This window comes from Protomyctophum parallelum (genome assembly GCF_964188405.1).
Source record: "Protomyctophum parallelum genome assembly, chromosome: 7".
NCBI lineage: Eukaryota > Metazoa > Chordata > Actinopteri > Myctophiformes > Myctophidae > Protomyctophum > Protomyctophum parallelum.
Window position 1 is genome coordinate 3,102,543 of NC_139705.1, and position 253,650 is coordinate 3,356,192.

At 42.5% G+C, this 253,650-nt stretch overlaps 8 protein-coding genes and 2 long non-coding RNA genes across 14 annotated transcripts; 3 read left to right on the forward strand and 7 right to left on the reverse strand.

Annotated features, from left to right (window-relative positions):
• Positions 1-6,730: 6,730 nt before the first annotated feature.
• On the reverse strand, positions 6,731-8,636 carry cebpb (CCAAT enhancer binding protein beta). The gene has a single exon (XM_083768797.1). It carries the CDS (start codon positions 8,413-8,415, stop codon positions 7,357-7,359), a length of 1,059 nt encoding a protein of 352 aa, XP_083624923.1. The 5' UTR covers positions 8,416-8,636; the 3' UTR covers positions 6,731-7,356.
• Positions 8,637-19,034: 10,398 nt separating this feature from the next.
• Positions 19,035-27,890, reverse strand: LOC310862416 (uncharacterized protein). 2 transcript variants are annotated; one of them, XM_083770317.1, is made up of 8 exons: positions 27,812-27,890; positions 27,236-27,299; positions 26,652-26,861; positions 26,401-26,540; positions 26,017-26,283; positions 21,944-22,029; positions 21,631-21,693; positions 19,035-20,075 (listed from the first exon to the last, which is right to left on the reverse strand). In XM_083770317.1, exons 1-8 carry the CDS (start codon positions 27,865-27,867, stop codon positions 19,741-19,743), a joined length of 1,221 nt encoding a protein of 406 aa, XP_083626443.1. In that variant the 5' UTR covers positions 27,868-27,890; the 3' UTR covers positions 19,035-19,740. The 2 variants fall into 2 exon arrangements, with proteins under 2 accessions (XP_083626443.1, XP_083626442.1); XM_083770316.1 differs by having other exon boundaries at positions 19,035-20,090.
• A 2,716-nt stretch (positions 27,891-30,606) lies between these two features.
• On the reverse strand, positions 30,607-40,216 carry LOC310861376 (uncharacterized protein; the record flags this gene model as incomplete). Its single annotated transcript, XM_083768796.1, has 10 exons — positions 40,093-40,216; positions 39,925-39,988; positions 38,014-38,108; positions 37,736-37,814; positions 37,240-37,446; positions 36,912-37,045; positions 33,190-33,459; positions 31,599-31,690; positions 31,300-31,362; positions 30,607-30,860 (listed from the first exon to the last, which is right to left on the reverse strand). Exons 1-10 carry the CDS (start codon positions 40,140-40,142, stop codon positions 30,607-30,609), a joined length of 1,308 nt encoding a protein of 435 aa, XP_083624922.1. The 5' UTR covers positions 40,143-40,216.
• Positions 40,217-40,582: 366 nt separating this feature from the next.
• On the forward strand, positions 40,583-240,460 carry LOC310862217 (ubiquitin-conjugating enzyme E2 variant 1). Of its 3 annotated transcripts, XM_083769990.1 has the most exons (8): positions 40,593-40,810; positions 53,459-53,578; positions 54,663-54,754; positions 56,628-56,772; positions 58,122-58,334; positions 71,636-71,784; positions 72,876-73,001; positions 75,702-76,828. In XM_083769990.1, the coding sequence occupies exons 1-8, from the start codon at positions 40,606-40,608 to the stop codon at positions 75,846-75,848; spliced, it is 1,197 nt and encodes a 398-aa protein (XP_083626116.1). In that variant the 5' UTR covers positions 40,593-40,605; the 3' UTR covers positions 75,849-76,828. The 3 variants fall into 3 exon arrangements, 2 of the variants coding, with proteins under 2 accessions (XP_083626116.1, XP_083626115.1); XR_014569540.1 differs by lacking the exons at positions 71,636-71,784; positions 72,876-73,001; positions 75,702-76,828 and adding exons at positions 59,385-60,125; positions 240,355-240,460 and having other exon boundaries at positions 40,583-40,810; XM_083769989.1 differs by lacking the exons at positions 40,593-40,810; positions 53,459-53,578; positions 54,663-54,754; positions 56,628-56,772; positions 58,122-58,334 and adding an exon at positions 67,381-67,491.
• LOC310862222 lies at positions 60,118-63,146 on the reverse strand. The gene is made up of 3 exons (XR_014569541.1): positions 61,514-63,146; positions 60,607-61,477; positions 60,118-60,557 (listed from the first exon to the last, which is right to left on the reverse strand). It is a non-coding gene; the product is annotated as an uncharacterized lncRNA (long non-coding RNA).
• On the reverse strand, positions 77,837-95,146 carry LOC310861326 (proteasomal ubiquitin receptor ADRM1-like). The gene is made up of 10 exons (XM_083768741.1): positions 95,110-95,146; positions 91,903-92,144; positions 91,598-91,714; positions 89,941-90,064; positions 86,096-86,182; positions 85,752-85,833; positions 84,325-84,596; positions 83,567-83,724; positions 79,154-79,256; positions 77,837-78,754 (listed from the first exon to the last, which is right to left on the reverse strand). The coding sequence occupies exons 2-10, from the start codon at positions 92,110-92,112 to the stop codon at positions 78,651-78,653; spliced, it is 1,257 nt and encodes a 418-aa protein (XP_083624867.1). The 5' UTR covers positions 92,113-92,144; positions 95,110-95,146; the 3' UTR covers positions 77,837-78,650.
• On the reverse strand, positions 110,619-147,801 carry LOC310861378 (uncharacterized protein). Its single transcript, XM_083768798.1, has 17 exons — positions 146,964-147,801; positions 140,021-140,245; positions 132,707-132,865; positions 125,414-125,485; positions 121,638-121,971; positions 120,058-120,513; positions 118,867-119,159; positions 117,993-118,091; positions 117,746-117,798; positions 117,211-117,282; positions 116,468-116,687; positions 115,630-115,769; positions 114,905-115,013; positions 113,911-114,340; positions 113,229-113,620; positions 112,591-112,683; positions 110,619-111,098 (listed from the first exon to the last, which is right to left on the reverse strand). The coding sequence occupies exons 1-17, from the start codon at positions 147,789-147,791 to the stop codon at positions 110,937-110,939; spliced, it is 4,137 nt and encodes a 1,378-aa protein (XP_083624924.1). The 5' UTR covers positions 147,792-147,801; the 3' UTR covers positions 110,619-110,936.
• On the forward strand, positions 149,100-184,987 carry LOC310862249 (oxysterol-binding protein-related protein 2-like). 2 transcript variants are annotated; one of them, XR_014569544.1, is made up of 15 exons: positions 149,100-149,172; positions 151,582-151,717; positions 152,949-153,054; positions 154,289-154,364; positions 156,256-156,390; positions 159,173-159,270; positions 161,485-161,667; positions 164,054-164,155; positions 166,176-166,265; positions 168,847-168,970; positions 175,711-175,830; positions 176,293-176,416; positions 179,229-179,319; positions 181,647-182,306; positions 182,378-184,987. XR_014569544.1 is itself a non-coding variant. In XM_083770057.1 (14 exons), the coding sequence occupies exons 2-14, from the start codon at positions 151,681-151,683 to the stop codon at positions 181,756-181,758; spliced, it is 1,398 nt and encodes a 465-aa protein (XP_083626183.1). In that variant the 5' UTR covers positions 149,100-149,172; positions 151,582-151,680; the 3' UTR covers positions 181,759-184,987. The 2 variants fall into 2 exon arrangements, 1 of the variants encoding a protein (XP_083626183.1); XM_083770057.1 differs by having other exon boundaries at positions 181,647-184,987.
• LOC310862250 lies at positions 181,964-186,634 on the reverse strand. The gene is made up of 2 exons (XR_014569545.1): positions 184,246-186,634; positions 181,964-183,875 (listed from the first exon to the last, which is right to left on the reverse strand). It is a non-coding gene; the product is annotated as an uncharacterized lncRNA (long non-coding RNA).
• LOC310861217 (solute carrier family 52, riboflavin transporter, member 3-A-like) lies at positions 198,614-210,494 on the forward strand. Its single transcript, XM_083768572.1, has 7 exons — positions 198,614-198,673; positions 203,062-203,299; positions 205,020-205,329; positions 206,093-206,284; positions 207,311-207,555; positions 209,558-209,681; positions 210,260-210,494. Exons 2-7 carry the CDS (start codon positions 203,070-203,072, stop codon positions 210,470-210,472), a joined length of 1,314 nt encoding a protein of 437 aa, XP_083624698.1. The 5' UTR covers positions 198,614-198,673; positions 203,062-203,069; the 3' UTR covers positions 210,473-210,494.
• Positions 240,461-253,650: the final 13,190 nt, after the last annotated feature.

Consider the following 253,650-nt stretch of genomic DNA (forward strand, 5'->3'; position numbering starts at 1 on the left):
CCGCGGAAGCATTAGCGTGCGTCACAGAGCGCATGTGATTGGCCAGTAATCACTTGAGTGGCAGCGTGACGTACCGTGCCTTCCACACTCCCGGCGTACTTCGTCCCCCGATGTGTAAATTCGTCGACTGGCCACCGGGCATATACCGGGCATTTTCCCGGTGGGCCGCGACCGTAAGGGGGCCGCCATGATTTTTGACAGGCAGGCAGGCCAATATAGGCGGCAGGCCACCAGGAAAGGTCCGGGCGTGCTGCCATTCTGCCAGTGCCATCATGATAATTTCACTGTACCTGTATATCAGTGAGTGACAAATAAACCCTCTACAAAGGGTGGTGTAGTTATTTGTCTGTTGGTTTGTATCATTTAGGCCTATGTTGTTCTGTAAAAGTGGTGGTATTAGGGCTTGTTTGTTTGTGTGTGCTGCGACGGAGCGGGCGGTAGAGTTTCTGCTATCTGCACGCTGGGGTTGTGGTGGACCGGTCTGGGCCAAATACACGCGAAAATACCCAGGCGGAATTTTTGTCCCAGTCCAGCCCTGATTCGTCCTCCCCTCCTTCAACACACATCGCTCCAACAAACCGCAGCGGCCAATGAGGCATCTATTTTTGAGGGGTGCCAGCCCCTCCTATACACAGGTTTTGTCTTTAGTTCAATGTTTGTTTTGTAAACGCCACTGACAATGAAGGGAAGAAAATGTACGTCATAATGTGCCTTATTACGTCATATTGTCTCTCTATTGTTAATGGCATTTAATGTTTGTGTTTGCACCGTTTGTTTTACATCACCGTTACATCACCTAATCAACATGAGTTAGACTTTAACAGAGCCATCTAATAGAAGAGTTAGGGTATTGAGGGGGCAGAAACTGAGTGCTCGAGCGATGTTCAAGCTGGAGTTGGAAATACATTGTTTTCAATGAGGGCGGCGCAAATAAGTGTTTTAAAGTATTGTATTGTGCAGTAACAAAGTCTCTGTAATGTTTATGTACTATTACTACAATACAATCTAAAATAAAGGTTAAAGCTGGGCTGTTTCCCTGAGTCCAATGCATTTCTGCCTACTTCCGGTCCAGGACTTGTCCCAGTTGGTTGTCCCCATTCTCAATAGAAGTCTATGTAGGAGAGCCGCCATTGGACTGGCTGCCCAGCGCAGGTTGTGTAACTCTGTCTTACTCTATGGACTCTGGACTTTAATATATTAGCGCCCCTCACTTCAAATGGGTGTGATTTTTGTAATATCTATGCAGCACGCTGCCACTCAAAGTGACTGCTGGCCAATCACAGCACGTCTTTTCCGGGACTTGGAAAATGGAAGTGATGTCACTGAGGAGAAAGTGATGTCACTGAGGAGGAAGTGATGATTCTGACAAGTCCGAGTTTTGAAAAGTCGTGCTGTGATTGGCCAGTAGTCACTTTGAGTGGCAGCATACTGCATATAGACATAGAAAGGTTGATGCCTCCTTCGGCTCTGGAGCATTCTGTACTCAAGTAAGTGAAAGCAAGCTTCCGGAAAAAGACTCTCTGATGGGCCAGTATTCACTTGAGTCTCAGCGTGGCGTAGCGTGCCTTCCGCACTTCTGGCGCACTTCCGCCCTCACTCCAATACACGTTGCTCCAATGAGGCATCTATTTTATTTTATGTCTATGCTGTAAGTAAGTAGCCTCGCCGAGCCATGAGGCCCATAAGCCAAATTCCAATACCCAATATCTCGCCCACTCGCTCACTCACACTCGCTCACTCCAGCATGGCAAATGACGGTGAAATTGGTGACCTGCCAAATATGTGACCATCTTGTTCACACAACTATTACATGGAAGTCTTTAAATACATGGCCTAAATACAGTTAGGTTGAACTCTGCTAATGAACAAACTGCAACAATTGACATTAGGACACATTTACATTATGTGATTGTCTACACGGTTGTCACATATTTCAGCAGGTCACCAATTCCGCCATAACACCACCTTGCTGGAGTGACTGAGTGAGAGTGAGCGAGTAGCCGAGATTCTGGGTATTGGAATTAGGCTATAGGGGCAGGAGCCTATCTCCTGTTTCTGTAGCGTGAGGCAGCTTGATGTACAAGAACACCCCCTGGACATGACGCTAGTATGTCACATACTTTCTGCTTCCAGTCACTAGTTTAAAGTCTCATTTCTAATGTCATAATATTCTTTTTGGAAAATTATGGTCCCATTTATAAAATAAATGACCAAAGTCGCGTATGTTCTGAGGGGCGTGGCTACCGTTACAGTCTATGATTGGGATCCCCCACCCACTCGAGTCAAAATAAAAACCAACGGAGAAGAAGGGGGGAAGTCCCGCCTCGTTGTCTGGGCCAGCTGGGCCAAAACGGATCGTGAAAGATGGCGACTTACAGTGCATTAGAATGCAAGGGATTTCAGGCTTCATTTTACGTTCATGTTAGACCCGGGGAACGCTTTGTCCATATTTTTTACAGCCTATGGTGCCAAGCAGGGAGGCACTGGGTCCCATTTTTAGAGTCTTTTGGTATGACCCGGCCGGGTATTGAACCCCGGGCCTCCCAGTCTCAGGGCGGACACTCTGACCACAAGGCCACGGAGGCCACGTCTATGCTGTGCCTCCGCCATATTGGAGCTCAGAATGGCAGCGCCATATACGATACGGATACACAACAATGCCCCAGAGCCGGAGGAGGAGGCGTGACGGTGTCTACCTTTCTGTATGTCTATGCTCACAATAGGGACACGTACTGGAGTTCATGTGGTTATAGCGGCAGCACTCCCAGCTCATGTTAATTATCAACAGAGTTCTCTACCTTTATCTATAGGTCTCGCCAAGACATTCATTCAATTCACCTTTCCTCAACACACACTGTGTGAATGTACTCTCACTGCGTATTAATTCAGACTGATTGTTCTTCCTTGTTGTAGATGTGCTGGGATCCAATATGCAGTGGTGTGAAGCAGAGGTTGCCAACCACTGGTACTAGTACCACTAGTGGTACTTGAGCCCTCCTCTGGTGGCACACAGTGCCCAAAAAAGGAGAAGAAAAGACAAAAGTGGAATGAAATATTGATATTACTACAGGTAGTTCTTCTGACCAAAGCGATTGGTTGAAATTGGCTATCCATCCGTGCTGAAATGGGCATGACAGCACACCTAGCTGTTAATGGGAAGATTTGAGAAGGGATTATTCACAGTAGAAATATCATCAGTGTTGCTGATTAGTGATTAGACAGAGTTTTGTCAGAGCAGCGGCTTAGGAATAGAACAAAAAGGGCTGGTATTACGCTCCTGTATTTTAACATCAGTTATTATGGTGGTACTTGGAAAGCCAAATATTTTCGGAGGTGGTACTTCAGTATAAAAAGGTTGGGAACCAATGGTGTAAAGTAACCGAGTACATTTATTCAAGTACTATACTTGATTTCAACATACTTTAACTTTAAATAGGCCCATTTCCATCTCTTGACACTTTACACTTCTACTCCAATATCAGAGGCAAATACTGCACTTTATTTTTTATTCCACTAGATATTTGACAGCTTCAAGTTACTTTGCAGATTTAGATCATTAAAATCAAATCTCAAAACATCCAAATTGTTTCGGAAATCTACAAACTCTAAACACCTCGCATTGCGACGCGTTGTGAGCTTTGATCAGATATATACAGTAAAATATTAAAAGTGGTTAATGATCAATAATTATAATCCATTATGATTCTGAAACAGGGCATTTTCCACATAATGGACACTACCTTTTGCTATTTTAAGTATGTTGTTAAGCAGATTATTTTGTGCTTTGACCGAAGTAAAACAATGGTATTGCTGTACGTAAAGTTATGTAACTTTCCTCTTCTACCCCACTGACCTGAGATCAGATTCTAAAAATGTCTTCTACATCCTGACAGTTTTCTGAAAAAGCTATGTTTCTATGTCAGTCGTTCTTCGATTTTTCAAAAATAGCAGACCTACAAGCTCGTAGCGCGCCACTCGGTGGCGCGCTATGAGCTTGTAGATCTGCTATTTTTCAATACCAAAAGGGGTTCCCGCCCCAAAATGGGTTTAAACCCGGTTTTCTTTTACCATGCATTGAACTAATAGAGCCTGCCTGCTTGCTCAGGGGATGAATTGAATCTGGTCCATCAGGTCAAAATTCGTGTCAGATCCTGTCTAGGTGAGACATGACCTTCTTTGACACAATCTAAATGGCTCAGAGAGACCAAATTCAATGACCCCAACTGTGTAAGTTGTACTGTATAACATACTCTACCATACAGACTGTATAAGTCTGTATGTATTAACATACAGGATTGTAAGTTATTGTATTAAAGAGTGCCGTGATTTTTGTATCTTTCCAGTTTTTCCACGTGTCTGAGGTGACAGTACTTCATTAGACACCCTGGAGTCGTTTTTATGTGCACTGGTGTATTAACTTTATATTTAGGGTTTCTTCCTGGAGGCTGAACCCTTGACAGTCTAACAGGCCAATGAAATAAACACCTATAGTGACATCACACTATCAGCCCCTCCCCTAACCCCTCCCCCTTTATCATACAACTACAGCTGTGGGTGCGGCTTCAGTTCAGGTGGATCACCACCCATCACCACCCACCAGGCAAACCAGGCATACTTAATGAACTGGTGGGCGTGTCCACATAAAAGCATGATTTTAACAAATAGCCTACTGTACACTTTTTGGAAAAAGTTCTTCCTCCTTATATTATAATAATACCTGATGATCATGTTTTAGGGTGGCACTCCATCTTTAACATAGTCTACCATACAGAATTACAGATTGTAAGTTATTGTATTAACATATATAGTCTACCATACAGATTGTATTCGTCACTGTCGGGAGGAAACCACCTAACTCCATTCATGAGGTTTAGTTTTCTTTATCTCCATAAATCAGTGCTATTGAACAACCCTTATGTCTGTCTGTTGGTTAAACAAATGAACCAATGAAAAGTATTAAAAAGCGCTTTGGGCAAAACCTCTTAACTCCATTGGAACCTCAAACTGTCTGCTAAAGCAGCTAACTCCACCACCTCTCTCCTTCTCATGCAAGTAATCGACTATATCACACAACACCAACTTTGATGAGGCAGTGTTTTGCCTTGTTTAAGAAACACAAGGTTTTCTTCGTTTCCTTCTAAATGTATATTATTAATTTCCCGAAAAATGAACATTTTTGAGTTAGGTGATAAAACAAACATATAGTGGCACTTTAAGAAACACAAGGCTTTCTTCGTTTCCTTCTAAATGTATATTATTAATTTCCCGAAAAATGAACATTTTTGAGTTAGGTGGTAAAACAAACATATAGTGGCACTTTAAGTCCAAAATCTGAGTGCTATACTTCCTCCACTTGCTGAAATAGTGTTGAAGTATGGCTGTCACCTCTGGCTATAGAGGCCTGCTGTGTCAGCCTGCAGGTCAGGCACACGCGTGGACTTTTAGTTGCTGATTAATTTCTCTGCGACCTTGAACCCCTTTCTGTTCCTGGACCAGTGGACCCTCCCGCAGTCTGTTTGCTGACAGGGCTGAGTGTGCTAAAGATAAAGCTAACAATATGTGCCTGCCTGTCTGTCTGTCTGTCTGTCTGTCTGTATTTACTATGACACGGTACATTAGGAGTCTCAGACTCAGAGTTACAGACCTGTTATGGTCTTTCAGAGCTATAGCTGTCATGGTGAGTGGTGGTGACCCCTGCTTTTCAGCATTCACATTAACTGGATTAAACTGTATTTAAACCACAATGGAATGCCCCCCCCCCACCCCCCCTCGAGTTACAGGATATGGTCAAAACTATATGAAAACATCAGCAATATGCAAGCATGACTTTCTGCTTGTGTGTGGAGACTGAAGAGCCTTTGAAGTGAACCTACCAGAAGAAAAAGGACAGTGATTTTCTTTATATATCTATAGCATCATATACCATCTTATAATGTAGATAACGGTAATAACTTACTGATATGTTTGCATATATCGTTGGAAACCTCACATGTCCAAAACTGTCCAGGATTCATATTCACAAATGGCAAAAAAAGAATAGCCGATCTGTCGCATCGCATCTGAGCTTATACAGATCTGTTATAGTTTTGCTACTGTCGTGTGACACTGCAGTATGATGAAGTAAGGCGTTCATTCGGCTCGATAAGAGCTTTCTTCCTGACAGCATGTCACAGCACATAGGCTATATGAATAACGTTCCAGTCATGCTGTTCAAGCCAATAGATAAGCTGTCCTATTCTGAGGATAGGGGGGGGGGGGGGGGGGGGGCATTGTCAATATTTGTAAAACAAACACAGCGGCTGCTGAGTGCTCACACACAGTCACAATCAATAATTTGTGCAGAACTATTAGTTTTGTCTGCACTGATGAAATATACACTATACACCCCCACATATAGAAGCCTATCCCTGTGGCATTCTTGTTATTACACTGCAACTGGGGGGGGGGGGGGGATTTTCAACTAAATCGTCCACACATCAACCAGACTGAAATGTGTGTCTGAAATGATAGTTTGGCAGAATAATAATGTCAAATAGAAAGTGAAAACTATTCTTTTTAACATCTATATTTAATCATGTGCCTACATGGTGTAGACCTGAGGCAAGCATTTAAACAAGCATGCAGCAGCCCTGCATGTCTGTCTGTGTGTCTGCAAAAAAAAGAAACGCTTCCCAAAAGGATACCAAAAAAATACGGGGGGGGGGGGAATAAAACACTCAATTTCATAATATACAAAGTATAAATTTGTTTAATTCAATAAAATATCAAATGCAATTTAAACATTTCACCTTGGGAATATTAAATAATTAGACTATTGCATTCATTGCCAATACTGTTACAATGAGTTGCATCATTTCACCGCAGTGCAACTCTTCCTTTGCACGACCATTGCTCCAGATAAGGAGGGAAAAAATGTACAAAAAAGGGGGGGAAATCACTCTTATGTGTGTCAAAGCTGCACGGGGAAATACTGCATTCATACAAATTACAATAAAAAGGTGACATACAATAAAAAGTCATTCATATCAAGTCTTCACTCGTTTCAAAGTGTCCTTGTAAACTGATAGTGGCAGCTCGTGTCTTCCATTTTCTTCCCAAAAAATTGTCCACTTGAATCCCCTTGCCCTCAAAAATAGCAGATCTATACAAGATAGACTATGCTATGTTTTGGAGCAAATAGTCCATGATGAGATAGCCTACTGTCCACTTTTTTATGAACCCATAATAATGCGGTAAACAGAGATAAAGTTATTATTTTTAAGTGGTCAATCCAAGTCAAGTCAATCAAAAAAAAAAAATCAATGAACCGAGGAATCGATGAATCGACGCCCCGGTCAAAGAAGCGGTTCTCTCTGCCTAACACTGGCCGGTGGCGGACAGTAAGTTCCTCAGGGTGGTCAGCTCCCTGCTCAGCTGCTCCACGCGCTTCTGCAGCCGGTCGTTCTCCGCGGCCAGCTCCAGGACCTTGTGCTGCGTCTCCATGTTCCTCACCTTGGCTTTGTCGCGGCTCTTCCGCACCGCCAGGTTGTTCCGCTCCCGCCGCATCTTGTACTCGTCGCTGTCCTTGTCCAGCCGCTTCTTCTTGCCGGACGACATGTGGTGATGCTTGCCGCCGCCGCCGGCGGCGTGGTGCTGCTGCGAGGACGAGGAGGGCGACCTGTTGGCCGAGGTCGTGCCCGACGAGGGCTCGGGCGTCCCGGGCGGGCTGGAGCACGTGGAGGAGGCGGCGGAGGAGGAGAGGTTGCCCAGGCTGCCGCCGCCGCCGCCGCACGGGCCGCCGGACTGGTACTGGAGGTAGGAGCGCATGTCGAACCCTCCGCCGCCCTCCATCTTCCTGACGCCCTCCTCCTGCGAAGACTCGTCCCTCTCGGCCGCAGCAGCGGAGGAGGAGCGGTAGCGGCTCTCCAGAACTTCTGGGCTGAACACGGAGTCCACCGCCCGGCTCTCGTGCAGCTCCGGATACCCCAGCCCTCCTCCTCCTCCTCCACCGTACTGTTGCTGCTCTTTAAAGTTATTGCTGTTATTGTTGTTGTTGTTGCTGCACTGGCTGGACTCCAGCTCGTTCATAAACGCGTAGTTCTTGTAGTTGTTGCTCTGCAGACTGTACGCCGTCACCGCGAACGACTGCTGCTGGTGGTGGTGCTGGTGGTGCTGCTGGTGTTGGTGCGCCTCTGCCGCGGCCAGCGGTTGCTGCTGCTGCTGTTGACAGATGTTGTTGTGGCGGTGGTCGTGTCCGTGTCCCCCCGCCGCTGGGTCCAGGTAAACCGCGCAGAAATCCCCGGTCTTCTCCCCGATGGCCAGCAGCTCCGTCATGGAGTCGTTGAGCCGCCTGTACGAGGGGCTGATCACGCTGCCTCTGAAGCCGTCCTGATGGTCCTGGTACAGCCCCGTCCCCGCTGCGGCGGCCACTTCCATGGATCTTAACACCCGCCGGATTAACGCGACGGATCGGCTCTGTGTCTGCTCTGGTTCTGGTTCTGAATGTGTATATATATATATAGCCTGGTGTTTATAGCTTTAAAAAACACACTGAAGTAAATAAATGACACAGTTATAACGCGTGTCTGTTTAACATGAGACTTCTTTTTAGATAGTTAAACTTTTCTAAATGTCTTTTTGCTGGTTGCTATCGCAGTGTAAAGTGCAGAATGCTGAGTGAATGTTGACAGCTCCTCTTATTATGGTGCGTCCCCCCCCCCCTCCCCCTCCTCCCCCTTACTATGGGCGGGGCTTTGAGGTTTGTTTGACAGGTACGCGCGTGACGTGAACGGTGGTGGGTGTGCATGTCAGCGGACAGACGTGTGTGACTCACACGAAATATGTTGTGATGATGTTTCAATCTGCTAAAAAAAACCACAAGAACATTTGGGACGTTTAGCCTACTACTACAATAACAACACAGCATTGTGGGTGCTCAGTGTTTGTTGTGCCAAGTATAGCTTATTATAAACGACTTTGTTTGGGCTTGTTCTTATTTATTATAATTTGTTTTAATGAATGCAGGCTATACCGGTATTTTGTAGGCCACTTGCTGTGTGTATGTTGTTGATCCCCACATTAATTAATGTATTTTTTCACACGCACGCACGCACACACACACACACACACACACACACACACACACACACACACACACACACACACACACACACACACACACACACACACACACACACACACACACACACACACACAGAGAGAGAGATAACTATATGTTTGTTTACACACACACACACCATGAAAAATAAGGAAGAAGATAGTTTTGGCTCTTGACAGAAAAGGAGAAAACACCACAGTTACAGTGGCAATTTAGTGCAAAGGTTGAAAGAATAGACTGAAGTTAAATAATAATTCAACAGCTTTAGGCAGCCTAATTTAGGCTTATCTTTCCAACTCCAAATCACAGTAGTCTGTCTCAGTCTCAGCAGTTCTGGCACGCATCAACATTTTTAGATATGAGGGCATTCTCCCACCTTGTGGCGAGGAATTGTAAGTGTAAGAGCCATTTGAGCCACCATATTGTTGAAGTTTTCATTGTCATTTGTCAATCAAAGTTCAGGTTGCCATGGTTACAGCCAGGGAGGGTATTTAATCCTGGCCCTAATCAGGCGCAGGTGTTGCCAGTATAGCAGAGGCAAACGGTTTTTAGACTGTGTTCTGATCTGATGACATGTATCCTGTGTGCGAGTATAGGACTTTGAGCAGAATAAAATATCATCTAATATAAACTCAGTGAATTAACGTTTGGATATCAGTTTCTGGAGCACATGTCTGAACTTCCTCGGCAACCAGTCCAGTATCACCCAAGTATAGGGACTTGGGCGTTACATTTGGTCTATACAAACTTCTTGCTGCTGTTATCTGAAGCGATTGATCACCGTGCACGGTGCACCCGGAGCTACAGGCCGGGTGCCACCGCGGGACGTCAAGCACGACAGCACTTCAGCAGCAGGCGGCCAGCACCAGTAGCAATTGGGGGCTGGTGTGTATAAGAGCCTCCTTATCATCTCTGTGATGTCACTACAGGGCAATGCCAGTTTATCAATCAAGGCCTATAGGTTGCCATCTAGTTACAGGGAGGGTATTTAACCCTGTCCCTAATGAATTGCAGGTGTTGCTGATAGGAGGCAAACTGTTTTCTGACTGCGGACATTCATTCATCAATTATTATGGCCAGCTATATATAATTACTATAAATACTAGGCTACTAAATACTTACCCTACCCCCTTAGATAGCATTTCTGTAGACTTAGATAGCATTTGATACAGACTTATAGCATGTTATGTAGACAGCACTATGTGTGTGTGTGTGTGTGTGTGTGTGTGTGTGTGTGTGTGTGTGTGTGTGTGTGTGTGTGTGTGTGTGTGTGTGTGTGTGTGTGTGTGTGTGTGTGTGTGTGTGTGTATGACCCGTAGGAGGTGCAAGTCTAGTTAGACATCAAAAAAGAGAAAAACCTTCCAAGGAAGGGACACTCCAGGGAACAGAGACGGACAACTTAATTACTGCATCAACCTATTTAATTATTAGCACGACGCGTTCGACCGCCCTGGAAGGAATTAAGGTACATCCCAGCCCGTCTCCTCGACGTCTACCTTAACGAGCCACCTGCTGCGCGGCCACACACCCAGGCAGGTTAAAAGGCTCCGTCCTATAGCTGTCTCAGAGACGCTCCCGAGAGACAGGCTGGCGTGCGCGGCACCCGGTAAGACTAGTCCATATTCCCTCTCCTAGTATTATGCCTTAATGTGATGACATTACTAATTAATTGTGTGAATCTCTCACCTCTCTCTCAGCCGGCTCAGCTACCCATTCCGTGGAAGTGACCGCTGGGCTCTGCTGGGCATTAGGAGGCTCACACTGGCTGAGACACTGGACTGGAGTCTAGTGGCCCTAGCCCCCCCCCCCCCCCCCCTGATGAGATTGTGGGATTGTATTGATGTCTATTTTTGTATAGTTATATCACCACTTTAACAGCCTGCTCAGGGTCTACAAGATGACAAATTAGCTTCTGAAGTTCTGACTAACTCTGGCTCATTTACATGGATATGATTCTGAAAACTGAAAACATGCTACATGTTTTCTCTCTCTCTCTCTCTCTCTCCTTTATCCAATGTTTTAATTTGTGCACTGTAAATACATTTACAAAGATTTAAGAAAAAACAAAATAACTCTTTCAGTATATTCCTCCAAGGTACAATGTCCTGCAAACTTTATTGCTTCTTCTTCCGAAATTGAAGTAAATAGGTATGGGCATTTGGGCCAATACAAGAGAGTGGACACCTAAACATTGTGGGCAACTCAATCATATTGGTAACTTTTTCTTCTTCTCCAAAATGTATGTTTTGGAACATGGGCTGAATCATTATCATAGAAGTATCAAAATTCTAACATATTTCAACTTAAATCTCTTTCAAACATGTATCTTCATCTACACAATAAAATGTCAGAATATAATGCCAAACTTAGGTCACTTCCAAGTAACTAAGTACAGATGTTACACCACTAGGGGGAAGTGTGGAGTCACATTATGGAAAGCTCATTTCCATAGTAATGGGCTCTTCCTTCTTATCAAGACCATCACAAAGAAAACGAAATAAGTAATAAACATGTTATGGAATGTAAAGAAAAGGTGAGGTCCCCCTATAAGCCCTTCAAAGGGTTTCTCACATCACCATAGCCAATTTAACAATATGGTGCCCCCTCTTCCGGTTATCATTGTTGTTCATTTAAACAAGCTTCAGATAGGGTTGGAATCTGTTCAGATCAAAATCAGATCTACAAGCTCATAGCGCGCCACTCGGTGGCGCGCTATGAGCTTGTAGATCTGATTTTGTAGCTCTGCTATTTTTGAAAAATCATGAACATGTGGTGCAAAACTTTTAATATATACTCTTTCAGAGCAAACGTTTTTAACTCAAATCTTTGCTTCTGGGAGGTGGTCCCTGAAACAACACATTTTCAGATGGGGGGTCAGTGGCCAATTTAATATATTTTTGGGGGTCCTTGACATGAAATATTGAGAACCACTGATATAGAAACATGAGGTTTTTCAGAAAAAAAAATACATTTAAAAAAATACATTTTTTAAATTTCGACGTCAGGCCTAAATGGGTTGAGGATGGTCTCTTCTCGAGGCCCTCGAAGGTCGTCCAGCCGCTCTGCCGCGTCTCCCCCCCTACAGCGGCCTTCCCCCGCCACGACCTGACGGGAGCGTGGACGCTCGTCGGGTCGTCTCTCAGCTTATTTCTGATGTCTTCGAATACTTCCATCAACTGGGCTTCGACCTCTTCTGCAGACGATGTGCCTTAAACAAAGAAATGCACATGACAATCTGAATTATACAGTAAAGCAGGGTTCCCCCCCAAAACATCCTCAAGGGCCTGCCACTAGGGTACCGCTCAAGTGATTACTGGCCAATCACAGCGCGTCTTTTCCGGGACTTACAGATCTATGTTACAGACCCAAACATGCGCTCTGTGACGCACGCTCATGCTAGGAAGGAATCTCGGGAATTCTTTGCCCTCCCTTGAGCACAAACGCTCCAGAGCCAAAAGGGGCGTCTAGCCGTCTACCTATATATGTATAAGCCTGTAACTTTCATTAGCCCTTCCAGGGGCCACAAGGGGGCGCCTCGTGGGCCGCAAATGGCCTGCGGGCCACCTGTTGGGGAACCTTACAGTAAAGGAATTCTCCTCTATTCATATATTTTCCCCTATATTTTCTTTAAATTGCAGATCTACAAGCTAGTAAGATCTGCTCTTTGATATATAAACAATAGATTAAAATGCATCTCGATTACCGGTATGCGATTAATCTACAAAGCAATCGATAATGATCAAAGATGATCGATAGTTGTATATAGTCATATATTAATTGTATCATTTGAAATGTAAACAGAAATAGGGCTGGGCAATTTAACGAAAATCAAAACTGATATTTAGAAGCAGCTGACTTAATCTTGCTCAATGTAGGTTACTCAAATAAAATTCTCAAAATAATTCTAATATATATATGTTTTAAATAGTCTAAATTGATTGATTGATTAACCACTTAAACCTGTATTATAGTTTGTTGTACAATGGCAGCGTAAAATCATGTAAAGTCATTTAAGAGCTGATCTCCAAGCTCACAACGCCTGCTATTTATCTTAATCATTTATTAATCGTAATCAAGGCAAATGTTAAATAATGCTGATAATGTTTTGGGTTAGTCAAGTCATTTAGGCCCAGCCCTAAACTGTGAGTATTGAGGGTATGCTAGTGACATCAACATCATACCCAAAAGTTATGGGGAACGCCTATACTGAGCGGCAAAAAGGACTTTCTGGCCTTGACAACCCATACAACCAAACCAAAAGGTCTGTTTGTATTAAACAAAGTTAAACAACGTTAACCTCACTTTGCCACTCACTTTATGCATGAGCATACCCTTTATTCTTGCAGTGAAAGAACGACACACCTGTATTGGGTTCTTCTAATGGACAATAATCCTCCTCAGGCTCCTCCAGAACGTCCTCATCTGAACGCACAATGAAAACACAATACAGAACAGGCATTTTTTGAGATGTACTGCATACCTCACAATCACTGTCGGCTGTATTGTCACGTGTGTGTGTAAAGAAGTTATTTTATTTGTTCTCGACTCCATCGTTTTGTAGTTTTCCGTGAGAAGAGAGAGGATCAGAGGTACGAGTGAGAGCAGAAGAATCGAAGAAAAACACACTGTTCAATAGATTGCTTTGTGCAACAGGAAAGGTAAAAACATGCAGATATTAGACCTAGAATGCCTGTGATCATTTAATTATACTTCGTAAATGTTCATGTATCTCAGGCATAGATGGCTTGCACCGGGAGCTGGTCGATTTGAAAATGTGCGGCCTAAATGTGATAAATGCTCCGTTTGTACTCACCCATTAAATTATTCCAAAGACGTGGAGTGAAAAATGGTCCTCTAGTTTTATATCCATGTGAAAGTTCTGGCACAAAACACGTATTTAGTGAATTATCTCCACTTTTTCAAGAGATGCACACGGACATCTTTCTCTCCGGGCGAGGGGACGTATTTGTAAACATGACGTATTTGTCAAATCAGTTCATCGATTTTTCCGGTCCCCCTCGCCCGGAGAGAAAGATGTCCGTGTGCATCTCTTGAAAAAGTGGAGATAATTCACTAAATACGCGTTTTGTGCCAGAACTTTCACATGGATATAAAACTAGAGGACCATTTTTCACACCACGTCTTTGGAATAATTTAATGGGTGAGTACAAACGGAGCATTCATCGCATTTAGGCCGCCCATGTAGAACCCGAACTGAAATTAACCTGTGTGTTCTATGGCTCTGTATGTGAAATACTGTACATACTGTATGTAACAACAAGAGCCGTTCTAGGGCTATGCAGATATAAGCTATAGCCTATAACCTCACCCTGCTCTCCGGTGTATTCCTGCAGGCTTGCAGCCAGGCCTCTCCTCCTCTCCTCTCTCAAACAGGCTTTCTTAAACAACCTTTTATACAGTCTGCAAAAGAAAGACAATAAAGAAATAGAATACAGGATCAATCAGCCATCCCCCGGTCCACACACATTCAGGGAGAGAGAGACAGAGCTCTCATGACATGGTTTCATCGGGAGAAGATAAAAATCACCATAGCTTGTTTCCTTGTGGCTATAGTAAAGGATCTGACCGATTAGGGTTGATTGCTAATCGATTGTTCCAAGGCAGTAAGTGAGACAGGAGGTGACTGGCGTGTGTAGTGCATACTGCCTGTCATTTGTAGGGTGGACAATGAGAAAGGCGGAGCCACAAGCGGGCACAATGGCGCACTCCTGTGAAACTGTCACATTCGTGCTGGCCCTCATGCACATGCCCGCCTGCGACAAGAGCTGGATTGCGGTTATCGTTGGGATCCTTTTAGGATTTGATCGATTACGTTTCCTTAACAATTCCCTTTAACTATATTACCGTAATTTAAAAAAGACAAATGTTCATCATTTTGTCCATCATTAGAACTTTTGATAAACACAATATCAATCATATAGTACATATAGTATTGCATACATGTTGGGTCACTTCATTGAGGGTGTTCCAAATGCACCCTTACATGTAACTCTGACAATGTACAAATGGAACTAAATAGACGCTTACAGGTCTGTAACTGCGAGTGTACAAATGGAACCAAAGGGACCCGTAAGGTTCTAATGATACACTCTGAGAGTTATGGTGGTCCTTGAAATTAAAAGGTTAAGGTTTGATAACCACCGATACAAGGGAGAACGCAGGCGTTGTCGCTCTCTCCGCCTAAAGAGCCCTTAGCTCATTTAGACCTAGAAAGCCTATGTGTTGTTATACCCTTCAATCCAGGAAAGCATCCGTATCATTTTAGACATTACTGTTCATTTTCCTTTCCAGTTTTTCAGAAAACGTAGCTTAGGATTTAGAAGGCATTTTTAAAACGGGCCTTTGCCTATAAAGGCCCTTAGGTCTAAATGGGTTGATAGAAGAATTATTGATTGTTTCAGCCATTATCGCCTGGCTATTCATGGCATGCTCTCAGTTAGAAATGTGATCAAGGGCACAGTGCAAAAAAGTACCTGCCCACCATGGCGGAGGTTGCAGGTTCGAAACCCACCATGGTGCATCTGGCCCGTGTTCGGGGTAGGGAAGCTGGGGCAGGTAGGGTGGCCAGCAAGGAGTGTTTGGGCGGGAGGAGTAGGACGAAGGCTCTACGGCCTCCCGGTGGGGGCTCCTAACTGGCAGATGAGTCAGCAGGATACAACAGCAGTGACAACACACACACACACACGTGCGTGGGGAGGAATCATTTGGCATTGAGACAATATTGGGGAGAAAAGAGGGTAAAGAAAGATGATGTGAGCAGATCTAATAACAATGGTAGTTCCAATAATCGAACCTGTAGCAGAAGTCGCACAAAATGTGCCTTAACAATATGAAAACATTTATGTTAAGTATCATTTCCATACTAACATTAATAATATTTTCCATTTTAGGAATAGAGATTGCATTGCTATACAATTAGTTAAAGCTGCCTATACTGCCTAAAATGCTGGTATCGGTGAGTATGCCAGTCTATGCCATTCCAATACCACGTAAATTAGTCAGTCATTTACAGTCATATTTTGATTGCTTCAGTTGATGATGCACGAATATTTTATACTCTTACTGTACTACTTGTACTAGCTGCACATTAGGAATTATTAGGGGTGGGACCTCCCGATTCGATCTCGATACCTAGGGTTCCAATTCAATTTATATTGAGATTCGATTTTGCGATTTTTTGCGAAGTAACTTTTTTTTTATACTAGAACATTACAAAATAATTATAAACAATATAAACCATGAACGTTGAATCTTACAGTATATACACGTCAGTGCAGCCAGTCTTACTGTCATAAAAAAACAAAAATCTGATCAAATAAATAAAATAATAAAATCGTGGCAATAAAACTTGTGATATTGAGTGAATAAAATAAAATCCCACCCCTAAAACAATTACTAATGTTTTGTATGCATTTATTCCTAGATCAGTGGTTCTCAGACCTTTTAATGTCAAGGACCCCATAACTCTGAGAGTACGAATGGAAACTTGGAAAGGGTTCCATTCATACATTCTCAGAGTTATAGACTTGTAAGGGTCCTTTTGGAACCTTCCTCAAGGAACCGAGACACTTCCTAGAATATTTTTAAATTACACACTGGTATCGGTAATACTCGGGAAGGAAATAAGTAGTAGCCTATCGGTCCAAATCTACATACAACACATACAGTCAATGCTGAATGTAATGCGTGATTTGATTGGCCAACCTTGACTTTCTGTTCTTGCTTGCAAAATAAAATACCTTTCTGATTCCGACCGCGCCGTCTTCAATATAAGATACATAGTGGCACGGCACAATGTGTTCTTTGTCCGTTTGCTGTATGTGCCAGTCCAGCGAGTATGATGCTGACATCTTAAATCCACCTAAACGTCAGCCACAGATCATGGGCAAAAATATATCAAATGGATATTGTTAGAAATTACAGTCAGTTGTTTTGCATCAAGTAAATGTAGCAATTTTGAATTTTCATGAACAAACTTCCTGATGACTCGAGATCTTCCCCAGCTAGATTCTGGGCCATCTGGATGTCTAATTATGCTGGCAGACTTTACTATTGCAAACAAACAGCTCTAGACAGCTGTAGGCTAACTAACGTTGTTCACATAGATGATGTGGTCAAATCAACCATGTTAGTGACAGATCACATGTAATCATCCCTCCTCTCCATATTTAAACTTGTTTGTTTGCAAATTAATGCTACTTTGCGTGTGTGTCGTCTTTAGTACTATTTTTGAATGAAAATTGTAGAATATATATGACTTTTTTTTTTACCTCTTTTTTTCTCCCCAATTTAGTCATTATGCCAATTGAGCCCTCCCCTACACACATTTGTGTTGTCACTGCTGTTGTAATACTGGCTCAATGCCAATGAGGAACGCCCAACGGGATGATGTATTGCAGATGTATTGTATTGTATTCTGCCCTACTCCTCCCACCCAACACTCCCTGCTGACAGGTGCCCATTCTGTAGGAATGCGTGTCAGTGACACTCGACAAAGCCAGAGGCACTGCACAGTGGATTCGAACCCAATCTCTGCAGTGGTGGCCAGGCACTTTTATACCACTGCAACAACCGAGCGCTAAAAATAGTTACTAATTTGGCTATTATGCTGATAGCAACTTGCAACTTTTAAATGACGCATCATAAAGTGCCTTACTCTGTATTTATTAGAAGACTTGGACCCTCTATTAGAAAACGTAGGCCCGTAAATCGGATATGTTTTGGGTTTTTTTCCAAATCGACCCCGAGGTTGCCTGGAAGTCCACAAGCCACTTCTGGATTTCCTCCTCGGTGGAGAGTTTCATCTTGAGGGTGCAGCTTTAAAATGCGCTGCATTTCCGTCTCCATGCTCTCCACAGGACTGGAATGAGCAAACAACCAGGCTGTAGGCCTCTGGAAACAGTTTCTGTCAACGAGAACAACATTGACTCAGTGTTCAGTCATACAAGAATGTTTGCCCTAAAGTATGCTTGCCCCGGCGGGTCAAATCCGGTGACATCAGAACGGTCGGCATAACCTGCAGTTAAACTATGCCTGAAGCTATTCTTAATCCTAAATGAATTAAATAACCTCAGTAAAATAAACCTAACTGTAAACTCAGTATATGCCTAAACCTAACCTAATTCCTGAATAACGTTGTCATAATAAATGTAACAGAAAGTCTTAATATTGTAAGCATAATGATATTGTAGCATCGTGATATTTGGCCATATAACATACATTGATCGCTCATTAACACAAATCCTCACCTTTAACGTGTCCAGTTCCTCTGTTTTCACGTGTCCTTGACACAACTCACACTGTGTGACCACCATGCTGTCTTTAATAACACAATCTGTCTCTAAAGTCTTACAATTAAAACTCGCCAATGTTGCGGTTCAGTGAAGTTTGTCCTCTGCGGGTTTCCGTCAAAATGTACACGCTTTCTCGAGAGAAGCGTACTAAAAAAAAGGGAACTAAGCTTGGCTCATGTTACAGTAATACAGTTACACCAACTTACACCACTGTCTAGGCCAGGGTGCAGTTTGGAGTCACATTATGGAAAGTAATTGCCTCATCCTCCCAATAAAGACAGACATTAAAAAGAAAACAAATAAAGTGTAATGAAAAGGCGTAGTCCTATAAGGCCTTCCAAAGTTCCAGGGTTTCTCACATTACCAAAAAATTTAATCTATAAAGACAAATTACCCTTCAACCCTGTTTATGCCATTATTACCAGCAGAAATGTATTGATTGACATTTGTATTTCACAGTATGTAGAATGGGTACATTTCAAAAGAAAGCACAACTCACTCAATAGCCTACCCCAACTGGGTAACTTCGTGGATGAAAGCACAAAGACTTGTTTACAGGTTAGGCCTACACCATTCTCAATTCACCAGATCATTTAAAGACGTACAAATATTCACTTCTATAAATAAATACAAATCAGGGAATCATATAAATATATATATTTAGGGGGAAATTAAGGGGAAAGTGAAACATGTAGGCCTACAGTATGGGAAAATGAGGGGAAAGGGGAAGTTTACACGACTTTGGGACAAGTTTCAAATTGCAAACATCCGAAGGTGCTCTTTGAGAGCGGTTTTAAGATATAACCTTTAATATCAAATGTTCAAGTTGAATCAAGCTTGTTCAAATCATGTATAGGCCTACTTCACATTAGTTTAGTATTTCATTGTTTTACATTATGAAAATAAATTTAACACCGCAATTTAACAATGCGGTGCCTATACTCTTCCGGTTACCATTGTGGCAGCAAATGTGGTATATTCCTTTAAACAATCTTTTTATAGAGTTGGAATCTGTTAGGAAACTTAGGATTTTAATGATTCCGGTTCCTTAAGAATTTCCTCTTAACGATTCCTTAACGGTTCCCTTGAAGACTCATATGTTTTAGCATATGTATGGTTGTGGTTCTCTGAGTCTGTGTTACTTATGGACCCTTACAGTTCTGTAACTCTGAGAGTACACAAATGGAACCCGAAGGTACACTTTCAGGAGTTATGGTGGTCCTTGAAATGAAAACATTTGAGAAACACCAGTATCATGGAACCGATGCCCCGGATCCTCAATGTTGGATCCGGTTCCGGATCCCAATCCACATGTTTTTCTTTTCCTCATCATTGTTGATCTCCTGTTTGAGTAGTTCTCTGAACCGTCTTGTAAGGATGGTCTGTTCTCGAGTCCCTCGAAGGTCGTCCAGCCGCTCGGCCGCTTCTCCCCCCGAGAGCGGCCTTCCCCCGCCCCCTAGCTTCTTGGACCCCATTCTGGTGGCAGGTACAGCTACAAGGACGTCCCCTCTGCGTTGTGTAGCTTCTTGGTGAAATCGCGGCACATTTTCCCTTTTTATAGTTTTCCACAAACGACCTGACAGGAGCACGGAAGCTCGTCGGGTCGTCTCTCAGCTTATTTCTGATATCTTCAAATACTTCCATCAACTGGGCTTCATCCTCTTCTGCAGACAATGTGCCTTAAACAAAGAAAAATGTATTATTAATTATTTCTATTGTCAGGTATGCACATACAGTAAAGAAATTGTCCTCTATTCATATCTTTTCCCCTATATTTTCTTTAAATTGCAGATCTACAAGCTAGTAAGATCTGCTCTTTATTAGCAGGTAGGCTATTTGTTTTGGTCATTATTGATTCTGAATTGAATTTTAATTCACACATTAATCATGTTACCAAGATTGCCTTTTTTCACCTTAGAAATATTGCACGAATCAGAGCCTATTTGTCATTGGACGATGCAAAAACGCTAATCCACGCCTTTGCTTTTTCTCAGCTTGATTACTGCAATGCACTTTTTTCTGGACTGCCGAAGAAAACAACTGACAGATTACAACTTGTCCAAAATGCAGCAGCCAGAGTTTTAACTAAAACTAAGATGAGAGAACATACAGTATTACTCCAGTTTTAGCTTCACTGCACTGGCTTCCGGTTGTTTTTACTTTTTAGGTTACTTTTTTGTTTATAAGCTCTCAATGGTCTTGCACCTTCCTACCTACATGACTGTCTGCCTAAATATGTCCCAAACCGCCCCCCCCTAAGGTCTTCCACTGCTGGCCTGCCTAAAACAACGTGGAACAAACTCCCACTGCACCTTCGACAGGCAGCCTCTGTAGAAGCACAGCTCAAGACCCACTTCTACACTCTTGCTTTTAATTGTGTTATTCATATCCTCACTGTATTGCATTACTGCTATTATTTTTTTAATGTTTATGCCTTGCTTTTCTTTCTCCATTGCTCTGTAAAGCACTTTGAGCTGCCTTTCATGTCATGAAAGGTGCTATACATAAAGTTTTATTATTATTATTATTATAAGTATGTAATCGCAATAATATATTTAATACAATTACAAAACAATCTAATGTATTTTTTATTTTTCAGATCGATTTGTTGATATATAAACAATAGAATAAAATTGCATTTCGATTACCAGTATATAAAAGGTTGCAGCTATAAGCTCAATTGTCAGGTAATTTAACAAAAATCTAAACTGATATCTAGAAGCAGCTGACTTAATCCATTCTGACCTGAGATCAGATTCATACGAGGTTTCCACTGGACAAACACTGGTCTGATTAACCCATTCTGACCTGAGATCAGATTCTAAAAATGTCAGTCGTTCTTCGATTTTTCAAAAATAGCAGATCTACAAGCTTGTAGGTCTAGAGACCACAATAGACAGATTCATACACTGCATCAAGGCTTTTATTGGGTAGGCCCTAAAATATTGATGCCCTTGATAGTGGAGAATTTCGGGTAATACTTATTCCGGTTTAGTTGCTCCGGCCTGATGACTACAACATATGTTGATGAGGTACGGCAAGTTACGATCCGCTCCTGACTGGATCATAAACCCGGAAATGGTATGCCTTCCTAGGCTATAGTCAAGTCATGCACACAGAACAACGCTTCCCAATTCTGGGAGGACGGGTTTCTTCCCTGTGTTACCGATACAACAAAATGATAACAACCGGTTCAATCCCCACTGGAAAATGACACACCTTCGTTGGGTTCTTCTAATGGGTAATAATCCCCCTCATGCTCGTCATGTGTGCTGGAGCCATCTGAACACACACATGAAAACGAAACAGAAATGGCATTCTATGAGATGAACCTCAAACAATCACCGTCAGCTTTATTGTCACATGTTTACAGGCGTAGAAAAGTGAGTGCGAGTAAAATTATTGTAGAGTGGACAGAGGTAGAGTGAGAGCAGAAGAATAGAAGAAAGAAGCACAGTGTTCAGTAGATCGATCGGAGGTTAAAACGGCATATGCGTGCAGAATGCAGATATATAACCAGCAATAACCTCACCCTGGTCTCCGGTGTATTCCTGCAGGCTTGCTGCCAGACCTCTCCTCCTCTCAATTCTCTCTTTCTTAAACAACTTTTTATACAAACTGCAAAAGAAAGACAATAAAGACAGGATCAATCAGCCATCCCCCGGTCCACACACATTCAGGGAGAGAGAGACAGAGCTCTCATGACATGGTTTCATCGGGAGAAGATAAAATCACCATAGCTTGTTTCCTTGTGGCTATAGTAAAGGATCTGACCGATTAGGGCTTTTGCTAATCGATTATTCGAAGGCAGTAAGTGAGACAGGAGGTGACTGGCGTGCATACTGGAGGAGAAAAACAAGCAATGCAGTTTACCGGGTGCACGGCGTAACAAAGGAATAGCCAGAACTTCTTGTGGCTAGTCCACCAGACCTTCTGGTACTTTTAACCCATTCTGGACGGGAAGCCCTTTTGGTCTTTTAACTAAGCATTATGTTATACTTTACCTATTGAAAAATAGCTGATCTACAAGCTCATAGCGCTACGAGCTTGTAGGTCTGCTATTTTTGAAAAATCGTGAAAATGTGGCACAAATCTTTGAATATATATTCTTTCAGAGCGAACGTTTTTTTTATTTTGACATCGGCCTCATTCATCCGCCATAGTACGACAGTGTTGCTTGACAAAAATAATCTGGTGCATCTCTGGCCAAATAGCTATGATCACTAGGGCTGAACCTACGATTATTTTCAGAATCGATTCATCTGCCGATTATTTAAACGATTAATCGAATAATCGGATTAAGACACTTATTTAGCTATCACCTTAAAAATATAATGTTCTAACATTTGATTAAAGAATAGCTACTACTGTGTCAATAGAAGGAACGGTACCGGTACTCTGGCTTGAATATTTATTTTTAACCCATTCTGACCTGAGATCAGATTCATACGAGGTTTCCGCCGGACACACACTGGTCTGATGAACCCATTCTGACCTGAGATCAGATTCTAAAAAATGTCAGTCGTTCTTCGATTTTTCAAAAAATAGCAGACCTACAAGCTCGTATCGCGCCACTCGGTGGCGCGATATGAGCTTGTAGATCTGCTATTTTTCAATAGCTAAAGCATAACATGATGTCAACACCAAAATGGGTGCCCGGTCAGAATGGGTTAAAGAAAATATGTTTTGTTCTTGATACTATAATCGTGTCATATTTTGCTTTGTAGTCGCTACTGTGCAAACTATCATCAGATAGTAAGGGCAGGGAGATGGCTCACTCCTCTTTAGTTTAGTTAAACTTAACACTGGACAAACTATGGTTAAGTGGGAAATCACCTATGATAAATTGCAAAAAACTCTAGTGATTAGTTGCCAATTTGATTAATCGATTACTAAATTAGTTGACAACTAATTGAATAATCGATTCGATTACGATTAATCGATGACTCGTTGCAGCCCTAATGATCACACATACATGCTATGAGGTAACATTCTGACTGAATGGATGTGTCTTCTGCAACGTATACAGCACAGGAACTATCCAAAGAGAGGACAATCATTTATATATATAGACATTATTAACCCATTTAGGCGTCGAAATTTTAAAAATGTCTTCTAAATCCTGGCAGTTTTCTGAAATACCTCATGTTTCTGTATCAGTGGTTCTCAATATTTCATGTCAAGGACCTCAAAAATGATATGTAATTGGCCGCCGACCCCCATCGGAAAACATGTTTTTCCAGGGACCAGCAGAAGCAAAGGTTTGAGTTAAAATGTTCGCCGTGAAAGAATCTCATCAAATTCTACTTCATTAAATCATTTCAAACATAAGTTTATAGGACCCACTTAATTGATCAGAGCACTTAATTATATTTCTTTGTATCATCTCTTCTTTTCTCTAATCATGTAGATAACCAGTAATTCTAATCATGTTCTTGTTGTTTTGTAGTTTTGTTCTTGTTTTATATACTGCAATCATGTTTTCTAAATATTCTATATCTCTTGTACAATGTTTCACATACATAGGTAGAGGCCTCCTATAAGCCCCTTGGGCTTTTTTGCCTCAGCCTAGCACTTTACCCTTCTTATATTTATATGTTCACTGTGTTGTTTTTATACTGTGCTGAATAAATAAATACAAAATACATATATTCAAACTAGATTTGTTCCACATTTTCACGAATTTTAAAAAATAGCAGACCTACAAGCTCGTAAGCGCGCGCCACTCGGTGGCGTGCTATGAGCTTGTAGATCTGCTATTTTTCAATCGCTTAAAACACCAAAAGGGGTTCCCGCCCCAAATGGGTTAATTCATTGTGCAGGTTCTTTCCGATTCAGCTGGTAGAGCCCTGGGGTCAGTACTGAATAAGGTGAAAGCCTGTAAGGATTTAGGATATTATACATACACAATTATATCAGTCTTGTGTATGCCCTGTTTCGGATTATGCCTCCGGTGTATGGGGTTTTCCGGACAATGAAAGTTGTAATACAATTCAATTCACCATACGGTCATTTCTTGGAGTTCATAAGCTTACGCCTATCTTGGCTATTAGCAGCGATATGGGATGGATGCCCGTAAATATCAGACACAAAGGTGAGATGTTGAGATTTTGGAATGGACTTGTTAATATGCCTGATGACAGACTGACCAAAAAGATTTTTAACTGGGACATTTATAATGGTTACCCCTGGGCCAATGAAGTAAAGTCTTTATTTTCTATGAATAATTCATCATTTATTTAAACAGACTATGCTGTAATATTCATGAAATACAGAACTATATGTTCCTTGGGTATAAGGAGAGTTGGGCTGTTGATTTATGGTACAAAGAAAAACTAAGAACATATCGCCTTATTAAAAATAATTATGGCCCTGAACCTTATGTTACACAAAATATATCCAAAAGTCAGAGATCTTTTTGTGCACAGCTGCATTCTGGGTCCTTACCATTAGCTTTAGAAACTGGTAGATTCATTGGTTCATTGAGGAGGACAGAGTGTGTCTAGTGTGTGATTTGAAAGAAATTGAAAATGAAAGATTTTTTTGGTTTTACTGCCCATTATATGAAGAATTAAGACATGTATTATTTTGTAAAATGACAACCATCTGTGTTAACTTTTTCTGGTTAGAGGACTACGAAAAACTGGAATTTTGCTTTAGGAAAGGTATTTTTGCTTTAGCAGACTTTTTATGCAAAACGTGGGAAAAGAAAACCACTTACACTTATGAAATATTGAAGCAATGATTTGTATGGTGTGTCCTATAAGTGGGCTGGGCGCCTTGGGTGCATGACACAAAAATAAATAATCTATCTTATCTATCTATCTATGTGCAGAACAGACAAACAGGAAAATCACAGATGCGTTTCGGTGTTAAGCCTTCATCAGCATGTATGAAACAATGCAACAATTGTGACATTGTTATGGGAGGCATACTTTGGTTAGACATAGCATTGGTCCGACTGGATTAAGGTTGGTGAGGGGTGCGTTAAAATGACCGGATTAAGGTTGGTGAGGGGTGCGTTAAAATGACCGGATTAAGGTTGGTGAGGGGTGCGTTAAAATGACCGGATTAAGGTTGGTGAGGGGTGCGTTAAGGGTTGGTTTTTCGCATACCAGATGGCCGTGCGCTCCCTCACGCCCACCCGTTCCTCTGGCCAAGAGTAAGGGTCGATTCATACTCCTATTTTACCGCTGTAGTGCCGAAATTATTTTTCAGTAGCACCGAAGAGCCGACTTTAGGACGGTTCCCCCCCCCCCCCCCCCGAACCTCAAATGACGTCACATTGTAGGCTCTACAGAGCCGAACAGACTTTTATTCGGCTCTAAAATAGTATGAATCGGCCCTAAGACCATGCCCACCAACAATGTAACCAGGTGCGGCAAGGAATTTACTTTAAATATTATAATTGTATGACTATGAAACCTTGAATTAACAAGGGAAAGGATGAATATAAGTAAATCGGGTCGAAACAAGTAAAGGGCTTGAGATAAGTTCCCCCAAACACAATTTTATTAAACAGAAACAACTTTACAACAATGTTTAGTATATTCCTAATTAAAGGTTTATAGGCAGTAATACAAATATTCTAAAAGTCATGCTTACCTGTAGCAGAACTTAAGGTCAGGGCAGGTGGCTCGGTCAGCAGCAATATATACATAGTTGTCACCGTACTTTGCTTGAAGGTCACTTTGGAGGACTGACAGGGCAGAAGGTGGATTGTGGCCGATTTCAAAGAGTTTGGTTAAAGTCTCAATGGCCTTTTGTCCAACGTCTCTGTGTTTCATAGTGGCAGCTGAATATATGTCATGGTTGTGGTCGTTCTGGAGAGTTATCACAGTTGGAAACTGTGGCATGTGTGGGTCCTTACTCCTGAGACAAACCCGCACAAAACAAAATACGTTAGACAAACACCACAAAACGTGTTATCCTGAACATTTGTGGAATCGTTTCATTCGAATGACAGCACTTATTTGAAATAAAACTCACTCTGACTTTCTTCTGTCTCCTCCAGTGACATGCTTGACGGTCAACGTCATTTTAGCGGGACAGTCAGTGTTTTTTGATGTCCTTCTGTTATTCGCCGTGTCTGATTTCACTGTCACATGGTGCTGACATCTGTAGACCATCTGAAACATATAACATTACATTATATCAAACACATTGTACCACAATAATGTATGTGTAAATTGTTGTGTTTCTCAGCTGTAATTAGTTGTGTAGTCATAATGGTTTATTACCTTATAGATAACCTTTTTGCCTGAACATGCTTTTTTGGTGGTGACCCTCCATGTCACAGGGGTGCAGCGTGTCTTCAGAAACCACTCTTTTGCTTCTTCTTCGGTCTTCAATGCGAGACGTATGGTAGCGCTAAGTGCAGGATGGTCGAATTCTTTCTGCGTCACCTCAACGGAGCACACGTGGTAGTCATATCCAGGTGGCAAGCATTTCTATAAAATAAAAATGGAATGATGTTATTCAATGTTTTATCTTGAAACAAAGTTTCCGCAGCCATTGCAAAAAACAGTTCCCCCCAGTCCAATGGATATGAAAACGATGGGAACAGGTGCTAATGGCCTGAAAACCATGGAATGTTATGTGCTTCAGTGTCTTTCTTTGTGTTCAATGCAATGTCCATCTCTCTTCAGTTTTTGACCCCGAGTCTACACTGAATATCAGAACCTGTATTGGAAAGCAAACAGCATTTATAAGTTATAACTAAAACTATGTGTGCACTCATAGACCTACGCCTACCTATACCTACAAATAACTGAAACGTAAAAAATTGAAATGAATAAACCCAGTAATAAACATTGTGACTGACCTGAAGGGCAGGACATTGAGAAAGAGCAACATCTCCACATGAAGTTGTGCTTTCTGAAATGGTACTGTGAAGACAAAAGAGAAACAATGTTATGACGCTTAAACCAAAACACATTATATTTTGATGCTTAACTTCTATTTGTACGTCTCTAAATGTTTTGATGAATTGAACAAGGTGGAGCCTCTTGTAAACAAGTGTAATGCTTAATTGGGTCGTCCACTCACAGTTAACAGTCTTTGTATTGAGTTTGTTTTGATTGATTGATTGATTGAAATATTTATTAACAGTTTGCAGAAGTACAGTACATTTCAAGCACAAACTCAATACAAAGACTGTTAACTGTGAGTGGACGACCCATTTTAGCATTACACTTGTTTTCAAGAGGGTCCACCATGTTCAATTCATCAAAACATTTACTAGAGAGAGACGTACAAATACACTTATATATAGTCAAAGAACAGAACAGGAATTCATCATTGTGCTTGAAATGTACTGTAATTCAGCAAACTGTTAATAAATCAATCAAAACTAAAGTAATAAACATATCAACTCGTACAAACGCAAGGTGTTTCTTACCGTGCGTTTGTTTGCGCCTCCGCTGTTGTGGCGTTAGTATTGTTATTGTCCGCCATGCTGTCTTTCTTTAATAACACAATCCGGCTCTAAACTCAGCTATTGTTGTTGTGGTTCAGTGAAGTTTGTCCTTCACCAGTTTCCGTCAAAATATACGCGGTTACGTAGTTTGGTCGTAAAAAACTGTTCAACATAGGTGTGTCAAGGCAGCAAATATAAGGTAGCAAATATAAGACTTCCGGTGGCCGAGCTCTTCAGAATAAAGTAATCCGCTAAAGTAAACAAAAACGATCAATTTGCACATTAAAACAACACATTCAGTATTTAAACGAAAATATACAACACAAAATATGTTTCTGAGTATTTTATTAACATTTATGACAGTTAATAACATTAACAAATTATCTAAATGGATAAATGCTGTTCACTGGAGTGCATATCCCTTACAAAGAGTGGACAGTGGACGCTGGACTCAGGACGGCTCTTCGGGGCAGCTGTTGTGACATACACACACGTTCGGGGAGACCTCCAATACAACACCCCACTCTCCGCTAAGCGGGAGAGGTGTAAAATTCCGAGAGGCAGGCCTTCTACTAGTGTCAGAGGTCAAACTTAGTGCCGTTTCCAGACCAGAGTGGATGCTTTTCATGGTGGGGTAAATAAAGAGCACTTGTGAACATCAGTTGGAGCGTTATCTATTCTGCATCAGATGAAGATTGTTTAGGAGCAGTTTATTTGTGGTGGTACTTACATTTGTAGGTTGCCGTTTCCATGCGGACACAGATCAGGGCTGCACAATAATAATAATAATAATAACTTTATTTATATAGCACTTTTCTGGACAAAGTCACAAAGTGCTGCACAACAAATTCACAGGAAAATCGAACACATCCAAACGGATGCGCCACAGCAAATCAAGAACCCACAGCAGAAAGCATATTCAAAGATACAATATAAAAACAACAACAATGTAATAGATAAAAATAAAAATACTGACAGAGTTCAGTGAACCAACATTCAACGGGGCTAGGGGGGGAATGCTTTTCTGAAGTATGAAGTATGTTTTGAGAAGAGTTTTAAAAGATGCAATGGTATCTGCTTGTCGGATGGTTTTGGGGAGGGTGTTCCATATTTTAGGGGCAAGGACAGAGAAGGCTCGTTCTCCCTTGTTTACACGATGAAATTTCTCGGGAACCTTTAGGAGAGCCCCGTCTGAGGACCTAAGGATACGGGGAGGGTTATAGGGGTGTAGGAGATCAGCAAGATATTGGGGTGCCTGGCCCATTTGTACCTTAAATGTTAATAATTTTAAAATCAATTCTAAAAACAACAGGGAGCCAGTGAAGTGTAGCCAGGACCGGAGTGATGTGGTCCCGTTTCCTGGTGTTTGTCAGGAGTCTGGCGGCAGCGTTTTGGACAAGTTGTAAGCGGGGAATGGATTTATGGGTTAGGCCTGTGTATACTGTAGGCCTATAGTGCGTTACAATAATCTAAGCGTGATGTGATGAATGCATGAATAACCTTTTCAAGGTCGGGGACTGTTAAAAATGGCTTGATTTTAGCTATGCTTCTTAATTGGAAGAAGCATGCTTGTACGGTTTTCTTTATTTGGGTGTCAAAGGGTGTCAAGGCAATCGAGTTTGCGTCATACCACACTGCGTCATACCAAAGCCTACACGGGTTGTGCCCGAGTGGAATAGTAAGAGTGGCGACACTAGCGTTGACTCCCATTGTAACAATGGAATGCGGAAGTGCTCATTCTGGGAGGTGGACGCTTTTCAGACGGGGCATTAGTCAGACATTCATCCGCATGTCGGACTAGCGTCTGCTCCCGTGCTTGCGGTTATGGTTAGGTTAGGAGATGAGGTGGGTACTGGGTTGTCATTTGTCGGACCAATGACTTGTCTGAACTACGTACTGCACCCCTCATTCTATCTCAATGGGATAGTTCCAGCCATAGGCGCAATGTTTGCAACTATAGCCCATAGGCACCCGCTTTGCGGCGAGATCAAAGCGTCGCTACTCTCCTACTCTACACTCTGGGTTGTGCAAGGACACGCTGTGATTGGCCAGTCGCAGTAGCCGACAGCCTAAACATAACACTAACCTCAGTGAAACTATACCTAAACCTAACCTTAACCTCAGTAAACTTAACTTGCCCGGGGGCATGGTTATAAGCACCCGTGTCGCATCGAGTTTAGATCGGCATAGACTCGCCCTTGAGGGCTTTATAAGCCACTTCCACTCAAGGCTGCTTTGTTTCGGACGACACTTAATATGGCGCAGCCTCGCGTGAACGCACATACCGAGTGCAAGTGTGTAGGACGAGTGGCGAGGAGGTGGTTACAAAAAAGGCCGGGGTTGCCCCTCATGGACTTAAGTGACGTCAGCTGTAAGTGCTTGAGGGTCATGGCTCTGTTGAGGGTGAGAGGCTGCAAGGGCTAGGACAGCACTTTGAAGATGAGTCAGTCATTCATGACACTTAGGCCCTTTTTTTAACCGCCTCCTCGCCACTCGTTTCTTTTATGGGTCCCAGCTCCTCCTATGTACAGCTTTTGTCCCCACATGTCTCAAGATTTGCCATTGACAATGAAAGGGGTATTCAGGTCAAATGTCCGCTAAATCACGTCCCCACACGTCTCATATATTTTAGTAACAGTAGTCTATACTGCACTTTTGTTTGTGGATTTTGAAATAAAAATCCAATCATATTCTGTTTGCATTCATGTAATGTATTGTACTGGGTTCGATCCTGGTTCAGGATAACTAATGTTACACATTAGGCTAGCTCTGGTCCATCATTGTTGATCTCCTGTTTGAGTAGTTCTCTGAACCGTCTTGTAAGGATGGTCTGTTCCCGAGGCCCTCAAAGGTCGTCCCCTCTGCGTTTTGTAGCTTCTTGGTGAAATTGTGGCACATTTTCCATTTTTATAGTTTTCCACAAATGACATGACAGGAGCGCGGAAGCTCGTGGGGTCATCTTTCAGTTTATTTCTGATATCTTCAAATACTTCCATCAACTGGGCTTCAACATCTTCTGCAGACAATGTGCCTTAAACAAAGAAAAAAATATTATTTCTATTGTCAGGTATATGCACATACAGTAAAGGAATTTTCTTCTCTATTCATATCTTTCCCCCTATATTTTCTTTAAATTGCAGATCTACAAGCTAGTAAGATCGATTTGTTGATTGCATCTCGATTGCCAGTATGTGATTAATCTAAAAAGTTTCAGCCATAAGCTCATTTGTCAGTCATATATAAATTCTACCATTAGCAATATACACAGAAATAGGGCCAGGTAATTTAACAGAAATCAAAACTGATATTTAGACTTAACCCGGGAACCCCTTTTGGTGTTAGCATTATGTTATGCTTTAGCTTTTGAAAAATAGCAGATCTACAAGCTCATCGGTCAAAATGGGTTAATCCTCTTCAATGCTCCCAGGCTAGTCAAGTCATAGGGTATATGCATATACAAAATGTCACACCTGTGTTGGGTTCTTCTAATGGATAATAATCCTCCTCGGGCTCCTCATGTGTGCTTGAGCGATCTGAACGCACAATGGAAATACAATAGAAATGGCATTTTATGAGATGTACCGTATACCTCACAATCACTGTCAGCTTTATTGTCACATGTTTACAGGTGTAAAAAAAATATTGTAGAGAGGACAGAGGTAGAGTGAGAGCAGAAGAATAGAAAAAAGAAACTCAGTTCAATAGATCGCTTTGTGCAACAGGAAAGGTTAAAATGGCATGTACTTGCAGAATGCAGATATAACCTCACCCTGCTCTCCGGTGTATTCCTGCAGGCTTGCAGCCAGATCTCTCCTCCTCTCCTCTCTCAAACAGGCTTTCTTAAACAACTTTTTATACAGTCTGCAAAAGAAAGACGGAATACAAATATAGAATACAGGATCAATCAGCCATCCCCCGGTCCACACACATTCAGGGAGGTCTCATGACATGGTTTCATCAGGAGAAGATAAATCACCATAGCTTGTTAAGTTTCCTTGCCGGCTATAGTAAGGATCTGACCGATTAGGGTTTTTGCTAATCGATTTTTCGAAGGCAGTAAGTGAAAAAGGAAGTGACTGGCGTGCATGCTGCCTACCAATTAATTTCCGCTGTGATGTGAGCAGGTAGTCTCTATAAATTAAAACAACTATTCCACAATCTCTGGAGTCTGGAACTACACTGCCCGCAAATCCGATCAACGGAAGCTGTCATATTAAAATTATGCATTTCTGCCAAGCAGCAAGATATGCTTTGATGATTTACATTTATATTAGGATAAATATGCGTGACTGTAAAGACAAAACAGAAATGGGGAGGAGGCATCACTTCCACTTTCTCCCTTAAGAGCTTCAGGGCTGTATTTTGCGTGTCTTAAGTACCAGGTCTTATATTACTTAACTTAAGACCTGGAGGCGTGATCAATGCCATTAGGCTATTCTGAGTGAGTGGCCAAAGAGCATACTGCCTGTCGGCAGTACAGGTTCTGTAAGTATGTCAGGACCTTAGGGTGCCTAAAAACAAGAAAACTTGAAACACAGCAGATGTGGAATTATTCTTCAAATATTATCTATGGCATGGTGGTACATGCAAAGCAAAACACAAAGAAAAAAAAAAGACATCGTTATGGATATGACTCCATGGGCTGTATTTTGCGTGTCTTAAGTACCAGGTCTTATTCCCTAACTTGAGTAAACTAAAGACCTGGAGGCGTGGTCAATGCTCTTTGGCCAATCAGAATAGCCAAATGGCATTGATCACACCTCCAGGTCTTTAGTTTACTCAAGTTAGGGAATAAGACCTGGTACTTAAGACACGCAAAATACAGCCCATTATCTGAAAGAAATACATTTTAATATAGCCAGGCCAGCTGATGTCAGCTGGGCGCAGGTTTGCTTACAACTATCGTTGTATTGCTCTATCTGTCTCTCCAGTGCTGCAAGCATGCCTGGACCTGTCCTCACACCAAACTCTGCCATGAATTGTTTTTTGTAGAGTCTGTACAAAAAGGCAGGGTTCCCACACATTTTACCACATTTCCGGGCCTACTGTATACGCATGTTAAAAAACAACAGACCTACGAGCTAACGCACCGTGGAAGCGTGGAACGCGTCAAGCTTAATGTAGATCTATTCTTTTTGTCAAGTGACATCCTCATTAGGCCACAATGTCAGCCGTGTTTACGGACATGTTCTTTTGTTTTTTTAACAATGCATATCCAAACATTTGTTTTATTAATTCCAAACCTTTTCCATGCAGGTCTGGGATACATGTTTTCCAATTTCATGACTGTGGGAACCCGGAAAAGGGGAGCTCTTAAGATTGTGCTTAATTGAGAATTAAACATAAGTTTAAAACGTTACCTTTCGGCAAAACCACGGTCCGGGCATATGGCTCGGTCAACAGAAGCATGGATATACTCCCCACCATGCTCTGCTCGCAGGTCGTGTTGGAGAACTGACATGGCGGAAGATATAGAGTGACCCATCTCAAAGAGTTTGGTTAGCTTCTCAGTGGCTCCGCTTCCCACATCTCTGTGTTTCAGAATTTCAGCCGAATATACATTGTGGTTGTGGACGTTATGTAGAATTACCACAGTCGGATACTGTTGCAAATGTGGGTCCTCCTTAGTCCTGAGACAAGCAGCACAAAGATATGTCAGCAACAATATGTGGAATACTTCCAACATTTATTGTGAACGTGGAAAAACTGGGACCGTACCCAAGTTCCCTTAGCCCTATGTTCCCTCAGCCCTATGTTCCCTCATTCCAAAACAGACCCTATGTTCCCTCCAGTGGGGGCTGGTGGTGATTTGGGGTGGGGGGACTGTAAGGCATCAATTATACTATAATGCTACCCATAGTTCACCCTGCAATTTTAAATATATAGTGTCAGGGTGACATGCTCATTAATATGTTGCAGGAGATTTGTGGTATTGTATGCAATATCGGTACCACATTTGTCATGGTATGTGTGAGTCAAGTCAACTTTTCCACATTGGAAAAGAACATGGCATGACATAATTGTTAAAGAGGGCAGAACTGGACAAGTAAATAGTTAGAAAGTGTTTCAAAGTGTCAAATTACAATTACAACTAAATCATAATAACACTCAACAAGCAGTACAGTAACAGTACCACACCTTAATTGACACCACAACTATTTAAGCTACGTTGACAAACACAAAACTAGTTTAGCTTGTAGAACATCCCGTCTCCTCAATTATCATGTCCCCATGTAACACTGTCCTCTGAAAGGCCATCAACAATAACCTAATATGAAGTATACTGCGCACCTATTCACCTTTGCAGCTAAGTGTCCCTTTCCCGGACTGCAACTGTAGCCTACTTACTGTTTCAGACCCATTTATTGAAATCCCAAACATGGAATATACTTGGACCATGCATTGTGCCACATATAATGCCTGTCTCAGGACGGCCACCTGCCAGTATACAGTGGATAACTTCCCAGTCTTGCTGGGTAAGTTGGGTAACTATATACTAGCTAACTACTTTAACCCTGACATCCCAATTTTGGGCATGTCATTAAAGGCTAAGAAGAAAGGACAATTGCTGATCTACAAGGTCACAACATGCCGTAATGTGTTGTGAGCTTGTAGATCGTCTTTTCCCCAAAAATAAGTTTTGATAAATGACTTATTTTAAAATGTGTAGCGCAGTGGAATAGAGTAGACACTATGACACGTCAAGAGTCAATTAGTATACTGTAGGCTAAATTTGTGTTCTGGTAATATCATTGATCACTTGTTTTGCATGTCCGTGGCAAAAATAAAATATGAATGGAAATGTCCATCACATTCACAAGCTGGCATAGTGAGTCTGTTTAATTATTTAATAATTTTGTTTCATGAAGGTTTACATTTTATACTGTGAATTAATTGCACTAGCGTGCAGTGTAACATGCAGTGAGGACGGAACGTTTGTTCTACCCCATGGGTTCTCTGGGGTCCTAAATTAGGACCCCAGAGAATTATTATTATTATTATTATTATATTAGGACTCCTAATATAATAATAATAATAATAATAATAATAAAACTTTATTTGTATAGCACCTTTCATGACATGAAATGCAGCTCAAAGTGCTTTACAGAACAATGGAGAATAAAAGAAAAGCAAGGCAACGACATTAAAAAACACAATATAAGGAGCGCAGCTTCCGGTTCCCCATAGTTACATTCTGGAAAGAAAAGCAACACGTCAAATATTTTCATTGCTCCGTCTTTATCCCTGTTTATTCAGGTTCAGTTGTTAATGAGGTACTCAGCAGGCCTGAGATCCGTAACAGAGGCTTGTCATGTCAGCTGTCACTCAGCTGTCACTCAACTCAATGAAGGCCAATGGAAGACGATTTGCCCATTTTGACCAATTTAGTTTTTCTTGCAAATATTTGATGCTGCTGCTTTAGATTCTACCAGCATATAAACACAGCAGAGGCCCTTCCAGGGACCCCTGGGTGCCACAGGCACACAGTTTCATTCGACTATGAATGGGCCATGACACAGTACATGCCCTCTTGCCCGAGGGTATAAATGCACGTATACTCGCCATGTGAAAACTTTATATGCCTTATATGCTGCAAGGGCTAACTGAGCTGACAGTCCTGGTCCACCTAAATGCTCCGGGGTATGCCCTATGTCAGGGTTCCCCAATTATTTTCCTCAAGGGCCATATTTTGACTAGCGTACCAGGCTGGGGGCCGAGTCTGCACGCGCGAGGTCGAGGTCTTGCCCTGAAAATTCATTTTCAGGGCAAGACCCCATTTGAAAAGGATGCCCAGTTTGACATGCATAGGCTACTGACCCCCATTTAATGCCATTTATATCTGGGACCCTTAAAAAGAAAAAAAGAAGAAAAAAAATCATTTTTTTTCTTTTTTGGAAATTCTTTCATGGGCCACAAGGGGGCGCTCTGTGGGCCGCAAATGGCCCGCGTGCCGCCTATTGGGGAACCCTGCCCTATGCCCTAGGTACCAGGGTCAACTCACATAAGTTACCCGAACCTAAAAGTCTATGTACGCGACCTGCCTCGTCTAGAGGCGACACCCAGGACTACGTGTGAGGCATAGCAAGCTCTGCCACGTCCAGGTTATAGAACCTTGCAAAAAGTTGACAGAGATGACCAACTTGCAACCGCGTACACACATGACACATCCTGTATCGAAACACCCTTGAATAGTGCCCAGGATGCTGCCATACCCTGCTCTATGCAGGGTATGGCAGCATCCTGTGTCCTCAGGCCTTCAGGAGGCTGCAACCCTGTACTGGCATAAGCCAGTTGGATGGCTTCCACAATCCACCGGGAAAGCCGTACTTTAGTAATAGGGTTTCCTTTAGCTCCGGCACTCCGTATCACAAATACCCATACCCTTCCTGAAGGGAGATGTCTTGGTCATGTACAGTCTCTCAATATTTCATATCAATTGTCTTTTGTCAGGTGTGTGCTGTGAACAACAAGTGTGACTCAGCCTTTTTACACAATACCAAATTTAACCAGACAAGGAAGGTAAAAAATATATATACAAGGAACACTGAAAAATTATACTCTGGGAAATGCTCAGATTAAAAACCTATGGAAGCAATAAAGTTCCTTTAAGGACAGTTCCGTGAGTGCTGGTATTCTCTTAACAGGTTCTCCCCAGACCGTGCACCCGATAAAATGCTCAGAGACATTGAGATGAATTGCAGCTGTGCCTGCTTCCTTGATTTAGATGGGTGATGACAACGAACCTATGGTTCAAGAGTTATAAGCCAAAACGTAAAGTGGGCTGTTATAGCGCCACCATGAGGCCGACCAATATAATTATAAGTTAATACATTTTAGCAATTATTATGAACCTATTATTATGACGAGACGAGACGAGACAAGCTGTCAGCTAATTTCATTGGGAAAAATGCGGTCTGTATTACACTTATTACACTAGTATACTTATTACACTATTACATTTATTACACTTGCACTTATCAGATTGAGGGAACATAGGGCTGAGGGAACATAGGGCTGAGGGAACATAGGGCTGAGGGAACATAGGGCTGAGGGAACATAGGCATGACCCCGAAAAACTCACCACCGTGACAACCTCTCTCGTCTCGCCTTCAGGACCACACTCAACTTAGCTGGACAGTTGGTGTTTTTGGAAGTCTTTTTGGTGCCTGCTGTAGCGGACCGCTCTTGTACATTGTGCTGACATTTGTAATCCATCTGAAAATATGTATGAGCACAGATTGGTTAATCAAAATGATCATTTTCCTACTGGCTATTTTTGTTTTGTGATGTGTATATGGGGGGGGGGGGGAGAGTGCTTATCAGCTTGTTACTTGTAGAGTGGCTAGTTTTGGCAAAGAGATGTGTAGATCATGGAGAAAAAGAGCGCTTATGGTTCAGGTTTCATTTACCTTATAGATATTCGTCGTGCAGGCTGGTCTTTGGCATTTGACCCTCCATGTGGCTGGGGTGTCCTTCATCTCCAGAAACCACTGTTTAATGTGTTCTTCGGTGTTAAACGGGAGCCGTAAGGTGGCGCAAAATGCACCATGGTCCATTTCAGTCGTTTTCTCCTCAAAGGCGACGACATGATAGTCATACCCGGGTGGAAGCCAACTCTATGAAATAATAAAGTAGAGGGATATTGAAGCTAACGTATACATGATAACAGTAACATAAGCATTAGCAATCAAACAAAAGAGTAATATTACGAGTTGAATTAGCCACAACAGTGTTGTGTATATTTGTATGTCTTTAAATGTTCTGATGAATTGAAAATGGAGGACCCTTACATAAACAAGTCTTAGTGCTTTTTCTGGTTTTATCCATCCGATTTTGTATTGACCTGTACTTTCTTGAACTGTACCCATTCTACAAACTGTTAATACAATTTTCAATCAATCAAACCTGTAAGAGAGGATAGCGAGAAAGATCACCACCAACACAGTTCTCATCACCACAACTTGATGTTGCTAGCTCTGGCATGCTGTGAAGAGAGAGAGAGAGAGACACAGAGAGAGAGACAGAGAGAGAGAAAACTTATTGTTTATAGCAATTTGGCAATACACATTAATAACGCCTACAATAAACATCAATTACTCATTAAGTAATAAAACGCATTACCAACTCCTACAAACAGTAGTACAGCAGTACACAGTAACGCTGTTTAAAAACGAGTTTCTTACCATGTGCTTGTTTGCGCCTCCTCCTTCAGTGTTGTAGTGGCTTTCTGTGTCTCAACAGAGCACACATTATAGTCACATCCAGGTGGCACGCATTTCTGTAAAATATAAATGGAATGTCAATGTTTTATCTTGAAACAAAGTTCATGCAGCCATTGCAAAAACACTGTTCCCCCAGTCAGTACAATGAATATGAAAACGATGGGAACAGGTGCTACCGCTAATGGCCTGAAAACCATGGAATGTTATGTGCTTTAATGATTGATTGATTGATTGATTGATTGATTGATTGAGGAATGTATTAACAGATTGGAGAATTACAGTACATTTCAAGCACAACTCAAACTCAATACAAAACTGTTAACTGTGGACGACACCATAAAGCATTACACGTGTTTACAATAGGGTCCACCATGTTCAATTCATTATATAACATTTAGAGACGTACAAATACACTTCTATACAGACGCCTTAACAGACGAGGTCACACTGATAAGCCACAGCATGCACGCGCATACCGGCAGCACAAGAACCCTGCCTCTCATATACAGCGCAGGCACACCCGAGCTTCCATGCGCGGCCAAAAGCCGCTGTCTGCCGGCGTCTCTTCCTGGTTTTTAAGACAGCTGGTGGATGGAAATAAAGCTCCACCCACGCGGCAGAATGCCGCTGGTGCAAGCTTTTTCCGGGAATCTGGCCGACGCTGCAATCTGCCGCGTGGGTGGAGCTTCATTTCCATCCACCAGCTGTCTTAAAAACCAGGAAGAGACGCCGGCAGACAGCGGCTTTTGGCTGCGCATGGAAGTTCAGGTGTGCCTGCGCTGACTCAGAGCCTGTTTGTCCATGGCTGCACGCGCACCTGCAGCCCATCAAGTATAATTTATGCTTCGTCCCGCGATGGTGTCGCACACGCAGATCTCTACGCTCACAACAGTCGCACCCGCGATGCGATGTGAGCTTGTATATCAGCTGTTCTCTGTGCGCAACACTGTTGCGCTTTGAAGTATAAATGTCTCCTAGATTCACCAGCTGTCTAAAAACCCGGAAAACAGACGCCGGCAGACAGCGGGCCGGGAGGCGAACCCGGGTTCCCCATTCCAAAGGCACACTACGTCGACTAGTAAACTACCAGTCGACTAAAGAGCCATGGCCCGATAGGCAAGCACCGTATAGCCTACAGTCGTCCCGCCCCACCTGGAAGTGCGTCCACGTGCACCAGCCAGGAGCTAGGCTCGACTGACTGGGGGGACCTCCCCCCAGAGAGACTGACAGAACTGTCGACTACATATAGATTAAGGTCTGTGCCGTTCCGGGAACATACTTGTAGAGGTTAGCCAAACACACCGCTGCCACCAATGTAGCCTCAGCCGGGAGGCGAACCCGTGTTCCCCATTCCAAAGGCACAGTACATTACCAGTCGACTAAAGAGCCATGGCCCGATAGGCAAGTAGTAACGCAGCACCGTTTAGCCTACACTTTAATATACCCGGTGCATCTCACTATAGCAAACACACAAGAGGAGGTTGAATGGACTGAAACCAGCGCTCTCCAAAACAACAGGTTTGGAGATCTGTTGAGAATTTATTAGATGAAACAGTCACCCGTGCGACCAGTCCCAATTTGTAAACAAATAATTGGTCTACTCTATAGCCAAAAACAGGAAATCATCATTGTCTTTCTTTGTGTCCAATGTCCACCTCTCTTCAGTTTTTGACCCCCAGTCTACACTGAATATCAAAACCATGGAATGTGGGCTTAACCTGGATGGAAAGCAAACAGCATTTATAACTAAAAACTACTTGTGCACTCGTAAACCTATAGCCTACCTACAAATAACTCAAACATAAACTGAAATGAATAAACCCACTTTGACTTAACCCAGTAGGCTAATACACACATAGGCTAGTGACTGACCTGTAGGGCAGGACATTGAGAAAGAGGAACATCTCCACATGAAGTTGTGCTTTCTGAAATGGTACTGTGAAGACAGAAGAGAAACACAATGTTATGATGCTTAAACCAAAACACATTATATTATAAACATATTATCAACTCATACAAGCGCAACTTGGAGTTTCTTACCGTGTGTTTGTTTGCGCCTCTGCTGTTGTGGAGTTCGTATTGTCCGCCATGCTCTGTCTTGACTTTAATAACACAATCTGGCTCTAAAGTCTCATTACTCTCTTTGTTGGTGGACTTTCAAAACTCGCTAATGTTGTGGTTCAATGAAGTTTGTCCTCCGCCTTTCGCCGTCAAAATATATCACTTGACTGCATTCTCGGGAGCCCCGCCTACTAAAACATAAAAACCAATACACATGGTTACGTGGTTATTATTATTAATGATATGTTTCATTATTATAACAATAATATTTTTTATTATTTTAATTTGATAAAAAATATATTTTTATTTAATAAAAACAATATTAATTTTGCTCAGTGGCTGCTTAATCGGGCGTGTAATGTGATTGGTCAAAGCGTCGTGACGCATTCTGTGGTTCGATCCGCTGGTTGGCTGCTGCCTGTCATGAATGAAGGAAGGGGGCGGGGCCAGCACCAGTCACCAGAAGCAAAGCAAACAGCGGAACTACACAACATGTTGAGAAGAGGAGGAAGAATGGAGGAAGACGCTGCTACAGTCGGGTGTGGTGGCCCCTCGGAACCTCAGGGCCCTCCTCAGCCTCAGGGACCCCGGGGGTCCCAGGGACCAGGACAACCAGAGCCACAGGGGGGTCCGGGGGCCAAGAGATGGGGGCCACAGCACGCCGGGGCCCGGGAACTGGCCACTCTGTACTCATCAGGTGAGTGAGTCTTAAGCGGTCCCTATGGTTCCAAATGCTTGCCCCTGGACCCGAAAACTAGCCGATCTACAAGCTCACAACGCGAGCTTGTAGATCGGAGCGTGTAGATATAACTTGTAGTACCCGTACTGACCGACGACCAACTTGGGCTTACATTATGTTGTAACTCTTCAGAAATGTGATGTAATGTTTCCTGACTTGACGTTATTGCTTTGATTCCTTTGTCAAACCTGGCAAACTATTAATGTATGTATTAATATGTAAATTATAATGCCATTAGTCTTTATGCTATAGTAATGTAAGTACATACACTGAGCTATGTCAGTTTTATTATTATTATTATTATTATTATAGTAGTATACAATAGTATATCACCCATTCTTGAGATATGGGGCAAAACAGGTTTGAAAGTTGAATTTTATAATCTTTGTTCTACCCTATTTTCAAATTGATATATTTGTAGAGAAGGGTCTAAGCTATCAATCCATGTAAAGGTGCAGGTAATTCATAAAAACACATTTTCTTAAAATACACATTATTCACATCATAACTTCATTTTTTACAACTCCAGCCGAAATACAAAAAAAAATGTTAATAGTATTTTTTCCACTCCAGCAAGGATTATAAGTTCCCAGACAGGTAATACTAATGTTCAGTTGCCTTAATGTGTAAGAACATTCAATATATACACTTCAATACAAATTTCACAATAGTCTGAAAAACCCAACTCTGAAATCCCTTAATTTCTTACCTTTGTTTTTCATATTAAGACAATAAAAAATGGTTTATTTGAATAAATCAATCAATAAGATGTATATCACGAATAACCTTAATAGATAAAGACTATCATTTGGACATTCAGTTAACAAAGCTTTTGAAAATTAAGAAAAACATACATCGGCCGGAGTTGTAAATTTGTGCCGGAGTTGTGAATCTCTCTGCCGGAGTTGTAAATCTCCAATGGAGTAAAAAAAAACTCAGTTTAAGAATACTTTAACCCAATTCAATAAAAACAACATTTATATCCAATCTGCTTTTATTGAAACAGCCTCACAAACACCAACAAAAACAAAAAACATAAAAATGTAATCGCCATTCAGGCTATAGATGTCCATAATAACACGTCAAAATAAACAGGCACTCCTCGCCATGAAACTCAAAACAAATAAAGGTGCTGGAACTGCTTTGGGTCCCTCTGTGGAGGTAGAACTGAGTGAAACTCAAAACAAATAAAAGTGCTGGAACTGCTCTGGGTCCCTCTGTGGAGGTAGAACTGAGTGAAACTCAAAACAAATAAAAGTGCTGGAACTGCGTCCCTCTGTGGAGGTAGAACTGGGTGATGACAACATCACGATTGCAGGGTTGGGGGGGAAGGAGGTGGAACAGGGGCGGGGGGTGGGGGCTAGTGGTTGACGAGGCCTTGCATCATCATCATCAGGGAGGGGGGGGGGGATGCACTTGCTGAGAGGGCTATGGGGGTCCTGCTGCAGGAACTGGAATAGCTTCTGGTGCACCTGGGAGAGCACGGCTGACATGTGGTCCCTGGTGACTGGGTCGTCGTGGTCCAGGTTCATCACCGCTTCCTCCAGGTAACTGGAATGGCAGAAGGGCAGAGGGAGAAAGGTTAGACTTCAAGAGACATACAAGTCACTAGCACAGGGAGACAGGTTAGATTAGGCGTAATTCGGAATTAAATATTAAATATGCCTCCTACATTGGAAAATGTAGAATTCAAATGTTCTCTTACCAGCATGACTTCAGCATTGGACAACAGGTGACGCACATGCTCTCTCTCGATGAAGTCCATGACATCAGCGGCTATGCTGAAGATCTCTCTTGTACGACTTGATTGTAATGGTGATGACTCCCCACTTAGTTTCACCAGAATGTCTACAACTGGACTGAAACAGACATCCTTCCTGCCACGTTTAGGGTGAACATTTGTTGTTGGACCATGGGGATGCATAAACTCCACTTTGACATCTTCATGCTCAGTGTCCACATCTATGGTCTTTGCCAGCCACCAGTTTCCATCATACTCAACGGCAAGCCAGTCTCCCTTATTAAGGCTATTGACAGTAGTTATTGCAACAATGCCCTCTGGATATTTCAGTTGTTCCTCCTCCATCTCTCCTGACATCCTCTCTTCCATCTCTCCTTCCATCTCCTCTTCCTTTCCTCCTGTCTGTTCTTCCAGTAGATTCAGACTGGGACATGGAGGGAGCTCCATGTCCCAGTCTGAATCTACCCCCATATCCTTTTCCATCTCCTCCATCAACAGGGATAAAGGGCGTGTCTTTTTTGCCTTTCCTGACTGTCCTCCTGTTTTGCCTCCCCTTCTTTCCTGCCTCTCTCTCTCTCCTGGCTTGTTCCCTCTCCTGTGTCCATCTCTGTCCTGCTTGTTTTGTCCAACTTTGTCCTCGGTCCTGTCTTTCTCTTTGTCTTGCCTCTCCCCATTTCCTGACTGTCCTGCTGTCCTGTCCTCTTCCCTGTCCTGCCTCTCTGTCCGTGTTGATCAGGCTGTTGTTCTTCTGGGTGGCCATGAAGATAGAAAGTAGCTGGGCTAAAGCAAGAGCAAGGCAATGGCTCATTACAAAAACAGGACAGCTGTCGGTGGCTGACACAGTTTTGATGTGGGATGACCTGGTGTATTTTTCTCGTTGATGGAACTGGTTTGAGTGGTACTGTGAGTAGATTGTCAAATCTTTGCATGTCTTCTTCCTCAATGTAGTACAGCTGGACACCCTTCAGACTGTTGGATACTTTTTCAAAGAATATGTGTCCATCCGTCACATCATTCCCTCTCAGAACCAGGTTGTCAGCCGTTCTCTTCACTGTTCCCCCAATGCCGTCTGGGGCACCCTTGCCATGGGATGTGGGGAAGAAGTTCCACGTCGCTCTTTGGTAACCCATTGTAGTTGGTACCTTAGTCAGAAGGAAAAAGTTGGTCTTGTTCTTATATTGTTTGCTTGGACCATCAGACCAAATGTGCACAGTGGTAACCAGTGGGAACTTTGTCTTGATGTGTTTCAAGATGGGATCCATGTGTGTCCAGATTGCTGAAGCATCTTGTCTCTTTGACTCTGACACTGTGCAAAACCCTGCCTTTTCTCCCTTGGTGTAATACATTCCAGTATGTAGGGTAATCTGTGGCAGGTTTTGTCCAAAATGGCAGGATTGAATTTCAGATTGATACTTGCAGCTCCAGGATTCAGAAAAGTCTACATGTACAATGACTGTATTTTCATCACAGGTCTGGATTGTGTTTCTGTATTCCTTTGACTGATTCCGAACTGAACACACATGTGTTGTAGTTTCATCTCTCAGTTTTCCCTCGTACTGTTGGGTGAGTTCTACGAGATTGCCACTGTGCTCGACGAGTTTTGTGTTCATGTGGGTTCCACTGGCTGTTTCTTCTGGGACTCGCTCCCACTGCTTCCACTGCACAGGGATTTGGTCTTGGTCTGGGGCCAGAACTGTGTGTTTGTTTACACACCGTGTGCAGGTGCGAAGAAGGCAGGCCTCGCTTGCTGGAGAGCAACATACTAACTGAAAACTGTCTTCCAGTTTAGCCGTCTTCACTATCCCTGACGATCTTAAGGCCTCGTGCATTAAGCGTGCGTTTTCGTGATACTGGCACAAACATGTCTTCCGGTCCGATGCTTTTGGGGCTGTGACATGGAATGGCCGCAGAGCACAGAATGAGGAATAACTGAGCTTCACCGTTGGATTATCCACAAGGAAATCACAATGAAGGTTGGTCAGGTAGTCTGTCAGGATCATTCTCTGGCGCTTAACCTTCTTCCTAGTGATGGTGTCAGTTTTGTCGGTGGTCATGCGTGAAGAACTGAGGTAGAACTCCTGAACGGTCCGGGTGATACCCTGAAGGTATGTCGACTTTGTCACAGTTGTCGCTTTCCGCTCTGTCATTGACTTGTAAGTCAACCCAAATTCATGAACTTTATTGAGAAGGCGGTACTTCTTTAGAACTCTGCCAGATAAACTCACTGTTGGTGTCTGTCTTCGTGACACAGGAGTTTGTTTCTTCTTCTGAAGTTCTCTTCTCAGAACGTTGTGAAAGAGAAGCGATCTCTTGATGTTCGGATTTCTAAGTTGACTTCCTGACAGCATTTTCTCAGTTTCTGTCAGTGGGGAGTCTGGTGTTGTTGTATTTGGGGCATTTCTTTCTTCTTTTCTCTTTTTAATTCGCCATTTCTGTTTCCTCAGTTTGTTTCGCTGTTTTGTTATCTTCTGAACTTTCTTCTTTAAAGCACGTATTTCTCTTGAATGCCTTTTCCTGGTTTTACTTCTCTCCCTTTCACCTCTGTCTGGGGGCATGCCACCACGTGGCTCTGCATCACTGAGCTCTTGTGAACTCTCTGGAGGTGTGTCATTTGGTTGCAGCACTGCCTTTCGTTTTGCCCTCCTTTGATTTGCAGCTCGCCAAGCCTTTCTCCGTTTCCTTTTCTCTCTGTCTCCCACCTCACTTATTAGTTTGACTTTCTTTTCTTCAACTCTCTTCTTCCACCTCTGCCTTTCTTTCTCTTTTGCCGCCTCTTTGCTCTCTGGGTTGCTGTTAACTTTCTCTTTTCTCTTCCTTTTATATTCCTTGTTACGTTGTCTTTGCTCCTCCACTGACAGTCTTTGTTTAGCCATGTTTTCCTAAAACACAAAGTATGAATAATTTTAACTAGACACTGGGATGTGGTTTAAATGTAACATGTGTTTTATATTTGAACACTTATAGATGGTTCAAACAGATAATGTAATATAATTAATTAGGGTAAGTAAAAGCTGTATAAGAGTAGCCTACAGCTTGTCCATGCTCTACAAGTCAAAGATGTTGGGTATGCTATAAAAGACTAAAACAGTATAAATAAATAAATAAATCAGCAGGTGTATACATTTTTCCATAGGTAAAACAGTCTAATAACATTGGAATATGTAATCATGAGCATAAGTAATATTATATGTCCACAGTAGGATGTTATAGGAAGATTTTACAACTCCAGCCATTGACATTACAACTCCGGTCAATGGAAAATCGTCCGGAGTTGAAGTCTGCCGGAGATGTAAAATGTGCCCTCTTCCCTACATAAAGTAAATATTGTACATGCTAGCTCTTTGTTGTTAGCACAGTTGCTAGCTGCTTCAAGAACAAAGCTAACATATACACATTCAATCCACAGCTCATACCTAATATTATCAATATTAAGGGGGCGGAGTTGTATTGCATTAGCTGTGACATCAGTAATATCAACATTGTTTGTCTAAAATCTCAAAAAAGTAAAACTTACCTGAGCACATCTTTTACTGCTGCACCCTTCATGCACAGGTGGTGGGAAAGGGGTCCTCAGGCTTATAGCTGACCACTCTATTTACTGATTAGAACTGTTTTTTTTTTAATCATCCGGAGTTGTAAGAAACTGAGGACACAACTTTGATAGGCAGATTTCTGTATAAAATATTTTTTTAGAATTGTGTTATTTCTTGTTTAATGTGTCTTTAACTGTTCTTTTTCATTTGAAACATATATTTTCAAATTGGTGGTGTTTTTAATAGGTTTTTGGAACAGTGTGATATTGTGACCTCTTGCTGAGGACAGGTAAATTAACATGTAATCTCTATGTATAGATCATGTATTCAAGTAAATTCAACAGAAACAGTAAATACATATATACAAATACTACTATGGGTATACACATATCCCATATATTTAAATGTGTATATATATTATTTATTATACATTTCATGATTTTTAACATAAAGATCACTTTTCTATGTAGGACGTGTTTTGTCCCAATTCTCAAGAATGGGTGACATGACACAATGTAGGTATTTTGCAGACAGCAACACAGGTGTGCGTGTGTGACTGTGTGTGTGTTTTCATCATAATAATGCATCAGACCTTAGTAGGCTAGAAGCACAAATAAAAGACAATGATGAGTTCTGACACTTATTTATATGTATTTACTCTGCTTCCTGTCTTTTCCTCAGTGCGACTGTCTCAGTCTAACTCTAAACCATAAATCATAGCTGGTCTCACCACCGTCGTGTACACCTTCCCTTTCCTATCACACTTGACACTTTTCTCCACCCATTCCAACCTAGCCTGGAAACCAGCCAAAGAAAAATGCCCTGGGCGATAATTAGTCTGGCCATGCCAGACTAATTTCGGGTGTAAGGACTTATTTCTGCTATTTATTTATATATTATCTGACGGATAAAGTATTCAAACATTCTATGCATTCTCAAAGTGTTCTAGGGTTTTTCAAACATTCTATGTTTAAAGTGTGTTCTTGTTGTTGGGGAATCAGTAGACCTAGAATGCCTGTGATCATTTAATTAACTTTGTAAATTATGGGCGGCCTAAATGTGATAAATTCTCCGTTTGTACTCCCCCATTAAATGATTCCAAAGACGTGGAGTGAAATATGGTCCTCTAGTTTTAGATCCATGTGAAAGTGCTGGCACAAAACGTGTATTTAGTCAATTATCTCCTCTCTTTCAAGAGATGCACACTCTTTCTCTCCGGGCGAGGGGCAAGGAATGACCGATGGACTGGTTTTACCAATACTTCCTGTTGTTTACCGCAGACGTCATCACCAATTGACCAGGGAACACACAAAAGTTTGAGTCACACAGTGGGCAAGTGGTGTGATTAATTACCCATGTGACCCAAACATTTGTGCTTCCCTGGTCAATTGGTGATGACGTTTGTCATGATCAGAGGAAGTTTTGATAAATGAAGTCCATGCTGTCATTCCCCTTTACCCGGAGAGAAATATGTCCGTGTGCATTTCGTGAAAACACGTTTTGTGCCAGAACTTTCATATGGATATGAAACTAGAGGACAATATTTCACTCCATGTCTTTGGAATTATTTAATGGGAGAGTACAAACGGAGCATTTATCACATTTAGGCTGCACATTTTACGTCCGACCAGAAATTAAGCAGGGTGTTCTATGGCTCTGTATGTGAAATACTGTACATACTGTATGAAACAACAAGAGCCATTCTAGGGCTAGGGAATCAGCTAAACTCACACTGGGCTAATCAGTAATCACTATGCTGTATATCGTTGTGGGGCTATTATTATTATGATAGTGTTTTTGCCTATATTGATGAATGGGGGATTCAAACCTGCAACACGCTGCCAGCTGTTCTAAATGCGGGCCATTTGCATCATTATTATTATTATAGGAGTGAACGTTTTGAGCAACTTGAACAGTACAGTACGGTCAAAACCTCAAAGGTTAATGCTTGCTAAAAAAGAATATACAATGGGGGCTTGTTGTTTACACTGTGGTCCTGACCTACACTGTACTCAATTCATCAGTAATGCATATACAAAACGCATTGGAATAAAGCTCAGTAGAATCATCAGAGAACTTTCTACTTTACTGTAATGGTGTTCAATGCGTTAAAGGTAGTGTATGCTAATAGATTTCTTAGCCTATGGTAGGTGATATATTGTTTTTTCTACTTTTTTGGTCAAAACAAAACCTTTTTTTTTCAAAACGTATACCGGTATATATGTTTTCTTTTCTTTTTTCTTTTGTTGTTTAATCTGTATCCTGACTGAGGTCTCCATCCTGATTGGATAAAATTGGTACCCTGACCTCAAAATGCATTTTATGTTGTATATTAAAGAGCGGGGGAGACCCCTGTTACTGAACAAACAGTACACTGACTCTAGCAATGACAGAGTAGGCTACTATCAGACTATAATATAGTCTGATAGTAACAGTTATTTTAACAAAGGAACATCATCTACCATACCGTAGTACCTTTTAAACGTTTGTTGACGAGTTATTTCTTTTTGGTTTAGTTGAGAATAACTTCCTCTGACAGTAGCTTCTCTAAATACAGTCCCTTTAATTATTTTTATCAATTTTATCCCATGATTTTGCAACCCAGTTTTTTCACCCAGTGCCAATTATCTAATATTCTAATGTAATCCTGGGCGCTACACTTCCTCTGCCAACCTGGGGGGGGCCAGCGGACTGACCTCATGCCTCCTTCTATGCATGAGGAGTCCAAGCTGCTTCTTTTCACCTGACAGGGGAGAGTTTCCCTGGCTGGACGTAGCACGCGGAAGGAACACGTTATTCCGACCAGTTCCTTTCCCCTCCATCAGGCTGGCCAGGGGGAGGTAGTTTTAGAGACCAGGATTACTGCATGTTTTTGTGAGGGTACCTACCCTAGGGGACACGGGGAGAACATGCAAACTCCACACAGAAAGGCCCTTTCGCCAACCCCTAGTCCTTCTGACTATTGTTTATATACAATAGTCAACACATACCTGACATGCGGCTTTGCTGGAACTGTCCTGTTTACTTTAAAACGTCATTGTACTGTAGGCCTGTCACAATTGACAGACCCCCAGGAACGTGCCCAAGGGGCCGGGCCCCTTGAGTTACTGTGTGCCGGTCCCTCTACTGTACCCTCTCTACTGTACTGTACTGTACTGTACTGGCACACCCGAAATCATCATATATACAGTTAATATGTGCGTGTGTGTGTGTTAGGTTGCGCACAGGTGTGAAAAACAACCATGCTGTTTTCATGCTCATACCCAGGCAGGCAGGCAGGCTTACCCAACATCCGGGATTCCCCGGATGTTGGGTTAGTGGCAGGCCTTACTGGAGCCTATATAGTGTATATTACAAGCACTGCTGGGAGACAAACCCACACAAACAATGTACGACTATTCAGTATTTAAGTCCGACGTCATTTTGTAGTGCTACGTTACGTCCGGGTCCAAGTGGCACCAGCTCCCGTCCGCATCTCATTGTAAATTGAATATCTAAACGCGTGAATCTTTTTACAGTGACGTTATTTTTCAGAAAGGAAGCCATTGAGGGTTAAAATGGGTCTTAATGCTTCCAACTCGAGTGGAATTATTAATGTTTTGTACAAGTGTCCATGACAACAAAAATATATGATGTGGAGACAATAAAGACTATTATTATCATTATTATTGAAGGTGGCAACAGTCCATTTGATCGGTAAAATATTTCTGGGGTATATTTAGAATGTGTGCATGCTTGAGTATGTTGAATCTAGTTTGCATTATGAGGATTTATTTTACACAATAAAATAAAATGGCGATAGTATTCCATGTGGGACAGACGGCCTGTCACTGTCAGATTTGGGAGAGCAGCGCAGCTTTGTTGTTGCGAGGAAAGCGGTAAAATTAGACTTTTGTGGTTGTTTTCGTCTCAGATTTAGTCCGACGGAGCGTCACAGTATAACTCCATGGGGACACAAAAGCGACACAAAAGTAGGACCCGGAAGTATCTCAGGAGGGGGCGCTCACGTCACAGCTAAAATACTGAATGGTATTTAGCAGACACACAGCACAGGTGCAGGTTTTGGCAGGAGGTTCCCCTTACTCAGTTCTCACCCTTATGACTTTGTCGGGTGAGCGAGTACTGGAGACAAGTCTATAGCTATAGGCTTTGTCTTAGAGAAAGGTTTTCAACCTAGTCTTGAATGTGCAGAGCGTGTCAGCCCCACGGACCGAAGCCGGGAGAAGGTTCCACAGCTGAGGTGCCTGGGACCTAAACGCCCTGCCTCCTATTGTAACTTTTGATATTGTTGGGACAGTAAGCGTTTTTGCATACTGTAAACCCATTGGAATGTAAATGAATGCCTTTCAAGTTTCAGCCTTTGTATCCTACTCGTCTGGCAGGTATATCCATAGATATTAGATGGCTCAAGGCAGAATCTCTGACGTAGTTCACCCATCTTACTTCGGTACATACAATACAGTATGTTCTATGAGCACCAGTACGAGTAGGGGCGCTGTTGTGCCAGAAAAGGAGAGAGAGAGAGACAGTGCTGAACTGTTGCCTGCTAAAGAGAGAGAGAGAGAGAGAGGGGAGTTGCACCACTCGGTTCACACGGGTGTGATTTTTATATGAACGTCGTATAAAAGCATATACGTATGTGGAGTGCGGACGTCTCTGACGTTTATAAGTAACAAACCAAACCGTTTGAAAATCGGTTGGAAATTGGGCAATTTATGGTTATTTAAAAGTACATGCCCCATACTATAGTCACAATGGTATGCTGCCCCGAGGTAAGATGGCGACGCCGCTCTCCAGGAATACGGCGTATGCTTCTGACAGAATGTGGGTCACAGCTTTTGCATTTCAAGCTCCTGTTTTGTTGTTGTAAGAACTAGACAGGCAGCATTATATTAACAGGTCCGGCTGCCTTTTAGTGCTAGCCTGTAAAGTGTAAACCAGTCAAATCAGGAAAAGAAAAATCCCTGGGGAGATTGGTCCGGCCCACTATTCATAGTGAGTTTTTGTTGTGAAGTTGCAATATGTTTGTAACCGCCGCTTGTAAATAAATCCTCCACACCGAAGTGTGCTGTATGATTCTTGCTCAAATGTGAAACGATTCCAGTCATTTCAATGAAAATATTTATTGTCTTTAGTCTGTAGTTGCTGAACTATACTACATTCAAAATGTGGCACCTGGAGCCAACTACTGTGGCTTTAAACAGACGACATCAACATCAAAGTCCTTGACTTAAACCGCTCTTAAAGGACCTATAACATGAAATTCTACTTTTTCAATTGTTTGTGTGTTTTTGGGGCTCCCATATGTGTTTTCTATCCCCACAAATAACCAATTTTGAACAATCAGGCTTTCATATCATATAGGTGCTTTAATGGAAATTAAAGCTCAACTGATTTTGTCCTCATCGTGATGTCATCAATGTCTACTTTGTAAAATTCCTCCTCTTCTTCAGTCTTCAGTTCCAAATTTGCATTTCCACTTTGTTTACAATGTATTGTCCACCATTGTTGATTTTCCAAGCTGGCATGGAATGGAAACAAGCCTGGTTTTATCTAGCATCAGTATTATAATGACTCAAATATTAAATAATCTGCATATCAGCACCCCCACCACCTCAGGACATTGTGGTACTGCAGCCAAAACTGCTTTCAAACCTGATTAGGTAAATTCCCAACACCTGCTAAATCCTCCAAACCTGTATATTGATTGGAATCAATCTCCACTCACACTCCTCTCATGCAGTTACACAGACACATCCCAGGCACACTTTGGTAGGCCTATAGCCCTGTCCTGTTTGGATGACAATATTGCCTTTCCAACAGATTTTCATTAAAAAAAAAAAAAAAAAAAATTAATTTTCATAATCGATTTCGGGTCCTATCAACGATAATCGATTAATCGGACCCATCCCTAATAGACTTGGGGCTGGGTGATAAGCTCTACATGAGAAACTGATAATGCCTTGTTGACTTTTGGAGTGGCCAGTGTTATGTCATGATCAGGTGCTGCAGGCTTGCTGTAGACCTTGGCCCAGTGATGTAATCCAAGTGACTGGACTCATATTCTGAACAATACATCGTCTATTTTCATAAGCAAACTGAGAGAGAGACAACATTGCTTAGTGCGAGAACCCTGGAACACTTTGAGAATGCATAGAATGTTTGAAAAACCCTGGAACACTTTGAGAATGCATAGAAAGTTTGGATAGCACAATAGCTGGATAGCACAATAGCACAAATAAGTCCTGGTGACTACACCCGATAATTAGGCGATAATTAGTCTGGCATGGCCAGAGACTAAAATGTTACCGTCTCTGGGAGTCTCTGGGCTCATACATACTCCAGTTTTTGGTGATAGGTTATCACCGTTTTAGGTGATAGCTTATCACCTAAAACGGTGATAAGAGTTGAGGCCATCATACTCGCGGTGATGTCCTTAAGGATTGACCCCGCCTCCCCGTGGTTTACCCAACTTCTAGACCAATCAGTGAATGGGGGGTGATAGCTCCAGAGTGAAAAGACTTGTCTGATAGTAAAAACAGAGAGATGGGTCTGTGTCCGCGGTGATATAGCTGATCATCACCGCGACTGACGTAATGGTGTAGTTTTCCAACCCTTTAAAAACTACACTGCGGTGATAACCTATCACCAAAAACTGGAGTATGTATGAGCCTTAACAAAGACGGATAGGATTAAGAACAAGTGCATCCAAGGGACAGCGCATGTTAGATCTTTTGGAGATAAAGCCAGAGAGGCTGGACTGAGATTGGTATTGACATGTACACTACAGAGAAGGATAGCGAGTATTATCAGTAAAAGGATGCTGAGGTTACTTGGAAGTTGGAGCTGCCAGGCAGGAGGCCAAATAAAGAGGAGATTTATGAATGTAGTGAAAGAGGACATGAAGTAAGTTGGTGTGAGAGAAGAGGAGGCAGAGGACAGGGTGAGATGGAGGCAGATGATTGGCTGTCGCGACCCCTGAAGGGAACAGCCGCAAGGAATAGAAAAATCATTGTAGATAGCCTATTTTTGGTTATTAGTTATTTGAGTATTTGAGGTGGTCAAAATGCACTAGAATAGGAAACTATAAGATAGGTCAAAGTTTTAATCTATTCTGTGCTTTCTTCAACTGGCTTTTACTTTTTTACATATTTAGCTTGTTTATGAAACACAGTACTAGTGTGTGGGGGGGGGGGGTCTCCTTTCTGCGTTTCACAAATCGCAGATTAGGGCATTAGGCCTGACACACAAAGTTTCAGTTGTGAGATTCTATTTAGCTTTGCCTTAAGTTTAATCCATGGCATGTCTTTTCATCTGGTATGTTCTTTGAAGGTAAACGCTGTCAGGAGTGGATCAGTGTGCTCCTGTGTTTCTCTCTCATGGCATTCAACTTCATCCACCTCCTCGCCAACTTCCACCTGGGTCACGTGACCAGCATCCTGCTGGCCATCGGTGAGTACACGCGACACCGCTGGTGGAAAATCTACTTTATTTTTTTAATTTTTATGATAAAGCATCAATAATGCAAATGTATGCTAGATATACTCTGCTTGATACAAGTGGAAGTCTGCTATTCAAAATATACTTGAGTAAAAGTACAAAAGTATCGGCATCAAAATCTACTTGGAGTACCAAATGTAAATCAAAATCTAGAAAGTAATTGGTAACTCTTTCAAATAATTTCAAAAGGTTTTCAAATGTCTTTTGTCGAGTACAATATTTGCCTCTGAGATGTAGTGGAGTAGAAGTAAAAGTATTGAAAAATGGAAATGACTCCAGTGCAGTTCAAGCACCTACATATTTTACTTCATTGCAAGTAAAGTACATTGTGTACAAATTCACACTACAGTATGATCCCGAGTGCGCACTCGGGACCACTTGGCAGATGGTAGTGTGGTAGTGTGAATGTTGCGTACCGTTCCTCGGAGTGGATCACCCGACCATTCCCAGGGACCACATGGAGATAAGGAAAGGAAAGGTACTATGTTTACCCAGGGTACCTGGACTAAGCTCAAGAACTTGTTTACAGCCATGCCCTGCTCATAGAACATTTCATGGTAGAGGACGTTCAATGCCTTGTCCAAGGGCAATTTTAACGTGCCGGTCCGGAGATACGAACTATAGCGACCTTCCGATATCAAGACCGCTCCGCAAACCGTTTGGCAAACCGCTGCCTCAAGGTAGTCTCAGGGCCGATTGAAGTGTACTCGGGTACGGATCGATGCAATGTCAAAGTTGAATATAGTGTACCCGCGTACGGAAGAATCAAGGCCAATGTGAATCATGGCCAGTGTGGGGGACCAGGCAATCGGGAACAGTTTTAATCAAACGGAAGCGTGAACCCGAGTGTGAATGTACTTCGTTGTTTCCCCAAACAGTGGGTCAAGCACTCGTCACTTATATTTATTTAGGCCTATATTTCCCCGATGTTCATTGCCGAGGATGAATTCAATCATTGATTGCCAATAATGTATTCGTCGTGGCCCATTTCATTCTATAATAACATCCTGTTTGTGTTTCGTTATGTCTCTTCCAGTGACGGGAATCCTCACGGCAGACTTCCTGTCGGGCCTGGTGCACTGGGGGGCCGATTCGTGGGGCTCTGTGGACCTGCCAGTGTTTGGGAAGGTACACGCAAACACAAAACCACTCACCTATTTGACTGGAAACCATGCAGTGGCGTGCACAGATAAGACACTAGGGGGTGCTAGAGCACCCCCTTCCCTTTTGGCAATGTTCTCTTAAAAAAAAAAAAAATTGTGGACCATGGTGACATTGATCAATTCTTGATAAAAAGTTAAAAACGCTTCTACTATATTATTTAGGCCCCCACAATCTAAAGCTATGTTTCTATGGGCCGATTCATACTCCTATTCTAGTGCCGAATAAAAGTCGGTTCGGCGCTGTAGAGCCTACAATTTGACGTCATTTGAGGTTCGGGGGGGCAGGTACCGTCCTAAAGTCGGCTCTTCGGTGCTACTGAAAATTTCTGACGAGCCGAAATCATTTCGGCACTACAGTGCAGAAACAGCGGTAAAATAGGAGTATGAATCGGCTCTAAGTCAGTGGTTCTTCGATTAAAAGAAAATAGCAGACCTACAAGCTCGTGGCGCGCCACTCGGTGGCGCGCTATGAGCTTGTAGATCTGCTATTTTTCAATAGCTAAAGCATACCATAATGCTAGCACCAAAATGGGTTACCGCCCCAAAATGGGTTACGGCAACCAGCCGGTTCCACGCGCTGCACAAGGTGCCCTTTTTTTTTCATTTGAGCACCTGCCCCTCTAAATGTCTGTGCACGCCACTGAAACCATTTGTAGAATAGAGCCAATGTGTCCATTGATTAAAGTTCCTATAGTCACTCTGACTGACTTCTGTCATTTGGAGTCCCATCAAAGTCAGCATGTCTTCTATGGTAGCGTTTCATACACCGGAAATAGTAATAATCTAAAATACTACAAATATCATAATTAGTGTGGTTGCAACCAGACTATTGTTATTGTAAATAAGCTTTGCCGCACTACTCCTCCCACAGTTTTTGCTGCGCACACACTCGAGGGAATCGTGTGCTTGTATTTTGCTAAGAGATCCGTTGTATAGTTTAATTGATATTAATTAATTAGTTCTCCATAGACTTACAATGGGAAGATCGAAGACTAATTATTAAGGTTCAAATTTAAGTATTTGTTTCCCTCGGGGACCATAAGCCGAGCGCCATATTTAGAAGACTTGGGGGCGAGGTTCATAATAATTATGAAAATTAATTGAAAATGAATTACATCAGTCGGCCTCATGGTGGCGCTATAACAGCCCACTTTATGCTTTTTCCTATAACTCTTGAACCGTAAGTTGTAAAATCTATATGTATTTTTCCATGGATTCCTTGGGTCATGATTTTGTCCAAATCTTTCAAGAATTGGTACACATAATCTCCGGACCTATCCGTTTAAATCACCACCGGCCAAATTTTGATAGTGCGTATTGTTCGGCCGTAATCGGCTTCCGAAGTTAGTGGGAGGGGCCTATTTTACAAAAAATGCCACAAATCATGAACCAAAGGTCCAATCCACCCCGAATTTGAATCAGATGTCGCGGATGGTTTACTCAACTAAGAGCAAAAAGCAATTATATTTTCACCCATAGGGGGCACCGCAAATGCAAAAAGTGTAACCGTTTGTTGCAGAAAAATGTTTTTTGGGAGGCAAAATTTGTCGGAGGGGCCTAAATAATCGATCGCGGCAACCACACTTATCAATTTTTCCAAAATTGCGACATTTCTAGTTGTACATATGATATTATGCTAATCGTTTATGAAACACGGCACTCGTGACTATGGGGGGGGGACTCCTTTCACTCTTGTTTCACAAATCACATTTTAAGACTGGGTCTGAGATTTACTTGCCAAATACTTTTTTCTCGCCACTGACTCAGAAGGCATTTGTAGAATGTGCCTCAGGTCTTAAGGCGTTAACGGGCAACGTGTTCCCCATGCATGCATGCAGGCCTTCATCAGACCCTTCAGGGAGCATCACATCGACCCCACGGCCATCACTCGCCACGACTTCATCGAGACCAACGGCGACAACTGCATGTTGACCATCGTGCCTCTGGCAAGCATGGCCTTCAACTTCCTGGTCCTCTCCCCCGGTGAGAGACGGCAATTGAAAAATAGCAGACCTACAAGCTCATATCGCGCCACCGAGTGGCGCGATACGAGCTTGTAGGTCTGCTATTTTTTGAAAAATCGAAGAACGACTGACATTTTTTGAATCTGATCTCAGGTCAGAATGGGTTAATCAGACCAGTGTGTGTCCAGTGGAAAACTCGTATGAATCTGATCTCAGGTCAGAATGGGTTAAACATTTTGTGTGTTTTAACTTTTTTTTTGGTAAAATAACACCCTACTTTGGTCATAGTACAGAGTCACACAAAACCATTTGCCTATCTTGCCTATGTATAAACACGGCCCTGCCGCCGGGCTCTGTACTAGGCCGTCCTGTTTCAGCTCTGAACTCAATATCTCCGTAGCCGATTTACAAGAAAATCTGCTGTTTCGAAATGTTGGCCACTCTGAACAGACGCTCGGGATCATGTGTTTTTAAAAGTCTTATTCATTTTGGCAGCTCAAAAAACATGTTCCTTGCGGTGTGCACACAGCCCCTCATATCAATAGGTTTGCTGAGTATTTAAAAAAAATTACAATAGTGTATTGTATAAAGATAATGCCGCTTTATAGCTTTATAATATAGCTTTGCAGGATTCAACGAGTCTAACGAGTTAGACAAGTTTTAGCCAAAAGGCTCAGGCTGCCAAAAATGAGTTAAGCAAGTTTGTGAAATCCTTTATAATACAGAAAAACACAATAAATATTTAACTAAAAACAATCACTCTTCCCCAGGGGGGGCAGTCAGACAGATATTTTGTGAAGCCACTAAGGAAATCGGGACATCCTGAAAGTTCATATAATGGCCTGTTGTGGCGCTGTCATTGGGCGCAAAAAAAACCCCCATATCCCCATAGAGGCCCATGTATTTGGGCCCAACTTCACCTAGACTGTATTACCTTAATAAACATGGTCATGAATACTTTCTGCTTCCAGTCACTAGTTTAAAGTCTCATTTCTCATGTCATAATATTCTTTTTGGAAAATTATGGTCCCATTTATTAAAAGAATGACAATAAAGTCGCGTATGTTCTGAGGGGCGTGGCTACCGTTACAGTCTATGAACGGGAGCCACCCCCCGTTCGAGTCAAAATAAAAACCAACTAAGAAGAAGGGGGGGGGGGGGGGGGGGGAGTCACACCTCGTTGTCTGGGCCAGCCAATGGGCCAGCTGGTCCAGCCGATTTTACAATACAAGGACTGACTGGCTTCATCTTACGTCCATATCAGACCCGGCGAACGCTTTGTCCATATTTTCTTTTACAGTCTTATGCTCTTCCCCCCCTCCCCCCAACCACTCATCTCCTTGTCTCTATTTATTTTTTATTTTTTAGCGGAGGTCTACCGCAACTACCCGTGGTACTGCTACCTGTTCGCCGTGGCCATCTTCGTGACGCTGACCAACCAGATCCACAAGTGGTCGCACACCTACTCCGGGCTGCCTCGCTGGGTGGTCCTGCTCCAGGACCTTCACGTCATCCTGCCTCGCAAGCACCACCGTGTCCACCACGTGTCCCCGCATGAGACCTACTTCTGCATCACTACAGGTTTACATGTCATTATTGTTATTAAACCCATTCTGACCTGAGATCAGATTCACACGAGGTTTCCACTGGACACACACTGGGTCTGATCAACCCATTCTGACCTGAGATCAGATTAAAAAAAATGTCAGTCGTTCTTCGATTTTTCAAAAAAAATAGCAGACCTACAAGCTCGTATTGCGCCACTCGGTGGCGCGATATGAGCTTGTAGATCTGCTATTTTTCAATAGCTAAAGCATAACATGATGCCGACACCAAAATGGGTGCCCGGTCAGAATGGGTTAAACCCATTTTGGGGGCGGGAACCCCCTTTTGGTGCTTTAAGCTATTGTTATACTATAAAATAGCAGATCTACAAGCTCTGCACCGAGTGCCGCTCTACGAGCTTGTAGGTCTGCTATTTATTTATTTTTATCATGAAAATGTGGCGCAAATCTTTGGATATATTCTTTCTGAGCAAACGTTTTTAACTAAAATCTTTGCTTCTGGGGGGGTCTCTGGAACAACATATTTTCAGATGGGGGTTGGCGCCCAAATACACATAATTCTGGGGGTCCTTGACATGAAATATTGAGCACCACTGATACAGAAACATGGGTATTTCAGAAAACTGTCAGAATTTAGAAGACATTTTTTAAGTTCGACATCATGCCTAAAATGGGTTAACACAACATGAGACCTGCTTCTGCATCACTACAGGTTATATACATTATTGACACATTATGACCTGACGCCGATTCTACATTTTTGTGAAAAATGTATGTTGCTATAAGAGTTTAGCTGGAGCGTAAAAAAATTCAGGTCAAGGACCCCCAAAATGATATGTATTTGGCCACGCATTTTGAACTTGTCGAAGTTCTATTTAAAGAATTGTTTTGAAAATCAATAATTTTTTCATTTACGAAAAAGTTTAAGAACTACCGTACTGTTTTCAGAAGGCATTTGCAGAATCAGACTAACACACTATTACTGCAGTGGGACCAATAAGGAGCTGGTGTAGAAAATTAGACGCGACTTCACTTGAGCTGATCTCGTTGACTGTTGTGTTGCCAGGTTGGCTGAACTACCCCCTGGAGAGGCTGGGCTTCTGGCGGAGCGTGGAGGACCTGATCCAGAGTGTGACCGGAGAGAAGCCCCGCTCCGATGACCTGAACTGGGCTCAGAAGGTCAAGTAACCCTCCCCGCAAGGCCTTCAGCAGTACCTCACACTACTACTGTCTCTCTTCTGTCTGCTCGCTAATCTTAACAGGCAGACAAACTTTATCCAACACGTTGCCAAAGCTTTTTACGTCCCGCAGCAAGCAGCACACGTTCTCTGCTTTTTCTTTTGAAGAGTACTTGATGGGAATTGTTCATGGCAAACAAGCGGAGATCTTCGTTTTAAATGGCAGAATCTCTTCAAATTCCCTTGACGTCGAGTTCCGATACTTTGTTGTAACCTTAACAGAACTCACCGCTGTCAGAATGTGTGGACAGACAGACAGACCGACACCACTGCTAATTGGAGAAGAGATTTTAAATATTTTTTTGGAAAACCGCAAACGGTGCAACAAATTTACTTGAAAAAGACAAGAAAAAAACTCACTTGCTTTGCTGCGTTTATTTTCTCCAAAGCCAAATAAAGTTACATATTTTTCAGAGACAATGACAATGCGCCTATTAATCTTTGCCAGTAACTGCTGGCTTAATAAACGAATACATTTATACATGACAAAAAGAAGTGTGGATTAAAGTACTTAGGGCTCGGCCGATCATTCTGAATATCTTAATTCAGAATAGTTAAGCCTTGTCTTAGTTAAGCCAGGTCTCACTTGAAAATGAGGTCTTGAAACCTCAATCAGGTTTTCCTGGTTAAATGACGGTTGCATACATTTATGAGAAAATTGCAATTTTAGAGTTTCATAACGGGTTTTATTTTGTACTATTTTCAATGTTAACTAAATGCTTGGACAAAATAATATTCAGGGCAAGTTGTTTCTCGCATCTGGCTTCTTTGCATTTTATCTACAGAAAAATAAGAAAATAAATAAATAAACTATATTTTGACAGACGGCTTATAGAAAGATTTTGGCCAAATAATATCTACTTGTAATTTGTATGTTTTGGTGATGTAGGCTAATTGGTTTAGCCCTCAGATTATTGTGTATAGCACTGTGGTTTGGCCATCACGCTACTGCATAGTTTCTCAAAAAACATTAACATTTCAAGGACGCCACACATAACCCTCTTCACAGGTCAATTTGGTTCCATTCTTCAGAGTTGCATATCTGTAAACTTTACAGTGTAAAAGCATCCATTTGGTTCCTAATTATTTAGCTGGGGACCCCCTGGAACCCACTCAAGGACCCCTGTGGGGTCCCCGGACTGACCCCACTTTGAGAACCACTGCTCTACTGGGTAAACGGGTGGTTTGTGTTTATTGTCGCAGCAGCAGCCTTACGTACCACAGATGCAGTAATTGTGTGTTATCTCTTGTTTGCTTGTTTGTTTGCATTAGCAGCACACTTTTGTAATGTTCTTGTGGATGTCATTGCTAACTACCGGTAACTAGGATTTGTGTCGATATGAATCATATCTGCTACGTGCCATTTACACACCGCTTTTTTGTAAAGTTTAGGATTACGTTTTTAGCACATTGAGTAATATTGCCAAAGTGCAACATTAATGCCTTGACAAGTGTACTTGTTATTCATGAGGGCTGGTAGTAAGTAAAGAGTAGTAATTTAATCGAGAACTAAAGATGCATAACGTTAAAAGTTATTTCATGCTTTAGTCATTAATTCGTAAATGTAATATAATGCCCTCAACAATATGTCTTATATCAGAAGTTAAAGTTGGATTAGCCGTCGGCCCGTCGCGCCTTTTTCTCTGTACTGCTTGATTTGCAAAGGACGCAAATATTAGCATGCAAACAATTGCATGACAACGTTTTTAAAAATGTCATTTATATGGGCTTAGCAGCATGTAATGCATGCACACAGCTGGGCATGTTGGCTTGTTTAGCAGAAATAGCAAAAATATTCACTCACCGACTTTCCTTAAGTTGAATTTATACTCTGTAGTACAATGGGGCTAGTTGGTGTTGCTAGATTTTGCGAAAGAAATGAGCAACCTAGGTTTACGAAAACTAGTCCAAAAGAAGCGGCCTACAACAAAACCACTTTTAACCTATATACATCAGCTATAGATCTTCTATTTTCAAAAACATCTTGGAGGGAGTATTTTTTTATCATTTCCCCTGTTCCTGTCTAAAAGAAACCCCCAAAACTACACTTTAAAAACAAGCCACTGCTATGCCCTATTCTGTTTGGTCACATCACTCATTTGACCAAAATGCTCTCCAGATGTAACGGCCAAAAGGTTATTTTAAATTCAAAGAACATGGAACTCTACTAAAGAACCTGGGTGTTGGATCTTCTACTGGGTTTTCAATTCAAATTAGCTCATTAATGACATAAAGGGGTTTATTTTCAAACCAAAAATCCCTTTATGTTCTACTTTGCAAGTTTGCCCAGCACTAAGAAAAGTAGAGTATTGTGAAAGATGGTTAGTTTGCCATGTGTGCTAGTTTAAATTGATGCATGTTAATGGCTGATCAGCTCATGCACAATAATATTTGAGGCTTGCATATTGCTTTCTTGCTGTCCATTTATCCAGTTTTACTTTATAAGAATGTTGGTATCTGTTAAATGCACTTGAACATTTGTGAGTTTTGTTTTAGGAGAGGAGAGCACTTAATTTTTGTATCATTATGGCCTTATGATGCCCTGCTTATGTAAAATGCTTTCTTTGGGTTAGTTGAATTGCTGCAATGTAAGGTCTGAATTAATTTGATCTAAATGCTTTTTACATGACAATGGTTAGAAAGTTGTAATACGACATACCTTCAATAGTTTGGAAATGAGGAAAACTTGACATTTATTTCAGGAGTAATGTTGGTGTAGATATTTGTCATAATACTTCCTTTTAACGTCTTCTCTGTAATGTAAAGGAGCGTTGAGTTGTTTACTGCTGTGCTGAAGAGATTACGTTGTTCATTTTCCATCCCTGATTTTTGTTGGGCTGTGTAATAATGTTAACATTATTCATTAAAATGACGTACTGTAGCACCTATATTTTGCCATAGTGCAACAAACTAGTAGGTTATCGAGAGAGGATGTTTTAGTTTGTCTTGCTTCGAGACAAATTCTTTTAAGGGTGGGGACATGTGAATTTAAAGGGTTTACTTCAGTTGAATTGACACTCCATAAAGAAAAGAGATGTGTTGCCCAATGGAACTAGTTGTATAAAATGGGACGCATACTCAAGTTTTTAGGTAATAACCTAACCACACACTTAGTAGTCTTATCTTTCTAAATCAAGCTTCTTTGCCTGGAACTACAGTTATGCATAGAGCCTGTAGTCTGCAAATTATAAAAGCAGATGTATAGAGCCTATAGTCTGCAAATTATAAAAAAACATTGTTGGTGTAATGTACATACTGTGCAGTGATCCATTCCTAGACTTTTATTACTGCCTTATATGCTCCTTATTCCTACATTTTATTGCTAATCTTGCTAGCAATCTTTGGAACTATTTGACTTATTAAATTGTCCTATTACTTGCCATGTAATTTGTAAGGCAGGTGTTATGGATGTCGTTGGTATGACGGTGGTGATGGTTATGTAAGGTGGTTAGGTATGATGATAACGGTTATGTGTAATGGTTAGGAAGGACTTTTAGATGTCATAAAACAATACCTTGATGCCTTTTTGTTGTCTTCCATCCGGGAGGCTTTATAATGTGTATACAATGCTATTTATAATTACGCTAAATAAAAGGTTCAATAACATCCATGTGTTTTTCTTTACTAACTCCCGTCTGTCTTACAAATGAACATGAGGCAAAACTTTAAAACAATTTTTGATGTACAAAATTGACTGTTTATATTTGATGTTTGATATTTTATGTTGTAAATATTTGTGATATTAATTGCCTGCATGTAATCAGGATTATGTAAACGGTGTAAAAAAAAAAAGATTGATGGTTTATTGATGGTTTATTGATTCTTCCTAAATAAGTAACGATAATCGGCCAAGATTCTGTTTGGAAAATGTGTTTTAGATTAGATCATAGTTTCATTGTCAAAATACAACCACCCCCATATAAATTGCATTGTATTAACATCTACCATACAGATGACAAAATTACATTTTATTCATGAAAAGAAAATTTTGGCTATATACAGTAGTGCCGCTTTAACACTATTGAACCACACACTCCCAAGCAAAACATATTTGTACTACAGTCACTGATTAAAGTGCTATCAAAGCTCAAACTTGGAGACGACCCACGCTTCTTTGCTTCTGTCTCAGCCATGGGATACTGTCTTAGAGAAGAGTGGATGACAATATTATCACACGCAAAGATGAAATGACCTATACCTAGGTTCCATCCTGGAGGAAAATATTTCCGGTGATGAAATGGTACAAGGTTTCTTCGACTATGCATGCACCTCATTGTACCACAGCACCTCTAAGGCCCTTTAAACAAGACCTCCCCCCCAAAAGACTGGTCTTGGCCTCATTCCCCGAACCCACCTCACCCCTGCCCATTTTGACAGGCTGGAATGGCTTAGGGTTGACGACGGAGTTCAGCATCTTGCAATGGGTCTGGTCCACAAGATTCGCTACACCACCAAGATACCCATGTACCTGTCTAAATACGTCCTTAATGTCAACGCAGTCCACACCCACAACACCAGAGGGAGTTCAGCAAACCGTGCAACCCAGATTCGGCACAAACGGGGACTAAATTAATTTTGCTCCTATGCCACCGAAATGTGGAACGCCCTACCAACAGCCATTAAGACATGATGGGAATCCCTTGACTCCGACAAAACTGCTCTCAAAGGGCACCTCCGGACCTTCAATCAATCAATCAATCAATCAATCAATCAATCAATCAGTGGGCACTGGGCACATAAACATTGTGGGCACCTAGGTCTAGCCTATGCTTTGGAAATGGGAAATAATGTAAAGTATGCATTATATGAACATCACTATCACACCTTTTTATTTTGTTATAGTTTTGTAGCATTTTCAAATTATGTATATTTTACCAAACCGCATACATATATACATATATATATGGAGAGAGAGAGAGAGAGTTTAGGTGCCCACTCTTTATTTTTATTTTTACACATTTAAAAATCACATTATTCTGACCCAATCCTGCAGAATTCCTACCCTACATCCACTGATGTGAAGGATTTAGTACATACATGAGCAACTGGGCCCAGGGCCAACATGCAGCCCACCTTCACTTAAAATGAAGTCAATCAAAGAACAAGATTTTTGGGCAGTATTTCCATTCTAATGCAGCCCTTTGGCTGACTCTGACCGGCACCGTGAAAGGTCACTTGGAAAATATATCGTACTTCCTATAATTTTTGCTGGTAAAATTAATAAATACATTTTTTGTAAGGCAACCTCACTTTTTCATTGCCTAAATAAGTTAACATATTCTCTTACCAGCTTGTCAAAACAATGCCATTTACTGCTTTTTATATAGAAATAAAATGAATAGTATGCTGAATTGAATTCAGCCTTTTGACCCGACCATCCACAATATTTACTATTTCTCATTTGGCCCCTTGGAAAGAATAATTGTCCACCCCAGCACCCCTGCTCAGCCTCTAGCTCACTCTCATGGGCAACATGAGAGTGATGGGGTTTATAGCAGTGGTTCTCAAAGTCGGGTCCATGGGTCCAAATGTTTTACTACTTTTTTTCCTTAGCACAAAACATTTTTGAGATGATTGATTGATTGATTGATTGAAATATTTATTAACAGTTTGTAGAATTTACAGTACATTTTAAGCACAAACTCAATACAAAGACTGTCAACTGTGAGTGGACGACCCAATTAAGCATTACACTTGTTTACAACAGGGTCCACATTGTTCAATTCATCAAAACATTTAAAGACATACAGACATTTAGAGACATACAAATAGACATTTCTATGTAGCTAAAGTACAGAACAGGAATTCATCATATGGGAAGCAAAAAAGGGAAAAGATACAATATACAGTGAGGGAAAATGGGGGGGGGGGGTGGGGGGATTCAGATTTTACAGAGGCCAGTTTCGAATTGCAGCCATCCGTAGGTGCCCTTTGAGAGCGGTTTTGAAGGAGTCAAGGGATTCACATGTCTTAATGACTGTTGGTAGGGTGTTCCACATTTTGGTGGCATAGGAGCGAAAATAATTTAGTCCCTTGTTTGTGCCGAATCTGGGTTGTACATGGTTTGTTGCACTCCCTCTGGTGTTGTGGGTGTGGACTTCGTTTACATTAAGGAAGTATTTAGACAGGTACATGGGTATCTTGGTGGTGTATCGAATCTTGTGGACCAGACCCATTGCAAGATGCTGTACTCTGTCGTCGACCCTAAGCCATCCCAGCCTGTCAAAGTGGGCAGGGGTGAGGTGGGTTCGGGGGGTGAGGCCAAGTAGGAGCCTGACCAGTTTGTTTTGGGAGGTCTGGACTGGAGCCTTGTTTTAAGGGCCTTTGAGGTGCTGTGGTACCAAGAGGTGGATGCATAGTCAAAGAAACCTTGTACGAGGGCTCCTGTTAAGGTCTTCAAGGTGTTTTTGCTGACCAGTGAGGAGATCCTGTAAAGGAATCTTGTTCTTTGATTGACTTTTTTGATTACGTTGGTGGCCATTTTATCACCGGAAAGATTGGCCTCCAGGATGGAACCTAGGTAGGTAATTTCATCTTTTCGTGTGATAATATTGTCACCCACTCTAACCAAGAAGCCATCTGCCTTGCTGAGTTTACTATTTGATCCGAAGAGGATGGATTCAGTTTTTCCCAGGTGTAAGGATAGTTTGTTATCAGCGAGCCAGGTGCAGATTCTACCGAGTTCAGAGCTGAGGGTCTTTTCAACCTGCAGTTTGTTCCTGTCCGAGACCAGCAGTGCTGAGTCATCTGCGAACAGGAACAAGTTGCAGTCACAAGCTGAAGTCATGTCGTTAACATAAATTAGGAACAGTAAATGGGGGTCCACAGTCGAATACAGATCATTTTGGGGGTCGATAAGTACCCAAGATCTGCGATTTTCAAAATAATTTTAAACATTTGAAAACTTGTCTGAAATAGGACATTCTGCATATTGAGTACTTTCTACTAAGTTTAAGTACATTTTACATACTTTTACTTGCAAGTCCATTTTGATTCCCAAACTTTTACTTTCTACATTACATGAGGCATATTGATACTTTTACTTAATTAAAGGACCACTTCACCACTTTTCAACCTACCTTCATATAATTGGTCGTCACTAATGTTCATAATAAAATGCCACAATTCTTTTCTACTTTTTTTCCCCTCTAGTCTGTGTCTCATGGGAGGGCTGTGGGCAGTTCAGAAACCCGTCCACCAGTGACATCATCGATTAGGAATTCAAGCTAATAGAAACGGCAGGCTTTCTATTCCTGAAAAATTGCAATACGATAATGGAAGCCATCATTCTCACGATAATAAAAATCTAAATATATATTTTTTAATCTTGTTTTAAAAAAATATATGTGTGTGACGTTGCTGAACTGCCCACAGCCCTCTAATGAGAGTATGAGACACAGACTGAGTAGGATTATAATGTGGCATTTTATCATGATCATTTAATAGTGAGGACCAATTATATGAAGTTGAAAAGTGGTTAAATGTGGTCCTTTAAGTATAAATACTTTAATTTTAAATTTTTCACCACTGTCTGTGGCGGCTGTGGCCCCCTCCCCTCCATTCTACATTTTGATGAATTGAACAATGTGGACCCTGTTGTAAACAAGTGTAATGCTTAATTGGGTCGTCCACTCACAGTTAAAATGTACTGTACATTCTACAAACTGTTAATAAATATTTCAATCAATCAATCAATCAATCAATTCATGATCAAAGTTGCCCAGTGCCCACCCGGCACCCACCCCCTGATTTAAGGAGACGAGGAGGCACTGAGGCAGCAGACTAGGACACTAGAACACTAGGAAAGGGCTCACTCACACAAGAGAGAGACGCGACCGCGCGCGTCACCGACCACGAGCGTTCTATTGTAAAATAAAACGGCGTGCGCGCGCACGTCGCCACTAAGCGACAAGATGGCGGTCGCCGCCGGATCAGGTAAAGCAAGACCGAGATAAATAAACTGTTATCGCGTTAAATACACAGTGAAATGCTATTATAATGTGATATAACTGCACGCCGTCACAGCACGGGCTCCTTTGGGAGCCGTTGTTGCGACGTTGCGGTGTTAAAATGCAACAAAGTATTCGTAATGCCGAACAGTTTGGATGTGGCTTGTTGAGACACAAGAGAGAAGCAGCTTCTTGTTCCGAGTCGTAACGTAAAACCTGTCGTTTTTTGGACGTTAAGAGCTCGCTTAATGAGCAATTAAATTAATAATTAGCACTATTGCTAATATGTTATGTTAATGTAAATAATGCTAGTTCACGCCAGGGGTGTGCGACGTGTGTGTGTGTGCTAGCATTCGAGCTAGCTTTAGCTAGCTAGCTGCATGTAGGCGTTGTTGCGTTTATACTTCGCCGTACGACGACGCGACCCTCGCGACGACAAAAAAAATGTCGCACGACACTAATGACGTAATTTTCGAACGCTAAAACTAGAAAACGCGTGAACGCACGCGGTCGTTCGGTCGCGTTTATTGGCGTCATTTTTTGGGGCGTTGAAAAAAAGTGCGTCACTTTTTGACCCAGAAGAAGCAGAAGTAGATCAGCATAAATCATAAGCATCGCTGTCCCGTGACGTCTATAATAATAAAAACATCCTGTCGGCGTCGCTTGCCGAATATATGTTGTATAATGTACGTCGCTGACAAGGGCCATCCACTGTTCGGCAGGCGACACACTCGTCCTAAACCAGGGTGTGTAAAAATGTGTTTTAAATGAATCACACACCGACACCCAATGTTCTTCACTGCAGTGGCAACAAGAGTGATGCAATATTTTAGAACTATATAATCCTGGCACTTTATATACCAGCTTTGAACATATGGACCCCAGCTTGGGCATTATTTGATACAAGTCTTCATCTCAATCTGTAAAATCAGTTCAGAGTTTATTTTACTCAGTGTACAAAATGTACTCTCAGAGTTACAGACCTGTAAGGATCCATTTGGACCCCTGGGTGTCCCAACCGGACCCCACATTGAGATAAAAGCCTTGTCATTACCAACATACTTTGACTCGACTTATCATCAATTTGTGGAAATGAGGACGAGAGGGGAAAGCTGTTGGTGACAAGGCTGTTGGTTATTTATGATCTGTGTAGAATTAAAGGTACTGGAACCTTTTAAGTGTTAAATAGCAGGTAATCATTGCTACAGTGTTCAGTATCAGGAGTCTTCCAGTCAAATACAGGTCGGGATACCAATTTGATCCAATTAGGAGAGATATTGAGTGTTAAATACCGCTTAATCATTGCTACAGTGTTCACAGTATTAGGAGTCTTCCAGTCAAATACAGGTCGGGATACCAATTTGATCCAATTAGGAGAGATAACTGATGCAGGATAAACAAGTGAAATTTTAAGTGAGCAGACAAATTGGAACCGGAACATTTAAGCTGATAAATGGTTACTCTCAGCTGATTAAATGAGATGTGCAGCCCCACCTGAAAATATACTTTCTGTTTATTAAAGACCCGGAGAGAGTGTTATTAAACAAACACACTAAATGGACATATATTTTCAGGAAGCCCACCAATTCCATCCAATCATGAGATTGCAGCCAGGCCCTACGGGATAACCAAGTGAAATGAACATGAATAAAATGAGCAGACACATTTGTAAATGGAACACATTTGAAGTTGGTTTGTGGGGTTCTCTTTCCTGGTAGATGAAATTGCCAACCCACCTAAAAATTTAATTTATTTTTAAAGAGCTGGAGAGACAAGGAGACCCCTGTTACTGGGCAAAAGAAAGCCACTATAGCAATTGGTATTATCACAATATAGAGGTATTTAACACCGTTACTGAACAGTGAAGTCTATTGCAATGATTACTATCACAATATATAAACATTTGGTTCTGTGAACTTTAGTTAATATATTGTATAGTATTATTTACCCTTTTTTCTGTTGCAGTTTTAAAATATCTTGACACAATATCAAATGATTTGCCATGATTCACCAGGAGCCTGCATGACTTGGTTCCAGGCTTAAAATAACTTGTATAAATAGTTTTCGGTAATGTATGGGAAGAAATTAGTGGGTTTTCTACCTGTGGCACCACTGCTATCACAATGTAGAGCTGTAACCTTTTAACAGTAAAACTGTTTGCTTTAACCAAAAAATACCACTTTCTGAACCTTTAATATATCATAATAATGATATGTCATATATTTTGAATAATTTTGAGGGGCGGCAGTGGTCAGAGAGGTAGAGCGGCCGCTTGAGAATCGAAAGGTTCCAATCCTGGTATGATTCTCGGTCTTGATGATGTTTACGTGTCCTTGAGCAAGACACTGCACCTCTTAACCCATTCTGACCTGAGATCAGATTCATACGAGGTTTCCACTGGACACACACTGGTCTGATTAACCCATTCTGACCTGAGATCAGATTCTAAAAATGTCAGTCTTTCTTCGATTTTTCTAAAAATAGCAGACCTACAAGCTCATATCGCGCCACTCGGTGGCGCGATATGAGCTTGTAGATCTGCTATTTTTCAATAGGTAAAGCATAACATGATGCCGACACCAAAATGGGTGCCCGGTCAGAATGGGTTAACTGCTCCTGCAGGTTGGTGCTTTGCATGGTTTCCTCCGGGATGTAGGCAAAATATTTATGTTGGACAAAACCCATAACCTGCATCGGTCAATAATACTACCTATCCAATATCTGTGTCATTAAACAATTCTAGGACAGAACCAAAACCATTAATAATGCATCTACAAGTTAGTTTATACAAGTTGGTAAAATAATATAAATAGTAACAGCTTTTCTGATACTGGTACAACACTGATATTAGAGTTATTTTAGTTTATTTGTTATTTATTTATTCCACCTTTTGTGCAAGGGAGACATACTACATCATCAGGTAGAGCTCAGATGACTCATAACCTAACCAACAACATAGCCAGCACAAAATGGATGCATAACATCACCTACGGGCGCAGCCAGTAGGTGAATGGGTGCCAGAGACAGGCCACCTGGGAAACAAGGTCCCAGGTTCGAATCCCAACTGGGTGAAGCTGAAAATGGAATGTCCTAGACTGGCTCCAGCCCTGAATCGCTACCATAAAAAAAAGAAATGTCCTGGCGATTCGGTCTCGATCAAAAATCTGATCGCAGCAGCTGATTGGCCAACCGCCCCGTCACTCGACAAACATGGCTGCCCCCACTGCGGTAACTCGCGACCGTATCGATCTGGCTATTAAATCGACCTATGATAAATGGATTCTTTACAGAAACGACAGGTTTTATAAACATCATCCAACATATTTTACCACTTTTAAATGCTAGTAGCGCTCGTTGACAGTTTGTTTGGTTAGCAACCAGGTTAGCGATAGCCACATGATTGACAACGTCATCTGCTTTCCTACTATTCTGATTGGTTGGTATGAACCAATCGCCGAAGACTGCTGCTTTGACAACGGCCATTCCAGAAACTGCTGCCATGGGGAGTGCTTTCAGTCTGAATGATGAAGTGAAACTAAATGAAGGCTAGAATTGTCCCCTTGTGGTATGAAATGGGTCTAATCATTAATTATAATTATTGCTGTCAACTCATTATTTGCAGATATGCTGATTGTAGTCAGCGAGACAAATATTGGCCAATGGCCATAACCCGAGCTACGGTCTGTAACGTGGAAGCCCTGCTTGTCCAATAATTCTACTTTTCAAGATTCAAATGAACAGAATGGGGGGGTGGGGATGCAAAGCTCTGAACCCGTCGCTTCGCGCCGTCATTCGAGCTTGTGGATCTGCTGGTTTTGTTTGTTTTGTTGGATGTTAATTCACATTTAGGGCTATATCTTAGTATCTTACCCTTTCCTCTTAACCCTAAACTTATTACCCATTTTTTTAACCATTTTGTAAAACCTTTTAAAATAGTTCAAATAGCCGATCTACAGGCTCACATCGTGTCAATGTAGATCGGCTAGTTGAACTAATTTAAAATGTTTTTCAAAATAGTAATTAATAGGGATAAGGGTTGGCGCAAGATGGGGCCCTTAAGGTTTCTGCCCGGCCAGTGATGATGTATGATCAGTACATCCTTCATTTGGTGTTCTATCTTTCCTCCACAGGCGTTAAGGTTCCTCGTAATTTCCGGCTTCTTGAAGAGCTGGAAGAGGGTCAGAAAGGCGTGGGAGATGGCACAGTCAGCTGGGGTCTGGAGGATGACGAGGACATGACCTTAACACGGTGGAGAGGGATGATCATCGGACCCCCGAGGGTGAGTGAGGCCCATCCACGCACCCACCGCTTTACAACCAACCACAGTGGTTGGGGAAACATTTTTTTAACTTCAAGGACCTCAATAACTGATTTATACACTCTCAAAGTCACAGAACTGTATGGGGTCCATTTTAGTTCCATTATTACACTCTCCAGAGTTCCAGAACCGGTCCAGGTCTGGAAAAGTATGTATAAATGTATGGAAAAATATTAGTTTCCAGACTATTACTGCTGTTTACTAAGGGATGCCAGGTGGCTCTCTTTCCCTACCCAGGGAAGAGCGCCACCTGGCAAGTCTGGAATAAAGTATGGAATTTCAAATGTGTAGGAACCCTGACTCTCAGAGTTACAGACCTGTAAGGGTCATTTGATTCCATTTTTACACTTGAGTTACAGACCCGTAAGGGTCATTTGGTAGACTTGCAGAGTTGGAGACCTGTAAGGGTCCATTTCAACAGGGGTCTCCCTAGCTCTTAAATAACAGCTCTTTAATAAAGTATTTTCAGGTGGGTTGCCAATTTCATCCAATCAGGAGATCAAATATAATTTATCAGCTTGTGTTCCAGTTCAAATTGCGTCTGCCCATTTCTGTGTGTCACCAGTTACAATTGTCTATCCTGTGTGAGTTCTCTCCTTATTGGATGGAATTGGTATCCCAGCCTGAAAATGTGTTTTTCTAAAGATCTGGGGAGACCCCTGTTGCTGAACAAACGCACTATATCAAAGATTACTACAGGAATATAGAGATATTTTAACCCATTCTGACCGGGCACCCATTTTGGTGTTAGCATCATGTCGTGCTTTAGCTATTGAAAAATAGCAGATCTACAAGCTCATATCGCGCCACCGAGTGGCGCGATACGAGCTTGTAGGTCTGCTATTTTTTGAAAAATCAAAGAACGACTGACATTTTTTAGAATCTGATCTCAGGTCAGAATGGGTTCATCAGACCAGGGTGTGTCCAGTGGAAACCTCGTATGAATCTGATCTCAGGTCAGAATGGGTTAATGAAAAGCTGATATACATTGTTCTGTGTGTGTGTGTGTGTGTGTGTGTGTGTGTGTGTGTGTGTGTGTGTGTGTTCCACAGACAATCTATGAGAATCGTATGTACAGTCTTAAGGTGGAATGCGGGCCCAGATATCCAGACACGCCGCCGTTTGTCAGATTTGTGACGAAGATAAACTTGAATGGTGTCCATAACTCCAATGGCGTGGTGAGTACAAACCTGTCTAACCTGATGGATAAAATGCAATGCTCCTGTAGAATGTCGACTTGTTGCTACAGCACAGGGCTGGGAGAAGTACACACTGACTTTCTCAATTAAAAGTACCATTACTGTTGCTGCTGTCTTCCTTCTAATACAGATGGCTAAATCAACAAGGAGTTTAAATTTGTAATTTGTAACACCAAAATGGGTGCCCGGTCAGAATGGGTTAAAATACTCTTCATATTGGGTTTTTTGATATATATATATATATATATATATATATATTGACAGAATCGGGCTGTGTTTGCATGACTTTGAGAGTTGTATCACCCTGCAATGTAAGTCTATGTTGTTTGGGAATATCAATTTCTAATCAATGGAGCAATAAGAACGCCTTGCCGACTTATGCCAAGTCATGTGGCCCATTGGGCAGGCACCTACCTATATCCTGTCTCTGTAGTGTGAGGCGGCTAAATAGCGGATCTACAAGCTCACAACGTGTCTTACTTCAGCGTGATGTGACGCCAGCTTGTATTTAGCGAAGATATTTACTGTAGAGCGATAAATGATGGTTACATACTTAACTGAAACCACCAAAGTGGAAAATGCAGCACAGTGCCGCTTTTCTTATGAGATAAGTTGTATTTATAGCTGAGCACCCACTTCCTTAACCGAGGGCAGTATCCAGAGGAAGCACACCTGCTTTTCTTTAGGCCCGACGTCGAAATAAAAAAAAAAGTCTTCTAAATCCTGACAGTTTTCTGAAATACCTCATGTTTCTACGTCGGTGATAGTCAAAAATAGCAGACCTACAAGCTCGTAGCGCGCCACTCGGTGGCGCGCTATGAGCTTGTAGATCTGCTTTTTTTTCAATAGCTAAATTATAACATAATGTTTAAAACACCAAAAGGGGTTCCCGCCCAAAATGGGTTAATTCGTTACATACTGTAAGAAATCATGGAAAAGTGTGAAGACAAAAATACATTTATTTCAAAGCAGAAAAATACAAACCTGAACAACTAAGATTGAGTAGGTGTGAGCTGAAGTTTTCAAATAAAATTTGTACTGATAAAAGTAGAGTGAAAGACAATTTTCTGCTCTCATCACGGACACTGCTGCCCTTTAAGACTTTGTTTCCTAAAAGACTGGGAACTATTTGTGGTGTGGTTTCATAGGAGATGAAAAGGTTTATTCTACAATGTCTAGACTCACTGTCTAAACACTTTATAGGTAATATGGATTATGGACCTCCCCACTTGAAACTGAATGGAATCATTAGGACTTTCAATCAAAATGGACTCCAAAGTCAAGCCTTCATATTTGTGCAATGACATCAGATTTGTTGATGCAGCCTTATAATTAGTAATGTGTTGCTAATAATAGTTTTGGATTTTCCATTATAGTTTAGTATTAGAGCTGGGACTCGATTAAAAAAAAAAAATCTAATTAATCAGAGGCTTTGTAGTTAATTAATCTCGATTAATCGCATTTTAATCGCATATCAATATTTAACCCGAGAACAGTGAGAAACCTTTTTTTTCAAATGTTTTTGGTATCCCAGTGAATAGTGACTACGGGATTCCACTCATTTTCAACATTTTACTGTCATTAATATACCTTAGAGTTGTTGTGTGGATATAATAAGAAAGTCCCCCCCCCATTCTGTGTTGCCTAGAACTGGAGGTCTGAAAAAAAAAAATCAGTAACATTATGAAGTACATCTCAGTGACATCACAAAAATGTACTTCATAATGTTACTGTTTTTTCCAGACCTCCAGTTCTATAGGCAACACAGAATGGGGGGACTTTTTATTATTTCCAGTGCACACAACTCCATAGAAAAATGTGTTTTATCCCAACAGTGATATATAGGCAGGTGATATATATAGGCAGCAAGTGCCTATATAAAGTGTCTTCAGTGTGTATATGAATACTCAAATGTGCTTTACATGGCTGGGCATGAGAAAACAAATAAAAACAACTTTATTATGGGGGAAACAAAAAGGTGTGATTAATTTATCTGTAGTTAATCGCGATAAATTTTGTCTGTAGTTAATTAATCTCGATTAACGCGTTAAAGTCCCGGCCCTATTTAGTATGAATTAGTTTTTGACAATTTTAGTTTGAATTAGTTTTTAGAGTGGGTTTGATAGTTCAGTTAACTATATATATATATATATATATATATATATATATATATACCTTGCTTATAATGCCTTACTGTAATTTTAATTTCCCTACTAACTAATTACTATAAACATTTCAGAAATCTATTACTGTATACAAAAAGTGTCAAGTCTTACTCCCGCCAATGAATTACAAATGTACATATTATCCATATATATATGAATCATCCGTTCGATATGCCCTACATTGCGCCGGTCTTCTCCCCCTTATCCGGGCACCCATTTTGGTGTCGGCATCATGTTATGCTTTAGCTATTGAAAAATAGCAGATCTACAAGCTCATATCACGCCACCGAGTGGCGCGATACGAGCTTGTAGGTCTGCTATTTTTTGAAAAATCGAAGAACGACTGACATTGTTTTAGAATCTGATCTCAGGTCAGAATGGGTTAATCAGACCAGTGTGTGTCCGGCGGAAAACCTCGTTATGAATCTGATCTCAGGTCAGAATGTGTTAAGGCAGCCATATACACTCGCTGACGCTGTATGTGTGCTGACGGTCGTGCCGTTCTCTTCCCCAGGTGGACACCAGGGCGGTGTCTGCGCTGGCTAAGTGGCAGAACTCGTACAGCATCCGGGTGGTTCTACAGGAGCTCAGACGACTGATGATGTGCAAGGAGAACATGAAGCTGCCTCAACCTCCCGAGGGTCAGATCTACACCAACTGAACCCAGTCCACCCACCCACCCACCCACCCATCAGAACCAACCAGAGGCTCCAAACTTACACCAACTGAATCCAAAACGGCTACCCGTCGGAAAACCAACCGGAAGGGTCAAATCTGAACCAAGCAGGACCATCAAAACCGTCGCCACTTCCAAAACTCTCTGCTGAATGAAAACTTCCAAATTTCCTTCTGTTTCCCCCGCTCCTTTTCTTTTTCCTCCTTTCTCGCGCGCTCTCTTTTTCGTTCAACTTCATCCCTCCATCTTCTCATCTCGTGACATTCAGTCGCCCGCCAACGCTTGGCGCCACACACACACACACACACACACACACACACACACACACACTATAGTTGTTAATACATCTACATTTTCAGACGGTAATTTTCCTAAATTCCATCTTTTGTTTTTGTTTTGGCCATTTTTAACCCTAACCTAAAGCCTGAGTTTAATTTGTGCATTGGTGCCATGCACCCAAAACAGATCTACAAGCTCACACTGTGCTGTGAGCTTGTATCGACTATTTTGTGGGGGGGGCGTGACAGCAGCGCACAAGTTGAGTCTAAATCAAACCTGAATGTAAAACGAAAAGGTAACCATAAGACAACCACCTCTTGTGAGGACCAGGAAAAGTGTCCTCGCAATGTCCATTTCTCTGTCCCTCACAAGTATAGTAACACACACACACACACACACACACACACACACACACACACACACACACACACACACACACACGATGAAGAGAACACAAGCATACATGGATATATACCTAAATTAACACACACACTCAATGTTCATGACTTCATTCTCAGGCGCTGCCACCCACCGCCCCCTCCTATCACTGGAGTTGTGTGTGTGTGTGTATGTGTATGACACACCAGGCGCGATCATTCAAATACTGTACATCTTTAACTAATCTTTTTTTATTATTTGTTATAAATGCAGATTGTACAATAACATAAATAATCTTATTGAGTGTACCTCGTGTGTGTGTGTGGCCTTTTGTTTTGGTATAACATGGAGAATACTATGTCAATATTATATCTTTGGTGTCGGGCATGAACCATGTATCCATAATTCAACATGTTTTGTAAATTAATGCCCTTGTCTTGTACTAGATTGTAGCAAGCAGCAATAATGACTCCGTTGGATCCATTTGAACAAAGGTTATAGTTCACTTTGCTGCTCTTCATGAAAATATAGTCCAATTCAATATTGATATCGGATTGCTTTGAAGATTTTAGAGTGGCCCCTGGTGCAGAAAAAGATTGGGAACTCATAGTTTGCAGTCATTTGGATTCTATAGAAACTGGCAGGTCTTCCATGGAAGCATTGATATTGCCATTTCCGGTTATTTTAGTAGTTGTCATACTAGCAATATATGTTCAGAAGCATGTAAAAAAGGTCAACGCCTCAGTCTGTGACTTGGTTGGCAATATGTAGAACAGCAGGAACTATATAACAAGTTATTTGGTTTGGGGTTTGAAATTCTGGTCCCAAGATGGAGTTTACTTTAGCCAAATATCCAGTTGAACTCTCAAGGGAATGTGACTGAGTCAACGGTCTAATAACCCATACCATAGCCTATCCATTGTCGCCCTCTCCTGATGGAGTAATGCAATTGCAATGTAAAGGGGGAAAATAGACCTGGGGCATAATGGCATCTATCCCTATATTAGTCAGTGGTGGAAAGTTACAAGTACATTTACTTACATATTGTTTATATAGGCATGTTTTTGAGGTACTTTACTTTACTATATTTCCAGTTTTCAGTGCCTTTACTTCTACTCTACATCTCGGTGCCAAATATTGTTACTTCGTTGATTTGGATTATTACAAAACATGATACGACCATAGTATGTCGTTTTTCATGCAAGTATCAATACCAAGTTTGCCAAATTGTGATGAGTCTATATGGTGTGTATATGAAGGCCCAGAACACATCCAGATCATGGTTGACAAATACAAGAGACAAGTCATGATTATTACTGATGTTTTTAATGTTCCCTTTGTCTTAACCCGGGTAGCATATCTCAAGCAGCTACAATACAAGTTGAACTTGATTCACTTCAATCTATAACAACAAACATGTACATTTAAAGTGAAACCCACAAATTTCAACCTAAAATCCCCAAAGCGGCATATGTACATGAATGTGTTAATTCCATACATGAATGCAGTGGGTGTGGGGGGATAATATCAGTCACCTGATTTCCAATGAGTAACATGGAGTTTGAAGTTAAATGGTAGAGGGGGATGTCGCAATCCCCTCATTATTTTGAGATAATTGCAATAATGTTTTGCATAATCGATAAAACAAATCTACAAGCTCAAAACGCACCATGATGTGATGGGCTTTGAGCTTGTAGATTGGCCTTTTCTACTATTCATGGTGTTTAAGTATAAAGTGATTAAATGATGTAAGTTATTTGTCAGCCAAGCAGAAATTAACATTTAAATTAATATTAATGTTCCAATGTTCAACAGCAGAAACCCAATTAAATCGTTCATCTCAATTATTTGTGTGACAATTAAATGTCAAGTAAAATATCGTGACAGCCCTAAATATGAATAAACACAGTACTAGTGAAAGCTGTTAATATAATTAATATTATTAAAATGCTGCTTCACGTGATAGTAATAGCTTCAAATCTTATGGAATCTGGAGTCATATGCATTATTAACCATGAACTTCATCTGAATAATTCAACGTTAAAAAAATAAATTAAACAAAAACCCCACAGTAGCAGTTAGCTAAATAAATAAAGCATTAATGTTAATTTAATGTTAATTTAAAACGAGCTAATCCAGACTCATATCTTCATCCTCCTCTTTCTTGTCTTTGGACTCCTCGTCTTCGTCGGGTTTGGTCTCCGTCTCCATGGCTTTGGCGAACGCTTCCACATCTGTGGACAAAACAAAACACACATTCCACAATAGATTCATAAGCCTTGGGTTGGACTCACACATCCGTGTGCAGCAATGAATTAAAAAGTAGACTAAAATGTTAGGGACTAGTGGAGAAGAGATCCAGTAGAACTAATAGACAAGTAATTTCCGTGAAAGGTGTCGCTCTCCGAAAACAGCCGATCTCCAAGTCTGCGACGGGCTGTGAGCTTGTAGATTGGCTATTTTTGGCACACGACCAGGTATCATTTTCGTGTGACACTTTCGTGTGATCAAGTAGGGCGTTCATTTACGAAAGAACACAAAAAGTAAAAAAAAAGGTTTCTGCCTGACGAATTGTACGTATGTTATTCCTAAAAAAAAATGTGTTTTAAGTTCTGTAACATTGACATGATTACCTCCTTTATTGGCTGCATCCACAGCTTCTTCAGGCAAACCAAACTGATTCATAAGAGGACCCAACTGTCCCGATGCCAGAGCACTGCTGAACATACTCATAGCCTGAAATACATCAAATATGATTAAAATGAACATACTCATAGCCTGAAATACATCAAGTATGATTAAAATGAACATACTCATAGCCTGAAATACATCAAATATGATTCAAATTAACATACTCATAGCCTGAAATACATCAAATATGATTAAAATTAACATACTCATAGCCTGAAATACATCAAATATGAGTAAAATTAACATACTCATAGCCTGAAATACATCAAATATGATTAAAATGAACATACTCATAGCCTGAAATACATCAAATATGATTAAAATGAACATACTCATAGTCTGAAATACATCAAATATGATTAAAATTAACATACTCATAGCCTGAAATACATCAAATATGATTAAAATGAACATACTCTTAGCCTGAAATACATCAAATATGATTAAAATGAACATACTCATAGCCTGAAATACATCAAATATGATTAAAATGAACATACTCATAGTCTGAAATACATCAATATGATTAAAATGAACATACTCATAGTCTGAAATACATCAAATATGATTAAAATGAACATACTCATAGCCTGAAATACATCAATATGATTAAAATGAACATACTCATAGCCTTAAATACATTAAAAAATGATGATTAAAATGAACATACTCATAGTCTGAAATACATCAAATATGATTAAAATGAACATACTCATAACCTGAAATACATCAAATATGATTAAAATTAACATACTCATAGCCTGAAATACATCAAATATGATTAAAATTAACATACTCATAGCCTGAAATACATCAAATATGATTAAAATTAACATACTCATAGCCTGAAATACATCAAATATGATTAAAATTAACATACTCATAGCCTGAAATACATCAAAAAATGATGATTAAAATGAACATACTCATAACCTGAAATACATCAAATATGATTAAAATGAACATACTCATAGTCTGAAATACATCAAATATGATTAAAATGAACATACTCATAGCCTGAAATACATCAAATATGATTAAAATGAACATACTCATAGTCTGAAATACATCAAATATGATTAAAATGAACATACTCTTAGCCTGAAATACATTAAAAAAGTTTGATTAAAATGAACATACTCATAGTCTGAAATACATCAATATGATTAAAATGAACATACTCATAGTCTGAAATACATCAAATATGATTAAAATGAACATACTCATAGCCTGAAATACATCAAATATGATTAAAATGAACATACTCATAGTCTGAAATACATCAAATATGATTAAAATGAACATACTCATAGTCTGAAATACATCAATATGATTAAAATGAACATACTCATAGTCTGAAATACATCAAATATGATTAAAATGAACATACTCATAGTCTGAAATACATCAATATGATTAAAATGAACATACTCATAGTCTGAAATACATCAATATGATTAAAATGAACATACTCATAGTCTGAAATACATCAAATATGATTAAAATGAACATACTCATAGCCTGAAATACATCAAATATGATTAAAATGAACATACTCATAGCCTGAAATACATTAAAAAAGTATGATTAAAATGAACATACTCATAGCCTGAAATACATTAAAAAAGTATGATTAAAATGAACATACTCATAGTCTGAAATACATCAAATATGATTAAAATGAACATACTCATAGTCTGAAATACATCAAATATGATTAAAATGAACATACTCATAGCCTGAAATACATCAATATGATTAAAATGAACATACTCATAGTCTGAAATACATCAAATATGATTAAAATGAACATACTCATAGCCTGAAATACATCAAATATGATTAAAATGAACATACTCATAGTCTGAAATACATCAAATATGATTAAAATGAACATACTCATAGTCTGAAATACATCAATATGATTAAAATGAACATACTCATAGTCTGAAATACATCAAATATGATTAAAATGAACATACTCATAGTCTGAAATACATCAATATGATTAAAATGAACATACTCATAGTCTGAAATACATCAATATGATTAAAATGAACATACTCATAGTCTGAAATACATCAAATATGATTAAAATGAACATACTCATAGCCTGAAATACATCAAATATGATTAAAATGAACATACTCATAGCCTGAAATACATTAAAAAAGTATGATTAAAATGAACATACTCATAGCCTGAAATACATTAAAAAAGTATGATTAAAATGAACATACTCATAGTCTGAAATACATCAAATATGATTAAAATGAACATACTCATAGTCTGAAATACATCAATATGATTAAAATGAACATACTCATAGTCTGAAATACATCAAATATGATTAAAATGAACATACTCATAGCCTGAAATACATCAATATGATTAAAATGAACATACTCATAGTCTGAAATACATCAATATGATTAAAATGAACATACTCATAGTCTGAAATACATCAATATGATTAAAATGAACATACTCATAGTCTGAAATACATCAAATATGATTAAAATGAACATACTCATAGCCTGAAATACATCAAATATGATTAAAATGAACATACTCATAGCCTGAAATACATTAAAAAAGTATGATTAAAATGAACATACTCATAGCCTGAAATACATTAAAAAAGTATGATTAAAATGAACATACTCATAGTCTGAAATACATCAAATATGATTAAAATGAACATACTCATAGTCTGAAATACATCAAATATGATTAAAATGAACATACTCATAGTCTGAAATACATCAAATATGATTAAAATGAACATACTCATAGTCTGAAATACATCAATATGATTAAAATGAACATACTCATAGTCTGAAATACATCAATATGATTAAAATGAACATACTCATAGCCTGAAATACATCAATATGATTAAAATGAACATACTCATAGTCTGAAATACATCAAATATGATTAAAATGAACATACTCATAGCCTGAAATACATCAATATGATTAAAATGAACATACTCATAGCCTGAAATACATCAATATGATTAAAATGAACATACTCATAGTCTGAAATACATCAATATGATTAAAATGAACATACTCATAGCCTGAAATACATTAAAAAAGTATGATTAAAATGAACATACTCATAGTCTGAAATACATCAAATATGATTAAAATGAACATACTCATAACCTGAAATACATCAAATATGATTAAAATGAACATACTCATAGTCTGAAATACATCAAATATGATTAAAATGAACATACTCATAACCTGAAATACATCAAATATGATTAAAATTAACATACTCATAGTCTGAAATACATCAAATATGATTAAAATGAACATACTCATAGTCTGAAATACATCAAATATGATTAAAATGAACATACTCATAGCCTGAAATACATCAATATGATTAAAATTAACATACTCATAGTCTGAAATACATCAAATATGATTAAAATGAACATACTCATAGCCTGAAATACATTTAAAAAGTTTGATTAAAATGAACATACTCATAGTCTGAAATACATCAATATGATTAAAATGAACATACTCATAACCTGAAATACATTAAAAAATGATGATTAAAATGAACATACTCATAACCTGAAATACATTAAAAAATGATGATTAAAATGAACATAGTCATAGTCTGAAATAAATCAAATATGATTAAAATGAACATACTCATAGCCTGAAATACATCAATATGATGATTAAAATGAACATACTCATAGTCTGAAATACATCAAAAAAGTATGATTAAAATTAACATACTCATAGTCTGAAATACATCACTATGATGATTAAAATTAACATACTCATAGTCTAAAATACATCAATATGATGATTAAAATGAACATACTCATAGTCTGAAATACATCAAATATGATTAAAATGAACATACTCATAACCTGAAATACATCAATATGATGATTAAAATGAACATACTCATAACCTGAAATACATCAATATGATGATTAAAATGAACATAGTCATAACCTGAAATACATCAAATATGATTAAAATGAACATACTCATAGTCTGAAATACATCAATATGATGATTAAAACCCATTTTAGGCGGGAACCTCTTTTGGTTTTAGCATCATGTCATGCTTTAGCTATTGAAAAATAGCAGATCTACAAGCTCGTAGCGTGCCACCGAGTGGCGCGCTACGAGCTTGTAGGTCTGCTTATTTCTGAAAAATCGAAGAGCGACTGACACGGGAACATAGCGTTTTTCAGAAAACTGTCAGGGTGTAGAAGACATTTGTTAGAATCTGATCTCGGGTCAGAATGGGAACATACTCATAACCTGAAATACATGAAATATGATAGTGTGTGTACAGTGTGTGTGTACCTGTTGGAACTGTGGGGAGCTCAAGGTGTTGCTCAGCTCCTCGGTGCTCTGGGACAGAGACTCTCCAGACGGGAGGTAGGGCATCAGCCTCTGCTGGACCTCGTCGTTGGCCAGGATGGGGGCCATGACCTCTGGAGTCAGCACACTGGCCAGGTCCACTGCATTGCACAAAAAATAAAACACTTTAGCCCATTCTGACCTGAGATCAGATTCATACGAGGTTTCCACACTGGACACACACTGGTCTGATTAACCCCATTCTGACCTGAGATCAGATTTTTTTAAAAATCAGTCGTTCTTCGATTAAAAAAAAAATAGCAGACCTACAAGCTCGTAGGCTATGAGCTTGTAGATCTGCTATTTTTCAATAGCTAAAGCATAGCATGATGCTAACACCAAAATGGGTTCCGTAACACAAGTAACACAATTCCACCTTAAAGGACGCGATTAATCCTGTGGATTAGAACAGTAAAAGCGACAGTGTAACGTGGGTTGAATTTGACATTCGCTGAGTTCACATTAAACAGGGACATCTTCGGACTACACGGCGACAGACGGATTCCCCCGGAAAAACGCTCTCCTCCGCGTCAGTCAGTCAGCCGCGGTGGTGGGGGGGGGTGGAGCTTCTTTTCCATCCAACCAGCTGTCTTAAAAAAAAAAGCCGGAATGACGTCGGGGCGTCGACTCCAACTGTCCGCGGCGGCTGTGCGCGAAGGTGTGCCCGGGCCGCTTTTCAAGAGAGAGAGAGAGTTCCTCACCTCCTTGTCCACTAGGGGGCACATTCATGGTGGCCAGGATGCTCTGCAGGTCACTGAGCTGGATGGGCTGGGTGGGGCTGCCGCCGCCGCCGCCGCCGCCCGCCCCCAGGGAGGGCACCGTGGGCGTGGAGGGCGTGGTGGCCGCGGGAGAGCCCCCCCCTCCCGCGCCGCCACCCCCCGCGACGCCCGCCGAGGGCGTGATGGGCGTGGTGGGAACCTGGGAGGAGCCTAGCCGCGCGGCGCTGGAGGTGGGCGTGACCGCCGTGGACGGACTGAGAGAGAGAGAGAGAGAGAGAGAGAGAGAGAGAACAGAAGATTAGATCAGTCACTCTCCATTATTAACCCATTCTGACCTGATTCGACCAGATTCTAAAAATGTCTTCTACATCCTGACAGTTTTCATTCTGACCTGAGATCAGATTAAAAAAATGTCTTCTATGTCAGTCGCTCTTCGATTAAAAAAATATAGCAGACCTTACAAGCTCATAGCGCGCCACTCGGTGGCACGCTATGAGCTTGTAGATCTGCTATTTTTCAATAGCTAAAGCACGACATGATGCCGACACCAAAATGGGTTCCCGCACAAAATGTGGTCAATATCTTCATTCATAAGTTGGTTCCTCTTTGTTTTGTTATTGACTTTGGGTATTTGGAAAAGCGCTATAAAACTGAGCAATTATTATTATTATTATATATATATATATTTTTTTTAAGATATTTTTTTGCGGCTTACGCCTTTTATTGGTTTTTGAAGGGACAGACAGTAGGCTGACAGGAAACGGGAGAGAGATGAGGGATGACATGCAGTAAAGGCCGTGTCGGGTCCGGGAGTCGAACCCGCGGCACACTGCGACTGGATTACCAGTCCGGTGCCCAGACCGTTACGCTACGGCCTGGGCCTTATTATTATATTTTAAACAAGCTTTATTTTCAGTTTTCCCATTTCCCACAATTAAGCAATTAGGTGATCATACATTTTACTAAAAACATATCCTGGTGAATATTACATCAATAATACTCAACTTTAAGGAATGTTATATGAACTGAATTTCAGTAGCCAACCCTATTGTACAAACTTGTACTGTCTGTAGATCGGCTATTTTCACCATTTCTGTCTCTTTTTTCTATTATTTGACAATTTGGCCAACCAGTTTAGTCGATTATTTTTGATCCAGTAATGCTTTTTTTCTTTCTTTCTTTCTTTCTTTCTTTATTTCACTGTCATCTGGAGACCCGACCAGACATTGTGTGGGTTCTGTACTGTAGATCGGCTATTTTCACCATTTCGGTCTCTTTTTTTATATTATTTGACAATTTGGCCAACCAGTTTTTATAGTTTGTCGATTATTCTTGATCCAGTAATGCTCTTTTTCTTTATTTCTTTTCTTTCTGTCATCTGGAGACCCGAGCAGACATGGTTCTGTTACCTGGTGGAGGAGTTGCTGGCTGCAGGAGCACTGCTGCCCAGGAGACTGGCTAGACCTGGACCGGCTAGAGCTCCAAGACCACCTGCACACACACACACACACACACACACACACACACACACACACACACACACACACACACACGCACACAGACAGGCAGACAGACCAACAGACAGGAATGGTATGTCGGTGACCAGGTTAGTCTTTGGATTGTATGACAACCACAAATTATTGCTATGAAAGTTATGAATTAAGTGTGATCACTGATCATCACGTTGTTTTCAACTATACTATTTATTTATGAATAATAATACTGTACATTATTTCTATGAAGTGTGTCTTACCGAGCCCGCCCAGTCCAGTTGGACCAATCAGCTGCATGAGCTGGTTGTGGCTCATATTACCCAGCAGGCTTTGCAGACCGCCCTCGCCTGTCAATCAAAACAACACAATTACTAGAATGGACCTCACGGGTCCATTTGGTTCTGTTGGCACACTCTCAGCCTAATGCAGTGGTTCTCAACCTTTTCAGGCAGCGACCCCCAAAATAATCATATTTGGGGACCCCCCCCACCCTGACAAGCACTTGGAATGTAGGAGCGGAGGCATTACATTTTCTTTGACTCAGTTCCAGTGTTGTTTTCGTCGACTAAAACTAAGACGAAATATGTTCGTCGACTACCTTTTTTCACTGACTAAAACTAAATAAAAACTAAATAAAAACGAATCTATGATGACTAAAACTAAGACTAAATATACTGACAATTTCGTCAACAAATAAAAACTAGACTAAAATGTTAGGAAGGGACTAGTGGACAAGAGATCCAGTTTTATGCTGGGTTGCATGCTGAAAATAGCAGATCTACAATCTGTAGATCTGCTATTTTCAGCATGCAACCAAAGTGTAAAATATGTCATTACAACGACATCAAGGCCTGTCAAAACACATTTTAGTCGACTAAATCAACTGTAGATTTAGTCGACTAAAATCATATGGCATTTAGTCGACTAAAACTAGACTAAACACTAGAACATTCCAGGTGACTAAAATGTGACTAAAACGAAGTGAAAACTATTCAAGAGACAAGGACTAAAACTAAAATAGAAATTTGCTGCCAAAAACAACACTGCTCAGTTCCACAGATACATAGTGAAACACACAACGGCTCGCAATGCGAGTTGCGAAGCTGTAGTTTTCAAAAATGTTGCCTCTTTCTTATATTATTTGACAATTTGGCCAATGCTTGATCCATTTTTGAGGGGCGCTATGTACAGCTTTTGTCTCCCCATGACGTAAATTTGTGGCAACACACACAAACATTAAATGCCATTTACAATGAAGGGAAAATGTACGTCATATGTATAGACGAGCACATCGGCTAACCAATCACATACATTCAGTTGTTCATGAGATGATGTAGTTCACACGGGTGTGATTTTTATAGTAGGCTATAGTTTGTTGATTACTTTCCATGCAGCAATGGTCTTTTTTTTAGGAAGGTACAGTCAGAGATGGGCAAAATACATTGAAAATGTATTTTGATACAAAATACAAATACTGGGTCAAAAAATGTATCTAAATACAAAATACAAAATACATCTTCCATCCCAGCGAAATACAAATTACAAAATACAAAAAAAGTATTTCAAATACGTATTTCAAATACATGTATTTCAAATACTGCCCATCTCTGGGTACAGTATCATCTGGGGACCCCCCCCCCCAAAAAAAATCATGTGGGGAACCGCCTGGGGGTTCCGAGTTCCGACCCACAGGTTGAGAATCACTGGTATGGATTGGGGTCCCCCAGAGATACAGAATGGTATCCAACCCATTTAGGACTGACCTCAAAATTAAAAAAAATAAAATCTTCCAAATCCTTTCTGAAATCAATATTTTCACGATTTTTCAAAAATAGCAGACCTACAAGCTCGTAGCGCGCCACTCGGTGGCGCGCTATGAGCTTGTAGATCTGCTATTTTTCAATAGCCAAATTATAACATTAATGCTTTAAAACCGTGGTCTATTGCATATCAAACTGAGGGTCTTTGAAATAAAAATGTAAAAATAAATGTAATAAAATATAACAACACGAAAAATAAAGTTTGAAATAGTAGAGGTAAGAAAGGCAAGACATATGTATGGGTAATGACTCTAGCAGCAGCGAGTAATATGCTGAATATAGGAAGAAATCATGTAGTATTTTGAAGCTGCAATCCATAACCTTGTTATTTAATACAAAGTTATTTTGACCAATGTTTAAGTATTATTTTGTATATACAATATAACTATTATAACTGTGGTTGTAGTAGATGATCTCCCATATATATTGAGTTATTTACCGGTAGATCCTGTGGTCTGGTCTGACATCTACTGGCTGACAAGTGGTACTGCATTAAGCTAAAAAGGCTTGTTTTATAGGGATGTACGGTACATCCCTATAAAACAAGCCTTTTTAGCTTAATGCAGTACCACTTGTCTTGATTTCTTCCTATATTCAGCATATTACTCGCTGCTGCTAGAGTCATTATTGGTACATCATGTACCAATACCAGAAAAACGGACAATATATAATATCCCTGGCGGCGTGTTTCTTCCTCCGCGTCATCAATGCCCATACCCGAAGGCGGGGTTGGCGAAAGGGCCTTTCTGTGTGGAGTTTGCATGTTCTCCCCGTGTCCCCTAGGGTAGGTACCCTCACAAAAAACATGCAGTAATCCTGGTCTCTAAACTGCCTCCCCCTGGCCAGCCGGGACACCTGATGGAGGGGAAAGGAACTGGTTGGAATAACGTGCTCCTTCCACGCGCTACGTCCAACCAGGGAAACTCCCCCGTCAGGTGTAAAGGAGCAACTTGGACACTCAAGCATGAAGGAAGCATGAGTTAAGTCCGTTGCTCTCCCTAGGTTGGCGGAGGGTGTGTAGAGCACAGGATCACATCACAGGATCATTGACACAGGGGTGAAAAATGGGTTACAAAATCGTGGGACAAAAAAATATAAATTAAAAAAATATGTATATCCCCATAAATCCACAACAACACTAATAATGAATGATGTTCCAAATGCTCCACTTAGTATGACCTAATCCGAATAGGGATGCTATGGTTTATAATGAGATGGTGCACTCTGCTCGTTTGAGGCTTTGTGCCACATTATCTTGTGTCTGTTGGTACAGAGCTGGCAGCTCACGGTTTGACTAAAGCTAAGTCAGCTGCTAAGCTAAATGTCACGGGCATTTTAATTTTATTCTTTATTTTACCCAGGGAAGTAGCTGAGCACAGGTGCTCATTTTCAGCAACGCCCTGCACATAGAAACACACACACACACACACACACACACACACATTAAAACCTGGGAGCTGACCAGTACAACCACATTATTATACTGTTGACCACTAAGCAGCTACAGGGGGAGCAGTTGGGGGGGTTCAGTGCCTTGCTCAGGGGCACTTCAGCAGTGTAGGGTGAGTGATGACCAATCACTTCCCCACCCAGATTGTTCCTGCCCGGCCGGGGAATCGAACCGGCAACCTTTCGGCAACAAGGGCACTCCTCTAACCCTTATAGGCCACAAATGAATTAGATGCCAGCAGTGTTGTTTTCGTCGACTAAAACGAAGACGAAATATGTTCGTCGACTACCTTTTTTCACTGACTAAAACTAAATAAAAACTAAATAAAAACGAATCTATGATGACTAAAACTAAGACTAAATATACTGACAATTTCGTCAACAAATAAAAACTAGACTAAAATGTTAGGAAGGGACTAGTGGACAAAGAGATCCAGTTTTATGCTGGGTTGCATGCTGAAAATAGCAGATCTACAATCTGCTATTTTCAGCATGCAACCAAAGTGTAAAATATGTCATTACAACGACATCAAGGCCTGTCAAAACACATTTTAGTCGACTAAATCAACTGTAGATTTAGTCAACTAAAATCTTATGCCATTTAGTCGACTAAAACTAGACTAAACACTAGAACATTCCAGGTGACTAAAATTTTACTAAAACTAGTTGAAAACTATTCAAGAGACAAGGACTAAAACTAAAATAGAAATTTGCTGCCAAAAACAACACTGGATGCCAGGTTACAACAGCAAACACACAGATGTGTGTGTGTGTGTGTGTGTGTGTGTGTGTGTGTGTGTGTGTGTGTGGGGAGGAAAAAGATAAAAGTACTGTACCTCCCAGGGCAGAAAGGTCGTGCCCCCCGCTGCCCCCGCTGCCCAGCGCCCCAGGCATGGGGGGGTTGTTCAGATACTCGTTGACCTTACGACAGAACTCCTCGTCCTTGTCCGTTTTGGGCTCCTGGGTTCATAAGAAATAAATTAAATAAAAACAGATTCTACATCACTTCCGTGTGGTACCAACATCTAGATCAGGGGTCTTCATACAGGGGGACGGACGGAATCTTTGTGTGATAGGAACCTTTTGATTTATTTTACATTGCCGTGCTTTTTTTCCAACCTAAAACATACTTTGATTATACTAGGAGGAAGATTTCTTTCAAAAAAAATCCCACCCATGTGAAGTAAGTGGTGCATACTCCGTGTGGACGTCCCCAGGGGGGGGGGGGGTTCCAGACCCACAGGAACGCACCCAGGGTGCCGGCCCGGTTCCGGCGAGCCGCCCCGCGTCCGAAACAGTTGAGAAATGACAGAGTTACCGTGTGGGGGTCCCTCTACTGTACTGAACTGTCACTGTACTATACTGGCACACCCAAAATCAATTGTGTGTGTGTGTGTTAGGTTGCGCAAGGTGGTGAAAAACAACCGTGCTGTTTCCGTGCTCAGACGCACCCACACACCCACACACCCATGGCACATACCCACTCACACCCTCATTTATCAACCGTGCGTACGCCAAAATATGGGTGCACGCCGAAATTCGGCATTTACGATTTCCGCCAAAGCTTGAAATTGAACGTGTGCCAAGACAGAAATCACGTCTGGTCGGGAGCTGTCGTATGCTTTGTCCTCACCTGTTTTTCTGTCGTAGAACAGCGGAGCAGCATTGTTTGACCAGCTGACATGCTGTCACAGGCATCTAAACATATGTTTTCACACCTAAAATGTATAAAACTAATAATAATACATATATGTTTTGTAAAGGCATGTCATATGAAATTGGTAGGATATTGCCAAGTGTGCAAGCTTATTAAAATTGCGCAATTAAAAACAATGCTGCAAGTCATGCTAGTCGATCTGCTACGTCATGCTATTTTTTTATTTTAATTCGTTTTGGACAAGGTACGATCTAAAATCTACAAGCGTTCATGCTATTTGTCTAACTTGTTTTTTTATCGTGAAAAAGTAAGACCATTTTTGACAATAAAATGATGAAAAATGTGCGCAACATGTTAAAAAAACATGTATTATACCTCCAGACAGACGAGGCCTAAAGGTGCGTTCAGACTTGGATGGTTAGAGTGGTCGTGATTACAAACGGGACGAACCATTTTCTATTTAGCTATTGAAAAATAGCAGACCTACAAGCTCATAGCGCGCCACCGAGTGGCACGCTATGAGCTTGTAGGTCTGTTATTTCTTTTTAATCGTGAAAATGTTCGTGCAAATCTTTGAATACATATATATACTTTCACAGCGAACATTTTTAACTCAAATCTTTGCTTCTGTCGGGGTCCCTGGAACAACATATTTTCAGATGGGGGGGTCGGCGGCCAAATACATATAATTCTAGGGGGGGTCCTTGACATGAAATATTGAGCAGCACTGGTTTTTCAGAAAATTGCCATGATTTAGAAGACATTTTTGTTAAAATTTCGACGTCAGGCCTAAATGGGTTAAATTCAAGTCTGAACGCACCTCAACACTCACTCACCTGCATCCAGAAGAACAGCCTCTTGGAGCCAGCCTTGAACTTCAGAACGTAGACCCTGCCGGTGGTGCACTGGCTGACACGCTTGAACTCACAGTCATCGGGGAAGATGATCAGGTCCTGATTGATCACATGATTTAACAAATTGATTATTATTAAGTGTACACATTTATCTTTATTTATTTGAGTTTACGCACGCACGCACACAAACACACACACACACACACACACACACAATCTACTGTAAATTGCTCTGTATTTGTGTGCGTCTGCTACACGCCTATACATTCTAAATGGTCCTGACATACATCATCCACGTTGGCGGTGGTGCGGTCCTTCCAGCAGAAGTGGATGAGGGAGTCGTCGGTCTGCTGGATGTACACCTGCCCTTTGCGTTTGTCCGGGGTCACCGTGCTGCCCTTCATGGCCATCTTCCCGGCGCGGAACTCCACCAGATACTTACTGGAGGAGCCCCGAGACCCGGACACCAGGCTGGGGAACAGCGCTCCGGACGCCATGATGAGGAGGAGGAGGAGGAGGAGGAGAGAAGCTGCACGGGAAACAGACGGAGACGGGGAGCTGAAATACTCCGTGGTGTTGTTTAACCCATTCTGACCTGGGATCAGATTCATACGAGGTTTCCACTGGACACACACTGGTCTGATGAACCCATACTGACCTGAGATCAGATTCTAAAAAATGTCAGTCGTTCTTCGATTTTTCAAAAATAGCAGACCTACAAGCTCGTAGCGCGCCACTCGGTGGCGCGCTATGAGCTTGTAGATCTGCTATTTTTCAATAGCTAAAGCATAACATGATGCTGACACCAAAATGGGTTCCCGTTCAGAATGGGATAAATGGTGCATTTATATAGCGCCTTTATCCAAGGCGCTTTACATAGATTGTGCATTACATTCACCCACTCACTCTCACACACACACACACACACGTTCATACACCGATTGCGGGCGGAAGCCATGCAAGGTACCAACCAGCACATCGGGAGCAATTTGGGGTTCAGTGTCTTGCCACACAAGGACACTTCGACATGTAGACAGGAGGAGGAGCCGGGATTCGAACCGCCGACCCGCGGGTCATTGGACGACCTGCTCTATACCTCCTGAGCCACAGCCGCCCCCAAAAAACAAGTATACAAGTCTGGAATTCAGATCTGATCGGATTCATCACTGGCTAAGTGTCTTTAGAAGCATTCATATTTTAGACGCGCGGTTTGATCGGGAACCCATTTTTTTTTGTTAGCGTCATGTTATGCTTTAGCTATTGAAAAATAGCAGATCTACAAGCTCATAGCGCGCCACCGAGTGGCGCGCTACGAGCTTGTAGGTCTGCTTTTTTTTTATTTTATCGAAGAACGACTGACATTTTTTAAATCTGATCTCAGGTCAGAATGGGTTAATCAGACCAGTGTGTGTCCAGTGGAAACTTTGTATGAATCTGATCTCAGGTCAGAATGGGTTAAATGGAATACTCGTCCACCACCTTGCTCTCTTTTCAATGCATCGAGGCTGAAGGGGAAGCAATCGAACATGGAGCTGCCGCTCGACGAGAGCTTTGATTAGCGGTAAGCCAACCTTGGTACCTTTTTGATTGATTGAAATATTTATTAACAGTTTGCAGAATTACAGTACATTTCAAGCACAGGACTGTTAACTGTGAGTGGACTTGTTTACAAGAGGGTCCACCATGTTCAATTCATCAAAACATTTAGAGACGTACAAATAGACACTTCTATATAGTTAAAGAACAGAACAGGAATTCATCATAAAGGAAGCAAAAAGGGAAAAGAAACATATACAGTGAGGGGAAAAGGGGGGGGGGGGAGGGATTCAGATTGTATTTTTACGGGGGCCAGTTTTGAATTGCAGCTCGTCCGTAGGTGCCCTTTGAGGGCGGTTTTGAAGGAGTCAAGGGATTCACATGTCTTTTTTTTTTTTTTTTTTTTTAAGATATTTTTTTGCGGCTTACGCCTTTATTGATTTTTTAAGGGATAGAAAGTATGCTGACAGGAAACGGGAGAGAGATGGGGGGATGACATGCGGTAAAGGCCGTGTCGGGTCCGGGAGTCGAACCCGCGGCACACCGCGACTGGATCACCAGTCCGGTGCCCAGACCGTTACGCTACGGCCTGGGCCGATTCACATGTCTTAATGACTGTTGGTAGGTTCCTCATTAAATAAAGCACTAAATAACACTGTATAAAAGGCGTCGTTGGCAGTGCGGGATTACATTAAAAAGGCGTTAAAAAAGAAGTCCTTAGCCTGGAATGAGTTTTAAAATACCAGATCTATCACGACACATTGTGAGCTTGTAGATCTGCTATTTTCAAATGCCTGAAATGTAGCCTATAGGGCTATAAATACGACTTGGTTATAACCACTGCATTACAATGTGTAATTGTAAAAGTGTTGATATTCTTTGTTGGATTTTCTTTTTTATGTTGAAAAGCGTTACAGCTTTTGCTGTAGTGTTGCTGAGTGTTTGTTCAGTAAACAGGTGTCTCTCAAATCTCTTTGACAGAAAATACATTTTGGATTTCATCCAATCAGAAGAGAGAATCCATGTATCAGCTTCAAGTGTTCCAGTTCCAAAATGGTCTCTTATTATTTGAATCACTTCCAGCACCTTTAACCAGTATCACAAACAGAGAAAACAGCCCATCTACAGTATCACGGATCTGCTATTTTTGAGTGGTGCAACCATAGGGTTCAGCCACTTAATGCCCAGCTGTCTGTCCCTATGTATGTTTGGGGTACCAACAGGGGGCGCTGCTGCACCACTCACTTCAGACAGGTCTGATTTTGTCGTTATAAATACAGATAATAATTATAATACATTTAATTAACAGTGTCTGAAATTACCAAAATAATCTCTCTACACACCCGCACGCACGCACGCACGCACACACACACACACACACACACACACACACACACACACACACACACACACACACACACACACGTATGTCTGTCTGTCTCTAATGAGAGAGAGAGAGAGAGAGAGAGAGAGAGAGAGAGAGAGAGAGAGAGAGAGAGAGAGAGAGAGATATGTTTATCATTTCATAGAGAGATGTTTCTATATTCTAAAATAGAATAACATAGAACCAAATAAATAGCCTCGGTACCCAGGCTTTTATTATTCGCGTTCGGCTAAGAACCAATTTGTCTTCCCTTTAAATGCATTTCCCATTTATATACTTAGTCAGTCAGTATACAGTTGTATTTCTGTTAAAATCATCTTGACTTACACTGTGTTTACATACGAATCTAAGTATTATTATTACTCTTACAATAGAACATAGTCTTCTTAGAATAAATAATATTGCACCTGGAACTGAGATCATCATCGTGCACCCCTTGTTCAATTTAGATCATGACTCATAAAAGCAATCATATAAAAGACTATTATGTAAATGCATTATCTACAGACAGACAGACAATTGGTCATAATACTCATGTCATGTCATAATCATACAGATAAAAAAACATACTCACATTGTTGTTGTGAATGAATGACTGTTAGCGGCAGTAGCGGCGGTGGCAGACTGACAGTAAAGCCTTTAGGAGCATGACGTTTATGATTGGCTGACCGTGACCATTCCTTCACTGTGATTGGTCAGAAAACACGCCAGTCAAAAATCCCCATCCGCGCATGTTCGGTAGAGAAGACACAGTCTGTGTGCAAGCAATCTGAGAAACAGCGCCCTCTTTCAACAGTGACTAGTATGTAAGTAAGGAATGCCTGGTTCATGAGTTGCATTGTTACTTGCCAGTTGCTACAACATGATTTAAAAAACATTATTAAAATGTCAGTAAATTAAGTCATCCATCCAGTGTTTATGGTCACGTGAGGCAATGATGCTGAGGTGTTGTTGCATAAACACTCATTTTACTTTTACACAAGTGAAATGAAATAACCGGCTGTAACGATGGAAGTTGGAGGTACATGCCCCACCCGGCTATGCAATACCCGTTGTACCCATCTGTCTGTGTCCCTTTTATGCCTATATATGGAGATTTCTGTATCCGTATCCCTTTATTCCTATATATGGAGTTCTGTGTCAGGCTGCGGCATGCCCAAATTAGCCTGGCTAATAGTCTGGGTTATTAGCCATAAAGTGTTGTGATGTTAGAACAGGCCAGATCCATATATGGAGCCTGAGCAGGGGCCCTGTCCAGAGGCCTTTTGTGGCGGTTCTGGACAACCGCGAGTTCCGACCGACTCGACACCGGGCACTGCACTCCCTGTGGGGGTGTGGAACGCGTGTGTCAAATTTGAAGTCGGTGGGGCGAACGGTTCTCGTGGGGTGGGATGCATAGCAAGTATCACAAAAGCTTCTCAGCCCATAACCCCACCCAACACAACGGTGGTCCCCGGGTTGATCCCGAGTCACGGTGGTGGTGGTCCCTCATTCACAACCAGTTGAAAACCCCTGTACTACAGCATCACACAAAAGTATCATATCCACAAGCTATTTTTTTATTTGAATCCTGAAAAGTAAAACGTTTTGGACATATCCATCACACATAAGGCTTAAGTAAGTGACATTGAACAGCATTTGTTACAGTCCCATTGCATTATGGGACATTTGTTACAGTCCTGTTGCATTATGGGACAGTAGGTGTGACTGACCATAAACATAGAAAGGTAGACGCCTCCTTTGGCTCTGGTCGCATTAATGCTCTCAAGTGAGAGCGTTTGGCGCCATTGGTGCAAAAGAACGTAATGAAAGGAATGGATGTGAGTTACTTGACTGGAGGCCGAGGATGCGCCATATAACGGCGCACTTCCGCCCTCCCCATTGTCGCTCTAATGAATTTCAGTGGCGAATGAGGCGTCGCCGTCTACCTCTATGTCTGTGACTGACAAGCATCAGTTGGAAGAAAAAACAGCAATACAATATCAGCATTCTACCACAAGGGGTCACCATTAAGTCACATACTAGTAGTGTAGCCAAATACCCAGAATACACAAAAGTTTAATCTGCAACACAATGTTATACAATATGACATGCAGAGGTCGCTGCTCCATCTCTCTCTAAGTTAAGGAGTCCTTGGCCTGAAAAACATGGAAGACCCCTAGCTTACAGTATAGTGAACATAGCAGAGCTACAAGCTCACAGCTTGTCGCAGCGCAACACAACGGACGCTGTGCCGTCAGTCCGTCACCTGTATGAGATTATGTCGCCATGAGAATCTTTCAACAGTCATTGTAGAGAACAGACAGTCATTCCCACGGTTTCAGTCTCCTCGTCAGAAAGACTACGTTTCCCATGGTGTCAAGTCTCTCCTCGTCAGAAAGACTACGTTTCCCATGGTTTCAGTCTCTCCTCGTCAGAAAGACTACGTTTATCATGGTGTCAGTCTCTCCTCGTCAGCAAGACTATGTTTCCCATGGTGTCAAGTCTCTCCTCGTCAGAAAGACTACGTTTCTCATGGTGTCAAGTCTCTCCTCGTCAGAAAGACTACGTTTCCCATGGTTTCAGTCTCCTGGTCAGTTGAGAAGGTGTTGGGGTCAGGTTGCTCGGTTGTACGTCCATGTGGGAGACGCCAGGAACGTCCTGTCCTGCCTGAACCAGACGCATCACCTCTGCAAAGGACAGCTGGTTGCCAGTGCTGGCTGTAGAGGACTCTAATGAATGCTGGGTGTCTGTAGAGGGCTCTGATGAATGCTGGGTGTCTGTAGAGGACTCTAATGAATGCTGGGTGGCTGTAGAGGGCTCTGATGAATGCCGGGTGGCTGTAGAGGACTCTAATGAATGCTGGGTGGCTGTAGAGGGCTCTGATGAATGCCGGGTGGCTGTAGAGGACTCTAATGAATGCCGGGTGTCTGCAGAGGGCTCTGATGAATGCCGGGTGTCTGCAGAGGGCTCTGATGAATGCTGGGTGGCTGTAGAGGGCTCTGATGAATGCCGGGTGGCTGTAGAGGACTCTAATGAATGCCGGGTGTCTGTAGAGGGCTCTGATGAATGCCGGGTGTCTGCAGAGGGCTCTGATGAATGCTGGGTGGCTGTAGAGGACTCTGATGAATGCCGGGTGTCTGTAGAGGACTCTGATGAATTCCGGGTGGCTGTAGAGGACTCTAATGAATGCTGGGTGTCTGTAGAGGACTCTAATGAATGCCGGGTGGCTGTAGAGGACTCTAATGAATGCCGGGTGGCTGTAGAGGACTCTGATGAATGCTGGGTGGCTGTAGAGGGCTCTGATGAATGCCGGGTGGCTGTAGAGGACTCTAATGAATGCTGGGTGGCTGTAGAGGACTCTAATGAATGCTGGGTGGCTGTAGAGGACTCTGATGAATGCTGGGTGGCTGTAGAGGGCTCTGATGAATGCTGGGTGGCTGTAGAGGGCTCTGATGAATGCTGGGTGGCTGTAGAGGACTCTAATGAATGCCGGGTGGCTGTAGAGGACTCTGATGAATGCCGGGTGGCTGTAGAGGACCCTGAGGACAGCAGGTGGACAGTGCAGGCTGTAAGGGACTGTTCAACGTCCACATGTCTCTGGGCACAGTGTGCCCGTGAAGGTGACAGGCGGCTCCCCGTTGTCCCCAGTGCTTCGGCAGTATGATCCACAGCAGAGGACGCTGAGCGCCAGAGTTTATAGCCCGTCAGGTCTATGGGCTCTATGAACCTGGGTGACAAACGGAACGATAGGAACCATTAGTCCATGTGTAGAACTGTGGTCCTGCAGGTATCCCTGTGTGCAACTCTATTATACTAGTGATTAGAATATTCCTTTTAAATCTTCCGCTTGACTTCCTGCCTTCAATGGAGACACGTCGCTTCAATGAACTGCAGCGGCCAATCTATATTTTTTTAACATCTATGGCGGCGACCACCTACGTCACACAGATAGGTCTACAGGAAGTAAAAGCCAGTTGGGCTGTCTAGCTCGCGAGTCGCGGCAGTTTTCCGCCCCATGAAGGGAGGGACTTTCGCAGCGCTCCTTCCAGCCACTCCCTTCGTGGGAAAGTCCCTCCCTTCGCGTCTAGCTCAAGGTGCTGCCAGACTATCAAAAAACCTGCGCACGTTTTCGGCTGCGCGCAGCTTAAAAACCGGCTTTTTAGACAGCTAGCTGGTGGATGGAAAAAAAGCTCCACTTCCGCGGACGACTTGCGCGACGGCCAGCTTCCCGGAAGCGCTCACCTCCACACAAGTCGTCCGCGGAAGTGGAGCTTTTTTTCCCCATCCACCAGCTGTCTAAAAACCCGGTTTTTAAGCTGCGAGCAGCCGAAAACGTGCACAGGTTTTTTGATAGTGTGGCAGCACAGTCACTGGTTCCCAAACACTGGGTCGGAACCCATTTGTGGGTCACGGACACACTTTTATGGGTCCCTTCATTTTTTGTTTCCCACATTTACTTTTTAATTATTATTAACGTTTTCAAAAAACATTCAGAAAATGAATAAATAAAACTATCTATGCTGTCTGTGAGTGGGATGACTGGCTGGCTCACAGGCGCACCTGCAGCACATTGTGTCAATTACATGAAGGACAGGTGCTGTGTATTAAGAGACCTATAAATGTGCTGTTCTGTTCTCTGTCCAGACAGAGACACACGAAACTCCACCTGTGGGTCCTAGAAATGTAAAAAAGGGGAAAAAAGCGTTAGTGTCACTGGACTAGATAATAACAAATCGAACACATACTGACTGTACCTGTTATAGAAGAATATCTTCATCTGCAACAGTCTGTCAGTATCGGCATCAATGTTGGACCTCTGAAGAGACACCAGCCCGTCCACAAACACCCTGTTCCCCTCGAAATCAAACGACTCAAACTTCTGGTACACATTGTCCACTTCTAATGACTCAAACCTTCTCAAAACACCGTCCGTTTCTCTACCGTCATGGTCCGGCTCAGACATCATCACAAAGATCCTCTGAACTCGTCTTGAACGGTGGAATGTTCTCACAAGCACAGGGTAATGGGGAGGAATATTAGTATTAGTAACCTTTGATTTGAGGGAAGCTGCGGATTGTTTACAATCAACAAATCTAAACAAGAGGGTGGGTGTATGTCTGTAGTAGAGACTGAAAGGTTCACATTCCGAGTGTAGCGCCCCATGTGGATATTAGTATTATTATAGACAGTTATAGTTAATTATAGTACATCATGTTTAAGTGTTTTTTATTTATGCATTATTATAGTAGGCCTACCCTACACATACAATGATGCGCAGGGAAAGTGGGACACTAATATAATATGATAGAATAATAAACTTTGTCTGTCTGTCTGTCTACAGGTATACTATTCACGTGGATGCAGTGTTTAGAGAAACGTGTAGGGATCATCAATATGTCCGCACGAACCAAAAACTGTGTAAACTAAGTACTGCACCCGACAAACGTACATCTTAGTTAATGGCCTTGTCTTTGGCAAAGTTTTAGTCATTATTATTAGGACATTTTACCAGTAGTAGTCAACGGTTGAGAAACAGTGGGATGTACATGGGATGCATAGCAAGTGTTAACTTACAAAAGCACTCATCTTAGCCCATATCCCCACCCAACACAATAGTGGCCCCTAGGTTGATATTAGTCAGGGTGGTGGTCCCTGGTTCACAATCAGTTGAAAACCCTTGTTTTAGAGCATAACGTCATAATGTTTTCATCATAAAACCAAATTACTGAATCTGCAGGTTTTCTTCATAATATGTAGACTGATTTACTATGACACTAAACTATGGCATGGACTATTTGTCCACTGGTTATTTCCAAGTACCCCGGCCATATCTCTGAGAGTGTAGTCAGTGTCCCATTAACTACTTACAGTAGCACTTTCCTTCTTGGCCCTCTTGTCTTAGTACATTTGGCCTGAGTTGCCTCTGTACATGGACTGCTTTTTCTGACCACCAAATATCTCTGTGTTAATATACCAGATCTACAAGCTCACAACACTGTTATGTTATTCTCCAAATTTGTATCCCACGATTTTGTAACCCATTTTTCACCCAGTGTCAATTGCCTTAAACTGTAATCCTGGGCGCTATACTCGCCCTGGCCCTGGCCCCTCTGCCAACCTGGGGAGATCCCCGAAATGCAGAGCTCATATGCTTCCTTCAATGTATGAGGAGATATATATATATATATATATTTTAAGAGTAAAGAGAGCCTACTGTTAGCTGTACAGCAGTCCAAATATTCTTAAATAAATTTTTAGTCATCTGAAAAGTTGGTTTTAATCTAGTTTAAGTCGATCTACAAGCTTGCAATGCGTCACGTAGCGGCGTTTCTGCAATTTTCAGAGCACAACCAAACATAAAATGTCTTTTCGTTCTACTGGATCTTTCTTTTCCACTAGTGCCTCCTTAACATTTTAATCTAGTTTTTATTTGTTGACAAAATGGTTGACATGTTTGGTCATAGTTTTAGTTGACGAGCTCAACACTGGTGCTGCAGGCTAATTAGCCCATTCTGAACGGGCACCCATTTTAGTGTCGGCATCATGTTATGCTTTAGCTATTGAAAAATAGCAGATCTACAAGCTCATATCGCGCCACCGAGTGGCGCGATACGAGCTTGTAGGTCTGCTATTTTTGAAAAATCGAAGAGCGACTGACATTTTTAGAATCTGATCTCAGGTCAGAATGGGTTCATCAGACCAGTGTGTGTCCGGCGGAAACCTCGTTATGAATCTGATCAGAATGGGTTAAGGCCTTTCTGTCTGTAGCTCCCAGACTATGGAATGCCCTTCCTCAGGTCTCTCTGACGCAAAAACACAATGCTGTGTAAACATGCATTAGTGGAATGTCTTTGATTTTCTCTGTGTACCCTTTGCCATTGTACAGTTTGTGTCATTGTTGTTTTTAACCCATTCTGACCTGAGATCAGATTCATACGAGGTTTCCGCCGGACACACACTGGTCTGATGAACCCATTCTGACCTGAGATCAGATTCTAAAAATGTCAGTCGCTCTTCGATTTTTCAAAAATAGCAGACCTACAAGCTCGTATCGCGCCACTCGGTGCCGCGATATGAGCTTGTAGATCTGCTATTTTTAAATAGCTAAAGCATAACATGATGCTGACACCAAAATGGGTGCCCGGTCAGAATGGGTTAATAATAATAATAATAATAATACACTGTAGTAGATATGGGGTATAAAGGCACAATTAAGCTATCGCATCCAGCTATACCACATACAGCATTGGATGACATCTAATGAACATCATGTGAAGTGATTTCTCTCTTCCATACTGACACCACATGGACAAGCATGTAAGCAGAGAAGCCGGACAGATATAGGCCTACAGAGGGGTCTGCTGACCTTTTGACCCTCAAGAATGGTCTCAATTCCTGCACCAGTGGCATACTTTGTGTGCACAAAGGTACACTGAAACTGTCCAATTCCAGACATTGGCCTTCATGTTCATAGGTACAAGGAAGGAAATCTATTTGATTTGTTTCCTACAGACTCAGAGACTCAGGTCCAAGGGATACCCTTGTACCATAAAGACTTGATTCCATTTTAGATGGATTATGTATCATAAAGACTTGATTCCATATCAGCTGGATTAAGTGTCATAAAGACTTGATTGCATTTCAGCTGGATAAAGTGTCATCGCCACAGATCACACCCTGACTTTGGATGTCAAAGGTTGAATGTTCCACTCAGTCACAAAAGCATTCATTCACAATTCCTTAACCATCAATTGGGAATATGACATTCACTGTACAATAAATGTAGATTCATACATGTGTGCAGATTGTGTGTTATGTGAAATCTAAAGCCATGAAAAAGTGCATGCGTACACCCTTTCCCAAAATGAACTTCAAAGAAATATGGCCTCACGAAAACATGTTGACGAAGTCTGGAAATGTCACGAGACATCTCAATGTCTCCATCTTGCAAAGAGAGTGACATATATGGTAACTGAACCATGTATTGCACAACGAACCAGAACTATATATTAGGGAGGCAGACAGAAGCAAGACAGGATTAGTGGGGGAGTGGGGAGTCCAGAAGACCAGAGGAAGAGACCAAGGAGCCAGAAGGATGAAATGGTCTACACAGACCAGATCCCGACGCTCTGGCCTAAGCGTCCACCAGGCGATCCCAGGCACTACATCAACCAAGCCCAGGGGTTAACCACAGACCAAGAATCGATACTTGGGAACCCCTGCCGCTTGCAACGCAACCTCTCTCCCTCAGAAGACAGAAGACCCCAGTCTGTCTCTCTCTCAAGCTCTCAACAAAGCCAACGCTCAGGAAAGTGATTACATTTTACATCAAGTTTCTAAGTTCATGGCAAAAGAACATTATCTATCATATATTTATTTCATTATCATTTGATTTGTTTCTTCAATGCTATTTGAACCTGTATTAACCCTTGTTTAAGAATTCATTTGATTATTGTTCTACTAAGTTTGTCTATTAGCTTAGGTGTGAAAATAAATTGATTCATGTTTTTAAACAAGTCTATTATTTGCTCAAAGAGTTGAACTTACTTGTTTTTGACACATGCAAAGTAAGAAAGGCTATGAAATGGAAAAGATCTCTTACCTTCAGATTCCATAGATTTATTAAGATAAAATAATAATTGATTATTTTATAATCTTTTAATTGTTATATTAGTGGTTTAACTTAAAGGCTAAATACAAATCAATCTGGTGCTTATTCCTAAGTTCATTTCACTGGTGCCCCTTCTTAAATTCAGATTGATTTTGAGTCTTAATTTTTGAACTTATAATTCATATTTTTATAATTATGAATTACACTAATATAAAGTCTACCGGATTAAATGTAACACCATACTTACTACATACTGGCGCCCCGAGCGAGGCCCACCTATGGTCAAATCAACAATAGGATTTCAACCTTAAACCCTTGTTAAATCGGCTCCACACTATGACATGGAGTGAGGCCAATTTAACATCCTTGCTTTGCTGATGTGTCATCAACAAATTGTTTTTCTTTTAGTGAGTTCAACTATGAGCAATTAAACCTTGTTAAGGTACATATTGGAACTCGACGTCTCATCCAATTACCTTAACCTTAACCTTAAAGATAATTGATCATTCAACAGGCAGTTGAAAGTCTTGCCTGACTGTCTTAGCCTGTGAAACTTAATACCTGTGCAACTCAGTTATTTTTAGGTCAAACTGAGTGCACAAGTTCCCTAAATGAGGTCTAACTATCTTGAGAGCTTATGAGCTTATATCTATCAGACTCTATCCGAGTCTAACCGTCATCAATTTTGCGCAAAATCGAGTCCACTGACAGAGAAACGCAAAAATAAGCTACTGTATGCTTAATGATAAAATTCACATTATCGTGTGTTTAGTCCACAATGTGTTTACATTAAAAACAGTCTAATTGCTTAATGTGTAAAGCCACCGTTAATCGTGTGTTAAAGTCCACTTAACGTAGTGTAGAAACGCAAAATAAGCAATTTGGTTCATATTGTGATCTTTCAATATGACCCAATCAAATAAACCACTGTAAATTAATAAATATAGGCACAGCTAACCTATTTATTATATGTTGGTTCACTTTTGTATAAGTAAAAGATAAGACAGTTAGCAACTGCGCTCCTTGTACAATGTGTTCATATTGTAATCCTTCAATATGATCCAATCTTCTTAAAGGATCTAATAAACCACTGTAAATTAATAAATATAGGCATAGCTAAACCTATTTTATTATATGTTGGTATATTTGTATAAGTGAAAATAAGACAGATAGCAACTGCACTCCTTGTACTTCAAATTTTAAAGATTGCTTTCCTTGCTAAAAACCTGTAGTCTAAATTGCAAGTCAACGAAAGCTGCTCTTAAAAATTAACCCTCTGATTCTCAGTGAAAAGGGTGGACAGAATTTATGTGACAGCCACTGTCAGCTAGCTATAAACAACTCAGTGTGTTTACATTCTTTCTAGTCACGTGACTCACTCTCCAGACGGCAAACAAACAACGCCATCTTGAGTGTACCACGCGTCCCTTACAAACTGCCATATTTGTGGCTGTAACATTGTGCGAGGGTTCCAAATACACCTCTCCCCCTCCTGAAGAGGGGAGGTCTATTTTTGTCTGGGACACCGAAACCCGACACACCCACACTCACATACGCACACGCACACTGCAAGAGACATCCCCTTCTCTCTGCAGCGTCTGTGTTAGTCAGTGTGCCATTCTTAAAACTATCAAAGTAATTGTCTTGATAAGATCAATCTAACTCTTGCTTGTTGACACTTCCAAACAAATATTGCATTAGTGCAATTCTTTAACTAAAGACCTACGTTTGTGGTTTAATTACTTTTATCCTTGCTTAATTCTCTAATCAATCTCCCTGTGTTACAGAGACAAAAATGGCTGACGCCTTATCCCAGAATACCGATGTCACGGTACGGTCTCTGTTACCTCTAGTAATGATGATTTTTATCACCGGATCATCATACCCTAAGGTCCTTCTTATAAAAGTACTTCATGTGCTAAAATTAATCACAGAATTTGTACTAACAACACTTGATTCAAAACCATTAGAGAAAGCAACGCAGAATTATATTAATGATAATCCTAAAGAATTGAACCAATTTCCCTTTCCAGCTCTCAAAGATAAATGTGATTCCACGTGCCCTTTGACACTGGAGAAGGAATGTCTAAAGCAGCCACAACAAGTGGATGAGGTACAAAGTAACCAGACTGCCAATGACAGATTTATTTCTGCATTAAATATGGTACTGAACACCAACGAAAACCTTAAGGTCCAAATGGAAGATATACAAAAATCAATTACCTATTTTAATGTCGTCACTAAAGAGACAGTAGCTCAAATAGCTAAATTAAAACAAAGTACTGATTTAATTAAAAGTCAAAAGCATGAAAATGAACAACTTACGATTAAGAGTAATCAACAACAAGAAGATATTATTTTACTTAAGAGCCAGATTCCTAAAAAGCCATTAAACCTTCCCAGGTTTGAAACAGAATCTGATTCTGATCAAACTGATGTTGAGTTGTTAAGAGATATTAACCTCTTTCGTAAAGGTCATTCAAAAGGAACCACAGGACACCAGATCCCTAAAAAGCCAGTAAAACTCCTAGCTGTCAATTCTGAGATTCAGACAGGCCAGGCCCCCAAAACATACTGTGAGGCCTTGAAAGTTTTACCTGACAAACCAGATGTTTTACCTGACATCACAGTGTCTCTTCAAAGTGTTCCTTTTGAAAAAGTAACTACCAACTTATTAGACAAAATAGCACATCATATTCCCAGGTTTGAAACAGCATCTGACAATTGCGATATCGTTGGGTATTTAAGAGATATCGACTACTTTCTTAAAGGTTATTCAGATGTAACCACAGAACACAAACTCCGACTGATCGGCATGTCCTCTAGCTCTGAGGTACGACGATTTATTGAACGTCAACCGTCCAATGTTGTTGAAAACTATGATGCTCTGTCCCAGAGTCTCATTGGGGAATATAAAGTCCACAAGTTGGAGGGAATATCTGCCGCCCTTTCCCTAAGACAAAAGAAAGGTGAACGTCCTAGCACCTTCTTTGATCGTTTGCGAAGAGCTTGGTTCTCAGATGAGAACACTATTGATATGGAGGAAGATCAAACATTTAAATCAGTCTTTCTAGATCGACTTGATACAAGCATCAGACCTGGTGTCCGAGACAACACGGACAGAAATATGTCCAGCAGTAAATTAAGAACGGTCGCTGACCGAATTTATAATAATGATCTTATTGACATGGCTTGGGAAAATAATACCAACCAGTCTCACCCACAGGAAGGTCACAGCGTTCCTGCAGTTGTGAGCTCACCTGTCCTATCCAGACGGAAAAAGAAAGCTTTGCTAAATGCTGATAAACAGCATTGGCTCTCAAATACTCCTGCGGAAAGATCTGTGGACTGGCGGCTAAGGTCTGATGCGTGAATAAAGTCTATCCTCTCATGCTAAATTACTAGTGATAGTTCATAAATTAAAAGTAACCATTGGAATACAACTAAAACCTGTGTTATTATGCTAATCGATGCTTGGACTATAACCTATGGCATTTTTACCCTGCAAACTATTATGCATTTGGGGCTCCCTATACGTATATGTCCTCAGATATACCAGAACAGCTGCTGGCATATTATGACAGGCATTCCAATTATTTTCATAATCAGGATATCATCAGTAACCTCTGACCTCTTGATTTTGAAATGGGGGGTCTTTGCATATACCTTTGTGAATCTCCTTCAAAGGAGATATGCTGCTTACATACATTACTTACAAGCATAATGTTGTAAAAATGAGTCCTTAAACTAGCACGAATCAAGAAAGTAACACAGTACTTCCAAATACCACTTTGTTACTCTGTCACTTAGAATTAATTGCAAACTGAACGGAGTTTTCTGTAATAACTCTGTTTTACAGACCGCGTGACGAGACATCTGCCATTGGGGGATGTGATTAGACATCTGTCATTGGGGGATGTAATATTTTTTTCATAAGTTGCTATTGGCTCTCAAGATATCTACCTATCGCCCAAAATAGTCAACTTCAATAGAAACCTTATGTTTGGTATTGACTGGTTAATAAGCTAGTAGCCTACAGGGTGGAAACTGATCCACCAATCAATATTAAACTATTACCTCCTACACTATGCCCCATAGGTTTCAACTTTTCAAGTACTGAAATAACCACCGGCCTGCATGTTGCATGTCCCTGGCTGGTGCATACTTCTTAGTGTAGGTAAGGAATGAGAGGACACTCAATTAGTCCCCTCCCTATAGAAGTTTTGGGAAGAATTCTCAGCTTTGACCCAACCAGTCAACATAATTCCTTCCTTTCTTTTCTTTATTTTCTTTCCTTTATTTTCTTTCTTTTATTCAAACTTAGTGTAGTCCCCCTATACTCCACTCTACACAACTACTGTGGAAATAGGAAATCCCCATTTCCTTATAGGGTAGACTAACACTCAGAATAAAACCCCAGTATTGTTTATAATATACTGCATGCCTGGTTTTTACTCCTTTGAATAATAAGTCTATGTCTACTCATAATCTCAGGATATTTTCATTAATGAAATCAAATTATGGATCAGTAGCATTAACATACTATAGGCGTAGCATAGAGATATGTTCTTATGCCATGGATTTGCTAACATGATCTATTGCTTCCCTGAGTTCATTGATTGTGCTTTTATCAACTAAGTTTCATAATCAAAACATCACCAGTAACCTTTGATCTTTTATTATGAAATGGGGGATTTGTAGTAGATATGGGGTATAAAGGCACAATTAAGCTATCGCATCCAGCTATACCACATACAGCATTGGATGACATCTAATGAACATCATGTGAAGTGATTTCTCTCTTCCATACTGACACCACATGGACAAGCATGTAAGCAGAGAAGCCGGACAGATATAGGCCTACAGAGGGGTCTGCTGACCTTTTGACCCTCAAGAATGGTCTCAATTCCTGCACCAGTGGCATACTTTGTGTGCACAAAGGTACACTGAAACTGTCCAATTCCAGACATTGGCCTTCATGTTCATAGGTACAAGGAAGGAAATCTATTTGATTTGTTTCCTACAGACTCAGAGACTCAGGTCCAAGGGATACCCTTGTACCATAAAGACTTGATTCCATTTTAGATGGATTATGTATCATAAAGACTTGATTCCATATCAGCTGGATTAAGTGTCATAAAGACTTGATTGCATTTCAGCTGGATAAAGTGTCATCGCCACAGATCACACCCTGACTTTGGATGTCAAAGGTTGAATGTTCCACTCAGTCACAAAAGCATTCATTCACAATTCCTTAACCATCAATTGGGAATATGACATTCACTGTACAATAAATGTAGATTCATACATGTGTGCAGATTGTGTGTTATGTGAAATCTAAAGCCATGAAAAAGTGCATGCGTACACCCTTTCCCAAAATGAACTTCAAAGAAATATGGCCTCACGAAAACATGTTGACGAAGTCTGGAAATGTCACGAGACATCTCAATGTCTCCATCTTGCAAAGAGAGTGACATATATGGTAACTGAACCATGTATTGCACAACGAACCAGAACTATATATTAGGGAGGCAGACAGAAGCAAGACAGGATTAGTGGGGGAGTGGGGAGTCCAGAAGACCAGAGGAAGAGACCAAGGAGCCAGAAGGATGAAATGGTCTACACAGACCAGATCCCGACGCTCTGGCCTAAGCGTCCACCAGGCGATCCCAGGCACTACATCAACCAAGCCCAGGGGTTAACCACAGACCAAGAATCGATACTTGGGAACCCCTGCCGCTTGCAACGCAACCTCTCTCCCTCAGAAGACAGAAGACCCCAGTCTGTCTCTCTCTCAAGCTCTCAACAAAGCCAACGCTCAGGAAAGTGATTACATTTTACATCAAGTTTCTAAGTTCATGGCAAAAGAACATTATCTATCATATATTTATTTCATTATCATTTGATTTGTTTCTTCAATGCTATTTGAACCTGTATTAACCCTTGTTTAAGAATTCATTTGATTATTGTTCTACTAAGTTTGTCTATTAGCTTAGGTGTGAAAATAAATTGATTCATGTTTTTAAACAAGTCTATTATTTGCTCAAAGAGTTGAACTTACTTGTTTTTGACACATGCAAAGTAAGAAAGGCTATGAAATGGAAAAGATCTCTTACCTTCAGATTCCATAGATTTATTAAGATAAAATAATAATTGATTATTTTATAATCTTTTAATTGTTATATTAGTGGTTTAACTTAAAGGCTAAATACAAATCAATCTGGTGCTTATTCCTAAGTTCATTTCACTGGTGCCCCTTCTTAAATTCAGATTGATTTTGAGTCTTAATTTTTGAACTTATAATTCATATTTTTATAATTATGAATTACACTAATATAAAGTCTACCGGATTAAATGTAACACCATACTTACTACAACACTATTTGTATAGCACCTTTCATACTGTACATAAATGCAGCTCAAAGTGCTTCACAGGGCAGGACACAAAAATAGAATACAATAAAACACAAGTAGATTTATATTGTTAGTTTTAATTATTTCATTTCTTCTTGCTTTGTTCATATTTCTGCACTCTGTGAGAACTCTCTGTGAGAACTGCTACGTATACAAATAAAATGTACTTACTTGCTTGCCTGTCTGCAAGTAAAAAAAACTAAACATTTCATTTACAATAATACATGTTTATTCAATGAGAAGTCGTTCACTACAAAATATCACAACAATTATATACATTTATTTTGTATTGACAATAAGCATAAACATTGGTTGTCAATCGTTCCAATTGACAATGGAGCATGGTGATGCAAAATATTAAGCCTATTGTTTGTACTCGCATAAAGAAAAGTGCAGATCTACAAGCTCTCAACACGTTGCAATGTGACACACTGTCAGCTTGTAGATCTGTTCTTTTTAAGCAAAGTGCCTTCTTGGTACATACATGAGGGCAGGTCTGTGGGTCAAAAGTCATAATAGGGATATAACTTGAACGGTAAATACTATAACCTTTTAAAAGAATAAGTAATTACTAATTAGTAACTTACAGCATTACTCCTCCTGAGTAAAGGTTACATGGACAACACTGATTAGCCAGTAGCCACTTAATCTCTCTAATCGTAAAGGAGCCCTTCACCCATTTCCAACCTGTCTTCATATATTTGGTCTTCACTATTGCTCATTATAATATGGTACCATTTTTGTCTACTCACTCGAGGCCTCTTTTCCACTGTGGTTGAACCGGTTCAGTTCTTTTTTCCACCGCCTAATATTGAACCAGTTCAGACTGCTTCAGAGTGTTTTACACAGAAAATAAATTGGTGCAGAACCAATCAAAGTTGGTTCGGAACTGGAACCCAAAAATGGCTGCCGGTTTCCCTGAAAGCACCAAGGACTGTCTAAAGAGGACGGGACGCGAAGACCGTAAGGGCGCCGCCATGTTGCTCACATGGTGCTCCATGGAGGGAAAGAAACATGCGCAGTTGAGACCAAGGAAGCTGAACGAGGAAGTGTTGGCTGCATAAAGCCCACTGCGCATGTTTCTTTCCTTCCATGGAGCACCGTGTGAGCAACATGGCGGCGCCCTTACGGTCTTCGCGTCCCGTCCTCTTTAGACAGTCCTTGGAAAGCACCAAGGTTCCAAATAGGTTCCTAGAACGGAAGAAGCAGTTCTAGAACCAAAGTTCTTTTGGTGGAAAAGCGGGGCCAGGCTGTGTCTCAGATGCAGGACTGTGGAAAGTTTTTGGCTAATGTGCCGGGCCATGAAATAAATGCTGGGGTTCATTCAAGTATATATCACCGCGAGAACTCCAATTCTAAATTCCATTCCAGTATTCTTTCGGAATCCCTTGGGATCAGTTTTCCACATCACTGCAGGAGTCGCTGGTCCCAGTGAGCGAGGTTGCAACTCTGTGACGCTGGGGGGGTTTGCAGCCTTGTTGTCTCTGCGCGCCTCGAGACGGACGAGCGAAGCAGAAGCTCAACGTTCTGCTGGAGCTGCTCTCATCGCTTCCACCCTGCACAGAGACACACCGTCCCATTTAAACATGAATAGCACAAAGGTTCTCTTCGTTTCACTGAGACATTATCATAACCACCATGCAATGGAGCCAGTATGGACATTTCCTACATACTGCCTGTACCGCGAGTCAGTGTTGTTTTTGGCAGCAAATTTCTATTTTAGTTTTAGTCATAGTCTCTTGAATAGTTTTCACTTAGTTTTAGTCACATTTTAGTCGCCTGGAATGTTCTAGTGTTTAGTCTAGTTTTAGTCGACTAAATGTCATATGATTTTAGTCGACTAAATGTACAGTTGATTTAGTCGACTAAAATGTGTTTTGACAGGCCTTGATGTCGTTGTAATGACATATTTTACACTTTGGTTGCATGCTGAAAATAGCAGATATACAATCTCACTTGTGAGATTGTAGATCTGCTATTTTCAGCATGCAACCCAGCATAAAACTGGATCTCTTGTCCACTAGTCCCTGCCTAACATTTTAGTCTATTTTTTATTTGTTGACGAAATTGTCAGTATATTTAGTCTTAGTTTTAGTCATCATAGATTCGTTTTTATTTAGTTTTAGTCAGTGAAAATAGGTAGTCGACGAACATTTTTCGTCTTAGTTTTAGTCGACGAGAACAACACTGCCGCGAGTACGCGAAAACATTGTGAAACAATACAACAACGTCTCTTTATGTTTACTTATGTGTGCTGGTTGAGTTTAGGCCCGGTTAGGTTTGTGGTCAGATTTAGGGTTAGGTAATATATAGGTAATATAGGGTTAGTAGTCGGAAACAACGTGCCAAACGTGACGTCGGACAATGGCTGACAACAACGTCAATATGTAGGAAATGTCCACACTGGCTCCATTGCCATGGTCGTGATAAGAACATACTGGTGATTATGGGTTGATACCATTCAAATCCACTAGGTGGACACTGGACAGTAAGATTTACCCAGTAGGCCTATGGAGCATGTGTGGCTGCATGCATTCCAGTGTTGTTTTCGACTAAAACTAAAATTAAAAATGTTCGTCGACTACCTTTTTCCACTGACGAATACTGAATGGAAACTAAATAAAAACTAAGCTATGGTGACTAAAACTAAGACTAAATATATTGACAATTCGTCAACAAATAAAAACTAGACTAAAATGTTAGGAAGGGACTAGTGGACAAGAGATCCAGTATCAAGTCATTTTACACTTGGTTGCATGCTGAAAATAGCCGATCTACAAGCCCACAACGTGTCACAGCGCGACACGTGTAAAAACAGTCATTATGACGGCATCATGGCCCGCCAAAATACATCTTAGTCGACTAAATCACCTGTAGATTTAGTCGACTAAAATCTTATGATATTTAGTCGACTAAAACTAGACTAACACTAAAACATTCCAGGTGACTAAAATGTGACTAAAACTAAATGAAAACTATTCAAGAGACTATGACTAAAACTAAAACCATAATGTTCTGCCAAAAACAACACTGATGCATTCCACGTACCTCTGCTGTGACGCTAGCGGAGCTGTGGTCCCTGGTGGCGGTTCCTCTGGTGGCGGTGTGGTTCTGGTGCTGCCCGTTGGCTCTGTCCTCCCTCTAGGGTCGGCACACAATCATTAACACAATCGTCTAATTGCAATTATTTGAGACAATCGCATTTTTTTTTTTTTTTTTTTTTTTTTTGCGGCTTACGCCTTTTATTGATTTTTGAAGGGACAGACAGTAGGCTGACAGGAAACGGGAGAGAGATGGGGGGATGACATGCAGTAAAGGCCGTGTCGGGCTCGGGAGTCGAACCCGCGGCACACTGCGACTGGATTACCAGTCCGGTGCCCAGACCGTTACGCTACGGCCTGGGCCTCAATCGCAATTATTATGTCATAATCGTTTCCATGTTGAAAAATGTAATAGAAAAGGCAGAAATAGCAGATCTACAAGCTGTGTAAGCTATTTCGACATTTTGTTTTACCCTTTTTAAAGTATAAAATTTATAAAAATGCTAGTAATCTTTTTTGGTATATTTCATTTTTTTGACCTGTGCCCTTTTTTTTATTACAAAGCTAACAAAGCTAATTGTTAATCACAATTATTTGTGTTATTAATGGTGAACGTCAATGTGCCAACGGTGACAGCCCACATACCTCCTTCTGCTTCATGAACCTCTGGTTGACGATGCGGGTCACGCTGTCGTTGCGGTGCAACGTGGCCGCCTGGCCACCGGGGGGCGGCGGCGCCCGGCTCGGCGCTCTCTCCAGGTGCCTGAGGCCGCCGCTGCTCCTGGACCCCTGGGCGGCGGCGGCGGCGGGCGGCCCACCACCGGGGGGTTTGTCCGCCGCTCTGCCGCTGACCCGGCGCAGGAACTCCGTCACCAGGCCGTAGCGGCCGCCTGCACCGGTGGCGGCCGCTACGGCCGCCGCTTTACTGGGGGCCTTCGTGGCGTCGGTCCGGCCGCCCCCCGCCGAGTTCCCGCCGTCGCTCTTTGGCGCGCCGCCACCGCCGTTGTTGTTGTTGTGTCCTCCTCCACCGCCTAGGCCTGTTTCACCGAAAACCACCATTTTAGGCATTTAGCAGATTAGCATATTTGTTGCTGACCGGCAGAAATCAGCTAACTCCATTTTTCAGGTTTTTGATTTTTTTTCCCCCGTTCTACAAGCTCACAGTCCCTCCCAACATTTGACTCTCATTTTTACTCTAGCATATCTTTCTTAGTTTTAGTCATAGCTTAAGCTTTTATTTCGTTTTTGTTCATAGTTTTCGTTGGTGAAAAAAGGTCATATTTTAAAGTAAAGTCGTATTTCTTGTCGATGGAATCACCACTGCTACCTGATCTGTTGTTGGCGGTGGACGAGGAGGAGGAGGAGGTCCATGATGGCGTCACGCCGTTGCTCCACGAGCCTCGCTCTCTGGACGCTGCCGCGGCTGGCACTGGCGAGCCGGCTGGCAAGGAGGTGCTGAAGTAGGTGGAGGAGGAGGACGCCGAGTGTCTCCTGTAGAGTTTGGGGGAGGAGGTGGAGGTGGAGGAGGAGGGTTTGGGTCTCTCTGTCCTCCCAGCGGCGTGCCTCTCCATAGAGGAGGTGGAGGAGGAGGAGGTGGAGGAGGAGGAGGGTTTGGCCAGCCTCTCCGTAGAGGAGGTGGAGGAGGAGGAGGGTTTGGCCAGCCTCTCCAGAGAGGAGGTGGAGCGAGCAGAGAGCAGTGGTCCTCGAGCAGGGCTGCTCCTCCTCTGTGAGACGTCTGTCTGCAGACCGACACTCACCTATACAGGGATGGATGGTTCGTCAGCCGTGTTGATATTGACAGCAAATGTTGGTTTATAGTCATTACACTTCCGCGTTTCGTAGTCGCCTACACACGGTATAGGCAGTATGTGGGAATGCCCATATTGCCTCCATTGCATGGTCTTGATCTTAGAGTATATATGAATAGAGACGGCACCCGAGTTCTCCTCCCATCCACTTGCATTAAGTTTGCTCAAAAGCGCATGAGGCGATTTCACTCCTCCTTCCGGGTATAGGAACAGAGTGCATTCTGGGATGGATTTGCCCCAAACACATGAACGCGCTGGCCGTTGACTATCATTGCACGCGTTCACGTATGAAACATTCGTTCACGTGTCACGGGCCCAATAACATGAACGTGCTTCAATGATAGTCAACGGGCTCGAGCTGCAGTGACAAATTCGGCCACTATGTCCATTTCGCCCTCAGGGTTTCCTCCGGGTGCCGTCTCTATTCATATATACTCTAAGAAGGTCTTGATAAGAACATATTGGTGATTAGCGCTTATCGGTTGATAACATCCGGAGCGGTTGCTGACTCACCATCTGCGGCTGCATCATGTGAGTCTGGGTGGCTGAGCAGGACACATCCAGGCCTCTGGCTCTCCTCCTCTCCAGTGAAGCAGAATGAACTGGCTGCCTCAGGCCAGGACTGGCACAACAAACAAGAATGGATAACACTGTATATTAAGGCTGGGTCTATAAGTCACATTTATAATGGATTATAATGCATTTATATGTGCCTATAAGGTTTATTATAATGGATTATAATGCATTTGTATGTGCCTATAAGGTTTATAATGTGTGTTATGTATAATAATAATGCATACATGCAATTATAATGCATTATAGACGAAAAGCCTTTTTGTTCATGTTTATTTCAAATAATGTCAACACTTTTGAAAGCAATTACAATTGATATCAAACTAAAATATAGCAAAAAAAAGAAACAAGAGAAGAAATAGAGAAAGTAATTTAAACATATCCGAAAAGACAGGAGTAAGATGAAGTAATACTTAATAAACTTACTTACTTAAATTATTGTTAAGGAGAATGTAAAATAATTTCTACTTTGATCAACGTCTGCCTGTTATCTCTCCTATGGTACCACATCAATACAGCATGGAATTGTGTAAAAACGTTCGTTTTGGGTCTGAGAGGCTAAATCTCAATATCAAATGGTGGTCTGTGGCTCAAATGGCGAACAGATAATGGAACTATATATGAAAAAGGTTGAAAACCTAGCCCTGCTTTAATGGACCTAATACCTGAAGCCGGCTGTGATCTCCTTCATGTCGTCGCTCAGGTTGGAGGACAGGCCCAGGCAGAGGGCTGACAGGGAGCTGGCGGGCGTGCACCACGAGGCCGAGGCGCTGGTCACAGAGGGGGCGGGGCTGATGTTCCTCAGCTGAACAATCACAGGGACAATTGGCTCTGTTGCAAAAGCGTTCATTTTCGTCGACTACAATTTTTATCGTCAACTACCTTTTTTTCACTGACGAAAACACAACATCAAAACTAAATAAAGACTAAGCTATGACGACTAAAACTGTGACTAAATATAATTGACAACAAATCGTCAACAAATAAAAACTAGACTTGAACTAAACAAGTCGTTTTGTGCTTGTCCGTGTGCGGGTGAAAATAATAAGAATAATCGTACAAAGTGGAGCTCTACAAGGCGATATGAGGCTATATTTTGTTAATTTTTCTGAGCTTTTTTAATCCCACCCCTGATTATCCATAACAATCATCGTGAAAAATACGAAACTACAATTTACAATTTAGGCCTTTAGCAGACGCTCTTAATCCAGAGCGATTTGCAGTAAGCAAGAACAAACAAATGCATAGAAATACTCATCTAGGATCACAAGTAAAACAAGAATCTGTCTACATAACATGCTATCAAATGTGACATTTTTAGCCTTTTGCAATACGCCTGCAAACTAAACTAAACTAAAACCAAACTAAACTACAGCAAAACCCGCATTATGAACTAATCAAAACCAAAACGTGAACATTTTAAACCAACCGAGTCAAAATGAAAAATAAAAGTAAATGCAAAAAAAAAAAACCCCAGTACTAAATAATAATAATAATAATAACCTTGCTGTGTAAATGAGCGGTGTGGACGCGGCGTGCGGACGGCGGGCTGTAGTAGACCCGGGCGGCGGTGGTCTCCGGGGCCGTGTGGCTCCTGTCCTCCTGCAGCTGCTCAAAGTCCAGCTCGGGGAAGTGGAGCGCCATGACGGGGTGGTCCCACGTCCTCACCCGTTCCTCCCGGTCTGCCTGGGCAGCCTCCTGGCTCACATACACCCAGTTCTTCCTGTTTGTTGGGACAGACAGACACAGCAGCAGCAGCGGTATTGTGTTGATTTCGTAGACTCTGGAACTACGATGACAAATATTCGCTGACTACCTTGTTTTCGCTGGCGATAAACGACATGAAAAGTAAATAATAACTGAGGTATGACTAAGACTAAATATATTGACAATTTCGCCAATGGATAAAACACTATAGGCTAAAATGTTAGAGGGACTAGTGCAGAAGAGATCCAGTAGAACTAAGAGATAAGTCATTTTTATATTTGGTTGTGCTCAGGTGTTGCACTCAGGTGTTGCAGATCTGCTATTTTCTGCACGCAACCAAGTGTAAAATCAGGCATTTACAACCGACGCTCGCCAAAATATATGTTTGGCTCAAAATAATTCAGTCGACTCGACTAACTAAAACATTCCAGATGACTAAAATATAGCAACATATCTTTTTCTGAAAACTGGATTTAGAAGACATTTATAAATTCAGTTTCAGGTCTTAAAGGATTATGTAAAAAAAAGAAAAGTAGTACTTTTTGGCCCACAGGTTGGACCCATATGGAGCGTATAGCCGACTGCGTCTTTTCTCCTTGGAGTTGAAACACCTGTGAACATAAATAAGAGATACAGTATACACGTAACACCTGTGGATATGAAAGAGGCCCTATAGTACATCGACTGTTTTAAAATAGCAGCTCTACAAGCTCACAATCGCAACGCAAAGTGTTTGACAAATCTTGCATGACGCTGCTCATTGGCACAAACTATTTTCAGATGGGGGGGTTTGTGGCCAAATTAATATTAAAGGTAGGGTGCATGATTGTCTTTGGTTAAAATAAGTTAAATAGCTCCATCTTCTGATACTAATCATTGCTATATAGAGTGCTCAGTAACAGGGGTCTCCATGTCTCTCTGTCTCTTTATTAAACAGAAAAATTGCATTTTCAGGTCAGAATACCAATTCTATCCAATGGGGGCCGAGAACTCAGACAGGATAAAGACTGGCAACAGCTGGTAGGAGATTTGTGTGTGCAAAATGAGGAGTAAGAGGCGTGATGTGAAACTGACCTGTCGGCTTCAGAGTGTTTCCCCTCGTCAAAGATTGTTGTGTTGACGGCACACTGTCCAGGGAAACAAAACACAACATTATTTATTCGGTGAAAAGACAACATAATAATGACTTCATACTTGGAACTTTGGAAATTATTATGGTTGAAATGCTAGAATAAAATAACGGGCCTTGATGTGAAAAGGGTTCAAAACCACTGCCCTATAGCCTGAACAAATATACGACATAGTAATAATTGTTCCATACCTCTGTCATTGTGCTCTGAGGAGGCTTAGCATCGTTGATCATGTCAGCTCCTAGTTCTTCTAACAGGCTCCGGAGTACACGCGTGGTTTTATCTCTGTTCTGGATTCAAATAGATAATCCACTGCTTTATCGTTGTGTCAAAATGGTGTATTCTTTTGTTTTTTTGCTGCTGTGTCGCTAAATCTATATTTTTTGGATTTTTCAACAGTGAGTTCATTGCTTTTTTCTACTAGATTACCAGTTTTTACAGTTTGGCTCAGCACCAAATAACGGAGGATGTCCATTATATTTAAACATGTCATAATTTAGCTATTGGAAAATAGCAGCATCTACAAGATCATAGCGCGGCACGAGCTTGTAGGTCTGCTATTTTTGAAAGAAATTGAAAATTTGGTGCAAATCTTTATATATTCTTTCAGAGCGAACGTTTTTAACTAAAACCTTTGCTTCTGTGTCCCTGGAAAAAAACATATTTTCAGATGGGGGTCGGCGGCCAATTGCATTTTTGGGGTCCTTGACATGAAATATTGTGCACCACTGATACAGAAACATGAGGTATTTCAGGAAACTGTCAGAATTTAGAAGACCTTTTTTAATTTCGACGTCAGGCCTAAATGGTTGGGCGGGAACCCCTTTTGGTGTTATGCTATGCTTTAGCTATTGAAAAATAGCAGATCTACAAGCTTATAGGTCTGCTATTAAAAAAAAATCAAAGAACGACTGACATAGAAACATGGCTTTTTCGGAAAACCGTCAGGATGTGGAAGACATTTCTTATAGAATCTGATCCCAGGTCAGAACGGGTTAAGAACCAGTGCTTTTAATCCAGCGCTATATGCCCATATGACACCGAAGCCGTTGCTGTATGCTTTACCTCCTTGCCTTCCAGTCCGGATGCCTTGGTCTCACACCACTGATGGAGGACCCAGAGGATCTGGAAGGTGAGGCCCATCCTGGGCTCTGCTCTTATGTGGCCGTCGTGGACGAGGCTCCATTCAGACTGATGATGCTTCCCCCTTTCCTTCACCTCTGCCGCGCGCAGGTCCTCGGCGCTCGGCGGAGCTTCACCGGTGTCCGCCTCGCCCCGCGCGCCTTGGCCTCCGCCAGCAGGGGGCAGAATGTAAGAGTCCAGACTGGCACGTCCGTCCTTTTGAAGGGACATCCCGCCTGTTGAAACCAACCGGGGGAAAGTTTAAACCACAGTAACCATTAGTGTATACTTTGGCTAACGGCTATTCACTTGATTCGATCGTTATATATCTTCGTCAGGGGTTAAATGATTTATTTCCAAAAGACTTTAAAGCGCACATAACATGCATGAAGACTGAAGAGAGGGAATTATACAAAGTAGGGTGACATTGATGACATCACGATGAGGTCAAAATCAGTTGAGTTGTTCCTGAGAGCAATTTCCATTAAAACACCAATATGATATGAAAGCCTGATTGGTTACTTGTGGGGATAGAAAACACATATGAGAGCCCCAAAAACACAAAAGAAATTGAAAAAGTAGAATTTTATGTTATAGGTCCTTTAACCCATTTTGTACTGATGTCGATAAAAAAAGGCTTAAAAATCGTAACATTTTTCAGAAAAACCCATGTTTCTATGTCATAGAACAACCTTTTTCATGTCAAGGACCCCCAGAATTATCTCTATTGGGCCACGGACCCCCCATCTCAAAATATGTAGTTCCAGGGACCCCCCCAGAAGCCAATATCTTAGTTCAAAATGTTCGCTCTGAAATATATATTCAAAGATTTGAGCCACATTTTCACGACTTTAAAAAAATAGCAGACCTACAAGCTCGTAGCGCGCCACTCGGTGGCGCGCTATGAGCTTGTATTTTCCAATAGCTAAAGTATAACATATAATGCTTAAAACACCAACATGGGTTCCCGTCCCCCCAAAAATGGGTTAATACTCAAAATGTACAATAAACAACTAGAACTGAGAGCTTTATTCCAGTGTGTGTGTGTGTACTACACAAATACCACACATTATGCTACACCGTTGCAATCTTTGAAGATTCTCGACAAAGACTCTAAAACTAACTAAAACTCACCGGCTGTTAGCAGCTCCTCCGCCCTGCCACTGAAGTCCAACAGCATGGCTTGCAGAAGCTCCAGCGTGTCCTTCAAAGGCCCGCGCGGAAACCCCGCGGCGCTCTGGGCCTCCTCAGCGGACGCCGAAGAGAGAGCGTCGGACGAGGAAGAAGAAGAGGAGCAGCGGAGGTGGTGGCGGCGGTGGTCGTTCAGGAGGACGTGGATGGCCGAGCTGACGACGCGGGAATGACCTCTGAGTGCCAGGAGGGTCTCGTCGTAGTCGCTCGCCGCCGCCGTCGTTCCGCGGAGACCCCCGCCCCTGGTGGTGGTGGTGGTGCTCTCCTGTCTGTCGTCCCGGCGGCTGTCTGCGGGGTCTCTCTCCCCGCCGCCCACCACCGGCCCCTCGCGGGTGATCTGCTGGCACGCGGCGGCGAGCGTCTCTTCTTCTTCACTCTGGCTTGGTGAAGAACCTTCCTCTATACGGGGATATGGGGACGGTGGTGGAAAATGAACACGGCACGATTAATGTGGGCAGAGATAATTGCGGTTAGCCCGTTTTAGACCCGACGTCGAAAGCATTTTCACGATAAAAGAAAAAAATAGCAGACCTACAAGCTCGTAGCGCGCCACTCGGTGGCGCGCTACGAGCTTGTAGATCTGATATTTTTCAATAGCTAAAGTATAACATAATGCTTAGCTAAAACACCAAAAGGGGTTCCCGCCCAGAATGGGTTTAACAATATTATTGCGATAATCAATATTTGCTTAAAACTTATAAACGGCACTTTTGTTAACCACCCCGAAACCCCAGCATCCCTGTTCTGGGGGGGGGGGGGGACACACACGACATTCTCCAAAAATATAAGATCTACAAGCTCACAACGTGTTGCAACGCAACGTGTTGTGAGCTCGAGGACCTGAAATAAGAGCGTATAGCAAACACACTCTTTGCAGCTCTTTTTCTCCCCAGTATGTATTGCTCAGTGAGTATAGAGAGGGTTTTGAGTGGCACCCAATTTGCAGCTCAACAAAAGCCATTTCATCCTAGCGTATGACGGACAGTGTCGGACAAATGTCACGGTAAATCTATATATCTCCGCGATCCGATTATTGTGAGTGTTTTTTTTTTTATCACTATAAACGACGACAACGATTATCGTCCCATCCTCACCTTCCTCCACTCTCTCCTCCTCCTCCTCCTCGCGCTGCAGCGTCTTCACGCCGTGTCCCCTGTCCTCTGTCTCCCTCCGCTGGGCGAAGGGGGACAGGTCGCCCTGCACCGCCGCTCCCTCCACCTCCACCTCCTCATCCTCACCTCCTCCTCCTCCTCCTCCTCCTCCTCCTCCTCCTCTCTGGCGCTCGTCGCTCGCCTCGGCCCTCAGGCCGCCGTTCTCCACCTCCAGCTCCACCTCCTCATCCTCGCCTCCTCCTCCTCCTCCTCCTCCTCCTCCTCCTCCTCCTCTCTGGCGCTCGTCGCTCGCCTCGGCCCTCAGGCCGCCGTTCTCCACCTCCAGCTCCACCTCCTCATCCTCGCCTCCTCCTCCTCCTCCTCCTCCTCCTCCTCCTCCTCCTCCTCCTCCTCCTCCTCCTCCTCTCTGGCGCTCGTCGCTCGCCTCGGCCCTCAGGCCGCCGTTCTCCACCTCCAGCTCCACGATGCGCCGGCTCAGCAGCGTGGCCTCCTCCTCCACCAGACGCAGGTGAACCTTGACCTCGGCCTCCCTGGCCAGGGCGGAGCTGGCGGCTCTGCCCTCGCCGCCCCCGCCGCCGCCGCCGGGCGCGTGGGCGTGCTCCACGGCGCCGTAGGCGGAGCGGTAGCGCGCCAGCTCCTCGCGCATGCCCTCGCTCTCCGCCACCAGCCGGGTCAGCTTCTTGCACATCAGCGCCAGCTCCTCCTTGGCGAAGTGGAGCTGGCACTTGAGGTCGGCGCTGTCGTCCTTTTTTTTCGAGAAACGACAAACGATGCACATTTAAGACTATCGCAGCAGGTAAGGAAAGGAAAGGTACTATGTTTACCCCCAGGGTAACTGGACTAAGCTCAAGAACTTGTTTACAGCCATGGCCCTGCTCATAGAACATTTCATGGTAGGCGTTCGTTCAATGCCTTGCTCAAGGGCACTTCAGCGGTGGTCATTTTAACGTGCCGGTCCGGGGATACGAACTATAGCGACCTTCCGATATCAAGACATAGCGTTCGGCCACCGCTGCCCACCAGGTTCTCAACAGGATATACTGCAACGTTTGGCGCCCCAAATAATTGCCCAGAAACACTAAGGTCGCATTCATACCAGAGAGCTTTGCTGCGATTAAAACGAATCCTGCTGCGCATTGTCAGAAAGTGCGCTTCGTTTGGCAGGTGTGAAGGCTCATTCGAATCCTAATGCGCAGCAAATAACCGCATTTTACTCCGTCCAAAAACGTGGGTTTCGCTTCGCTTCGAATCGCACTTGACTACGATTCGGTGCAGGTGTGAATGCAATCCGCAGTAAATAAAGGAAATGAAGCAAACATAATGTGGCGGGTGAGGAGCTGAACACAGTTGGAGACGGTTAAGGCATATTTTACGCAGCGCAAAGATGTCCCGTTACTGTGGATAGACGTGGTCGAATAAGGAGACTGAAGCCCTGATCGAAATGAGGACGTGTAGGCTACATTAATCAATTGCTTAAGAAAACACATAAAAACACTGCAGTGTATTATAGCCTACATAATATTCTGTCTGTCTGTGCGTGCCGTAAACATGGAGTGCTGTCACTGTGTGGGACTGGGGAGTTATATCAGTGCGCTCATGCAGCGCTGTGCCTCCATGCCCAAAAGAACAGTGGCTGCGTGCGTAGAGAGAGAGAGAGAGAGAGAGAGAGGGGGGGGGGGGGGGGGGGGGGGGGTCCCAGGCGGCACGACACATGCACGTTATGAGTGTAATTTTATCACCATAGATTTCACTGTGTAGGCTATAGTTTATGAACGGAACACATTGATAAAGGTCCCCCCTGCTGCGTTTCCAATTGCTGCGAATGACAGTGTGAAGGCAAACCGCAGCCAATTCAATATGCAAGAATCCCCTTTCCCCGCCCATACGGTTCTGAGTCTACCGAAGTATTAGGTGAGAATGTGACCTAAGATTGTAACGATGTTTCTTTATTGGCACACACCAAAAAGGAAGGCTTACGCCTTGATGTATACTGGATTTGGGTTTGGCACTCCACTGAAAACCATCGCTGATGCGCAACCTCTTTTTCTCATATTGTACTGACGTTATAACATAATTCTGTAAAACGTTGAAAATGTTGTTTTCATTGTGATACCGATGATACGTCGGAAATGAGTTCCATTGATCCAAGCCGGAACTCAAACGATAGACCAATTCATTTGTTACTAATTACAAAATTGAGACTGGAGGCACGGCTGACTGTTTCATCACTTTCATGTAATCAATTCCCAAGAGATCCCCAAATGTGTTGTTTTGGGGAGAGCGCTGGTTTCAGCCCATTCAACCTCCTTTGGTGTGTTAATAGGCTGGTTGAGACGCTCCTATAGCAAGACATACGCTGTATACTGTACTTCACACGCAACGGTATTGCGCGTCGAGAATAGGTGACGCGCGAGCTCACAAAGAGCGACGGGGGTTTCATGTGGTGCCGGCCTGCGCCCGCATACTGTTTTTTTCATCGGTGTGATGTCGTCTGATTGATCGTTAAAATAAACGTGCTCGGCCCAGGCCGTAGCGTAACGGTCTGGGCACCCGACTGGTGATCCAGTCGCGGTGTGCCGCGGGTTCGACTCCCGAACCCGACACGGCCTTTACCGCATGTCATCCCCCCATCTCTCTCCCGTTTCCTGTCAGCCTACTATCTGTCCCTTAAAAAATCAATAAAAGGCGTAAGCCGGAAAGAAAAAAAAAAAACGTGCTCTGGAAATGCACGTGGCGCACCGATCGGACCGCCATTTTGGCGGGCCTTGATGGCGCCGGGATATAATGCCTGATGTTTACACTTGCAGTTGCATGCCGACAAAAACCGATCGACTATACAGGCTCACAATGTGTCGCGTGTTCGCAACGCCTTGTGAGGTTGTCGATCTGCTGTTTTCAGAATGCAACACCCGAGCGCAACCAAACATAAAATGTACTTGGTTCTCTTAGTTCTACTGGATCTCTTCTCCACTATTCAGTATTTAAGTCCGACGTCATTTTGTAGTGCTACGTTACGTCCGGGTCCAAGTGGCGCCAGCTCCCGTCCGCATCCCATTGTAAATAGAATATCTAAACGCGTGAATCTTTTTAAATTGACGTTATTTTTCAGAAAGGAAGCCATAGAGGGTTAAAATGGGTCTTAATGCTTCCAACTCGAGTAGAATTATTAATGTTTTGTACAAGTGTCCATGACAACAAAAATATATGATGTGGAGACAATAAAGACTATTATTATCATTATTATTGAAGGTGGCAACAGTCCATTTGTCCGGTAAAATATTTCGGGGGATATTTACAATGTGTGCAGGCTTGAGTATGTTGAATCTAGTTTGCATTAATGAGGATTTAGTTGACACAATCAAATAAAATGGCGATAGTATTCCATGTGGGGCAGACGGCCTGTCACAGCCAGATTTTGGAGAGCAGCGCAGCTTTGTTGTTGCGAGGAAAGCGGTAAAATGAGACTTTCGTGGTTGTTTTCGTCTCAGATTTAGTCCGACGGAGCGTCACAGTATAACTCCATGGGGACACAAAAGCGACACAAAAGTAGGACCCGGAAGTATCTCAGGAGGGGGCGCTCACGTCACAGCTAAAATACTGAATATCCCTCCGTAACCACGGAGGGACCATCTATCACTCCTGACCATCTATCACTCCTGAAAGAAGTGTCTGAATCTGGTGCAACGCACAGGTCCCTATGGCTGCACCTGGTGAGAGCAGGAGTGGACCTGGTGAGGCGTAGGAGCCCATAGGACGTGCCCGGCCAGGAGTCAACCAGGGGGGCAGTCAGACAGATATTTCGTGAAGCCACTGAGGAAATCGGGACTTCCTGAAAGTTCATATAATGGCCTGTTGTGGCGCTGTCTGTCATTGGGCCCAAAAAAACCCATCATAGAGGTCCATGTATTTGGGCCCAACTTCACCTAGACTGTATTACCTTAAAGGGACACTTCACCCTTTTTGCAAAAGAATATATGTTAATGACGTTTAGAAGCTTTAGAACACTTTCCTGGGGGTCTTTATGTGTGTAATGTGTGGTTTTAGATATTTTAGATTGTAGCAGTGAGCACATTGTCTCTGATGTCATGGACACTGGTCTCACTACCTTCCTGGACTACAATTCCCATAATTCTTTGGTGCACTGCTCCTCCTTGTGGACAAAATGACCGTTTCCTTCTTGGCTTTACCTCCATGTGTTGAGACAGCCTCCTCTCAGCCTTACTGTTGGGTGACCTGACTCCTCTCCTCTTCAGAGAACTCTGTGGGTTTCAAACAAACAATGCACATGGTTATCTATCAGCCGCACGTAAGAAATAGCTCTTCATCAACATTAATCCATTTTGGACTGATTAAAATAAATTTTTCTGAAAAAAACATGTTTCTATGTCAGTGGTGCTCAACCTTTTTCACGTCAAGGACCCCCAGAATTATCTCTATTGGGCCGCGGACCCCCATCTCAAAATATGTAGTTCCAGGGACCCCCACAGAAGCCAATATTTTAGTTAAAAATGTTCTCTCTGAAATATATATATTCAATGATTTGCGGCACATTTTCACGACTTTTCAAAAATAGCAGACCTACAAGCTCGCAGCGCGCCACTCTGTCTCGTTCCAGGGACCCCCCCCAGAAGCAAGAATCTGAGTAAAAAAATGTTTACTTAACTTGTAGATCTGCTATTTTTAAAGAATCTTGTGTAAATCTTTGAATACCCATATTTTTGAGCGGTGCAACCACTCCAAGGAACAGCAATGTCCGTGTCCGTGTGGCTATGCGCCTATGTGGCCATGAGCACCAGTATATGACTATTAGTACCAGTAGGGGCGCTGTTTGCCAGAAACAGAGAGAGATAGTATTAGTGCTGCACTGTTGCCTGCTAATGAGAGAGAGAGGAGAGAGGGGGGGGGGGGAGAGAGGGGAGTTGCACCACTCAGTTCACAGTGAGTGATGTTTAACCCATTCTGACCTGAGATCAGATTCTAAAACTGTCTTCTACATCCTGACACTTTTCTGAAAAAGCTATGTTTCTATGTCAGTCGTTCTTCGATTTTTCAAAAATAGCAGACCTACAAGCTCGTAGTGCGCCTGCGCCACTCGGTGGCCCGAAATGGGTTAACTTCATATATACAGTATATATATGGGTATTCAAAGATTTACACAAGACTTTTCAAAAATAGCAGATCTACAAGCTTGCAGTGCAGCACAAATCTATTTGCATAATTTGGAAAGCTTTGTGCGATTAATTAAATCAATCAACTAAGTCTTCCCTGATGTAGGATCTGAAAGGAGATGAGTCAGAAATATCTCACCTCCTCAATACAATACTATACTATACTAATTAGCTTATGTTATGAGTCTGAGCATGAGAGGAATGTGTATGTGTGTGTGTGTGTGTGTGTGTGTGTGTGTGTGTGTGTGTGTGTGTCCGCGCACGTGCACGTGGCCATTGTCTAGTCACTAGACTCTAGTGGACGTAGACACATGGCGGGAGGTCACACTGTTTTAAATAGACATCAGAGGAATGCTCTCTCTAGTCAAGGTCTGGAAGTGAGCAGTCATGCTAACATAAACACCCAAAGACTTTCATTCCTGTATGCGCAGCTGTTCACTAAAACCACAGCAAACCCACTCGCTGATTCCACTTGGGCAACACTGTATCATGGCAACACTTACCATCACACGCACGCACGCACGCACGCATGCACGTGCGGTCGCGCGCGCGCACGCACCCACTCACTCGTGACGTGATGACATGAAACCGTTGTTTTAAATAGCCGTGGACAACTGAGTCTAAATAACACAACATCTATTTCCCAAATGCTACTATTCTTGTGGGGACATTTAGCCATCACAAGAATAGTAATTCAACACACACGCGCGCGCGCGCGCACACACACACACACACACGCACACGCACACGCACACGCACACGCACACACACACACACACACACACAATGCAGACACAGTGAAAGTCTTTAAACGGTTGGGTTTCGTTGTCCTGTTTTGTGTGCTCAAGTATCAATATCAGCTGTCTCAAGCAGCCACAGTCAGTCAGACAGCGAAGCGTCCGAATTAGCAGAGTAAACGTGAACTCAATAATAAATGATGAATTGAACAATGTGGACCCTGTTGTAAACAAGTGTAATGCTTAATTGGGTTGTCCACTCACAGTTAACAGTCTTTGTATTGAGTTTGTGCTTAAAATGTACTGTCAATTCTACAAACTGTTAATACATATTTCAATCAATCAATCAATCAAACAACAGGGCAAATATTGGCCCAGGCGGTGGCGTAACCGTCTGGGCACCCGACTGGTAATCCAGGCGCAGTGTGCCGCGGGTTCGATTCCCGAGACCCGACACGGCCTTTACCGCATGTCATCCCCCATCTCTCTCCCGTTTCCTGTCAGCCTACTGTCTGTCCCTTCAAAAAACCAATAAAAGGCGCAAGCCGCAAAGAAATATCTTAGAAAATAAATAAAAACAGGGTAAATATTCACATACTGTAGAGAGGGCACTGTAGATCCAATAAACACTAGTATACCATGGTAAACTATAAACCTAACATCTGTCTAAACAACATGCTATATCTAAATTATATTATTAATATTTCTGGAATTAATCCCAAGTAACCGAGATATATCTGCATTAGTAAACTAGCATTAGGAACCGTTGAGTGAAGTGCTAGGTGTATGAAGAGGTGACAAATTGTGAGTGTAATTAGATTCAAACTGGCGGCATTTGATAATCAATCAATTATTCATTTAGTCATTCACTCAGTGATGGTTGCAGCCTATAGGTTAATTCACTCGTGAATTCAGTGATGGATGTAGCCTATAGGTTAATTCACTAATGAATTCAGTGATGGATGTAGCCTATAGGTTAATTCACTAATGAATTCAGTGATGGTTGTAGCCTATAGGTTAATTCAGTGATGGTTGTAGCCTATAGGTTAATTCACTAATGAATTCAGTGATGGATGTAGCCTATAGGTTAATTCACTAATGAATTCAGTGATGGTTGCAGCCTATAGGTTAATTCACTCATGAATTCAGTGATGGATGTAGCCTATAGGTTAATTCACTAATGAATTCAGTGATGGATGTAGCCTATAGGTTAATTCACTAATGAATTCAGTGATGGATGTAGCCTATAGGTTAATTCACTCATGAATTCAGTGATGGTTGTAGCCTATAGGTTAATTCACTAATGAATTCAGTGATGGTTGCAGCCTATAGGTTAATTCACTCATGAATTCAGTGATGGATGTAGCCTATAGGTTAATTCACTAATGAATTCAGTGATGGTTGTAGCCTATAGGTTAATTCACTAATGAATTCAGTGATGGTTGTAGCCTATAGGTTAATTCAGTGATGGTTGTAGCCTATAGGTTAATTCACTCATGAATTCAGTGGTGGTTGTAGCCTATAGGTTAATTCAGTGATGGATGTAGCCTATAGGTTAATTCACTAATGAATTCAGTGATGGTTGTAGCCTATAGGTTAATTCACTAATGAATTCAGTGATGGATGTAGCCTATAGGTTAATTCACTCATGAATTCAGTGATGGTTGTAGCCTATAGGTTAATTCACTAATGAATTCAGTGATGGTTGTAGCCTATAGGTTAATTCACTAATGAATTCAGTGATGGTTGTAGCCTATAGGTTAATTCACTAATGAATTCAGTGATGGTTGTAGCCTATAGGTTAATTCAGTGATGGATGTAGCCTATAGGTTAATTCACTAATGAATTCAGTGATGGATGTAGCCTATAGGTTAATTCACTCATGAATTCAGTGATGGTTGTAGCCTATAGGTTAATTCACTAATGAATTCAGTGATGGTTGTAGCCTATAGGTTAATTCAGTGATGGTTGTAGCCTATAGGTTAATTCACTAATGAATTCAGTGATGGTTGTAGCCTATAGGTTAATTCACTAATGAATTCAGTGATGGTTGTAGCCTATAGGTTAATTCACTCATGAATTCAGTGATGGTTGTAGCCTATAGGTTAATTCACTCGTGAATTCAGTGATGGTTGTAGCCTATAGGTTAATTCACTCATGAATTCAGTGATGGATGTAGCCTATAGGTTAATTCACTAATGAATTCAGTGATGGTTGTAGCCTATAGGTTAATTCACTCATGAATTCAGTGATGGATGTAGCCTATAGGTTAATTCACTCATGAATTCAGTGATGGATGTAGCCTATAGGTTAATTCACTAATGAATTCAGTGATGGTTGTAGCCTATAGGTTAATTCACTAATGAATTCAGTGATGGTTGTAGCCTATAGGTTAATTCACTAATGAATTCAGTGATGGTTGTAGCCTATAGGTTAATTCAGTGATGTATGTAGCCTATAGGTTAATTCACTAATGAATTCAGTGGTGGATGTAGCCTATAGGTTAATTCACTAATGAATTCAGTGATGGATGTAGCCTATAGGTTAATTCACTAATGAATTCAGTGATGGTTGTAGCCTATAGGTTAATTCACTAATGAATTCAGTGATGGATGTAGCCTATAGGTTAATTCACTCATGAATTCAGTGATGGTTGTAGCCTATAGGTTAATTCACTAATGAATTCAGTGATGGTTGTAGCCTATAGGTTAATTCACTCATGAATTCAGTGATGGTTGTAGGTCAGTGTGTCATTTTGAACACCACAATACATGCTGATCCACATTTAGCCTGGCTGGCAACAACAAAAACGGGGAATCTATTTTTGTAACCACACACACACACACACACACACACACACACACACACACACACACACACTCTAGTCTACAGTATGTATCTCTCTCTCTCTCTCTCGTTTCATTATCTCTGTCCTGTGGAGAATGCCAGCTGTGCCTTCAGAGTTCACACCCACACCCACCCACACACACACACACACACACACACACACACACCCACACACACACACACACACACACACACACACACACACACACACACACACACACACACTAGTGCAGCGGTCAGCTGCAGGCCCATGGTGGCTCGTATATATGTGGTGGCAGGCAGTAGAGCAGGGTCATCATGTGTCAGGTGACATCGGAGTGACAGGGACACGGTGGTGGGGGACAGCTGCGGGTGGCGCATGCGGTGGGGCAGCTGCATGGCTGCATGGGGGCGGAGGGGGGACTTCAGGGCATGCCATTCTTTTGAGGGGCCAAAACGGAGGGACAACGACGGCCACATGGCCCTTTGTGGTCTCCCCAGGGCAGGATTAACACCTCTGAGGGCCCCTGCAGGGCACTGAAGCTAGAAGGCCCCCCCCCCTTCACGCGCACGCAACATTTTTGCTGTTTTGTAGCCGTTTTGGGGCAGTTTTATGCCGTTATATTGGCATATTTCCGGTTACCTACCATATGTTAGATCCGGCCCTGGGTCTCCCTGAGATTCCTGCCCTGCAACATGCCCGGGGGTACAGCACCGTGGAGAGGTTTTACCCCGCTTAGGCCTGACGGCGACATTTTAAAAATGTCTTCTAAATCCTTAGAAGACAGTTTTCTGAGAAACCTCATGTTTCCGTATCAGTGGTTCTCAATATTTCACGTCAAGGACCCCAAAAATGTATATGTTACTGGCCACCGACCCCCGACCAAAATGTTGGCTGTGAGAGAATATATATATTCAAAGATTTGCACCGCATTTTCACGATTTAAAACAAATAGCAGACCTATACCGAGTGCCGCGCTATGAGCTTGTATAGAGCTGCTATTTTTCAATTGCTGAAGTGTATAACATAATGTTTAACCCATTCTGACCGGGCACCCATTTTGGTGTCGGCATCATGTTATGCTTTAGCTATTTAAAAATAGCAGATCTACAAGCTCATATCGCGCCACCGAGTGGCGCGATACGAGCTTGTAGGTCTGCTATTTTTGAAAAATCGAAGAGCGACTGACATTTTTAGAATCTGATCTCAGGTCAGAATGGGTTCGTCAGACCAGTGTGTGTCCGGCGGAAACCTCGTATGAATCTGATCTCAGGTCAGAATGGGTTAAAACACCAAAAGGGGTTCCCGCCCAGAATGGATGAATTCACCACGGTACATCCGGTCTGGCCATTCGCTTTGGTCATGTTCAGGGAAAGGGAAGCTGGGTGGGGAGGGTGATATTTGCCTATGCACATACTCTCAGGAATACAACAGCAGTGACAAGCAGAGGGAGGAATGAACTGACATAAGGACTAAATTGGGAGAAAGAAAGGGGTAAAAAGAATGGCTAGTATAGACACCTGGGGGACTCAGGTGTCAATGTCAACGGTGCATTTTTCTATAGGGCCTTTATCCAAGGCGCTGCGCATAGATTGTGCATTACATTCACCCGTTCACTCACACATTCATACGCCGATGGCAAATTAGGGCTTCGGGGGTTTCTCTTGCTCAAGGACACTTCAACACTAACGCTGGGGGAGGCCGGGATCAAACCGGGAACCTCTGCTTGCCTCTTGTCAAGACATAATGGTTTTAGGGAGTTACAGTACACTAAAGGCTATAGGCCTACTAGGGCTGTGAATCTTTGGATTCCCACGATTCGATTCGATCCCGATTCTTGGGGGTCACGATTCGATTCGATTATTATTTTTCAAATTCAAAAGCATTTATTTTTCCAGGTTCAAAACCATTTTCTATTCTAAATGATTCTCGATTCAACACATAGGATTTCATCACAATCCATACTCCAGTCTTGAACTGAAGTGACTTGAAAATGACTGACTGAAAAGACATGATGTTTACTGTGATTAGGGTAAGCTTACATTTCATATCACCGTGAAAACTACGAAGGAAAAAAACGTTTTTTGGAAATTATGAATCGATTTTGAATCGTTCATAACGGAAACGCGATTTTAATTCGAATCGACCCCTAAAGGCTCATATACATACTCGCTTTTTGGTGGTAGGTTATCACCGTTTTAGGTGATAGCTTATCACCTAAAACGGTGATAAGAGTTGAGGCCATCATACTCGCGGTGATGCCCTTAAGGATTGACCCCGCCTCCCTGTGGTTTACCCAACTTCTAGACCAATCGGTGAACGGGGTGGTGATAGCTCCAGAGTGAAAAGACTTGTCTGATAGTAAAATGGTAAATGGTGCATTTATATAGCGCCTTTATCCAAGGCGCTTTACAGAGATTGTGCATTACATTCACCCATTCACACACACTCATACACCGATGGCAGCGGAAACCATGCAAGGCACCAACTAGCACATCGGGAGCAATTAGGGGTTCAGTGTCTTGCTCAAGGACACTTCGACAGTAACTCTGGGGGAGCCCGGGTTCGAACTGGCAACCTTACGGTTACCATCCAGGCACTCTACCCCTGAGCCACCACCGCCCCTGTAAAAACAGAGAGATGGGTCTGTGTCCGCGGTGATATAGCTGATCATCACCGCGACTGACGTAACGGTGTAGTTTTCCAACCCTTTAAACTGGAGTATGTACATGAGCCTTAAGGCCTTACCTCTCTGGTTTTGTCCATCTCGGCCTGTAGGACCATCTTGGACACGGCCAGCTCCTCCATCTTCTCCCTCAGAGCTTCGTTCTCTTCCTCCAGCCTGGATGTTTTCTTCTGCACGGCCTCCAGCTCGGCGTGCACGCGCACAGACACACACTTTGCAACCTGGGAGAGAAAGGTCAACGCACGGCAGGTCATTTAGCGTTTCACACATTTCTACCCAGTCCGATCTCTCAATGGGTATACCGGATTCAATAAGCAACTTATACGCTCGTATTTTGATCGTACCAGTATTTTCCCGACAATTCCTATACGTTAGGTGTGGGGATTCATCTTTTATTATTTATTATGTGTCATTAAGGTTTTGACATATTATTGCTTATACTAAAAAATATGTTAAAAAAAAAAAAAAAAAAAGTTTGATGAAAACTTTCTAATAATTATATAATAATTATATAATATTATAATAAATTAATAATTTACATTTGGGGGATATATTTCACAATAATGAATAAAACATGTTCTAGACATTCTAATGATCACAAAAAAAACATATATTACAATTATTGTACCTACTTTTATTAGGGTAAAGGTCAAAATGTTCAAAATCGCCAGTCCAGACATTTTGTGTGAATTTCAGCCTCTGTGGGGGGTATTTATATGCAAATATCATGACCAATGGCATTGAAATGGCATTGCAATGAACATCACTGATGACGTTTAGGTGAAAAAATAACAGAAAAAAAATATAATAATTTAGTCATTAATTAAAATAAAATTGTTGCTAAAAAGCAATGCTGGGTCTTAGAGGGTTAATGTCACTGGGCACAGATGCACCTCCATTGTGTCCTGGTATTAATTTATAATAATGTAGCGTGCTCTATATTGATCACATGAACGCAACACACAATAGCCTAATTGAACGGTAACGGTAAATGGCTTTATCCAAGGCGCTTTATTTACATAGAGTGTGCATTACATTCACCCACTCACACACACATTCATACACAGATGGCGGCAGAAACCATGCAAGGCAACAACCAGCATAATTCAGGAGAAATTAGGGGTTCAGTGTCTTTCTCAAGGACACTTCGACACTAACTCTGGGGGGAGCCCATAGGGTTCGAGCTGGCAACCTTGCGGTTGCCATCCGGCCACTCTACCCCTGATCCACCGCCGCCGGTAATAAGTCTTACCATTTCATGAGGAAACAGTGTACAAAATCTAGCTTTTTCCAAACAATGATTCGTCCTAAAGACGGATTCAGTAATAAAGCTCTGGTCTGGTATATGGATGAAATCTTGCCATGTCCAGTTACTCCATTTCCAAATCTGATGTATAGTGGCTAGTAGTGGGACAGTGGAGGATATGTACAGTATATCCAAAGGACAATTCGTTGGGGGTGCTTTCATGTCGTTATTGATAAAACTTTTGTGGAGACAGACAGGAAACAGCGAGAGAGAGAGAGAGAGAGAGAGAGAGAGAGAGAGAGACGGGGAGTGACATGCAGCAAAGGTGGTCAGGAACGGGATTCCAGCCTATATAACGCCGTATAACCCATTCTCGGGGCGGGAACCCCTTTTGGTGTTTTAACTAAGCATTATGCAATACTTTAGCTATCGAAAAACAGCAGATCTACAAGCTCATAGCGCGCCACCGAGTGGCGTGCTATGAGCTTGTAGGTCTGTTATCTTTTTTGAAAAATCGTGAAAATGCGGCACAAATCTCTGAATATTATACATAATATTCTCTCAGAAGGCCTAAATGGGATAAGTGGCCATGCTATATATAGGCCAGCGGTCCCGGGGGCCAGAGCAGAGCGGATCTATGGGTGCGGGGACGGGTGTCCACCCATGATGCAGGCCCACCCAGATGGGCCCACCCAGCTTGAGATCCATGGAAACGTTGGGATTCCACATGGGCGTGGTGGCATGGTGGCACACCTACATGGGGCAGACCGCAGCTGATCACTGCCACTCTCCACATGCCGGGGATTCCATCCACCACATGCCCTTCACATGCATCCCCACCGTGAAGCAGCGAGCGCGCCCTGCAGGGCTATTTTTAGCGTGATGCCAACTCGTAGGAAAGCGGCCCAAATAGAACGAGAAAAAAAAAGAAGTCATATTGACATCGTCCATTGGTCATTAGAATCAATTAGAATGTATTTGTCATGCATACAGAGTACAAGCAGCGATATGTCGGTGGAAATGTTCCGTAGAGACACGACAATGCGACATAACTAAGAAGATAATAACAATGAAAGAAAAGTGGTAATACTGTAATTATTAAAATGATAGATAAGCTTGAAATAAAGTTGAAATACGGGTAGAATGGAAGTTCTGATGAACCTGGTACAGTATGATATATATATGGTATATTATTTATTTTCATCAATTTAGGGGCAAACGTCACATAAAAGTGATTTATACGTCCACATGAATAATAATAATGTAGGTTGAGGCGGGTTGGGTACAAATTATACCAATAACTGTACAAAACTCCTATGGTCAAAAGTTCATACGCTCTCAGCCCTGGACTAATGAGAGTCACTTGACTCCTTTGAAGATGGGGTTGTGGACTAAAAGGAGGTTTTAAGGATTCATAATGCTGATATACCTGGTGTCTTTTGTTGGCCAGTGGGCACCGTGCCACTGTGTCCTTATAAGGCCTTATTATAAGCCATTCAGGATGAGCTCGTAGATCTGCTATACTTTTCAATAGCTAAATTATAACATAATGTTTAAAACACCAAAAGGGGTTTCCCCGTCCATAATGGGTTAACCCTTCTGGAAAGGAAGCCCTTTTGGGGCAGTTGTTGCTACAGTATGTACAGTAACAGTATACAAGCAAGGCGTTTTTAGTATCGGCCTCGGGCCTAAATGAGTGGCACATTATTCTGTAATCTGTATTGATTTGAAGGATATTATAGGACCAAACCGAGGGACCCACGAGCTTGGCCTTCATGGCCTCCATGTATTCCTGCCCTGGATGTGACATTGCATATTATAATGTTGGGCAGAAACCTCTTATCTCCATATTTTAACTTTTTGTGTAAATGTGTGACTTGATCGGGTCACACAAAGATGGCAAAAAGTGAGTTGCAGATCTGCTACTTTTGCCATTTTTTACATTTTATTTCTGAAAAGTAACAGATTTGAGTTACACCCGACAGATATCTTAACCACTTAACCACTTAAAAGTTAAAAAACCTATGCTTAGCTCCTCTCCTTTTCACCCCCTCTACACCAAGTCTGTTTGACAAAGAATACACGATCTATTAGCTCACAGCGCTTTGTGAGCTTGTAGGTCGCCTTTTTTTTCTCTTTTTCTTTTTTGCCAAATGCCAGCAGCTCCAGAACAGGAATGCCAGGGATCATGTGGTTAAACATCACCAACCCATTCAGATTCCTCCGGGCCCCAGTCATTAAGCAGGCTCCGTATGCAAGGAATTGCTTTCAGTAGGAATGTGCCACGCAGAGAGAGAGAGAGAGAGAGAGCATATATATCGCACTGGGTTGGGTGTGGAAAACCTCACATGTCCCAAAACGGTTATACTTTTCAGGATTTCAAATTCAAAATCAGCCAAATTAGCAGGTGGACGAGGCCCGAAGCGCGTCGTCGCTTGTAGATCTGCTGCATTTGATGCTTCTGTGTCACGCTGTAGTAGTGTTGATCAAGCAGGGCGTTGTATTTTTAAATACCAAATTTTGAATATGGAGATAAGAGGTTCCTGTTCCGACAACAAAGACATGAATGGAAGGCAGTGGGGTTTATAGTCAGACCAGTGTGTGTCCAGTGGGAAACCTCGTATGAATCTGATCTCAGGTCAGAATGATAGATGATATGAGCACTATGGAAGGGAGTGGGGGAGATAAACGCTTTGGCACACAGGATCCGATTCCCAAATAAACTGCTGTAGGGAATCCTGACACCGCGCAGCTGTGTAAAGAAGCCATGCACCCATATGACGCCTAGATCTACCCCCAGTGGTGGATGGAGTACTTGATTCTACAAATACCTTCTAAGATTTGTGTTAAAAAAAATCCAAATCATTAAAGGTTCGTTCAAAAGTATCAGATGTACAAGCTTTGTGCAGCACTGTGAGCTTGTATATATGATATATGCTATCTTTTAATGGCCAACGCAGTCCCGATTTTAAAGGGATATTAAAAGTATCAACACCACAATGTAGACTTGCGGCTATATCTTGTGCCACCCCTTAAAAAAACCTTTTGAAATAGTTAAAATAGCTGATCTACAAGCTCACAACGTGTAGATGCAGATCGGCTAGTTGAACTATTTTAAAATGATTTTCAAAATAGTAAAGAATGGCAAATAGGTTTAGGGATAGTGGCGCAAGATAGGGCCCTATATACTGTAGTCTATCATGTTACTAAGTGAGAGTTCCATATTCAGAATTTACTTTAGTAAAAGTACTAAAGTATTGGTATAAAACAAGATTTAACGTATACCAAAAGTAAAAGTGCTGAGTCATTTGCGTAATGATAACGTTTTGTAATAGTAAAGATCTACAAAGTAACTAAAGTTTTCAAATAATTATAGTGGAGTAAATATGCAATATTTGCCTCTTGAGATGTAGTGGAGCAGAAGTAAAAAGTATTGAACATTTTGAATGTTTGTATGTACAGTATGTCTTTCTTGTCTTTAAACCTGAAAATGTATAAAGAAAAAAAGTAAAAGAAAAAGTAAAAGAAAAAAGTATTGAACATTTTTACTTTAGTTAATTCAGGTACGAAACACAGACTAAAAAGCACCATGTTGGTGGCTGTCGACTGCTGTGTTCTTTTTCTGCGTTATAGCGAACGACTCAAACTATAATTACACTTATAGTTCCCTGAAAACAGAAACCAAGGAAGCATTAAAAGGACATTTGCACTTCATGAAACATTTTTGTGGTGGATGTGAGTGTGTGTGGGCACAAAGGAAGTGACTGAACTCATACTGTAAACCAGTGTGGCCAGAGCTTTGCAAACAAACAAGCAACCAGGTCTATGAAAATACGCTTATCGTCTACGGTTGTTTAAACCAGTGGTTCTCAAGCATTTCCATGTCAAGGACTCCCAAACTAATATGTACAGTGTACATGTCTACCCCCTGTCTACTGTCTACCCCCCCCCCCCTCCCTAAATAACATATTTGTGTTGTAAAATGTTTCAAAAATGCACAATTTTTTGACACAATACAACAAACATGTTGTGATGAGTTGTGAGCTGGTAGATCTGCTATTTTCAAGCTGCCGATGCATATACGGTTTAAAGTGGTTAAACTGAAGCAAGCCCACATACGCAACTATACACTTCAGAAACAAGCCCAAGAAACCTGTGAGGGAAAACAATCCCACAGTCGTTTATAATAAAGCAGACATGGCAACACTTGACTGTAGCATGGCGCAATCCAGAGCAATGGAGTTCCTCTTCTTTTATGATGACGGGAAAACAGTGAGTGACTCGCACACCGCACGGTCAATTCATAGAGCCAAAAGTGTAATTACAGTTTATCGTCAATGAGTCAGTTCTGAGTTGGTTGGACCCCCAGCCGGTTTTACTGTACACCAACAGAGGCAGCCAGCAGGGACCCCATTAACCCATTCTGGACTGAGGTCGATTAAAACAAAAGGCTTCTTAAATCCTACCATTTTTCTGAAAAAACCCATGTTTCTATGTCTATCTCAACCTTTTTCATGTCAAGGACCCCCGGAGTTATCTGTATTGGGCCACGGACCCCCCCCCCCCCCCCCCCCCCCCCCAGACGCAAAATAAATAGTTAAAAACGTCTGCGCCACATTTTAACGATTTTTCAAAAATAGCAGACCTACAAGCTCGTAGCGCGCCACTCGGTGGCGCGCTACGAGCTTGTAGGTCTGCTATTTTTCAATAGCTAAAGGATAACATAATGTTTAAAACACCAAAAAGGGGCTTCCCGCCCCCAAAATGGGTTAAGACTCAAGGAGGCCCCATGGCACAATTATCTGTTATAGGGCACCCTGACCTCATGCTACCCAGGACGGGCAGTGGGGGGCGGGCAGTGGGCACGGCACGCAAGCACACTATACCGCAGTGACGTAGGGGGCCCCCATGAGGACTATGAAAGCCATTCGTCCCTGCACTACCGCATGGGGTTAGTTGTAAAGCATGTGCGCGTGCGGGTCACGGCAGCACTGTAGACATTTTTATCGTACAGAATTTAGGTGAAGAAAGTGTCTCTTGTTTTTATATTTTTTTTGCGGCTTACGCCTTTTTATTGTTTTTTTTTGAAGGGACAGACAGTAGGCTGACAGGAAACGGGAGAGAGATGAGGGAAGACATGCAGTTAAAGGCCGTGTTGGGCTCGGGAGTCGAACCCGCGGCACACTGCCAGACTGGATTACCAGTCGGGTGCCCCAGACTGTTACGCCACCGCCTGGGCAAGAAAGTGTCTTTTGAGTGACTTTGGATAGCATATCATTATCAATATGATGATACAAGTGGTGATAAATAATAATACTAGTTATTAGCTTAAATACTAAAAATAAACATACATTTATTGTTGATCAATAATAAATGCAATATGAAAATGAGATTCAAAATATTTATATATAAATGATATGGGTATGCATATTTCTTTCTGTATTGTTTAGTTTTGAAAATTAGTTTTCTTTTTTTTCTCTGTTTTGTTTGGTCTGTGACTAAGTTAGGGTAGGCATAAATAGGCCTCGGCTTCAGCCTACAACTTTCCGTTGTCACCTCTGTTTATGTAAACTAAACTGAAGTATTTAACCATGTTATTGTAAATCACCAAAATAAACTATTCGTTCATTCATCTCCAGACTCTTCACAGTGCTAAAGTACAGAGGAAAGTGGCGCTTTCTTTGTCCTTCGTTCCAGGTCGACTGCAGACGCGGTGGTCTCAAAAACTATAAAGAACAATTGGCAGCAAAACTGCAAAAGACTTGTTCGCGGCATACATCGTTAAAGATGACTCCTTAGACAGAGACTTCAGAAAATAGATAATAAAAGGCTCTGTGCTCATATAGTGAGCTAAGCAAACGTTTAGCATTGTTGTGTTAGCATTACGCTATGCTTTAGCTATTTAAAAATAGCAGATCTACAAGCTCATAGCGCGCCAGCTTGTAGGTCTGCTATTTTTTAAAGAATCGAAGAGCGACTGACATATAGAAGACATCTTTAGAATCTGATCTCGGGTCAGAATGGAAAAAACTGTCAGGATGCAAAAGACATTTTTAGAATCTGATCTCAGGTCAGAATGGGTTAAGGCCGCCCCCCCCCCCCCCCCCCCCCCCCCATGGCAACAGCTGACCTTTATATCGTGCTCCAGGCTCCGGACCAGCTCCCCGTCGACGTGCCCCGTCTGGGCCACTCTGATGCTGCGTCGCTCCGCCTTGCGCAGGCGGTACTGCAGGATGCGGCACGTCTTGTTGGCGCGCTCCACCTGCAGCTGGAGAGCCTGCAGCTGCTCCATCTCCTCCTGGTGGAACATGTCCCTCATCTCCACCACCTCGCACCGCAGCTCCTCGACCTCGTCCTAGGGAGAGAGAGAGAGACGACAACGAACGCCACCGCCGCATGAGAACACATCTCCTTCATATAGACAACAACGCACCATCACATGAGAACACATCTCCTTTCATAGACAACAACGCACCACCACATGAGAACACATCTCCTTCATATAGACAACAACGCACCACCACATGAGAACACATCTCCTTTCATAGACAACAACGCACCACCACATGAGAACACATCTCCTTCATATAGACAACAACGCACCACCACATGAGAACACATCTCCTTTCATAGACAACAACACACCACCACATGAGAACACATCTCCTTTCATAGACAACAACGCACCACCACATGAGAACACATCTCCTTTCATAGACAACAACGCACCACCACATGAGAACACATCTCCTTTCATAGACAACAACGCACCACCACATGAGAACACATCTCCTTCATATAGACAACAACGCACCACCACATGAGAACACATCTCCTTTCATAGACAACAACGCACCACCACATGAGAACACATCTCCTTTCATAGACAACGCACCACAACATGAGAACACATCTCCTTTCATAGACAACAACGCACCACAACATGAGAACACATCTCCTTTCATAGACAACAACGCACCACCACATGAGAACACATCTCCTTCATATAGACAACAACGCACCACAACATGAGAACACATCTCCTTCATATAGACAACAACGCACCACCACATGAGAACACATCTCCTTTCATAGACAACAACGCACCACAACATGAGAACACATCTCCTTCATATAGACAACAACGCACCACAACATGAGAACACATCTCCTTCATATAGACAACAACGCACCACCACATGAGAACACATCTCCTTTCATAGACAACGCACCACAACATGAGAACACATCTCCTTCATATAGACAACAACGCACCACAACATGAGAACACATCTCCTTCATATAGACAACAACGCACCACCACATGAGAACACATCTCCTTTCATAGACAACGCACCACAACATGAGAACACATCTCCTTCATATAGACAACAACGCACCACAACATGAGAACACATCTCCTTCATATAGACAACAACGCACCACCACATGAGAACACATCTCCTTTCATAGACAACAACGCACCACAACATGAGAACACATCTCCTTCATATAGACTACAACGCACCACCACATGAGAACACATCTCCTTTCATAGACAACAACGCACCACAACATGAGAACACATCTCCTTCATATAGACAACAACGCACCACCACATGAGAACACATCTCCTTTCATAGACAACAACGCACCACAACATGAGAACACATCTCCTTCATAGACAACAACGCACCACAACATGAGAACACATCTCCTTTCATAGACAACAACGCACCACAACATGAGAACACATCTCCTTCATATAGACAACAACACACCACCACATGAGAACACATCTCCTTTCATAGACAACAATGCACCACAACATGAGAACACATCTCCTTCATATAGACAACAACGCACCACCACATGAGAACACATCTCCTTCCATAGACAACGCACCACCACATGAGAACACATCTCCTTCCATAGACAACGCACCACCACATGAGAACACATCTCCTTTCATAGACAACAACGCACCACCACATGAGAACACATCTCCTTCATATAGACAACAACGCACCACCACATGAGAACACATCTCCTTTCATAGACAACAACGCACCACGACATGAGAACACATCTCCTTCATATAGACAACAACGCACCACCGCATGAGAACACATCTCCTTCATAGACAACAACGCACCACCACATGAGAACACATCTCCTTTCATAGACAACAACGCACCACAACATGAGAACACATCTCCTTCATAGACAACAACGCACCACCACATGAGAACACATCTTCTTTCATAGACAACAACGCACCACCACATGAGAACACATCTCCTTCATATAGACAACAACGCACCACCACATGAGAACACATCTCCTTTCATAGACAACAACGCACCACCACATGAGAACACATCTCCTTTCATAGACAACGCACCACAACATGAGAACACATCTCCTTTCATAGACAACAACGCACCACAACATGAGAACACATCTCCTTTCATAGACAACAACGCACCACCACATGAGAACACATCTCCTTCATATAGACAACAACGCACCACAACATGAGAACACATCTCCTTCATATAGACAACAACGCACCACCACATGAGAACACATCTCCTTTCATAGACAACAACGCACCACAACATGAGAACACATCTCCTTCATATAGACAACAACGCACCACAACATGAGAACACATCTCCTTCATATAGACAACAACGCACCACCACATGAGAACACATCTCCTTTCATAGACAACGCACCACAACATGAGAACACATCTCCTTCATATAGACAACAACGCACCACAACATGAGAACACATCTCCTTCATATAGACAACAACGCACCACCACATGAGAACACATCTCCTTTCATAGACAACGCACCACAACATGAGAACACATCTCCTTCATATAGACAACAACGCACCACAACATGAGAACACATCTCCTTCATATAGACAACAACGCACCACCACATGAGAACACATCTCCTTTCATAGACAACAACGCACCACAACATGAGAACACATCTCCTTCATATAGACTACAACGCACCACCACATGAGAACACATCTCCTTTCATAGACAACAACGCACCACAACATGAGAACACATCTCCTTCATATAGACAACAACGCACCACCACATGAGAACACATCTCCTTTCATAGACAACAACGCACCACAACATGAGAACACATCTCCTTCATAGACAACAACGCACCACAACATGAGAACACATCTCCTTTCATAGACAACAACGCACCACAACATGAGAACACATCTCCTTCATATAGACAACAACGCACCACCACATGAGAACACATCTCCTTTCATAGACAACAACGCACCACCACATGAGAACACATCTCCTTCATATAGACAACAACACACCACCACATGAGAACACATCTTCTTTCATAGACAACAACGCACCACAACATGACAAAACATCTTCCATCTCATATGACCATGTGTACATGTACGATGTACCCCTATAGAGCGTCGCAGTCCCGCCCCCTTTCATGACGATGCCAGGCCCAGGAAATGATTCCCAATGCATTTTTTCCCATAGACATTTCGAAAGGTATTTATTTAACCCATTCTGACCTGAGATCAGATTCATACGAGGTTTCCGCCGGACACACACTGGTCTGATGAACCCATTCTGACCTGAGATCAGATTCTAAAAATGTCAGTCGTTCTTCGATTTTTTTCAAAAATAGCAGACCTACAAGCTCGTATCGCGCCACTCGGTGGCGCGATATGAGCTTGTAGATCTGCTATTTTTCAATAGATAAAGCATAACATGATGCCAACACCAAAATGGGTGCCCGGTCAGAATGGGTTAAAGACGGTTACGCCGCGGACAAAGCCAACTCGAGTCGTGACAACTCATGACAACAAACGCAATATTTTGGACCAAACAAATAACTACAAAGAAGAAAGACAAAAAAAGTGTTTTTTTTCTTCTTTCTAATTATTTGATGGGCCCAAAACATTGTGTTTGTTGTCATGATTTGTCACGACAAGAGTTGGCTTTGTCCGCGGCGTAAACGTCTTTAAATAAATACTTTTTGAAATGTCTGTGAGGAAAATGAACGGAGAATCATTTCCTGGGCCCTGGACTGCGACGCTCTATAGGCGTACCCAGAGATAGCCTGGCTTTGGCCAGACTGATAACGTGGATTCACTCACGCTTCCTCCCCTACTATAGGGGGTACGTGAGAGAAAGTGGAAAATGGAAAAAACAGGACACATTTTAAAATAAATGTGCTCAGGGTGGTCTATTATTTAAAGATGGAGTGCCACCATTTTTTCCACCCTAAAGCATGATTATCAGGTATTATTACAATATAAGGGGGAAGAACTTTTTCCAAAAAGTGTACAGTATTTGTTAAAATCATACTTTTATGTGGACCAGTTCAGGGGTTAGGGGAGGGGCTGATAGTGTGGTGTCACTATATTACTGTTTACTTCATTGGCCCGTTTGACTGTCAAGGGTTCAGCCTCCAGGAAGAAACCCTAAATACAAAGTTAATACATCATTGCACATAAAAACAACTCCAGGGTGTCTAATGAAGTACTGTCACCTCATAGACACATGAAAAACTGGAGAAATACAAAAATTGTGGCACTCCATCTTTAAAGTCATTTCATTCATAGCATCGGGTGCATACCTCATAATGTCCAAATTGGCTACTTTTCAGCATTCAAATTCAAAACAGATCTACAAGCTCAGAATACGTGTTTTGAGCTTGTAGGTCTGCTATTTCTGCTACTTTTATATGACACTGTATATAGTATGGCAAAGTAGGCTGGTCCATTTTATCCCTTAATGACCTTGACCTTAGTGACCTTGACCTTAATGACCTTGACATTAGTGACCTTGACCTTAATGACCGTGCTGCCGTTGCATTAAGGCTGTGCCACTCTCTCATCATCATCATCATTTATTTACCACCATGATCACATGGTTTGGAGCACAGATTCATAAAGGTATCAAAGTATACAATACATCACACAATATACATAGACATGATATCGGAAGGCTTTCCCTATTTGTACAGTGGAAGAACATTTTTCAGAAAAGCACCCAATTTTTAGATGAGTTGTCTGCTTCCTCCCCTCGCCCTAGCAAAAATAAAAAAGAACATTTTCGCTACTCACCAATACAAAGACGAGTTGTGTCAATACAAAGCCTACTTTCCTTTAGTGGACGCACTCTGAGCCCCCCACCACACGTATACAATATACTTTTTGGCCAGAAAGGGATTTTCTTTTTCACCAGAAGGAAAAATCTAGTATGAAGTTTTCTCTTTGGAGTAACTAAAAGTAATTCCGGTGGAAAAACAAATCCCTTTCTGTTCCAAAAAGTGCATTTTATACGTGTGGTCAGAGTGCGTCCACTAAGAAGAGTAGACTTTGTAATGACACAACCCGTCTTTGTATTGGTGAGTTTTTATTTATTTTCACTACAGAGGAGAGGCTGGTGACTGGTCTGCATTGCATGCGAGGGCAGGAAGCCAAGAGTGGGAGCAAGGGCATTATGGCTATGGACCATAGACTGTAAAAAATATGGACAAAGCGTTCCCCGGGTCTAACATGAACGTAAAATGAAGCCTGTAATGATATGCTAATTCCTGATGTAAGTCGCCATCTTTCTAGATCCGTTTGGTACCAGCTGGCCATTGGCTGGCTCCGTTTTGTACCAGCTGGTCATTGGCTGCCCAGACAACGAGGCGGGACTTCCCCCCTTCTTCTCTGTTGGTTTTTATTTTGACTCGAGTGGGAGGAGAAGACTCTTGAGTGGGAGGGGAATCCCGATCATAGACTGTAACGGTAGCCACGCCCCTCAGAACATACGCGACTTTATGGTCATTTTTTTAATTAATGGGACCATAATCTTCCAAAAAGAATATTATGACATTAGAAATGAGACTTTAAACTAGTGACTGGAAGAAGAAAGTATTCATGACCATGTTTATTAAGGTAATACAGTCTAGGTGAAGTTGGGCCAAAATACATGGGCCTCTATGGAGCTATGGGGCTTTTTGGGTCCAGTCCAGCAGTCCAACAGGCCATTATATGAACTACCGATTTCAAATGAGGCTTCACGAAATATCTGGCTGACTGCCCCCCTGCTATGGACCAGAACTAGGCAATAATTTACCCCCAAAAGGTTTAAGTTTATAAGTCCTCACAGGTCTAGATCCTTACAGGTCTGCAACTCTGAGAGTGTACAAATGGAACAAAATGGACCCTTACAGGTCTGTTACTATGAGAGTGTACATATTGAAGCAAATGGACCTTACGGGTCTGTAACTCTGAGTGTACAAATGGAACAAAATGGACCATTACAGGTCTGTTACTATGAGAGTGTACAAATGGAACAAAATGGACCATTACAGGTCTGTTACTATGAGAGTGTACAAATGGAACAAAATAGACCATTACAGGTCTGTTACTATGAGAGTGTACAAATGGAATTAGAATCAAATGGACCCTTACGGGTCTGTAACTCTGAGAGTGTACCCATGGAATCATTGGACCCTCACCGGGTCTGTAACTGTAAGAGATTACAAATTAAACCTAATGAGCTTGCAGTCTAGTCTGTAACAATGAGTGTACAAATGGAACCAATTAAGTCACTGTAGGCCTACACATGGAACCAAATGGATTTGTACACAGGGGGATTTCCCCATGTGCAGAGTTCAATCAAATGGGGTCCTTGAAATTGGTGAATCACTATCACATCTCATCTCAGTCAGACTAGGTCTGCTGCCTGTTGACTGGTGATGTGAGCCGCATGTTAGCAATTAAGAACTGACACGAGCAATTAAGAGTAAATCGTCTTGAACTCCTCTAGTCTAAAGCCTGGAGTCACGTGCTCTCCCCTAACCCTCACGTCTGGCTGGCACACAACAGTTAGCAAGCTTTCTGGCTGCAAAATCAATTTAAAGTGAAATAATCCCAACAACAACAATACAAAGACCTGCACCTCAACAAACAAAACATAACCTAGAAAAACACAATATAGTTGCAAATGCAATTAATTACATGAAAACTCAACAAACCGATGTTAGCCTTACTTTTAGATAGTCGTTTTCTGATCTCAAGTCCTCGACCTCCCGGACGAGCTCTTCCGTTGTCTCGTCCATCATCATCATCACGAGACCTCCGGCTGCGTTAGCAGCGGAGTCTAAATATGTGCCCGGGGATGTCCCCGAGACTCCGAGAAACCCTCCTCCTCCCCCGAAGCCATGGAACCCATGGCCGTCTCGTCTAGGACTGCAGTGCTGTCGTGTTGTCACTGCTGTCGGCCCAGTGTCATCATCACCACCTTCCCCCCCTCCTAGTGTCGATCTGTCTGGGCTATAAGCTCTGCCGTCTGTCCAGCTGGACTCCGTGCAGGTCTCCTCCGTGTCATTATTATCACGCAACAGCAGCGGGGACTCTTCTTGGAGGAGCTGCTTCGTGTCCGTGGGAGGAGGACAGTAGTCGGACACGTCTGACCCGCTGTCCGACGATACTGACTTGGGACTCGGACTTGAGCAGAAGTCCGCACAGCCCGAGTCTCTGCTCAAGTCCGAGTCCGAGGTATTGACACTGCCGTCGGACAGTTTCCTCTGCTGCGCGCAATGGTTCTTTGGGCATTCAATTTCTGTCGAGGCGGCGGCGACACTGGTGGCATCTAATGCGACCTTCGCCCCCCCTGATTTGGACTGAACGACCTGGGCATCTGCAGTCACACTGATCTTAGATGAAGAACCACAATGGATAGTTTTAGATGGCGTTGATGATGATGATGATGAACTCCGTTTCTTCTTTTGGCTGCTACTGGCGCCCTGCTGCTGCGCTTTGGGTTGCGTCTGGCACCGCTGTGCGCTCTGTGCGCTCTTGCCCCTGTTGTTCATCATCTCCCTGTTGGTTGTTGGTTTGTTTTCCTCCTTCGATCGGGTCGATCATGTGAGTCAGTCAGTCAGAGATCCGTCCTGTGTTGAAGTAGGCGTACTACTAGACTAGTAGGCCTACTACTACTACTAATACGTGTGTCCCCGTGCAGTGAGTGAATGGCTCCTACAAGCAGCATCTGATGCTCTCCATCACAGAGGGGGGTGCAGAGAAGTGTGGTCTTCTTACTCCACACCACGCCCACTACCCGGACCAGCCTAATTGGGCGGTCCCTCCCTTCGCCCTGTGTGAGTCACTTACATCCCTCAGTGGGACGAAAGTCATGGAAAAAGTAGGCTAGTAGTATGCACTTTTACTTAGCCTATATATAGACTTTTACTTTTCACAGATTATTTGAAATATATGCCTACTCTGTTAAAAAAAAGTAAAAGTCCGAAATTCAGAAGTTATTTAGCCTACTAATTTACTAAACTATAAAATGTGGAAAAGTAATTTGCAAATTGCAGATCTGCAAGCTCACAATGTATTACATTGCGACACATTGAGCTTGTAGATCGGCTATTTTCAAAATGGTTAATGTATAATGTATATATGTTAAATTGCAATAACCAAAATCTACAAAGTAACATAATAACTATTACCGGTATAGTTTTCAAATACTTCGTGGGGTAAAGTACAATATTTGCCTCTGAGTGAGATGTTAGATGTAGGCTATAGCCTTTGATTTGATTGATTGAAGTATGTATTAACAGTTTGCAGAATTACACTACATTTCAAGCACAACTCAATACAAAAACTGTGAGTGGACCACAGTCACGACACCATAAAGCATAAGAGCAAGAGGGTCCACCGTTTTCAATTCATCATAAACCCCAATCTGAGAATCCCATGGCAAATATAACGAGAAAACAGCGACTCTGTCTTGATTGAGAGACTAGGATGTAGCCTAGTGGAGACTCAGACTCAGAGTAGAAGTAAAAGTACTGAAAATTGGAAAGTAAACAAAAAACAACAACAACAACAACAACAACAACAACAACAAAAGAAAAATCAAAATTGTACTTGAGTAAACGTACTCTTTGAGCATAAACTGTCTAAAAGTGTTAGAGCCTCCCACAATTTTCAAATGTTTCCGGTCATTCGGAGGGAAAGGATCAAAGGGAAAGCTAGTTCGCATTATGAGACACACAACAGTTTCCGTATCCATTCTGGACCCAGACCGGATCAGCGACCAGCAACAAAAGGCGAATTGCTCTCAATTTCTTTGGCCGACAGACGCGTCAATCATAGTGCCCTTGCCGCCCCCTTCCGCCCAGCAAGTCAATCGGTAATATAATATTTTAAACATTTTGTTGTGACCTCCTCCTCCTCCTCCCCACACGGCAGGTATTTTTTTTAATCTATCGATCTATCTACATGTTGTTTACACCACATGCCTTCGTTAATATGCACGTGTCAGTGTTACTGTGTTGATCATGTTTACACAATCTAATAATATACTCGTCAGCTGAGGTTGTTGTTGGGTAACTTATTGGGTCAGTGGCACTACTTAGAGCTAACTGCTAACGCTAACTAGTTAAAGCTAACAACAGCGACAGGCAGACAGAGAGAGTTATTTGTTATTTATTCAATGTCACAGAAACCACGTTTTTGTTTTTAACTACCAGAAGGTCTTGTTGTTGTTGGTGGGTGCGTGCGTGCGTGCGCGTGTCTTGGTTGACTGTGTGTGTTGTGTGGCAGTGGTTCTCAAAGTGTGGTCCTGGGTCTCCCATGGGTCCTGGAGGGGGTTCCAGAGGGTCCCCAGCAACACATAAGAAAAGAAAACACAGTTTTAATTTCTCTATTCTTTCACTGGTTAGCAGAGAAGTAACAGAAGTGATTTAGTCTGACGAGAGAATGTATAAGGATACTCTTCAGATCATTATTGATTGAGTTATGATTATTATTATATTGTGATTCTATAATCTAAAAATACAAATAGTTTTAATTGAGTCCTGGTCAGTGTTGATTTTGAATCTTGATTTACCGTAGTTTTAGTCATATACTTTTTAATAAAATTCCACTTCAGTTTTAGTCAAATTTTAGTCATCTGAAATGTTTTAGTGTTTTATAGAATATCGTAAGATCATAAGTCACATCGTAAGATTTTAGTCGACTTGAATTTGTCGACTAAAATGTATTTTGGCTGTGCCTTGATGGCGTCGTAAAGGCTGGTTTTAGACTTGGGTTGCATGCTGAAAATAGCCGATCTAGCTCACACGACGTTGGCATGATGGGTTGTGAGCTTGTAGATCTGCTATTTTATTTAAATAGCATAAAATTACTTGTCTTTTAGTTCTACTGGATCTCTTCTCCACTAGTCGTCACTCCCTAACATTTTAGTCTAGTTTTTATTTGTTCTTCTTCTTCTGTTGGGATTTCCGGCAGTGTTGACGCTGTTGTGTATAACTGCCCTCCACAGTTCAGGATGATTATTGCGCTGTGATATTAAATAACACCATACCACTGTTTACAAAGTCCACCCAAAGTGATCCCCTTCACGTGCTATAGTCCGTTCTACTCAGACCCAGAGGTCTGAGTCTGTGCGAACCCTTCTCTGAGGGTAAAATCAAGGTCTTTAATTACGTTTTTATTTAGATTTGTCAGTGACAAAAATAAAAACATTTTTGTCAAAGCTTTAGTTGACCAAATCAACACTGACCCTCATTTTCAAATGGGGGTCCAAGGTCTAATAATTGTCAGATTACGGGTCCTTGACATGAAAGTGTTTGAGAACTGCTCAGATTTACTTGAGTATAGATACCACAGAATAAAAAGAATAGTCTGTTACAGTCAGGGGTCCAGTGTATTGGTCAGGGACCAATACACTGAGGCTGGGAATCGAACCAGGGACCTCCTGTTTCCCAATCCCAAGTGGCCTCTACCCATTCAGCTAACCAGTTGTTCCCAACATTTTAACTCGAGAGTCAAGACCCAGAAAATAATGAATTAGATGTTTTCCCGGGGCCCAAACTAGTGACAAACTTTTTCACTACTAATTCACTACTAACTACTAATTGAACCTACATTTTATGGAAATGATTAGATTTGTTAAATGTATGAAAGAGAAAAAAATTATATATTTATTCGTGACCCATGCACTTTGTAACGTGACCCAAAGATGGGTCCTGACTACCGACCCAGTGATCTGGTCTAGATTACAATGTTTGAATGTAACAAACTGGTATTTCCAGTTAGTAATGTCTAGGGATGTTTTCACAATGTAAAATAAAAGTGTCCAGAACATAAGCTGTGTCTAGTAGTAGTAGTTTGTCAACCTGTCAATATTTGCAACAAACTAATATATTTTCAATAGTCAATAACAATATTTATATACAAGTCCTCCAGAAATAAGGCTAATGAATAATAATACTGCTCCAATGCAACGCTGCCAATGCTGCCAAGTTGTGCCAACGCTGCAAAACCTGCCATCTACACGGAAATATTTCTTGGGTGTGGTACTGATACTGAAGACGTGATGTCGTGATGATTTTGGTCTATATAGCTTATTAGCTGCCCAAGTGCTTACAAGCTTGTCTCATCGTGATGCGTTGTGAGCTTGTACTTAAAGATTGTCTACTTCCGAACATCCTAAATATAAAATAGGTCGTTTTGTAATAATACTCTATGGTAAATCTGCAAAGTAACCAGGGACTAATGCTGTCAGATAACGAGTAAATGCTCAGGTAAAGTTAAAGTAAAAGTTACTTTCCAACCACCACTGCTGTGCAGTAAGAAGCTGCCTGTTCTTTGCAGGCTGTGATGCTGCATTCAAGAGCCTGGTAGACGAGAACGTAACTTTACAAACGGTGTGATGCTGCATTCGTGAGGGTGGTAGATGACAACATCAAAGTTATGACCAGTGAAGAGGAGTTCTACGATGCTGAGACAGGTGAGTCGGATGTCAAACTTAAAAGATTGTTACAGCTGTGACACTGTAGTATATGATCAAGTAGGGCAGGGGTTTTCAACTGCTTATGAACCAGGGACCACCACGCTGACTAAGAATCAACCTGGGGACCACTGTTTTGTTGGGTGAGGGGATATTAAAATTAATAACACATTTGTTAATTTGAGGTGAATTAAATCAAGCCCTTAACAGTCAGTAATTTAACTGGCATAATGCTAGTCGTCCGGAGCTATTCCTTATTTCCTTTCCCATGGTTGCCCTTATTCTGTTCTCTTAACCTTCCATATTAAACTCATAGATGGCAGACACATGTGATTGCATGATTATATGGGCATTTCCTAATAGACTCAACCAGTCAATCCGGTTCACTTTCCCTTGACATTCAAACTCCCTTTCTGTGGAAGTTCTTGACATCCGACTTCCCCAGTAACTGACATTGATGTCATCATACATCACCAGGTCACTTAATGAACTAGTTCGTTTCTCCAACTAGTGGTCGATAAAAATTATACTAAATGCATGGCAAAGGGACCACATGCAATACCTTCACGGACCACCAGTGGTCCCCCGGGACCACCAGTTGAAAACCCTCTGAAGTAGGGTGTTAATTTACGGGTTAAAATATGGAGATAAGAGGTTTCTGCTCCACTTCTATACATGACTTGTTACACAGTCTGGTGGAGTAGAGTCTGCACAGGCACACGTGTGAGCATGTGACGGATGACATCGTTGACATGTTGACAGTGGCGTGCACAGACATTTAGAGGGGCAGGTGCTCAAGTGAAAAAAAAGGGCACCTTGTGCAGCGCGTGGAACCGGCTGGTTGCCTTAACCCATTTTGGGGCGGGAACCCATTTTGGTGTTAGCATTATGGTATGCTTTAGCTATTGAAAAATAGCAGATCTACAAGCTCGGTGGCGCGCTACGAGCTTGTAGGTCTGCTATTTATTTTTATTATCGAAGAACCACTGACATAGAAACATAGCTTTAGATTGTGGGGGCCTAAATAATATAGTAGAAGCGTTTTTTAATCAAGATTTGATCAATGTCACCATGGTCCACACACTACAAATTAAGAAAAAAAAGATATATATATATTTTTAAGAGCACATTGCCAAAAAGGCAGGGGGTGCTCTAGCACCCCCTAGTGTCTATCTGTGCACGCCACTGCATGTTGACAACATGACTTCCTTTTTGTCGTGACATATTCCAGGACTGGAGTCTGACGATTCCGGCGAGGGGGAGGTCAGTTTTAAAGATGCTCAGGTGTTTAACAGTAAACACGCCACAACGCAGGAGAACGGACAGTGGCAGCGCAGGTGAGACTCTTTGATGTTTTTAAACATCGTGAATTCATTAATGACACGGTGGATTTTAACCCTGGGGGGTGGACAGCTACTTTACCGCTGTGGCACAAAATAAATACCAGTGTTAACCCATTTTGGGGCGGGAACCCCTTTTGGTGTTTTAAACATTATGTTATAATTTAGCTATTTTTGAAAAGTCGTTAAAATGTGGCGCAAATCATTGAATATATATTTCAGAGCGAACATTTTTACCAAAATATTGGCTTCTGGGGGGTCCCTGGAACTACATATTTTGAGATGGGGGTCCGTGGCCCAATAGAGATAATTCTGGGGGTCCTTGACAGGAAAAAGGTTGAGCACCGCTGACGTAGAAACATGGGTTTTTCAGATTTCTTTTTTGATTTAGAAGCCTTTTTTTTAGTCCAAAATGGGTTAATTTAAAGCTGCATTTTATGGAGTAGTACCCGTGACTCAAACCTGGGACCTGTGCATTATTTTGCCTTGAGACGTGTGATTATGTGCTTGTTTTATGAGCCAATTTCATTTCAATTATACTGTTCTTTCAAACCAGATAAGATGGATAATAATATGATCACCAATACTCCATGAATGTGTTACTGCCATCAATAATTGGATGTCGAGCAACTTCTTGCAACTGAATCCAGACAAAACAGAAGTTCTAATTGTTGCCCCGAGTAGGGTTGCTGCAGACGTTGCCGATCGCCTTGGGTCATTAAAACAGAACATATATGCACCAACCCCAGAAACCTTGGCATTATTTTAGATCAGTCCATGCTTTTAGACAAACACGTTAATTCTGTATCGCGCACCTGCTTTTATCACCTTGGTAACATTGCCAAACTAAGATCAGTTGTTTCACACCCGGAGTTAGAAACTATTATCCATGCATTTGTGTCATCACGTCTTGATTATTAGTAATTCTCTGTTTACCTGTCTGTCTAAAACCGCATTAGATCGCCTGTAACTAGTTCAGAATACAGCTGCTAGGTTGCTGACCAGGTCCAGGTTGCAGATTTTGGCCCTATAGGCTATGGAATGAGCTCCCACTTCACCTAAGAACAGTGGATTCTGTGGACTTTTTCAAAGGACTGTTGAATACTCACCTTTTTTTAAACGGGCCTTTCCATAGCCGGCCTGGTTAAATGTCGATTGCTTTATTTTTACTCTCTACTTTTTCTATATATTATATACAGTCACTCATAGTTGTGTTTTGAATGTGAACCAGGAAAGCTTTGCCCGCTCCGATGATCTGCAGGAACAACTTCAGTGTGTGGAACATGCTGAAGAAATGTATGGGCATGGTGAGTATAGTAGCACAGCCTTATAGCAAGGCTTTCTCAAAGTGGGTGCTGTGGCACGGCACCCTGGGGTTCCGCAATGTTTTAAAGGGACACTTCACCCTTTTTGCAAAAAAATATATGTTAATGACGTTTAGAAGCTTTAGATCACTTTCCTGGGGGTATTTATGTGTGTAATATGTGGTTTTAGTTATTTTAGATTGTAGCAGTGAGCCTGTTGTCTCTGATGTCATGGACACTGGTCTCACTACCTTCCTGGACTACAATTCCAATAATTATTTGGCGCACTGCTCCTCCTTGTGGATAGGGGGAGAGCTGTCTTACTGAGACAACATGTAGTCCAGGAAGGAAGTGAGCCCAGTGTCCATGACATCAGAGACAACAGGCTCACTGCTACAATCTAAAATATCTAAAACCACATATTACACACATAAAGATCTCCAGGAAAGTGTTCTAAAGCTTCTAAACGTCATTAACATATATTTTTTTGCAAAAAGGGTGAAGTGTCCCTTTAAGCATGAAAAATAGCAGATCTACAAGTAGGTCTGCTATTTTTGAAAAATCGTGAAAATGTGGCGCAAATCTTTGAATATATCTTTCAGAGCCAACGTTTTTAACTCAAATCTTTGCTTCCGGGGGGGTCGGGGGGTCGGGGGGCTGGAACAACATATTTTCATATGGCGGTCGGCGGCCAATTTCATATAATTTTTGGGGTCCTTGACATGAAATATTGAGCACCACTGATATAGAAACATAGGTATTTCAGAGAACTGTCAAGATTTAGAAGACATTTTTAAAATTTCGACATCAGGCCTACATGGGTTAAACACCCTCTGTACTGACGCTGTAGTCTGCACTATGCAATCATCTCTTATTAGAAAATGTTGCATTTGTATATATTTTTTCATTTCATAAGACAACAGTGAACGATATCATTATAGTGCTCAGTGTGAATGGCACTTTAAAGGAGAATTCCATGCTAGAATGCTTTCTTATCTTTCTTACCTTTGTAGTTGTTACGTCCCCATCAAAGAGGTCCAGGTGTTTTTTTGTGCAAAAACTCCTTATTGGATATTTTCCCTACCATAAGCCCTCAATGAATTGCATTGCATTGAATGGGAATTGAATGGGGCTATGGGGTGTTATGCTAATTCGCTTATTTCCATCGAAAGAAGTAGTAAAGTGTGCCGCTTGGGATAATATTTACATTATGAAGAGAGGACAAAGAAATTATAATTTTCAGCGATGGAAATAAGTGAATTAGCACAACACCCCATAGCCCCATTCAATTCCCATTCAATTCAATGCAATTCATTTAGGGCTTATGGTAGGGGAAATAGCCAATAAGGAGCTTTTTCACAAAATAACACCTGGACCTCTTTTTTTGGGGACGTAACGACTACAAAGAAAGGTAAGAAAGCCTTTTAGTATGGAATTCTCCTTTAACTAGAAGTGAACTTTGATTTTCTTAATGGCTGAAATACTGAAAATCTATATCCTGTTCAAGATCAGTTTCTTGTCTAGCTATAGAGAAATGACAAACATTCAAATCAAATGTTTTTTCAAAGCTATTGAAAAATAGAAGATCTACAAGCTCGTAGCGATGTTTTTTATCAGAACGAACGTTTTTAACTCAAATCTTTGCTTCTGGGGGGGGTCCCTGGAACAACATATTTTTAGATGGGGTTCAGCGGCCTCTTACATACCATTTTTGGGTTCCTTGACATGAAATATTGAGAACCACTGGTATTTCAGAAAATCAGGATTTAGAAGACAAATTTCGTCAGGCCTAAATGGGTTAAGAGTAGTAGTGGTCGTGGATGAAAGCAAGAGAGATGCTGTCTTGTGGGATTGCGCTGCAAGGGCGCCGTGTTATCCTTTCATTATCACACAGGAGCTGTCCAAAATAGCAATGCCAGTGTCCTTCAACGAGCCTCTGAGTTTCCTCCAGAGACTGTGTGAGTACATGGAGCACACCCAGCTCATCCTGAAGGCCTGCACCATGTCTGACTCCATAGAGCGCATGAAGGTACGACACTGACTCCATAGAGAGCATGAAGGTATGAAACTCTGACTCCATAGAGCACATGAAGGTACGACACTCTGACTCCATAGAGCACATGAAGGTACGACACTCTGACTCCATAGAGCACATGAAGGTACGACACTCTGACTCCATAGAGCACATGAAGGTATGACACTCTGACTCCATATAGCACATGAAGGTACGACACTCTGACTCCATAGAGCACATGAAGGTACGACACTCTGACTCCATAGAGCACATGAAGGTACGACACTCTGACTCCATAGAGCACATGAAGGTATGACACTCTGACTCCATAGAGCACATGAAGGTATGACACTCTGACTCCATAGAGCACATGAAGGTACGACACTCTGACTCCATAGAGCACATGAAGGTACGACACTGACTCCATAGAGCACATGAAGGTATGACACTCTGACTCCATAGAGCACATGAAGGTACGACACTCTGACTCCATAGAGCACATGAAGGTATGACACTCTGACTCCATAGAGCACATGAAGGTACGACACTCTGACTCCATAGAGCACATGAAGGTACGACACTCTGACTCCATAGAGCACATGAAGGTACGACACTCTGACTCCATAGAGCACATGAAGGTATGACACTCTGACTCCATAGAGCACATGAAGGTACGACACTGACTCCATAGAGCACATGAAGGTATGACACTCTGACTCCATAGAGCACATGAAGGTATGACACTCTGACTCCATAGAGCACATGAAGGTACGACACTGACTCCATAGAGCACATGAAGGTATGACACTCTGACTCCATAGAACACATGAAGGTACGACACTCTGACTCCATAGAGCACATGAAGGTATGACACTCTGACTCCATAGAGCACATGAAGGTATGACACTCTGACTCCATAGAGCACATGAAGGTACGACACTCTGACTCCATAGAGCACATGAAGGTACGACACTGACTCCATAGAGCACATGAAGGTATGACACTCTGACTCCATAGAGCACATGAAGGTACGACACTCTGACTCCATAGAGCACATGAAGGTATGACACTCTGACTCCATAGAGCACATGAAGGTACGACACTCTGACTCCATAGAGCACATGAAGGTACGACACTCTGACTCCATAGAGCACATGAAGGTACGACACTCTGACTCCATAGAGCACATGAAGGTATGACACTCTGACTCCATAGAGCACATGAAGGTACGACACTGACTCCATAGAGCACATGAAGGTATGACACTCTGACTCCATAGAGCACATGAAGGTATGACACTCTGACTCCATAGAGCACATGAAGGTACGACACTGACTCCATAGAGCACATGAAGGTATGACACTCTGACTCCATAGAGCACATGAAGGTACGACACTCTGACTCCATAGAGCACATGAAGGTATGACACTCTGACTCCATAGAGCACATGAAGGTATGACACTCTGACTCCATAGAGCACATGAAGGTACGACACTCTGACTCCATAGAGCACATGAAGGTACGACACTCTGACTCCATAGAGCACATGAAGGTACGACACTCTGACTCCATAGAGCACATGAAGGTACGACACTCTGACTCCATAGAACACATGAAGGTATGACACTCTGACTCCATAGAGCACATGAAGGTACGACACTCTGACTCCATAGAGCACATGAAGGTACGACACTCTGACTCCATAGAGCACATGAAGGTATGACACTCTGACTCCATAGAACACATGAAGGTATGACACTCTGACTCCATAGAGCACATGAAGGTATGACACTCTGACTCCATAGAACACATGAAGGTACGACACTCTGACTCCATAGAGCACATGAAGGTACGACACTCTGACTCCATAGAGCACATGAAGGTACGACACTCTGACTCCATAGAACACATGAAGGTATGACACTCTGACTCCATAGAACACATGAAGGTACGACACTCTGACTCCATAGAACACATGAAGGTATGACACTCTGACTCCATAGAACACATGAAGGTGTGACACTCTGACTCCATAGAGCACATGAAGGTACGACACTCTGACTCCATAGAGCACATGAAGGTACGACACTCTGACTCCATAGAGCACATGAAGGTACGACACTCTGACTCCATAGAACACATGAAGGTACGACACTCTGACTCCATAGAGCACATGAAGGTACGACACTCTGACTCCATAGAACACATGAAGGTACGACACTCTGACTCCATAGAGCACATGAAGGTACATCACTATATGTATTCATACTTCAGTTTTAGGTGATGAGGTGACCACCGAAAATGGTGGGTCTTGTGGGATTCCACCTAAAACTGTATGAGTATGAATAGGCCTTTTATAATGTCTGACTCCACAGAGCGCATGAAGGTGCATCATCACTAACATGTTATAATGAGTTAGTTTAAACATGCAACACCACTTGTACCTGACCCACTGTTTCCCCAAACAGTGGGTCAGGACCCATCTGTGTGTCACGGGCAAAGTTTTATGGGTCACGACTCACGACTGGAGTTAAAAAAATCCCATTTATTTGTTATTATGTATTTCAAAAGATTTGTAGTTTAATATATATATATATACCGGTATATATTTTTTATATTATGTTAAAACAATCACACAAATCTAAGAAATTCCATAAATAAATGTAAAAAAAAGTAGTGAAAATATCTGATTTACAAGCTCGCAACGCTGGGCCAATCGACGTGTTGTGGCGCTTGTAGGTCTGCTATTTTCACAAAAAAAACCAAGCGTCTGCTGTTGTATGTCTCTGTGTGACAGTTTGTTGCAGCGTTCGCCGTCTCCTCTGTGGCGTCTCAGTGGGAGAGGACCGGGAAGCCCTTTAATCCGTTGCTGGGGGAGACGTATGAACTCACAAGGTAGCTTGATTGATTGATGTTTTTATTGCAAAATATGCATATACACTTATACAGTACATGTACATCTGTCAAAAGCTTGAGAGACTTGAGGGCTTATTTCCATTGTTACCCTCCAACTCGGAGTGTGAATGTGTGCAAACCGGAGTACCATGCGTTTGGGGGTAGCTGAAGACATACAGAAAACGACAATCAACAATGCACACGTTCATACAGTTTCAGCATACTAGACATGTAAAATAGCAAAAGAACAACATGGGTTTCTTTAAATGGCAGCTGGTACATCTCGACTAATTGATGGGTGGTTCCAGTAGGTCCAGATCTTCAGATCTTCATCCAGGTCTTCTTCTTCATATCACGGTCCAATTATTTATTGGGCATTTGAGCCACGGAACACAATCTGATGAGATTTAGCCTCTCGGACCCAAAACCTGGAATACTTTGTCGCCATTGGATAAGATTTTGTCCATACTGTAATTCCGTGCTGTATTGATGTTGGTACCATAGGAGAGATAACAAGGCAAACGATCAAAATGACAATTATTTAACATTCTCCAATTGTGTACTTCTTGTAAATTAAGTAATGCAGAGCGTAACATGAAAGCAAATGGACCTGTAAGGGTTTCATTTAACACTCTTAAGAGTTCAAGATTTACAGTATAAGGGTCCATTTGGTTACTAACTACATCATTTAGCCATAGGCGGAGCTTGAACTTGACGCCTGGGGGTGCGACAGCTTGGCCAACGACACCCGCGCGCACGTGTGCGTTTTTACAATGCCCTAACCCCTAAAAATGAGTTATTTAGGTAGTACAGCAGCTCACACACATACACACATGCACTACAGCCATACAGCGAGTCATCATATCATGATAAGAGAGATGATTACAAACTACAGTCAGAAGCCAGAAGTTAAGTTTAAAAAAAAAAAAAAAAAAAGAAAAAAAAAAATCTTTTTTTTTTTTTTGCCAGGGGGTGCCAGTGCACCCCCTGAACCCCCTCAAGCTCCGCCCATGCATTTAGCTGGGGATCACCACCTGGAACCCCGTCAAAAACCACCCGTGGACTGCTGGTTAACAGTTTGACTTCATAAAACGCGTTACCCGCTCTTTAATTCAAATATTCTACGCTGCCGAGATTGTTTTATTACCTTTAGTAAATAAGTAAGTATTTGCAGCTTTCAACGAAGAAAATGGGGCGAAAAATGGTCCGTCGGCATGTTTTGATCACCAGCACCAGCGGCCATTACAATGCACTGCAGGATCCGCCTCCATGAGGCATTGTAGTCCAAACAAACCCCCCCCGTCCACTTACATTGAGCTCAATTTCCCAGAAGCCCTAGCAGCCCAGATGATGACTTGATTTCCGGTTTCGTCATCAGGTCCCGGATAAATCAGCTGTTTCTTTTTAATTCTTTTAAAACGCAGAATTAAACGCATTGAACAAATGTCGTGTATAGCGTTTTGCGCGCGGTGGAACACCGGATTAAACAATTAGCGGCCGTCAAACTGTTAAAAACCACTGCTTTATGTTGCAGTGAGGAGGAGGGTTACACAGTTACAAGCTGTGCTTTTATTTTGTAGGGAGGAGGAGGGTTACACAGTTACTAGCCTCGATACCCAGGCTTTCATTTCGTCTGCGCGAAAGATGAAAGCCTTGGGCTGAACCAGTCTAAAAGTGGGAGTCAACCCTTCCGGGTGGGCGTCGCTCTAAATGATGTGACGTAGCGCTGCACTAGGGGGGAGAGGAGGGGCCGGGGGTGACGGACAGATCGATGAGATCCAATCGGGGTGCGCGCTTTTCTGAGGCGCGACCCTCCCATCTAGGCCAGAAATGTCTCTGCTTAGGTCAGGCTACACAGTTACAAGCTTTGCTTTTATTTTGTAGGGAGGAGGAGGGTTACAGGCTGTGCTTTTATATTTTGTAGGGAGGAGGGAGGGTTACACAGTTACAAGCTGTGCTTTTATTTTGTAGGGAGGAGGGAGGGTTACACAGTTACAGGCTGTTCTTTTATATTTTGTAGAGAGGAGGAGGGTTTACATAACCTGACTCTGCCAGATGGGGGCGGTATTGGGTAACCATGTTCCCCAACACAGCTGTGAAACAAATTTGTGTAGCAAGCTTCTTGGATCTGGCAGCGTCAGGTTAGGGTTTACAGCCTGTGGTTTTATTCTGTAGGGAGGAGGAGCGGTTACAGGCTGTGGTTTTATTCTGTAGGGAGGAGGAGGGGTACAGGCTGATCTCGGAGCAGGTGAGCCACCATCCTCCCGTCAGTGCCTTCCATGCTCAGTCCTTGCAGCAGGAGTTTGAGTTCCACGGCTCCATCTACCCCAAGCTCAAGTTCTGGGGGAAGAGCGTCGAGGCGGAGCCCAGAGGAACCATGACTTTGGAGCTACTGAAGTGAGTTGTGTGCGCACTAAAAATGTCTTCTACATCCTGACAGTTTTCTGAAAAAGCTATGTTTTCTATGTCAGTTGTTCTTCGATTTTTCAAAAATAGCAGACCTACAAGCTCGTAGCGTGCCACTTGGTGGCGGTCCTGACCCACTGTTTGGGGAAACAGTGGGTCAGGACCAGGGGGGCAGTCAGACAGATATTTCGTGAAGCCACTAAGGAAATGAAAGTTCATATAATGGCCTGTTGTGGCGCTGTCACTGGACCCAAAAAACCCCATATCCCCATAGAGGTCCATGTATTTGGGCCCAACTTCACCTAGACTGTATTACCTTAATAAACATGGTCATGAATACTTTCTGCTTCCAGTCACTAGTTTAAAGTCTCAGTTCTAATGTCATAATATTCTTTTTGGAAAATTATGGTCCCATTTATAAAAGAAATTACCATAAAGTTGCGTATGTTCTGAGGGGCGTGGCTACCGTTACAGTCTATGAACGGGATCCCCCACCCACTCGAGTCAAAATAAAAACCAACGGAGAAGAAGGGGGGAAGTCCCGCCTCGTTGTCTGAGCCAGCCAATGGGCCAGCTGGGCCAGAACGGATCTAGAAAGATGGCGACTTACAGTGCAAGGAATTATTGGCTTCATTTTACGTCCATGTTAGACCCGGGGAACGCTTTGTCCATATTTTTTACAGTCTATGGTCAGGACTCATTTGTGTGTCACGGGCAAAGTTTTATGGGTCATGACTCACGACTGGAGTTAAAAAAAAATCCCATTTATTTGTTATGTATTTCAAAAGATTTGTAGTTTAAATATATATATATATTTATATTATGTTAAAACAAACACACAAATCTAAGAAATTCCATAAATAAATTAAAAAAAAATAAGTACTGAAAATATCTGATTTACAAGCTCGCAACGCTGGGCCAATCGACGTGTTGTGGCGCTTGTAGATCTGCTATTTTCACAAAAATAGCAGACCTACTAGATCTGCTATTTTTCAATAGCTAAAGCATAGCGTAATGCTAACACCAAAAAGGGTTCCCGCCCCAAAATGGGTTAATAACTCTTGTTGGAGATCGCTGGCGTAGAGTGGAGAGGAGTTGAGCCAACATGTATCTTTCTGTCCATTGATCCATGTTGTTATATTTCCCCACCTTTTTCCCCTCACTGTATATGTTTCTTTTCCCTTTTTGCCTCCTTTATGATGAATTCCGGTTCTGTTCTTTAACTATATAGAAGTGTCCATTTGTACGTCTCTAAATGTTTCGATGAATTGAACACGGTGGGATCCTCTAGTAGACAAGTGTAATGCTTAATTGGGTCGTCCGACTCACAGTTTGACAGTCTTTGTATTGAGCTTGTGCTTGGAATGTACCGTAATCCTGCAAGCTGTTTGTTAACACATTGAGTACGGCGACTGCCTTCAAAATATAGGCGCTAGAATACCGGAGGTGTCTGATCGCTTTTACTTTGAAAGCCATGAACCGGAAACACTTTCCTAAAAAAGTTGACTTTACAAAGTGACCTCAACATCCGCGATCATCTTAATATATTGTTTTACGCTCCAAAAAGCGTTCATATTTTGCGGGAGAGACGGATGAGGAGCAGAAAATAAGCGCCAGCATATCGCTCTATTCATCACCACGGAGAGCGCCTCGATTAGGAGCTACGAGTCTCGCTTGTCGTCTCGCTAATGTGCTAGTCAATAACAAGCTAATGGTTGCACTGAGCGTTAAAATACGGCAGAGGGAGGCAAAGTGCCAAAAAAAAATATAGAAAAATTCTGAATATTCCTGCGTTGCTGGGACGTCGGGAGGACGTCGCTAGGACGTCCTCACACGTCATTTGAACTCTGATCTACTCTATCCTATGACGTGTGGCAACGTCGTATGTACGGAATCGGTTAAAGGGACACTTCACCCTTTTTGCCAAAACATAGATGTTAATGACGTTTAGGAGCTTTAGAACACTTTCCTGGGGGTCTTTATGTGTGTAATATGTGGTTTTAGCTATTTTAGATTGTAGCAGTGAGCACAGTGTCTCTGATGTCATGGACACTGGGCTCACTTCCTTCCTGGACTACATTTGTCTCAGTAAGACATCTCTTCCCCTATCCACAAGGAGGAGCAGCGCACCAAATAATTATGGGAATTGTAGTCCAGGGAGGTAGTGAGACCAGTGTCCATGACATCAGAGACACCGGGCTCACTGCTACAATCTAAAATATCTAAAACCACATATTACACACATAAAGACCCCCAGGAAAGTGTTCTAAAGCTTCTAAACGTCATTAACATATATTTTTTTTGCAAAAAGGGTGAAGTGTCCCTTTAATAGATATCTCAATCAATCGAAACCAATAACACCTGTGTGAATTGACAGACACAAGGAAGCGTACACGTGGACCAACCCGATGTGCTGCGTGCACATCCTGGGGAAGATGTGGATCGAGCAGTATGGCACCGTGGACCTGGTCAACCACAGGTAGGTACTGTTATTGCATCATCAGAAAGGACAATAACCCATTCTGACCCGAGATCAGATTCTATAAATGTCTTCTACATCCTGACAGTTTTCCATTCTGACCCGAGATCAGATTCTAAAAGTGTCTTCTATACATCCTGACAGTTTTCCATTCTGACCCGAGATCAGATTCTAAAAGTGTCTTCTATACATCCTGACAGTTTTCCATTCTGACCCGAGATCAGATTCTGAAAGTGTCTTCTACACATCCTGACAGTTTTCCATTCTGACCCGAGATCAGATTCTAAAAGTGTCTTCTATACATCCTGACAGTTTTCCATTCTGACCCGAGATCAGATTCTGAAAGTGTCTTCTATACATCCTGACAGTTTTCCATTCTGACCTGAGATCAGATTCTAAAAGTGTCTTCTATACATCCTGACAGTTTTCCATTCTGACCCGAGATCAGATTCTATAAATGTCTTCTACATCCTGACAGTTTTCCATTCTGACCCGAGATCAGATTCTAAAAGTGTCTTCTACATCCTGACAGTTTTCCATTCTGACCCGAGATCAGATTCTGAAAGTGTCTTCTACATCCTGACAGTTTTCTGAAAAGCCATGTTTTCTATGTCAGTCGTTCTTCGATTTTTCAAAAATAGCAGACCTACAAGCTCATAGCGCGCCACTCGGTGGCACGCTATGAGCTTGTAGATCTGCTATTTTTAAATAGCTAAAGCGTGACATAATGCTAACACCAAAAGGGGTTCCCGCCCAAATTGGGACAACAGCAACATCATCTAGGGTTGTCACGACTATACAAATAATTGCCATTAACCCATTTAGGCCTGGCGTAATTTTTTTAATAAAAACTTTCGCTCTGAATGAATATATATTCAAAGATGTGTCCCACATTTTTTACGATTTTTCAAAAAATAGCAGACCTACAAGCTCGTAGCGCGCCACTCGGTGAGCTTGTAGATCTGCTATTTTTCAATAGCTAAAGTATATAACATAATGCACACCGAAAGGGGTTCCCGCCCAGAATGGGTTTTAGAGGCCTAAAACACAGAGGGGAGTTGCAACACTCAGTTCACACGGGTGTTATTTTCTTTTAACAGATGAATTTACACAGATGCATGGAAATGATTCTGTGACGATTATGGCAAAAGTAATTACGATTATCTCCAGTGATTGTGTGATCATGTGGTGATGTAATAGTATGACCGGCCTAATAATAATAATAATAATAAAACTTTATTTGTATAGCACCTTTCATGACATGAAATGCAGCTCAAAGTGCTTTACAGAACAATGGAGAATAAAAGAAAAGCAAGGCAACGACATTAAAAAAACAAGCAGTAATGCAATACAGTGAGGACATGAATAACAAAAAAATAAAAAATAAATGATCAATTAAAAGCAATGTTGTAGAAGTGGGTCTTGAGCTGAGCTTTAAAAATGTCTACAGAGGCTGCCTGACGAAGGTACAGTGGGAGCTTGTTCCATGCCGACGGCCCGTAGAAGCAAAAAGCTGCTTCCCCGTATTTTTTAGTTGCCATTTTTTTAGGCAAAGCGAGCAGGCCAGCAGTGGAAGACCTTAGGGGGCGGTTTGGGACATATTTAGGCAGGCAGTCATGTAGGTAGGAAGGTGCGAGACCATTGAGAGCTTCATAGACAAGTAAAATAATTTTAAAATCAATCCTAAAAACAACCGGAAGCCAGTGCAGTGATGCCAAAACTGACGTGTGTGTGTGTGTGTGTGTGTGTGTGTGTGTGTGTGTGTGTGTGTGTGTGTGTGTGTGTGTGTGAGTGACAGAATACCGTTGTGTTCCAGTACAGGAGATAGGTGTGTGTGTGAGTGACAGAATACCGTTGTGTTCCAGTACAGGAGATAGGTGTGTGTGTGAGTGACAGAATACCGTTGTGTTCCAGTACAGGAGATAGGTGTGTGTGTGTGTGTGTGAGTGACAGAATACCGTTGTGTTCCAGTACAGGAGATAGGTGTGTGTGTGAGTGACAGAATACCATTGTGTTTCAGTACAGGAGATAGGTGTGTGCTGAACTTCAAGTCCTGTGGCATGTTTGGAAAAGAACTGCACCGGGTGGAGGGTTACATCCAAGACAAGAGGTACGTGTTACATTATTTATATTTACATTTTAAGGGGGGGGGGGGATTTGGATTGTATTTATTGTATCGTACTAGAAATGTGAAAAAAAGATGTTCGACTCACAGCGACTCAAAAATGTATGAGTCGAAAAATGATATTGTATCTTAGCAACACTGAATGCGCTGTCCCATTGGTCGTGTGCTCGTGTCATGAGCCAATGGCTGCAGCTCTGAGCTTCCCAGACCCCAGATTCACAGCTCACACATGTTGTTTTATTATTAAATAGCAGCATCACACTTTTTAATTTTTTTAATACTGTACACAATGTACAGTGTACATACTGTACAGAACCCCAAAATGGGTTCCCGGCCTGAAGGGGTAAAACACCAAAAGGAGTTCCTTCCCAGAATGGGGACTTTGTGCTTGTTTTTCTGTAAAGTTGCTTGTAAAAAATTGTAGTTGCTGGTTGCATTTTGTTGGGTCTTGTTTTTAAAAGTGTAGTTGTTATTTTGGCTTGTTTCTAAAGTGTACGGTAGTTGCTTATTTGGGCTTGTTTCTAAAGTGTAGTTGCTTATTTGGGCTTGTTTCTAAAGTGTAGTTGCTTATTTGGGCTTGTTTCTAAAGTGTAGTTGCTTATTTGGGCTTGTTTCTAAAGTGTAGTTGCTTATTTGGGCTTGTTTCTAAAGTGTAGTTGCTTATTTGGGATTGTTTCTAAAGTGTAGTTGCTTATCTGGGCTTGTTTCTAAAGTGTAGTTGCTTATTTGGGCTTGTTTCTAAAGTGTAGTTGCTTATTTGGGCTTGTTTCTAAAGTGTAGTTGCTTATTTGGGCTTGTTTCTAAAGTGTAGTTGCTTATCTGGGCTTGTTTCTAAAGTGTAGTTGCTTATTTGGGCTTGTTTCTAAAGTGTAGTTGCTTATTTGGGATTGTTTCCTAATATTGTTTAAACCAGTGATTCCCACACATTTTCATGTCAAGGACCTCCAGATTAAAGTATTTGTCCAACTAAGGACCCTATAGACATAATTTTGTGCCAGGAACCCCCATACATACAAGATTTGTGGTGTTGGTAAAATGTTTCAAATAATATTCCACATTTTGTAAAAGAAAATAATAATAATAATTCCATAGTCGCTTCTTTTTGGCTTGTTTTCTTAGACCTGACTGCTTATTTATCTCACAAACTGGCAACTCTCACACAGAGAGTTTTTGGTTCTTCTTTTTGGTTCTTAGGTCACATTCTCACCTAATACTTCGGTAGACTCAGATTTGTATGGGCGGGGAAAGGGAATTCTTGGATATTTAATTGGCTGCGGTTTGCCTTCACACTGTCATTCGCAGCAATTGGAAACGCAGCAGGGGGGACCTTTATCAATGTGTTCCGTTCATAAACTATAGCCTACACAGTGAAATCTATGGTGATAAAATTACACTCATAACGTGCATGTGTCGTGCCGTCTGGGACCCCCCCCCCCTCTCTCTCTCTCTCTCTACGCACGCAGCCGCCACACACTGTTCTTTTGGGCATGGAGGCACAGCGCTGCATGAGCGCACTGATATAACTCCCCAGTCCCACACAGTGACAGCACTCCATGTTTACGGCACGCACAGACAGACAGACAGACAGACAGACAGAATATTATGTAGGCTATAATACACTGCAGTGTTTTTATGTGTTTTCTTAAGCAATTGATTAATGTAGCCTACACGTCCTCATTTCGATCAGGGCTTCAGTCTCCTTATTCGACCACGTCTATCCACAGTAACGGGACATCTTTGCGCTGCGTAAAATATGCCTTAACCGTCTCCAACTGTGTTCAGCTCCTCACCCGCCACATTATGTTTGCTTCATTTCCTTTATTTACTGCGGATTGCATTCACACCTGCACCGAATCGTAGTCAAGTGCGATTCGAAGCGAAGCGAAACCCACGTTTTTTGGCGGAGTAAAATGCGGTTATTTGCTGCGCATTAGGATTCGAATGAGCCTTCACACCTGCCAAACGAAGCGCACTTTCTGACAATGCGCAGCAGGATTCGTTTTAATCGCAGCAAAGCTCTCTGGTATGAATGCGACCTTAGTCCATGAGCCAGAGCTCCAAAATTGGTGGGAAAAACTAGACCTATATTAAATTGTTTTTGTAGGATCAATACAAGTAAATTAATACATGATAACCCTTCCACAGTAGTAGCTATTTCATATTTTCGATTATTTTGCATATTTTCCTACATAATGCCTCATTTGCATACTTAAACATGTTAAATTTGTACAATAAATCACTGTCTTCGTGTAAGTACTCAATTGGGGAAGTTTCATGGTGATAACAATCTAATAATTATAGGTATGGTTTTTCCCACTCAATTCATAATTTACGTTCCAATTTTGGAGCTCTGGCTCATGGACTAAAAACCAAAAAGAACTGAACCGGTTCCCATTGGGAACCAACCGGTGGAAAAGGGGCCAAAGAGTTGTCAAATATCGATTTTTCAAAAATAGAAGATCTACAAGCTCATATCATGACTTTTGAATAAGTATAAAATAATGGTGGAAGTGGTTTAAATGGGCTAAAACCCAACCCATTGTTTATTATATTTTAAATATATCAGCAAGAAGAAGCGGTATGTGGTGTATGGAAAGTGGACGGAGTGCCTGTACTGTGTGGACCCCAAGACCTATGAGACACACAAGAAAACAGAAAAGAAGACTGGAGACTCTAAAAAGCAGAGACAGGTGAGTAATGACCAGGGGGGCAGTCAGACAGATATTTTGTGAAGCCACTAAGGAAATCGGGATTTCCTGAAAATTCATATAATGGCCTGTTGTGGCGCTGTCAATTCACCTAGACTTTATTACCTTAATAAACATGGTCATGAATACTTTCTGCTTCCAGTCACTAGTTTAAAGTCTAATTTCTAATGTCATAATATTCTTTTTGGAAAATGATGGTCCCATTTATTAAAAAAATGACCATAAAGTTGCGTATGTTCTGAGGGGCGTGGCTACCGTTACAGTCTATGAACGGGATCCCCCACCCACTCGAGTCAAAATAAAAACCAACGAAGAAGACTCAATCGGGCGCGATTCTCGGGCATCAATTATCGTCTAGTGTGAGTGTATAAAAGATCCAATCGTAATCCCTCCGATCCGCCCCGATCAACATCAAGAATGTTTGATATTTGCTCTGCCCCCGCAGCCCCCCCTCTTCTCCTCCCCTCTCCCCCTCTCCTCTCCACTCCCTCGGGGGCAGGGAATCCTTGGGTGCGCTGCGCCCGAGTTTTAAAACCGCGTAGTGTGTGCTGCGTGAAATAATCTGATAAAATAATCGACTGTCCTGTAGTGTGTGGTGCTATCAGATTTCAGATTGAAAAGAATCGGCTAGTGTAAGGCCACCTTTAAGCTTTGTGAAGCTTGACCACTCAGAGAGTGGGCGGGGTCTAGCCCAAACATTTAGATTCTCGTAGAGGGTTTTTTTCGATTCTGGCGAATCTCTCTACGAGATTCTAAAAGATAACCCCGCCCCTAACGTCGAAAAGGAACGTTTGTGCCTCAAAATCACTCCTACCTTGTACAAATGCATAATCTAAGCTGCTTTAAATGTTGCCCCATTTGTTCGCAATCAGATTAAACACCGCACATGCTTATTTTTCAATAAAAAAATGATTTTAATCAACTCTGTCTCGGAATCTGGCGGCCATCTTGCTTTTCTCTCCATTGTAAATGCGCAAGAGAACCCTGGCCGCTAGGGGCGCGGGCAATATTCTGTTGCGCCGTTTACCGCATTTACAATGGAGGATTCAGAAACAGAGTGGATTAAAATACCTTTTTTATTGAAAAATAAGCATGTGCGGTGTTTAATCTGATTGCGAACACCTCACAAACAAGTGGGGCAACATTTAAAGCAGCTTAGATTTTGCATTTGTACAAGGTAAGAGTGATTTTGAGGCACAAACGTTCCTTTTCGACGTTAAGGGGGGGGGGGTTATCTTTTAGACTCTCGTAGAGAGATTCGCCAGAATCGAAAAAAACCTCTACGAGAATCTAAATGTTTGGGCTAGACGGGGTCTATGGTCTCAAGCAAGGCTAAGTAATCATTGCTGTAGTCTAGTGTTTGTTCAGTAGCAGGGGTCTATTCAGCTCTTTAATAAAGTACATTAATATTAATATTAACATTTCCAGGCGGGACATCAATTTCAGTACAGACTCAGATCGATGTGCTGTGTGTTCACTGTGTTGCGATACTAACTCACTAACACTATTATTCCCATGGTTCAGTTCTCCTCTTTCAAAGTACTGTGAAGTAATCTGTGTGTGTGTCTGACTGATCAAACATTTGTGCACTTTTCTTTCACGTTAACATGCATTGACAGGCATTCGCTGAAGGTAAGGTCCAGTGTGTTTCATAATGTCTTTATGTGGCGTACTGCTATTGTCAGGGATGGGAGATGATACAAAATGCTGTTAAAACAGTTTAAGTGCCATAAACGTTAAGACGAGTTGAATCCAATTATCCACTGATTGCCATAAGACGAGTTTTTTGTTTGTTTTTTTATATTCTTTTTTTTTTTTTGTATTCTTTTTTTTTTAATCCATATTTTGAAAATTCCTCTAATCTGGTGTACAGGTGATGACATACACATTACATGCATAATAGAATTCCATTTTCTTAATTTTTTTATAATGGGCTAATTGGCAGGCAAAACTGGCACTGAAAGAGTTTTAACCCATTTAAGCCTGACCTAGAAATAAAAAAGAAATCTTCTCGAATAAAATAAATATTTTCACAATTTAAAAAAAGACCTTGTAGATCTGCTATTTTTCAATAGCTAAATTATAACAATGTTTAAAACACCAAAAGGGGTTCCCGCCCCCAAATGGGTTATGCATTCTAATTTCTACATGGTCCGATTCATTTTTTTTTTTTTTGGATCGATTTCAATGATTCAACGATTTCTTATTGATTTTCAGTGTGGGAAAAAAGTATAGGGTTGTTTTGAATCCCGGGGTGGACATAAAATTGACGGCAGCTAGCTTTAAAATGAATCACAGTGCTTCTTATCTGTCGTATAGACGCATGACATTGCAAATATTCTATACTGTCGGATGATGAAACATGCCGGCACTGATGAAAGACATTCAATTAGCTTGAAGCTTTTTTTAATTACTTACGATTCCGGTTGTGGAATTCCCATCCCTAAATGCTGCGTTCACACTAACGGCTGCAAAGGTACAGGCTAAACCATTCACATAGACACACTGTATTATAAAGGCTGGATGGCGCAAGGCGGAGTCTCCAGCGTCGTTCACGGGTGGCCATCTTGCTACAGTGAACTTTTCTGCTACGTTCTATCCAAGGGGGGGAATGGCAAGAGTCGTGATCTCTGGTTTACCTCCCGTATCTGTGTGAAGTGGGCTGACACATTATTATTATTATTATTATTTATTTTTTTAACCTTTATTGAACCCATTTTGACCTGAGATCAGATTCTAAAAAGGTCTTCTACATCCCGACAGTTTTCTAAAAAAGCTGTTTCTATGTCAGTGGTTCTTCGATTTTTCAAAAATAGCAGACCTACAAGCTTGTAGATCTGCTATTTTTCAATAGCTAAAGCATAACATGATGCCAACACCAAACTGGGTTCCCGTTCAGAATGGGTTAACCAGTAAAATCACATTGAGACCATAGTCTCTTTTTACAAGTGCACACTGGCCAAGAGAAGAGGCAAATAAATGTTACACAGCTCTGCCAGTAACAACAGATACAGGACATGACAAAGACAAACATAATGACATCCGTAATACCAAGAACCTACTTACAGGGAGGCTCGGAGAGAGTCTAAAATAGCTAACCACTAAACCAAGTACGGACTAAAAAAAAAGACCAATACGAACAATACTTCATGAAACTACTAAGCTAATATAAAGCTGAGAACACAGCAATTGCTACTCGTCAAAGCAGGAGCAATGGCTGGAGAGTGTGCCAGAGGCAATCCTCTTAATCAGACCAGTGTGTGTCCAGTGGAAACCTCGTATGAATCTGATCTCAGGTCAGAATGGGTCAAAAGTCACTAGGGGGATCAAGGAAGCCGATTTTAATCTGGTCTGTAGATCGTTCCACGCCCAGGGCCCAAAAAACGTTTTTTTTTTTTTTTTTTTCCTGCCTCAGATTTGGTGTTGGGTACGCCATCCAGGTATTTGATCTGAGGTCAAAGGGACACTTCACCCTTTTTGCAAAAAAATATATGTTAATGAAGTTTAGAAGCTTTAGAACACTTTCCCCGGGGGTCTTTATGTGTGTAATATGTGGTTTTAGATATTTTAGATTGTAGCAGTGAGCCCAGTGTCTCTGATGTCATGGACACTGGGCTCACTTCCTTCCTGGACTACAATTCCCAAAATACTTTGGTGCACTGCTCCTCCTTGTGGATAGGGGAGGTCTGTCTTACTGAGTACACATGTAGTCCAGGAAGGAAGTGCGCCCAGTGTCCATGACATCAGAGACACTGGGCTCACTGCTGCTACAATCTAACATATCTAAAACCACACATTACACACATAAAGACCCCCCAGGAAAGTGTTCTAAAGCTCCTAAATGTCATTAACATATATTTTTTTGCAAAAAGGGTGAAGTGTCCCTTTAAGCGAGTTTTGGACTAGTTGTAACTAATGTAAGAAGGGGAATTACCAAGAATGACTTTGTAGATAAAAGTGTACCAGTGTAGCAGCCTGCGAGATGCTAAGGAGGACCACCCCACTGAGACGGGAAGAATGTTCAGGTTAATCATCAAGATATCAGCCTGTACCCCTCCTCCTCCCTACAAAATAAAAGCAGACCCAATCATCACAAGGCACACAATATATCCAAGATGTTCATGCTGAAATGGCTTTATTTTAGCAAGACAAATCAGGAAATCAAGAGTCTCTGTCCATCTGCAGTCTGACGGCCCCATATGCAGCCGACAAAAAGTGGGAAATTCTTTTTTTATTGGCCTAAAATCTTGTCTATATATACATTCATGAATCCACTTGCTGACCGGCTGTCACTATTGGGCAATTTATTTTATAGGGGTTTCTTGTGACCCTACCATTAACATCCTATCCTATGGCAGGCAAAAATGTCAAACTTTCCTATTCCTTTAAGTAGCATGTGATGTGTCAAACTAGGGGGTTTTCATGATTCTGAATCCATTCCAAGCATTCGTTTTGCACAAAAAGCCATAGCCACGTGCCCAAACGTGCCCGAAATGTGCTGACCTCATCACATTTGTCATGACGGCTATGGCTATTTCTAGCCCAAGGAGTGCATTTTGTGCAAAACTAATGCTTGGCATGCATTTAGAATCATGAAAACCCCCTTAAAGCAAAAAGGAAAGTTTGACATTTTTGGGATTGTTAATGGTAGGGTCACAAGACACCCCTATAAAAACAATTGCCCAATAGTGACAGCCGGTCAGCAAATGGATTCATGAATGTATGGATATAGACAGTATAGTTTAGGCCAATAAGAAAGATTATATACCAAATTTCCCACCCCATAACACCGGCTGCCGGACTATGAATATCATAACGTGAAATGAAAAGTGAAATAAATAAAATGTGTGTTCCAATGCTTAATAATATGATTTTCCATTTGGTTGATGGGGGCTGATATGGGAATCATGACATTTGCCATGTTATTTCTCCTATATCAGTGTGCACTGTGCTAACGTTCACATTCACAATCGGATCATTCACAACACCTAAAATGCTTATAAATGAATAAATGCTTTTCTATATAAAGACAAGTTTGATGTCACAGTGTGCAGCAGTAGGCTGTCTTAATAATAAAAAAATCTGTCGGGGGAGAAGCAAACCATGCCTACTTAACCCATTCTGACCGGGCACCCATTTTGGTTAAAAGACCATTTGTAGAATTTGTAGTCCATTTCGCCTCTAGTGGCTCCAACGGAGATCGTATGTCTTCGTATATTAAAAATCTTTGGTTCTATAGTAGCTGGTAGATCTGCGCCAACAACAATACTCTTAACTCAGATTTCCAAACGGTTTGGTTTATTACAAACTTTATCAACGTGGCTATGATTCAGGACGCGTATCTGCTTAATGTTGTTTTTGTATGAAAGTGCTGACGTCTCTGCCATTTACAACAAACAAAAAAATGAGCAAGTTATGGTTATTTAAAAAAAATACATGCCCCATAGACACAATGTTATGAGTGGGCGAGCTATACCTGTAGCAAGATGGCCGCCATGTGGCGACGTCGCTCTCCATTGGGAACCCCCTAACCTCACTTATGACCATTCATGTTCAATGGAAGCCGGCCACGTTCAATTTAAAATCTGCCTTTTTTGTAGCTGCTGCAAAATCCGCAAAGCCACAATCCAAGTTGAGCTGGCCTTCAGCTGCAACACAGTATTGTTTAGCCATTTCCACTCGCCTTATCTCTCCACGCGATTCCTGCGTGGACGAATGGAGGGAAAACTAATTGCCTCCGTCGGCCAGTTCCATGCTCTTTTTGACCCCAGGCTTTATATTTTTTTCCCTTAATCCATTCTGAACGGGAACCCATTTTGGTGTTGGCAACATGTTATGCTTTAGCTACTGAAAGATAACAGATCTACATGCTCATAGCGCGCCACCGAGTGGCGCGCTACGAGCTTGTAGGTCTGCTATTTTTAAGTGGTGCAAACCACTTCTACATCCAGCTTGCACTGTCCATGTACGTGTGACCCTGTGTACGTGTGACCCTGTAACTATGAGCACGAGGGGTGTGCGCATGCGTGAAATTGGAACGAGAGAAGTATGTGACATGGCTGCCACCTGCTGGACGCAAACGATACAGAGAATGCCATGGAAGAGGGAAACAAAATCATAAACACACACACACACACACACACACACACACTTCCAGACGAGAGGCCCCCTTCCCTGCGATACAAATTGGAACGATACAGAGAACCAATAGACGGGAGTTGCACCACTTGGTTCACACTGGTGTGATTTTTTTAAGAATCGAAGAACGACTGACATTTTTTATGGGTCAGAATGAGTTAATCAGACCAGTGTGTGTCCAGTGGAAACCTCGTATGAATCTGATCTCAGAGATCCGAGATCAGATTCTAAAAAATGTCAGTGGTGGCGCGCTATGAGCTTGTAGATCTGCTATTTTTCAATAGCTTAAAGCATGACATGATGCTGACACCAAAACGGGTTCCCGTTCAGAATGGGTTAACCAGTGGTGTCCAGTTCCAGTGTATGACCATTCATAATGCGTCACGTCCCGCACTGGGTGACGTGCATTGTGCCTCCGGAGAAAAGGCACCGTCCTGTGTCGTGCTGTAACAGCGGTTACCAGACCTTTTTATAGCTCCAAAGACACCAAAGGAGACGTAAAAATATGTCCGCGACCCACAAATGGGTGATTATGAATGTGTGTGTGTGTGCGTGTGTGTGTGTGTGTGTGTGTGTGTGTGCAGGAACACAGCGCAGAAGGTGATGATGGGTGTGAGCTTCCAGAGCTACAGGAAACGGTGACTGTGATACCAGGAAGTGCCTTACTGTGGAGGGTAACGCCCCGCCCCGCCCACTCGGCACAGGTACCAACCACACACACACACACTTTTCTTTTTTATTGTACGTCCAAACTAGGGCCACCAGGTTCAACCCATTTTGAGCGAGAACCCCTCTTGGTGTTTTAAGCATTATGTTGTGCTTTAGCTATTGAAAAACAGCAGATCTACAAGCTCGTAGCGCGCCACCGAGTGGCGCGCTACGAGCTCGTAGGTCTGCTGCTTTTGAAAAGTCGTGAAAATGTGCCTCAAACCTTTTAGTTTTTAACTCAAATCTTTGCTTCTGGAGAGTCCCTGGAACAACATATTTTCAGACGGGGGGTCGGCGGGATATTGCATAACATCTTTGGGGTCCTTGACATGAAATATTGTGAACCACTGATATAGAAACATGAGGTTTTTCAGAAAAGAAAAAGGCATTTGTTTAATTTCGACGTCGGGCCTAAATGGGTTAAAGGGGTTGACCTGTGACCTTTTGCTCCCGCCCAGATGTATAACTTCAGCAGCTTTGCGTTGACGCTCAACGAGTTGGAGCCGGGCATGAAGAGACTGCTGCCCGCCACCGACTGCAGGCTCAGACCGGACATCAGGGCCATGGAGAACGGAGACATAGGTGAGATCAAAGTTTATTTATCCCATTCTGACCTGAGATCAGATTCATGCGAGGTAGGGTTGGGTGACGATACGAATACATCGTCAATCGCGAATATACGAATCCAATCGCCGAATATTTTTATTAGGCGATTTCTCGGGACGATTTAGCCCAATTAACATGTAATGAGCAACATGTGAATCAGCAAAGTAGTAACAGCAGCCGGGTGGAAATCCCCCGTTATAATGGTATGCTCCCAGCCTCCCACAGTCCCCGCATTCAGCACTGTCAGCAGCCAGCATCGGGCACCGCGGCACGGCACTTACGGCAGCCTGGCTGGGAGTCTGTAGCCTACATGTTGTTTAAGCTCCGGAGTCCAGACCCATGCAGTTTAATAATATACAGTCACAACAGAATGCACACTGCTGTCTCGTGTCTCATCACAATCCCAATGCGCCACCCGTGAGTGGCGGGGGGGGGAAATAAAAAAAACTGTCTACTAGTGTTAGTGTATAGGCACGGGGATCATTCATTAGCTTAGCGCTTAGCTTAGCGTTAGCTTAGCGTGTAGCCAATACTGGTGCAACCCACTGATTGAACTTCATCTCCGCCTGTAATCCAAGTTATTTTTATTGACAACTTGAACGAACCCCGACACCAGCGCTGCAAAAATAGACAGATCTACAAGCTCTCAACGCGTAGCGAACGGCACTGCAAAAATAGACAGGACGCGATGCCTTGAGAGCCTGTGTGGATCAGCCCGGGGTGGCCGCAGCAGCTTGTGGGCTCCGCTCCGAGCCTCCGACGACCGGTGCGGGGAGGGAAGGGAGCTAGTTACCCTGGCTGCGCTGCAGTCTGCAGAAACAGACTGATCTACAAGCTCTCAACGCCTAGCGAACGGAGCTGCAAAAACAGGCAGGACGCGGCGCCATGAGAGCTTGTAAATCTGGCTTTTTTGCGACCGGCAGTGAGCTGTTCTCACTTTACTTTTATGAGACGAATACATCGTCAATCGGCGAATATTGGTCAGACGATTGGCGGTTGAAAAAAATTGGCATATCGCCCAACCTTAATGCGAGGTTTCCGCCGGACACACACTGGTCTGATGAACCCATTCTGACCTGAGATCAGATTCTAAAAATGTCAGTCGCTCTTCAATTTTTCAAAAATAGCAGACCTACAAGCTCGTATCGCGCCACTCGGTGGCGCGATATGAGCTTGTAGATCTGCTATTTTTAAATAGCTAAAGCATAACATGATGCTGACACCAAAATGGGTGCCCGGTCAGAATGGGTTATATATAGACCTGACATCAGAGCCATGCAGAACGGAGACATAGGTGAGATCAAAGTGTATTTATATATAGACCTGACATCAGAGCCATGCCGAACGGAGACATAGGTGAGATCAAAGTGTATTTATATATAGACCTGACATCAGAGCCATGCAGAACGGAGACATAGGTGATCACATCACATCACAGCAAATCAAAGTTTATTTATATAGCACGTTTACATTGACCGAAGGCAAACCAAAGTGCTGAACAAGAAATGTAAAAGTCACACCCGTGTGAAGTGAGGAGGAGCGCTAATATATTAAAGTCTAATTCATGTTGATTAGGTGAACACACGGTGACAAAACAAACATTACATTTCATCTTTATTGTTAATGGCATTTAATGTTTGTGTGTGTGTGGACAAGATGACCGTAAATGTACATACATGCATGGTATATAAAGTAGGGCAATTAAGGTGTTAACAGTTTTCAAAAACAGCACAAGAAAGTACAGTTCAATACATGGTCTGCTACTGGGATTATTAAACACCCAAGAAAGCTCTATGTGGCTATTGGGACCCTTTGTACCCAATTCATCAAAACATTTAATGACAGACAAATATACAATATATAATATAATATAATAACATGAAAAAAGAGAGCAATAATTGTGAACATAGCTGATCTGCAAGGCGTTGTGAGCTTGTAGACCTGCTATTTTCTCATATTTGCTCATAGCACGGTACGACGTGACCGCTATGTCTGTATAAAACTAGAAATGCACTCTGTCGAGCTGCCAAATTGCGCATTGCACACAAGTAGGCCATGTACTGTATGGCCTACTTGTGCGCAAGCAGAGCGCGCCATGAGATGCCCTCAACACTGCTGGTACGACTGCTGCTCTGAGTCCTAAAGCTCTCTGCTGCTGTCTAGGTTTTCAATACAGCAGTGGTCAGTGGCCCCTCATTGCCCGGTGGAGTACACCGACATGCGCACATACCCAGCCGATACAGTACATACCCCCCTTATACCAATATTGAAACGTACTTTAGTCACGTCATCGAGAAACTGGTTTCTCATTGGCTGGTGGAATGTACCGACATACTGTACATACCCAGCCGATCGCTGTTCTTGGTCCCTGATTGGCCGAGCGACGCCACCGACATACGCAGCCGATTACAGTACGTGTGCTCAAGCAACAATAAGTGTTTGAAATGACTGACGCTATATTAACTACTTAATAATCCTGGGGGGCCCCCCCGAGCCCCACGGCTTGAGAACCGATGCCAGATGGTGTGTTCACACACGGGCAGGTGTAAAAGATGCAGTCTCTCCCATTCATTGTCAATGGAAGCCAGCGACATGACGTTGCAAAGACACAACGACGCATGCTGTAGCTAGCTGCTCCAAACCAACTCGCCACTCGTCTTTGTGTCTGCCCGTTGTGTGTGAACGCACCATTAGAGACTCCTTATGTGACGTCATACCTCATCACGTGTGATGTCATTACGTTGTGCGGCGTCATACCATGTCGTTGTGTGATGTCATTACCTCGTAGACACGGGAAGTGCCGAGAAGGAGAGGCTTGAGGAGAAACAGCGCTCGGCCCGGAAGGAGCGATCCAAGGAGGAGGAGGAATGGTCCACCAGGTGGGTTCAATCGACACCTAGAAACCACTTGTCTTGTTGTATCGCAGAGATTTGAATTGTGCTCTGTTATAACACTGCGTTCAATGCGATTTCGCCACGGTGTCTTATCTACTCGAGTGACAGGTGGCATCTAAGCCCATGACCCACCTACTGTAGTTCCAACAAGAAGATGGGGTTAAGCAAAAGTCAATGGGATTGATATTTAAGATGCGAAGGCCCCTCTCCTCCCCGAAAGTTGCACACACTTGTCGATGCCCCCTTCTGTGACACGTGGGACTGCCTCTCACATGAGTGGACCGCATTAAATGACTCCCAAAGCCTCTGCTAAACCGACACCGCATTAGCTTTCCAATCCCAGTGCCTCGGGTTCGAATCCTTCTCATCGCAGTGTTTATTTAAAGGTTAGTTTTTAGGCATATGACCTTTTGTTTTTATGCCACTCGGCCCACTTGGTGAGAAAAGACTATAGCAGTAGTTGGGCAAAAAAAAACACTTAAAATGGGGGAGGCACGCGTTGCGATGGCCGCTAGAGCCGACTCAGCGCGTTCGATGTATGTGCTTTATTGTACAGTCTAATGGCCTATCTGTGCTACATGTCTGAGATAATGATAATAATGTATTTATTTATATAGCACATTTCAAGACATAGTCACAAAGTGCTTTACATAACGGGGTAAAAAACAGCAACAACGTAGTCCCAGCTACAACAAGATATCATTGAATGACAGCAAGGAAAAGCATGAAAGCATACACACAAAATAGAATAAGGTATGCAAAAGGTAATTAAGAAAAAGCCTTAACGTAAAGGTGGGGTTTTTAGAAGGGATTTAAAACATGACACAGATTTTGCAAGTCTTAAATTCAATTAATAGGTAGGGCGTTCCATAGTTTGGGAGCCCGGATTGCAAATGCCCTGCCACCTTTTATGGGCTGTGGGGGTCCCAAGGAGGGCTTTGTCTGAGGACCTGAGTGAACGTGTAGGCTTATAGGGAGCCAGCATGTCGGAGACATACTGGGGAGCCTGACCATCCAGAGATAAAAACCTGTTACTGAATTTGCTCTTCTGAGAGTAAAAGTGAGTGAGACCCACAGCCACAGCACTAGACGGCGACCATGATCTGGTACCAACCAATTTTAGAACAAATCTATTTTAAACACCATCTATTAAGTTCCCAAACATTGGGTCGGGACACATGTGTGGGTCGCGGACACATCTTTATCGGTCTCTTATTTTTTTTGTTTCCTACATTTTTTGGGGGGGGGGTTTAATTATTTCAACACATTTTCTAAAAACATTCCCAAACATAGCTTGAAATAAAATCTAATTCAATGGTTTGTTCAATAACTAATGTTCTCTATATTCCCGCCTGCATTACCTGCATTTACCCGTGCACAAACGCCTTTTCAGCTAGAACTATAGATTACAAACATAACTCCGGTTCTTTTAATAGTATATATGAGCGAGGTGTCTCCCTAGAAGGGCTTTGCTATGTAGAATCGATTGCCTGCCTTAACTACTGTAGTACGGTCCGCCGATCTCCGACAGGGTGGGTTGTCTAACCCAGGGGAGCAAACATTGGAAGTCCAGTCATAGCCACTTGGAATGGGAAGAAATCTTAACTTTTCAAAAGAATATAAAATAATCTTCTTAACCCATTTAGACCTGCGTTTTACCTTTGCATGCTGGGAGCTACCTCTGTGTCTCATACACCTCTCTCTCATATACTGTAGTCACATCATTTTTTTAAATTATTATTTATGAATTTGAACTTGTTTTTCCAGAAAACATTAGGTTAGGTTTTAGATGCCGTTGTTAGAATTGGCCTCAGGTCTAAATGTGTTATAGAAGAATCTGAAGTGAATGTGAATCTGATGCCAATGACAGTTGATAAAACCCAAAGTTTACATTACTAATAATGTTAAAACATTTTATTATTGTTTAACATATTAGTGTTTTTCTTCACGAATCAAGAGTCGATATCCCAATAATTAAAATGAAATAAAAATCTAATAATAACTCGAATCGTGAGTTTTAACCCATTTTGGGCGGGAACCCATTTTGGTGTTAGCATTACGTTATGCTTTAGCTATTTAAAAATAGCAGATCTACAAGCTCCTAGCGCGCCACCGAGTGACAAAAGACATTTTTAGAATCTGGTCTCAGGTCAGAATGGGTTAATAATGACACTGTCAGTATGTAATAAGACATTTTTAGAATCTGATCTCGGGTCAGAATGGGTTTAACAATGACACTGTCAGGATGTAATAAGACATTTTTAGAATCTGATCTCGGGTCAGAATGGGTTAAAATGTTTGTTCTCCTCCAGGTGGTTCCATCAGGGGATAAATCCGCACACAGGCGCTGAGGACTGGCTCTACACTGGAGGCTACTTTGAGAGAAACTACGGCCTGCAGTCCCACAGTCCCGACATCTATTGATCTCCACCCGTCGCCTTAACCTGACTCTGCCAGATGGGGGCGGTATTGGGTAACCATGTTCCCAAGCTGTGAAACAAAATGTGTAGCAAGCTTATTTGGATCTGGCAGCGTCGGGTCACCCGTCACCTACCCCCAGCCGACATTTCTCAACCTCATTTCTACACAGTCTGTGAAAAAAAAAGAAGTTTATGATATATATATAGTATATTAGAAATGGTTTATTTGCAATTTTACGGTGCATCGATAGACTATAGTTTTTTACAGAGTTGAAACAATAATCTCTTTCGTTTTTAGAGTTGACTTTTTAATTTCAGACGCCACACATAAAGGGACGCATTCTTGGTCTCTCAAGTTAGATAACGATTCCACGATATTCTAATGGTTTAGTGTAGACCAGGTGGGGTCCTTGGACATTTTTCAGGAAAAGGACCCCTTAGCTGAGAGAGAGAGAGAGAGAGAGAGAGAGAGATGAAGCAGGGAACCCACACTACATATTGGATTCATCTTAACCCATTTTGTGCGGGAACCCCTTTTGGTGTTAGCATTGTGTTGTGCTTTAGCCATTGAAAAATAGCAGATCTACAAGCTCATAGCGCGCCACCGAGTGCCGCGCTACGAGCTTGTAGGTCTGCTATTTAAAAAAAATCGAAGGTCAGAATGGGTTAAAATCCTGAATTCTTTGTGAACTTGACCTTTGGCTCTGTACTTGGTCTGCGTATTTTTCCCTGTACACCAAAATGGCCAATCCACAAGCTCCCAGCATGTCTGCGGTGCATTGTGAGCTTGTGGATTGGCTATGTTCGGCTAATGTCCCTCCCAAGAATACCAGGGATGCGAGGGTTCACATGAAGATTTGGCGATGAATAACTGGGAAAATCCACTTTAAAACGTGGTGTCATGCTGGAAGCATTCGAAAAATGTGTGAGTCTATCTGGAGAGACTGTGGTTTTAATGCACCATTTGAGCCACATTAGAAACATCTGGGTTCGAGAGTACCGGTGCACATTAGGGGGTGGGGCGATATGACTTTCATATTATGATTATTTCAAACCTTTGCCTCAATTAGGAATACTGAACAATTGTGGTCCTCCACCAGGCGGAGAGCGTGGCCGAGACTAAGTCTTTTGCCCGTCCGTCCGCTCGCCCGTCTGTGTACAGCTAATTTCCCGGCACCGTTGGCCTGACCGGCGTGAAACTGTGAAAAACACACTCCCTGCGTGCCAGAGCAGAGCCTCTTTCTCACATGTTTGACCTCCGCCTGTTAATTCACCACCAGGGCAGGAGGCCGATTGTTGCATTTTTTTACTCCTACAGATTTTGTCAAAACAGTATCTCTATAGTCATGACTCATGTGTTCAAGATGATCACGTCCGATTTTTCATATTGTATCCTGATTGGCTTGTGGATTGGAGCGCTCCGTTTTGAACAGAATTGCCTCAAATCATGAACGCAGTGCGAGAATGCGGTGAAACTGCACGCACATTGCCACTATAGGCCCAGGAAGAGATGCTATCCTTTTGACATTGTCCTTTAAAGCGCCACCTGAGAGGGCCTTTTTTTCGGTTTATCGCCCAGCCCCCTATATCAAGCTACATCAGGGTTATCTGTTACTTTTCTATAATCTTTTTTTTGAATACTAGATATTTATTTTATTCAGTACTAAACCATCCCTCAAAGTGGGATGAGAGGGGTTTATTTTTCTGTGACTAGATAACTATAGGTATCAAAAGCTGCTCTTATGACATTGTTTACTCACTTAGTAAACAGAGGAATACTGTCTAAATTATTGTAATTATTAACTGTAATATACTACCACCCACCATGGAAAGCTCTTGGAATGTAGAAGTTGAGGCATTACATTTTGTTTGACTTGGTTCCACAGATGCATATTGTGAAAATAGCCGATCTGCGAGGCGTTGTGAGCTCGTCAATATTTTCACAATTGTTGTTGCTTTATATATAAAAGGGTCATCACTTCACTGTCCTCTGGGTTATGTGTCGTCGTCGTCCCCCCCCCAATTTTTTTTTAAATAAACCTGACCCACCGGCCGAGAAACACTGCAATATACAACCAAAAGCCATGGAACATTTAAGGTTTTTCTGCACAAACTGCATTACTGTAACTGCATCCATTTGAAATGAACATAAGTTACTGTAACTCCATTTAAAATGAACATACGTTACTGTTACTGTAACTATCCATTTAAAATGAACAAGTTACTGTAACTATCCATTTCAAATGGACATAAGTTACTGTAACTCCATTTTAAATGAACATAAGTTACTGTAACTCCATTTAAAATGAACATACGTTACTGTAACTATCCATTTAAAATGGACATACGTTACTGTAACTATCCATTTAAAATGAACATAAGTTACTCTAACTATCCATTTAAAATGAACATACGTTACTGTTACTGTAACTATCCATTTAAAATGGACATAAGTTATTGTAACTATCCATTTAAAATGAACATAAGTTACTGTAACTATCCATTTAAAATGAACATAAGTTACTGTAACTATCCATTTAAAATGAACATAAGTTACTGTAACTATCCATTTAAAATGAACATAAGTTACTGTAACTATCTATTTAAAATGAACATAAGTTACTGTAACTATCCATTTAAAATGAACATACGTTACTGTAACTATTTAAAATGAACATACGTTACTGAAGCTATCCATTTAAAATGAACATAAGTTACTGTAACTATCTATTTAAAATGAACAAGTTACTGTAACTATCCATTTAAAATGAACAAGTTACTGTAACTATCCATTTAAAATGGACATAAGTTACTGTAACTATCCATTTAAAATGAACATAAGTTACTGTAACTATCCATATGAAATTAACATAAGTTACTAACTATCCATTTGAAATTAACTAACTATCCATTTGAAATGAACACATCCATGAACATAATACTGTAACTGTATCCAACAAGGTGACAGCGACGTTATTTGTTTGATCTACATTTGTTTTACGTTTGATCTACATTGAATATATTCACTGAGAATTGCAGACCTACAAGCTCGCAACACGCTGAGCATTGTAGATCTGCTATTTCTGGTTTAAGTGATACAACTATTGTAGTGGATTAAAAAGTACAATGTTTGCCTCTGAGATCTAGTGGAGTAAAAAGGGAAATAATCAAGTAAAGTACTTAAAACGGAACCATGTTTTTTCTTTGGATGAATAAAATGTATTTTTGTCCAACTGTATAGTGGAGTATTTTAATACAATGTAATAACATACAATTGGGGTGGTCGCATTTTGTCTACCTGCTCTTCTATTGAGACATTTAGATTGCGTCGAAGGTCATGTCTCACTATAGACTCAGGATCTGACACTATTCAAGATTTATCCCCTGAGCAAGCAGACAGGCTCTGTTAGCTCAACCAGCACTTGTGCAGTAGAAAAGGAAGTCTCATAGTGCAGCTTTAGATATGCTTTAAGTATACAGTACTTGAGTGAAATGTAGGCTTACTAATGTTACAGGACACACAACCATGCCTTTCCTCTTGAAATGTGAACTGAATATATATATATTTTGCCAGTATCAGAGATGGATTTAAATTTAAATGGGTTTTTAACCGGAATCACATCGTTCCGTTTCGAGGATTTGGAATTGTGACATAATATACCTTGTGTTAGTCATTTTAAAAATGTCAGCAAGGGCTTGACAATATTTAATTTCAGCCGATTAAGCTGTTGAAGAGCAGAACTCGCCACACACAAAAGACATTATGAAGTTATTAGACATTGTTACATTAAAAAGTGATGGTGTATGTCACATTCAAATTAATTAAATAAATTATAAATTAATATTTAACCCCTTGAACCCCTTAAACTCTTGAGAAATCGCACACATGTGATGATTTTGCATTCGCATAAAAGCCATAATAGGTTTGTGCATGCAATATTTTGGGAATCTGTGCCTAAATCTGACCTGCCTTCAACATTGTGCCGCTGTTGATCAGGCTGTGAAAACGAATGTCTCTGTGAAATGAAGTCCTACATCTTTCCTCTGCATGGTGGCTTTCAAAGTGTATAGCTGCAGAACGTGGCTTCTTTGGACCTGCAGGCCCGAAGGCTTCCACACAAACCATTGAATGTGTGCGTTTGGTCTAGAATAGATGTCGGCACAACGTCAAGAGTCCTGTTCAGTTCTAACCCGACGCTGCCAGATCCAAGAAGCTTGCTACACACATTTGTTTCTGGGGAACATGGTTACTTCAATACCGCCCCCATCTGGCAGAGTCAGGTTAGTTCAGTTCACTGCCGCATTAAGGCTCTCATTGCAGGGAACAGACACTTTACATTTAGTCTGGGTCACTTTCCCAAATAAATGAACTCCGAAGGCAAATCGTGTTAATTTATGGCATACATGTTTTCTAGGGGTATTAAGGTCTGCTGAATCCAAATCTGCTGTATGCCAAGCTCAAAAATGGATGCTAAGCCCTCAAAATGGACCATTTAAAGATGGCGGCCACCACTATGCTGAAACATAATAAAACACATTATGTTTGACTAAACATGGTAGAAAATAGACTGAAATGTGCTCTTTTATGTTTTCATATATGGGGAATACAATGAAATATTCAGATTTAAGATCAATTGTAAAGAAACCAGTTTTATATAATTTATAGTGACAATTGTCCTCTTTAGTCCAGGCCCTTAGGCATATGTCGTGCTAATCAGTCTAAAAGCACCATATTTGGCCCAGATGTAGTCCAGGGCATGTTCTAATGATTTAGAACATGCTTGGTGTCCATTTCAGGATGTTTGACGATAAGAAACATTTTGGAATACTTATCTTTATGATTGGGTGTGTCTGGACACCTAATTTGCATATGTCCAAGGTGGAGGCAATATAAAAATACCTTGTTGTACCTTAACATTTCACACTATATTGGCAAACTTGTGTCTATTTGTATGTTTTTTCTTTAGCATTAGAAACATTGGAATGTTCTTATACTGTATGTTGTCATCTAGACCCTCATTATTGGTGCAGGCACCCTCACATGAGGGTGGCCTGGTTACTCAGTAGAGCACTCACCTTTCAACCACAATAGAGTATGTGCATGCATAAAGTGAGTGGCAAAGTGAGTTTAACGTTGTTTAATGCAATCAGATTTCTGTTTGGAGGTATGAGCTGTCAAGGCCAGAAAGTGTTTATTTTTCCCACTCAGTAGGCGTTCCCGCATAACTTCCGGGTTTGATGATGATGTCCTGTGCATACCCTCTATGACTATGCCATGGCTTTGATCCTGGGCACCTCCGACTCTGATAAGAAGGCACTCTGACCTACTTACTTGTACTACTTACTGTTATGGAGTCCCATATACTGAAATCATGAATATGACAACCATGCAGACACAATAGCAGGGGGATGGGATTAGCCACTGCAGCCAACCACATGGATGTGCTAAAGAAAGATGTTGATGTGGAAAACACGGGACCGTACCCAAGTTCCCTCAGCCCTATGTTCCCTCAGCCCTATGTTCCCTCAGCCCTATGTTCCCTCAGCCCTATGTTCCCTCATTCCAAAACAGACAGGGGGGGTGGGGGGGGGGGGGGGCTGTAAGGCATCAATTATACTATAATGCTAACCATACAGTAGTTCACCCTGCAGCAACAGAACACATTACAGATACCAAGTTACAGCAATGACACTACTGCATGGGGTCTAGTCTATCTACTTTGTTATAGCAAATGCTCCACAACAACACAGTGAAACAGTGAACAGTGAAACATTCCTTTAAATCCTGACATTTCTTCATGAATCACTCATCATGTACTTAATTATCTGTTTTGAATCTCAGGTATATTTCCATTGCATAGTTGTCTCATCAACCTAGAGTACACACCTTAATGAACTGACACCAACTATTTAAGCTACGTTGACAAACAAAACTAGTTTAGCCTGTAGAACTTCCATTCGACTATGAATGGGCCTTTTGCGCCATGACACAGCACGTGCCCTCTTGCCCTTATATGCTCCAAAGGCTAACTGAGCTGACAGTCCTGGTCCACCTAAACGCTCCGGGGTATGCCCTATGCCCTATAGGTATACCAGGGTCAACTCACATAAGTTACCCCAACCTAAAAGTCTATGTACGTGACCTGCCTCGTCTAGAGGCGACACCCAGGACTACGTGAGGCATAGCAAGCTCTGCCACGTCCAGGTTATAGAATCTTGCAAAAAGTTGACGGAGATGACCAACTTGCAACCGTACACACGATATGGTTCAAGAGTTATAAGCCAAAACGTAAAGTGGGCTGTTATAGCGCCACCATGAGGCCGACCGATATAATTATAAGTTAATTAATTTGAGTAATTATTATGAACCTATTATTATGACGAGACGAGACAAGCTGTCAGCCAATTTCATTGGGGAAAAAATGCTGTCTATTACACTATACACTATTATACTTATTACACTATTACACTATTATACTTATTACACTATTACATTTATTACACTTTCATTTATCGGATTGAGGGAACATAGGGCTGAGGGAACATAGGGTCTGTTTTGGAATGGGGGAACATAGGGCTGAGGGAACATAGGGCTGAGGGAACATAGGGTCGGTTTTGGAATGGGGGAACATAGGGCTGAGGGAACATAGGGCTGAGGGAACATAGGGCTGAGGGAACATAGGGCTGAGGGAACATAGGGTCGGTTTTGGAATGGGGGAACATAGGGCTGAGGGAACATAGGGTCTGTTTTGGAATGGGGTAACATAGGGCTGAGGGAACATAGGGTCTGTTTTGGAATGGGGTAACATAGGGCTGAGGGAACATACGGGGGCTGAGGGAACATAGGCATGACCCCGAAAAGGGAACTGGCTAGAATCGCTATATGTACTGTAAAGGGAATCGAGATAGCTGAAGACGCAGATGAAGGAGTCGCTGGACATCAGAGTTGATCTGCACAGGCTCCAAGGTGAGGGCAACTATATTGTAGGTTGCCTGTCAGATCCAGTGTTGCCTCCAAAACTGCCTATTCACAGCCTGTTAGCACATGGAAGAGAGGCAAAGCCAGTGACTTTTGGAGACCAGGAGCATTGCAGATATCATGAACAGGAACGTCCCAGTAGTTATTTCCGCAGCCAAAACCAATCCAGCTGTGTGGTGCTTAATGTCTCAAATAAGTGGATTGCAAGAACTACAATTGATAGACAAATGCCTTTATGGCCATTGGGCCCAGCATGGGCCAGGTACAGAACACTTGTGTCCTTTTCAGGATGGTTTCAAAGCTGTAGTGCAGATAAATTGAATCCAGGTTAGTTTGAGAGCACATTCTTGTTACAAAGCAGCAGTTAACCCTACATGTCATCATCCATGAGCTCATCACTGATAATCCCAAAAAGTCGCTTCTACAGTTACTTAGAAGAAGAAAGTACCAGACATTATTAGGTGTACATGTTGTCATCAATCGCGTGCGTGCATGTGTGCGTGTGGCGAAGTATCAATGATTAATTGCTGTTCTGATCTAAACATATTGTTTAAATTCTAAACAATGTTAATATGTTAGCTGTATCAAAACTACTTACTTACTTATGTTATTGTTTCAATATCTGAAAATTGCATAGGTTGTTTGTTTTGAGTTTAACTCAATCTGGGCGAAAATGTACAATTTAGGTGACTAGTGACCGTATTGGTAATAATAAGCAAATGAAAGTGCTCTAGTCTAGATAGATTGAATCATCATAATACACAAGTTTACCAAGAGTGTTATAGGAAGATTTAGGTATAACAAATCTTCCTATAACTGCCATCTCGGAAATATACTAATTAGGCGTCCACCCAATCATAAAGAAAAGTATTTCAACATGTATCTAATTGTCTAAAAATGTGAAATACACAAGTTTGCATATGTTGATCATCTGGTTTAAACATTACAGCCCACACCGTTTATATGTGGTGGCCATATTGGATTTGGCTGCTGTGTGACCCCGAAGGTCGCTGACTTGGGTGCCCTAACTAAATCATTAGAGCATGCTCTGGGCTACATCCAGGCCTGGATTGGCCACAGCACATACCAGGCATGTGCCCGGTGGGCTGACCCTCTGGTGGGCTGGTCTGGGGCAAATGTTAAATTAGTTGTCTGTTGGTTGTGTATCATTTATGTTGTATACTGTTAAATGTGGAGGTGTTAAGGGCTTGTATTTCAAGTATTTGTATGGGCCTCGACCCCTGAAAAGGCAGTAGAGTATCTGCGCGCTGGTTGTGGTGGGCCAGTCTGGGCCAAATTCCGCGAAAATGTCCGGGCCAAATTTTTGTCTTAGTCCAACCATGGCTACATATGGGGAAACTGGTGATTAGACGGATCCTTAAAGGATCACTTCGCCACTATTACATGGCCTTTGTCATGCTTTAGTATGATATCCGTTCATGAAAACAAAAAAAATATTTTTGATTTGATGAAACCGCTGCGGAAAACAAGTCATGTAATGAGCCGAGGCACGGTAAAATCATTTCCTACAATACCCACAGTGCATTGCGCGACACAGACCGACAGTGAGGCAGAGGCAGCCCCCCAGGAGGAAGCTGGAAGTTTCTCGTGTTTGTTGTTGAAAGCGATAGAAGTAATAATAATAGCTAATATTTAGCGGTAGTAATACTAACAGCAGTAGTGGTGGTATAGTAGTTAGTAGTCTCTGGTAGTAAGTAAGTAGCGTAATAGTAGTGATTTCGACTGCGCAGCGTCCGACTCGAAATTACACTGGCTGGCTTTGTTTTTAGAACTATGAAGTACAGATGCAATCCCAGCTGTGCGTCTCGAACCACTTTGAGTGTGCAGTGAACATTTCACCAACGCAGATATCTTCCAGTTCGACCGCAATCTAATGGAATAATTGACGCGGAACATCATCATCGAAGCATAAGTTGCAGAACAGAGGTATGTCGTAATAAACTAAATAAGCTACAATGCTGTGTACACTTTAGCTTACAGCTAAAGAGCTTTTTTGCTGTTTGTAACTGGAACACACAACGCAACCATTTTTACGAGCTTGTACATTTGCTATTTAAAAAAAAATGCTAAAATGAAAAACCTTATTGTTTACCATATTGTCTCATGATTGGTCAGAGGCCCATAATTGCATAATACTTTATTTGATGCAGGAGCTGAGGTCGGTGGCTGTCTTCGACTCAAGAGATGGCTCAAGAAGTGGCTTTCAAGGAACTCCCAAGTATACAGTATATTATATAGATAATACAATTTACTTTGTATGTTGCTATTGAACACAATCTGGATTGATAAATCGATGTGATCTCATTTTCAAATATTAGACATGTACTACTCCTAAGCCTTTACCAATATTGTTGTGCTTTTACTGAAGTACATTTTTAATTCTGGACTTTTACTTGTATCAGAGTATTTCTATATAGCAATATTGATCCTTTTTCTTCTGGGATTCTTGCACACTGTCCGATTTTTGTAATCTGAGTAGGAGGACAAACTTTGCCTGTGTGGCCTTGTTTTTTAAACCCTATGTTACAGTACAATAAAACACATTCACTGACAAAGTCACACTTATTTCCATTGTGGTCTTGTTTGTATAAACAGACATGTGAATGATTTGTATCACGGTGGCCCTTGATGCAATATCATGACAGTTTGAGCCTCAGAGTATTAGGAATTGGTCAAAATGTATAAATACAATAGGCCTACATGAGAAAAAATAAAACAAACTTGACATCAAATCAACTATCTTTTAATAGTACTGATTTACATAAATCTATTATATATATATAAAAACAGGGGTCTATGGTTGAACTGGAAACTAACAAACTACATGTACAAACTACAATCATACAAGTGCATTAGTCAGAGGTCACTGAGGCAGGTGGTTCTGCATGATGACATGTCGCTGGAGCAGCTTCTGGCCAGGAGAGGAGACGCACATGCTGTGGTGAGAGAAGAGAAGACAAGAGTCAGTAATGGTGAAAGCACTAAATGATTACTGGAATGGACAACTGAGTGTGTAGGCTATGTACAGTATGTTTCATGTGATGTACACTTGGGTATTGGACTGTTAAGTTTACCGACCAAATTAGTAGGTAGGCTACAACAGAGTATCAAATATCAATCATAATAATAAGCAGACTTGGCAACCTGACTTGTAGAAAGTATTCACACAATCATGTTACCAAGATTGCCTTTTTTTACCTTGAGTAATTTGTACAATGTTATCAGTTTTATAGTATAGTTTGTTGCTTACTTTTGATGCAGTAATGATATATTTTTTCTTTTGAGATATTACAAAAGGTTAAGTCAATTCACTGTCATCTGGGGGCAATTCCATGCTAGTGTGATTTAACAGATACAATTCAATACTACAGTGTGAAACCGTCTGTGTGAGACATGTTTACTACATTTTACAGGACCTTGGTTGATAAAGGTTGTTAAAGTTTGAGTTGAGTATGTATGTATGGCTCACCATCAGTCCATCAAAGGTCTTCAGCTTCATCAGCATTCTGTACCCATATGGGCATGGGCTGACCTAGCGAATGGACACAGGTATAACACTTGAATGTTTACATTGCTAGTCCTGCAACATACGAACGCTCAGAATGTGTAGGGAGAGGAGGGCACATATGGGGCTCGCTAGAGCGTCATGTGACGATGTGAGCCATACCCATGGCTAGTAATACATTGCTTCAGATGGCATGCCATACAGTTTTTAATTGAATGGTTGAATGAACACGGAAAATGTGTAAACTGAAGCCGTGCCTAGCCTCTGACAATTATGTAAACAATACGGTGTGGCGATACGCACAAAACAAATACATATTGAACACTTACTTCAATCTGAATGTCCCTCTTGGTCCATCGGGCTCCGGTTGCAACTTCCAGTTTGAGGCATCCTGAACGCATGTCCCCACTTCTCAGTAAAACAGTCCATGTCCCCACTTCTCAGTAAAACAGTCAACAATCTATCTGGGCATAAAAGTTTGTGTGCGACGCACTGGTCCAGGGAAAGCTATACTAGCTAGCTAGGTCGCTCCAGCAGTAGCCTCGGTCCCAGGCTTACTCCAGCAGGCATCATTCAGCAGCACACAGCCACAGCAACTAGCAGTTGTCCCCGCAATGCATTCCTTCCTCTGTATATTTCTGGTTCATAATATAACGACCCTAACGCAGATTCTGCCAATATGTATTTAAAATTATCTCGTCCAAAAACTCCCATGGAGTAGCCATATACTGACTCGTTGTTTTCGTTTGTTGTGGTGGTTGTTGTGTATAGCGAGGGACCGTGTCCTTCGCGGCTAGGCTAGCTACGGCAAGCCTACCTGTCCAGTCCCTTGTAGTTTCTGATAGCCTACCGAGGGTCTACCACCTACGTCACTTTGGGACAAATACGTAGGTGGTAGACAGCTTTGAAAGTGCGCCCACGGAGCTACAGACCACCAATGATAATATACCGGGGTGTTTTAGCATATATGCTAATGATAAAAAACACACAGAAAAAGTTTAATAGTGGCGAAGTGGTCCTTTAAGGGCCTGGACCATTCATAGAGAAGCAGCAAGCCGTTTGTGGCTGATATTGTAGTTAGGCCATCAGTTTATACCACAGGCATGCAATATTATTTTTAAGCAGTTTCTTCACAAGTATTATGGAGTTGGTTACCTTGTACACGTTATGTACAAATACTTATTGGGAACATCAATTATTGCATAAAGTTGGTTGGAAAAATATTCGCCAATAAATGTCAATTTTCACAATATGTATGCATTTTAAGCAATTTCCTCACACTTGATTTCAAATCAGAATATTGAATTGTATTTCCCATATATGAAAACATAAAAAATTACACTTCAGTCTATATTTCTATCTTGTTTAGTCAAAAATATAGGCGTTTTATTATGTTTCAGCATAATGGTGGCCGCCATCTTTAAATGGTCCATTTTGAGGGCTTAGCATCCATTTTTGAGTTTGGCATACAGCAGATTTGGATTCAGCAGACCTTAATACCCCTAGAAAACATGTATGCCATAAATTAACACGATTTGCCTTCAGCATTTTAAATAAGCACATTCTCTGAAATCCTGCCTTGACTAATTCTAGTAACGTACATTTGCTCAACCAGTCGATGGTTCTCAAACTTTTTCAACTCAAGGACCCCCAAATGAATATGAATTTGGCCGCCTATGTAAAAGAATTAATTTACAAATAAATTTCTAAACAAAAATAGCAGATGTAATTAAAAGCTCACAGCACAATGTAAGCAGATCTGCCAGGATTTTTCAGGGGGGGGGGGGGTCCCCAGATATAAATGGGTCCCCAGATATAAATGGCATTAAAGGTGAATTCCATGCTAGAATGCTTTCTTATCTTTCTTTGTAGTTGTTACGTCCCCACCAAAGAGGTCCAGGTGTTTTTTTGTGCAAAAACTCCTTATTGGCTATTTTCCCTACCATAAGCCCTCAATGAATTGCATTGCATTGAATGGGAATTGAATGGGGCTATGGGGTGTTATGCTAGTTCGCTTATTTCCATCGAAAGAAGTAGTAAAGTGTGCCGCTTGGGATATTATTTACATTATGAAGAGAGGATATATACAAAGAAATTATAATTTTGAGCGATGGAAATAAGCAAATTAGCACAACACCCCATAGCCCCATTCAATTCCCATTTAATTCAATGCAATTCATTTAGGGCTTATAGTAGGGAAAATATCAATAAGGAGCTTTTGCACAAAATAACACCTGGACCTCTTTGGTGGGGACGTAACAACTACAAAGAAAGGTAAGAAAGCCTTTTAGTATGGAATTCTCCTTTAAGACCTGAGACTATATTCTACAAAATGTCTTATGTCTTCTATATCAGTGGTTCTCAAACTATGTCATGTCAAGGACCCCAAACATTATGTCTCCACCGCCGACGCCTGTCTAAAAATATTTTGTTCCAGGGACCCCCCCTAGAAGCAAAGATACAGAGTAAAAATGTTTGCTGCGAAGGTATGGTAGGCTATATTCAAAGATTTGCACACATTTTCACGTTTTTTCTAAAATAGCAGATCTACAAGCTCATATCGCTGCACTTGGTCCCGCGCTATGAGCTTGTATATCTGCTATTTTTCAACAGCTAAAGTTTAAAACAACAGTTAAATGGTTAAGGTGACACAGATGCATTCCAGTTCTTAATGGGCTAATTCAATTAAATTACATTTGATTACGGTGCCAAATCACAACAAGTTGTGTTTTCTTTTTTTTAATCCTGAAAAGTAATTTATGGAGTTTCCACTCGACCAGAATGATATAATATGGTATAACAATAGTATAACAAATCCTACAGAGTGATAACCTGCTGTACATTTATACACAAGTTTTCTCTCATTTGGTAGTGATCCTTTCTGTTTGAAACCCAGAGTGTTTTGGGCGAGGTCCTAGCTCTGCATTGTATCATTGCTACAGAGTGTTTGTTTAGTAACGGGGGTCTCTCCAGCTCTAATTTCGTCCAATCAGGAGAGAGCATATAGCCATTCATCAGCTTCTCCGGTTTCAACATCGTCGGCTCATTTCTTTGTGTCAACACTTATCCCTGTTGTCTCTCCTGATTGGATAAAAGTGCTATCCCGCCCTAAAAGAGCTGGAGAGATGGCGAGACCCCTGCTACTGAACAAACACTGTCAGCAATGATGTCTTATCAGGATATAGAGCCATTAACAGATGTTCTTCGATTTTTCAAAAATAGCAGACCTACAAGCTCGTGGCGCGCTATGAGCTTGTAGATCTGCTATTTTTCAATAGCTAAAGCATAACATAATGCTAACACCAAAAGGGGTTCCCTCCCAAAATGGGTTAAACAATAAAATAGAAAATGAATCAATACTAGAACAGTGCCTACTCGGGAACGATGCAAATAGGGACTGCATGCCCCTCCCTATTATATATTTATTATTATATATATAATTCTAGCCTTGATTTATAAAAAAAGATCAAGGCTATAAAATGACCGATTAACCGATTTTTACTTCCGGTTTCAGGGGTCATGAATTTGAGGTCTTCAAAATATAACAGAAGCTAAACGCAGCGAGAATCATCACAAACAAGTTCAGAACCACTGATCTAGGAATGAAATAAAAAAAAGTTATTAAAATAAATAAGTGTAAATACGGTGAGAGTATACAGCGGTTGTGCGACATCAGCTGAAGCATCATAGCAAAGCAAAGCAAAGCAAAGTTCTTTGTTTACCCAGGGAAGTGGACTAAGCCAAGGACTTGTTTACAGCCACGCCCTGCTCATAGAACATTTCATGGTAGGGGGTCCAATGCCTTGCTCAAGGGCACTTCTTCGGTGGTCATTTTAATGTGCCGGTCTGGGGATTCGAACTGGCGACCTTTCCGGTATCAAGACCGCTCCGCAAACCGTCCGGCCACCCGCTGCCCCTGAAGCAAAGTACGACTGTAACTGAAATATCACCACGTGATGAATGACGTGGTATCGGGATCTGGCATAGACTGAACAACTAATAGCGTGTGTGTGTGTGTGTGTGTGTGTGTGTGTGTGTGTGTGTGTGTGTGTGTGTGTGTGTGTGTGTGTGTGTGTGTGTGTGTGTGTGTGTGTGTGTGTGTGTGTGTGTGTGTGTGCGTGCGTGCGTGCGTGCGTGCGTGCGTGCGTGCGTGCGTGCGTGTGCATGCATTTCTTTAAGTGGCAAATGTGGTGCACTGTGTCTCCTATTTGTGTTTAATTAGTGTAATTGGTTGCATGTGTATCTCCCATAGAGATAGGATAAGAAGTAAGAACTGAGAAGTTCAGTCACCCTGTGGAAAGGAGCCAGCTTGGTTAGTACGATGCCTCCTGAGCGTCTCCTCAGGGAGGTCCTCTACGCACATCTCACTGGGTTTAGCAGACCCCCTGGCAGACGAAAGACCAGATGGAAGGATCACATCTCCACACTGGCCTGCGGGAACGCATGGGGATCACCAAGGGGGGAAGTGGATAATGTTACTCAATCAGAGGGACCACTGGAAATCTCTGTTTCCCCTGCAACCCGATTCCAGATAAGTGGTATAGAAGAAGGATGGATGGTTGCATGTGTTGCCTTTCATCCTCATCTTCCTGACCACTAATGACTGGACAGTACAACGTTCTGATCTCACACCTTCCATCACATCCAAAGCCTTCAGTTTGTTCCCAGCCTGGAAGCAAAAGGATTTTAAAGTAAGGGTTCTATCTATTAGTAAATGTCTTCATTTGATATTTGAGAGTAATATAGCACAATTTGTTATTTTAATAGGCTTCCAAAATGCAAAAATAAAATATTAAACTGAACATTCATTCTGAAAAGATTAGGTAAGCATAGCCTGACGTGTTCCAGATAGGCCTACGGCATATTTTGATTATAACCTTCTCCCAGTGTCCAGTTTTTGGCCAGAATAAAAATGACAGCAATAATCATTGTCAAGTGTCATCATGGGTCCACTTTAGTTTTGCAGGGACTTTTGTAATGCATTATGACCAACACTTATCACCAGTACCTGGAGGGGGTTCTCTATTATATACTCCATTATGACCAGCACTTATCACCAGTACCTGGAGGGGGTTCTCTCCTGTCAGCAGGAGGTCTTATCACCAGTACCTGGAGGTTCTCTCCTGTCAGCAGGTGGATGACCTCGAAGGCGTGCTTGACGATGCGCACGGCCATCAGCTTCTTGCCGTTGCCGTGCAGATTCATCATGGAGTTGGTGAGACGCTCCGCGGTGGACTTCGTAAACTTTGCTGTGAATACTGACTGAGATTCATGACGGTTTCACAGTCCCGGAGAGAAAGGGGCCTGTGAACTGACTGTCTGAGTCCACCACCCGGCCGTTTGAAAACTAACCCAACCACTCATGAACAACACGGTGCATTGTTGGGCATTCAGTGTGCATGTGTGTGCAACATTTACATGTACAGCACATGCATTTATCTTACCCTCCACAATGGTTCCCAATATAATATAATATAATATAATATAATATAATATAATATAATATAATATAATATAATATAATATAATATAATATAATATAATATAATAAGATGCTGTGTTGAAGAATACATCATTAATAAATAATAGGCAGGCAGACAGACAGACAGACAGACATGCACGCACGCACGCACACACACACACACACACACACACGCACACACACACACACACACACACACACACACACACAGAGGTCTCGTGCAGCCACATTATGTAGTGTTGACTAGTAGGCTGGACTCTGACCTGCACTACCCACAAGGCATTGTTGCTTGGCCAGTGTGTGTTTGTGAATGACTCTGCTACAACCATGTAAGATGACAGATAACCGTATACACGTCATAACAACAGCACCACCTGTGTGAGTATTCATCCTATATAGTACTACAAATGAAGTTGCACTGTGTACTGCTCAATACTGCCGACTTTTCACGCTGTGTACAATTATTTTATTCCTTGTACATTATGTGTATGTATATGCTTCTGGGAAATTATAGGTGAACTCATTCAGGATACTAAGGATAATATTAAGTATAAGAATGAGGACACATTTGTTTTGTCCATAAAACTGCAGTTTCACAAGGGCTTATAACAACTAACTAACTGCTCATCACATGAGATATGTTTACATTTTGTCTTCCTCCTCACGAGACTCGGCCTTGTCCATCTTGAACGCATGCCTGTTGCTGCACAGCTTTAACGGGTGCTTGACAATATAATGACAATGATGTGACTCATTCTTTTTCTATTTCTGTCAGCTTTCTGTTCCCTCATACTTTAGTTTCCCTATAGTGGGCAAGTCATTAAGAGGAAACGTTTTTCAGAATTTGTTCAGTATAAACAAAACAGAAAACAATCAAATGCTGCATTGCATCGCAGTGCAACTCGTTGTCAGCTTGTAGATCTGCTGTTTTCGTAAGTAACACCATCATACAACAACATGGTGCTTATATGATTTTATAGCTAAATATATACAAATCCACAGATAGGGTGCCCTGGGCGCAGCCATTGCTGAGGTGTTGCATGTTAAGTGCAGCTTGACACGTCAGCATTGATTTCCTACACTCCATGGATTTGTCTATAGCTATTAGCTAAATTGTAAATAATTAACCAGACTATTGTGTTTATGGCATCAAATGGGCAATTGTCATTCAGTGTCATTGTCACGACACAAGTTCACAGCATGCTGGTATAAAAATAGTGGATGGAAATATTCACAAACTGAAATCAAGTTTAAAATATGAAATATCAAATGTACATAAAGTGTGTGACATGGTAACTCACTCTCTTATGCTAAAACAAAAGACATCACTAGCAAAATATCAAATATGTAAAAGGTATAAAAGCTATAGGAATGGGAATGTTAATCTGTAATTAATCCACATTAAGCAGCACAGCAACTGTGCTGTGATGAGGTCATTCTGGGATAACCTCACAAACACTTTCCAGTCACGTCATAGTGTTTTCCATTCAGGACGTTTCTTCTTTAAAGATGGAGTGCTGTGATTTTTGTATTTTCCCCAGTTAGTCATGTGTTTATGTTTACTTCATTAGACCCCTTGGTGTGGTTGTTATGTGCAATGATGTCTTGAAAAAACAGTGTCATAGTGACATACACACAATATCATCCCCTAACCCCTCCCCCTTTAACATACAACAACAGCTGTGGGTGTGGCTTCAGTGCACCCACCAGGCATACCGGTACTTAATGTACTGGTGGGCATGTCCACATAAATACATTTTAACAATACTGTACAATTTCTTAAGAGATTCTTCCTCCTTAAATAATAATAATAATAATAATACTAATAACTGATGATCGTGTTTTAGGGTGGAAAAAAATCACGGCACTCCATCTTTAAGGACTTTAACTTATACTAGTTTTTCACCCCAAGGACCCCATAGCTGAGAGAGAGAGAGAGAGAGAGAGAGAGAGAGTAGATGAAGTAGGGAGCCCCACTACATATTGTATAAAATTATGTTGCAGATTAAACCTTTTTCATTTATTTCAAAGATATATACTTTATAACAACTACCATCAGTGTTAATGAATGCATTTTTTTTGTTTGTTTGTTTACACAATATTTTCAATGAATATGCTGGATTCATTTTAATGTGTATTTTCAGACATTTAATCACTCAGCCCTCAATACTTGGCCTTTGGCTCTGTACTCTTTCTTGTGGAAAACAGCCGATATACAAGCTTGGTGCCTTTTTTCCCAGCTATTTTCTGAATTGGCTTAAGTGGTTAATGTTTGATTGATTGATTTATTTATTAACAGTTAACCTGACTGGACACAACATTCTGATCTCACACATTCCATCACATCCAAAGCCTTCACTTTGTTCCCTGTAACACAGCCTGGAAGCAAAGGGATTTTAAATCTATTATTAAATGTCTTCATTTGATATTTGAGAGTAATATTGCATGTTGCAAATATTGCTGCAGATTAAACCTTTTTCATTTATTTCAAAGCTATAGACTTTATAGCAACTATACCATCAGTGTTGTGTAAATTAATTAGTTTGTTTGTTTGTTTACACAATATTTTCAATTAACCCATTTAGACCTGACGTCAAAATAAATAAAATTATTCTGAAAGAATATATATTCTAAGATTTGTGCTGCATTATCACGATTTTTCTAAAAATAGCAGACCTACAAGCTCGCACGCTATGAGCTTGTAGGTGCTGTGGTACCAGGAGATCTGCTATTTTTCAATAGCTAAAGTATAACATAATGCTTAGTTAAAACACCAAAAGGGGTTCCCGCCACATTTGGCGTGGGGGATTCAGATTGTACGGGGGCCAGTTTCTAATTGCAGCCGTCCGTAGGTGCCCTTTGAGGGCGGTTTTGAAGGAGTCAAGGGATTCACGTGTCTTAATGACTGTTGATAGGGCGTTCTACATTTTGGTGGCATAGGAACTAAATTAATTTAGTCCCTTGTTTGTGCCGAATCTGGGTTGCACATGGTTTGTTGAACTCCCTCTGGTGTTGTGGGTGTGGACTTCGTTGACATTAAGGAAGTATTTAGACAGGTACATGGGTATCTTTGTGGTGTATAGAATATTGTGGACCAGACCAATTGAAGATGCTGTGTCGTCAACCCTAAGCCATTCCAGCCTGTCAAAGTGGGCAGGGGTTCGGTGGGTTCGGGAAGTGAGGCCAAGTAGTAGCCTGACCAGTTTGTTTTGGGAGGTCTGGAGCCTAGTTTTAAGGGCTTTAGAGGTGCTGTGGTACCAGGAGGTGCATGCATAGTCGAAGAAACCTTGTACCTGTAAGGGTCTTCAAGGTGTTTTTGTTGACCAGTGAGGAGATCCTGTAAAGGAATCTTGTTCTTTGGTTGACTTTTTTGATTAGGTGTGTGGCCATTTTATCACCGGAACATATCTGCCTTGTGCAATTTGTGGTTATGGAGCCTGAAAGGCAAACAGAAATACAAACTGTAAGGGCCGATTCATACTCCAATTTTACCGCTGTTTCGGCGCTGTAGTGCCGAAATGATTTCAGTAGCACCGAAGAGCCGACTTTAGGACCTGCCCCCCCCCCCCCCCCCCCCCCCGAACCTCAAATGACGTCACATTGTAGGCTCTACAGAGCCAAACCGACTTTTATTCGGCTATAAAATAGGAGTATGAATCGGCCCTAACATTCCAATGTTGGACACCATGAACACTGAGATAAACTGCATGCTTGTGGCACACAGATCTCTGTGAAGTTAAAGCTAGTTAAACCCTGGTCGATTGCATGATTGGCAAATGTTCATTTATATTTTAAACACCAAAATACAAGGATTGAAAACCCTATGTCCATGTTTCGTAAATGAATGCCCCACTTGATCACACTACACTGACTACAGCATCACACAAAAGTATCACAAGTAAGTAATATAGCAGAGGCCATGTCAGCATCCAATCGCATATTGTTTTGATTTGAACCATAATTCCAGTCCTGCTATAAGATCAGTGTGATTATTGTCTCCACCAGGCCGAAGGCATGTGGAGAGAGTATGTTTTGCACTCCGTCCGTCCATCCTATAATGTGTACTGTAGTAGTCTCAGTGTACAGAGTATTGATTTTTTCTCTTGGTAGGCCTGTTTATACTGAAGTTAGGTTCTTGATTTACATATGATCCTAGATCACTATCTCTATGCATTTGATGTAACACAGTGTTTTCCTTGCTTACTGTAATTCGTTATGTATTACGAGTGTCTGCTAAATGCCTACATTTGTACATTTAGTATAAAACCCCTGTAGTCAGAGCCCATTTTAAGAATAAATCAACAAAAAGGAGGATGTGTTGCTTTTGGCCGATGGGTGTTTGAACTGTAACCCGTTTAGAAACTTTCTTCTCTAGGTCATCCAGCCACAGTTGGAGTATCGATATAGTCTTGCGTGTAGCCAGACAACTATTCTACAATCTCCGACTGCTATGCTTAAACTAATTTGATTTGTGGGAAGAATTTACACGACTGCACGGACGAAATTAGGTGGGGAGGGGGGGCGACAACTGTCTGATCGTTTTCAGCGCTTCCTTTTGCAAGGAGGAATTTGTGTGAGTCAACAGTCTTGCTCGAGAGACTAGAGCTAGCGGATCATCAAACGATATTAGGCTCCCACAGTAGGCTCCCAGTATAGGTCGATAAGATCGTCTTGATAAGTAACCTACTGGTGATTATCGGTTGATGACATTCTAAGCGGGTGCTAGAGCAGGTGTCTTCAATGTTTTTCAGGCCATGGACCCCTATTAGATGAGAGAGAGAGAGAGAGAGAGATGAAGTAGGGACCCCACACTACACATTCTATAAAATTGTGCTGCAGATTAAACTTTTTCATAGATTATACAGAGCTTCATAGAATTGTATGACAGCACTGTCATATCAGTGTCGTGTTAATGAATGGGTTTTTTTACACCGGGTGGATTCATGTTAATTATTTTTCAGACATAAACCCTCAATAGTAAACTTGACCTTGGGCTCTGTCTGTTCGTCCCTGCTCTTTTTTCCCTCTACACCAAATCTCTTGGCTGAAAACACCAGATCTACAAGCACACAACGCCTCGTGGGTTGCTATAGGGTTCAGGTGGTGAGTGTGGAAAAAAAAGGAAAAAACTTGTAGATCTGCTATTTTCAAAAGATTGTTTTACTTTTGAAAAAAAAGTTTTGATGCCAATTAATACTTACTTTTACTCAAGTACATTTTGAATTCCGGATTTTTTTACATGTAAAGACTAAAGAGCGTTTCTTTATTGCAGTGTTGAAATACGTTCACTTAAATAAACAACACTGGCGTCTTCCCCCAGACCTCGGCATGGCTCTGCTGGTCCATCTCCTGGCCTGTGCGTTCGGCCTGGGCTCCTGGGTGGCGGTCAACGGCCTGTGGGTGGAGCTGCCACTCATCGTCAACGTCCTCCCGGAGGGCTGGGAGCTGCCGTCCTACCTGACGGTCATCATCCAACTGGCCAACCTGGGCCCCCTGCTGGTCACCGTCATGCACAAAGTGCGACCGGGCCTGCTGAGAGAGAACGCCGTCATCTACAGGTATACTGTGTGTATGAGTATAGCGGGATTGGCATGACATTTTAGGTCACGGTTGAACACACAAAAAAGGGATAATTCTGATTTTTGGACTTATAAAGCTGTAGGAAATACTTGCAATTTATATAGTGGTTGCAAAGGGATTCATCGATTGCCTGAGTCCTGTGGTGGGAGTTCTGGTCTGGTTTTGGTGAATATTAAGTAGTTACAGTCATTTGGTCATTTGGCCGTGGAACAACTGACCAGATATGGCCAGGTTTCTGGTAGACCTACATGTGTTTTGTGGATTTGGAGAAGGCATATGACTGGGTCCCCCGGGAGGAGGTTCTCTGTACACCCCAAACGAGAGCTGTTGTCCGTGTGCTCGGGACTAAATCGGATTCGTTTCCGGCGGGGGTTGGCCTCCGCCAGGGCTGCGCATTGTCACCCTATCCTGTTTGTGATTTTCATGGACAGGATCTCGATTGCTTCACGGCTTTTTGCAGAGGATGTGGTCCTGATGGCACCATCTGTCCAGGGAAGCTGGAAGTACCCTCACTAAGAACGCCGGGACAACGCTCCACACGTCCCAAACTCTTCTCCCTTCTGGCTCCAAATCTGTGGAATGCACTTCCCATTGCAGTCAGAACTGCAGCCTCACTCCCAATCTTCCGCCGTAGTCTGAAAACCCACCTTTTCAGACTCCATCATGGCCCATAGCACTTACCCTACCCCCTTAGATAGCATTTCTGTAGACTTAGATAGCACTTGATACAGACTTATAGCATGTTATGTAGACAGCACTATAATTGCATTGTATGTAGTCATAGCACGTCATAGTACATACTGTATGTATAGCATAGTATAGTATATGTATAGTTTATATGTATAGTTTCATTATATAGATATTCCACTGTTACTTTCTTAGCTTACGCATGTTTCATGATAAATGCTTTTTATGTGATGTATTCCCATGCTTTTTTGTTCTTGCCTAATGTAAGTCGCTCTGGATTAACCCATTGACGCCTGGTGCAACGTATACGTTGTTCTACCCTTGATGCCGGCGCGCTCTCTGTGTCTCATCAGCTATTGCTATACATGTAGCAACATAACTATTTTTAAAAAAATCATCAGAATTTGAAGGTTTTCAGAAACCTTAGGTCAGGCCCTAGAAGGCGTTCCCAGATTCGGCCTCAGGCATCAATGGGTTAAGAGCGTCTGCTAAATGCCTAAATTGTAAATTGTCCAAGACCTTCAGCTCTCACTGGACCCGGTTCACAGACACAGAGTGTACGGCAGCGGGGTGAGAATCAGCATCTGAGGCCATGGTTCTCAGCAGGAAACCGATGGAATGGTGCAGTCCAAGTAGGGAATGAGACATTGCCCCAGGTGAAGGAGTCGAAGTATCTCGGGGTCTTGTTCACGAGTGAGGGGAGGACGGAGAAGGACGGAGAAGGAGGTTAGCCGGAGAATCGGAGCAGCAGGGGCGGTATTGCAGTCGCTGTACCGCACACTGTTGTGACGAAAAGAGAGCTGAGGCAGAAGGGAAAGCTCTCTGTCTACCGAGCAAACTTCGTTACTACTCTCACCTATGGTCATGATGACCGAAAGAGGTCGCACAGTTGATGTAACAGTATTACCTGCATGTTTTGTTCTTGTTTACTGTAAATCGCTCTGGATTAAGAGCGTCTGCTAAATGCCTAAATTGTAAATTGTATTGATACTTTTTGGTACTTTCTCCCAGCATCCTGTCCATCGGCGTGGTGTCCTGCTTCCTGCTGGCCTTCTTCTGGGACCGGACCACGGTGGTGGGCGGAGCTAAACGCAGCACTGCCTTCTTTGTCATCACCTTCTTCCTGGCGCTGGTGGACTGCACCTCGTCCGTCACCTTCCTGCCGTTCATGGCGCGGCTCCCCGCGCACTACGTCACCACCTTCTTCATCGGCGAGGGGCTCAGCGGCCTGCTGCCCGGCCTGGTGGCGCTGGCGCAGGGCGTCGGCATCGCCACGTGCGCCAACGTCACCAATGCCACCGCGGACTCCAGCTCGTTGCAGGTATATCGTGTGCTACTTTTTGAGTGGTGCAACCACTCCTACAACCAGCAATGTCCGTGACTATGTGACTATGTATCCGCTTATGTGACGTTAATGAGCACGAGTGTGTGACTTATTAGTACCAGTAGGGGGCGCCAGAAACAGAGAGAGGCATAGTGATGCTAATGAGAGAGAGAGAGAGAGAGAGAGAGAGAGAGAGAGAGAGAGAGAGAGAGAGAGAGAGGTGGGGGGGATTGTACCACTCAGTTCACACGGGTGTGATTTTTTCTTTATGTCTAACTCCAACACCTCAATACATTCCTGCTGCAGCCTTATGACTAACTAAATATTCAAAGATTTGTGACACATTTTCAAGATTTTTCAAAAATAGCAGACTTACAAGCTCGTAAGCGCGCCACTCGGTGGCGCACTTATATGAGCTTGTAGATCTGCTATTTTTCAATAGCTAAAGTATAACATATAGTTAGTTAGTTAGTTAGTTAAAACACCAAAAGGGGTTCCCGCCCAGAATGGGTTAAGTAAAAGTATAAATACTGCAATGTAGAAATAGTCTGTTACACAAACTGTGAAAGTCCGGAAATTCAAAATGTACATAAAGTACCAAAAGTAAAAGTACTCATTATGCAGAATGCTCCATCTTTATACAAGTTTTCAAATGTATAAAAAGATCTTTTGAAAATTGTCTAAAACGTCTACTCAAAAATACACCTGTAAAAACCTGCATGGTGACAAAATGACAACACAACTGAATCCGATTCTGCAGACGCAGTATCTCCCTCCGCACTTCTCCACGGAGATCTTCTTCTTCTTCTTGGCGGCCATGATGTGCGTGAGCCTGGCGGCTTTCTGCGCGCTGGACAGACTCCCTGGCACCGTCTACGACCTGTCCACCGCCAACCTGGTGTCTGCAGGCGCCGTGGCGTCCGTCCCCTCGGGCCTGGACAACCCAGCGTGTGTAGTGGGGGAAAGTAACTGAGTATATTTACTACTTAGCCCAGTACTGTATTTAACCACTTACACCCTGTAGTCTTAGAGAAACAGACACTTTAGTGTCCCATTTCTCATTTCGTTCCATTTGTACACTCTCAGAATTATAGCTTTTCCTCGAAATTAAAAAGCCACTGCTTTAAAAAAAAATACATCAATTATACACCCTGCATGAAGCCTTGAATTCATGGAGATTTGTTTTTGTTTTCGTCGCATTCCTGAGCCAATACTTTGATGAGCGGGTCATCAGGTCAGTAGGAGACTCATTAGGACACCTGAGACTCCGCCGGTCATCAGGTCAGTAGGAGACTCATTAGGACACCTGAGACTCCGCCGGTCATCAGGTCAGTAGGAGACTCGTTAGGACACCTGAGACTCCGCCGGTCATCAGGTCAGTAGGAGACTCATTAGGACACCTGAGACTCCGCCGGTCATCAAACTATTGGCTCAGGAATGCCATAAAAACAAATCTCCCATGAATTCAAGGCTTCATGGGGTGTATAATTGATAGGAAACAAGTCATAATTTGTGTGAACTACTCCTTTAACCCATTTTGGACTGAGGTCGATAAAAAAAGGCTTCTAACTTTTTTTTCTGAAAAACCCATGTTTCTATGTCAGCGGTGCTCAACCTTTTTCATGTCAAGGACCCCCAGAATTATCTCTATTGGGCCACGGACCCCCCATCTCAAAATATGTAGTTCCAGGCACCCCCCCAGAAGCCAATATTTTAGTTAAAAATGTTCGCTCTGAAATATATATTCAAAGACTTGCGCCACATTTTCACGACTTTTCAAAAATAGCAGACCTACAAGCTTGTAGCGCGCCACTCGGTGGCGCGCTACGAGCTTGTAGGTCTGCTATTTTTCAATAGCTAAAGTAGAACAGAATGCTATGAACACCAAAATGGGTTAAGTAAAAAGCTATACTTCTATTCCTCCACATGTCCAGCAGGATGTCCAGCCCAGGATGTGAAGGCCCAGCAGCAGCAGCAGCAGCAGCAGAGTGAGGACAGCGGTCAGTCCAGGCCTCTGCTGGCCAAGCCCAAACACTCGGTCTACCAGCTGGCTTTCATCTACTGCCTGGTGGTGTGGGTCAACGCGGCCAGCAACGGGCTGCTGCCGTCGGTGCAGACCTACTCCTGCATGCCCTACGGCAACCTGGCCTACCACCTCTCTGCTGCCCTGGCATCTGTGGCCAACCCGCTGGCCTGCGTCGTTGCCATGTTCTTTCCAAACAGGTAATAATAATAATAATAATAATGAATTGCATTTTCATAGCGCTTTTCCAAGTGCTCAAAGCGCTTTACAACAGTTCATTCAGTCATACATTGGGAGGTGAAGCGGCGAACAGTCGACGCCAGCGTCCTCACTTCCCACATTCGCACATCAACGGTGGCACAGCTCACACCGACCGACTCATTGACACTTCGACATGTGGACAGGAGGAGCCGGGATTCGAACCGCCGACCCACGGATCATTGGACGACCTGCTCTACCTCCTGAGCCACAGCCGCCCACAATAATTATTATATTATTAATGATTAATTATAATAATAGGCCTACTGTCCTGCAGTGTTGCACATGGTTTTGAATGTTTTATTTTGTTTCAGTCCTATAGGGCTCCATTTTCGTCACCGCTGCTAAACCCCTTATCCCTAAACTTTTTTGCCTTTTTTGTTTTACTATTTTGAAAAACATTTTTGAATAGTTCAACTATAGCAATCTACATTGACACGTTGTGAGCTTGTAGACTGGCCATGTCAACTATTCAAAAATGTTTTTCATAGTAGTAAAAAAGGCAAAGAAGTTTAGGGATAAGGGGTTTAGCGGTGACGAAAATGGAGCCCATAGTGTTTTGAATAAAATTAAGTTTTTGTCATATTTCAGTCATCTGCAATGTTTTAGTGTTATAGTCTAGTTTTAGTAAAATAAATATCATAAGATTTTGGTCAACTAAATGTACAGTTGATTTAGTAAAACAATAATTTGGCGGACCTTGCTGGCATCGTAATTCCTGATTTTACACTTGGTTGCATGCCAATGTACAAGCTATTTTCAGAGTAGGCTACAACACCCATGCGCAACCAAACATTCTGCTGGATCTCTTCTCCACTAGTCCCTCCCTAACATTTTAGTATAGTTTATATTTGCTGATGAAATTGTCAATATATTTAGTCTTAGTTTTAGTCATCATAGCTTAGTTTTTTTCAATGAAACAATTAAGTAGTCGACGATCATTTTTCGTCACAGTTTTAGTCGACAAAATCAACATTGATGTACTTGGCTGTGTTGTTTCCAATTTCCAAACAGGCTAATACTGTACTGGTCACCAGTGTTGCTATGTCTGCTCTGCTCATTATAAGCATCTTTGGGTTTGTTTTTCATTTAAGTTGCTTGTTGAAATATTGATAGTTGGTAGCTCAAAAAAGTCAACCAAAGAACAAGATTCCTTTACAGGATCTCCTCACTGGTCAACAAAAACACCTTGAAGACCCTAACAGGAGCCCTCGTACAAGGTTTCTTCGACTATGCATGCACCTCTTGGTACCACAGGCCCTTAAAACAAGGCTCCAGACTTCCCAAAACAAACTTGTCAGGCTCCTACTTGGCCTCACCCCCCGAACCCACCTCACCCCTGCCCACTTTGACAGGCTGGAATGGCTTAGGGTCGAAGACAGAGTACAGCATCTTGCAATGGGTCTAGTCCACAAGATTCGATACACCACCAAGATACCCATGTACCTGTCTAAATACTTCCTTAATGTCAACAAAGTCCACACCCACAACACCAGAGGGAGTTCAACAAACCATGTGCAAGTGCAACCCAGATTCGGCACAAACAAGGGACTAAATTATTTTCGCTCCTATGCCACCAAAATGTGGAACGCCCTACCAACAGTCATTAAGACATGCAAATCCCTTGACTCCCCCCCCCCCCCCCCCCTGTTTCTTTTCCCTTTTTACCTCCTTTTTGATGAATTCCCGTTCTGCTCTTTGGCTTTATAGAAGTGTATATTTGTACGTCTCTAAATGTTTTGATGAATTGCACAAGGTGGACCCTCTTGTAAACAAGTGTAATGCTTAGTTTATTGGGTCGTCCACTCACAGTTAACAGTCTTTGTATTGAGTTGTGCTTGAATTGTAGCCTACTGTAATTCTGCAAACTGTGAATAAATATTTCAATCAATCAAAAAGCACTGCTAAGGAGTAAACGTATCGTGTCCTTTGCATTGTTTGCAGGTCTCTGGTCTTCTTAGGTGTACTCGGTGTGTTGGGCTCTGGGTTCGGAGGCTACAACATGGCCATGGCGGCCATGAGTCCTTGTCCCCTGCTTCACAACTCTACCATAGGAGAGGCTCTCATTGTAAGTGTGGATGATATAGAACATAGAACCATGTACCTACCACCCCCTAGCATCTTCCTGTCTGTCTGGAGGACCATGTGACTGATTTGATTCATTGAATACTTCATAGTACGACAGTTTGCAGGGGGAAAAAAGCACTGGGAAGTATAGGCTACAGTTCAATCAAGGTCTGTTCAGAGGATTTAACCAATTTTGACCTTTTTTGATCAAAACACGTCTTCCAAATCCTGACACTTTTCTGAAAAAGCTATGTTTCTATGTCAGTCGTTCTTCGATTTTTCAAAAATAGCAGACCTACAAGCTCGCAGCGCGCCACTCGGTGGCGCGCTATGAGCTTGTAGATCTGCTATTTTTCAATAGCTAAATCATAACATAACACCACAAGGGGTTAAAGGCCTGTGAGGTCAGATGTAGAGAAAGCGGGAGGGGAGCGCCGCACGACACGTTGGCCTCGTTCCTCCGCCTCCCTCATCGACGTCGGGGACATTAACGCACGCAAAATGTTTGAGCGGCTCCCTTTGCGAGTAGACTGACTGACTGACTGACTGACACGGTAACTCTGGTGTGTTCACCTCCAGGTGGTGTCGTGGGTTTCCTTCACCGGAAGTCTGTCCTTCGTGAAGGTGATGGTGGGAGTCATCTTGAGAGACAGGAGCCACAGCGCCCTCGTGTGGTGCGGCGCCGCGGCACAGATCGGCTCGCTGGTCGGCTCGGTCACTATGTTCCCACTGGTCAATGTGTTTCACCTGTTCAAGTCCGGAGACCTCTGCAACACTGCATGTCCTCTATGACAGTATAGTTCTATTGGTTCAACTTGTTCAAAAATGTGGCTTTAACTAAAGTTACTATCAGAGAACATATTACTCCGGTTTGGCTTCACTACATTGGCTTCCAGTAGTTTTCAGGATTTACTTTAAACGTATATTTTACTTGTTTATATAGCTCTCAATGGTCTGGCTCCTTCCTACCTCTATGACTGCCTGCCTAGATATGTCCCAAACCGGCCCAAACCGCCTCAGGTCTTCTACTGCTGACCTGCTCCAAGTGCCTATAGCGCAGTGAAGCAGCCTTCTGCTTCTATGGGCCAACGGCTTAGACAGGCAGCCTCTGTAGATAGCTTTAACCTTTTTTATTTTCTCTTTTTCTCTGTGTTTATTCATGCCCTCAATGTTTTAGGCTTTTTTTTGCTATTATTTTAATGTTGTTTTATGTTTTTACTATTATTTTAATGTTATTTTATGCTTTTATTTTTATGTGATATGTGATCAGAAATCGGGGGCCGATTACATAATTTCCAAATTATCGGATATAACATGGGGCTATGATGTTAATCAATTTGTTGAGAAATAAAAATGTGATGAATCGCAAAGTAATGTAGAGTAATGGCTTAGAAAGTCATGGATATAGTTGCAGTCCTATATACATCCACCACAGCTTCCACCTTCCATCACTGCACTTTGATGCTGCACAGGCTGATCACGTCTCATAGAAATGCACGATACAACATACAGACAGTATACCACCATATGCCATGTTACAGGATGCAACATATGTGACCAAATTTGACTGCCATTGGATTTTTTTGAATTTTTGTTTTTTCATTTCAGATCAAAGCAGGGAGTCATAGCTTCAAATTGACATATTGGTTGTTCAGTTTGACTTGGCTTATAGAGTGATGTCTTGCAGAAAACAGCGAGTTGAGATAACATGCTCAACAACTTCTGTGGTCTCTAACATTACACCTAGCTACATGTTTAAGCATTATTTTCATATTTACATGTCAATTTCAGCTTTGACACTTATTTCAGACATGCTCTAGTATGTGAAGAGTCTGCCTGTGCTATTAACTCATTTAAAAAAAGAAACAAAGTTTTTCTCCTCTGGTGAAAAGCTGGAATGTGCGCGATGGCAATCTCTCAGTCAAATCTGGTCACATATTATGTATATACATGTATCCCTGAACTGCCACACTTCAACCCAAAAGCCCATGGTGTCCTGCAGTCCATTCCACTTACAAAGGTGGATTGTACCGCATTGCTGCATGATCTTATCAATATCACTGGGAGAGTACCCAAGGAGCTTGGCAATGTTTAGGATTTCTCCAAAGCTCTTCGTGGGCTGTAGAGCCCCAGCAACACAAGACAGACATGCCCTGAAGTGCTTTTATGTTGTCAGGCAATCTCTGCCTCAGCTCTTTGGTCAGGGTGATGATGAATGCTACACATCTACTTCTGGCAAGCGGGCCTCATCTGCCTTTGTTTCAAAAAGGTACCCAAGATAGGGTTTGGGGCTGATGAACCCATCTATGGGCTCATTGAGGACATCAACCTTTGTAGGCCGTATTGTGAGGTCCCTTTTCGTTCAGGTCCGTTCCCACGGAAGGGGGACTACACAATTTTTTCTCCATAAAAGAGATTTATAGGTAGAAAGTACTAATAAAAAAGTTCTACTCGGCCGACGCTGCAGTTATTTTATAATCCGCGATCTAAAACGGGACTATTTCTTACAAGGCGTAATAATATGTGCAAGGGGAGTGGTGTTGTTTTGGTCACGTGGACCAATCGCGTAGCAGCTTTATTCCCTTCCCATAATAATATTAGAGCAATGGCGGCCACCAGTTCAACCAGCCAAGAGGGGAAAAATAAACCAAAACAGCGGGGAAAAGTGCGTAAAAGGGAATCAAAGGACTCTAACGAGGACGCTGTGTTTCACGCCACGTGTTACTGTCGCTTTATTTGTAAAAGACGATTGTGTTTGGCCGAGAAACGCTGCACACAGACGGTGCAGGGGAAAGAAGGAGAACGCTGCCTCGGACAGTCACGTCCCTTCTGCTGGCCATGTCCTTCCAGCCATCTGCATCATTTGTGGACAAATATATTACTGTTGGTGGAAAACGGAAGAAGCTTTCACAAGCAGAAACAGTGTCTGTCAGGTAAGCGACCCCCCTCCCTCTCTCACACACACACACACACACACACACACACACACACACACACACACACACACACACACACACACACGTTAACATTGGACTGGAAAATGCATGCCAGTTTTGGACTGTGAAATATTGATTATGACGATAACTGTGCTACCGGTATTTACATACAGACCTATCATTTTCCCATTAGATCAGAGGTCTTTGATGTGCTGTGTTTGAGGCCAAGGCTTTGTGGGATCACTCTGTTGAATATGTTGAATATCATGTCTTTTTGGGTAAGGAAGTTTGCAGATAGAAAGGCGGTGGTCTTGTGATGTAGTGCATTTATATATTATTATATTATATTATACTTATCATTGATAAAAGTGTTTATCTACAGAACAGAGACTGAAACACTGCTGATTGAATTACTACATTATTAGGAATGCATGGAGGTCAAGGGGGCAGGTCACTGTTATTTACAGCCCCCCACCCAACACACACACACACACACACACACACACACACACACACACACACACACACGTACAGAGAGAGAGGGAGCATTTTCTTTTATTGCCTTGATCTCCTTGCCCCCCCCCCCCTTCACCTATTTCTTTCTTGTAATAACCATATAATGGATAGAAGATACAAAAACAAATTTCACCTACATTTTGAATTGTAAATGTGTGATACTATATATATATACTCTGTATTTTGGCTGTCTTTAGATACAATGTTGACAGCAGACACCTTTGCACATGTTAAGTATTTTTTTGTCTGTGTGTGTGTGTGTGTGTGTGTGTGTGTGTGTGTGTGTGTTTTCAGAAATTAACAACCCTTTGCTGCCAGCTACAACATATTCTGCGAACGAGTCATCCTGAAAATGAACCAACTAAGGAAGAAGTTCATAGACATTGTTAAGAAGAATGAGGATATTGATGCTTCAGACTACAGGTAACTGTGTCCTTGACAGTTCAGTAAACAAAAAAGAACCTCTTTCATACTGAAAAGTTTCAATTTTATTGATTTATTCACTCACAAGAAAGGCTATGACACTATGTTTAAATTAATTTGTTTCTCATTGTGAAAAAATCCCTTTATTTATACATTTGTGCCCGTCTTTTTCTATATTTAAGTTGTCTGTGTTGCATGTTCACTAGATTAATAAGTGAATGCTTTGGGAAAACCTGTCTCTAGACAGATGGTTTGGGCCAATAGTCAGAGGCCTGAGTGTGAGTTCATGTAGTCACTCCATGGTGAGACATGGGGAGAGAGGGGGCACAATGCGGGAAGCTCTGCCCTAGGACAGTGTAGGGACTGGTAATGTGTGACACTTTGCGGAACTTGTAAATAAATAAATGTTTCATACCATATGTTGTAATAATTCTGACCTCTAGTACTTCAATTTTTAGTCTTGTCCTTTGCATTATTCCAATTTGGGGGCGTGGTAACATTTTGATAGATTTTCTGCCATGTTGGTCCAAGGTGCCCTGATTTTCTTTTCTACCTTTCATTACACATTAGGTTGAGACATTTTCTATGTATGAAACATAAGCTCTTGGCACAATTTACTGTGTAGGTTTCATTGTACTGTGTGGCAAACACTTAAGTTGAAGCATATTCTTTAACAAATATGCTACATTTCATGATATAAATTCACATATGAGTAAACTAAAGGCACCAATACTTATGTCAGATGTTATGTATATGCATTTGACATTTGAGAAAAAAATTGTGTTGCCAAAAACACATTTTACAAGCAAAAACAGCAGCACACGATTTTCGTTTTTTGGTTATACACTGTTTATACATTTATGGCTTTAAAAAAAAAACAGCAGGTTTTTATGAGTAGAACTTTTAACCCAAAGTCTAGAAGGGTATTATCTATGAAAAAATGCATTGAATGCGTAGTTCGCTTGACATGGGAACGAAACTCATTTTCTAAGCACTTTTTCATGGGTCCCAACACGGCCTATTGCCAGGGGATTTAGCACCCTGCTGCTGACTGACTTGATCAAGCTAATCAAGCAATCAAGCAGTCAATCATCCTTACAATCCGATTTCAACCTTGTTCAGAACTGTCTCCACAATAATAAATTACTGTTGAATAAGAGAAAGTCCTGCAGCATGGTGTTTGGCACACGACACAGTCAAGCAAGCACACTTGGAATAGGCATTAATTTTTCAAATGGCTCTCAACTTGAGAAAGTTGACTCCTTTAAATATCTTGGAGTGTGGCTCGACCCAGAGCTTACCTTCAAACCACACATAGACTACATTACTAAAAAAACCTATGGTTGCCTAAGCTCACTTTACCGTTCTATTAATTGCTTCTCCTTTGATGTTAGGAAAATAATTATTGCTCAAGTGATTCTTCCCATTATTGACTACGCAGATGTTGTGTACCTGAACACAACTGACTCTCATCTTAAACCTCTAAATGTTTTATACAACTCCCTGTGCATGTTTGTATTGAGATGCCCATATGATACCCACCACTGCCTCATGTACAAATCACTCAATTGGCTGCAGCCTAAATCAAGACGGCAACTACACTGGTATCTCTTCACTTATAAATGCATTTATTTTAGGTGCCCTGCTTTACTTAAAACAGTACCTGACTCAGTCTACCTCATCCTATCCACTAAGACATCTACAATACCCTTACTTTAAAATCCCCAAAATCTCCAATGTGGTTGGGCGTATAGGTCTTTCTCCTACAAAGCCCCATTCGATTGGAACAACCTCCCTCTATATCTTAGATCCATCTCGTCATATAGTTGCTTCAGGACCTCCTTACATTCACATCTAGACTCAACTTGTCTATGCTTCTAACCTGACTGTAACCTTTATGACCCTGAAATATTTGCGCTGTGACCTTATCTACACTGTGTATTATGTGGTGGTTGGTGGTGTAGGTGGAAGATGGTGAGCAAGCTATTTGTGTATATATGAATGTATTTGTATATCTGTTTGTATACTGCATATTTTGTGTATTTGTGTACAGTATGCTTTTCTGTATTTTGTTTTTTATGGGTCCCTCTTGAAAATGAGATGCTGCATCTCAAGGGGCTGTCCCTTCAATAAAAATCTGAAATCTGAAGCAGCTGGGTCTGCCTTTTCCCCCTCAAAAGCCTTAATGGCCTGCTGTACCTCACCCAACACTGACTTCAGAAAGGTCAGGTATAGGACGTTCTGAGGGTCATTGTACATATTGTACAACACCTCAGCCATGTAGCAATGCTCAGTTGCTTTGGTGATGCTAAAATGCAACTTAAGCTCCTCCCACTGGTCCAAAATACGCGTGACAGCCGGTTCAACTGAAAGCCAGCGTGTGGCACACACCTTGGTGATCATGAGTGGTTTATTACCAAGGTTGATGGTTTCATATATGGCCTTGTAAGCCTCTCTTCGTTTGGGAGACACTGAAAACCAGTTGTACGTCTCCCGCACAAGGTATTCAATGCTGCGTGGAACAGTGTCCTTGCTGGCATGACTTACAGCCAGCTGCAGGGAGTGACACACACAACGGATGAGGACAAGCTACTTCAACCCACACTCCTCCTTCAGCACCTTGTGGACCCCATTGTTGACCCCTGTCATTACAGAGGCATTGTCTGTTCCTAAGCCTAGGAGTTTCTCTTTCTTCAGTCCACATTTCTGCATGAAGGCCAAAACAGCTCTGGCTATAGAGCGTCGCAGTCCCTCCCCCTTTCAGAACAACGAGTGGCCCAGGAAATGAATCAATGCATTTTCCTCATAGACTTTTCAGAAAGTATTTATTTAAAGACCTTTTAAGCGTCGTACGAAGCCAACTCTTGTCGTGACAAATCATGACAACACACACAATATTTTGGACCGAACAAAGAATTAGAAAGTAGGGAAAAAACGGCAGGTTTTAACACTTTTTTTGTTGTTTTTCTTCTTTGTAATTATTTGTTTGGTCCAAAATATTGTGTGTGTTGTCATGATTTGTCACGACAAGAGTTGGCTTCGTACGACGCTTAAAAGGTCTTTAAATAAATACTTTCTGAAAAGTCTATGAGGAAAATGCATTGAGATTCATTTCCTGGGCCAATCGTTGCTCTGAAAGGGGGAGGGACTGCGACGCTCTATAGCCCTGGCATCCCCAGACTCCAACTCGACAAGCCCTAGAAATGCTGACACTATGTTGTTTTTACTCTCACGGAAGTAACGTATGACCACACCAAGTTACTTTGACACGCTGATGTCAGTGGACTCATCAAGTAGGAGGCTGAAGCGTTGGTCACCCACATCTGCAACCAAGCGCCTGAGACAATATGGAGCCAGAACGCCATTTATCATTTCTGTGCACTTGGTCCTATGCATTGGGAAATTGGTGGCAGCAGTGGAATCCTTAATGCCACTTTGCATGCTTCCCCAATGTGGTCACATGCCAGCATGGAGCAGTGCTCTGCCATAGCCATGGCAATAAATTAATAATTCCTCTGCCTTTTTTGCCTCATCTATTTTCTTGTTGGTGGCAAAGTGCTTTGTGTAGCTCTATTGTAAGGCTTTGCCTTTTGTATGCGCTTCTGGGAAGCCACATGCTTTTTAATATCGCTAAGTTTAGCATAAAAGTCCGTTTTACAATACATGCAATATGCACGTCTGTCATTGCCCACGTATGGCTTTAACCATCCCTTGAATTCAAGAATAGTTTCCCACTCCCTCCTGTGCTTTTGAGTGTAATGTTTAGACATGCTTCTTAGGTTTCCTTCTGTTGAAGAGCTAATGTTATAGAGTAGAGTGAGTGTATACGACGACGTCGCGTGGGTAAACTAAAGTTTTTAGGAAAAAAACACTGAAACTTTTCTTTTTCAAAATATATATATTATTATTAACTGATTCGTGGATCCGTTGCTGGGGCAGTGGGGCGTGGTTATGTATAGGGGTTTTTCGACACTGAGGCAGCAGAGGCACTCTGTGCTGTGGTCTGAACTCGGACAATTCGCTGCTCGTTTAAACGCATTGTAACATTGTAACAAACTATCCTTACACCTGGGAAAAACTGAATCCATTCTCTTCGGATCAAATAGTAATCTCAGCAAGGCTGATGGCTTCTTGGTTAAGTGGGTGACAATATTATCACACGAAAAGATTAAATTACCTATACCTAGGTTCCATCCTGGAGGCCAATCTTTCCGGTGATAAAATGGCCACCAACGTAATCAAAAAAGTCAATCAAAGAACAAGATTCCTTTACAGGATCTCCTCACTGGTCAACAAAATCACCTTGAAGACCTTAACAGGAGCCCTCGTACAAGGTTTCTTTGACTATGCATGCACCTCTTGGTACCACAGCACCTCAAAGGCCCTTAAAACAAGGCTCCAGACCTCCCAAAACAAACTGGTCAGGCTCCTACTTGGCCTCACCCCCCGAACCCACCTCACCCCTGCCCACTTTGACAGGCTGGGATGGCTTAGGGTCGACGACATGAGTACAGCATCTTGCAATGGGTCTGGGCCACAAGATTCGATACACCACCAAGATACCCATGTACCTGTCTAAATACTTCCTTAATGTAAACGAAGTCCACACATGAGGGAGTGCAACAAACCATGTACAACCCAGATTTGGCACAAACAAGGGACTAAATTATTTTCGCTCCTATGCCACCAGAATGTGAAACGCCCTACCAACAGTCATTAAGACATGTGAATCCCTTGACTCCTTCAAAACCGCTCTCAAAGGGCACCTACGGACGGCTGCAATTCGAACTGGCTCCCGTAAAATCTGAATCCCCCCCCACCCCCTTTTTCCCCCTCACTGCATTCTTTTCCCTTTTTGCTTCCTTTATGATGAATTCCTGTTCTGTTCTTTAACTATATAGAAGTGTCTATTTGTACGTCTCTAAATGTTTTGATTAATTGAACATGGTGGACCCTGTTGTAAACAAGTGTAATGCTTAATTGGGTCGTCCACTCACAGTTAACAGTCTTTGTATTGAGTTTGTGCTTGAAATGTACTGTAATTCTGCAAACTGTTAATAAATATCAATTTAATATCAATATCAATATCAATAAATCAATCAATAATATAAAAAAAACATATACCTCAATTCAACTAACGTTTAGAACGCTATTTTGTTCCGATCCATACAGGTTGAAGGTTAATACTTTATGCATCTGAGTGTGTATTTTATTTTTACTAGCAGACTAAAGTGAGGTGCCAGTGCTTCCTCCTTTCTTGCTGCAAGAAAGGAGGAAGCACTGGCAGTCTGTGCACATAACCGAGCCGAGGAAGCCACTGAGTCAGACGCGCCGACCACTTTTAGTTTCGCCAACTTAGCGGATTTGAGGCTGAGAAGGAAAATTAAGAAAAATTAGGGTCTTATCTCTGGCGCCTGTCAACACGATTTGTTCCCAATTCACCAGAAAAAGGAGCTAGATTTCTCGCCAGAAGCTTTTCACTAATTCAGTCACTATAGGGGGGTCTGGAAAGAAGCTAAATATGGCAACAAATCGGCTAAGTTGGCAACACTGAGCTGCACAGGTTGGGAAACACTGCCCTAAACCACATCATCATCACTCAAGGGCTGCCATGTCTCACCCTTTGAGTGTGACAGTCACGCAATTTAACCCTTTACCACGCACCACGCCACACATGCCATTTCACACGCATTATAAATAACAATTTTCTCCGCGGCTCCGCCGCGTAATAACGCGCGCTCATGTGTGCGTCCTCACAAACGGTAAAATAGCCGATCTGCATGCAGCGCTGATATATGCAGTAGGAGGGTAAACAGTGGACCAAATCGTCAGCAGGGTCCCTGACTGTGTGACGCATGGAAATGAGCCATGCGGAGTTTAACATCGCTTCGAAATATTTTTCATGGAAGACAATATAGCCCCCACAACTACAAGTTACAACAAGTGAGTAAGTGTCAAAGTGACCTGTGACTATCTCTCTTCTACTGTAGCCCAAACATTTAGATTCTCGTAGAGGGTTTTTTTCGATTCTGACGAATCTGTCTACGATAGTCTAAAACATAACCCCCCCATTTACCGTCGAAAGTTGAACGTTTGTGCCTCAACATCACTCTTACCTTGTACAAATGCAAAATCTAAGCTGCTTTTAATGTTGCCCCACTTGTTTGTGAGGTGTACGGATTCAGATTAAACACGGAACATGCTTATTTTTCAATAAAAAAGGTATTTTAATCCACTCTGTCTCGGAATCTGGCGGCCATCTTGCTTTTCTCTCCATTGTAAATGCGCAAGAGAACCCTGGCCGCTAGGGGCGCGGGCAATATTCTGTTGCGCCGTTTACCGCATTTACAATGGAGGATTCAGAAACAGAGTGGATTAAAATAGCTTTTTTATTGAAACATAAGCATGTTCCGTGTTTAATCTGAATCCGTACACCTCACAAACAAGTGGGGCAACATTAAAAGCAGCTTAGATTTTGCATTTGTACAAGGTAAGAGTGATTTTGAGGCACAAACGTTCAACTTTCGACGGTAAAGGGGGGGGTTATGTTTTAGACTCTCGTAGAGAGATTCGTCAGAATCGAAAAAAACCCTCTACGAGATTCTAAATGTTTGGGCTACTTCTACTGTATACTGGTGTGTGGCGTCTCTTGCGTGATATGAGGAAGTGGAACGGTGCCAGTAGCCCGTGCACGTTATAGGGACAAAGTCGTCTGTGTGTGTGTGTGTGTGTGTGTGTGTGTGCGTGCGTGCGTGTGTGTGTGTGTGTGTGTGTGTGTGAAGTGAAGGGGGAGGGGCCGCATCGCGACTTGTTTCTGTTCAGAGAGAGCCCACAGATGTTTGAACTAAGAAAATGTAAAAATAAGGCATTTTCCCACATTCCAGTCTTCTGACTTTTTATTTCACAACATATTCCCCAATTAACACTGAGATTATGGGGTGAATGAATGTGGCCAGACCCATCTTCTCTTTCTGTCATAGTGACGTATTGTCCTGCATCAGATCATGTCCAAATCAGGTTCTCCAATCTCCAGTAGCCTCTTCAGTTTTTTGAAGATTTTTTCAACCACTGACCGCTCCCTTACGGAGCTATGTGTGTGGCTGGCTGGCTGGCTGGGTCTGAGCACTATGTGTGTGGCTTGCTGGCTCGCTGGGTCTGAGCACTATGTGTGTGCCTTGCTGGCTGGCTGGGTCTGAGCACTATGTGTGTGGCTGGCTGGCTGGCTGGGTCTGAGCACTATGTGTGTGGCTTGCTGGCTGGGTCTGAGCATGCATAGATAGATAGATAGATAGGTCGAACACAATAAGACAATAGAGTCTCACTCTTGACATTTTGTGGCAGCCCAGTTATCGTTCTTTACTTTGTGCACACACACAAAACCAGTTTGGTGACTTTGGTTTCTAGACACTCCCTTCTTTGTGTGTTAAAACAGTCGACCATTTTGACACAACCTCACAACCCGGCCACAACACAGAGAACTGAACACCATGCACTCCATTTTGCCACATTGGATTCAAGCCTAAAGATTAATATCGGGTAGGTGTTTTTAATCACTTTACTGGAACTAATGTCTAGTCTGTTTTAGGGGGCATTCCAACAGGTAGCTAAATATGTATTTTTTCCACAAACCCCACAAAGGATCTACTGAATGTGAAGAGGGGATACTAGGGGGATGCCATATGTGTGTCATAAGCTCAATATGTAAGTTTGTCACCAAACCTTGTCCCCTTCACATTCAGTAGATCCCGTGATCGTTTGTGGCCAGATGTAATTTCCTGGTAATTTCTAGTAGGACTAAATTTAATTAAATCACAACTTGAATCTTGATGCAAACAGCACAGGGAGTGTAATAAATGATACAATACAGGGTCTTTCTAAAATATGTAATGACAAAAAAGTCATTTCAGTAATTTGCTACTGAATTGAAAAGAGGAAAAGAAAATGAAAAGATAAAGAAAATACTGGATTTGTGTAAAATAAATAATTTGTCTGGAATATAATGTTTGAAAACTTGTTAAAATGGTACGGTGAACCTAGCATGGTGATTGAATGGTATGGTGAATTGTTTGCCATGGTGAGTTGTTTGCCATGTTAGGACATGCACCTACTGTGAACACAGTAGGTGCATGTCCTAACATGGCAAACAACCCCCAACTATTTGTTTGTGGGTCATAAAGTTAGTGGCCACGGGCTACACTGAGATTCCTATAGCCTGCTAAGGACCCTCATGTCATTACATGTTTGCCCAGCTGAGAGACAAAGTAATGTCACACTATATACAGTTATTTAAGCTATATTATTGTGAATTGTGATTTCCATATACCACACTATACTACACTATACTACACTATACTATATACTATACTATACTACACTATACTATACTATACTGTTACGCCAACACCTATGTATGGGCGATTGGGCGTACATACTGTAGGTGGTTCTGGACAACTACCTATCCAATCAACTCGACATCGGACATAAAAATGTACCTGGAGTCAGCAGCAACGCACATGCCGAGTTTAAAGTTGGTCGGTTGGACGATTTTCGAGATACGTCTATGCACGTACAGAGATTTTGTGCATTCATTATTTAATACTCCTATCTGTATCAATAGGAATGTGTATATTAGAGTGTTCTAGATCAGTGTTTCTCAACCTTTTTTGTCCCGGGGCACACTTTTCATAGCCTAAAAATCTCGGGGCACACCTAGATATATGGTGTGTTTATATACTGTATATACCGGTGTGTATATATATATATATATATATATATATACTATATATATTATTTATATATATATATGAACCCAATATACTTTTAAAAACACACATGACAGCACTTTAAAGAGAAAGAAAAGGACAGAGACAGTGCCTCAGTTTCACCAATTTATTTTTGAAAACTCATACAAAATATAGCACACAATGTTCAATTTGTCAATGCAAAGTAATACTTCTAAATAAAAAAAGGAGTTGTAAAAACAAGAAGAAAAATATTTTGCCACAATACAATGGTCTTAAACTTGAGCACTTTTGTACAAAGAAAATCGTAAAAAATAATTGATAAAAAGAAAAGTAAATATGTTTGACAAGTTCTGTCTCAGTCTGCGGACAGAAAGCACTTTAATTCCTCCCTCAGTTCATATACACGCGACAAAACCTTTCCTCTGGAAAGCCATCGAACCTCAGTGTGCAAAAGCAGAGTTTGATGTTCCGCCTCCATTTCCTCGCAGTGTGGCGAACAGGCTACAGCCTGCTTTTCAGTGGTCCTGGCGTCTTGCTTTAATAAAGTTAACGACGCTTACTGCATTTTCCAACACAACTAACAGGTCTTTTGGTAAAGTCTTTGCAACCAGCGCCTCGCGGTGTAAAAAACAGTGTGTAGCCATGACGTCAGGATTAATCTCTTTCACTCGGCTAACAAATCCCTTGTATCGCCCGGTCATAGCTGCTTGTTGTTGTTGCTTGCTGTTTGCAAGCTTGAATCCACAAACTATACACAGCGGAATCGGGTACATTTTATCCCCAGTAAACTTGAAGCCAAACTTCATGTAATCATCACGGTACAGTCTGGCAGGGGCTTTCTTTGTAGGCGTTGCGTTGGTAGTAGTCGCCGTTCCCCCCGGCGGCGAGGGAGCGCTTGCTGTGCCGTCATCAGATGCAGGTGACACAGCGGCGCTGTCTGTGCTGTCGGGTTCTGGTGGTGTCTTTCTGGAGGGAACGAAATGTAGCGTCTTCTGGGTGCATCTCTTTTTTGCTGCTGGTTCCATCTTGTAGTAGCTGTACAATGTGAATGCCATGTCTGTGCCCCATTTATACAGTAAAGTTGCCAGGCGATTAACATTTATATGGCCGATGGTCGTTAAGAGTCTATTGTTCCGTCGTCATGTTTTCGCACGTCTATTTAGACGTGTGACAACAACAACGACGACAATAGGACGCCTAGCTATCGCTTTCGGGGGAGGGCTAGTGTTACTTTTGGTCAAAATCTCGAGGCACACCTGGACAAATCAAAGGCACAGTAAAGTGCCGCGGTACATAGGTTGAGAAACACTGTTCTAGATAGATGTAAATCAGAGCATTTTAATGTGTTTAAAATAGACTTTTGTCAAAAAAATTCAAAACTTCACTAATTTTCACGTAGCCATAGGGTTCCAGACACACCCAATCATAATGATTGATAGGTATTTTTCTTTTGTAGATCTGTTATTTTGGTGGATGACGGTTCTCATGGTCCCCTATGGTCTTGCAGAATTATGGATTATGAATTGCCCTGTGACTGACATTTGATGTCATGCTGTCCCACTGACTTTAAAATAGTAACACGTCTCCCCTAGCCAGCATGGGTAGATAAGAATTGTTTTGTTTCCGATTGCCATAACACCCAGCCTCATGTTTTTTGCCCTTGAAGTTAGGATTCTCTCTAGCAGACTGGTAGCTCTGCTTGTCTGAAGTTGTCTTCCTTGTGTCTGTCAAATTCATTCTAAGGTATTTTGGTTAACTCTGTTATACTCTGACTTTTACTCATTATAGGTTTTAGAACCACTTCAGTATATTGTTACAGGCCCTGTGCCTCAGTGTTTGGGTGAAGAGTATCTTGTTATAATTAGATTACTTCCAAAAGTATTTATACAGTTCCGGTGTTCCGGAGCTCTAGCTCTCTAGCTATCGATGCTATTATATATTTATTAATTTATACAGTCCTTGGTCTTATACAGTATAATGGTAGAAATATTCCTATCAATGATAAACATTCCAACGTATTTGTAATGGTCAAAAACATGACAGACACAGTCATGTTTGCATGTGTAGCTCATCTGGTTTTACAGCCAAAACTGTTTTAGTTAGCAGCTATTGAGGTCGTGATGGCGACCCCAAAGGTCGCCAGCTGTACATTAAAGTCAGATGCTGTGACACTTTGTGATACTTGAATAAATGTTTCATACCATATGTTGTAATAATTCTGAACTTTATTGCATTTGTCTTTAGTCTTGTCCATTTTTTGAATTATTCAATTTAGGGGGGTGTGGTAACAATTTGATAGATTTGTAGCCTTTGTGGGCCGAGGTGCACTGCTTTTATTTTCTACCTTTCATTACACAGTAGGTTGTGACAATTTTTATGTATTTAGCTTTTGGCTAAATGTACTATGTGTATGCTTCATGTGCTGTGTGCCAATCACTTAAGTTGAAGCGTTTTCTTTAACAAAATGTGCTACATTTCATGATCTAGATTCACATATGAGTAAACTAAGGCCACTGACGCACACACACACAACACGCAAAACCTGTTTTGTCTCTAGACACTCCCTAGCCTACTTTATGTGTGTTAAAACACAGTCGACCATTTTGACACAACACCAACACAGAGAACTGAACAATTGAATGTGTTCGTTGTGAACTGAAAGCGTTTTCAGTTCACAACGAACACATTCAATTGTTTCAGCATCTTGTTCCAACATCTCAGCATGATCAACAGTAAAGAATTAGTGTTGCTGCAGGAGTGTGAATGAACCGTGCGGTCACTGGAACAAAGCCACCGTATTAGCATTTGAATACCTGTTCTGTGAACACCGTAAAGGTGTGTGCAAAATGACCAGGGGGAGGGGAGCTTCAGCCTTCAGTCAGTGTGTGCTATTTGGCTTACTATTGTGTCAGTGGGTGCTTAACTCTTTGCTTTTTATATATACTTTATTGAAAATTATTCAGGGTTTACAATTTATGCAAAATTACATATATACACATATAAGTTACAATAATATAAATATATATAAATCAATGCATTTCAATACAAAAGTGTTTTTTTCTTGTTCTTTTTACAATGTTATTGTTAATACTGTAGGTGCCATGGTGTCAGTTTCTTTTTTCGTGCGTCTAGAGTTCTTTGTCTTTTTAGTTCAGTTTGGATTTGTTTGAAGACCACCTCTCCCGAGATGGCCTCCTGGTGAATTACCATGGCACACCTGGTTTTCCACAGTTTGTTTACAACGGTGCAAATGACAGTCCAGTAAAAATCCCGTTCTAGGGCAGACATTCTTTCCTCGAACACCCCGTACATGGCAGCATTATAGTTGATCTTCATTTTAAAGGACAACTTTAGTTTTTTTCAACCAAGGTTCATGTTTTAGGTTGTTATGAGAGAAAGTAAAAGATGAGTGTTCTTTTTTTTTTCATTTGCTGCTTTCTTTCATTTTAGGGATTTTAGCTGTTTTTGACAGGGGGGCGGGGGCATTCGAGCATGCGGCTAAATATGTATTTCTTTACAAATTATTATAGCGATTTATTTATTTATTATTTACTATAGTCCTACTAGACCCAGGAAATTACATCTGGCCACAGAAGATCACGAGATCTACTGAATGTGAAGGTAGCCTACTGGGGGAAGGCTTGTATAGGCTCAATATGTCAGTTTGACACATTCAGTAGATCCTGTGATCTTTTGTGGCCAAATGTAATGTATTGGGGTCTAGTAGGACTATAGTAAAGAATAAAAAAATAAATCGCTATAACATTTTGTAAAGAAATTCATATTTAGCCCCATGCTCGAATGCCATGTCAAAAACAGCTAAAATCCCTAAAACGAAAGAAAGCAGCAAATGAAAAAAAGATACACTCACCTTTTACTTTCTCTAAAAACAACCTAAAACATGAACCTTGTTTGAAAAAAAAAAAAAAACACACACACACACACACACACACACACACACACACACACCCACCGGTTTCCATGTGAAATGTTGTCACATGACAACTTTTGTGCATCACCTCACAACTATGGTGATGCATGCCTCAGTGACAGACAGCGCCTGTGCGTGAGTGCGCGTGTGCGTGCGCGCGTGCGTGAGTGAGTACTTTCCCCAGAAGGCAAGACTCAACTCATGTCAAATCAATTAAAATGAGATGTACTGGCATGAGAAAACATACGTTTGTGTCTGTCTCTGATTGGCTTACGCTGAAATCTTACCCTAGAACCAAATTCCAATATCCTAAATCTCAGCCACTCCATCACTCCACAGATTGAACTCTGCTAATAAACAAACCGCAACGATTTACATTCAGACACTCAGAGGCGTCAGGTTCCTATAACGGCGGTGGGTGCAGCCCACTGGGGAAGGGACATTTCAGTGGACAGTGGGTGCATATACTGCATATTGATATTGGCTTATTATTTTGCCTGTGGGTGCTTCTGCTCCTGAGCACCCGCGGAGTTGACGCCGCTGCAGACACTGACATTATGTGATTGTCTACAGTGTATTTCCTGAGTCTACACGATTGTCACATATTTCCATAGGTCACCAATTCCACCGTAACACCACCATGTGTCAGGGTATGACAGCAAACATTTCCTCTCTTTTTTTTTAAGATTAGTTTTTGGCTTTTGTGCCTTTGTTGATAGTTACAGTGAAGACAGACAGGAAAGAGGGAGAGAGAGAAGGGGAGAGATGCAGCAAAGGTCGTCATGAACGGGACTCAAACAAGCGACGAGCTGACGTGACAATAAGAGCCTATTATGTGGCATTATGTGGCATGCGCCTGGACTAGGCCAGCATTGACTGTTTCCTGGTGTATTGTGACTGTAATCTTGACAGGTTTCCTGAAGACCAAAGATGAGTCGGTGTGAGGAGAGAGAGGAGGAGGGAGCTGACAAACATCACATCCACAGAGCAGAGCCTCCATCTGTGTCTATGAAGAGTCATGAACCTCCTGACTTCAGTAATGAACCTGGACCTCCAGATACAACGTATGTGAATCCTCCTATACAATTCAAGGTTCAATGCTATACTTTATTCTTCCATCTTGTGTACACTACAGGTACATAAGAGTAAAACTTGGCTTCCTTCAGACAATGCAGCAGCATTATATACACAACACTATAATACAACTATATGTGATCTCATGCTAAGTTACATGAATGACAAAAACAAGACATAACATCTAATAATGTTGTATCAATCCTGTTCAAAGTTAATCTACAGATTGTAAATTACTGTGTGTGCAGTTTGTGAATGAAGTGGTACAAATCAGTGTGGTGTTCAGTAGACAGGCTGGCTGCTTGTGTGCATGTATAGTATGTGAACAGTAATATGTACAGTATGTGTACAGTATGCAACAAGCCATGTTTAAACTATCACCCGTTATTGTATTGTATATTTAGTAAGTATTGTACAGTGACAACTAAAGTCTCTGTAATGTTTATGTTGTACTATTACTATAAAACTAAAATAAAGGGATTTAAGATCAATCTATATGGCTCTGCCTCCTACTGACTGCCTAGTCATAATCTGGTGTACTTGTGCCCCCTCTTGGCCAGGCCCTGTAACTACAGTATTTTACATGCCTAGTAAAACCACAACATAACAATTTATATAATGTTTTTTTGCAATTTTAGTTTTCTTTTCGCTGCAATGTTGTGAGAGGAAACTAAAAGATGTTACCCCTGTATAAATAAAATGAAATGTAACAATAATACAAAAAAAAAAAAAAAGAATTGACAATGTCATTCACACAAACAATGTTATGATTCCAGAAGTCTGCACCACAGAGCAGAGTCTCCAACACCCAGCTACATGTCTATGAAGAGTGACACATCTAAAGAACTTCCTCATGACTTCAGTAATGAACCTGGACCTCCACACACACAGTATGTGAATCCTCCTGTACAATATACACACTATGGCCCTCATTTATCAACCGTGCGTACGCCAAAATATGGGCGCACGCCGAAATTACCGACATTTTCGGCATTTAACATTTCCGGCAAAGCTTGAAATTGAACGTGACAACGTTCAAAAGTCACGTCTGCTCGGCAGCTGTCGTACGCTTTGTCCTCACCTGTTTTTCTGTCTTAGAACAGCGGAGCAGCATTGTTTGGCCAGCTGAGAGAGGCTGTCAGGCATTTAAACATATGTTTTCACTCCTAAAATGTTAATATAAAACGGTATGTGTATGTAAAAAACAAAAGAGAGATTTCCAACTCCAAATCGCACAATTCAAAACAATATTACATGTTTACAATCTATTAGTTTGTGTTTAATCAAACAGTGCTTTACTGGCCTTGTTATGCGAGCGCACTTGTGAGATGATTTTGGAGCGCATGCGGTGATGCGGCATATGTGATTATGATATTATTTAAAAAAGGCATAAATGGACTGCACGCCTTTATTTCCAAGTGACAATGACAAGCATACAGCTTGCCTATTTGTAGTAAGTACTAGCAGGCTATAGGCGTAAGGGGCTTAATCATCCACCATTTAAATAAGTGCTTAGACAGGTTTTGACAGTTCAGATAAAAGCGTGATCATTTTCGGGGGTCGGGAGCCTGAGGACGGGACCACGGCGTGCGTCGCCAACACATACCAGCACACATGCAAGCAAGCCTTCATCCATATGTTTATGATTCGTTCATCAATGATCAAATCACTACATAAACGTTGATTATGACTGCCTTGACGACATGATAGCCTATCTCTCATGCAGGCATCACTGACACTCACCCACAGGACTTTAATATCACAGCAGTGCGCAGTATCACGCCTTCGCCCGTTCGCCGTGCACTGCGCACGAATGGGTAAAATTAATATAGGCCAGCCCAAACGTATTCCATTCATGGCGATGCGATGTCGATGTGTCATGTAGGTGCGTGCGTGCGTGGACATGACAGCAAGGCAAGCGAGGTGAGAGGGAAACAGACAGGGTAGGCCTACAACTTTATTTAATTCATGCAGGTGTTCGTTGTTTATTTATTTAACAACACACCAGTTAGTTGGGCTTGCAAGTTGCGTGTGCGTGCAGCGTGTGTGTGTGTGTGTGTGTGTGTGTGTGTGTATGAGAGAGGGGGGCGAGGCGGGCAGAAAGGCACGGTAACCATGGTTTCCAGATCGTATAGCAGTGGTTCAGGTCGCAAAAACGAGGGCGAGGCTTGATTTCTTAGGGCGTGCCAGATCAAATTCAGCCGTGACATTTATTAATGTGAAAACAAAATTAAGGAAGGATCAGCTGTTTGCGATCACTTTATAAATGCCGTGGCGACGTGGGTGTACTACGAAACCTGCACTCGAATCTGTGGCAGATTTTACACTCGATTGATAAATGAAGGCCTATAACACTATACAATATACACATTACACACTATGGGCCTGATTCTTCAACGCGTTTCCGCTAGCGTCACGTCAATATATCAGCGGAAAGGCATTTACGTGGATTTCCCACATTAATTTGGAATTCATGGAATTGACCGTGAACTTGACGCTGACGTTGGTTGTTCGGAAACTCCGCTAAATCCTACGGGACCTCTTTAGGTGGCGGAGAAATTTGCGGAAGCATACACTTGCATATAGATTTATTCAGAAGGCTTTAGTCTTCATGCTGAATCAATAAATAGTCCCCAAATCTCAGATAAAATATGTAGGCATGTGTCCCCAACATATTGGTCGATCAGCACATAAAAAAACGATATAAGCCGAGTGCACTTGTATGCCTAAATGCATGCATTCTAGGCAAGTTAGCCTATAGAGTCCCATACAGAAACTGCCCCGCAAGCACGACACCTTTTTATTTATTTATTAGGATATTTATATCATGCGCGATTGGGGCTGCTCACTCGGCAGCCTTCTACTCGAAGTGCAACAGTTGTGAGCTTGTAGATCGGATCTCGCGGACTCGCGCTGCATGGAACCATGCAGGAACCTGCATGGTGTATCACTTCATTTGTGCGGATCGCTGAGTGTATCCTTTCCGCATTTTTCCCAAGCGATTTGCCTGGTGTCGCCTGGTTAGTTGGAACATCCACGCCCATTCTACACCATATAAGGCAACAGGAAATCTCAAAATCAGTCATCATAGCCTGCACAGAGGATTCCCAAACTTTAAATTATATACAACAGCCGCGATGAGCTTGTAGAGCAGTTCATTTTGACAGGAGGGTCTCTGCACGGACAGATCTTCAAGCAAACAGCGCGAGATGGAGCTGGAACAACTGATGTTCAGGAGGCGGAGAAACACACCTTGACCATGCCCTCATGCCATCCTCCGCCCTCCTTGCCAATCTACCCAGCCTACTTATACCCGCCTCAGACAACCCAGCATCCTCTATGCTTTTCGTATGCTCGTACACGCCACAACGCACGTACACATACACATACTAGCAACAGAAACAAAAAACCAGCAACACGAAACCAGCGGCTCACCTGCCATGGTTTATTCCACCTCGGAGGACGATCCTCCCACGGACGGACAGGGGAGCCCAACGCTCATACCTGACACTGACACGTCCAGCGACGATGACAGCCGTCCCACCACAGCCCCCCAGACCGCCGTCTCTCAGCCATCCAGGCTCAGCCTTATCCGGAGCCGCATTCGGGACCGCATCCGAAAGCTCCGCTCCGAGAAGAGGAAGGGTCGTGAGACTCGCCACCAACCACCGGCACCAGCCCTCCCTCCACCCACCCAGGCGACCCTGCGCTCCAGGCGCGTCCTCACCGCCACCCGCAGCTCCGCCGCTTCGCAACCTCCCAGCAACCCAAGCCCGCCACAACCCGCCATCTCCGACTGGACGGTAGTAGGACTTCACAAGCAGCTCCGCTTGCTCAACGTTCCGTTCGTCCGCTCCACCAACAAGGCGGGTTTGTTCAAACTTTTCTGCGACAGCACCAACAACAACAACAACGCAACTCCTTCAACTTCCTCAAACACGGCGCCCACCGATGACGTCACGAGGCGCGCTCCCAGCGCGGCCACCACCGATGACGTCACCCGCCGGTCCAAGCGGTCCCGCGTCATCCCAACCTCTCTTCCCCCCCCCACCTTCAGTGTTGGGTATTTACATTATATTTGAATTACTTTCTGCCTAATTAATTCATTATGGTCAATTTACAAGCATTGAGTTATGTAGTGCCGGTTGCCCAATACTGCTCGGTGTTGGGCGTCTTGCATTATATTCAGATTACTTACTGCTTAATTAGTTGACCGTGGTTAATTTACAGGCATTAAGTTACGTGGTGTTAGTTACCCAACGCTGCCCGGCGTTGGTTGGCTTGCATTACTTTCAGATTACTTTCTGCTTGAATTAATTTTCGTAATTGATTTACAAGCATTAAGTTACGTAGTGTTAGTTACCCAACACTGCCCTCCTCCAACTCCCCCCCCCCCCCCCCTCCATTCCTACCTCACTTCTCTCCACTTTCCCCAAACAGCACAATTCCAACCAGCTCAACCACCCCCCTCCCCCCCGCCATCACAATCCCTCCAATCAGCCAGACCCCCCCAAACCCCCCCACCTCAGTGCCTGCCCCCCACACCCTCACATCCCTCCTTTCCCTCTTGACCTCCTCCCTCTCGTCCTCCTCCGCCGCGCAGCCCGCACCACCCCCCACCCCCCCCACTCAAACTCCCCCCATCCCCCCATCCATCGCCACTCTCGTGGCTGCTTTGATCCAGGCCTTCCCTCAGGCTCTCCCAGCCTACCCGCCCTCCCAGGTCCCCCCTCCCCCCCTCATGGCTTCTCCTGCCGAGGTTCCCCCCCCCCTCATGGCTTCTCCTGCCGAGGTTCTCCCCGCCCCCCTCATGGCTTCTCCTGCCGAGGTTTTCCCCGCCCACCTCATGGCTTCTCCTGCCGAGGTTCTCCCCGCCTACCTCATGGCTTCTCCTGCCGAGGCTCCACCCACCGTCCCCCTGGCTTCTCCTGCCTTCCCACAGGCTCACCCTGCCTACCCTCACCTCCCGGCTACCTACCACCCTACGCTGGTTCTCCCCAGCTTCCTTTCCGACCCCTCCTACCCTCTCCCCCCCCGTCCTCCCAACTTCTCTCTCTCCACAGCAACCCCAGCAGTCGTCCCGCCCAACGCCCCAGCAAGAAACCCCCAGAACATCTGCGCCGCCCTCCGGAACCAGATTCTCTCAGGTAACGACATCGACCTGGCCACCCTCCTCCGTCCCTCCACCACCAACTCAGAATCCCGCATAATCGAGTGCGGAGACCTCGCCATCCAACTCCGCAACCCCACCCCTTCACGCTCCGCCATCCTCACCGTCGCCGAGTTCGGCCTGGCATTCTCACTATTCAGAGACGTCATCTGCTCCACCTACCCAGCCCGGCGCCAGGAGCTGGACGACTACCACACCACCATCCTAGACCTAGCCGTCAGGTTCGGCGGCTCACTCTTCCTAGAGTACCACCGCCAGTTCTCCGCCACCGCCGCAGCAAGGCTCCACCAGCTCAACACCGCCACATACTGGGGTCAACTAGACCTGGAACTCTACTGCCGGATATTCGCAGGAAGGCTCGCCATCGCCTGTAATCTGTGCAGCAACCCCACCCACCCCGCCAGCCAGTGCGTCCACGCCGCCACCCGCACCCCCGCCACCAGCCAGTACCCTGCCGCCAGTCAGCACGTCCACACCGCCGCCAAACCCACCACCAAACCCACCACCAAACCAGCTTCCAGTCTTCCCCCCCTCCTCGCCATCGGCGCCCCGCCCCCGCAACGAACCCCCCAATACCCAGCTTCCAAACAAACAACCGACGTACGTGGCCGCCCAGTCCTTTACTGTGGCACAGAGGCAATTTGCAACAACTTCAACGGCATAGGCTGCTCCGCTTCCGTCTGCAGGATGCTCCATGTATGCACCCACTGCGGGGGCGCCCATGCCCGCCCCTCCTGCCCCCAACACCCCACCAATCCCTCCAGACCCAGCTGACTACTCCGGCACCTCTCCACCCCCATCAACATCCCCGCCCTGGCCGCCGCACTATCACGCCACCCAGACCCCGCAACCGCCTGCTTCCTCCTCGGAGGCCTGAACTACGGCTTCTCCCCCGGCCTCATCACCCTACCCACCAACAGCCACATCTGCCAAAACCTCCAGTCCGCCATCACCGACCCCGACTCCGTCACCACCCTGCTCACAAAAGAAGTAAAAAACGGATTCATGATCGGCCCATTTTCCACCCCACCATTCCCCATCTACCGCATCAGCCCCCTCGGCATCGCCACCCGGAAATATTCAGGAAAAAAGAGGATCATCCTCGACCTCTCCTCCCCCCACGGCACCTCCACCCCCAGCATCAACAGCCTCATCCCCAGCCCCCCATTCTCCATGCAATACGCCACCATAGATGGCGCCATAAACCTCATCCGACTCGCCGGCCAAGGCGCCCAGCTGGCCAAAGCCGACGTCACCGCAGCTTTTAAAGTCCTCCCCCTCCACCCCGACAGCTGGCATCTTTTTGGGGTCTTCTGGCAGGACGCTTACTACTTCGCCGTCCGCCTCACCTTTGGCTGCAGGAGCAGCCCAAAGCTGTTTGACACCCTCGCCGAAGCCCTTTGCTGGATCCTCCTCAACAACTGCAAGCTCCCCTACGTCACCCACCTGCTAGACGACTTCCTTGTCGTCACTCCCCCTCACGCACCCCCCGCATCCGGCCTCACCACACTCACCTCCCTTTTCAACGACCTCTGCGTCCCCCTCGCCCTAGAGAAGACCGAGGGCCCTTCCACCTCCCTCGAATTCCTAGGAATCACTCTGGACACTGTCTCACTCCAAGCCTCCCTGCCCCCCGACAAGCTCAACCGCATCACCCTCCTCCTCTCCAACTACATGGACCTCCCCCAGTGCAGCAAGCAACAGCTCCTTTCCCTACTCGGCCACCTGAACTACGCCATGCGCATCATCCCCCAAGGCCGCTCCTTCATCTCCAACCTCCTCCACCTCTCCACTTCAGTCCCTTCCCTTCACCACCAAGTCACGCTCGACTCCCCCTGCCAAATGGAGCTGCGCCTCTGGCACCTCCTCCTCTCTAACTGGAACGGCATCACTTTTTTCTATAATGACTTTGTCTCCTCCCCCGAAGACCTCCAACTATACACGGATGCGGCCCCCTCAGTAGGCTTCGGCGGCTACTATGCCGGAAGGTGGTTCTCCTCCCCCTGGCCTGGCGAACTCCACCTCCTCGACCCTGACCATACCCAATCCTCTACCCTCTACGAACTCTACCCCATAGTCGTCGCCGCAGCCCTGTGGGGCACAGAGTGGACCAGCAAGAGTGTCCTCATCCACACCGACAACCAGGCCGTCGTACAAATCATCAACAAAGGCCGCTGCTCCTCTCTCCCCGTCATGTCCCTCCTGCGCCGCCTAACCTGGCTCTCCGTCACCCACCAGTTTCTCCTCCGCGCTGCCCACGTCCCCGGCCACCACAACACCATCGCTGACTCCCTTTCCCGCTTTCTCCTTCAGAAATTCAAGACCTTGGCACCACACTCCGATCCCCTTCCGGTCCCAGTCCCTCCATTTTCCGACATCACCTTCCCCTAGAGCATCCTCTCCACCACCTCATCCTCCAGTCCCAGCAATCCGTCCTGCTGAGCATAGCAGACTCCACCCTCTCATCCTACCGGACAGCTTGGATCAACTTCCAGTCCTTCCATCTCCGCCACAACCTACCCTTCCCTTCCCTCGATCTCCTCTCCTTCTCCGCCTACATCAGCCACAGCGCCTCTGCCCTCTCCACCCGTTCCTCCACAATCCGAGTCTACCTCTGCGGGATCAGTTTCTTCACCAAACTCCTAACCGGTTCACCCCATCCCTTCACTCAGCACCCCCAAATCCTTCTCCAACTCAAAGGCCTACAGCGCGGCGAACCACGACTCCCCCCTCGGCGCCTCCCCCTCACCATAGAAATCCTGGCCTCCTGCATCCACACCGTCAGATCCGGCTACGCCAACCAAACCCTCAACTCCACCCTCGAATCCATGTTCCTCCTCGCCTTCTACGGCTTCCTCCGCTGCTCGGAGTTCACAGCCGCCAACCGGAACTTCGACCCCGCAATCCACCCCTGCCTCTCCGACATAACTTCCCACGACCACGACACACTGGTCTTCACCCTGAAACGAAGCAAGACCTCCCAGCATCGCCCAATCCCCATCTACTTCTTCCGCCTCAACTCTCCCACCAGTCCTTTTGAATCCCTGGCCAACCACGTCCGCCTCAGACAAACTCAGCACGCTCTCCCCCAGGACCCCCTCTTCATCGACGAACACGGAACCGTCGCTACCCGTGGCTGGTTCCTCCTCCACCTCCGCCAAATCCTCACCATCTCAGGCTACCCCGCGGAAAACTTTTCCGGCCACTCCTTCCGCATCGGCGCTGCCTCCACAGCCGCCAGCCGAGGCCTCCAGGACCACACCGTCCGCCTGCTAGGTAGATGGTCTTCCCAGGCATACCTGACCTACATCCGCTCCTCCCTCCACGACATCAAACAGGCCCACAACTCCCTGGCCTAGTAGTCGCCCCCGTAGTCCTTTTTGGGGATCACGCCTCCAGGCGTACAGCGGGCTGACCGCCACGCGATCACGCCCCACGTGTGCCGCGGGCTGACCGCCACACGACCCCTTCCCCAAAGACTTCAGGGTCGGCGAACCCCCCGGAACCCACGCCCCGTTCTCCTCCTCATCATCACAACCCTCCTCATCACTTCATTCTCTCATTCAATAAAAACCTTTAAACTTTCCACAATGGTGTGTTTCTTCCAACTAGTGAAATGGAGCTGGAACAACTGATGTTCAGGAGGCGGAGAAACACACCTTGACCATGCCCTCATGCCATCCTCCGCCCTCCTTGCCAATCTACCCAGCCTACTTATACCCGCCTCAGACAACCCAGCATCCTCTATGCTTTTCGTATCCCGCCACCATCCCCATCACCACCTCAAGATCAGCAGCTCCACTGCTCCTTCTCCTCCATCTCTCCTCACCTCGTCCCTTCCTCACAGTTCCCACGGGGGATCACGCCTCCAGGCGTACAGCGGGCTGACCGCCACGCGATCACGCCCCACGTGTGCCGCGGGCTGACCGCCACACGACCCCTTCCCCAAAGACTTCAGGGTCGGCGAACCCCCCGGAACCCACGCCCCGTTCTCCTCCTCATCATCACAACCCTCCTCATCACTTCATTCTCTCATTCAATAAAAACCTTTAAACTTTCCACAATGGTGTGTTTCTTCCAACTAGTGAATTGTATATAATTATAAACAAAACTTGCCAACTTGGCACGCATTGCTTCACTCCTTGTTAAATGTCAGAACGTTAATAAGTTAACTGATGTTAGTTACTTTCACATAATGAGAAAGAAGTTAATTTGTTTTTGTACTGTTCACCATACGACCAAATGCTATATTACAACTCGGCAATGATAAAAGCCCTTACTGATGAATGCACTGCAGGGTTATAAAAAACTGGTCCTCATTCACAACGGCGTTCATGCTAATATCGTGAGCGGAGCGTGAGCGGACATGCATTTACGTGGATTCCCACATTTCGTGGGAACTCATGGCCATCTCTGTGAACTTGACGGTGACGTTGGTTGGACGGAAACTCTGCTGATATCCGCGTCAGCTCCAGTGTGGTGTAAAGGGCATACGGCCTGCGTATATTTATTCAGAAGGCTTTAGTCTTCATGCTGAATCAATAAAAAGTTCCCAAATCTCAGATAAAATATGTAGGCATGTGTCCCCAACATTGGTCAGCACATAAACGATAGCCTATATAAAAGCCAAGTATCACTTATATATCTGTCATGCATTATACAGTATTCCTACTGTATATGCATGCATTCTAGAGGCATTGGTCAATGAAGTTAGCCTAGAGTCCCATACAGAAACTGCCCCCGCAAGCCCGAGCCTTTTTATTTATTTATTAGGACATATATATGCGGCTCACGATCTCAGCAGCCAATTTTAGCCTACTCGCAGTGCAACGCGTTGTGAGCTTGTGGATCGGCTGCATGTTAAGAAACAAACTCACAATTAGGCTATAATAAGAACATGCACTTATATCTGCATTGTACAAATCTCACGTTGTTTAGTGTATAGTAATGCCTGCAGTAGGCCTTTTTTATAATAATGTATATTGGTCACATGCGGACGCCCCAGTGGCACACAGAATATATCCAACTCTTACCTTGATCAGGCTTGATGTTGGATCGGATGAAATATAGTCCAAAAACGGATTAATCCCACAAGAAAAGAAATAAAGAAAAAAAGAGCCAAAACCGCATGGTCCGGTGGATTAAATATGTCCTGTGTTTCCAAATCAGACAGTGCAGGGCAGGGAATCAATCACCCCAGTAATCAATAAATCAAATAGGCCAAATGAAAATGATCAGATTTTATAACCCTGCAGTGCATGGCAATTCATCAGTAAGGGCTTTTATCATTGGCGAGTTTTATAGCATTTGGTCGACTCGTGTGGTGAACTGTACAAATTAACTTCTTTCTCATTATGTGAAACAGTGAAAGTAACAGTAACTGTAACATCAGTTATAACTTATTAACGTAATTTATTAACTTATTTAACAAGGATTGAAGCAATGCGTGCCAAGTTGGCAAGTTTTGTTTATAATTATATAGGCCTACATGTAACTCGCGCTGTTTGCTTGAAGATCTGTCAGTGCAGAGACCCGCCTGTCAAAATTAACTGCTCTACAAGCTCATCGTGGTTCATTGTTGTATAACTTGATCTGTGCAGGCTATGATGACGTATTTTGATATTTCCTGTTGCCTTATATGGTGTGGAATGGGCGTGGATGTTCACGTAGGATAGAAAATATCCCAAGGATCACATAGGATCATATATCCAATCGACAGTGGTAAGTTTAGTTATATATATAATAAGGACGGATCATCATAAGTCTCTGAACGGATATACAATATTATATTAATGCAAAACAAATAAAGGAACAGAAAATTAAAAAAAGGAACCTATCTTGACACCTGTCACATCATCACTTCATTTGTGAGGATCGCCGGGTGTACCCTTTCCGTATTTTTCCCAAGCGATTCGCCTTTTTTAATGGAACATCTATAACATACGACGAATTAGACCGTTCCCCACCCGTTCCTCAGTCTTGTCAAAACTCGACTATTGTAACTCCCTCCTTACTGGCCTACCAGCATGTGCACTTAAGCCTCTCCAACTGATCCAAAATGCCGCAGCTCACTTGGTCTTCAACCAGCCAAAATTCTCACATGTCTCCCGCCTGCTCCGCTCCCTGTTATGGAAATCAATATATGTCCATCCGGGTGAATGTATATCTTAGAAGTTTATTCAGAAGAACAGCAACAAGCAAACAACATCTTTCAGTCTAGCAGGCTTAGCCTGTATCCCTCAACATTCTCTCTCAGTTCCATCTCTCTCTCGTGGTCTCCCTCCCACCAGTCCCTTGAGCTTCCTCCTAGGTCCTCTCTTATACCCCAATAGCAGGTCCACAGATTTACAAGACCATTACAAAGGTACAATACAATGGCTGTCTTGGCTGTCGCCCCCCCTCCTGAGACAGGAACTACCTAGTGATACCTATTCAGGCCCAGCAGGGTCTCATAACAAACACTAGGTGTGACATAGCCTTTTACATACAACTTGATTGGATTGAGACAGGCTTTCAGGCCAAGGTGTCGTTGCTCACAGACACGACCAGACAGACTAGCATGGAGCATATTTCCCACAACATTCCACTGGCTCCCGGTCGCTGCCCGCACAGAATACAAAACTCTGATGCTGGCATTCAAAGCAACCAAAGGTATTGCTCCCCCATATCTTGCAAGTATGATTGAACTCTATAAACCCTCCCACGCATTCAGATCAGCCAACACAGGGAAGCTGGAAGTACCCTCACTAAAAACGCCGGGACAACATTCCACACGTCCCAAACTCTTCTCCCTTCTGGCTCAAAAACTGTGGAATGCACTTCCCATCGCAGTCAGAACTGCAGCATCACTCCCAATCTTCCGCCGTAGTCTGAAAACCCACCTTTTCAGACTCCATCATGGCCCATAGCACTTACCCTACCCCCTTAGATAGCATTTCTGTAGACTTAGATAGCATTTGATACAGACTTATAGCATGTAGACAGCACTATAATTGCATTGTATGTAGTCATAGCACGTCATAGTACATATGTATAGCATAGTATAGTGTATAGTTTATATGTATATTTTCATTATATAGATATTCCACTGTTACTTTCTTAGCTTACGCATGTTTCATGATAAATGCTTTTTATGTGATGTATTCCCATGCTTTTTTGTTCTTGCCTAATGTAAATCGCTCTGGATTAAGAGCGTCTGCTAAATGCCTAAATTGTAAATTGTACATCCACGCCCATTCCACACCATATAAGGCAATAGGAAATATCGAAATACGTCAAGTGAACGCGGTGCTCCGCGATGCATGAGCTTGTAGAACAGTTAATTTTGACAGCAATGTCAACGGACGTTATAAAGTATAGGCTACTCTCAAAACCAACTCGTTAATTTATTGATTTAAGTTCAAGCTCAAGGCTATAGCCTATAGGCCTACTTGGCAAATACCTATAAGGTCTGAGGACGACCTAGAGAAAGCAATTAATTGCACACTCGCCTGCAGAGGTAAAATAGATATCCGATACTTTTTTTATCAGAGCTGCATTGATTAATGCGGGGAAGTCCGTCTTTTAGATTGATCTCACTGTCATCTGTCTGAATGCAGAATGGATGTGTTCTGATCATGGACACCTATAGGCCTATATATCAGATGTAAGTGCAGGTTCATTTCATATGACGTCGTCATATTAAAATGATTCGTGGGACATTTGGCACCAAACTTGATTGATCTCATGATGAGATCAACGTAGTAGCCTACAGCCTACACAGTTGCCCTTGGCCTCTGTAAAATCTGAATCCCCCCCCCCCCCGCCCCATTTCCCCTCAATGTATATGTATCTTTTCCCTTTTTGCTTCCTATATGATGAATTCCTGTTCTGTTCTTTAGCTACATAGAAGTGTCTATTTGTATGTCTCTAAATGTTTTGATGAATTGAACAAGGTGGACCCTGTTGTAAACAAGTGTAATGCTTAATTGGGTCGTCCACTCACAGTTAACAGTCTTTGTATTGAGTTTGTGCTTAAAATGCACTGTAAATTCTACAAACTGTTACTAAATATTTCAATCAATCAAAAAAGCCCATATTATAATTAATCAAGGTGATCTGGCTTAAAACTATGACTGGCCGAATTGCACTGATGCCATAATGTGGACTTCTATTTTTTATAGGGCTAATTAGCCCTAGTGATTGCTGTCTGTCTGTCAGACCGGCATGTCTGTGAACCCAGGGCTCGAAATTAACTTTTCTTGGTAGCACCAGTCCTCCCAAATTAAAAAGTTAGTAGCACTAGCAAAAAATTAGGAGCACCTACCCAAAAAGTAAGGAGCACAGACAATATATATCACGCAATACATTGTATTAATAAAACAGTATAACTCAGTATACCAATTTACACTTGTAAACATCTCCATTTCAGTGCATTAGTCACGTGCATACCTAACCGTGGCATTAAGACATTGCATTTCTGAGCACTGAGCACTGCAGAGTTCATCACATGCCGGGTTAAGGCTTAACAATAAAATATGAAACTTATTTATTCAGACCATGGAGAAAGCCTAGTTTTTCTTTTTTAACACATTGCACTTAAAATTAACTTTGTATGCCAATTTATTCAGTCCACCATGAACATTTTCCCTTCCCTTTTTTGCTAAACAGCTTGTCCCCCCAGGTCTCAATATTTGCTATTGAGAATGAAAGAAATTAGATCAAATGTCCGCCAAGGCGCCAAATATGACGTATGATGATATATAATGATAAGAGCACCTCAGTTCACATGGGTGTGATTTTTAACTAATGCATTGTCCTGGGGCCAGGATTAAAAATGTGGTCTCCTGACTCTCAGTCCCTCCCTCTCCCATCCATCTCTTCACGGACACCGAAGCATCAAAGCTCTCCTGAGGAGGACCCTCTACAATTGCTCAATTCAACAGACCCATTCAGGATTCTAAAAACGCCTTCTCAATCCTGACCTAAATTTTAAGTGTTTAGAGAAGCACTTGTCTTTATCTCCTTGGGCAAATCATTCCATTGCACCGTTTGTACTACATGGAATACAAGCTACTGTTATGCTAATTACTTAGTATGTTTTCAAGTAGTATTATTCACTGTCTCTGTTGTTTATATATTGTTATTTCAGTTTGTATGATTCCAGAAGTGTCCACCACAGAGCAGAGTCTCCAACTCCCAGCCTTCTGTCTGTGAAGAGTGACAGGTCTAGAGGAAATCCTCCTGACTTCAGTAACGAACCTGGACCTCCTGATTCACAGTATGTCAACCCTCCTATAAATATACGACACTATAACACTGTAACACTATACGATATACACTATAACATAAAGGGAGTATACCAACGCACCTCAAGCCTGAAACGGCTGATCCGGTGCTTCACAGACCTGTGCAAGGACATCATGAGTTGCATAAGGAGAAGAGACTGGAGCAGCACGGACATTTAGAGCCTTTTATTTAGGTGCTGAGTATACAAACGACTAACGTTTCGACCTTGCGGTCTTCATCAGAGTCATGACTCTGATGAAGACCGCAACGTTAGTCGTTTGTATACTCAGCACCTAAATAAAAGGCTCTAAATGTCCGTGCTACTCCAGTCTCTTCTCCTTATGCAATACACTATAACATATTGTATACTGACGGTGAGATGGCGGGCAGCTGTGTTCTGCACAAGCTGTAAACGCCTGAGTGATGCCTGGTCGATGCCATATACAAAGAGTTGCAATAATCTATTCTTGATGAAATCAAAGCATGGATAACCATCTCCAGCTGTTTTTAGGGGGAGGTAGGATTTGACCGTGGCGATGATTGGAATTTGGAAGAAGAGAGTTTTAACGACGGAGCTGATTTGTTTATTAAGTTTAAAATCTTTATCAAAAATAAAACCAAGAGGGGGGACAGTGGCACAGTCGGTAGTGTTGTCGCCTCACAGCTATAAGTTCCTGGGTTCGATTCCCGCTGTGGGCGCTGGGGGCGTGTTCTCTCCTCTGCGTCATCAATGCCCATACCCGAGTCGGGGTTGGCAAAGGGGCCTTTCTGTGTGGAGTTTGTATGTTCTCCCCGTTTCCCCTAGTGTAGGTACCCTCACATGTTCTCCCCGTGTCCTCTAGGGTAGGTACCCTCACATGTTCTCCCCGTGTCCCCTAGGGTAGGTACCCTCACATGTTCTCCCCGTGTCCCCTAGGGTAGGTACCCTCACATGTTCTCACCGTGTCCCCTAGGGTACGTACCCTCACATGTTCTCCCCATGTCCCCTAGGGTACGTACCCTCACATGTTCTCCCCGTGTCCCCTAGGGTAGGTACCCTCACGTGTTCTACCCGTGTCCCCTAGGGTAGGTACCCTCACGTGTTCTCCCCGTGTCCTCTAGGGCAGGTACCCTCACAAAAACATGCAGTAATCCTGGTCGGAATGTGTTAAGGAGATAACTGTTACAATTGTTTAATTCAACAAACCCATTCAGGGTTCTAAAAACGCCTTCTCAATCCTGACCTAAATTTTAAGTGTTTAGAGAAGCACTTGTCTTTATCTCCTTGGGCAAATCATTACATTGCACCGTTTGTACTACATGGAATACAAGCTACTGTTATGCTAATTACTGTCTGTTATTTACTTAGTATGTTTTCAAGTAGTATTATTCACTGTCTCTGTTGTTTATGTATTGTTATTTCTGTTTGTATGATTCCAGAAGTGTCCACCACAGAGCAGGGTCTCCAACTCCCAGCCTTCTGTCTGTGAAGAGTGACAGGTCTAGAGGAAATCCTCCTGACTTCAGTAACGAACCTGGACCTCCTGATTCACAGTATGTCAACCCTCCTATAAATATATACAACACTATAACACTGTAACACTATACGATATACACTATAACACTATACAATATACACTATAACATAAAGGGAGTCTACCAACGCGCCTCAAGCCTGAAACGGCTGATCCGGTGCTTCACAGGTGCAAGGACATCATGAGTTGCATAAGGAGAAGAGACTGGAGCAGCACGGACATTTAGAGCCTTTTATTTAGGTGCTGAGTATACAAACGACTAACGTTTCGAACTTGCGGTCTTCATCAGAGTCATGACTCTGATGAAGACCGCAACGTTAGTCGTTTGTATACTCAGCACCTAAATAAAAGGCTCTAAATGTCCGTGCTGCTCCAGTCTCTTCTCCTTATGCAATACACTATAACATATTTTATACTGACGGTGAGATGGCGGGCAGCTGTGTTCTGCACTAGCTGTAAACGCCTGAGTAATGCCTGGTCGATGCCAATATACAAAGAGTTGCAATAATCTATTCTTGATGAAATCAAAGCATGGATAACCATCTCCAGCTGTTTTTAGGGGGAGGTAGGATTTGACCGTGGCGATGATTGGAAAAAGAGAGTTTTAATGACGGAACTGATTTGTTTATTACGTTTAAAATCTTTATCAAAAATAAAACCAAGAGGGGGGACAGTGGCACAGTCGGTAGTGTTGTCGGCACAGCTAGAAGATCCTGGGTTCGATTCCCGCTGTGGGCGCTGGGGGCGTGTTCTCTCCTCTGCGTCATCAATGCCCATACCCGAGGGGGGGTTGGCGAAAGGGCCTTTCTGTGTGGCGTTTGTATGTTCTCCCCATTTCCCCTAGGGTGGGTCCCGTCACATGTTCTCCCCGTGTCCCCTAGGGTAGGTACCCTCACATGTTCTCCCTGTGTCCCCTAGGGTAGGTACCCTCACATGTTCTCCCCGTGTCCCCTAGGGTAGGTACCCTCACATGTTCTCCCCGTGTCCCCTAGGGTAGGTACCCTCACGTGTTCTACCCGTGTCCCCTAGGGCAGGTACCCTCACAAAAACATGCAGTAATCCTGGTCGGAATTTGTTAAGGAGATAACTGTTACAATTGTTTAATTCAACAGACCCATTCAGGATTCTAAAAACGCCTTCTCAATCCTGACCTAAATTTTAAGTGTTTAGAGAGGCACTTGTCTTTATCTCATTGGGCAAATCATTCCATTGCACCGTTTGTACTACATGGAAAACAAGCTACTGTTATGCTAATTACTGTCTGTTATTTACTTAGTATGTTTTCTAGTAGTATTATTCACTGTTTCTGTTGTTTATGTATTGTTATTTCTGTTTGTATGATTCCAGAAGTGTCCACCACAGAGCAGAGTCTCCAACTCCCAGCCTTCTGTCTGTGAAGAGTGACAGGTCTAGAGGAAATCCTCCTGACTTCAGTAACGAACCTGGACCTCCTGATTCACAGTATGTCAACCCTCCTATAAATATATACAACACTATAACACTGTAACACTATACGATATACACTATAACACTATACAATATACACTATAACATAAAGGGAGTCTACCAACGCGCCTCAAGCCTGAAACGGCTGATCCGGTGCTACACAGGTGCAAGGACATCATGAGTTGCATAAGGAGAAGAGACTGGAGCAGCACAGACATTTAGAGCCTTTTATTTAGGTGCTGAGTATACAAACGACTAACGTTTTGAACTTGCGGTCTTCATCAGAGTCATGACTCTGATGAAGACCGCAACGTTAGTCGTTTGTATACTCAGCACCTAAATAAAAGGCTCTAAATGTCCGTGCTGCTCCAGTCTCTTCTCCTTATGCAATACACTATAACATATTTTATACTGACGGTGAGATGGCGGGCAGCTGTGTTCTGCACTAGCTGTAAACGCCTGAGTAATGCCTGGTCGATGCCAATATACAAAGAGTTGCAATAATCTATTCTTGATGAAATCAAAGCATGGATAACCATCTCCAGCTGTTTTTAGGGGGAGGTAGGATTTGACCGTGGCGATGATTGGAAAAAGAGAGTTTTAATGACGGAGCTGATTTGTTTATTACGTTTAAAATCTTTATCAAAAATAAAACCAAGAGGGGGGACAGTGGCACAGTCGGTAGTGTTGTCGGCACAGCTAGAAGATCCTGGGTTCGATTCCCGCTGTGGGCGCTGGGGGCGTGTTCTCTCCTCTGCGTCATCAATGCCCATACCCGAGGGGGGGTTGGCGAAAGGGCCTTTCTGTGTGGCGTTTGTATGTTCTCCCCATTTCCCCTAGGGTGGGTCCCGTCACAACTCCCCTAGGGTAGGTACCCTCACATGTTCTCCCTGTGTCCCCTAGGGTAGGTACCCTCACATGTTCTCCCTGTGTCCCCTAGGGTAGGTACCCTCACATGTTCTCCCCGTGTCCCCTAGGGTAGGTACCCTCACGTGTTCTACCCGTGTCCCCTAGGGCAGGTACCCTCACAAAAACATGCAGTAATCCTGGTCGGAATTTGTTAAGGAGATAACTGTTACAATTGTTTAATTCAACAGACCCATTCAGGATTCTAAAAACGCCTTCTCAATCCTGACCTAAATTTTAAGTGTTTAGAGAGGCACTTGTCTTTATCTCATTGGGCAAATCATTCCATTGCACCGTTTGTACTACATGGAATACAAGCTACTGTTATGCTAATTACTGTCTGTTATTTACTTAGTATGTTTTCTAGTAGTATTATTCACTGTTTCTGTTGTTTATGTATTGTTATTTCTGTTTGTATGATTCCAGAAGTGTCCACCACAGAGCAGAGTCTCCAACTCCCAGCCTTCTGTCTGTGAAGAGTGACAGGTCTAGAGGAAATCCTCCTGACTTCAGTAACGAACCTGGACCTCCTGATTCACAGTATGTCAACCCTCCTATAAATATATAGAACACTATAACACTGTAACACTATACGATATACACTATAACACTATACAATATACACTATAACATAAAGGGAGTCTACCAACGCGCCTCAAGCCTGAAACGGCTGATCCGGTGCTTCACAGGTGCAAGGACATCATGAGTTGCATAAGGAGAAGAGACTGGAGCAGCACGGACATTTAGAGCCTTTTATTTAGGTGCTGAGTATACAAACGACTAACGTTTCGAACTTGCGGTCTTCATCAGAGTCATGACTCTGATGAAGACCGCAACGTTAGTCGTTTGTATACTCAGCACCTAAATAAAAGGCTCTAAATGTCCGTGCTGCTCCAGTCTCTTCTCCTTATGCAATACACTATAACATATTTTATACTGACGGTGAGATGGCGGGCAGCTGTGTTCTGCACTAGCTGTAAACGCCTGAGTAATGCCTGGTCGATGCCAATATACAAAGAGTTGCAATAATCTATTCTTGATGAAATCAAAGCATGGATAACCATCTCCAGCTGTTTTTAGGGGGAGGTAGGATTTGACCGTGGCGATGATTGGAAAAAGAGAGTTTTAATGACGGAACTGATTTGTTTATTACGTTTAAAATCTTTATCAAAAATAAAACCAAGAGGGGGGACAGTGGCACAGTCGGTAGTGTTGTCGGCACAGCTAGAAGATCCTGGGTTCGATTCCCGCTGGGGGCGTGTTCTCTCCTCTGCGTCATCAATGCCCATACCCGAGGGGGGGTTGGCGAAAGGGCCTTTCTGTGTGGCGTTTGTATGTTCTCCCCATTTCCCCTAGGGTGGGTCCCGTCACATGTTCTCCCCGTGTCCCCTAGGGTAGGTACCCTCACGTGTTCTACCCGTGTCCCCTAGGGCAGGTACCCTCACAAAAACATGCAGTAATCCTGGTCGGAATTTGTTAAGGAGATAACTGTTACAATTGTTTAATTCAACAGACCCATTCAGGATTCTAAAAACGCCTTCTCAATCCTGACCTAAATTTTAAGTGTTTAGAGAGGCACTTGTCTTTATCTCATTGGGCAAATCATTCCATTGCACCGTTTGTACTACATGGAAAACAAGCTACTGTTATGCTAATTACTGTCTGTTATTTACTTAGTATGTTTTCTAGTAGTATTATTCACTGTTTCTGTTGTTTATGTATTGTTATTTCTGTTTGTATGATTCCAGAAGTGTCCACCACAGAGCAGAGTCTCCAACTCCCAGCCTTCTGTCTGTGAAGAGTGACAGGTCTAGAGGAAATCCTCCTGACTTCAGTAACGAACCTGGACCTCCTGATTCACAGTATGTCAACCCTCCTATAAATATATACAACACTATAACACTGTAACACTATACGATATACACTATAACACTATACAATATACACTATAACATAAAGGGAGTCTACCAACGCGCCTCAAGCCTGAAACGGCTGATCCGGTGCTACACAGGTGCAAGGACATCATGAGTTGCATAAGGAGAAGAGACTGGAGCAGCACAGACATTTAGAGCCTTTTATTTAGGTGCTGAGTATACAAACGACTAACGTTTCGAACTTGCGGTCTTCATCAGAGTCATGACTCTGATGAAGACCGCAACGTTAGTCGTTTGTATACTCAGCACCTAAATAAAAGGCTCTAAATGTCCGTGCTGCTCCAGTCTCTTCTCCTTATGCAATACACTATAACATATTTTATACTGACGGTGAGATGGCGGGCAGCTGTGTTCTGCACTAGCTGTAAACGCCTGAGTAATGCCTGGTCGATGCCAATATACAAAGAGTTGCAATAATCTATTCTTGATGAAATCAAAGCATGGATAACCATCTCCAGCTGTTTTTAGGGGGAGGTAGGATTTGACCGTGGCGATGATTGGAAAAAGAGAGTTTTAATGACGGAGCTGATTTGTTTATTACGTTTAAAATCTTTATCAAAAATAAAACCAAGAGGGGGGACAGTGGCACAGTCGGTAGTGTTGTCGGCACAGCTAGAAGATCCTGGGTTCGATTCCCGCTGTGGGCGCTGGGGGCGTGTTCTCTCCTCTGCGTCATCAATGCCCATACCCGAGGGGGGGTTGGCGAAAGGGCCTTTCTGTGTGGCGTTTGTATGTTCTCCCCATTTCCCCTAGGGTGGGTCCCGTCACAACTCCCCTAGGGTAGGTACCCTCACATGTTCTCCCTGTGTCCCCTAGGGTAGGTACCCTCACATGTTCTCCCTGTGTCCCCTAGGGTAGGTACCCTCACATGTTCTCCCCGTGTCCCCTAGGGTAGGTACCCTTACATGTTCTCCCGGTGTCCCCTAGGGTAGGTACCCTCACATGTTCTCCCAGTGTCCCTAGGGTAGGTACCCTCACATGTTCTCCCTGTGTCCCCTAGGGTAGGTACCCTCACATGTTCTCCCCGTGTCCCCTAGGGTAGGTACCCTCACATGTTCTCCCCGTGTCCCCTAGGGTAGGTACCCTCACGTGTTCTACCCGTGTCCCCTAGGGCAGGTACCCTCACAAAAACATGCAGTAATCCTGGTCGGAATTTGTTAAGGAGATAACTGTTACAATTGTTTAATTCAACAGACCCATTCAGGATTCTAAAAACGCCTTCTCAATCCTGACCTAAATTTTAAGTGTTTAGAGAGGCACTTGTCTTTATCTCATTGGGCAAATCATTCCATTGCACCGTTTGTACTACATGGAATACAAGCTACTGTTATGCTAATTACTGTCTGTTATTTACTTAGTATGTTTTCTAGTAGTATTATTCACTGTTTCTGTTGTTTATGTATTGTTATTTCTGTTTGTATGATTCCAGAAGTGTCCACCACAGAGCAGAGTCTCCAACTCCCAGCCTTCTGTCTGTGAAGAGTGACAGGTCTAGAGGAAATCCTCCTGACTTCAGTAACGAACCTGGACCTCCTGATTCACAGTATGTCAACCCTCCTATAAATATATAGAACACTATAACACTGTAACACTATACGATATACACTATAACACTATACAATATACACTATAACATAAAGGGAGTCTACCAACGCGCCTCAAGCCTGAAACGGCTGATCCGGTGCTTCACAGGTGCAAGGACATCATGAGTTGCATAAGGAGAAGAGACTGGAGCAGCACGGACATTTAGAGCCTTTTATTTAGGTGCTGAGTATTCAAACGACTAACGTTTCGAACTTGCGGTCTTCATCAGAGTCATGACTCTGATGAAGACCGCAACGTTAGTCGTTTGTATACTCAGCACCTAAATAAAAGGCTCTAAATGTCCGTGCTGCTCCAGTCTCTTCTCCTTATGCAATACACTATAACATATTTTATACTGACGGTGAGATGGCGGGCAGCTGTGTTCTGCACTAGCTGTAAACGCCTGAGTAATGCCTGGTCGATGCCAATATACAAAGAGTTGCAATAATCTATTCTTGATGAAATCAAAGCATGGATAACCATCTCCAGCTGTTTTTAGGGGGAGGTAGGATTTGACCGTGGCGATGATTGGAATTTGGAAGAAGAGAGTTTTAACGACGGAGCTGATTTGTTTATTAAAGGAGAATTCCATGCTAGAATGCTTTCTTATCTTTCTTACCTTTCTTTGTAGTTGTTACGTCCCCACCAAAGAGGTCCAGGTGTTTTTTGTGCAAAAACTCCTTATTGGCTATTTCCCCTACCATAAGCCCTCAATGAATTGCATTGCATTGAATGGGAATTGAATGAGGCTATGGGGTGTTGTGCTAGTTCGCTTATTTCCATCGAAAGAAGTAGTAAAGTGTGCCGCTTGGGATATTATTTACATTATGAAGAGAGGATATATACAAAGAAATTATAATTTTGAGCAATGGAAATAAGCGAATTAGCACAACACCCCATAGCCCCATTCAATTCCCATTCAATTCATTTAGGGCTTATGGTAGGGGAAATAGCCAATAAGGAGCTTTTGCAGAAAATAACACCTGGACCTCTTTGGTGGGGACGTAACGACTACAAAGAAAGGTAAGAAAGCCTTTTAGTATGGAATTCTCCTTTAAGTTTAAAATCTTTATCAAAAATAAAACCAAGAGGGGGGACAGTGGCACAGTCAGTAGTGTTGTCGCCTCACAGCTAGAAGATCCTGGGTTCGATTCCCGCTGTGGGCGCTGGGGGCGTGTTCTCTCCTCTGCGTCATCAATGCCCATACCTGAGTCGGGGTTGGCGAAGGGGCCTTTCTGTGTGGAGTTTGTATGTTCTCCCCGTTTCCCCTAGGGTATAGTACCCTCACATGTTCTCCCTGTGTCCCCTAGGGTTGATACCCTCACATGTTCTCCCCGTGTCCCCTAGGGTATAGTACCCTCACATGTTCTCCCCGTGTCCCCTAGGGTTGGTACTCTCACATCTTCTCCCCGTGTCCCCTAGGGTATAGTACCCTCACATGTTCTCCCTGTTTCCCTATAGTACCCTCACATGTTCTCCCCGTGTCCCTATAGGGTTGGTACCCTCAAATGTTCTCCCATTGTCCCCTAAGGTATAGTACCCTTACATGTTCTCCCGGTGTCCCCTAGGGTAGGTACCCTCACATGTTCCCCCACTGTCCCTAGGGTAGGTACCCTCACATGTTCTCCCCGTGTCCCCTAGGGTAGGTACCCGCACATGTTCTCCCCGTGTCCCCTAGGGTAGGTACCCTCACATGTTCTCCCGTGTCCCGTAGGGTAGGTACCCTCACATGTTCTCCCCGTGTCCCCTAGGGTAGGTACCCTCACATGTTCTCCCCGTGTCCCCTATGGGTAGGTAGCCTCACAAAAACTTGCAGTAATCCTGGTCGGAATGTGTTAAGGAGAAAACTGTTACAATTGCTCAATTCAACAGACCCATTGAGGATTCTAAAAACGGCTTCTCAATTCTGACCTAAGTTTTAAGTATTTTAAGTGTGTTGTCTTTATCTCCTTGGGCAAATCATTCCATTGCACTGTTTGTACTACATGGAATACAAGCTACTGTTATGCTAATTACTGTCTGTTATTTACTTAGTATTATTTCTAGTAGTATTATTCACTGTCTCTGTTGTTTATGTATTGTTATTTCTGTCTTTATGATTCCAGAAGTGTCCACCACAGAGCAGAGTCTCCCACTCCCAGCCTTCTGTCTGTGAAGAGTGACAAGTCTAGAGGAAATCCTCCTGACTTCAGTAACGAACCTGGACCTCCTGATTCACAGTATGTCAACCCTCCTATAAATATATACAACACTATAACACTGTAACACTATACAATAAACACTATAACACTATACATTATACACTATAACATATTTTATAGTGCGGGTGAGATGGCGGGCAGCTGTGTTCTGCACTAGCTGTAAATGCCTGAGTGATGCCTGGTCGATGCCAATATACAAAGAGTTGCAATAATCTATTCTTGATGAAATGAAAGCATGGATAAGCATCTCCAGCTGTTTTTAGGGGGAGGTAGGATTTGACCGTGGCGATGATTGGAAGAAGAGAGTTTTAATGACGGAGCTGATTTGTTTATTAAGTTTAAAATCTTTATCAAAATAATAATTCTCCCCGTGTCCCCTAGGGTAGGTACCCTCACATGTTCTCCTCGTGTCCCCTAGGGTAGGTACCCTCACATGTTCTCCCCGTGTCCCCTAGGGTACGTACCCTCACATGTTCTCCCCGTGTCCCCTAGGTTAGGTACCCTCACGTGTTCTCCCCGTGTCCCCTAGGGTAGGTATCCTCATGTGTTCTCCCCGTGTCCCCTAGGGCAGGTATCCTCACAAAAATATGCAGTAATCCTGGTCGGAATGTGTTAAGGAGATAACTGTTACAATTGTTTAATTCAACAGACCCATTGAGGATTCTAAAAACGGCTTCTCAATCCTGACCTAAGTTTTAAGTGTTTTAAAGGAGAATTCCATACTAAAAGGCTTTCTTACCTTTCTTTGTAGTTGTTACGTCCCCACCAAAGAGGTCCAGGTGTTGTTTTGTGCAAAAGCTCCTTATTGGCTATTTCCCCTACCATAAGCCCTAAATGAATTGCATTGAATTGAATTGAATGGGAATTGAATGGTGCTATGGGGTGTTGTGCTAATTCGCTTATTTCCATCGCTCAAAATTATAATTTCTTTGTATATATCCTCTCTTCATAATGTAAATAATATCCCAAGCGGCACACTTTACTACTTCTTTCGATGGAAATAAGCGAACTAGCATAACACCCCATAGCCCCATTCAATTACCATTCAATGCAATGCAATTCATTGAGGGCTTATGGTAGGGAAAATAGCCAATAAGGAGTTTTTGCACAAAAAAACACCTGGACCTCTTTGGTGGGGACGTAACAACTACAAAGAAAGGTAAGAAAGATAAGAAAGCATTCTAGCATGGAATTCTGCTTTAATTGTGTTGTCTTTATCTCCTTGGGCAAATCATTCCATTGCACCGTTTGTACTACATGGAATACAAGCTACTGTTATGCTAATTACTGTCTGTTATTTACTTAGTATTATTTCTAGTAGTATTATTCACTGTCTCTGTTGTTTATGTATTGTTATTTCTGTTTGTATGATTCCAGAAGTGTCCACCACAGAGCAGAGTCTCCAACTCCCAGCCTTCTGTCTGTGAAGAGTGACAAGTCTAGAGGAAATCCTCCTGACTTCAGTAACGAACCTGGACCTCCTGATTCACAGTATGTCAACCCTCCTATAAATATATACAACACTATAACACTGTAACACTATACGATATACACTATAACACTACACAATATACACTATAACATAAAGGGAGTCTACCAACGCGCCTCAAGCCTGAAACGGCTGATCCGGTGCTTCACAGGTGCAAGGACATCATGGGTTGCATAAGGAGAAGAGACTGGATCAGCACGGACATTTAGAGCCTTTTATTTAGGTGCTGAGTATACAAACGACTAACGTTTCATCAGAGTCATGACTCTGATGAACTCAGCACCTAAATAAAAGGCTCTAAATGTCCTTGCTGCTCCAGGGTCTTCTCCTTATGCAATACACTATAACATATTTTATACTGACGGTGAGATGGCGGGCAGCTGTTCTGCACTAGCTGTAAACGCCTGAGTGATGCCTGGTCGATGCCAATATACAAAGAGTTGCAATAATCTATTCTTGATGAAATCAAAGCATGGATAACCATCTCCAGCTGTTTTTAGGGGGAGGTAGGATTTGACCGTGGCGATGATTGGAATTTGGAAGAAGAGAGTTTTAATGACGGAGCTGATTTGTTTATTAAGTTTAAAATCTTTATAAAAAATAAAACCAAGAGGGGGGACAGTGGCACAGTCGGTAGTGTTGTCGCCTCACAGCTAGAAGATCCTGGGTTCGATTCCCGCTGTGGGTGCTGGGGGCGTGTTCTCTCCTCTGCGTCATCAATGCCCATACCCGAGTCGGGGTTGGCGAAGGGGCCTTTCTGTGTGGAGTTTGTATGTTCTCCCCGTTTCCCCTAGGGTAGGTACCCACACATGTTCTCCACGTGTCCCCTAGGGTA

What these genes read in the sequence shown, in the direction of transcription:
- cebpb (XM_083768797.1), bottom strand. Translation starts at nt 8,415, where the DNA reads ATGGAAGTGGCCGCCGCAGCGGGGACGGGGCTGTACCAGGACCATCAG.
- LOC310861217 (XM_083768572.1), top strand. Translation starts at nt 203,070, where the DNA reads ATGGCTCTGCTGGTCCATCTCCTGGCCTGTGCGTTCGGCCTGGGCTCC. An exon ending in GAGAACGCCGTCATCTACAG is followed by an intron (nt 203,300 to 205,019) that starts GTATACTGTGTG and finishes ACTTTCTCCCAG; the next exon opens with CATCCTGTCCATCGGCGTGG. An exon ending in GCCATGTTCTTTCCAAACAG is followed by an intron (nt 207,556 to 209,557) that starts GTAATAATAATA and finishes CATTGTTTGCAG; the next exon opens with GTCTCTGGTCTTCTTAGGTG.
- LOC310862217 (XM_083769990.1), top strand. Translation starts at nt 40,606, where the DNA reads ATGTTGAGAAGAGGAGGAAGAATGGAGGAAGACGCTGCTACAGTCGGG. An exon ending in ACCTGCCAGTGTTTGGGAAG is followed by an intron (nt 54,755 to 56,627) that starts GTACACGCAAAC and finishes GCATGCATGCAG; the next exon opens with GCCTTCATCAGACCCTTCAG. An exon ending in TCCATAACTCCAATGGCGTG is followed by an intron (nt 73,002 to 75,701) that starts GTGAGTACAAAC and finishes TCTCTTCCCCAG; the next exon opens with GTGGACACCAGGGCGGTGTC.
- LOC310861326 (XM_083768741.1), bottom strand. Translation starts at nt 92,112, where the DNA reads ATGGCGTCCGGAGCGCTGTTCCCCAGCCTGGTGTCCGGGTCTCGGGGC. An exon ending in GCCCCCTAGTGGACAAGGAG is followed by an intron (nt 83,725 to 84,324) that starts GTGAGGAACTCT and finishes TGTGCAATGCAG; the next exon opens with TGGACCTGGCCAGTGTGCTG. An exon ending in GCTCCCCACAGTTCCAACAG is followed by an intron (nt 79,257 to 83,566) that starts GTACACACACAC and finishes GATGTATTTCAG; the next exon opens with GCTATGAGTATGTTCAGCAG.
- LOC310862249 (XM_083770057.1), top strand. Translation starts at nt 151,681, where the DNA reads ATGACCAGTGAAGAGGAGTTCTACGATGCTGAGACAG. An exon ending in AACGGACAGTGGCAGCGCAG is followed by an intron (nt 153,055 to 154,288) that starts GTGAGACTCTTT and finishes AATGTGAACCAG; the next exon opens with GAAAGCTTTGCCCGCTCCGA. An exon ending in GAGGAGGAATGGTCCACCAG is followed by an intron (nt 179,320 to 181,646) that starts GTGGGTTCAATC and finishes GTTCTCCTCCAG; the next exon opens with GTGGTTCCATCAGGGGATAA.
- LOC310862416 (XM_083770316.1), bottom strand. Translation starts at nt 27,867, where the DNA reads ATGGCGGACAATAACAATACTAACGCCACAACAGCGGAGGCGCAAACA. An exon ending in CTCAATGTCCTGCCCTTCAG is followed by an intron (nt 26,862 to 27,235) that starts GTCAGTCACAAT and finishes TTTATTTTATAG; the next exon opens with AAATGCTTGCCACCTGGATA. An exon ending in GGAGACAGAAGAAAGTCAGA is followed by an intron (nt 26,284 to 26,400) that starts GTGAGTTTTATT and finishes GGTTTGTCTCAG; the next exon opens with GAGTAAGGACCCACACATGC.
- LOC310861378 (XM_083768798.1), bottom strand. Translation starts at nt 147,791, where the DNA reads ATGATGAACAACAGGGGCAAGAGCGCACAGAGCGCACAGCGGTGCCAG. An exon ending in AAACACTCTGAAGCCGACAG is followed by an intron (nt 117,283 to 117,745) that starts GTCAGTTTCACA and finishes TTATGTTCACAG; the next exon opens with GTGTTTCAACTCCAAGGAGA. An exon ending in CACCGCCAACAACAGATCAG is followed by an intron (nt 113,621 to 113,910) that starts GTAGCAGTGGTG and finishes TCGGTGAAACAG; the next exon opens with GCCTAGGCGGTGGAGGAGGA.